Source organism: Sitophilus oryzae, unplaced genomic scaffold (assembly GCF_002938485.1).
Source record: "Sitophilus oryzae breed Bouriz unplaced genomic scaffold, Soryzae_2.0 scaffold_469_pilon_pilon, whole genome shotgun sequence".
NCBI lineage: Eukaryota > Metazoa > Arthropoda > Insecta > Coleoptera > Curculionidae > Sitophilus > Sitophilus oryzae.
The window spans coordinates 281,194-569,551 of record NW_022147050.1 but is presented as its reverse complement, the minus strand read 5'-3'; the positions used below and the strand labels follow the sequence as shown (position 1 = coordinate 569,551).

At 32.5% G+C, this 288,358-nt stretch overlaps 6 protein-coding genes and 1 long non-coding RNA gene across 11 annotated transcripts in view; 4 read left to right on the top strand and 3 right to left on the bottom strand.

Annotated features, from left to right (window-relative positions):
- Positions 1–6,913, top strand: part of LOC115886128 (elongation of very long chain fatty acids protein AAEL008004-like) — a 10,557-nt gene extending 3,644 nt beyond the window's left edge. The window contains exons 2-5 of the mRNA XM_030905202.1: positions 3,651–3,841; positions 5,694–5,940; positions 6,550–6,689; positions 6,743–6,913. Of these exons, the coding sequence (XP_030761062.1) occupies positions 3,651–3,841; positions 5,694–5,940; positions 6,550–6,689; positions 6,743–6,901 (737 nt within the window). The 3' untranslated portion in view covers positions 6,902–6,913. The remainder of the gene's footprint in view (positions 1–3,650; positions 3,842–5,693; positions 5,941–6,549; positions 6,690–6,742) is intronic.
- LOC115886127 (oxysterol-binding protein-related protein 9) overlaps positions 1–7,949 on the bottom strand; it is a 75,164-nt gene extending 67,215 nt beyond the window's left edge. For 3 of the 4 annotated variants that reach the window (XM_030905197.1, XM_030905198.1, XM_030905199.1), the window contains exon 1: positions 7,750–7,949. In XM_030905197.1, coding sequence (XP_030761057.1) covers positions 7,750–7,857 — 108 coding nt within the window. In that variant the 5' untranslated portion in view covers positions 7,858–7,949. Of the gene's footprint in view, positions 1–7,563; positions 7,583–7,749 lie in introns of those variants that run through there. The other variant, XM_030905200.1, reaches the window with a different exon arrangement.
- Positions 7,950–9,121: 1,172 nt separating this feature from the next.
- On the top strand, positions 9,122–15,372 carry LOC115886129. 2 transcript variants are annotated; one of them, XR_004050837.1, is made up of 3 exons: positions 9,122–9,337; positions 9,981–10,149; positions 14,122–15,372. It is a non-coding gene; the product is annotated as an uncharacterized LOC115886129 (long non-coding RNA). The 2 variants fall into 2 exon arrangements; XR_004050836.1 differs by having other exon boundaries at positions 14,085–15,372.
- A 42,283-nt stretch (positions 15,373–57,655) lies between these two features.
- LOC115886158 lies at positions 57,656–71,641 on the bottom strand. The gene is given in 6 exon segments (XM_030905231.1): positions 57,656–59,595; positions 59,598–60,174; positions 69,020–70,078; positions 70,725–70,923; positions 70,986–71,228; positions 71,299–71,641. Coding segments are annotated over 5 exon segments (3,537 nt in total). The 5' UTR covers positions 71,212–71,228; positions 71,299–71,641; the 3' UTR covers positions 57,656–58,119.
- A 429-nt stretch (positions 71,642–72,070) lies between these two features.
- LOC115886157 (probable ATP-dependent RNA helicase spindle-E) lies at positions 72,071–99,824 on the top strand. The gene is made up of 22 exons (XM_030905230.1): positions 72,071–72,378; positions 72,444–72,633; positions 75,478–75,845; positions 75,901–76,065; positions 78,465–78,658; positions 78,850–79,013; positions 79,077–79,243; positions 79,308–79,478; positions 79,799–79,961; positions 80,875–81,002; positions 81,839–82,051; positions 82,361–82,487; positions 82,964–83,072; positions 85,080–85,244; positions 86,689–86,851; positions 87,590–87,796; positions 88,679–89,023; positions 89,936–90,213; positions 91,253–91,526; positions 93,758–93,879; positions 93,938–94,156; positions 98,829–99,824. Exons 1-22 carry the CDS (start codon positions 72,172–72,174, stop codon positions 98,989–98,991), a joined length of 4,302 nt encoding a protein of 1,433 aa, XP_030761090.1. The 5' UTR covers positions 72,071–72,171; the 3' UTR covers positions 98,992–99,824.
- Positions 99,825–106,351: 6,527 nt separating this feature from the next.
- LOC115886160 lies at positions 106,352–108,853 on the top strand. Its single transcript, XM_030905232.1, has 4 exons — positions 106,352–106,494; positions 107,966–108,132; positions 108,412–108,503; positions 108,622–108,853. Exons 1-4 carry the CDS (start codon positions 106,386–106,388, stop codon positions 108,809–108,811), a joined length of 558 nt encoding a protein of 185 aa, XP_030761092.1. The 5' UTR covers positions 106,352–106,385; the 3' UTR covers positions 108,812–108,853.
- Positions 108,854–137,900: 29,047 nt separating this feature from the next.
- On the bottom strand, positions 137,901–281,849 carry LOC115886130. Its single transcript, XM_030905203.1, has 6 exons — positions 281,385–281,849; positions 274,650–274,832; positions 188,162–188,235; positions 168,194–168,295; positions 163,498–163,758; positions 137,901–138,222 (listed from the first exon to the last, which is right to left on the bottom strand). Exons 1-6 carry the CDS (start codon positions 281,761–281,763, stop codon positions 138,112–138,114), a joined length of 1,110 nt encoding a protein of 369 aa, XP_030761063.1. The 5' UTR covers positions 281,764–281,849; the 3' UTR covers positions 137,901–138,111.
- Between the last annotated feature and the right edge of the window lie 6,509 nt (positions 281,850–288,358).

The window sequence follows — 288,358 nt, the reverse complement described above, 5'->3', positions numbered from 1 at the left end:
AACTAAATAATGAACGTTTTGCATTCGGCAACCAATAATGCACGTGTGTGTATTATTGGTTGCCGGATAAGGACTAATAACCATGACAAGGACTACAATGACGTCACAATGCGAGTAGTTTTCGCATGCACCTGGCGGACACTTTTGGCTGAATGAGCAGTCCTATTATGTTAACTGTTCTTGGGTTATGCCCAGCATATTTCGTTCCAATGAGCGTTGTGTACAACATGCAGTTTCCTTATAATGTCTGTTTTAAGTATCCAGGTTTCGTATGCATAGGTCAGAACTGATAGTAGACATTGGTCGAATGTTTTCTTCTTTAGATAAAGTGGTATTCTAGATTTGAATATGATTCAGTTTCTTCTATAAGTACTCCATGCTAACTAAATTCTTCTGTTGATTTTTGGTAGTAGAGATCCCGAGCTGTGTATTAGTTGTCCTAAATATATTTATTTACTATTTCCAGTGTTGTGTTATTTATCAGAATGTCTTTTCTGTCTACTAGTTCGTTGTATATTACTTTAGTTTTTGCTAAATTCATTTTGAGACCCACTTTATTGCTGGCTGTATTTAGTTCGTCAATTTATACTTGTAGTTCTTCAAGAATATTGGCAATTAGGACAAAAATATTTAAAAAGTAATAAATGTATAACAGTTTTTAGAATATCTATTTAATGGCTGATATTTTCATCCCCGATATACAACTATTGATATCTGACGGGAAAAACTGAGTATTGATATTGGTCTGTTTATATAGGTGTATTTTGTTTATGTTGCAATTTTTCTATTATTCATATCATAACGGTGAAACCAGTTATATATTTCCCAATTAATGTTTTTCTCTTTTCTCCTTACAAACTATTGGGAATAATCGATTTTAATTCCATTTTTATTCAAATTACTTATGTCTTCATCGATTGATTTATTGGTTCATGTCGTTTTAGAACCGTTATATAAAGAAAACATGGTATAAAATGATACCCCATTAGGTTATCTATTTGTCTACCACAAAGTAGTAAATTTTATGGCTGACTAACAAGCATTATTTATGTATTGTAAATATTATCTGTTTTAAAAACGTGTACCTAATTATTAAAAAAAAATATATCGTCAGTATAACATTATTACGTAGAGCCAAGTGGCGCAAAAACGATATATTTTTCAAAATTTTTAGTTTTTTCCTTAGTTTCAACCATTTAAATACAAAAGTATTTACTCTACAGTATGTCCCCAGATTGTCTTTACAAGAGGAAAAACTTTTTTACTATTAAGATTTTGAGAAAAATGCATTCTTCATAAAAAGATTAATCCCGTTTATACTTTTCCAAATAGAAATACCGTTTTTTAACGAAAATTAAAGAAAACATGAAAATATCGTTGAATTTTTTGATGTCCTAAAAATCAAAACGCGTGTCTATGGTAATATAATTTCGTTTTCATTCTTTGATAGATCGTTATTGATAGAATTTTAATTAACTTCATATTTTTTGCTGCTTTCAAATATTAAAGAATTAAAAAAATATTTAGTTCAATGCTACGGAAAGGGTGATAATAGTTATTGGAAAATGTAATACTTTAACAACAGCAAAAAATATGACGTTAATCAAAATTAATAATACTCATCTATCAAAGAACGAAATCGAAATTATATTACCTTAGAAACGCATTTTGATTTTTGGCACTTTGAAAAAATTCAACCATATTTTCATGTTTTTTTTTAATTTTCTCAAAAAGATTATGGAAATTTGGAAATGTATAAACAGGATTAACCATTTTAGAACAAGCAAATTTTTTTATGAAGAATGCATTTCTCTCAAAATGTCAATTATAAAAAAGGTTTTCCTCTTGTAAAGACAATCCGGGGACATACTGTATACAAGGCATTTGGTGGTAACGAAACTATTACAAAAGTTCATCAACGTCATCATTCTCAGCTTATTTAACCATTTCCAAATATAATTTAGCCTCCCTCGCATGTTTAGATACTCTCTTTGTAGTTAGGTCCATTGTGTTGTCTATTGTTTCCAAAAGTTATTTACTTTAAACCAGGTATCTGTGTAAGATACAACTATTTTGTTTGATATAACATTAATAATTTCATTGATAAAGATAAGTAGAACAAAGAATGAAAAAATACTTTTCGATATGTTATACTTCTTCAAATATTAAATGGAAAAATAATAAATGCAAATAATGCAGGTCTTATTAATTAAATCATCTAAAAGTTCAACCCAAATCATTGAAAAATTATTAATACTGCATGGTCGAAAAAAAAACGGCCTGAAAAACGGCTTGGGAATGACAATCGATGATAATTTTGGCGAGGTCAATCTCTAGACGTCATTTACTGAAAATTGACATAATAACTTGTCATAACCCAGCCGTCTTTGAAGCTGTTTTTTTCGATCGTATGGCATAATTATTTAGCAACAAGATTATAATAATTATACACTCAGATAAACGCATTGGAAATTTTTTTCTTCTATTTTAAAATGTTGTAGTTTTTTTATTTTTAGCCCTATTTTCATAATTTTTTTAGCAAACTGTATATAAATATATCAATTTAATTCGTAAACTCAATTTATTATAAACTTTATTATTTGACTTATTATAGGTCAGGGTTAATCGAAAAGTTGTTTTTTACCCTATCTTTAAAACATCCTGCGCAATAATTTCGGGAGCAAATTTTCCTAAAACGTTGTTTTTCGGTCAGAACCACGTCTCCTAAATATTTTGTTTTTTGACTCATGTCAACACATGCCTTGATTAATTTATAAGAGCAAAATGAACTTGCCACAAATGTTGCAATTTTTTCAATTATCGTTACTTTTTGATGTTATTTTTCATTATGACCAGTTGGCTTTGGTGATTATTGTTATGTACGATTGAATATGGTTCTTAGTGTCGAAGATTGTGCGAAAGTCATTGATCTTGTTGAAAATGGCCGAAATTATGAATATTCGGGTGGTCCTTAAAGAAGAATAGGAAAACATAACACTATATACCTATTTGCAGCCCCATTAACAGTATGAACCGATGTCTACAGACAGTTATAACAGCCGCGGAAGGCAATACAAAGTATTAGAGTTTTCATTACAAGTTTTATGTTTGTACACGTATTTATATAAGTTATTTTTTTTTAATATCCTTAATTCTGTTATTGTTAGTAATATTAAATTTATGAAAACCAAGCCTGTATCGTTACTTTTTCACGTTATTTTTTAATTTTAATATAGACTTCTAATCAGTGTCGATATGACATTACTACAGTAGTCACATATAAATGGATTAGTGTTACGGTGCAAGAAGGTTCTAAATCTTATATTATTAAGCGTCTCTCCCATACCACATGGAGGGCAAGTACGGAAATACTTACCCAACTCTATAAAACCTTGGTTCGTTCAATGATAGATTATGAATATTCGGTTGGTCCTTATTAGTGATATTAAAAATTAACATCATAAAATAATAAAAAAATTGCAAATTGTTGGTGTCAAGTTTATTTCGCTTGTAAAAATTAACCAAGGCATGTGTTGACATAAGTCAAAAAAGAAAATGCTCAGGAGGCAAAGTTCTGATCGAAAAATAATGTTTTAGAAAAAGTTACTCACTTTTTATATGTATATCCTCAAAACTAATATTTGTTTCAGACAGAAGAGTTACAGGATGGTTCCTAATGTCCAGTGTTTGGCCAACGCTTTATCTCGCTCTGATCTATTTAGCTTTAATATACGGACTCTTACCGACATACATGAGAGACAGAAAGCCTTTCAAGCTAAACAGAATAATACAGGCGTATAATATTTTTCAAGTAATCGCCTGTGTTTTTATTATATACTGGGTAAGTTTTTTCCTAAGTAATAGAGTTACAATGAATAGAAAGACTAAGCAAGGAATATACTAAAACACTAGCGTGTACCCGCGACTTCGTTCGCGTCGAATTAATCATTTGTAATGGTGATGATAAAGCAAAGCAAGAATTTCCATTAACATACAAACTGGATAAAATTTTCTCACATTTATGTCAGCATGAGAAAAACAATATGGCGATATTATTATATAACTTGGTAATATTTGAGGGGCAGTTTCATCTCGTTGGAATTTGACTTTCGAAAAATCCGTTTGTCAAAAATAAGCTTTTTACGTCAAGCAGTTTAAGCAGAATCGTGGTTAATCAATTACCCAACTTTTTGGAACACCCTGTATGATTTTTTAAAAAATTTCAAAATGTGTAAAAAACAAAATAAATTATGCGTGTCCAAGCGTTTTCCCGAAAGACTAACCGTTTTTTAAATAACAAATATTGTAATATTTGAGGGGCGTTTTCACCCTCTTGGAATTTGAGATTTAAGAAACCCCTCCTTATCGAAGCTCTACACCCCACAGTCAATTAGTTTGCCAAAAGAGTTTTTCCGAAAAACTCACCGGTTTCAAAATAAAAAATATTCTAATATTTGAGGGGTGGTTTTACCCCCTTAGAATTCGAATTTCGAAAAATCCCTTCTTATCGACCCTAGTCAATCCCTTTTCCAAAAATCAGCTTTTTACGTCAAGCGCTTTAAGCAGGATCGTAATTAATCAATGACCAGATTTTTCGAAACACCCTGTATACATTTTTAAAAAATCTTAAAATATGTAAAAAAACAAAATAAAGTGTTTAAGCGTTTTTTCGGGAGTTTTTTGGCATGAGAAATTTGATTTTGATGTCAATATCACTCCTACTTGTATAGGGCGCCACCTACATATTTTTTAACTGGTTTGAAGGCTAATAACTTTTCGCACGTACCTGTATAAAACTAGTGAATAAAAAAATATACATTTACGACGTTTTTTACGTAAAAGAGATCTCTTGGTCAAAATCGCTACTAGTAATAGTTCTCGAGATATTTGGAACCGAAATTATCAATACCTGTCATCAATGACATAAATTAAACATGTTGACTAAATAGCTATTAGACTGAAATTATAAATTTGAAATGTTTTTGTGCCAAAAGTTCAACAGAAACTGTTTTATCATCATTTTTTTCGCAGAAAAATTTATGATTAATTTAAAAAATAAAAATTTCGCAAATTTATTATTTCAGTCAAATAACTATCTACTCAAGGGGTTTATTTTTTGTCAATAATAACATGTATTGACTATTTCCATTCTAAATATCTTGAGAAAGGTAACCGATTTTTACCAAGAGACATTTTTTTACATAAAAAATGGCGGAAATATAAATTTTTCCACTCAGTAGGTACGGAAGAAAAGTTATTACTCTTCAAAACAGTTAAAACAGATGTAGGTAGCGCCCTCTACAAATAGGAGTCACATTGACATCATAATCAAATTTCTCATGTCAAAAAACTCCCAGACACCAATTTTCATCCAAATATTGACGTTACTTCAGAAATTCTTGGGAAAAAAATCGAAATAAAAATGAAAATTCTACACCCTGTATCTCCGAAACTAAGCATTTTAGGACATACATTTATACGAACTTTTTGGCTTATTTTTATCTGCAGAATATGCTGCCGAAGTTTCCGGAATATAGTTCGGACCACCCTGTATAGGGCGTTCCATTACAAAAAAAAAACAACGTTCATATGCTCTTAAAATTTAATTTTAATACAAACGTCGTATGAGAGGTGCCACCCAGTATATGCTGAAACCCGCCCACAAAAAATCTTATGTAATTCTTCTTTTTTAGATTGCAACGTCAGGATGGGTCCAAGGAAGATACAGCTTTGGCTGTGTACCATTTACATATCCAGAAGATAAGCAAGCTATGTCACTACTAAAAGGGTTTCATTTGACATATTTTTTGAAAGCAATTGAACTCATAGAAACGATATTTTTTGCCCTAAGAAAGAAGTATAGTCAGATTACTAAATTGCACGTCTATCATCATGTATCGACTATGCTATTTGCTTGGTTTGGATGCAAATATACTGGAAGTATGAACATTTCAAATATAGTGGTATGCCAAAATTTTCGCGACTAATGGGACATATTTTTCATTCAGTTATCGAAAAAATTAACGTTAACGTTAATTATAAACCACTATAAATTAATTAATAATATTAAATATATTATTAATTAAATATTACTAATAACACTATGTTTTTATTTTTTAACCCAGTGACTGCGGTAATTACTAAATTTGACGTTTAGGCTACACAGATTTTTTTCACAGGCAATTTTTTTCTACAAAAATTTTTTGTTTTCTTCTTAAAAACGGTTAATGTTCTGGTATAGAGTGTTTAATATCAAAATTTATAAATTTTACAGATAATTTAAGTATGTAATAAAAAATGGTGGTATCCATTTAAAATAAGATGGTAGCTGTCAACTTCCGGTATTTCCGGAAGTGCCGCCATATTGGAAATATTTATAATCAATAGATCTCATTTGTGTGCAAAAAATCTCCGATCAAGATATTGTAGTTCTCTAGATACTTTAATGAACGCTGAGCCTGGGACACCCTGTATATCACATTTGTTTTGAACTTTTTGGCATATACTGTATATACTACATAACAGTATCAATAAACATCTCTTTTTTAGCTGCAATGCCATCGTTACATATAATGCTAAATTCTTTCATACATATACTGATGTACACGTATTATTTTTTATCGTGTTTGGGTCCAAAATGGCAGAAAAGACTTGTTCACTGGAAAAGCAGATTGACTATGGCACAAATGGTAAAAATGTCAATTGTTATTTATTATATACCTAAAATCAATTTCATTTTTAGGTCCAGTTTACTATTTTGATTATTCACATTATGGTTGGACTGCAACCAAGTTGTCCCACACCAAAGCTATTTTTGATGATGTACCTTCCAAATGTCATATTAATTTTCAAAATGTTCTATGACTTTTACAAAAAATCGTATACAATAAAAAGCAAATGATAGCAAAACGAGTTTGTTTTCTTTAGGCCTAGAAATTGATTAATGAAGCTGTAACTATGTGATTATAGTGATTTTGTAAATATATTTCAACATGAAAAATATAATTAAGTAGAATAAAACAGAACGTTAATTAATTTAAAATTTATGAGGCTTATTGTCAAATACTGTATGATCGAATAAAAACGGCGTCCAGTTGGCTTGGAAATGACGATCGATGACATTTCCCGTATAAATTTACATATAAAATGACAGCGATCTTCATTTCATAGCCATCGCTGACGCCGTTTTTATTCGATCATACGGTATCATTTGTGATACTAACATAAAATTCCATATTTTCGTCAATTAGATTATTATTATTAGAGTATACTAGATTTTATGTGCTTGATGTGACTAATTCAGCTTCAAAAAAACATTTTTTTAGTAGTTTTTGTAACATCTTCAATTAGACATACTACATTTAAATATTCCAATTATAAAATGGCCAATTTAACAAATTTTAGTTCAATTTAAAACATCACCTATTATGCACGTCCCATTACAGTTTTGTTGAAACTTGAAAGCATTGTTGCTAAGAGAATTTAATTCTCACTTTGAATGGAATATTTGGTGGCCTTTAAAAATGAACAGAAACAGATAAATGTGGTACTAGGTTTCCTTACCAAACAGTAATTTTATATGTATGTGTACAGATGTGTAGTGGGCAACCTTGTACTGAGCATAACGTAGATATTTTTACCAATTGAGAAAAAATAAAGCTATAATATTCCCAGCACAAGTACAAAAATAATAAACACCCATTAAAGATGTTTTAGAGGTTAAAATTGGATTACATTAAATTGACTTACCGTATAATAGGACAACAGACCCGAATTATCGTCTAAAACAAACCATCTATACTGCCATCCCTTCATCACATTGGTCCATTTGCTCAAAGAACCCTCCATTACTGCCATTTTAAAACAATAAACTTTTTTTAATAACAAATAATAGATTATCAATTTTTTAACTAGAACATCATCCGCTAATGATTTAATGATGTTGATGTTTAAATGTCAAAATGTAGCTGTCAAATTTTGTATTTTAAATGTCAAGGACTTTAGGGACACTATCCTCATATCGAAGTTTTGAATTTATATGATTTGTATCTATCGATATTATTTTTTCCTTTTGATATCGATAGTTAGATAAAAATATAAAATAGGCATTCTAGAATTTTCTATAACAAAACAATTATGTAACAAACAATTTTTTATAGTAAAAAGTATGTAAAAAGTTTGGTATATTTGGTTTTACAACTGTAGAGTGCCAGTTTTTCGAATATGTAGTAGGTAGTTCTTTTGGACCAGCTTGTTCATATCCGATACATCACTAGTGGTTCTGTGTCATTAGTAGGAATGGCTTATTTTACATTGAAAATTGTAAAAAAAAAATTCTTTTTCAAAAAAAACTAGATCTTTTCTGGATTTTCTTATTTGGAAATTTAATCTACTACCTATGTTGTCATATTATCAAGAAATTATGTTTCTTAACTAAAAACTAAAAAAAAATCCAAAAATTTTTCAAAAAATTCCAAATTTTCAAGAATATTTTTTTGCGAAAAAAACTCTATAATCGTGTTTCTACGATTGAAATATACCACTTATACCACCCTTCTTCCACCCTTAAAAATATTTGCACTTATTTAAGTTTCATCTTGTATATAAGTATATCGATATATTTTAGAAAATTATATCGATATATCCATTGTACCGTTGCGAAAAAAAACACATGTTTTTTTCGATGTAATGCGTAATGCATCGTATGGATCTCCCTTAGATTAACAAAAAGGATCTCCTAATCTAAAGTATGGATCAATGAGGTATGGATACATCAATATTTGTCGATACATCGAAAAAAAATCGTGTTGCGATGCATTAAATCCAATAACTTATTAGTTTGTACAAATATTATTCATTAATTTGTAGTTACAACTTGATGGGTGCATGGATGAAATACTAACACAAATGTTTATTTTCAACTGAATAGCATAACATTTAAAGAAGGCATCTATTTTCTTTGAAAAAGGCTAGATATGATACATGCAATAGAAATAGAAGCAATGCATCGAAGCGAAAATATCGATGTTTTCAATTTATCGATGTATTTCAGACAGCCCGGACAACCGGGACAGCCCTAGTAATGCAGATTAATCAATAATCTGTGGGTGGCAGGCGGCAGAATGGCGGCAGAGGTGCTTGGTGCTTTGCTTTTTGTGGTTGATTTTGATTATTTCATCCATATTTCATCATTTTCGATTTTGCAATTAATCTTTTTAATCATAGCAGATCGGATCACATATTTTAATTTAAAGTTGTTTGATCGGCTGGTTTGTTGGTGGCTTATTGATTATTTCTTTCTGGTCCCTTGGAATTTTCATTTTTTCGGATGTATTAGGTATGTATACAACACTTATTAAGTTGTAAAACAAGAAAAAAATAATTTCAACACAAAACACACTATTTTCATTGCAGTATTAAACTCTGTCGAGTATAAAAAGAATGTAATACTAACCTTTATACCTATTTCAGGTTTTTTAATTTGTTTTTATTTCAATCATTAGTTAAAAACTCAACAGGGATTTTCCTTATTTCAGCAAATGTGATTTGACTTTTTTTTGATTAATTACTTGTTTTACCAGTCTTACTGAGATTTTACCATCTCATTATTAATGAAAGGAGAATTTGTCTGATAATAATCTGTAGTTGTATAGTGTCTGTCGTTTTTCAACAAAAGTTTAGCAAGTTTTGCGTTTACTCCTAGTTTATTCACAATCTGAGTATCTGTGTTCTGAACAATAATACAACACCGTGCTTGCCACAATTCAATTGAATGAACATGGAATGAACCGTATTCTAAGCTGTGAATCAAATCTCACGACACATTTTTAATACTCGTTCAAATGAATGACTCAAAATTGTTAGATACACAATTGTTTTATTTTAATGGAACAAATTTTGCAAAGAGAACAACAGTTCTGTAATTAAAAAATAAATTCTAAATATCCAAAATGTAGTAAGAAGAGAATTTTTTTTATTAGATAGAATTCGGAATCTGAAGAACATATAGAAATGGGACAGGAAAATAAATTATCTTGATGAGACCTGGATAAATTCTGAATATAGCTGAAATATAGATATATAATTTGGTGCCCTCATCAAGACAGCCTTTCTTAAATGGTCTTTGAACAAGCTTAAACAATCTATCAGGTAAGTGATTTGTATTATCATCAACTCGTACCATATGATGGAAAAAATGGCGTCAAAGAGGGCTTTAAAAATAATTTTTACTCCATATAATAATAAAATACAACCTTCTTAAGGCCAACTGGGTGTCTATGTTTTGCTAAGTGCTTTAACATTTGACTTTCACAAAAATCAAGAAAAAGCAAGGGAAGGGTGAAAACTACCACCAATCCTACATAAATTTTAGTATAAATATTTTCAACTAAACTGACGACCGATTTTTTTTTGTAAAATGGTCCAATGGCCCTTCTAGTACTTACTACAATTTTTGTTGTAAAAAACCGCATAAAAGATAAAAATATATTTTTCCGAAGCTGACTTCCAAAATATGTTTTTTGTCACATCAGATTATGCTGGTGCATAAAATCTATTATGCTCTAATAATCTAGTTGGCGAAAATATGGAATTTTATGTTAATATCGCAAATTATAATTGACAACAAGCTTCATAAAAATCTTTAAAAAAATTAATTAACGTTTGGGTTTATTTTTGATCGATGCCCTCTAGCGGACAAATGGAACACTTTTGTATAGAGGTAAATTGTGTCCAATGAACTTATTTTGATTTTAAAAATACATAGTAGTTCTATGTAAACGGAATATTAGGACGCTGTATAGAGGGTGATTCTTAAGTAAGTGCAAATATTTTCAGACCTGGGTACCTATTCTTGATCACTCGTTTCTCTTTACCGTTTTTCAAATAAGTCCTAAATAAATAACAGTTATTTTAAATTGAAAGTTAAAAAAAAAATCTTTTGTGGGTTTTCTCTCTAGCCTACTACTACAGAATATCTAGCTACGCCACAGAAGCCTCGTTACTTGTATAAAATTGTAGGTAGCAAAAGGAGACAGGCTTTAAAAGTCTGTCTCCAAATCAGATATTTTGATGTGCTAGTTTCGCTACTACATAATAGAGGGCAATAAATTTAAAAGAAAACAGTTTTCTACAAACAAAATTTAAAAGAATTTTGTGCAGTGTTGCCAATGTGTAATTCATATCGTAATACTTCCTGATAAAGCTTACCTTCAAATTTGCTACATCATTTAAACATATTAAAATAGATCAGAGCTGTTTTTCTCAGTTTGCCATGTTAGTTGGAATTAAATCTTATGAGCTAAATTACAATCACTTCCTGACGTTTGATTGTATAATTGAATCCTGAATTTTCATTGTAATTCGGCGACAATATAATAAGTATTGTTCTACTATTATGATACCACTTCCTGACGTTCGATTGTGTTCATACCAAGTTCATATTGTATAATCGGGAAAAACGGCGTTAGCGATAGCTATGAAATTAATATCACTGTCATTTTATATGTAAATTTATATGGGAAATGTCATCGATCGTCCTTTTCCAGCCAACTGGACGCCGTTTTTTTCAGAAGCATATCAAGTGATACCATAATATAGTACTATATTACGATACATGGCGTTCGATTGGATTTAAACTTGGTATACTATATCTTCAGTGACATTGTAATATCATGGTACCATGGAGCATGTAAAGTGGTACCTTCTATAGTACCATATTTGATGACATAGCAATATTAGGTACATGGCGGCAATAGGGCTTAAACTTGGTATACTACGTATTTTCGGTGACATTGTAATATGATGGTACTATGATGCATATCATCTGGTACCATAATATAGTACCATATTATGTACATGGCGTTCGATTGGGCTTAAATTTGGGATACTACGTATCTTCGGTGATATTGTAATATTATGGTACCATGGAGCATAACAAGAGGTACCATAATATAGTACCATATTACGATACCATTTCCTGGCGTTCGATTGGACTTAAACTTGTTATACTACGTATCTTCGGTTACATTGTAATATGATGGTACTATAATGCATATAAAGTGGTACCTTAATATAGTACCATATTTCAATACCATTTCCTGGCGTTCGATTGAGCTCATATTTGATATATACTTGCGTATTTTTGATGACATTGCATTATTATGGTACCATGAAGCATATCAACTGGTACCATAATATAGTACTATATTACGTACATGGCGTTCGATTGGGCTTAAACTTGGGATACTACGTATTTTCGGTGACAATGTAATATGATGGTACTATGATGCATATAAAGTGGTACCTTAATATAGTACCATATTACGATACCATTTCCTGGCGTTCGATTGGGTTCAAACTTGGTATACTACGTATCTTCGGTTACATTGTAATATGATTGAACTATGATGTATATAAAGTGGTACCTTAATATAGTACCATATTACGATACCATTTCATGGCGTTCGATTGTTCTTAAATTTGGTATACTACGGATCTTCGGTGACATTGCAATATTATGGTACCTTAAAGTATATTGAGTGGTACCATAATATAGTACACTATTATGATATCATTTCCTGGAGTTCGATTGGGCCCAAATTTGGTATACTTGCGTTTCTTTATAAAGATTTGTTTAATTAATAATTTTAATTTATTTTACGAATTTTAATTTATTGTTCGATGTCGTGACAGCAACTTTTATGCCGAACTAATATATTATTAATTGTACCTGTGTCACTTTAAAATCTACCTAGGTCTATATAAATAACGTGGCAAACGGAAGAAATTTGTTATTATATTATTTTTTAGTCAGTTAACATTTTTTGTACTGCATTTTAATAAATTATTTCCATTATTATTAAACTTATATTTCATTACTAACGTTCCAGCATTAATAAATATCACTATCAATCGCCCTGTATATTATTAATTTTAAAAGTAATTAAAGGTATTTTCATAGTTAACATTATAAGGTATAGTGTATATTAAAAATGTATATGTTTTGTAATAATATACTTAAAACTATTTTAATAGCCAAAGGAATAATTAATATAAGTGTATCTGACAAGAAAAGAAGAATAGAAAGAAACACATACTGCATTATACACAATAAAAAGAATGGGATGCCAATTCAAGTCTTTTTGAATCTGGCAACTGTGCATATTTAGCCGAGCTATAAGGCCGTCGACGAGCCGTCGATCCAAAACCGAAAGTTCAAAATTTCTAATTATATTCTGATTATATTGTCGCGCCATCTAGTATTCTATTTGTGCAATTTTAGCTCTTTCATTTCGAGTATTTTTCTGTTGCGTAGCTAGATATTCTGTGCTACTACCTATGTTGTTTTTTAACTAAAAACTAAAAAAAAAGTCAAACAATTTTCAAAATCCAAATTTAAAAAAAAATATTCGCGAAAAAAACCTCGTTAATCGTGTTTTTAGAGTCGAAATCTACCCCTAAAAATATTTGCACTTATTTAAGACTCACCCTGTATATGTTAAGTATTTTAACGTACCTAGTTCTTGTTATATATTTATTTAACTGCTTTCCTTCATTCTGTTTAAAAGGTAATACTTTCTAAATATATGAAGAGCACTCGGAAAAAGTTCATTTTTAGGGTTCTGTTCCCAAAGGGTAAAAACGGGAACAAACTTGACCAATTTTTTGTTAATTTGATTTTAATGTTAATGCATCATTTTTTTCGTCTTAAAAAGCTAAACCTTTTGGTACCTAAATAAACGGGAATATCGATATCGGTCACAGAAACGCATTTAAAAATGGAAAAACCCATAGAAGTCCATGCGTAATTTGAACTAAAAAGCGCTCTCCTGAACATTTATCGTTTTTGAGCCCTCTTCGTTTTCTAAAGTCATAAATTATTCGCCGGCAATTAATTTATTTTTGTTTCCTAAAATATTTCGATTAAAAGAAAATACGTAAAAGTGGGCAACGCTGTGCCGGTCAAGCTTAATCACGTGACTAAAAGTTTATTTGGTTTGAACTATAGATTTTTTCCAAAAATAAATTCGCCACAAATGTATCAAATATATTTAGTATATTAAAGTGTTACCTAATATTTACAGCCATCACAAAATGATGTATTGTCTGTTTCTTCCCCAGTTTATGGACTTGAACCAAACAAATCTGGCGAGTATCACGAAGAAATGGATGGGAAATCAATTTGACTAATAGTTGAAAACTAAACTTAGTAGTGCAAAAATAACCCTTTAGAGTTATTTTTTTACTCTAAATATTGTCACATTTTAATGTATTATAATTAGTTTGTAGACCAATAAATAACAGATACTTGTTGAGTTTCATTCAAGCTGAAAGTCACAAAATGAAAATTTTGCTGATTTTTAGTGTGATTCCCCCCCAAAAAAATGAAATGAAACCTTTGTATCTAGATCAAGGGCATGCACACGATGGGATCAGGTTTCTGTTGTGTTTTTATTTGTGGGATTATTGGTCACAGCAAAGACTACAACATGTTACATGTTCGCCACATACCTAAATTTCATCACTCTCCCGGTTAAAATTTTATATAGTTAATACTATCTTAAACGTCTAGGAGAGGTATTGATTTTTAAGGAACGGCGTAAAAGGGTAACAGATTGTTCATTTATTTTTACAGGAGTACAAAGAACTTCCATAGGTAAAAGGTATCTCTTGTTGCGTTTATAGGTTTTTCAGGGGTTCGGAAGGAGCGGCATCTTTGACTGAATAGGCAGAGAATATATTTGTCAGCGCCTGCTTGGTTGGCAACACTAATGATTGGTTTCGTCATTGGCTCATCTAATAAAGATTATTTCAGCTGTGATATTTTGGGAATGCTACATGGACTGTAGACTCTTCCTAAATGAAAAGATAAATTTATCAACTCGTAATGGTAAAATAGTTTTTTATGTATGTCATCAAACATGTTTATGTAAATTGCTTTCAGTTGTACATACGCAAGCAGTACATACTCTCAGCAAAACCTCTCAGTCTTGTAAATGTAGATACATTTCAATAGCAGCTATTGAAATACAGCTGCTGTATATTATGTGTACATTTAACAACTTCCTATACCTCCCTCCCTTTTGTACATGGTATTTTTGGTACTGGATCTGGTTTGGTTCATGAAGTTGCATCTGTTGAGAACAGTCGCATCTGTTGATATATTGTTCAATATCTTGATGTATCAATTGTCATCATATCTCCACCTCTTGCTAATAGTTTTATCTTCACTATTGCTTTACGTTGTGAGTGGAGAAGTTTTAATATTTTGTCTTTTAGTGAACTTCAGGAAGTTTCATAGAAATTGTATAAGTTTGATTGATTGATAAATTATATTCTGAAGCTTTATTGTTCATAAATTATTTCTGAGTAGTAGTTCAAAGTGTATTTTGTTTTCATATATCTATAATTGCGTCTTACTTATTCTAGGATTCAAAATAAAAAATAAACGTTTCTTTATTACCTTTAATAGTACCCGAACATGAAAAAAAGAATTGTAAGTTGAAGCTGCATCTTGACTTTCTGACCATCCTGCTGATATGCGTTTTACATTTATAGGTTTTTCAGGGATGCGGAAGGAGCAGAATCTTTGACTAAATAGGCAGAGAATATATTTGTCAGCGCCTACTCTTGTTAGCATATCTTTAAACCCACGAGTTAAAGTTAAAGTTTAACTCGAAATTACTCGTCTTACTTGTTCTAGGATTCAAAATAAAAAAGCGTTTCTTTATTACCTTTAATAGTACCCGAACATGAAAGAAAATTGTAAGTTGAAGCAGCATCTCGACTTTCTGACCATCCTGCTGATATGCGTTTTACATTTATAGGTTTTTCAGGGATGCGGAAGGAGCAGAATCTTTGATTGAATAGGCAGAGAATATATTTGTCAGCGTCTACTCTTGTTAGCATATCTTTAACCCTACGAGTTAAAGTTCAACTCGAAATTACTCGTCTTACTTTTTTCTAGGATTCAAAATAAAAAGCGTTTCTTTATTACCTTTAATAGTACCCGAACATGAAAGAAAATTGTAAGTTGAAGTTGCATCTCGACTTTCTGACCATCCGCTGATATGCGTTTTACATTTATAGGTTTTTCAGGGATGCGGAAGGAGCAGAATCTTTGATTGAATAGGCAGAGAATATATTTGTCAGCGTCTACTCTTGTTAGCATATCTTTAACCCTACGAGTTAAAGTTCAACTCGAAATTACTCGTCTTACTTTTTCTAGGATTCAAAATAAAAAAGCGTTTCTTTATTACCTTTAATAGTACCCGAACATGAAAGAAAATTGTAAGTTGAAGTTGCATCTCGACTTTCTGACCATCCTGCTGATATGCGTTTTACATTTATAGGTTTTTCAGGGATGCGGAAGGAGCAGAATCTTTGATTGAATAGACAGAGAATATATTTGTCAGCGTCTACTCTTGTTAGCATATCTTTAACCCTACGAGTTAAAGTTCAACTCGAAATTACTCGTCTTACTTTTTCTAGGATTCAAAATAAAAAAGCGTTTCTTTATTACCTTTAATAGTACCCGAACATGAAAGAAAATTGTAAGTTGAAGCTGCATCTCGACTTTCTGACCATCCTGCTGATATGCGTTTTACATTTATAGGTTTTTCAGGGATGCGGAAGGAGCAGAATCTTTGATTGAATAGGCAGAGAATATATTTGTCAGCGTCTACTCTTGTTAGCATATCTTTAACCCCACGAGTTAAAGTTCAACTCGAAATTACTCGTCTTACTTTTTCTAGGATTCAAAATAAAAAAGCGTTTCTTTATTACCTTTAATAGTACCCGAACATGAAAGAAAATTGTAAGTTGAAGCAGCATCTCGACTTTCTGACCATCCTGCTGATATGCGTTTTACATTTATAGGTTTTTCAGGGATGCGGAAGGAGCAGCATCTTTGATTGAATAGGCAGAGAATATATTTGTCAGCGTCTACTCTTTTGTTAGCATATCTTTAACCCACGAGTTAAAGTTCAACTCGAAATTACTCGTCTTACTTTTCTAGGATTCAAAATAAAAAGCGTTTCTTTATTACCTTTAATAGTACCCGAACATGAAAGAAAATTGTAAGTTGAAGCTGCATCTCGACTTTCTGACCATCCTGCTGATATGCGTTTTACATTTATAGGTTTTTCAGGGATGCGGAAGGAGCAGAATCTTTGATTGAATAGGCAGAGAATATATTTGTCAGCGTCTACTCTTGTTAGCATATCTTTAACCCTACGAGTTAAAGTTCAACTCGAAAAGATTCAAAATAAAAAAAAGGTTTAGTCACACTATTAAGAGTTATTCTATAATCATTAATTGCTATACTTGATGTTACCATGATCTCATTCTCATGTGTCTTAACAGTTGTCTCATTTGAACTTATTACTTCTACCTTAACATTAATACTAGCTAACAATTGACTACAAGTAAAGACTTCATAAGTCGTTCCAGAATTAACTAATATAAGCTAAATAACCAGCACAATCGCAAGTTCTCTTACAATAATTCTTGCCTAAATTATTATCTAAATAACTCAAGAGTGTTATAAGTATCCTCCGGCTTTAAGTCTTCACAATATGTTTTCTTACATGAACCAGTATTTCTACACTCTTTATGAGAAGCACACTTGGCCTCAAAATCTGCAATATAATATAAACTATTCTTGATACACTTTAACTTGAAGTCAGTTGGTGTTGTTCTTATAGTTTTTAACTTAAAATCTGTTTGTGTAACTTCAAGACAGCTAGTATCATCAACATGTTTATGAGTGATTATGGTATCATAATTTAATTCACGGAAACCCTGATCAACAGTTGTACAATCAGTTGATTTAATTGGGATTATTAGTTGATTGTTGCAACTCTGTGAACTTCCCATTGATAACAGAAAATAAATCACTATAACGGTTATAGTAAAAGTTGGTGGTTTTAAATAATGATACTTCTTGTTCTTCATATTGTTTTCAATAATTGTTTCATCTATTAACCTGGCTTCAACATCATCATATTCTAAATTATTAAGTTCAAAGTATTTATTTTTCAATTTGTTGGTGGATCTCAATCTAAGTTTTTTTGAGAACATTTTGGACGAGTTTTTTTAAGAAGATTTAGCAGTATTTTTTTTGAGCCGAAGTTTTGAGCAGTTTTTGGTTTTTATGAATAGTTCCGTGAAGGTTCCCTGTTGGAGGCTGGTGTGAAATTGACGAGTTTTCCCTTTTTATCAGCAACAATTCCAAGTTTCATTTGTAAATTTTCAATTTCAGCTTTATGAGACGCATTAGTTGTTTTAATGATGTTTGTTATATTATTACCTCTTGTTAGAAAGACATAAACTGCTAAACCCAGATCTTTTTTGGTAATTCTCTTATTGATGAGAGCATCAACAATTTTCCTAGCATCAAATCCCATATATTTGACTCCTTCCCTATTTGATCTAGAAATTAACTCATCAAGAGAAAACTCTTTCAGAAAATCTTCAGCTTTCAAGATAGCCATCGTATAGGATAAGCTATATTTTATGAAATTTATTTGAATATCGAATCAGTGTGCGGTCGACTATGTGTTTAGACTCAGAGACTCATGTGTTCAGAGAGTATTATTATTAAAATATTTTAAACATCTGCAAACAATTTATCTGCAAAACTGCTGGCGATATAGGAACAAATAGACAGAAAAACTTGTTTGTTAAATGTGTGCATCAATAAATACCACAATGCATAAAACTATATTCGAGATATTAAAAAAATGAGTGGAAAGTGACTGTCTAGGGTCGTCATTTTTTTTATCTGGAGAGGGGTAATGTAGCAGCCTAAAATAATTTCTTATTTTTGCGCTACATCTAGCAGAATTTAAGCAAATAATGCCCATCCCTAGTCGGTATCGCTGCAATTTTGGTAGTGCCGTGAATGCCGTTAGATGTGGTGGTGCAGGGTTGCCGTTTATATTATTATTTAAATTTTTCTTTAAATGTTATTAATAACTTTCCTGAAGTTTCCTTATTTCGAGCACAGTTTGGTGTGTATTTACTTTTTGTCGTCAGAAGATAATCTCTGGCAGAATTTTAATATTTTATTCGGATTTTTCGGCACTTCCATTTCAACCACTGGTGAAGTCCCAGGGTGGTTCTCGTCTTCTTTGAAAAGTTTTTTGGTACATCGTATGTGGCGGAGAATAGCCCTGCGAGTAAGTTATATTTTTTCTTTTACTTTCTTTCATATACTTAGAGAAAAAATCATTTATCATAGGTGTATCCCTTACCAACTTAAGGGGAAGATTTGACAATTTGGGAATTTTTTGGAGTAGATTTTGGGAGCAACTTTCGGTTTGGAAACGAGAAGTTCTTTTGAGAACATTTTGGACGAGTTTTTTTAAGAAGATTTAGCAGTATTTTTTTTTTTGAGCCGAAGTTTTGAGCAGTTTTTGGTTTTTATGAATAGTTCCGTGAAGGTTCCCTGTTGGAGGCTGGTGTGAAATTGACGAGTTTTCCCTTTTTATCAGCAACAATTCCAAGTTTCATTTGTAAATTTTCAATTTCAGCTTTATGAGACGCATTAGTTGTTTTAATGATGTTTGTTATATTATTACCTCTTGTTAGAAAGACATAAACTGCTAAACCCAGATATTTTTTGGTAATTCTCTTATTGATGAGAGCATCAACAATTTTCCTAGCATCAAATCCCATATATTTGACTCCTTCCCTATTTGATCTAGAAATTAACTCATCAAGAGAAAACTCTTTCAGAAAATCTTCAACTTTCAAGATAGCCATCGTATAGCATAAGCTATAATTTTATGAAATTTATTTGAATATCGAATCAGTGTGCGGTCGACTATGTGTTTAGACTCAGAGACTCATGTGTTCAGAGAGTATTATTATTAAAATATTTTAAACATCTGCAAACAATTTATCTGTAAAACTGCTGGCGATATAGGAACAATATCGTGTGCATCAATAAATACCACAATGCATAAAACTATATTCGAGATATATCATTAAAAAAATGAGTGGAAAGTGACTGTCTAGGGTCGTTATTTTTTTTATCTGGAGAGGGGTAATGTAGCAGCCTAAAATAATTTCTTATTTTTGCGCTACATCTAGCAGAATTTAAGCAAATAATGCCCATCCCTAGTCGGTACCGCTGCAATTTTGGTAGTACCGTGAATGCCGTTCGATGTGGTGGTGCAGGGTTGCCATTTATATTATTATTTAAATTTTTCTTTAAATGTTATTAATAACCTTCCTGAAGTTTCCTTATTTCGAGCACAGTTTGGTGTGTATTTACTTTTTGTCGTCAGAAGATAATCTCTGGCAGAATTTTAACATTTTATTCGGATTTTTCGACACTTCCATTTCAACCACTGGTGAAGTCCCAGGATGGTTCTCGTCTTCTTTGAAAAGTTTTTTGGTACATCGTATGTGGCGGAGAATAGCCCTGCGAGTAAGTTATATTTTTTCTTTCATATACTTAGAGAAAAAATCATTTATCATAGGTGTGTCCCTTACCAACTTAAGGGGAAGATTTGACAATTTGGGAATTTTTTGGAGTAGATTTTGGGAGCAACTTTCGGTTTGGAAACGAGAAGTTTTTTTGAGAACATTTTGGACGAGTTCATAAAATAAAGAAAAAAACATCTCAAGGTTTCAATACCGAGTATTCCCTCCTCGAGCTGTGACAACCGCTTGTAGACGACGCAGCATGCTTTGGATAAGGTTTTGGATTACACCCTGCAGAAGATACTGCACCAGTGCATTACGAAGCTCTTGAGAGTTTCTGGGGGCCGGTACATGTATTCGTAAACGTGTCTTCATCTCATCCCAAACATGCTCGATGGGATTCAAGTCTGGACTTCGCGGTGGCCAAACAGATCGCGTGATTTGAACCTCATCGACATACGTAGAAGTCATCCTAGCAGTGTGGGGCCGTGCATTATCCTGCATAAAGGTTGCGTTTTCCCCAAGAAAACCCATGAATGGTACAACATGGTCTTCTAGGATTTCGGTGATGTACCTATGCGCATTCAAAGTCCCATTCAAGCATATCGTCTGCCTTGTCGCACAGTGCTTTGAAGGATAGGGTTTGCGGACAAAAATGAAATAAAGCTTAAAAATGGGTTTTTAAAAACATGTTTAATTAAGAAAAAGATCTAGATTGTAAATAATAAATCAAATGAACTCAATCGTGAACGTAAACTAAATAAACTTTTATGAAAAATTATCCTCTGTCTTAGAAACCAAAAAAAAAAAAAAATTTGAACTGTAAAAAAAATCCTTAAAGTTGATGAATCTTAACTAAACTTTATTCAGCTTCTTAGAAGCCCCAACAGTATTTTCCCTGACAATTTCATCAAAATACCTCCAGCGGTTTCGGAGCTCTCGTGACACAGACATACAGACACAAAAAAAATCATACTAAATCAAATCAAATCTTTTTATTAGGCCCCAATATAAAAAATATACAAAATACAAACCATACTTTGGCTGATTAATAGCCTAATAGCCTAATAAGGAGTGCACCTAGAGTGCACGTATACTAGCATAAGTTGCCAGTAGTTGCAAAAAACCTTTACAATTTCAATAGCCCAAGGTCCACATTATTTAATAAAACTGAAAGTACAAGTATTCGATGTTTGGAGTAGAACTCAATAAAAGTGTAGTCAAAATTACAACAAAAGACTAGATTATTTTCAGTCATTTTTTACTGCCGTATAACTTCCGTACCCAAAAATAAAATTGTATATTTCATTATGTACAAAAATAATACATACCTTGGTTAGCTTTCATGACAGGTTTTTTTTAATGAAAAGTCACTTGTTGGTACGATTCGTTTTAATCATAGTAAACGATTGATAAGATAATTTTATTTCTTCTACAATTTTATCATTTTTCATAATGTTTTGTAACGATATTGAGCCTAACAATAAAAGTAATCCTGTTTGTGGTATTTCGATTATTTATCTCTGATATGGGAGCAAAAAAAATTTTTTTTTGCACGCTGAATTTTCATTATTGTCCATAGGCGAAGCATTGTGTGTCGTCGCCATACTCTCACACGTTTGTCTGAACCTGTCAGACAAAATCGCGCCTCATCGGAGAACAATATGCGGCTCCAGTCTTCTATTATCCAAGCCAAGCGCTTTCGTGCAAAAGTCAATCTTGCAATTCGGTGTTCACGGGAAAGGGGCCGGTAGCCATGGATCGAGAGGATAATCTAGCAGCGTGAAGTCGCCTCCTAACTGTCCACTCACTTATGTATGTTTACATTTCTAACTTCTTGCAAATGTACTCCTAACTAAACTATTGTACTCCTTCCTCGTCCCGAACCAGGTCTTCGGGTGAGCAGACCAGTCTCTTCGTACCGTTGAGAAACTGGTTGCACACTGGAAAGACTCACACCCAGGTTTCTTGGAGTTTCACGCTGTCCATGGCCTTCTAGACTCGCTACAATTCGTGCCGCAACAACAGAATTTATGACCATTTTACTTAACACAATATCAATACTAACGCAAACAATCCGCAACTGAGAGCAATCACACATGGAATTAGTGATGGGTTGTTATTTAACTATCTGTTATTTTATAACAATTATTTAGAAATATAATATATATATATATATATATATATATATATATATATATATATATATATATATATATATATATATATATATATATATATATATATATATATATATATATATATATATATATATATATATATATAGATATAAAATAACGATACGCAGAGATCGACCGTTCGTGAAACGAACTCACCTCTGCCCCGGCAAAAAGAGAAAAAAGCTGAATACAAGCTTCCCTCAAAATCCTCTTAAAATTCCTGCCTTCAGTTTGATCGTCTATGTTGTGGTGCCCTTTTATTGCGGTGAATACTCCTTTCTCATTAACTTTTTCTGTTGTTTCGCATCTTGTCTGTGGATACTTGGTGCATCTGACATCTTCCACATTAATAAATAAATAAAATTCATTAATACGTAGGTATATGAAATATTATAGAAGTGTAGTTTCTAGTTTATTTACCTCATAGCAAGCCTCTCATATATGTTTTTTCTCTATCACAAGATTCGCTTTTTTATTGCGGTGAATACTCCTTTTTTATCAACATTTCCTGTTGCCTGGCATCTTTTCTGGGGATACTTCGTACATATGACATATGAAAAATTTTGGCTTTAAGTAATAATAGGCATTGGTTTTCTTTATTTTCGACAATCCTCCCAAGCGAAGGAGATTTCATTTGAACTTGATGCTGATGGTTCATCTTTTTGTAAATGGTGACCATTTTTGTAAGTTCATCCATTAAAGACCATTGAGGCTGTCATAGTTCGTTATAGTGGAAGTTGTTAGTTTCTGAAAACATTGCCCAGTCAAATGTATTTTCTTCCTAGAATATAAATCCGGTGTATCGTCCTGTTCAAAGTTGCCAGCTTCTAAAAAGACTCCCCCATTTTTTCCTAAAATGTATGCTCTTAAACGGTACTTAACTCTTGATCTGATGACGCCAAGAAATTTTCCAATACATCTTGGTTTAAACGATATGTATATATAGTAAATTTTATACCTCTTTTTCAGATCTTCAAATAACAATTTCAACATAAATGTTTTTTGGTCTTCCATACATTCTCTTCCCAGACACACCCCCAGTTTCACGAAACCTCTTCAAAACGCGGGAGACAAAAATTTATTCACAGAATTTTTTTTGGCGATATTAGCCTGTGTTTCACCATTTTTAAAAAAGGTTCACAATGCAAACTTTAATATCCATCGACACATATTTTCCACAAAACATATTCCTTGCTAAACAAATTCTTCTCCAGTTGCGTTCAAAGTCTTCACAAGACTAAACATAATCAACATCTAAAGCACTGCTGAATCTTCCACTCCAACAGTGTTTTGAGTCAAATTTTCCCAGTGTTCCACAGCGTGAAATCGCTTTTGGATATTGTATGAGTAAACAGTTTTGTGGCGTATTTTTCAATGATATTTTGTGCGCAATGTCCAAATCGGTTTGGTTTGTGAAGAATACACTTTTTTGCATAACATATTTATTTATTTCTTTTTCATTAAAAATAAATCCTTGACCTACGTAATGATTCCTAAGTAACTTAATAAGATGTGGTACATCAGCAAAAACATACATCTTATATTCCGTTGCTGTATTATGGAACCAAGTTTTAGAAGTACTAATGTTCAGTTTATTATGCAGATCTCTGTTTCCGCCGCCTAAATCTCTAACTTGTAAAAACTCTCTCTCATTATTGTTATTTTATTATTATCTAAATAGACATCTGTAATATTTCCAAATAGTTCTTGTTCTTACCATTGCTACAATTGGGAAACCAGTACTTCCAGCAAATTTTAGGATCTCAAATAAAATATCCTTTTTTATTTGACAATCAAAAGAATAAAACATTGGTTGTTTCCAACCAATGAACAGTTTACCTGATAACTGTTACCTCTACGTAATTGAATGGTTTTAAGGTTTCGTCACTTGATTTATCATAAGGTATACATTTTCTAATGATCACAATGTGGGTTTTAAATCTAACTGACTTGTACACTAAATAAATATTCTTTTAATTTTTTAACAAAGGAAAACGGTGTGTTTGCAGTCTTTTTAACATCTGGCGAGCGGTGTGGCTCTTGTCACAAGAGCCAAAAGGCAGACATTGATAAAGTTGATCGTTATAAATAAACTATAAATATTCCCTAATTTTTTTATTAGTAGGATTAAGAAAATACGCCTTTTTTAAATCTATGGTTAAACAGTTCTAAAATCTTCCAAATTAAAGTGGGGACGTTCATGATTCCTGTTAAGACTTTTAAGGTTTAATATAAGCCTGTATTTACCATTTGTTTTTTTCCCAAAGGAATAAAATGACCGCTTCTTTAGGTAAATGTTGCTTATGTGTCTAATGCATCAGCCGAATGTTACACGATATTTCTTTTATAGAAAAATTGTGGCTCTGAAAAGAACCGGTTTTGCTTCTTGAGCTGCTAGTACCTCCGCCGAGACCTCAGCCGCAGCCTATTAGGTAATATATACTGCATAATGAAAATTATCATAAAAAATTACATACTTGTTATCAAGTACACAACAAACTTACTTCCAGAATTGCGCCACCACAGACATGTCTGCCGACATTCTCCTTCGACGTGCCGGATTTGCGTCTGGCGTAACCGCCATCACTACCCTAGAGAATGTCGGCTCACGCTGTGCCAGCTCAACATTGTGGAACCCGTACCCGTACTCGAATTCACCACTGATAACGCTTAGGATAGAAGCGCTACCATCACTGTGTTCGCGTTCGAGCTCCATCTCCATTAGCCAATAATATATCCACTACTCAGTGATATTGGAGAAAATAATGCGCAATTCTTATATACCTCGTCCATTTTATCTGCTTCTACCTTCAAATATCGTAATATTTTAGAAATTGAACCCTAGTTCAAATGGAAACTTGTGTGTATTCCAGAATTGGGCCACCACAGACATGTCTGCCGATATCCTCCTTCGACGTGCCGGAGTTGCGTCTGGCGTAACCGCCATCACTACCCTACAGAATGTCGTCTCACGCTGTGCTAGCTCAACATTGTGGAACCCGTACCCGTACTCGAATTCACCACTGATAACGCTTAGGGTAGAAGCGCTACCATCACTGTGTTCGCGTTCGAGCTCCATCTCCATTAGCCAATAATATATCCACTACTCAGTGATATTGGAGAAAATAATGCGCAATTCTTATATACCTCGTCCATTTTATCTGCTTCTACCTTCAAATATCGTAATATTTTAGAAATTGAACCCTAGTTCAAATGGAAACTTGTGTGTATTCCATAATTGGGCCACCACAGACATGTCTGCCGATATCCTCCTTCGACGTGCCGGAGTTGCGTCTGGCGTAACCGCCATCACTACCCTACAGAATGTCGGCTCACGCTGTGCTGGCTCAACATTGTGGAACCCGTACTCGTACTCGAATTCACCACTGATAACGCTTAGGGTAGAAGCGCTACCATCACTGTGTTCGCGTTCGAGCTCCATCTCCATTAGCCAATAATATATCCACTACTCAGTGATATTGGAGGAAATAATGCGCAATTCTTATATACCTCGTCCATTTTATCTGCTTCTACCTTCAAATATCGTAATATTTTAGAGGGGTGAATCCTAGTTCAAATGGAAACTTGTGTGTATTCCATAATTGGGCCACCACAGACATGTCTGCCGATATCCTCCTTCGATGTGCCGGAGTTGCGTCTGGCGTAACCGCCATCACTACCCTACAGAATGTCGTCTCACGCTGTGCTAGCTCAACATTGTGGAACCCGTACCCGTACTCGAATTCACCACTGATAACGCTTAGGGTAGAAGCGCTACCATCACTGTGTTCGCGTTCGAGCTCCATCTCCATTAGCCAATAATATATCCACTACTCAGTGATATTGGAGGAAATAATGCGCAATTCTTATATACCTCGTCCATTTTATCTGCTTCTACCTTCCAAATATATCGTAATATTATTTTAGGGAATTGAACCCTAGTTCAAATGGAAACTTGTGTGTATTCCAGAATTGGGCCACCACAGACATGTCTGCCGATATCCTCCTTCGACGTGCCGGAGTTGCGTCTGGCGTAACCGCCATCACTACCCTACAGAATGTCGTCTCACGCTGTGCTAGCTCAACATTGTGGAACCCGTACCCGTACTCGAATTCACCACTGATAACGCTTAGGGTAGAAGCGCTACCATCACTGTTCGCGTTCGAACTCCATCTCCATTAGCCAATAATATATCCACTACTCGGTGATATTGGAGAAAATAATGCGCAATTCTTATATACCTCGTCCATTTTATCTGCTTCTACCTTCAAATATCGTAATATTTTAGAAATTGAACCCTAGTTCAAATGGAAACTTGTGTGTATTCCAGAATTGGGCCACCACAGATATGTCTGCCGATATCCTCCTTCGACGTGCCGGAGTTGCGTCTGGCGTAACCGCCATCACTACCCTACAGAATGTCGTCTCACGCTGTGCTAGCTCAACATTGTGGAACCCGTACCCGTACTCGAATTCACCACTGATAACGCTTAGGGTAGAAGCGCTACCATCACTGTGTTCGCGTTCGAGCTCCATCTCCATTAGCCAATAATATATCCACTACTCAGTGATATTGGAGGAAATAATGCTCAATTCTTATATACCTCGTCCATTTTATCTGCTTCTACCTTCAAATATCGTAATATTTTAGAAATTGAACCCTAGTTCAAATGGAAACTTGTGTGTATTCCAGAATTGGGCCACCACAGATATGTCTGCCGATATCCTCCTTCGACGTGCCGGAGTTGCGTCTGGCGTAACCGCCATCACTACCCTACAGAATGTCGGCTCACGCTGTGCTAGCTCAACATTGTGGAACCCGTACTCGTACTCGAATTCACCACTGATAACGCTTAGGGTAGAAGCGCTACCATCACTGTGTTCGCGTTCGAGCTCCATCTCCATTAGCCAATAATATATCCACTACTCGGTGATATTGGAGAAAATAATGCGCAATTCTTATATACCTCGTCCATTTTATCTGCTTCTACCTTCAAATATCGTAATATTTTAGAAATTGAACCCTAGTTCAAATGGAAACTTGTGTGTATTCCAGAATTGGGCCACCACAGATATGTCTGCCGATATCCTCCTTCGACGTGCCGGAGTTGCGTCTGGCGTAACCGCCATCACTACCCTACAGAATGTCGGCTCACGCTGTGCTGGCTCAACATTGTGGAACCCGTACCCGTACTCGAATTCACCACTGATAACGCTTAGGGTAGAAGCGCTACCATCACTGTGTTCGCGTTCGAGCTCCATCTCCATTAGCCAATAATATATCCACTACTCAGTGATATTGGAGGAAATAATGCGCAATTCTTATATACCTCGTCCATTTTATCTGCTTCTACTTGAAATTGAACCCTAGTTCAAATGGAAACTTGTGTGTATTCCAGAATTGGGCCACCACAGACATGTCTGCCGATATCCTCCTTCGACGTGCCGGAGTTGCGTCTGGCGTAACCGCCATCACTACCCTAGAGAATGTCGGCTCACGCTGTGCCAGCTCAACATTGTGGAACCCGTACCCGTACTCGAATTCACCACTGATAACGCTTAGGGTAGAAGCGCTACCATCACTGTGTTCGCGTTCGAGCTCCATCTCCATTAGCCAATAATATATCCACTACGGGATTCTTATATACTAATTCTTATATACCTCGTCCATTTTATCTGCTTCTACTTGAAATTGAACCCTAGTTCAAATGGAAACTTGTGTGTATTCCAGAATTGGGCCACCACAGACATGTCTGCCGATATCCTCCTTCGACGTGCCGGAGTTGCGTCTGGCGTAACCGCCATCACTACCCTAGAGAATGTCGGCTCACGCTGTGCTAGCTCAACATTGTGGAACCCGTACCCGTACTCGAATTCACCACTGGTAACGCTTAGGGTAGAAGCGCTACCATCACTGTGTTCGCGTTCGAGCTCCATCTCCATTAGCCAATAATATATCCACTACTCGGTGATATTGGAGAAAATAATGCGCAATTCTTATATACCTCGTCCATTTTATCTGCTTCTACCTTCAAATATCGTAATATTTTAGAAATTGAACCCTAGTTCAAATGGAAACTTGTGTGTATTCCAGAATTGGGCCACCACAGACATGTCTGCCGATATCCTCCTTCGACGTGCCGGAGTTGCGTCTGGCGTAACCGCCATCACTACCCTAGAGAATGTCGGCTCACGCTGTGCTAGCTCAACATTGTAAAACCCGTACCCGTACTCGAATTCACCACTGATAACGCTTAGGGTAGAAGCGCTACCATCACTGTTCGCGTTCGAACTCCATCTCCATTAGCCAAGAATATATCCACTACTCAGTGATATTCGAGAAACCTATATAGAACATGTCATTACTTTTTCTTAGGTATTTCTTTAGATTTCTTCAATTCTTTAGGTAAATGTTGCTTATGTATCTAATGCATCAGCCGAATGTTACACGATATTTCTTTTATAGAAAAATTGTGGCTCTGAAAAGAACCGGTTTTGCTTCTTGAGCTGCTAGTACCTCCGCCGAGACCTCAGCCGCAGCCTATTAGGTAATATACTGCAAATGAAAAAGTATCATAAAAAATTACATACTTGTTATCAAGTACACAACAAACTTACTTCCAGAATTGCGCCACCACAGACATGTCTGCCGACATTCACCTTCGACGTGCCGGATTTGCGTCTGGCGTAACCGCCATCACTACCCTAGAGAATGTCGGCTCACGCTGTGCCAGCTCAACATTGTGGAGGAACCCGTACCCGTACTCGAATTCACCACTGATAACGCTTAGGGTAGAAGCGCTACCATCACTGTGTTCGCGTTCGAGCTCCATCTCCATTAGCCAATAATATATCCACTACTCGGTGATATTGGAGAAAATAATGCGCAATTCTTATATACCTCGTCCATTTTATCTGCTTCTACCTTCAAATATCGTAATATTTTAGAAATTGAACCCTAGTTCAAATGGAAACTTGTGTGTATTCCAGAATTGGGCCACCACAGACATGTCTGCCGATATCCTCCTTCGACGTGCCGGAGTTGCGTCTGGCGTAACCGCCATCACTACCCTACAGAATGTCGTCTCACGCTGTGCTAGCTCAACATTGTGGAACCCGTACCCGTACTCGAATTCACCACTGATAACGCTTAGGGTAGAAGCGCTACCATCACTGTGTTCGCGTTCGAGCTCCATCTCCATTAGCCAATAATATATCCACTACTCAGTGATATTGGAGGAAATAATGCGCAATTCTTATATACCTCGTCCATTTTATCTGCTTCTACCTTCAAATATCGTAATATTTTAGAAATGGAACCCTAGTTCAAATGGAAACTTGTGTGTATTCCAGAATTGGGCCACCACAGATATGTCTGCCGATATCCTCCTTCGACGTGCCGGATTTGCGTCTGGCGTAACCGCCATCACTACCCTACAGAATGTCGTCTCACGCTGTGCTAGCTCAACATTGTGGAACCCGTACCCGTACTCGAATTCACCACTGATAACGCTTAGGGTAGAAGCGCTCCATCACTGTGTTCGCGTTCGAGCTCCATCTCCATTAGCCAATAATATATCCACTACTCGGTGATATTGGAGAAAATAATGCGCAATTCTTATATACCTCGTCCATTTTATCTGCTTCTACCTTCAAATATCGTAATATTTTAGAAATGGAACCCTAGTTCAAATGGAAACTTGTGTGTATTCCAGAATTGGGCCACCACAGACATGTCTGCCGATATCCTCCTTCGATGTGCCGGAGTTGCGTCTGGCGTAACCGCCATCACTACCCTACAGAATGTCGTCTCACGCTGTGCTAGCTCAACATTGTGGAACCCGTACCCGTACTCGAATTCACCACTGATAACGCTTAGGGTAGAAGCGCTACCATCACTGTGTTCGCGTTCGAGCTCCATCTCCATTAGCCAATAATATATCCACTACTCAGTGATATTGGAGGAAATAATGCGCAATTCTTATATACCTCGTCCATTTTATCTGCTTCTACCTTCAAATATCGTAATATTTTAGAAATTGAACCCTAGTTCAAATGGAAACTTGTGTGTATTCCAGAATTGGGCCACCACAGATATGTCTGCCGATATCCTCCTTCGACGTGCCGGAGTTGCGTCTGGCGTAACCGCCATCACTACCCTACAGAATGTCGTCTCACGCTGTGCTAGCTCAACATTGTGGAACCCGTACCCGTACTCGAATTCACCACTGATAACGCTTAGGGTAGAAGCGCTACCATCACTGTGTTCGCGTTCGAGCTCCATCTCCATTAGCCAATAATATATCCACTACTCAGTGATATTGGAGGAAATAATGCGCAATTCTTATATACCTCGTCCATTTTATCTGCTTCTACCTTCAAATATCGTAATATTTTAGAAATTGAACCCTAGTTCAAATGGAAACTTGTGTGTATTCCAGAATTGGGCCACCACAGACATGTCTGCCGATATCCTCCTTCGACGTGCCGGAGTTGCGTCTGGCGTAACCGCCATCACTACCCTACAGAATGTCGTCTCACGCTGTGCTAGCTCAACATTGTGGAACCCGTACCCGTACTCGAATTCACCACTGATAACGCTTAGGGTAGAAGCGCTACCATCACTGTGTTCGCGTTCGAGCTCCATCTCCATTAGCCAATAATATATCCACTACTCGGTGATATTGGAGAAAATAATGCGCAATTCTTATATACCTCGTCCATTTTATCTGCTTCTACCTTCAAATATCCTAATATTTTTGGGGAATTGAACCCTGGTTCAGAGTAAGAACTTGTGTGTATTCCAGAATTGGGCCACCACAGATATGTCTGCCGATATCCTCCTTCGATGTGCCGGAGTTGCGTCTGGCGTAACCGCCATCACTACCCTAGAGAATGTCGGTTCACGCTGTGCTAGCTCAACATTGTGGAACCCGTACCCGTACTCGAATTCACCACTGATAACGCTTAGGGTAGAAGCGCTCCATCACTGTGTTCGCGTTCGAGCTCCATCTCCATTAGCCAATAATATATCCACTACTCAGTGATATTGGAGGAAATAATGCGCAATTCTTATATACCTCGTCCATTTTATCTGCTTCTACCTTCAAAATATCCGTAATATTTTGGGGGTGAAGACCCTAGTTCAAATGGAACTTATTAGTATTCCAGGTGGGCCACCCGCAGACGTAATCTGCCGATATCCTCCTTCGACGTGCCGGAGTTGCGTCTGGCGTAACCGCCATCACTACCCTACAGAATGTCGTCTCACGCTGTGCTAGCTCAACATTGTGGAACCCGTACCCGTACTCGAATTCACCACTGATAACGCTTAGGGTAGAAGCGCTACCATCACTGTGTTCGCGTTCGAGCTCCATCTCCATTAGCCAATAATATATCCACTACTCGGTGATATTGGAGAAAATAATGCGCAATTCTTATATACCTCGTCCATTTTATCTGCTTCTACCTTCAAATATCGTAATATTTTAGAAATTGAACCCTAGTTCAAATGGAAACTTGTGTGTATTCCAGAATTGGGCCACCACAGACATGTCTGCCGATATCCTCCTTCGACGTGCCGGAGTTGCGTCTGGCGTAACCGCCATCACTACCCTAGAGAATGTCGGTTCACGCTGTGCTAGCTCAACATTGTGGAACCCGTACCCGTACTCGAATTCACCACTGATAACGCTTAGGGTAGAAGCGCTCCATCACTGTGTTCGCGTTCGAGCTCCATCTCCATTAGCCAATAATATATCCACTACTCAGTGATATTGGAGGAAATAATGCGCAATTCTTATATACCTCGTCCATTTTATCTGCTTCTACCTTCAAATATCGTAATATTTTAGAAATTGAACCCTAGTTCAAATGGAAACTTGTGTGTATTCCAGAATTAGGCCACCACTGACATGTCTGCCGATATCCTCCTTCGACGTGCCGGAGTTGCGTCTGGCGTAACCGCCATCACTACCCTAGAGAATGTCGGCTCACGCTGTGCCAGCTCAACATTGTGGAACCCGTACCCGTACTCGAATTCACCACTGATAACGCTTAGGGTAGAAGCGCTACCATCACTGTGTTCGCGTTCGAGCTCCATCTCCATTAGCCAATAATATATCCACTACTCAGTGATATTGGAGGAAATAATGCGCAGTTCTTATATACCTCGTCCATTTTATCTGCTTCTACCTTCAAATATCGTAATATTTTAGAAATTGAACCCTAGTTCAAATGGAAACTTGTGTGTATTCCAGAATTGGGCCACCACAGACATGTCTGCCGATATCCTCCTTCGACGTGCCGGAGTTGCGTCTGGCGTAACCGCCATCTTCATTAGCCAAGAATATATCCACTATTCAGCAATATAGCATATTATAATAATTTGGAGGGAACAATTACTAAAGGCTTAATTATCTAAAAAAAAATCTTCATTATAATTATAAATCTTCATTTTGTACTCGTGCTCACACCAAATTGTTTCTAATGCATATTCTTGCACAGTATCTTGTATGTCACGATGAAGCCTTGTAACTCCTAAATTGCTAAATCTACTTGAACCAGTTAAAATAGGAATTTCTTTAAGAGAAACAATTTCCCAATCCTGTCTTCTATACTAACCGAAAACCTTGTATTATATACCCGGAACTCCCCCTATGAGATGCGAGACCTTGACGTTGGTGGGGGAGCTCTCAGTCGGGTGCCACTAGCACTTTGGCTGGGTCTAAGGAGCATCTCACCGTCTTGTCCCTAGCTGTAGTGTCGTGGCCGGGGAATTGCACCAAGACTTACAACGATGCCGGACGTGGCTGTCCTGTCCGTCATACCAGGCACCCTCTACTGTCTGTGGTCATGTCTCACGGGTAGAAGGTGTGGGGGGGTCTTGGCTTTACCGCCTGGACCAAGAGGAGACAACCTCACCAAAAACCTAAATCCCACGACGGCGAGACCAGGTCAAAGGGATGCGTGGCTAGATAGAAGACTAGCCGTTACTGGTCTTGACCTTGAGGCACCAGGGGGCACCTCATTGTAATAAAACCCCTTACTTCTACATGCGGGGCTCTGTAGAAGTGGACCGACTAACCCTAGCGGCTCGTGGGAACACACTATGAACTACTCGATAACTAAAAATAGCACTGGTGAACCTAGTGGGTATCCCCATAGCGACACTGGGAAAATTATTACAAGGGAGGCAGCTGACACTTGGGCGAGACCAGTCTCTTCAAGTGGCACACAAGCTGCCATCTCCTCTAGTAAGGGTCAGGAGCCTACCTCCAAACCCAAAAAGCGAAACAAGCTTAAGAAGCTACCGTTTCCTCTACCCGATCTGGGTGAACCAGGCGGTCTAGACGATCCGTTGAGAAAGGGTCTCAGCGGAGCAGGAGTACGGAGATACCTCCGATTCCTCCATCAAGGATTTGCTCCGGAGGAAGCAAAAGCGAAAGCAATCACCGAAAAAGGGGACAGTGGAGAAAACAATAAACAGCCTGACACATCTCCGCCAAGGGGCAAGAGAGGGAACGATCACCTCTTACCCCTGCCCTGGCAGGAGGAGAAAAAATTCAGAATGGAGAACCGTCCAACACCGAGAGATCCTCCACCACCTAGAGGCAGGCAGGGACGTAACACCAGCTTTGCCGCTATTGCTAGACAGATGTCAATGGTGGTGCAGCCAAAGGATTACCCAGAGGTAGCGCTGACCACCGACCAGCAAACGGCTCTCGAAGAGGCGATAATGGACGAAGTAGTAGCGAGCGGATTTCAACACGATCCACAAATGGACGGTCTGCGTTTTGCGGGGATACACTTTCGGGTGGGCATGATCCGCATCGATTGTGAATCCCAAGAATCGGCGGATTGGTTGGTAGACACGGTACCTAAGCTCAAGAATTGGCAGAGGCCAGGACTGGTAGCGTTGAAGGGAACCGCTAAAGAAACGACCATCACGGTCTTTCTGCCGAGAAGCCTGGGGAAAGACGCCGCCTTCCTGTTGAACCTTATCCAGGCTCAGAATGCTAATGTAATGACATCGTTGTGGCGAGTTATCAACTCTAGGCCGGAGGGCCACGGTCAGCTCCTCACAATAGGAATTGACCTCAAATCTAAGGAGGCGATAGAGAAAGAGGGATATGTCCTCTATTATAGATTCGGGACAGTACCGGTATCAGGTCCAAGGAGAGACCGGTTTAGAGAGGGGGAGAAAATGGAGAGAGATCCTCCAGCCTCCACCTCACGGGTACCTCAGCCGGGCATAAGTTGCTCGACTGAGAAAGGCACGGAGGGCCAAACTCCAACCGTACAAGGATATGTATCTTCGCAGGTGGAAAAACTGCTGTTGTCAGAGGAGAATAGGAAATTGACTTGAACATGCAAGAAGGAAATTCGACAAGGAATTTTACAAGAAATTTTAATAAAAGCAGATTATTTTCACAAATTAAATATTATTAAGTCTATTTAAGCTTTTACATTGAACTAATGTCTTGAATGTAGTATATAATATTCTGGAGTCAGATATTGCGAGAAATTGTACAGAGGGTAAATAAACACAAAATTGTTAGTATTAGAATGAAAGACAAGTAAAGAAAATCAAGTTATACACAATAAAAATTGTATGGAATTTACAATTCGTATGCTTATAACAAAAGTAACTATTTCTTGAGATATTGAGGAAATTTTATATTTTGATAGCTGTTTCCCTAAGTATGTACCTAATTATATCATTAATCTAAGTTTAGTGCAACTAAGTTTATCAAATGAAAATGAAAGTATTGGTGAATAAATTGTATTTATATTACTTTTATTAATTGAAGGGATTGTTGTAATAACATGATAAGTCACTCAACCAGAAATCAGTTCTAAAACTAGTAATTAGTGTTTTTCTTGCCTTTTATCCAACAAATTTGTTAGATAAATACTTAGTGAGTTAAACTGAACTAACTCTAAAACGCGTCTTCAAATTTATATTTATTAATAGTTAAATTTACACATTTTTTTAAAACTGCACAGTCTAATAATTCAGAATTATGGATTTGTGGCATATCATGTTATTGCAATAAGCCCTTCAATTATATAGTAGGTATACGGTTTCCTAATAATTCAATTTAATAAAAAGATTTTAAGTCAATTTTAGTTTAAGCTCTTTTATTTTATTGTAACCTACCCATATCCTATAAATTTTTGAAATGGTACTTGTGAAATAGCTATTTATGTAACAAGTTGCGAAATGAATGTGTTTTAAGCACTGGACGCAAAATTGTGCAACGAGGCGAAAGCCGAGTTGGACATTGCGCCGAGTGCTTAACTCTTTGCGTCATAGGACTATTGTAATTTTTTAGGCCCTAGTTGCACGAGGTTAAAAACTAGTAAGAAAATAAAGAATAGACATTTGAAGTAACTTATAATAGTCTAAGAGCTAGCAACGTTTTCGAGAAAGTATTTTAAGACGTCTAGCTGCCGATACCCGTTGCGTTCACTACTGCGCATCGGAAGAAGATCCTATATTTTTTTTTTAATTTAATCTTATAAATTCTAGTATTGAATATAAATCGAACATGTCTCCATAGCGCAGTGCGTAGAGTTTCCGACTACGAACCAATGATTCAGAGTTCGAATCCGGGTCAGGGCAAAGACTTTTTTTATTTTATTTTCGTTTATACTCTGATAGTAAAGTATTAAATAATTCTGGCGATTAAAAAAAAAACACATATTCAACCAAACCCAAACCAAACCCCATCCGGTGATTTTCGGGCGGCGACTGGAGCATGTCCTTACCATCTCCGGGCGGTCCGCCAGTTTAGTCTGGTTTCTTTCTCTAGTTGAAAGAAGCACCAAGCAAACTGAATTAATCATGGATATTTATAATATTGTGACGATTAACGAGAACGATGACATTCGTATTTTTGAGGCCATTATTCATTACGATTATTGTTAGTTCTCAGTAGTTAATATGCAGATAGGGTCAGGTGTTGCTTGAGGAAGGCTTTGTGATGTTTCGCGAGTTCTTTATTGTCGTTTCTTCAGGCACCAAAACATATGGTATAATGTGGATTAATATATGTTTTGGTGCCTGAAGAAGCGACAATAAAGTCGCGAAACGTCGCAAAAACATTGTTTCCTTTCAAGCCTTCCCAAACACCCACGATTTTTTTATTTGCATTATTCATTACATTTGAGGCATATGAATTCCGTCCGTCTATTTGACCATTTAAATGTTTTATCGTTTTGTTTTTGTTATGTTTATGATTTTTTATTTTTCCTATTGTTTTTACGTTTATTACATTAATTCTCTTTGTAATTTACACAAACTGGAAAAAATATACCAAATTCACAAAACATCAGTCATCTACACAAAACAAAAATAGAGCCAATTTAAAAATATAAATTACTTCTACTCTGGTCATATTTTCCCTTAAAATAATTTTAAAATCCTTAACACAGCATCAATAGGTTAAGGTCTATAAAAATTTATAAACGTAATAAAAACGAATCCATAAAACTTTCAAATAACCGAACAGACCTATGGAATTCCCCATTATGTAAATTATTAACTTAATATCCTTTTTATTATGACCCAAAAATATACCTAGCCAAAAAAATATGTATATAAAAAATTGTAAATCTTTTTACTATAAGTGAAGGATTACGAAGATATTATTCATTACTTTAAAACGAATTATAACAAAATAATAGACACATCAATAAAATATTTAAATTACCCAATATCAATAAAATATTTAAATTATTAATATTTAAATATTTAGAGAATGTTAAAGTTCGTATAACCGATTTTGTGCAGAAAAAGGAAGAAAACATGTTCCCTGTTGTTAAAACCCCCACCCGAAGTGAAATTTTGTTGGCGACGCGCCGTCATTTTCGCCAGCCAGCGGTGCGCTGGCGGCCGACTATGAAAGAACTTTTTTTCTCTCCCGATATCGAAGCGCTCGCCGGAGAAATCTTCGGCGAGCGCTTCTTTTCGGCGGGCGGCTGGCGCTCGACTATGAATACGGCCGTTAAAATACTTGTTTTTCCGACATTGCTAGCTCTCGTACTATAATATATAAATCTGCTCATGTTTTCTATTTTATCGTAAATTTTCCTGTCAGAATGACAGATAAGTGGTGGTTCATTTTATAAACCACTGTGCAATAAAGAAAAATGGCTGATAGTAATTAACTTTTTATTGAAACGGAAGTAGCAACATTGTTAGTATAAAACGTATAGCTAATACATAACAGATTTATTATTTTTTATGGTAAGCCTGAAAAATAAAATTTATACAGATGAGTTTACAAACAAACATTATCATACAAAAAACAACAATATAATCTTACAAACTACAAAAGGCTGGAAAAACAGTTGCTGATCAAGTTCCAGCCTCAAAGTTTAAAAAAAAAGTAATATAAAATAATAATTCAAATATAATAAAAAACAAAACAACCAAAGGCAATCCAAAATTTGCCACAAAAATCAGACAGAAAACAGCACCTACACGCAATATGCAACCTAATCAATATTCAGAAAGTATTTTCCTTGCTTTTATCTTAAATTCGCCCAAAGAGCAGTTCTTACACTTAACATCTAGATTGTTGTACATACTATAAATAAAGATCAAATAAAGATCGTTCAAACAATGTAGATCGGTGCGGAGGGGGTGAAATGAGACCCCTGTGCTTTAAATTCAAATTGTGAATATCAGTACGAAACTGTATTTTTTCATAAAGGTAAGGTGGACTTTTATTTATTATAATTGAATAGAATAGAGTCAGACAGTGCAGTCTACGCCTAGTTGCCATGTTCATCCATTTTGCCTCCTTAAGTTTATGAGATATTCAATCATATTTCCGAATACCATATATATAACGCAAACAAGATTTCTGAACTTTTTCTATTCTGGCGGTATCTCTAACGTCTAAACAAGGCCCATACAATACATCACAATAATTAAAATGACTAAGAACTAATGTATCGGTAATTTTTATTTTAGTTGGTATATCAAGTATTTTACGATGGGGGTAAAGCATTTTAAGGTTACAATATAGCTTTGCAGTATGTTTTTTAAATCTAAGAAAAGGCGAAGAATTAAGAATTCTGAAAGGCGTTTAAGACTTTTGTGTCTTATTATTCTAGTCATTTTTTGTCGTTTAGGTGCACTTACGCCTTTTGAGTTTTACAAATGAAATTAAAAATGTCGCTTGGATTTTTTAAATTTTTTAATAGAAACACAGTACAAAATACTCAAATTGATACTTCAATATTTTCAAACTCATTAGGCTTGAAATAATAACTCGAAAATTAGACTTAACTAATATTCTGAGCAAAACACGGGTAAAGTTTTTCTTAAAACGAAAAAACAGAAGATATTTGGAAACAAAAACAAAACTAATACTAACTGAAACATAACTTTTCTCTTACTTATTATGGCAGGTATCAGATATTTCTATTTCTATTCTATCAAACGAAGTTTAATCTAAAATATTAGCCCCGATTCTAGCTCAAATTTCATTTAGAAATAGTAATTACCCGATTACCTACCCAATAATTTAAAAAAAAAATAAACAATATTATATTCAATATCACTTTCTGGTAAAACATCAGGCACATTATTATTAGCACTTAGTGAGAAACATTCAGCATGATATTGTTTCTTTATTTTAAAACTTTTACAAAGATCCAAAAGATCTTTTAACTTTTGTTTGAGTTGTAGGCGCGAGGAATGTTCTCATTTCTCTTTTCTATCCATTGGACTTCATAAGATGTTTCCATGCTGTATTCCGAAAAGACAGTTACTGTGTTACCATCGTTTTTGTGAAACTTCACTCTGGAGATGTCACTCAACTTAATTTCCATTTCGTTCATTGTTTTAAGTTTTTTAGGAACCTGACACCGATTTCCAATTCAGAATATCTCCATAATATACTGGAATTACTTCATAAGGCCTTGGACGACGTCTTGCATTCCTGATAATTGTTGTCCATTCCGATGGGGCTTCAATATTCATATTTCAAATATATCTCTCGATTACCCCATGGACACTGTCAACAGGCATGTATGTGTGACCTGCGACCAAATATATTAGAGTTATCTCTTCCACCGATTTTGTATTTTTCAAAAAAATGATTTATCATTGTCAAAACGTATTTATTATTGTTTTGATCTGGACAGTTATCGCAAAACAATGACAATGATTGAAATCTTCCTTCATTGTCCAGCTTATTGAAGTACGAATACAAATTGCTGCATATCTCGTTTACTCCTCTTTTCCCATCTTTTTCACCCCATACATAACAGAAAGCATTTTAAGATTTACTCAGTGACGATTTTATACAGTGAAGTTGTAAACGGCATATTTTTTGCTGAACCCAAACATCATACTCGGTCCATGAGGAGTTGCCAATACCTTTTGCAAATCAAAAGAAATGACCATAAATCCATCCTTTGAAGATCTATTTTGTTCCTCCAAAAAAAGTTGCTTGGCACTGTCTTTTTCCTTTTGTTGTTTGTTAGTTGTTTTGTGAAAGTTGTTTTTATCGACATCCGTCTTCTGGGCTTCTGGGATATTCTTAAACCGCACACATGTAGAACATTTGTCCTTTCTTGGCACATGAATTCCAATATTAAAATAATTCTTGAACATCTTTTTAAATGTAGACATTTTCAAGGGCACACTATTCTTCGCTTCCATTTTTGAAGTATACATCCTATATAAGTTTGCTACACTTTTAGTTTCAGATGGTAAGTATAATTTGGAACTTGAGCCTCTACAATAGTGAGAAGGTACAGCAGGAAGCGATCGAATAAATTCTTTAAATTCAATCGTTTGTTCAACAGTAATTGTCTGTTTTGGTTTGGTTTGGAGTTCCTCACTTCTCCCTAATGGACTCAATTTTCCCTTTCACAGCCTACCTGACCAACTTTTGTGTGATATTGAGAGTGCTCAATAAGAACTGCAAGCAAATTTGATTTTGAGTACCATTCTTCATTAGAAAGTATTGGTATGTCAAGTCGCGGCGTGAATCTCCAGAAGTTCTCCTCCTTCACACTTGCAGCAAGTATCTACTTGGGGAGTCCAGAATTTATTTATGAAAACCGAATTAAATTTATGAAAAGATATAAGTCACCGACTTATATTGTTTCTAAAATAAACGAAATATTAATAGAAGGCTACTACTAGAACAGATAGAGAGAGAGAGAGCCGGGACTTATATCAAATCAATGGTGACTTATATCCCTTCACAAATAAGCGATTTAATTAAAGAAAACTAAAAAAAATAATGAGATGCGTGAACAACCGGATTGATCAGCAAGATACCAGACTTTGTAGCCCTTTTTAACTGGATTTTTTGGTAGGTATCGTTTTTTTATAGAACTTTTAAATCGGATCATAGATTTGTGTATGACTATCATCGCGCCTCAGATATGCCCTTCCATTCTGGGGTACGTGTTGTGCGACTCAATTTGACCGCATTTTCAAGCTCCAGAAGAGAGCTGTCCGATATTCACTGGGACCAAACAGCAGGACTCATTGCCAGGAAAAAAATTAAAAATATTAACTCTTCCTTCCTTATTTATATTTGAATCCGTTTGCCTAATATGTAATGTATCAGCTCGTCAAGAAAGGCCATCTCACACTTATCCACTCAGGAACGCGGAGCAAGATCTTTATCTACCTACCCCACGCTCAGAGTTAGTTAAAAGTTCAATATTATACAACTCGAAAAAAATGCACAATCACCTGCCATTTGAAATCAAATCCATAACATCATTTTCTTCATTTCGCAAAGCATTGGAATCTTATTTACTAGACAAGGCTTTCTACGCCTTAAATGACTTATATTTTGATAATCGAATTTGATCTTGTAAACACTGGTCTAATATTTGCTGTTACTATAAACTTGCAAAATATTTTTGAATATTATTTTTATTTTTTTATTCTTTGACATTGTAAACATTTATAAATGTTTATTTTTAACAATAAGACAGAATGTAATTTGTATACTTGTTTTGTATTCTATTTTGTTTGTTTACTTTACCTTTGTCTACAAATTGTAAAAAATTTTGACAATAAAGGCATTTATTTATTTATTTATCTTTTCAGAAATCTTTGTCAAAAAAGAGCGAGTCGTAGTTTTGATAGTCTTTGTCACGCAAAACACATTATTGTTATATTTCATCATGGAGATCGGAGCTAGAACTTCACTAGTCTATGTAGCTAGCATCGGTTTTATGCCCATCAAAATGTTGATTCCCAGAAAGACTGTAATTTTGCATATGTTAGTTGGAATAAACCTCTTGCCGTCTTGTATGGCATATATTTTAGTCTTAAAAACAATATTATCGATGATATCATCAGTATAGTAGTAATTAATTCCAAAATGTTAATATCTCGGTTAAAATAGTTTAAACTGCAGTATTTATTGCTACCTAACCATCACTTTCAACCCCAAAAACAAAAAAAACAAGGAGTAATCACGGCCTTCCTTTAGATTCTCATTTTCCTCAATGTCCTCAATTTATTGCAATGATTGCAAAATTATGCAATTGCTGCGATTGATTTCGTAACTTGTAATGTTTTGTGAAAAAAAACTGTTGTTGGTCAAAAAACTCTAGTTAAACCAATAATAATTATTTTGTGAATATTTTGGTACCTTTAAAAGTGAGACGGCCCCAACGCTTACCAAAAAGAATTTTGATCTTTTAATGAAAAAACTCACCTAGAGGGCTTAAAGCTTGTGGAACTACTGGTAATACTTCTATTACATCCGTTTCTGATGGTTCTCTTTGACTCTCACTGTCAATAATATAATTATTGAAAATTATGTATATATGGGGATGCCTTTTCTAGATTATCTTCATATGTCTTGCTTGGAATTATCACATCGTCTAGGTAAACTGCTGCTATATCTAGGTATGGTCCCAGAATCTTATTCGTTAGTCTCTGAAAGTCTGCTGGAGCATTACAAAACCCGAATGGAATCCTACTGTATTCATATTGACCCTCTGGGGTAACGAATTTATTTTTCTCGTCCACTGATGTCGATTGGTCCAAAAATGCGGAAACGCCATTTTCAGTAGTTGAAGGGAATGCTCTTCTAAAAAACCATTGGCTGAATTTGCTTCGACTATTGAAAGTATCAAAAATGTTTTAAATTCTGGCGAATTCCGCTGTTTCTTCTACGTTTTGAAAATGAGAGTTCTCTAATTCATTGCACAGAAATGGCAGAGCATCAGAAACAGCTCTGTTTAGGGTTTGTGTAGCTAAACAGACCCTCAGTTTTTCTGTCATTAATTGTGGATGTTATATTATTTTCGTGGCTGTATGTAACCCCTCAAAATTTTCTTTCTCCACTAATTTAAAGATATAATTCCAATTTATCTATATATTCTTGTTTCGTAACACTTTCATGCTTGTCAAGCAATTTCATATTGATATTTTATCATTAAATATTAACTGATGACTATTTTCAAAGAAAATTTATTGATTTTGAAATAATATCGAACATTTTAAATGTTTCATAATGGATGCGAATTTTAAAATATTGTTTTAATATTAACTTGAATATGATGATTCTCCAGGAGATTTTCGTCATAAATATGACTCTGAAAATTATTATTTAAATAGAATTATAAAATTGTATTATTTTTTGTTCAACTGATATGTCATAAATTTTTGCTATGCTTTATCGCAACCACAAATGGTGATGCCTTTTTTATATTTCCGTAAGTTTTTTTTTCTTGCGGGCTGCATGGTATGTGCTGATTCTAATAAAACTAGGCATGATAAGCATGCCAGGTATGTCTGTAATTTTTTTACTACAAAACCGGATATGTACCATACAATCTCTTCCACAAATGAAGGTCCCATAATGAATTTTAGTGTTTCTCAACATTTAAAAAATATTCTTGATTTTCTAAATTCCGTCTTGGTTAAAGAAGTGTTAAAAGAATGCTGATGTAGTCTAAATTTATAGAATTTTCAGTATTTGGTCCTGATATTTCGCTTTTTATCAACAATCGTTTGTACGTGGTTTCTAATTGTTTTGCGGTAGAGTTGTTAAAACCATATATAGTATTGAAATGTATTTTTTCCTTTTTTTCCATAATGTTACAAAATAAAATAAGGAAAAGCAGAGAATAGGTACATTAAAGAAATGCTAACTTCATGTTAAAAAATGGAAACAGACGCCACCTGATATCGCCTGGCAGTACTAGCTAAATTGAGGAGAATTGGAGGGGCGGGGCTTAAAAGAGGGGAAATTTTTAAAAAAATATTTTTATAAGAATCACTGACTTACTGTTTAAAGTTAATGAACATATTTTTTATTACTTTAATATAATTTAATGTATTAAAAAATATGTCTATTAACTTTACAAAGCAAATCAATGATATTATTAAAGGTTTATTATTTTCAGAGAAAATTCATAGTAAATAAATTACACATTAGTAAACAATATCATTTATTTTTTAGAGCTGCGATTTATATTACAATAATATTGAAATATATATATTTTTTTAAAAATGAAAAAGAATATCCCGGAACCTGAAAAAGAAAGATGATCAATTAATGACTTAAATTAGTGCAAGACGTCGTCCAAGGCCTTATGAAGTAATTCCAGTATATTATGGAGATATTCTGACAAAATCGGCGTCAGGTTCTCAAAACTTTAAAACAATGAATGGAAATTGCGCCGAGTGATCAGAGCGAAGTTCTTCAATAAAAACGATGGTACCGACAGCACCGTTTCAACAAGCAGCATGGAACATCTGCTTAAAACCAATGGATAGAATGAGAACACCGCCGCGCTCAAAGCCTCAAACAAAGCCGTGCGATCTTCGTATTCGTAAAGCCTTTAAAATAAGAAACACATCAGCGCCGAATGCTCTTCATGCTGGACACGTAATTCGATGTTTTTCAGTGCGATATTGAAGACAATATTGCCTATTTTAATTATTGGTAATCGGTAATTATTTAAATGAAATTTCGCTGATTAAATCCGATGATAGCCAGGAAATAGCCTGACGCTGGTTGGTAAGATAGTTATGTTTCAGTTATTCGGTGAAATAATGTTCTGAATTTCGACAGCCCGGTTTTTTCAGCGTAATGATAGGTTAGCAATTGGTAAATGCCGTCTCTACAGTTTGGCACATCAGCATGGCCGCAAGTTGCTAACCTAATAAAATTTACACTAGAAAAGCCCGCGGGAACTGTCAAATTCAAAGTTATTCGTTTCACAGACTCTAACTGAAACATAATTTTTCTCTTACTTATTATGGCAGGTATCAGATATTTCTATTTCTATTCTATCAAACGAAGTTTAATCTAAAATATTAGCCCCGATTCTAGCTCAAATTTCATTTAGAAATAGTAATTACCCGATTACCTACCCAATAATTAAAAAAAAAATAAACAATATTATCTTCAATATCACTTTCTGGTAAAACATCAGGTACATTATTATTAGCACTTAGTGAGAAACATTCAGCATGATATTGTTTCTTTATTTTAAAACTTTTACAAAGATCCAAAAGATCTTTTAACTTTTGTTTGAGCTGTAGGCGCGAGGAATGTTCTCATTTCTCTTTTCTATCCATTGGACTTCATAAGATGTTTCCATGCTGTATTCCGAAAACACAGTTACTGTGTTACCATCGTTTTTGTGAAACTTCACTCTGGAGATGTCACTCAACTTAATTTCCATTTCGTTCATTGTTTTAAGTTTTTTAGGAACCTGACACCGATTTGCAATCCAGAATATCTCCATAATATACTGGAATTACTTCATAAGGCCTTGGACGACGTCTTGCATTTCTGATAATTGTTGTCCATTCCGATATTCAATATTCATATTTGAAATATATCTCTCGATTACCCCATGGACACTGTCAACAGGCATGTATGTGTGACCTGCGACCAAATATGTTAGAGTTATCTCTTCCACCGATTTCGTATTTTTTAAAAAATAGTTATTAACGTAATAAGGCCGATAAACAACAAATAACGGCCGGGCTGAAGTTTGTGATCCGAGGCGATAGCCGAGGATCATAAGCAGCCAAGGCCGTTATTTGTTATCGGCCGTGTTGCGTTCTAGATTTTTCGTCATACTGCAGATTTTTTAGAGCAATAAACACTACTATTTAATAACAAATTTTATTGAACAATAACACAAGTAAGGATAAAAAATACATAATGTCTTATACTAAAATTCATTTTTCATGATAATGAACATGGAAATTAAAAGTGCACTTGTTGTTCTTAGAAATCTGTAATCCTTCCCAGGGATTTACAGATTTTATAGAAAAGAAGATGATGCTACTGAAGAATGGCAAATATTTGTATCCACTAAAGACACATTATTTTGGAGCTATCATGAAAAAGTTGATTTGTTATTTTCATTCTTTTGGAAACTGATTTTTCTATGTAAGTTTCTGCCACTGTTGAAGACTCCCATCCTCCTAGCTCCTTTAGCGATAGTAAATCACCACCATTTTCGGCGAGCATGGTTGCTGATGATCTACGAAATGAATGCCCTGTATAACGTTCTGGATTCTCCAAGTTCAAAAATTTTGCAATTTTCTGCGGTACGCTCCCGATGGTATGTATACCGACGATTTGCTTAACACACTTGCCTTTCTTGTAACCAATGAAAAATTTTGGATTGTCAAAGTTACGAGGACGCAGGTTGATGTATTTTTGTATAAACCATAGGCATCAAACGGAAGGCCCGTTTTTGGAATAAGAAATTTCCTATCTTTCTTATTTTTAGTATTTCTTAATGAGACAAGAATATTTTTCTCGAATCTTCGAAATCATCAACTGTGAGTGACCAAAGCTCGCTGCGCCTACAAGCTCCAAGAATACCAAGCACCAATACAATTTTTTCGAGTAACCAGGTGTAATCATCGGCATCCAGTAGAAAATTATTTATGTCATTCTCCGACAGAACTTTGGCTTTTTGGTGAATAACCTTCGTTTTTGCGCCTCAGAAACATGAACAGTTTACCAAATCTATGAACAAATATAATTTAGATGAGTATGATTAAATATCGAAGAATATAATGGCTTTTTACCTTGATATGTCGATGTTTTCATATACTCTCAACGCAAGCTTCAGCATGGATATCTTTGTCCACAGTGATGTAGGAGAATACATTTCAGACATTCTTTTAGCATAAGCCAGCAATACCGCTTCATTTACGCTGTTTATACTTCTATCCTGCCGCCACTTCAAAAAATTGTCATATTCCTGCTGATATCTCTCTCTGGTTATAGTCGGAAGTATAATTTTGAGTAGCCGCAGCCGCTTCCTCCTGTATTTCCAACGGAATTTCTCGCGACATCTCGCTATGGTCTATTTTCCCAATTTTTGAAAAGTCCAACTGACAATAAATAGTCATTGTTGCAGGTGACAGACGTTACGATTACCTTAGAAACTTAACGGCCGCCGGCCGTTATGATAACGTCCGGCGGACGTTATATGCATCTTTTCCATTCTGATTTTGCTTATGTTATAATAATATAACAATATAGTATGACGAAAATGATTTATCATTGTCAAAACGTATTTATTATTGTTTTGATCTGGACAGTTATCGCAAAACAATGACAACGATTGAAATGTCCCTTCATTGTCCAGCTTATTGAAGTACGAATACAAATTGCTGCATATCTCGTTTACTCCTCTTTTCCCATCTTTTTCACCCCATACATAACAGAAAGCATTTTAAGATTTACTCAGTGACGATTTTATACAGTGAAGTTGTAAACGGCATATTTTTTGCTGAACCCAAACATCATACTCGGTCCATGAGGAGTTGCCGATACCTTTTGCAAATCAAAAGAAATGACCATAAATCCATCCTTTGAAGATCTATTTTGTTCCTCCAAAAAAAGTTGCTTGGCACCGTCTTTTTCCTTTTGTTGTTTGTTAGTTGTTTTGTGAAAGTTGTTTTTATCGACATCCGTCTTATGGGCTTCTGGGATATTCTCAAACCGCACACATGTAGAACATTTGTCCTTTCTTGGCACATGAATTCCAATATTAAAATAATTCTTGAACATCTTTTTAAATGTAGACATTTTCAAGGGCACACTATTCTTCGCTTCCATTTTTGAAGTATACATCCTATATAAGTTTGCTACACTTTTAGTTTCAGATGGTAAGTATAATTTGGAACTTGAGCCTCTACAATAGTGAGAAGGTACAGCAGGAAGCGATCGAATAAATTCTTTAAATTCACTCGTTTGTTCAACAGTAATTGTATGTTTTGGTTTGGTTTGGAGTTCCTCACTTCTCCCTAATGGACTCAATTTTCCCTTTCACAGCCTACCTGACCAACTTTTGTGTGATATTGAGAGTGCTCAATAAGAACTGCAAGCAAACTTGATTTTGAGTACCATTCTTCATTAGAAAGTATTGGTATGTCAAGTCGCGGCGTGAATCTCCAGAAGTTCTCCTCCTTCACACTTGCAGCAAGTATCTATTTGGGGAGTCCAGAATTTATTTATGAAAACCGAATTAAATTTATGAAAAGATATAAGTCACCGACTTATATTGTTTCTAAAATAAACGAAATATTAATAGAAGGCTACTACTAGAACAGATAGAGAGAGAGAGAGAGCCGGGACTTATATCAAATCAATGGTGACTTATATCCCTTTACAATAAGCGATTCAATTAAAGAAAACTAAAAAAAATAATGAGATGCGTGAACAACCGGATTGATCGGCAAGATACCAGACTTTGTAGCCCTTTTTTACTGGATTTTTTGGTAGGTATCGTTTTTTTTATAGAACTTTTAAATCGGATCATAGATTTGTGTATGAGTATCATCGCGCCTCAGATATGCCCTTCCATTCTGGGGTACGTGTTGTGCGACTCAATTTGACCGCATTTTCAAGCTCCAGAAGAGAGCTGTCCGATATTCACTGGGACTAAACAGCAGGACTCATTGCCAGGAAAAAAATTAAAAATATTAACTCTTCCTTCCTTACTTATATTTGAATCCGTTTGCCTAATACGTAATATATCAGCTCGTCAAGAAAGGCCATCTCACACTTATCCACTCAGGAACGCGGATCAAGATCTTTATCTACCTACCCCACGCTCAGAGTTAGTTAAAAGTTCAATATTATACAACTCGAAAAAAATGCACGATCACCTGCCATTTGAAATCAAATCCATAACATCATTGTCTTCATTTCGCAAAGCATTGAAATCTTAATTACTAGACAAGGCTTTCTACGCCGCACAGTGGTTCAGATTGCCGAAAAGTGGCGCATAGGATATTTTTAATTTTATTACAAATTCTAGACTTATTAGGTTTAATGGCGAATTTATTAATATGACAAAGATAGTCCAATGAATAAACAAAATATATTTCAGACTAAGTTTGTTTAGTATAAAAATATTAAAAAAGGGGGATTTTCTATGAAAATTTTTTATTCAAAAATTATAGTTTTTAAGAAGGTTTGAAAAATGTTTCGAACCTAGTCCAAAAAAGAATACCCATTAGGTTATCTGGTCTAAATTAAAGAAAAAAAAACATAAATTGCAATATGCGTTAAATGGAGTCTTCAAACTCATTTTCTTCATGACATGATTCACCACCACTTTATTCTAATTCTTCTTCACTATCTGATTGACAATAATATTCTGTTGCCATATGAGTGCCATCTGCGGGTAAATCTTCACCTATTTTTAGTGGCGACTACTTTCTCTGGAAATTCAAACTCTAGTTGGACTGTTTTTACCGTCTCATTTTTATGTTCCTTCCTTAAATTAGAAACTGTAGCATATGCCAGAACTTCCGAGGTGTAAGAATCTCTAATTTCTAGAAATAAATTGATTTTTAATCTTTGCCATTAATTAAAAGCAATACTGCAATATTTGCAGCATTATGTAGATAAAAAAACATTTTTTTTTTCTGTAAGATATTATAAATTAATTCCTTGGCAATATATACCTTTGGTCTCTTAATTTTTTTGGGACAATTCTGAAAAAAAAAAATCTTCTTGAAGGGCTAGGGTCATGAAAAGATTGATTCTCTTCCATTTGAAATAAATTTTTATTCAGCCAGAGACAATTGTTGGAAATAAAACTGCTCCAAGTATAATTACATTTCCTCCAAAATAAAAACACCAAAATAAAAACACTAAATCACCACAATACACCAAAACACTTTTACTTTTACACTGGACGCGCGTTTCGCTAACCATGTTACATTACATTTCCTCCACTTTTCTGACCATATTTAAACAAAATTTTCAATTTGCTTTTTTTCGATAATATGTTAGGAATATTATCACACAAAAATGAAATAATTTCATCAATAATATCCGCTTCTGACCTATTATTAAAACCCATTTTCAAAAACCTCTCACATATTTATCTGCGGCTTATTGTTCCTAAAAATAAAAGGAATAGAGTACGGGAGGAACATGTGAGTCTCTATAATTACACTTTTACCACTCCTGAGTTACCCAAAAAGTATTAGTATAATAATTTAAGAAATTATCCATGGAACAAAAATCAAACTACTGGTCAATTTAAAATTCTAATTTATATATCATCTACCTCGGGGTCTCTTGGGGTAAGATACCTGTGGTAAATTAAACTTGGTATAATACCTTTTAAAAATTATAAAATACAGAAGAGGAGATCTTCGGAGTTCTAAAGATACGCAATTTCAAAAACTTTTTTCAAAAAAAAAACGCTCTGCTATGTTTGAGATAACTACGAGCTTCATAAAAAAATATTTAAGTTAATAAAATTCTCTTAAAAAGTACTTTACCTTGGTCTTCAAAATCCATTATAATTTAATTTATTCTCTCTCTATAGTCTCTGAACTAAGAACCAAAATATATTAGCAACACTAAACCATTATCAGCAAATAACTGATATATTTAAGCTACAAAATCTAACGAAAACAACATTCCTGTACGCTTTTTTATTACGATTAAAAAGTGGATCGTGATAAATTTGAATAAATGGACCCATCATCTGTTGAAAATACTATCATTGTTGAAATTTTCGAATTTTTTTTCTTGATCCCTATGCGTCGATTTTTTTGAATCTGAACCAATGTGCGCCGTAAATGACATATTTTGATAATCGAATTTGATCTTGTAAACACTGGTCTAATATTTGCTGTTACTATATTTACTATAAACTTACTAAATATTTTTGAATATTATTTTTATTATTTTATTATTTGACATTGTAAACATTTATAAATGTTTATTTTAAACAATAAGACTGACAATGTAATTTGTATACTTGTTTTGTATTCTCTTTTGTTTGTTTACTTTACCTTTGTCTTGGCATTTATTTATTTATTTATCTTTTCAGAAATCTTTGTCAAAAAAGAGCGAGTCATAGTTTTGATAGTCTTTGTCAGGCATAACACATTATTGTTATATTTCATCATGGAGATCGGGGCTAGAACTTCACTAGTCTGTGTAGCTAGCATCGGTTTTATGCCCATCAAAATATCGATTCCCAGAAAGACTGTAATTTTGCATATGTTAGTTGGAATAAACCTCTTGCCGTCTTGGTTAAAGAAGTGTTAAAAGAATGCTGATGTAGTCTAAATTTATAGAATTTTCAGTTTTTGGTCCTGATATTTCGCTTTTTATCAACAATCGTTTGTACGTGGCTTCTAATTGTTTTGCGGTAGAGTTGTTAAAAACATATACATAGTATTGAAATGTATTTTTTCCTTTTTTTCCATAATGTTACTAAGTAAAATAAGGAAAAGGTTTTTTTTAAAGGAAAGCCTTTTTATAAAGAAAAATTTTGATTGATTGACGTATTCAATTGTTTTCGGTCACTTCCGATTTCACCGGAAATTACTACAACTTTTGATTTTTAAGTGGCACCCTCGGTATTTTTTTACTTTATGCAATAGAAAATGACACTGAATCGAATGACATATTATATGTCAACTTTTGACATTTTGGTATATGGTTTATTTCAAATTGTAACATGAGGTTCATAACGAAAATTTGACTCAAAATATCAAGTGTGTGGTATCAAATTATTCGTAAAAAAATGCTTTTTCCAAATATGCTAATGAGCCACCCTCGTTCCATTTGGAAAAACTGAGATATGGTTAAAAATACGATGATTTGGGCATCTTTTAACCGCCCAGGACAAGGCACTAAAAACGTTAGACGATCAAACCTATTTTTCCAAGGCTCCTTGATTAAAAATTAGTTTTTTTAACACAGCCACTCTAGATTGAAATTTAAAATAGAATTTGTTTTTGAGTGACTATGTCAAAAATTGACATATGATATGTCATTCGATTCAGAATGTCACTTTCTATCGAATAAAGTAAAAAAATACCGAGGGAGCCATTTAAAAATCAAAAGTTGTAGTCATTTCCGGTGAAACCGGAACTGACCGAAAACAATTGTATACGTCAATCAATCCCAATTTATGTCATATACTACTAACATACCAAATCTCGTTCTCTTATCTGAAAAAATGAAAAAGTTATAGGGGTGAGCCACTTTTGAAACGCACCCGGTATAAGTCACTTGATATAAAAATCATTTCTCAGCGTGACTTATATGTAAGATAACACACTATCTAGTACCGTAAATAACTATAATTCATACCATATAGTACAGGGTGTCCCATTTTGTTTGAAATCATACGGTATCTCCGTTATTCGTGAAGATAGAAGGGTGCGGTTTTCACAAACCTGTGCCACTTTTTTGTCAAATGGAAGATGCTGTCAATAAAAAATTTTATAACCCTTTTCGTTTCTGAGCTACAGGGTCTTTTCGAAAATTTTGTAATTTCGGACCGCCCCCGTATCTCCGTTATTATGGATGATATCGAAAAGGTGAAAACTGATTCTTGTAGAACTTTTTACGTAGAATACAGTGGCGTAGTCTGTTTTTCTACGAAAAAAATATTTTTGAAAATATGAACTAAAGTTATGTTTTTTCAAATGGAACACCCTGTATATTTAGAAATCATATGATCCGCTTTGATATGACCTTCTCAAATATATATATCACTCTATATTTATTTTCACTATTTACTACAATATTTAAAATACATCATTTTCTTATTAGTAGGCTGTGATAAATAACAAAATCAAAATGGTATTTACTAAAACAGACATGCACATATTAAAATTTTATTTGGAATTGATATATTTTACTTTTGAACTGTTACCACTGAACCTCTAAATATATTTTTCTCTTTTTTATAACGGAATTTATTATAATGGGATGGGTTTGCAAATATTTAAAAGCTTGCATTATTGAAGCATTTTTCAGGTGTTCAACATCGTATTAGTTGCCACGATATATTTCATATTTCAAAAATCCCCAAAATCCGAGATCGAGAACAGACAAATCCGGGAATCAGGGAGGCAACCATATGGGTACATTGCATTGGTTTCAATTCATTGATTTGAGAAATAATAATTTAACAAAATTCTAATATTTTCGTTGCAAGTTAAGTTGTGAGGGAGGGGGAGCCCCATCTTGCTGAAAGTATATTTCACGTAAATTAGCTAAAGGAATATTTAAAAGTTCCGATACGATAGCTCCCAAGATATACAAATAGCGGTAGAGATTTAAGTTTCCCTAATATACAAAGAATTAATTAGTGACTCTCAAAATAAAACAAGAGACAGATAGCAGTATTTACTCTTAATAATTCTTTAGTTTCTTTTATTATCAATCATGGCCTACTAAAAAAATGATCTTTTAATATGTTTTTTTTAAATATTGCCTTAAATAATGAAAACGAATATAGAGTGTTATATATTTTTGAGAAGCTTATAACAAGCCAGATCATATAATTCATAAATATACAGGGTGTTCCATTTAATAAAATATAACTTTTGTTCATATTTTTAAAAATATTTTCGTAGAATAACACACTACACCACTGTATTCTACGTAAAAAGTTCTACAATAAACCGTTTTCACCGTCTAAATATCTTTAACAATAACAGAGATACGGGGGGTGTCCCAAATTGCAAAATTTTCAAAAAGACCCTGTAGCTCAAAAACGAAGAGGGCAATGAAAATTTTGTTTACGGCATCTGCCATTTGACAAAAAAGTGGCACAGGTATGTGCAAACCGCACCCTTCTATCTTCACGAATAACGGAGATACCGTATGATTTCAATCAAAATGGGACACCGTTAATATACAATAATTCTATGATAATGTGTTCTACCAATCATATATTATAGAAATGTATTTTTTTCTTAAAATTCATTTTTGTTTTACTGATAGTACAATACTGGCCTTAGTAAGGCCATTATTACACTATCAAATTTCTTTGTCAAAGATATTTTATAAAAGATATTTGATCAAAAATTTATAAAACCACGCATATTACACTGTCAAATTTTTTGTTAAAATAATATCTTTGACAAATAAATTTGATAGTAATACTGGTTTTAAGCTTGTTAGTGAACAAATAATTAATTATTTTTTTATATTTTCCTTAGAGCACCAAGACTTTCCATAAAGGTAGCCAGAAGATTTATTTACCTCCACATAGATATCATGCAGCATTCCATCAACACCTTAGATTTTAATATACTTTTTGTTAATAAAATATAACATGTAAATAAATAATAATTAATAATAACTGAGTTTTTTTAAACCAAAATATGCATAGTATTAGAAATACTGTCTAATCTTGAACAAAAAGAAAAAGTCATTTAATTATCACAAAAATAATAGATCCTAATACTAAACAACTTAACAAGTTGTTCTGGAATTAGGCAGTATTTTATATAAAAATAATACCTAGTTCACCTCCTCGCCCTTATGTACTCCTGATACAAATCCGAGAAAATTCAGTTTTTAACAAACATTGAATGAACATTTTTAATCCTTGTCCATAATCACAGATTTCTATCAGGAACACAAGTGTGAGGAGGTAAGGAGTAAATTAAATATCAATATTTACCTAGTCGTTCTTATGTACTCCTGATACATGTCCGAGAAAATTAAATTTTTGTCAAAGACCGCACGAAAATTTTTAGACCAGGTCAAAAATCGCCGATTTCTATCAGGAACACAGAAGGGCGAATAGGTAAAGAGTAAATTTAGTACCATATTATACCGTATGATCGAATAAAAACGGCGTCCAGTTGGCTTGGAAATAACGATCGATGGCATTTCCTATATAAATTTACATATAAAATGACAGCGATCTTCATTTTATAGCCATCGCTGACGCCGTTTTTATTCGATCATACGGTATAAAAATAACACTGATCGCACTGATCAACGATATTTCTGCTATCTCTAGCAATTCGGGGAATTCAAAAATTAAAGCCCTAATATTTCGTAAACTATAAGGGATAGAGAGGAACGTAATAGCGCATTCGATAGGGAATTCAACCCTCTATAAGGGCGCAAAACAAGGGCGCGATCGGAGACAAACATAATTTCTGGCGAAAAATGAGGTAAGGCAGTATAGTCTATAAAATGAATAACTTTGAATTTTGACCGTTATTTTTTACCAACATGGCAAATATAAAATCCCTCTATCAAAAAAGTTACTGATATTCTTTAAATTGAGTGCCTGAACGAATCAGATAAATAACTCTTTTTACTTTCGTGAAATAGAAAAGGAAAATAATAAAACAAGTAACAGTTCTTCCTCTTCTTGCAAAAATGAACACGAAATGTCATAATTGTCAAAAGTAAAATGTCATCAGCTTTTGACATTTCTAAATATCAGACCAATGCCGTCTCTAGTAGAACAGCATCGAAGTGAGATTTATGACGTCGCGCAATTAAATACTACAGATTAATAGATAAATATGTTGTAGAATACATGGAAAACATAATTATTCCTCGTATTTTTGGTTTGTATTTTAAAAATGATATAGTTTATATGAAATATACATAATATACAGTTAATAAATATATATATATATATATATATATATATATATATATATATATATATATATATATATATATATATATATATATATATATATATATATATATATATATATATATATTATATTTATACATAAGATAATTTGGCAAATAAACTATAAACCATACAAATGCAGCAAATGTTTTACAATATACAAATAATGAATAGGAACATAAGATAATGGGTAATATGTAAAATATATTTTAAATTTTGGGGTTTCAATCGATCAAATTTAACAACAAACATTCAATATCTACTGCCTATGGTATTGTATTATTTGCAAATATAATTTTTCGAACATTGATACTTGCAAAATATACATATAAATTTTGTGAATGCAAATAATAATACATCACTACTAGTAGATCGATTTTCAAACCCCAAAATTTAAAATATATTTTACATTTTACCCATTATCTTATGTATAATTCATTATTTGTATATTGTAAAATATTTGGTGCATTTCTATGGTTCATAGTTTATTTGCCAAAGTATTTATTACTATAAATAGGCATATATATTGTATTTATTAACTGTATTTTATGTATTTCATGTAAACTATATCATTTTTAAAATACAAACCAAAAATACGAGGAATAATTATGTTTTCCATGTATTCTACAACATATTTATTAATCCGTAGTATCTAACTAGCGTGACGTCATAAATCTCGCTCCGAGGCTGTTCTATTAGAGAGGGCATTGCGTCAGCATGGCCGCAAGTTGCTAACCTAATAAAATTAACACTAGAAAAGCCCGCGGGAACTGTCAAATTCAAAGTTATTCGTTTCACAGACTATACCCTTATTTTTGCTGAAAAATTTTTTTGGCTTCCGATTGCGCCCTAATTGTGCACCCTTATAAAGGGTTGAATTCTTTATTGAATGCCCTATTCCGTTCCTCGATATCTCTCATAGTTTGGCCGTAAATAACGCTTTTTAAAAAAAGTTAAAAGAAGAGTTTCTTATTTTTTTTAAATCGAAATATGACGATAATAAGGACAGTGACGGTAATAAAAAATTAAAGTTATCATATCTTTATTCTGGTAATCACAATATGTAATAATCACTAGACTATAAATTATCAAAATAAAAAAATAAAATACTTTAAATAAAACATATTTTCTCTAATTCTAGATCCTCTTTAAATTTAACCACTTTTAGAAGTATACAGTATTTTGAAAAATAAAAATATATTTTCCTTAATTCAAAAAATTAAAATATTTATACCTATTATAATGTAAAACATTTTAAACAATAACAAACTATTTCATTCTAAAGCCCTAGGCTGTATACCAGGTGTTTCTCAAAAGTCGCTCACCCCTATAACTTTTTATTTTTACAGATAAAAAAAACAGATTTGGTACCTACGTTAGTATACCATGGTTAGTATATGACATAAATCAGGATTGATTAACGTATTCAATTGTTTTCGTTCATTTCCTGTATCACCGGAAATTACTACAACTTTTGATTTTTAAATGACACCCTCCTTATTTTTTACTTTATTCGATAGAAAATGACAAAAATGTCTATACCTATGTGGCGGATTCATCTCTCCAAAATATCCTATATGGGTATTTCGCCACTGCAAGAAAAATCTACAAAATAAAAAAAGTTATTTTTTGTACACTTCTGCATTAATCCAAACGGAAACTACTTGTCAGCAGTTCGGTTTACAGATATACAAATTTGCCTCTATCGAACAAAAAAATGCTTAACGTTTCGGAAAGAGATAAACTTAAAAATAACTATTTTATTCTGTAGATTTTTCTTGCAGTGGCGAAATACCCATATAGGATATTTTGGAGAGAGAAAATGACACTATGATCAGAATGTCATAAAGGACAATGACCAGGACAAGACACTGAAAACATGAGACGATCCAATCTATTTTTCCAAGGCTCTTTGATTAAAAATTAGTGTTTTTAAAACAGCTATGGAACTCTAGATTGAAATTTAAAATACAAATTTTTAAGCGAAAATGTCAAAAGTTGACATATGATATGTCATTCTATTCAGAGTGTCATTTTCTATCGAATGAAGAAGTAAAAAATACCGAGGGTGCCATTTAAAAATCAAAGGTTATACAGGAAGTGACCGAAAACAATTGAATGCGTCAATCAATCTTGATTTATGTCATATACTAACGTATCAAATCCTTTTTGTTTACCTGAAAAAATAAAAAGTTATAGGGATGAGCCACTATTGAGAGACACCCGGTATAGTATGGATTATTGTCACCTAACCAACATACAGGGTGTACCAAAAAGTGTGTAATAAATGGAGAAAACTTATCGAATTAACGCAAAAAATGTAATGGGCAATTAATTCAGCATGCTAAAAACAATCAATAAGCAATAATTTTAACATGATGTGTCATATAAGAATTTTCTTTCAGCTAAAGAGAAAAGTTGTTCAGAAATTGATTTTACGTTTTCGTACCCATTTTCATAAACATACAAGGACAAGGAAAAAAACTTAATTATTTAATAATAAAAAAAAATAATACTGCATCAATTTTTTGGGACTTTTTTTGGTAAACCCTACCTTTAAATTATAAGGCGCATTTAAAAGGCACTATATTGCTTCAATAACGAATAATAAAAGACTTCCCCAATATGATTTTTTTGTTCTTTTAGTATCTCTATCACTTCATTTGTTTCGAAGTCGTTATACTCTTGTGTTACAATGTTCATCGCAATGAAACAATTCATTTCTGACATGTTCGCTTTCAACAAATGTACAGCGAATTTCTCCAACGTAAAATCGTCACTATTTCCACTATGTATCCTTGAAAACAGCGAGTTAACACTTTCAAACAAAAACAAGTTGATGTAGTGACCATACTGTGACGTGAGCGCCTCAAAGTACTCATTAACATCCTTTGCGAATGCTTGAACGTTTGAAATATTATTCCTGTATATTTCCAGAAGCTTTAAGTCACAGTACCCAGAAAAATGTTCGGTTTGAGTAAAAATTTCATGCCAGTACTGAGTGAAAGTTTTCAAAAAACTGACATCATACAAGTCAAATTTGTTGCAAGCTGAATTAAAGAATGTAAACAAAAGTTTCATTGTCTTATCATGTTTGTTTTTATAATTTTTAATAATTTCAAACACAAATTTAAACCTACTCTCTGTCTGATTCGCTACAAGATACCTTAGCACGAAACCGTTGACATTCAGTGTCGTGTTCTCGGTAAGAAAGTATTTTTTTATAACTTTTTCGCAAAATCTTTCATCAAAATTCGAAAAAAGATCCAGATTTAACTGGTTAATAAACCTCAAAACTGTCAGCTTACTGTTAGTCAACTTAAGGTCATCATTGAATTCCTCGAATCTATCCCAAACTTTTTCTACATAACCACACTTATATCGGTTAGGCACTTTGTTCACAGACTCTGCTACTTCTTGCAGTAGTTCATCATCATTGACTGTTATATTTTCGAGGTTAGAAACGACTATGTCAAGTAGGAAAGGCGAGGGGTTCCTAATGAAATACTTCAGAATCGACCGAAGCAAGTATTTCTTTACAGAAATATTGTTCTCGGTCTTTGATACAGCATTAAACAGACTGACAGCTTCATTAATAGGTAGCAGAATAAAGCCTAGAGACACTGAATGTTTCCTTAGCGATACCGGTTGTTTTTTCAAACTTTCTACATAACCAGAAGCTTCGTTTTCGTTAACTTGATTCAGGATTCTGTACAACAGTTTTAAACTAATTTGAAGATAGTCTCCTTGTAATAGAGTGGGTAATACAGGTATTAGTTGAAGAGGTTCGCTCAAATTTTTCAAACTTTTGATTACCTGAACCTGAATCTTATACAAACTCGCGTCATCCTCTGACCTTAAATTCAGTTTCTTTTCTCTAGGTAAATAAGTTTGAATTATATCAATGTATTCTTTTGTGTCCATTAAATTTGACAAGGCTTTAAAAACAAGATTTTCGTTATCGTTTGGAGCGTTAACCAGAGGTATAAAATGGTTTATTATTTGTCGGTCTAAGCCTAAATGACTGTAGTTTTTTATTACTCTGTATTTTAATAATCAAGTGCAAGATTATTTTTAAGAATCGAGTGTAAATACTTTTTAAATACAGAAGGCTCGTTCTGTAAGAGACGTGGTACAATTGTTGTTATGTAGTATTGTTGTTTAATGATCTCTCCAAAAAAATCTGACAAATACAAATCTAGCAAACGTTCTCCAAATTCTGTTCGAGGCTGTTTAGCAATAAACTCATCTATAGATTTATAAAAAATACAAGATGTCAATTTGTTTTTGCCCATTTGCTTGATGACTTCAAGGAGTCGATCATCATCGCATATTTTTAAAGAGTTGTCTAGGTTAAGGGAATTGTATTTTAGAAGGGACGATATTAAGGAAAAGTCCTGATCCTCGTAGGGTTCCTCTTTCTTGCAAGTTTCCTTCATGAAACCGATTATGTTTTCGCAGGTATTTAAATCTACGGAAAAGGCGGGAAAATCTTCATTGAACGACATTATCGATTTGAGAACACAGATGGCGTGTCGTTTTCTTTCAGATGGAGGACTGTCAGATATTAACTTTTCCATTTTTCGCAATAAGATACTTTCAATTTTCGGTTTGTTGATGTCGTTTAATCTAAAAGTACGGAAAAATTTGAAAATACACTCACCAATACGAAAAACGGGCACCTTAAAATTTTGATGTATTTTAAAATTTTACACAGAGTCTTTCAAAAAACATGTACCATCTTTCGTGGGGAGATTCCTCATGTAAAAATAAGATTTATTTTTCATATCAACATAGGTCCGATTTTGCTTTGTTTCGTAGCTACAGGGTGTTAAAGTCTTAATAATCTTTTGATTTATTATAATTTTCTTCCAAGTACTTTTAGTGATTCGAATGAAATTTTGAAGGTAAAAGTTACTATAAGTGTATATATTGTAATCCTAAAAAAGTGTCGATAAATTCATCAGGGACGTGCACATGGGTCACCACTGGAATAGTTTTCAAAAAAAAATGTACGCCACTGACTTTTTTCTTTTGATATCAAAATCGTGTAGGTCGTTTAATGCCAATTATAAATTATCTCTTGATATTTTCAAATAAAAAAATAATGGTATTTAAGATAATTACAAAAGACCTAATTTTAAAAATTTTTCGTCCTGTAGCTCTAAAACTATGCATTTCCATATGTATGTTTATAGGATTTTTTTTCATATTTTTTGATGAGGAAATGAATACTTATTTAAAACTTTCGCAAGTAATGATAGTATTTTTTTAAAGGTTGCTATTAGACTTGGATCAAGGTAAATTAATAAAAATGCGTTTATCTCATCAAGGAGACCGAAATCGACAAAATATGAAGAGACAACTTTTAATCGGCATTAAACTGCAAAAACGGCAAAAAACATTCCAGTGATAACCCATATATGCACGTCCCTGGTGAATATGTCGACACTCTTTTAGCTTTAAAATATGTTGCATTTATAGTAACTTTTACCCTCAAAATTTTATTCGAAACGCTAAAAGTACTTGGAAGAAAATTATAACAAATCGAAAAAATATTAAGATTGTAACACCCTGTAGCTACGAAACAAAGCAGAATCGGATCTACGTTGATATGAAAAATAAATCTTATTTTTACGTAAGGAACATGTTTTTTGAAACACCCTGTATATCGTGTTCTAGTGGACCGATTTTGATGAATTTTTAAGCAATTTGTAGCTATTAGTTAAAATTAAGTTATTTGACTTTTTAGTATAGTCTGTGAAACGAATAACTTTGAATTTGACAGTTCCCGCGGGCTTTTCTAGTGTAAATTTTATTAGGTTAGCAACTTGCGGCCATGCTGATGCAATGCCATCCCTAATAGAACAGCCTCGGAGCGAGATTTATGACGTCATGCTAGTTAGATACTACGGATTAATTATTCTATAATATAATACATGGAAAACATAATTATTCCTGGTATATGTAATTTTTTGGAATATATTCGACACTATTTTATTCATATGACACAACACTGATGAAGGCGATAAACGTTAGCTATAACGTTTTTTTTTAACCAAAAAAAAATAATGAAAAACCAAATGAAAATTTAATCAGCGTTTTTCCCGAACCTAAATCCCAAGAAAATGAAAAATTTTAGAATAATTTTACATATAAAATGACAGCGATATTTATTTCATAGCCATCTCTGACGCCTTTTTTTCTATGATATTGTATTATTTGCAAATATAATTTTTCGAACATTATATTAGCTTGCAAAATATACATATAAATTTTGTGAATGCAAATAATAATATATTACTATTAGTAGATATTGAATGTTTCTTGTTAAATTAGATCGATTTTCAAACCCCAAAATTTAAAATATATTTTACATTTTACCCATTATCTTATGTACCTATTCATTATTTGTATATTGTAAAACATTTGCTGCATTTGCATGGTTCTTAGTTTATTTGCCAAAGTATTTATTACTATAAATAGGTATAATATATTGTATTTAATAACTGTATATTATGTATATTTCATGTAAACTATATCATTTTTAAAATAGAAACCAAAAATACGAGGAATAATTATGTTTTCCATGTATTCTACAACATATTTATTAATCCGTGGTATCTAACTAGCGTGATGTCATAAATCTCGCTCCAAGGCTGTTCTATTAGGGACGGCATTGGTCTGATATTTAGAAATGTCAAAGGCTGATGACATTTTACTTTTGTCAATTATGACATTTCGCGTTGATTTTTGCAAGAAGAGGAAGAACTGTCACTTGTTTTATTATTTTCCTTTTCTATTTCACGAAAGTAAAATGAGTTACCTATCTGATTCGTTCAGGCACTCATTTTAAAGAATATCAGTAACTTTTTGGATAGAGGAATTTTATATTTACCATGTTGGTAAAAAATAACGGTCAAAATTCAAAGTTATTCATTTTATAGACTATATCTCTTTCGAAAATAGAAAATAAAAGTTCCCATCTGTCAATTATACGAGGGAACACAAAACATTGACATTTTGGTGAAAGTTTTACATATTCGCTTAAAAAAACATCGTATTTTAAATTTCAATCTAGAGTGCCATGGCTGTGTTAAAAACACTAATTTTTAATCAAGGAGCCTTGGAAAAACAGATTGGATCGTCTAATGTTTTAGTGTCTTGTCCTAATAGTCTAAGAGCTAGCAACGTTTTCGAGAAAGTATTTTAAGACGTCTGGCTCTTTCATATATCTTTTATTATGCTCTCTGGAACAGCGTGCAGGCCGTCTGGCTGCCGATACACGTTGCGTTTACTACTGCGCATCCAAAGAAGATCCTCTATTTTTTACTTAGCGGTTTAAATTCTAGTATTGAATAAAAACCGAGCAAGTCTCCATTAGCTCGGCGCGTAGAGCTTTTGCCTATGAAGCGAAGGTCAGTGGTTCGATTCCGGCTGGGGTTGCTACTTTTTTATTTTTTTTCGTTTATATTCTGATAGTAAAGTATTAAATATTTGCTTTTTTATCACCAGAACGGATAGCGTTTATGGGTTTATGATCCGTAGTGTATATAAGTAGAATTTGATACTTTCATTTGTTTTGAAGGATTATTGTGGTAATTAATTATTAGATAGGTTTAGGATGGTCTGGCTGCCGCGCCGGTAGGTGGCGTTCACTACTGCGCATGGGTACAGGGTGTCTCATTTTCGTGCGTTTTTTGGGATTTCTCGTTTATGAGTGGAGATACAATGATGCGTTTTTTTTCACATTACTTTGCCAGTTTTTTATGTAACTAAATATTTTACCCCTAGATTTGTGCATTTTCTACACATTAACATTAATCAATCTTGTTTAGAAAGTATTATTATTTTATTTAATTTAATTTAACCAGATAATTTTGTTTTCCATCGTTATCTTAACAAACTGAACTGAAAATAAACTTGTGTAGCTTTTAGATAACAATCTGTTAAAAAAAGTATTATTAAAATAATAAACAACAGCTGAAAAAAAATTTTGAAGAAAGACAGGCAGAAATTACCTTAATAAAGCATTAAAATGTTAATTTTTATATATTATGTTTAAATCTTTAAAATAAAATTATAAACGAGAAATCCCAAAAACGCACAAAAATGGGACACCCTGTACACATGTGATGCGCAGTAATGAACGCAACCTACCGGCGCGGCAGCCAGACCATCCTAAACCTGCCTAATAATTAATTACTACAATAATCCTTCAAAACAAATGAAAGTATCAAATTCTACTTATACCCACTACGGATCATAAACCCATAAGCGCCATCAAGTTTTGGTGATAAAAAAGCAAATATTTAATACTTTACTATCAGAATATAAACGAAAAAAAAAATAAAAAAGTTACACCCCCAGCCAGTATCGAACCATTGACCTTCGCGTCATAGGCGAAAGCTCTACGCGCCGAGCTAATGGAGACTTGCTCGATTTTTATTCAATACTAGAATTTAAAGCGCTAAGTAAAAAATAGAGGATCTTCTTTGGATGCGCAGTAGTAAACGCAACGGGTATCGGCAGCCAGACGGGCCGCATGCTGTTCCAGAGAGCATAATAAAAGATATATCAAAGAGCCAGACGTCTTAAAATACTTGTTTTCCCGACGTTGCTAGCTCTCGTACTATAACTGGTTAAAAGATGGCCAAATCCTGTTTTTAATCATAACTCACGTTTCAAATGGAACGAGGGCAATATTTGGAAAAAAAATTGTCGTTATGAACTGCATGTTACAATTTAAATTAAACCACATGCGAAAATGTCAAGAGCTGACATATGATATGTCATCATTCCATTTAGGGTATCATTTTTTATCGAATAAAGTAAAAAAAAATACTGAAGAGCCATTTAAAAATCAAAAGTTGTAGTAATTTCCGGTGAAACAGGAATTAACCGAAAACAATTGAAACAATCAATTCCAATTTAAGTCATATACTAACATACCGAATCTCGTTTTTTTATCTGAAAATATAAAAAAATTGTAGGGGGTCAACCGCTTTTGAGACGCATCCGGTAAATCAAAATTTTAAGGTGCCCGTTTTTCGTGCCAGTGAGTGCATATCGCTATTAGAGAAAAAGTCTTGAGAGGCATGTTGACTTATCACATAAAATACAGGGTGTTTCATTTGAAATAGCGGAGAAAAATGATAGATCTAGTTTTTATTCACCTTGTATATACCAAAAAGTCTAGCATATTTTATTATGCGATTATTTCTAAAGAATATAGTATCATAAACTATTCCCAGTTAAAAAGGATGAACAATTTAATGTTTTATAAATTTAGACGAGTTTTTTAAATACAGATAAAATTTAGTCTAAAAATTAGCATATTTTAAAAAGTACTCGGTATAGATTAGTGATGGGATAACTCGAGCGAAAATTCGCTCGAGTACTCGGTTATTGAAATAACCGACATCGCTCGATTTATGAACGCGCGAGTACCAAGCGATCCTAGAATGAAATAAATTGAAATCCGATTTTAATGTGATCTACTCGAAAAAGCCGAGCGAATTTTCTACATACATTGCAGGTAGCAAATTTATACGAAGCCGTATATACCGGGTGCGTCTCAAAAGTGACTCACCCCTATTACTTTTTTATTTTTTTAGATAAAAAAAATGAGATTTGGTATGTTAGTATATGACATAAATTAGGATTGATTGACGTATTCAATTGTTTTCTGTCACTTCCTGTTTCACCGGAAATTACTACAATTTTGATTTTGATTTTTATCAATTGATTTTTAAATGGCACCCTCGGTATTTTTTTACTTTATTCGATAGAAAATGACATTCTAAATAGAATGACGTATCATATGTCAACTTTTGACATATTCGCTTAAAAACAAATTGTTGAAAAACACTAATTTTTAATCAAGAAGCCTTGGAAAAATAGATTTGATCATCTAATGTTTTTAGTGTCTTGCCCTGGCCGGTTAAAAGGTGTCCAAATCGTATTTTTGATCATATCTCAATTTTTTTCAAATGGAACGAGGGTGGATCACTAGTATATTTCGAAAAAGAATTTTTTTACGAATAATTTGATACCACACTCTTGGTACTTCGAGTCAAATTGTCGTTATGAACCGCATGTTACAATTTCAAATAAACCATATGCGAAAATGTCAAAAGTTGACTTGTGATATGTCATTCTATTCAGAGTGTCATTTTCTACCGAATAAAGTAAAAAAATACCGAGAGTGCGATTTAAAAATCAAAAGTTGCAGTCATTTCCGGTGAAACCGGAAGTGGCCGAAAACAATTGAATATATCAATCAATCCTAATTTATGTCATATACTAACATACCAAATCTCGTTGTTTTATCTAAAAAAAATTAAAAAAAGTTATAAGGGTGATCCACTTTTGAGACGCACCCGGTATATTTATCCGTTGCGTATCCGAGAGACAAAATTTTACGACCTACATCGACAATGCTTCGAAATAAACTAAATTACTAAGTTCATTACCGAAAGAATATGTGCCCTGCGCTCGCAGCTTACTGCTTGGCGCTTGGCGTTAACGAGTACTTACAACATGCGACGGAGAGAAAACCGTATTTTTAAATACGAGCGATATTTCGGTCGAGTGATCACTCGGTTATTGCAATCACTCGAGTATCAAACACTTGAGTACTCGATTATTGAAATTAATCGGTTTTTCCCATCACTAGTATAGGTTGATATTTGATAGAGACATTTTTAGGACGAAAATTTTATCACATATCTACTAAGAAGAAAAGATATATACAAGGTGAGGTCTTAAATAAGTGCAAGTATATTTTTAGCGGTAGTGTGTTTCGACCCCAGAAACACGTCTATGAGATTTTTCGCCAAAAAAATATTTTGAAAATTTGAGATTTTTTAAAAAAAAATCATTTAAATTTTTAGTCAAAAAACATAATATAACATAATATACAGGGTGTCCCAGAAATAAGTGCAAACATTTTAACTGGTAGTATAGTTCAACCCCAGAAACACGCCTATGAGATTTTTTTTTGCAAAAAAAAAATGTTGAAAATTTAAAATTTTTCTTGACATTTTCCGGGAAATTTGAAAAAACTTTTTAGTGCCACTTGTTTATTCACCTGAGATTTCCCTACGGTGTATCTAAACCCTGCAGTGTTGCAACCTCCTATGTTATCCACATTCTACATAGTTCGGCGGAACATAGTTCTACATTTATAAATTCATAGACAAATTTCTACTCAAAAAATTAGGAATGTTAAATTTAATCTTCATCAGTGCTCATTATTAATAATTATAGAAAAAAAACACATTAATTATTTTTAGTACTTGCCCTTTCAATGAAAACTTAACAAAAACCACCGAAAATTAACTAAAACATTACGTTTATGACGTTTACGAAAATTTTTGTTATGCTGCAAAATAACTTTATTTTGGAATAAATTTAATAAAATGATTCATATTATTCACAATCAGGTCACAAAAAGAAATTCCTAAAATGTTTATCGTAATTTAGAATTCAATTCAAGAAATTTAGAAAACAGCCCAACGAATAATCGATTCATTTTTGTTTTGTTTGTTTTCTTTCATGTTTCTCTGTTTTATTTGAACCACTGTTTTACAAAACACCTTGAAAAGCGTACATTACTTTGAATACCTTTCTGAATGAATAAATGTTGAGAATTATTGTCTCTTATCGCCATTTTACGAAATACTTTCAATCTAAGAAAATACATGTTTCACTCAACAATTATTGACAACGTATTTTGTTTTTTCGCTATTTTTTCGATGTATTTCGACAATTCCATCGACAGCCTAACCGGTCGTTCTTCTCTGGCCTAACCGTCAGCCAAGAACCGCCGCGTGTGAACTGGTCCTTTGAGTCGCCGGTCGCCGCGCCGTCGTGGCGGGCTTGCGTTAGACGACGATGTTAAGCAACGTTGCCGTAGTTACAACAATTTCAAATTCAAGACATTCGAAGCAATCAAATTCGTATTGAATTTTAAAAATAAAACAGAGAAACATGAAAGGAAATAAACAAAACAAAAATGAATTGATTATTCGTCGGGCTGTTTTCGATGTATAGAATTCTGAATTACGATAAACATTTTAGAAATTTCTTTTTTGTGACCTTATCAATAACCAATTCATTTGTGTTTTGTTTGTTTCCTTTCAAATTTTTCTGTTTTATTTTTAAAATTTAATAAGAATTTGATTGCTTCGAGTGTCTTGAATTTGAAATTGTTGAAATTACGGCAACCTCGCATGACGCAAGCTCGACACGGCGGCGCGACAAAGGAGCAGTTACCAGTGATGCGCCGCTCTCTTGGCCGGCGGCCGACGCGACGATTGGGCTGTCGATGGAATTGAAATACATAGAAAAAATAGCGAAAAAAAAATACGTATTTAAAATTGTTGAGTGAAACATGTATTTTCTTAGATTGAAAGTAGTTCGGAAAGTGGCGATAAGAGACAATAATTCTCAACATTTATTCATTCAGAAAGGTATTCAAAGTAATGTGTGCTTTTCAAGGTGTTTTGTAAATCAGTGATTCAAAATTGTGATGAGGCCTATATGAAAATAATGTGTTAAAAATGGGGACTGTTATTTTAGTAGTTATTATAATAACTACAGCATGTACAAGTAAAGCAGCACAATGAAGTGTATTTTAGTTAAGTGTATATCGAAAAAGAGAACTGTCACAGTTACATCGATCTGTCATAAGTATCTTTTTTAATGTTGGGTAAGTTTTTTAATTTAACTTTTTAACACATTATTAAACATTTAACTTTTAATTTATTTTATGTAATAATATCACAATCTTAAAAATGTAATGCATCTCTGCAAACTCCTCAGGTGTTGTGATTTTATGACTTACTTTTAACATATACTTTCTTGTCCCTATGGCAACACAGTGCGTCGAATTAACTGAAATCCGGGCTTGATCCGGGTAATTGGATGTAGTTGGCGATACCTGCCGGCGGTTCTCAAAATGTTGCGATTATTTTTTTAAATTTTCAAAGTTAAATAACTCGGTTATTTTCAATTTATTTTAAAAATGGTAAAGAGAAAATATGTTTATTTTGACCAGATCTACCACCCCTTAAAATATCTGCACTTATTTCTGGGACACCCTGTATATCTGATTAATAGAGAACAACGGCATACGGTCGAATCGGCCTACAAACACGTAAACGTTTGCGTACGCATGCGCATTTCTTATATTTTCTATTTTTTATAAACGTAAAAGATTCTTTACGTCTACGTATACGTGCCAGGAGCGGCCGACTCGACCGTATGCCGTTGTTCTCTATTATGGCAACATATGTAGGTAGTAGATTAAGTTTAAATATTTTTTCCAAATTTTCAAAGGAAAATAACTCGGTTATTTTGGACCGAATTGAAAAACGGCAAGGAAAAAAAAATGTTTTTTTTTCATCGACATATACCAGCCCTGAAAATATTTGCACTTATTTAAGACTCACCCTGTATTAGTACCTACCTAAATATATTAATTATTTTAAAACGATCTCTCATGTGTTGTTTAAGAACTTCGTCCAAAGGCAAATTTTTCTCAACCAAATAAACCAAATAAGGGTTTGCATTTATCGGGAACCTCCCCTTAATTGTTTCAATGTCAATCAATTCACGAATATACTTCCAGTGATTTGCCGTGAACAATTCAGGATCTGAATTGTTATAGATATACCTCAACACATCCTCTAGTCCATCGTTTCTATGTCTGATAGATATATACTTCAGTACTTCCTCGTATGTAGCATAATCCTTGTTTATATAGCAAAGAGGAATCAGTTGATTTAAATATGTGGACCTTTGTCGAGCATTTGAAGTTAGATTTAGTTTTTCTTTGATTATTTCGAAGCCCAACTTAGGGGGATAGTATGATAAGTATACTGAATCATTTTTTTGGGTGTACATTAGACTAGCCCACTTGTGACGGATATTTTCCGGGAATACCCAAGCGAAATCTCTGTTAAATAATTGAAGATGATCCTCTAAGTTTTTGTTATATTTAATTTTGAATACTTGTGACATAATTTCAAAACGTTTTTTCTTAGGGTATGTGCTGATGAATCTGTTTAAAATTTCTTGGTTTCTAAAACTTTCAAGATCCTGTAATTTTTCGGGTAGAAGTTTCGATAAACATTTTATATGAAAATCCTCAATGTCTCTAGTTAGAACAGATTTCTTCAGTTTATGCTGTTGAATCGAAATATCTTTGATAACTTCGTCTTGGTTGTTTTTTAAGACATTCCTTGTCGTGTATCTGCCTAGTTTGAGTTGTTTTTTGTTTAATTCAAACCCAAAATACAGGGTGGGTTGTTTCCAGCACAGATAGTTCAGAAAATCTATGTTACCGTAATCTTTTCCGTGAGTGTCTTTGTATTTTTCGAAATATTTTTTTATCAATTCGGGATTTTTCTGTAAGATGCGTTTTAACTGTTCCGGTTGTAAATTCAGGTCGTATTTACTCAGAATTTCTAGAAATTTGCTTTCTGAACAACTGAATAAGATTTGTTCAGTTGCATTGATGCCATATCTAAAAATTTAAATATTTTCTAATAATCTGCATTTAAAAAAAATGTGTGTGGACTATGTGCGCATATTTGAAGTGAGACTTCTTACTAACAGCTATTAAATTGAAGGATTTCAAGGATATATTCGAAAAAGTTTTGTTTGAAATGTTGAAAGAATAATAAATTAAAAAAAAATTTTTTTTACATATAAAAAATAGTTTTTTACTTGTAACAAATAAGTTTTGACACGTAAAAAATAGTTTTTTGTTTGTAACAGATAGTTTTATAAGCGTATAAATAGTTTTTTTATGTAACAAATAGTTTTATACGCGTAAAAAAATAAATAAATAAATAATTTAATTCAATTTCACAAAATTTGTTTTAAAATATCAATATTTTTGATAAACACGTGGACTGCTTATAATACATGTCGCTTCACTACGTATTTCTAAGCCATAGGCTGTCATTACCATTTTTCATCTCGCCAGCTTGCGTGTCACGACCTTGAATGTTTACTCCCAGCGCGCGTAAAGAAATTTCACTTCAAAAATAGATTGGGTGAATATCTTAAATATCATATAAAATACGGAGCTTTTATGTATACTGGGCCAACCTGTATACTCTGTATTATTTGTAAATTAATTTTAGGATCATATAAATTAAAATTACCTTGCTAAGACATGTTCCACAATCTTGTCCATTTTCTCTTCAGTCAAAGACAGGGCCAGTTTCTTTAATACTTTTGCTCGTAATGAGCAAGACAAGGATGGCAAAAAACTATAAACTATATCCTTTTCATCCATTTTTTCAAACACCTGCTGAAAGAACCATTTCTCTTTCAAAATCTTGCTGGTTAACACACCATTTCCTGATGAAAATATATTTAAATACATTAAACATACTTAATATAAAAAAATTAGGAAGTGATACCTTCTTTTAGGATCTTTGTTAACTCCTCTGTTTTACGGAAATGAATAAGAACGTCTACATAAAATATTCTTTCCAAGTAGTTTCTCGGTTGGATATCGATCTGGGTGTTATCAATATTATTGGGATATCTGCGCAGCAGTTGACTCAGGCTCTTTTTTCTCTCATTTACATGAATTCCTTCGAGATTGTAAAATTGAGATTTGAAATCTAATGCTTCGCCAGCCATGTCTGTCTTTGTGAAACCTTTTAAAATCAAATAAATAGTAAAAACTTTAGTAAACTTATCAGTAGGTAATAAAAAAAAAATCCTTACCCTTAAGTTCTAAAAATTAGTAGAAAATTGTAAAAATTTGTACAATCACAACCAAGTAAGATTCTATATGATTCTATACATATAAAAAATCAATTCTGTGAAAACATTGCACAATATTGCAAATTGGAAATTCAAAAATGTATGTAGGCAGAGATAACTTATGGAGATAACTACGTAGGTAGGTATCTTGATGTAGGTATGTGATTATACCCTGTGAATTTGTAGAATGAATAGGTATACTTTGAAAATGCAAAAAATGTATTTATTTACTTTTACGCGCTTTTAAACTGTGTGATTTTGTATCAACTAATTAATTACTATTTTAAATTATGACTCACGCTCATACTCACAATTGATGATAAATGAGTAAATCTGAGTAAATTTACATATTTTTGTTTACTTCAACTTGCTTCAACTCAATCATAACTCAATGTTGTTTGAAAACCATTTTGAGAACCGTTTAAAATAAATAAAATCATATATAAAATGCAGGAGAGATGGGATCTTCCCTGGAAAGAGGTCAGATTGATGTAAAAATCATATACAAAACACAGGTATGAGCATTACACTCTGGAGCAAGTTCAGGAAGGGGTGTCAAAATCATGTATAAAATGCAGGGATGCTGTTTAAGCCTACCGTGGAAATAGAAGAAGAGTGAGATAGAGATGTACGATTCTGTAAATGAATCGATTCTTTTGGAATGGGAATCGCATGTCAAAAGATCGATGAAGAATCGATTTAAATCGAACATCGAACATCCCTATTGTGAGGTTATGTTTGTTTTAAATGTATCGTATCGTAGGTCGGGTCTATTTTTACTTGCGTACATAAAAAACCATTTTAAAAGTCGATAGCGTATGTTATTCGGTAATTATGAAAGCTCTGTTAGCTAAAGTCGATAAAAGACCCGTCTACCCTGTGGGCAGGGTGAATGGCGTCGTGGGAGCTCCTCTGGGAGTGGACGATTTTGATTCCTCCGATAGTGACGATGAACACAACACAAAAGAGTACGAACAGGAGTTTGTACGTGAAGAAATGTCCAGATATTTTGATCCAGTCGCTTCACAGACTCTGGATAATGTAAGTAGACCTCGATATATTAATAATCGTTATCAGTTTTTTGTAAATCTCATCATTTTTTTCAGGGGACTCTATCCCAAGTCGATACAATCGCAACAGAACACACTATTAACCGCGTCGATGTATACGAAAAGCACAATTTCAGACTGAAAACTGATATTAAGAAAGATCTGCCAATCGATGGTTACAAAAGCATGATTTTATCTCGGGTGGAGTTCAGTCAGGTGACTGTAATTGAGGGGCCTACAGGATGTGGTAAATATTAAACTAGATTTACTGTAAAAGTTGTTTTTTTATTGGGTTTGGGGCCAATACCACTCAGGTTTATATAGTCCGGTAACTGTACCCTGTTCACAAGGCTCTGAGAGCTTAGTGCCCTTAATATAAACCCAAAAGAATATAATTTTGCCTTTCTATAATTATTCTTTTATATATATCTATAAAGGGCAATACAGCCATAAAATGCAAATGAGTAATTTTGTAAGAATATTAGGTTTTATGTATTTATTAATATACTTAAGGGTAGATAGTAATGGAATTTCGGTTTATTTGCCAGGTGTTTTGTGCTATCAATAGCAACAAAATTTGTATTGTATTATATCGTATGATCGAAAAAAAAGCAGCCCAGTTGGCTTGGAAATGACAACCGATGACATTCCCCATACAATTTTACATATAAAATGACAGCAATTTTCATTTCATAGGCCTTTTTTTCCGATCATATTGTGTTTACTAAGAGTGGGTCCCAGGTAGGACTTTTACTGGGGTCGCGAGGATCTATTGTGGCTCAGGGGGCAACAAAATAAACTATAGTTGATTTTTTTTCGTTTTTATTTTCAGTTTTTTCCACTTTTTTTATTAGTTTTTTCTGTTTTATGTTTCAACTTTTTTTTCGTTTTTTCCTAGTTTTTCTTTTTTTTATTTCTTCCTTTTCTCGTTTTTTTTTTTTATAAATAATTAATAATAATTATATAATGTTTTAATTGATATTATATTAGACTATTTAGACTCAAAAATAAAGAATCACTTTAAAAATGTAAGAAATGTGTACAGGGTCTGGCAATTGTGCGTCGAGCATATATAGCTCTTAAAATAAAAAACCTGGACGTTTTGTTTAATGCAGATCTAAAGTATGTACTAGGATGTATTTCAGGAAAATATTTTAACTTTTGCAGGGTGGGTCAAGGTGTGAGGGGATCGGGATAGAAGCGATAAATGGAACACCCTGTATATTATTACATTTTTGGCTTCCTTTCAGATCACTTTACATAATCATAAGATATTAATAAATGTTTTGATAGTTTCAGAGATATTAATAAATAAATAAAAAATATATCTTTTTAAGCTTAAAAAAATTATTAAAAATACAAAAAGCGTCCTCAAATCAAAACTATTCTAGATGTTTACTATAGATGGTCTGTATTTACTTTGCTATAAATATCGTCTTAAATTATTCAAGGTGTTCAAAATTCTACATCAAACTCTCTAAAATATAAAATAATTTTTCTTCGTTTTTTTTAAATGGAAGAAAAAAAGGGGGGGTATGGAACTATCAACACCTTGTATGTTTTAAAATTTCGAGATTTATAATAACGTAAGTACGGATCGAGTATAGTAACTACCTAGATTTTTTTGTCACAGGAGGTTTTTGTAATTTTATGTCTCTAAAATTACAAAAACATTTTTTTTATTATCTTAGGACTCTGTAAAGTGATCAGATTGGAAACCAAAAATGCAAAAATATGCAGGGGGTTCCATATAAAAAAAATCCGATCCATTCACAATTTTTTGAGCCACCCTGTAGAAGTTAAAATATTTTTCTGAAATTCATCCTAGTGCATACTTTAGACAAACACATACTTAGACAAAATTCAAAAGTTTTTTTTTTATTCTAGGAGCTACAGATGCTACTCTATACATTATTGACATACCCTGTATAAGGAACGTTCTCGTTTGTGCTCTTAGGGCTCGAACACACTGACGACCAGGTCGCAGCTACCTCTAAAACCATTAAATCAAATTATATAGCGCACACTAACGTCCTGGCCGTCCGTTGGTCGTTGCGACCAGAAGACTGCACGGAAATATTATTTTCTGCCGCTTGTTGCCGGTTTTCTTCCAAATTAATAATTTTTCAGATGAAATCCCTCAAATTCAAGGCACAATATTTTATTTTCTATAAGATATAGTGTTTTAGTGTAGTTTTTGCACACGTGCAGAAAATTCATAGAAATAGTATACAGACTGGATCAAAGGTAAACTTAAATCTAATCCCTTTTTTTATCAAGGGTTGATTCTAGTAAAAACTCAAAACATTTTTATATGACATACCTACTCTATTTATGGTTGGTATGATACCTGTTGTACCTTTGAGTTTCGATGTTAAAAAATAAAAAAAAATAATATTTAAAGTTTTTCTAAAACCACTTGTTTTTTTTTATTAAATTAGTTTTTTTAGTTGTATTGTAGTCATGTACAAGGAGGACAATTGTATTTTAAATATTATATTTAATTTAACGTTTTTCAAACAGGGTTCATTAGACTATATTTCTACTAGGTACATTATTTTGAAAAAAAAAAATTAAGGAAGTAACTTAAACATTCATAAAAATAGAAGTAATTACTGTTGTAGATTCTTCGTTATATTGTAAACATTGAAATAACTGGAAGCTAAACTTTCTACCTGCTTATATTATTTAGAGCCAGTGTCTGACGATCTTTTTTTTACGATAGCCCTAATATGTTTACTTCTGAAGTCGATAAGGGCGCCATATCAGTAGAAAAAAGAAACAGAATATCTCCCTTTTTGTCGGTCGCGCGTACACAATGCTTTTTGTTTGTTGTGAATAGCAACTTCGCTTTTTAGTTAACTCGGATATTTTAATATTTCTGAAACAATATTTTCTAATGGGTAAAACGTAAAAAATCGTTAGATTTGACAACTCTGTTGAAACTGGTCGTTCATCTGGCCGCAGCTAAAAACGCAATACATCCGGCCAGCCGACGGCCAGGTCGTTGCGACCTGGTCGTCAGTGAGTTCGAGCCCTTACATACATGCTCGTATAACAAAACGTTCTCTCAATTACAACAATATTACAGGTAAGACCACCCAAGTGCCACAAATGATTATGGACAGTTACAGAGAAAAAGGCCAGTACTGTAACATCGTTGTGACACAGCCACGAAAAATAGCCACTATCAACGTGGCTAAAAGAGTTTGCGAAGAAAGAGGTTGGAGTTTAGGAGTGGTTTGCGGATATCAAGTCGGCCTGGAAAAGGAAGTTTCCAGAGATGTTATTATAACCTACATGACCATCGGAGTGTTACTCCAGAAATTGATTCGTGCTAAATCATTGAGGGAGTACACACATATTATTATTGACGAAGTACACGAGAGAAATCAAGAGTTGGATTTCCTTTTGCTGATTGTGAGGAAGTTTCTGTTTACGAATTCAATAGGAACAAGGGTATTTTTAAGGAAAAAAACGAATTTGAGTCTTAGTTTATCAAGGTTATTTTTAGGTGGTTCTGATGTCAGCTACGATGAATTCCGACGAGTTTGCGCATTATTTTCGTAAACAATCATCGGGAAAAACAATTCCGGCGCCTATAATAAAGGTGGACACGAATTCTCAGTATAAAAAGACAATTTTCCCATTAGATCTCATCTGGCAAGTTTCAAAATCTGTAAGTTCTATAATGATTTTGGTTTGTTCATACTAAGCCTAACTTTACCCTTAACGTTAACCCTAAGAATATAACCTTAAGAAATTAAGGAAATGCCGTTCATACTTGTCCCACTTGTTTTAAGAATATTCTATATGCATATATATAAATATGTTTTGAATTATGACTAAATGTACAGGGTGGCGCCTCTCATACGACGCCGAGGCTCCAAGGAGAACGGTAGTTTATATCGAAATGAAATTTTGACAGTATATGTAGGTTAATTGAAAGCATTTTATAAAAATATATAGAGTTATACACGGTGTTCCCAAAAAAAGTTACACATCAAAGTTGTGTTTTTTCTAATGGAACACCCTATATATTAATTGATTTTCGGATTCTAGAAAAAAAAAAATAGTAGAGTAAAGTTCTATTAAAGAAGCATATACCTAAAATGTAAGGATTTTGATGTATTTCACATTTGGTGAAAATGAAGAGTAAATTTTAAATCTCAATAACAGCTACCTAAATTTCAGTTGACCTGGTATAGCCTGATATTTAATTACAGTAACCATTGTATGTTAAACCAAATTAAAATTTGACCCGAAAAGTTATACAGGGCGAGACAAAATTAATATGGAACATTAGTCACTTTTAAAAGCAAGTTACTTCTTTATTTTAAATGGACCACCCAGTATATTATTTCGGTGTTCAATGTGGAATCCATATATCTTCAAAATATTATTAAGGTTGCCTACCCCTCAGATAAAGATTTTTCTAAATATTTTAATTGTTATGATTTTGCATCAGTAGATTTTTATTATTTGAAAAGATCTAGGGTGGCTGTGATATACCTTTTGTTAATTATTTTCACAAAAATTCAACATTAATAAAAATATACACGTTTAAAACATCTTTTAATTATTACAGAATTAAAACTAGATATAAACTTTTAATTATGTGACAAAAATTAGCTAGATGAAATCAACTGCTCAAAATGCTTCCTTCCCTGTTAACTGCATAAAATGATTGTCTTTTCATAATTTTTTTTATTTTAAAAGCTTATGTGGAGTTCTACTTCGAAAATCAGCTACAATTGTTTCCAAGCGACAATTATTTCTCACGTATTGTTGACAATAGTTGGTCGAGTTTTGTAAACACTCCCTTTAACATACCCCCATAAAAAAAAACAGACTAGATAAAAAGGAGTATTATATATTATATTATGTATTCTATTAATTGGTGAATACACACTGCATTCACCAACTAATAGAATCATATCAATTCTTTCTGATGTAGGATAAGTTTGCATTTCGGCAAATTTCTGAGATTTTTTTTTTGTTTTAACTGACACAAAATGATAACTAGCTGTTAAAGTTGGACTAATTAGACAGCTATGTTGAAGTAACGTCAGACGTATCACAGCCACCTAGATTTTATCAAATAATAAAGATCTACTGACACTGAATCATATAAATGAAAATATCTAGGAAAATCTTTGTATGAGGGGTAGGCAACCTTAATAGTATTTTGAAGAGACGTGAATTTCCCATTGAATATCGGAATAATGTACTGGGTGTTTAAATAAAAGAGTAACTTGCTTTTAAATGTGACCAATGTTTAATGTTAATTTTGTCTAACCCTGTATAACTTTTTGGTATCAAGTTTTAATTCGATATAAAGTACAATAGTTAATTTAACCATATATTAGGCTATACCGGGTAAATTCCAATTTAGGTAGCTTTTATTGTAATATAAAAATTGTTTTTTATTTTTAGAAAATGTTAAATATGTCAAAAACTTTACATTTTAGTCATATACTTCTCTTATAAAACTCACCTTTATTTTTCTCGCACAATCCGAAAATCAATTAGCATACAGGATGTTCCGTTACAAAAAACACAACTTTGATATGTAACTTTTTTAGGGACACGCTGTAGAACTCTCTATATTTTTAAAAAGTGCTCTGAATTAACCTACATATGCTCACAAAATTTCATTTCGATACAAACTGTCGTTCTCCTTGGGGCCTCCGCGTCGTATGAGAGGCGCCACCCTGTACAAATATTTTAAGAATTTTGAAAACTAGAGACATTAATTTTTGACAGTGATAACATTCACTTGTTTGTGAATAAACATTAATCATTTCTCTACCAAAAATTATGCTATATTATGTCAAATATTTCAAAAATTCTTAAAACCCCTACATGTAGTTTTGAACATGCGAAAATTTATTTTGTATTAGCTATAGCCCTAAGAATATAAAATCTCGCATATTTCTTATGGTCCGTTAGGACTAAGACTAATTTTAAGATCAATGTGTTGGAAGCATGAATGCTAACGTAGGATTAAGATCGGATGTATGAGCCAGCCATTTTATTTTCTAATTCTGAGGTTCAAAAAATTGTCTTTATTTATAGATGCCAAAATTTGACATCGAGAAACCGGAAATATCCAAAGAGATTTGGGAAATTTTCACTTTTCTTATTGAAGTGTTTGATAAATTGGATGCCGATGGACCAGAAGAAGGTAGAGTAACAGGAAGTGTTTTAGTGTTTCTGCCTGGTATCAATGAGATTGAGGAGGCGCACAGACTGCTTAAAAGTAAAGACAGGTAAGCCTTCTTTATTTTTTTTTCTTTCTTTTATATTTATTTCATTTTTAATTTTTTTATTTTCCTTATTTCTTATTTATATTTTATTTTTGTATTTTTTATTGTTTCTATTTCAATACTACCTGACCGGGCTAACTTTGAAAGTAAAACGTAATATATCAGTATTTTGAAAACAAGTAAAATGTTTTTAGTTCGTCTAGAAGAGGCCTGAAGTGGGAAATTGTTCCTTTACATTCATCTCTACCCAACGATGAGCAAGCCAAGGCTTTCAAACCTTCTCCAAAAGGTTTCAGAAAGATTATACTTTCGACTAATATCGCAGAGAGTTCAATTACAGTAGCAGATATAGGTTATGGTAAGTACCTTGTTTTCGAGTATACAGGGTGTATAAAAATAGGCTACATGATTTTCCTTGCAGTGATCGATTTCTGTTTGACAAAAGTGATGACAGTGGCAGATTTCACCAATTATATGTGCTTGAAACTGGAATGGGCGTCTCACGTGAACTGTGATCAAAGAGCTGGACGTGTTGGAAGAACCTGTGATGGAAGAGTTTACAGATTGGTGACCAAACGGTTTTATAATGTATTTTTTCTTTAAATTTGTAGTTTTTATTTAACTCCATTATTTATATTACTATTTTTAATAGGAAGAAATGTCCAAGACCAGTCAGCCAGAGATTTTGAGAGCCCCGTTGAACAGAATCGTATTACAATCGAAAATGTTAGAGTTAAATGAAACTCCATCCCAGATTCTTGCTCTAGCTATGGCGCCTCCAAATTTGAAGAACATTGAAACTACGATTTCACAACTTAAAGAGGTAAAGTATAAGTAAATGTCGAGCGTCTTCTTTTTGCTGCTATGGCTCATTTGGACTTTTCAATTTGGGATATCCTTTTTTTTTGGTTTTGTGTTTTTTCCTTTCGTTTTTTTGTTTTGTTTTTTTTCCGTACTTTTTTATTTCGTCTTTTTCTTAAGAATTTTTTCCCTTCCGTCTTTCTTTTTTTTTGTTTTTTGTCTTTATTCTTTCGTTTTTTTCTTCGTTTTCTCTTTTTTCCCAATTTTTTCTTCTTTTTTTCCCTTTCATTTTAAAAATAATTCCATATATTTTTTATAGATATACAGGATGTTTTCTTTTAGATTGGCGGTTTGCTGAAGACTTGCCGAGGTGTATTGTCTTCAGCCGATGGGGATATAACGTTTTTAGGAAGAGTTATGGCCAGCTTGCCTATAGACGTCCACCTTGCCAAAATGATAGTGCTGGGACAGCTGTACAGTTGTTTGGACGAGACTGTCATTATTGGTGAGATATTTTTTTATTGTGTCACCCTTTGAACAAAAAGATTAAGAAAGAAACATATCATAAAACTTAGATCAACCGCGATGAGGCTCAAATAGGGCCGACTTAAATTCCGGTTTATCAGTGCCATTCTAATTTTATTTAAAAAGTGTAAAACTATGATGTAGAGTAGACTCAATAATTTGTTGTTTTATTTTGCGTTGTCAATAAATGTTGGTAGTTATTAAAATTGTTATAAAAATATATAATTCTAATAAAAATAGATTAGTTATAATAATTGTTTATTAACACACACACACACACAATTGACGTACCTAAATTCTTTGATATTTAATCTTTGACAAGTAGTAAATAAAATCAAAAATGCAAGAAAAAATATATAATTAGTTAATTTTAAGTGAATTTCATAAATGATCGGTTTACTACACGTATGTATATTATATAGACACTTACTAGCGAAAAGTTATTCCATTGTTTCACTCGATTTTTGACCGAGATCTACCGCACGCTACACGACCAACTATTTTAGAGTCTTTTTCAATAAATCGCGATAGTGTTACTGTTAATTTAAGTTCTGCCACAATTTCCATCTAGATTTATTACCTTTATACAACTATCAGTAGTAGAATAAATAATAAATAACATAAAATAAACTCAGTTTTTACAAAAGACTGACAAATCCACAAAATTTTAAATTAATTTCAAATGTGTCAAATGAATCGTGAAACATGTCAAGGATGTCATTCAAAGATCCCCACCCTAGATTCCTTTTTCCGCCCACCATGCATGAATACATGGATAGCAATATACTCCTTTCTTAATCTTTTTATTCAAAAGTGTCACTTATAATGTAATGAACATTGTGAAGTGTGAATACTTAAAAAGAAAAACACTAAATATTACATTAATATTTTAGCTGCCGGTTGTTCGGTCCAAAATATTTTTTCAATACCATTTCAAAAACGTTTAGAAGCTTACAAAAAGCTTCTGCTGTGGGCGGATGGTTCCAACAGCGATCTCATTGCTCTTCTAAATTTATATACGGTAAGTACAAATCAATGCAAAATGATTGGAATTGTTGCCTATTCTGATTTTGCTCATTTAGTTGCCAAAAACAAGCCAAAATGTAAATAATATGATTCATTTTTAGGGTTCCGTACCCAAAGGGTAAAAACTGGAACCCTATTACTAATACTTCGCTGTCCGTCCGTCCGTCCGTCTGTCACAAAGCTCTATCTTATGAACCGTTATAGCTAGACAGTTGAAATTTTCACAGATAATGTATATATGTTGCCGCTATAAGAACAAATACTAAAAACAGAATTAAATAAATGTTTATAAATAAAAAAGTACTTTTACTAAACATTATCTTTTAAGTAAGAATTTTACATAGAATCTTTCAAGTCCTCGGTGGCCGCGTGGTTAAAGCGTTAGGACTTTACGCTGCTATGACGTTGGAGCCGTAGTAAGACAGGTTCGAATCCTAGTCAAGGCGACTTTTTTTAATCGTTTTTTTTTAAATATTTACATATTTATTTTTATTTTTTACATATTTATTATAGATTAATACAATTTTTAGTAATGTGTTTCTTCATTTTTTTTTAAATTACTTATACGCGCATTCAAAATTTTTGTATAGATAATGAATGGTACGGAACCTTTCGTGCGCGAGTCCGACTCGCACTTTTTAATTACATATATTTAGATTAATTTTCCATAGTAGTGAGACAAATTAAAACAAGATGAGAAATAAATGGATTTAATCTGAAGGTGTTTTAATTTAATTTCTTCATAAGTATTTCAAAATAAATAAAGAAAATATAGGTTAATCCTTAATGTATTTATTAATTCATAAATTATTAATTCCAATAATTCTACAGGTTTGGCAAAACTTGAAAAGAGAAAACGCTTTCCAAAATCAACGGCAAGAACTGGAATGGTGCCATAGAAACCTTGTCAGTCTCAAGGGCCTAAAAGAATGGCACTTGCTGGTAACCGAAATCAGAGAACGTTTGACTAGGTTGGAAATTAAGGAGACAGCGGGGCCTGGCAAAGTAGTTTTGTCCCGCATCGAGAAACCCACTGTGTTAAAGGTATGAAATTTTTTTGCAGGTGTTTTTAGGGTCCATCACTTTGTTGTCTGGAAAATTTGAAAACTATACAGTCAATTAAATTATTATTACGCATTTGTCCGTTCGTTTTTTTTTCATAATTTGACATTTTCGATGTTTTTTTTGTTATTTTAAAAATTAGAATCGCCGCTGTATAAAAATATAATAACCAAACCAAACTTCAGACAAAACCCAAAAACTTTCATATTTTGTTTAATAAAATTTATTACATACATTCACTCATCTAGACTAATTTTGTATTATTGTTTTTTTTTTCTTTATTGCTTTTAGGTGGTCATGGCAGGGGCTTTTTACCCAAATTACTTTATCAAGACTAGCGAGGGTAAAGATTCCTCAGAAAGAGAGGCTGTCAAAGTAGTTGGAGGAAGAGATCCATTTTCCACAGTCTATTTTACCGGTAAGATAAGTTACATTATGAGTAGTTCATTTGTACCATTTGATTTTTATTTTTTTTGGCGCAGCATATTTATTTTATAATATAAGACTATTAAAATACCAATAAAAAGTCTTTTTTTGGCCCTTACATCATTAGTAGTTCATTTGTACCGTTTGATTTTTATTTTTGGACACAGTATATTTATTATACTATAAGGCTGTTACTGGTCAATAAAAATATTTTGGCCCTTATATCATGAGTAGTTCATTTGTACCATTTGTTTTTTTGACAGATCATATTTATTTTGTATTATAAATGTGAGATTCTTGTGAATCTTAGAAAGAGGCTTTAAAAATAGCTGCTCGTGCAGCGTGTGATCATTCCCAGACAAAATACATAAGAAATAAGAAAGCGATTGAACTAAGCAATTCATTTAGAGTTCACTAATTATGTTTTTTTCTTGCATTTTTGCCAAAATTAATAACAAACTATTTTAGGTTTTGACCCCAAGCAACCTGGCCAGATATACGTCAAGCAAATCAAGAAAATGATTGAGGCAAACATCGAAAAAAATGCTGATATACATGTCGGTTTTGACGGAAGCATGTAAGTACAAAATTATAGCCCCCACGGGGGTGTCACTTGTATGGGAAAACAGGCAACAGTCAAATTTAAACGTGCCAGGACCAACGACAAAGAAAGCAACATCTGCCAGGCATTGGCTTTCTTTGTCACTCACATTGCTTAAATCATGATACCGCGGCCATTTTGTCAACAAAGAAGCTGGCCGGGCTGTCCTGGCAAGTGATTTAAAACAATTTTGCTTTTTTAAAATATTAAATTACCATTTGGATGTATTTAATGCGATTATTCAGTTAACTGGTAAGTCAGAAATTACACACAAATACTTTATTCGTAAATACAACTAAGATGTAAACGTATTTTTGTATTTTTAGATTTCAACTCTTGCAAAGACCCGCCGATAGAACTTGCCTGGCAGCGTACCTGTTTAACTAAACGTATTATTTCCTGATAATAATATCAAAACACGTAAGTACCTCTATAATTTATGATGAAAAGTGATTTTGATTATGTTTTATATTATTTAAATACTTTCTAACCTCAAATAATAGTAAGATCCTTGTTTATATCGCACAGCCCGTTCAAAACTGTATTGTCTTCAAAAAATGTTTACAAAACAAACAATTATTACAAAAACAATGTCCTTTTAATCTGATTTATACTTCAGAAGGATGCCAGTAAAATTTTATTAAATCAACATTATATTATTTGGCCATTAATATGCAAAAAGGAGCATATTGCCTTAACTTAAATTTTCTTTTACTTCTCCTGACAATGTTCTCTATATTCTCTATTTTGAGTTAGTAAACTTTTGAACGGGATGTGCGATATATAAAATACATAATATATCCAAGGGTATGATCTGATAAAAGTTTTTTGATGCATTTTTGGTTATTTATGCACATTGGCTTGGTTTATGTTTTATTCAGCTGATATTTATTTGGTATAAGTTTTTTTTGCCTTTGGAATGGCATGCATTGAGGCTAGATAGTGTTTCATTAGATCATTAAAGGAATTTAAATTAGCATATATTTTTTGTCATATTAGTGTGTTATCATGATACAGGTAGTTGTATCATAGTGCCTTATGCATGTTATTTACCTATTATATACTTATGTAATGTATTATCAGTAAATAGATGATAACATACTACTAAAATGTCTTTTTTATAGTATGTTTATCTTTCCAATTCACTAGTTATTTGCAAAATATATTTTGAACTAATTTAAGTCATTAATTGATCATCTTTCTTTTTCAGGTTCCGGGATATTCTTTTTCATTGTTAAAAAAAATATATATATTTCAATATTATTGTAATATAAATCGCAGCTCTAAAAAATAAATGATATTGTTTACTAATGTGTAATTTATTTACTATGAATTTTCTCTGAAAATAATAAGTCTTTAATAATATCATTGATTTGCTGTGTAAAGTTAATAGACATATTTTTTAATACATTAAATTATATTAAAGTAATAAAAAATATGTTTATTAACTTTAAACAGTAAGTCAGTGATACTTATAAAAATATTTTTTTAAAAATTTCCCCTCTTTTAAAGCCCGCCCCTCCAATTCCCCTCAATTTAGCTAGTACTGCCAGGCGACACCAGGTGGCGTCTGTTTCCATTTTTTAACATGAAGTTAGCATTTCTTTAATGTACCTATTCTCTGATAGCCCCAGTTGGACCATTATCTCTCTTTATATCATCTTTACATTTCTTTATTTTGACGCTTTTGTAGGCATCTAATTTCTTGTAATTTGCGACTTATTTGATTAATTTTAAATTATTAACATCTATACAATGATCCTCATCAACAACATGTTGAGCAACGCGAGCTACCATATCTTATTCGAGCCATGTTTTTTTATCTAAATTTAAAGACCATAGCGCCATACCCTATACAGGCCGCAACCTTCGTGAATAAAGGCTCTAGACGATTTCTGACGTCACACTAATAATCTGGCTTATCTGCATAGTGCTGTACGATTTTTACATGCCACTTTCTAATTGTTTTAATTTATTTTTTAGGAAAATTTACGTGGAATTTAAAAACGCGTTCCAAAGGGATCCCGTAGCCGTGGACGTGGACGGTAGCTTGCGATTGGCTACCGCGTCAGGCCGAATTCCCAGCGCCGTCTATGAAATGATACGTCAACGTCAGTTGCGCTACGAGTTCAAATTAAAACTTTTAGAGTAAGTATATACAGGGTGCTACAAATTCGAGGTACGAGCATTTCAGCAGATAATTTTTATTAGCCCTAATAAAGTGGCTATGAGAATGTGCAATTAGTTTTTTGATTTTCTAATAAGTAACTACAGGAAAAAATAAAATTGATTTTCAAAAAAATCAGTTTTTTTTCAAAAACTCAGCAATCCTTGAAATTTTTAAAACTTTTTTTGATGGCATCTTGGTGAACATCCCAAGACGCAACTTTGCCCCAATTTAAACATCTTCGTATCTATTACGGTTACCGAGATACCAATGCTCGTACCTCGAATTTGTAGCACCCTGTATAATATGTCTTCATTTTTCAAAACTTAGAGAATAATTTTGCGCACAATTTACAGGGTGGCCCGAACTGTATCCGGAAACTTCGGCAGCATTATTCTGCAGATAAAAACAACTAAAAACGTTTGTATAAATGTTTGTTCTAAAATGCTTAGTTTCGGAGATACAAGGTGTAGAAGTTTCATTTTATTTCGATTTTTTCCAAATAATTCTGTATAAGTAACGTCAATATTTGGATGAAAATTGGTGTCTAGAAGTTTTTTGACATGAGAATTTGATTTTGATGTCAATGTGACTCCTATATGTAGGGGGCGCCACTTACATGTGTTTTAACTGTTTTGAAATGTGATAACTTTTCGTCGGTACATGTATACGTACTACTCTGGGTGAAAAAATATACATTTTCCTGATTTTTTACGCAAAAAACCGTGTTTCTTGGTAAAAGGCGCTACGAGTAACCGTTCTCAAGATATTTAGATTTGAAGTAGTTAATACATCTCATTATTGACAAAAATAAACATGTTGAGTAGGTAGTTATTTGACTGAAATTATACATTTATTTATATTTTTTTAAATTAATTATAAATTTTTCTTTGAAAAAATGATGATAAGACAGTTTCTGTTGAACACCTACAAAACATTTCAAATATATGATTGCAGTATAATAATTATTTAATAAACTTATTTAATTTATGTCAATGATGACAGGGGTATTGATAATTTCGATTCCAAGTATCTCGAGAACCATTACTCGTAGCGATTTTTACCAAGAGACCTTTTTTATTTAAAAAACGTCGTAAATGTATATTATTTTACTTAGTAGTTTTATACAGGTACGGACGAAAAGTTATTACTCTTAAAACCAGTCAAAAATATGTAGGTGGCGCCTTCTATAAGTAGGAGTCAATTTCATCCAAATATTGACGTTACTTCAGAAATTATTTGAAAAAAAAATCGAAATAATAAAAATGAAACTTCTACACCCTGTATCTCCGAAACTAAGCATTTTAGGACATACATGTATACGAACTCTTTTAGCTATTTTTATCTGCAGAATATGCTGCCGAAGTTTCCGGAATACAGTTCGGACCACCCTGTATAGTTTTTTAATCATTTACTGTTTCATAGTCCAGGAAAAGCTTGGGAATTTGCTGAAAAACACGGAGTGCGTCGCGAAATAGGAGGAAGTAGCCGCAGCATGGAAACTGACCCAGTTAACTGTTTTACGACGTTCGATTACAGTCCCATACCTACCATGGACACCCAGTATGCTCGAATTCATATTTCAAACGTGAGTACAGAAGACTATTACATTTTATACTAAGGGCTGGCAAAGGTTAGTCTTGGGTCGAGATTTCCGTATGTAAGAAGAGTACAATGCGTTTATAATGCACTGAACAAAGAGAGAACAGCTAAAACGTTGCCAAACATATGAAATAAGCCGAGAAACTGTGCACATTGCTAAGTGACGTGGAAGAGGATATAGCAGATTCGTCGCGGTCGACCGGTCGAGCCAATCAGTACTTAAGTCTCTAGGAAAGGGTGTACAACATGCGTTCAGCTTGACGATTTAATTACGTCTCGTGATACTTTATTTGTTTATTTATTAACGAGTCGTGATTTTCGCTATAGCTTGTACATTTTTAAGTGCAAGTTAGAAACATTTGCAACGAGAAAACGTCAGTAATCGCGATTAAATTATCGCGATTACTGACGTTTTCTCGTTATAAAAAAGGACACCCTAACGATATCCTTTTAATTCTAACATATCTAATGATTTTATCTAGTTATTTATTTAAAAATAAGCGGTTTGCGATCGTGATTTTACTTTACTTGATAGGGAAGGCGTACCAGAGAAATCTGGCAACGCTGCAACCGCACACCGACGCATTTTTCTCACTGCGCCTTATTTACTTCCACACATGTAAATACCGACCCAAAGGTAAGAGTTGCCAGCACGGTATAACTTTCAGTCAATCACTATTTGCAAAGCGAATTAAATTAAATTATATTTATGATTTCTCTGAAGCATATCGACGCCGGACATTTTTGGGTGCAAAACGATGACGCCCGGACAAATGAACTACTGCAAAAAATCGACGAGGCCTTGAACAGACAAGTGTTGAATCCGCTTCAAGAACCACCCAAAGTGGGTGCTCTCTATGCTGCTAGATTTAAGGAGGATGGGCTCTTCTACAGGTGCAAAGTGCTAGCTGTGGGAGGCAGAATTAATCAGGTAAATTATTTTTTGTAGTAGCGTACAGGGTGCGTATAAGCAGTATTCCTATAAAGCTAGTAAAGGCCTGCCAAGAGAGTGTGACAGTTACTATTTTCTAGATATTTTTCGCTAACTTACTTTGGTTCTCTATTTTACAGTCTTGGCAGAGGATTATTCTATTATATACTAGCCTTATAGGCTTGGTGCATTTCACTTGATTTCAAAAAATTCCGACCGCAGCGCTCTATACGGCAGAGATCAGAAGTTTTCGCTCTTCGGTTGAAGTTCATGTTAATCGTATTAAAATAATATTGAAATCGTGCCTTTGTCATAATATTTAAGTATTTTAGTTTTTTGGTACTACAGTTATTAAAACTGTAAAACACTCAGATACGAGGTTTGTGTGATGTAACGCTGTTTCGGGTAGTAAAAATTAAGTGAAAAAGAACTCGAATTTTAATAAATGTTTATAAATAAAAAAGTACTTTCACTAAACATTATCTTTTAAGTAAGAATTTTACATAGAATCTTTCAAGTCCTCGGTGGCCGCGTGGTTAAAGCGTTAGGACTTAACGCTGCTATGACGTTGGAGCCGTAGTAAGGCAGGTTCGAATCCTAATCAAGGCGACTTTTTTTTTATTTTTACATATTTTTATATATTTATTTTTACTTTTTACATATTTATTATTGATTAAAACAATTTTTAGTAATGTGTTTCTTCATTTTTTTTTAAATTACTTATACGCGCATTCAAAATTTCAGCTAAATCGGAAAAAAAAGTTTATAATAATATAGTGTCTAATGTTGTATAGATAATGAATGGTACGGAACCCTTCGTGCGCGAGTCCGACTCGCACTTGACCAATTTTTTTTCTCTTTTCTATATTTTCTTTTTTCCAGATACTTTTCGTCGACTACGGCAACGTGCAAGAAGTGCGCGCCGACGAGCTGTACATCATGCCGCAACGCCCCCAGTGTTTGACCCCGCCCCTGGCCTACGAATGCGCGTTGGTAGGCGTACGCCCCGCCTACCGCTATAACCCGGCGGGCGTGTGGAGTGACGCGGTCAACGAGAATTTCTGCAAACTGACCAGCGGGCTGCTGCTCTTCGCCGAGGTTTATTCTGTGGTCAACGATTTAGTGGAGATCTATTTGTACCGAAGTGAGAAAAAGGACGTGTCTATGAACGATTATTTGCTAAACAACGGCTTCGCGGAACCGTGCAACCCTAGTTTCTTGTCTAAGGTAAGTCTCTATCAGAGCTGCAGAGAAAACTTAAGGGTGTATTCCGTTGCATACCTTGGTTATGGTTTTATGTTCCGTTTCTATCGGTTTCCTGAAAGTTTTCTTATTACGGAAAAATTCGCTTATAACTGTCACCAAACTAACCAGCGCGAGAAGGCTAGTTTTTCTGGTTTTGTTTGTCAATCAATGTCATTTATGTGACAGAAATCAAGCAAATATTGGAAGTTCCAGTGAAATTCTCATTTAATTTCTAAAATTTGTAATAATATTTTGTATTTACATCCAAAAGCAATGGAGGTAGGCAGTAAATGTAAATAAGTTTCATTAACTAAATGAATTACTTTTTAGGGCCATTTAAACTTATCATGCAGCCATTGTTTCTTAAAGTCAGGAACATTTAAAGAAAACATGAAAAACAAGACAACAAGTAATCGTGAATGTTCTGTAAGCTATAAAAATATAAATATTGATTAGATTTGTTTATTTATTATTGATCTGTTTTAATATTGGACCTGCAAATCTTCACTTGAGTTGTCTAACGAGTTCAACAGTTTATTAATAAAGTACTTTTCAATATTAAACTCCATTGAAAAGAAGAAGCAAACGTAAAAACAGAGAATGGGTACATTAAAAATGCATAAAAGATAAAAGAAATTTTATAATAGAGGTATTGAAATTTAGAAAAGTCAACATTTGACGTTTCCAATATTTTACCAAACCGTTCCGTATCAAACCGATGTTTTTCAGGAACCGCTCTTTACCGGTCTGGTTCGCCTGGTTTTGCAACGGAATACAGCCTAAGTCTTTTTGCTTTTGACGTCATCTGCTTTTCTTCTGTCATCGTTTGTCGAAATCTTACTTGAAAAAAAACAGAGTATAAGCTATGTTAGCTTTAACGTAAATTTATTTCAGCAAAACCACGAGCAACGAGCCCAAGTCCAAGCCTCGGGCAATCCCTTCGAAGAGGCGAGAAGACTGGACGTGGACACTATAGCCAGCTACTCGGACTTTGCCGACCCGCTGCGCGAAACAGGCCGCTTCACGCTGGTAGACCTGCGCGGTCCCTTCAGCCCGCTGGAGGCCAAACTGTTCGCGTGCACCGCCGGCGGCTCAGGCAGGGGCGTCGATATAGAGGGGAGCTCGGTGAACGCGGTGCTGTTGGACACCGAGCCGGACAGTCCGCACGCGAGGTAAGACTCAGTGGCGGCTAGTAAATTAAAAAAAACTATTATTTATGAATTAGGCCTATTCTTAGATATACAGTTCTGGACATTTTATCTGCGTGGTCTGTATTTTAATGCACACAACAGAGAAATATAAATGACTGGTTGACGAAGAGATAAAATAGAGGCATGTAGTGTTGCCGGTTTTTACGTGCGTAGTATGGAGTGTAGAGGCAAGGAGAAAAATATTCGTGCATTAAAAAATGGTCATAAAAAAGGGAAGACTTAGGATGGCGCTGCTATAGCAAAAACCTAAAATTTAAAATATGCGCCGAAAATTTTTAGAACAGGAAATGATTCAAGAGATAAATATTTGACGTGAAGGCGCGGGTTTCAAAAAAATACAAATTTTATTTTCATGTCCCATAAAATAAATTATCGATTTTTGTTCAGTAGCAATAGAGTGGACTTCTAATATATAAAAATAATTGTTTTATATTCTAAAAAATAAAAATAAAGCTTTTTTCGGTAATGTTTGGTTATGTTACTTTTATTCTTTTATCTATGGTTATTTTCCATTATTTAGATTTATGCGTCGTTAGCGCCACTGTGGTCATTTGTGAACCTTATTCTTCCCATTTTTGTGACCACTTTTTTCAAATAAAGTCCCATAAGAGATATTTCTCATCATCTCTACATTCCATAGTGTGTAGGAACAGATACATGTGGATTAGGGTGGGTCAAAAAAATCGACTGTTTTTTCACTTTATAGTCTGAGAAAAAGATTAGTAGACACGCCAAAAAAAGCATGAGCTCTTAATTTTAATAGGAAGGTCTTCCGCCTTTCATTTTTTCCTTACTATTAGAAACATAAATTCATATCTCGGTATCTACTATTTGGAAAATATATCGTCTCATATATTTGTAGGAAATTGAATTCTCTACAAAAAAGGTGTCTTACATTTTTTTGTAAACCTCACCATTGGAAAGTTATTAAAGGTTGAAGTTTGATTATTTTAAGGCAGTTTTCTTCTTTCTTATGAATTTTATAACTCTTAACTTTTAGATTGCTGGTAGCAGCTCACGTTGGCCAAACTGCCGGCGCAGGTAAACTGATGTTACGTCAAACTACCTTGTTGCCAAACGTACCCGGATTTCCTATGCTCCTCACCACGATATTCTGCCCGACCATGGAAGCCAAACTGACTGAAGATAATTCACTAGTTGCTGCAGTGTTGTGTGGATTGGGTTATAACAAATCAACAAATAAGGCTTTGTACCCTGCTGATGATATATTGTTAAGATTGGACACAGAACTGCAAATTGATGAGTTAGAAAAGGTATTATTTGATGGTCATATACATATCGGCTTGGTGCATTTCAGTTGATCTCAACAAATTCCGACCGCAGCGCTTTAACGGCAGAAATCAGAAATTATCAGTGTGTATTTCACGCCGCCGCGCCATCATGTTGATCGCATTAAAATAATATTGAAATCGTGGTTTTGTCATAATATTTAAGTATTTTAGTTTTTTGCTAGTATAGTTATTGAGACTATAAAACACTCAGGTACGAGGTTTGTGTGATGTAACGCTGTTTTGGGTAGTAAAATACCGATTTGATCGTTCTTATACCGATTTGATTTGGCAAAAATAGATTCAAGCAGTTCGACGAAACAAGTGAGTAAACAAAGTGCTCGTTACATAATCAAAAAATTAAATAGTGATGTAAATATAATTAATGGTATACTTTTTTAATCAATTAGTGATTAAATGTTTTATTAACATCTTTTAAAATTATAATTATATACCTTTAAAAATTTCGTTGTAGCCGAAATAGCCCCAATTATGCCCCACTAGCAAAACCGTTGATTAAAACTATGCTAATTCTCGTTACCCTATTTGAACTCGTCTAAAAAGTTTTTTTAACTGGAATAATAAATTATAATACAAGTTAGACCTCCTGAAGATATCAAAATATTTACTTTTTTATTTTTATTTTTAGAGTTTTCACAAATACTTCCTCACTTTTAAAATAATTAAATAATAAATTTTTCGTATAATCGCTATTTAAACCCGTGTATTTGTATATACTAGTTGTTCACGATTAGTGATGTTAATATTTCAGAAATTTTTGATTGTTGCAGGAAATTTCTGAAACTTTAGGAAACTTTCGGAAATTTATGAAATATTAGGAAATTTTACAACTTTACATATTTTTTGTCGATACAATAAAGGAATAAATTAGATAGACATTTGATACCAACATGTAAGTGGAAAAAAACAATAAACATAATATTAGTTGTTATATTTTTAATAAACAATACATAACCCATAAAAGTCATAAACATAACCCATAACAAAAATCATTTGGTAACATTTGTATTTTGTGCATAAACCACGAACTATGACTATGAATTAAAAAAAAAACAAAAAAGCACGAAATATAAATTTAAAAAACGTAAAACACAAATAACTGAATTATTCTATTTGGAAATATCAGGGCGCCGAGCTGGTCCCATCTTCATAGGATAGTAGTAGTAGTACTGTCTTCGTCAGTTTCTATTTCCAAATCAGATATATTTGATGTACCATCTGGTTCTGATTCTGAAGGATGGACCTCTACCTCCACGAGTTCTAGTGGTTCTGGAGGAATTTCATGTTGTTGAATATCATGCTCCATATCCACTTTTTGTTTTTGTAGTAATCATTTATTGTTATGAGCTACGAACATGATTTTACCGGCTCTTTGTGCAGTTAACCGATTTCTTTTTTAGTATGGATAAAACTATAAGTACTGAAACTTCTCTCTGTGACTGCAGATGACGTTGGTAATGACAGCAGAGCAAGAGTTAAATATTTCAACTGAGTATTTTTACACATTGCTTGCCACCAACTTAGACAGTCTACATTTTTAACTGACATTCCAAACGTAGTCGAGAGCCCATAAACCCGATTTGGCGCAATAATTTGTTACATCTGTAAAAATGGCTTATTATTGACAAACTGAGGATGATTGTTGGTGATATTGTTGATAAATTCCATAGCGGCTATATGTTCTTCATTGTTAAGGTGCTCTCCCAGGAAACAGGGGTCCAAGAGATTCGCGGCAAAATGCATTGGTTCAAGAGCCATAGGTTTTTTATTTTGTAAGGCGGAGAAGCATTCTTTTTCTTCTGACTTAAGAATCGGCATACTTGATACACTTTCGTTAAATTTTTGCTCAATGTCTTGAATTTTGAAAAGAATTTTTTTTACAAAATTCGGATTTTTGCGAATATTTGCGATTTTGGGACCGAATATTTCGGAAATTTCTGAAATTTCCTGCAAAATTCGAATGGAAATATTCGCGACCAACATCACTATTCACGATATTCTCCGATGGTGGCAGCACCGGCGAAGAATGCACCAAGCCTATAGAAAAATCAATAAAAGTTGGTCTGCATGTTATCAAAATTTTTGACGAATGTCGTGTCTAAAAATGCTACTTGGGCAATCAAAATAAAGACATTGGAAGTCTGAAATTCTTTTAGTTTCAATACTTGTTAGTATTATTGCTATTTTTTTCCTAGATTAACAAATTGCGATACCTCATGAACACCGGCTTAAAACTAATGGGCGACGTTGAACAGAACAGATCATCGCAGAACGAGCTCTTGCACACCCAGGTCAAAATCAGGGAACACTTGTTTGGGTGAGTCAATATTAATCTATTTTTAAAAAGGAAAAATAAAGAAATTTTCTATATCTAGGCTGATCAACATGGAGAGGACACCCATAGATAGGATAACCGCCTCGCCAACGACCACATCTTGGGGCATACACGGTGGTCTGGGCATGTTGCGTCCAAACTTGACCAACGAAGACCAAGACGTTTGGGAACTTTTGCTGTTCCTCAAGCTGGCCGACATGAACGGCCAACAGAGGGAGGTGACGAAGAATTTGGAGACCATCCAGAACATGCTTTATAAGTAAATATCTTTTTGTCTTGTCTTTTTCTAGAGTAAATAAATAAATAATAATCTTTATTTCAAAATAATATCTACTACATGTACCGGGTGTCCCACTAAGAATAGCTCTCGGATGTATCTCGGAAAGTATTAGCCATAGGGCTTACGGAAAAAAAAATATTATAACTAAAGGGGCTATGAGAAATTGATGGAAATTATTTTCAAGTTTGTAAAACGGCCGCTAGGTGGCGCAACTGCTATGGAAAGTAATAGCTTCATAATCTTCAGTAAATTTTGGATTTTTTTTGTTAGAACCATTTTCTCCTATCTGCTAAAATAAAGTGGTGGGGGAAGGTTAGATCTATCTTTATTTAAATGTTAATAACTCCGGACTGGATGATCAGAATCCAACAAACCAGGGCTCGTTTAAAAGAGCGTTTTTTACTCTATATTATACCATAAAAATAATAATAATAAGGTTTTGAACGTAGACGCTAGGGGGCGCTTTTTTACAATTTAACAAAGATAGCGCGTTTTTTCAAAAAAAATAAATACGATAGTATGTGTTTTTTTAGCTGATAGTAAAGAGTAGTAAAAGCTTAAAAAGTCAGCAAAAACCGCATCTTGATATCTTCTTTCGAACTGAAGATATTAGCAAACTTATAATAAATATCAAAAAATAAGCCCATAATTACCTTATTTTTACAATACCCTCTTGATTAGGCTCATTCTAACAAAAAAATAACATAGAAACAGTTAGTTTATTTAAAAATCGACGAAATACCAGAATACCATAATACCAGATGTATTAATATCTAATAATTAAGATATTAATAATAATGAACAAGAAACGATGATTCAGTGAAGTCATGGTAGGCTTTGGAAAAAAGTTGCTTTGGCGTAATAGTATAAACGTCAAATTGTTATTAGATCAACATTTTGATAGTCTTAACAGCGTCTTTTAAATGCTTTTTCAAAATGCCTTTATTATATGAAGTAGTTGAAGTTGTTGGCATTTTGAAAAAGCAACCAAAAGATAAAAAACGCTGCTAAGACTATCAAAATGTTGATCTAATAACAATTTGACGTTTATACTATTACGCGAAAAGCAACTTTTTTCCAAAGCCTACCATGACTTCCCTAAATCATCGTTTCTTGTTCCCTATTAATATCTTAATTATTAGATAACTATAATATCTTAATTATTAGATATTAATACATCTGATATTATGATATTCTGGTATATCGTCGATTTTAAAATAAACTGACTGTTTCTATCTTATTTTTAGGTTAGAATGGGCATAATCAAGAGGGCTACTGATACCGTGTTGTAAAAATAAGGTAATTAAGGGCTTATTTTTTGGTATTTATTATAATTTTGCTAATATCTTCGGTTTGAAAGAATATATCAAGATGCAGTTTTCGCTGACTTTTTAAGCTTTTACTACTCTTTACTATCAGCTAAAATTATATATACTAACGCATTTAATTTTTTTGAAAAAACGTGCAGTTTGTTAAATTGTAAGACAACGCCCCCTAGCGTCTACGTTTAAAAGCTTATTATTATTGTTTATATGGTTCAATATAGAGTAAGAAACGCTCTTTTAAACGAGCCCTCGCTTGTTGGATTCCGATCATCCAGTCCAGAGTTACTAATATTCAAATAAAAACAGATTTAACCTTCCCTCACCACTTTATTTTGGTAGATAGGGGAAAATGGCTCTAACAAAAAATATTCAAAATTTACTGAATATTATGAAGCTGTTACTTATAGTACACCTTATCTAGGCAAAATTGTGTAAAAATTCCATTTTCTTATTTTTTTGTTACAGTTGCGCCCCCTAGCGATCGTTCTACAAACTTGAAAATAATTTCCAGCAATTTCCCATAGCCTCTTTGATTATAAACATTTTTTTCCGCAGCCGCTACGGCTAATACTTTCCGAGATATAGCCGAGAGCTATTCTTAGTGGGACACCCTGTACAGGCTGGCGCCTCTTATACGCCGCGGAGGCTCCAAGGAGAACGACAGTCCGTATTGAAATGAAATTTTGTGAGCATATGTAGGTTAATTCAGAGCACTTTATAAAAATATAGAGAGTTCTACAGGGTGTCCCCCAAAAAAGTTACATATCAGTTGTGTTTTTTTGTAATGGAACACCCTATATATTAATTGATTTTCGGATTCTGGGAGAAAAATAAAGGTGAGTTTTATAAGAGAAGTATATGACTAAAATGTAAGGTTTTTGACATAATATGTATTTAACATTTTCTAGAAATAAAGAACAATTTTTAAATTACAATAAAAGCTACCTAAATTGGAATTTATCCGGTATAGCCTAATATGTAGTTAAATTAACTATTGTACTTTAAATCAAATTAAAAGTTCATCCAAAAAGTTATACAAGGCGAGACAAAATTAATATTGAACATTGGTCACCTTTAAAAGCATATTACTCTTTTATTTTAAATGGGACACCCAGTATATTATACCGATATTCAATGGAGGATTCATGTCTCTTCAAAATACTATTAAGGTTGCCTACCCCTCAAACAAAGATTTTCTTAAATATTTTCATTTAGATGATTTGATCTGAGTAGATCTTTATTATTTGATAAAATCTAGGTGGCTGTGATATGTCTGACGTTACTTCAACATAGCTGTCTAATTAGTCCAACTTCAACAACTAGTTATCCATTTTGTGTCAGTTAAAACAAAAACAATTCTCAGAAATTTGCTGAAAATGCAAACTTATCCTACATCAGAGAGAATTGATTTGATTCTATTAGTTGGGACTGCAGTGTGCATTCACCAATTAATAGAATACTTAAATGCTCCTGATTTTATCTAGTCTGGTTTTTTTATGGATATGTTAAAGACAGTGTTTAAAAAACTCGACCAATTATTGTCGACAACATTATTGTCGACAACATTTTTTTCATTTCGATATAAATTCCATTTCGATATAAACTACCGTTCTCCTTGGAGCTTCCGCGGCGTATGAGACGCGCCACCCTGTATTTGCATTTAACTTACAAAAACATACAGGCACCAAATGAAATAGCGTCATTACAGAATACAAAAACAATAAGTGTTGTAGAAAAAAATCAAATTAAAAGTTATGTTCTTATTAGGCCTGTTCCAGAGAAGTTTACTGTCCAGTGTAATACAGGGAATTCAAAGTGTTTTGTTTTTCAAATTAATATTTTTTTAGAAAATATGCGATAATAGGTTTTGAGTAGTTTAGCAATCTCATTTAGATTAGATTAGATTAGATTCTTAGAGGTGGCTTTCGGCCTGATCCACTGCGACCTTCTCAGATCTATTGTGGTCCTCTTCTGATCCTTAGATTACATTCTCCAGTCCTATCCTTTTCACAAAGTTTAGCAACTTGGAGACTGAACCCTTGTGACATCCTTGGATAGGCTTACGTGGAAGGATCTCCCTTGTTTCGGCCCTACTATCCCAGCTCCTACGCCTTCTGACGTTTTTGAGCCGTCTGTATACCAGGTTGCCTCAGCTTGAATGGGTACACCTTTACTCCAGTCTTCCCTCCCTGGTATGGTTATATTAAATTTGTTGTTGAAGCTATACCTAGTAGCTGTTGCATCAATTGGTAATCCCAATACTTTGTCTGCTTTTAGCTCTTCGATTAGCTTCTGGTTAGCAGCACTATACGTTTGGCTTATGTGCTGCTGACCGTGAATTAACCTGTGCATGACAGATCTGGCTTCACCTTGTATGAAAATATGTAGTGGTGGTAAGTTCAACAAGACTTCCACCGCATTTGTAGGAGTGGTTTTTATGGCCCCAGTTACACACAGGCACGCAAGCCTTTGTGTGGAACTTAACAGCCTTACCGCACCCACTTGCGATGTCTTTGTCCACCACGCCACCGACCTGTAGGTTATCATGGGTCTTACTACCCTTGTGTATAGCCATAGAGTCATTTTAGGGTTAAGTCCCCAGTTTTTTCCACACATCCTTCTGCACCTACCTAAAGAGATGGCAGCCCTCTATGTTGCTTTCGCTATGTGAGTATTCCATGTAAGCCTTTGATCAAAAAATATCCCAAGATACTTTGTTTCTTTGGCAAATGAAATCTCCGTTTCTCCTAGCACTGGTGGTTTTAGGTCTTTTGGTGCTATCTTTTTTGTAAAATTGACAATTTGTGTTTTCTGAGCATTGACTGTCAGTCTCTCTTGTTTGCACCACTTGTCAACTTTGTTTAGGGCTGTCTGCATTCTTTCTGATATCATACCAGCAAACTTGCCCCTGACCACAATTACGATGTCGTCTGCATATCCTAGGCAATAAAAACCTTGTGTGGACAGTTCGTGGAGGGGGTCATCTACCAAGGTTGCCCAAAGTAGAGGAGATAACACTCCTCCCTGTGGACAACCTCCACCCGCTACTGCTTTGATAGTAGCTTGCCCCAGAGTGGAAGTCACTATCCTGTTTTCTAAGGCGGCCCTTATCCATCTACATACTACTGCAGGTGTACCTCTTCTACTCATTGCATTTACTAATGAGTCGGTAGTAGCATTATTGAATGCTCCCTCAATATCTAAAAAAGCGGCCATTGCTATTTCTTTGTCCTCTATCGACTTTGAAATAAGCCTATTTAAAATCTCATTTAAGTCAGATGTCTTTGGAGCGTTAACCATTCAATAATATGTGTTTTTTGTTACAGCGCTAAAGAATTCGAACCAATCAAATGCCTCCTGTGTAATATAGAACTGTCGTTCCTGCACGAGCTCAGGTTTCACGTAATATCGGAAGCGCACGAGTCCAAAGAGCAGGAATTCAACATGGAGATGTACGACGAGGAGGATGACAGCGATGAACGCGAGTAAAGATCTTTATTCTAAGCTTATTACGACGCTTTTTTTTATTAAAAAAACAACAATGACGTATTAAAGTTATGATACTATAACTTAAATGATAAAATATTCGAAATACTACAATTTTTTGCAGTGGGACAAGACAGTTTTTTGATAAATTTTTAGTGGGATATTCTTCAAATCTTTATTAAGTTTTTTTAATTATGACGAATATCCTCATTTAAAATTTAATAAAAAATTGTTTAAATCTCAAAAAATATTCACCAGATATATAATTATAAAATAATAAACATTATTTTATGTAGATACTGAAATTAACATTTCTATTTCAACTTTTCAACTATAACCATATTTTTTCAATATGTAACATTATTAATGTCGTATACTAGAGTTTACCTTGTATATGAATTTATGTAATTTCATCACTATGTATTACAGAAATCTTTAATTATTTTTTTATGTCCAATATTTGGACTATGCTACCTACTATGGCAATAAACCATACTGATTTACAGGGAAGTATTTCGGTTATTACTATTATTACTAATAATACTATAATAAGTATTTTATAAATCGTTTAATAATTTTCTATGTTCTTTATATGTGTTAGTTTTTTTTTATTTTTTAATGTTAGCTTTGTGTCACACGGAATACTACGATTTATTTTGTTTAAAATAATTTTGATGTTTTTTTTTGGGGAAAAATGTACAATTTTTCCTTTTCGATGGCTGTTTATGAAACTAGATTTTAGGTGTTAAAACATTAACAAATTATTAGGTTAGTTTCTTAGATTTTATTTAATTGAGATGCTTTGTTTTTGATATAATAAAGAGTTATTTTTTGTGGATAATTGTTTTATTTCACAAAATGAGATTGATTGTTGATGACCAGTTATGGGCGGTGGGTAGATACCCAATGAATAGATAAATAAAATTTGGGTATATACATGGTATATACCCAATAGGTGTAGGGTATATATCCGTTGGGGGGGAGGAATATTGCAGATATATTCCTGCTATAACTGGTATATTCCTAGAATTACCCTGGGTATGCGGTCGTTGGGATAATATTTATTCTACTAAAATTTGGAGAATGCGCTAGGATACGAAAAACGTTTTTCTATGTAATCCTGCTGAAATTCAACGCTACTATCACACTTTGAGCCATTTTTAGTAATAATTATTAAAAACATTTATTTTCTTTCCCTAATACTAAATCTTTTAAAATTTGGCGAAATGTACAGGGCGTTTCAGAACTAAGATCCATACCAAAGTTATATTTTTTCTTATGGAACACCCGGTATTTTATTTAATTTTTGGATTCTTGGTCCCAAAAAAGGCATATATTATAAGGGTTAAATACATTTAAAATCTTTGGTTTTTGAGATATTTAAAAATATTTAAATATCCACGCTACAATAGAATAGATTAACATACTGTACATTCATTTTCAGAATTAATTCTTGTGCTGAGTTTAAAGGTGGAGACATAAACTGTACTGAAAAATGTTATCGCTTCCTAAATTTATACAGGGGTACGAAAAATTGCTGATCTATTATATGGATTTATTTTATATAAAAACTTTGTTATGTCAAATGAAACACCCTGTATTTTTTTAAATAAATCGAAGCAGATTCAAATGCTCTTTCAAACTAATACCCTGTACATTTCAAATTAATTTAAATTATGCACATTCCCTTCCCACATATACCCATGAAATATTTTGTTTCTACATCTATCCGTTTTTGTATAATCAACCGAGGCGAATGAGGTGCGCCACCTTGTACAATCCTGCTCAAATTCTGCGCACTCTATCACACTTTGATCCCTTTTTAATAAAAACAAAGTAAAGTAATTACCATTGAATAAGATTTAAGGTATATTTGTTAGAATTTCTTTTTCTAATATTGAATCTTTTAAAATTTGGCGAATGCGCTAGGATACGAAAACTTTCTTTTTCTATTATAATCCTGTTCAAATCCTGCGCACTCTAACGCACTTTGAGCCGCTCTATAGTCAATATCCTCAACTAACATGTAGGTGTATACTTTTGGCCTAAATTCCGTCAATGTTTACATATTTTTCCCCGCGGCATTGCCAGTGAAAATCATTGGAAAATTCCGATATTTTTTTGAAACTATGTGGTGGAAAGCTTCACCTAGAAAGCTTATATGTTCTGGTAAGTAAATGTTACGTTTGTGGTAAAAAATACTTATTTATGTATGTGACAAATACCTGAAAATTTACATTTACAATTTTTTAAAGATTATAATTTTTAATTTTTTAATATTTGTTTTGTATCTTAGATATTCTCTTATAATTCTACATGTACCTGTTTAATACTAGCTTCAAATTATACATAAAGGAGGCATAAAACCTTTTTATATAGTTTTTATTTGAGAATTTGATCGAACAACAATATGTGTCTCATATCTTGATAGATTATGATAGATAGTTATTTGAGACTTGCTTCCAAAAACTAAAGTAAATTCTACTGAAAAGTGCTGAGTGTTCTGTTTCAATATAATCGATAAAAAATAAATATGAGCATTAATAATAAGTATACAGTGGCGTAACGATAAAGGATTAATTGTTTTGTTAAAATAAACAAGAAGTAATTCGATTCGAAGATTATTTTACTAATATTTTTTATAATATTTGTTATATCTACATATATCAAATGCTAATGTTTATCTATGTCGTCTCTACTGAAGTAACGACTTGCTTTAGAAAGTTGCTTTTTTTACTAAAAGGTAGCTAATTGGCTCTTCTAAAAACTGTCGTCGCCGGATTTTTTGTTTTTCATTTAATTAATTATTAATTTCCTAATATTATGGTTCTCAGGTTTGGTCTTCTTTTAGGCCTCTTAATTCCTCGTAGGTATCATGCTGTAATTTTTGTGGTCCATCTGTTGTTCGTCCTTCTTGCCAGGTGTCCTGCCATTTGAGGAGTTTGATTCTGTTGATGAATGTTCTTTTGATGAATATACTTTTACAATTTTATTCCCAGCATATTTCGTTCCATTGAGCGTTGTGCGACCTGTAGTTTCCTTATAATGTCCGTTTTAAGTGTCCAGGTTTTGCATGCATTGGTCATGACTGGTAGTACACATTGGTCGAATGTTTTCTTCTTTAGATAAAGTGGCATTCTAGATTGATATTTCTAGATTGATACATTCTAGATTGAATATGATTGAGTCTCTTCCATGAGTACTACATGAAACTTAATTCTACTGTTGATTTCTGGTAGTAGAGATCCCGACCTGTGTATTAGTTGTCCCAAATATATATATTCTTTTACTATTTCCAGTGTTGTGTTATTTATAAGAATATCTTTTTTGTCTACTAGTTCGTTGTACATTACTTTAGTTTTTGCTAAATTCATTTTGAGAGTGACATACTTTGTTGCTGGCTGTATTTAGTTCATTAATTTGTGTTTGTAGTTCTTCAGGACTATTGGCAATTAGGACTATGTCATCAGCGAATCTTAGATGGTTATGATATTCTGCATATATTTTTAATCTTTTGTTGGTCCAGTCCAGTTGACGGAAGATTTCTTAAGAAGTAACCTTAAGAACTAACCAAACCAAACACCTTTGGGTATATCGCGTCTCTCTTTTATACTCCTTTGCGGGTTGGTAAGAATAAATTGTTTTACTATTGCTATTGCTTCTATTATTGCCTTAATATACAGGGTGTTTCAAAACAAATGCGAAAAACTTCAGGGGGTGATTCCTTGTTCAAAATAAAGGGTAGTTTGCTTTATAAACGTTGGGTCAAAAGTCAACCATTAGGGAGATATCGCGGTACAAAGATGGCGGAAAAATAATGTTTTTATTTTTTATCTTGAAAACGAAAAGAGATAGACTAATGAAATTTTACGGAAGCGTTACTGTTATGAAAACACACTTTCTGGTAATTTTTTCACTTTTTTAAAATGAGTGGAAGGGGTTGAAATAAACTACCCCTATCATTCTTGTTAATTAAATTTAAAGAAAAATCTAATCAAACACATGCAAAAAAAATTAATTTTGATAGTTTAGTTTATTTAGAAACTTTTTTATCTCTTGTGTTTTTTTGATAAAACTCACCGATTTGAAATTAAAAAATAAAATGTAAAGCATTACATGTCAGGACAAAAAACATTTTTAGATGAAGAATCTAGTGGGCAGCTGTAATTTTTTTAGGAAAAAATCTAGTCGGCCGCTGTCACTTTTTAGGATGTTTCTAATATTGTTTTATTTGACATTACTCTACTGCAATACGTTATTATCTAGATTATTATTATTATCATTATTATCACTAGATTCTTAATCTAAAAATATTTTTAGTCCTGACATGTAATGCTTTACATTTTATTTTTTAATTTCAAATCGGTGAGTTTTATAAAAAAAATACAAGAGATAAAAAAGTTTCTAAACAAACTAAACTATCCAAATTAATTTTTTTGCATGTGTTTGATAAGAGTTTTCTTTAAATTTCGTTAACAAGAATGATAGGGGTAGTTTATTTCAACCCCTTCCACTCATTTTAAAAAAGTGAAAAAATTACCAGAAAGTGTGTTTTCATAACAGTAATGCTTCCATAAAATTTCATTAATCTATCTCTTTTCGTTTTTAAGATAAAAAATAAGAACATTATTTTTCCGCCATCTTTGTACCGCGATATCTCCCTAATGGTTGACTTTTGACCCAACGTTTATGAAGCAAACTACCCTTTATTTTGAAGAAGGAATCACCCCCTGAAGTTTTTCGCATTTGTTTTGAAACACCCTGTATATCGAGTCGATAGCATTTTCAAAGCCTATAAAGGCTATGGCTAGTGGAAGTTTGTATTCTTTTGTTCGGCTGATTTTTCTAAAGCCTTGTGTTCTCGTGGCTGTGCAGTGTCTAGCGTTTTGTATGCTGTTGTTTACTAGTTTTGTGAATATCTTTATATCTTGATTACTTTATTTTAATTTAATTCATATTAATTTGTATTTATAAATACATCTTTAAGATTTCCGGTGGATTTCCAATGTAGGAATGAGTTTTCAATAATAATAAAGCACTAAATAGGTAAATTTCTGAAATTACAACTTCATTTGACAGTTATCTTTTACCTTGACTGGTGCTCATAAGTAAATACAGGGCCATAAGAAAGGAGAAATATTTAAAAAGAAATCGGCGATAACTCGTAAACGAGCTAATCAAACATATCTAAAGTTATTCTTTTGAATGTGGGTTTTAGTGCTCTTCAATAAACCTAAATAGAATTATTCTCTAAAATAATTAGGGAAGCCAATAATTGACCCCATTAAAATTTACATGGGATTTCCTATGTCCCGTCCGACGATGCAACACCCGGTATGTTATTGGTAGTAGGCTTATGGGTCTACAGTTCCTGATGTCTTCTTTGCTGCCTTTCTTATAAACTAGTGTTATGTTTGTGCTATTCCAGTCTTGGGGCATTTATTTAAAACTCTTATCTGCTCTCTAAGGAGAAAACAAGTATTTTCAGATCTGGTAAATCTCTTAGCCGAGTTATTTTACTTTGAAATTTAAAAAAAAACTGCTATGTTGCCAAATTATCAAGATATTATGTTTTTTAAAGAAAATTAAACATTTTCCAAAAAAAAATTAAAAAGTACAAAATTTAAAATTATATTTTCACGAAAAAAAAACATAATCTACGTGTAAAATGAGGGATTCCTGTACACCTATTTAAATGATCTCTTAATTCAGAAGTAAATACCTTTGATGCTCTTCTCATTAAATTAGGAAGCTAACTTTGTTTCGTCAAGATTTTCCTCGCTCATTAAAAGCGTTATCGATTACTTCGAAAATCAGGCCGTTTATATCAATCTAATCCCGATTTTCGCTCTGTTCCCAGGACGCGTCATTACTGAGAAAATTCTAATTACTGTTTAATCTCGCTGGCAATTAAATCAGCGGAAAATGAGTCGTTAAATATGGCGCCGATTCTCGTTAGAGCTCGTGACGTTTTGGTTAATCCTCTTTCACTTTTTATTGTTTTTTTTTCTGTTAGGTAAAGGCTCATCAGGTTTGCCATACAGGGAAGGTTTTGACAGGTGACATTCAAAAAATGACAGAAAATACGATTTACTTACGATTTTTAATTTATTATGATTTTTAAATGGTGTAGTTTCAAGAAAAATATTTTTTTTGGAAATAGATTTGTGTGTCTTGAAATGTCCTATTCTTTTTTTAATCTTTCTATAATTGGTGTTAATTTTTGACAAGTTTTATATCAATTTTTAGTAAATTATATCTAGAGATTGACCTCGCCAAAATTATCATCGATTGTTATTTGCAAGCCGTCTTTGACGCCGCTTTTTTTTCGACCATACGGTATAATTTTAATAAAAATAGATAAATTATAATACGCTACTGAAGCACGTTGGCGTAAATCAAATAAAACTATATTAATTATTTTTGATATACAGGGTGAGTCTTAAATTAAGTGCAAAAATTTTCAGGGCTGGTATATTTCGACCCCAGGAACACGTCTATGATGTTTTTTTCGCAAAAAAGATGTTAAAATCGTGCATTTTCTTTTAAATTTCCCTGTATATTTTTCGAAAACTTTTTAGAACTGCCTGTTCACCGCAAATTTTCCCACGGTATAATTTCTTAATCTCTGATATTAGGCATTCAAAATACTTAACGCCTCTTCAAAGAAGTATAATACAATTTTTGCAGAAAATCATCTGTGGAGATAATATTTGACCTTTTCAAAATTTACATGGGATTTCTTATGTCCCGCGTTCCGATGCACCACACGGTATAGTCACTTACCAGTGAAAATATATTCCATTATTTCCTTCGATTTTTGACCGAGATCTACCGCACCAAACCAAACCAACTATTTTATAGTCTTTTTCGATAATTCCCAATAGTGTCACTGTTAAGTTAAGTTCTTACATAATTTCCTTCTAGATTTAGAATTGTAGAATAAATAACATAAAATACGCTCAGTAAAGACATAAAAATCCCCAAAATTTCAAATGTTTCACTTGAAACGTCTAACAGAACTATCAAGCATTGGGACCTATGTCGATTCCGTCTACTATGCATGAATACAACAATATTATTATACTTCTTTTTTAATCTTTTTATTCAAAGATAGTTCTACTTAGGGTGGCTGCAACGACCTCCCGTAATCCTGCTGTTAAAACATAACAATTGGTTTTTATATGGAAAAACCAGATGTTATTATTTAACAGCAGGATTACGGGACTTCCAGCCACCCTTATTCCTTTTATTAATTAATCATTTCAGAGTGTTAGATGATACAGCGATGTTCTTTTATCAGCGTTTTCCATCGACCTAAAGACTAGAAAAGAAGAAGAAAAAACCGAAGAATAAACGGCATCAAGCTGGCGCCGTTCAAAATCAAATTCAACCGAATGTCGAAATCGAGTTCCCTGAACAGGAGCAGCTCGATGGAGACCGACCAAGAGACTGGAGACATAGCCAGTCCCAAGGAGGGTTGCGTACCCCCAACATTAGAAGAGGGTTAGTAGTTTAGAATAGCTAGTTTAAAGCGGGGTCTACACACAACGACTTATCGTACGGTTTGTTTGCGTCTACAAAACGTTACAGATAAAACGTAGCGTGTGGACTGCAAGTTTGAACAACGTTTAGAACTGCACATGCTCGGAAGATTGAATTAAAAATTTGAGCCCCTGATTTTGGTGGGTTACACAGACAAAGTGTGTGGTCTTATTTTAATTTTAGTCAGCTAATCAAATACAAAAAAGAGAATAATATTGAGTTTCTCAGTGAGTTCATTAAGCTGTATAAGAGTTTTCCTTGCTGTGAAAAGTTTTTTCTCTTGCAAATACGATCCGGGAACATACTGTATATTATAAAATTAACAAGTAGTATGCAAGGTGGTCGCGAATTAAGAAGTAGTGGTCCCGAATTAAGAACTGTATTCCGGAAACTTCTGTAGCATATTCTGCAAATAAAAATAACTAAAAAACTTCGTATAAATGTATGTCCTAATATGCTTAGTTTCGGAGAAGTTTCGAGTGTAGAAGTTTCATATTTATTTCGATTTTTTCCAAATAATTTCTAAAGTAACATCAATATTTGTATGAAAATTGGTGTCTGAGAGTTTTTTGACATTAGAAATTTGATTTTGATGTCAATATGACTTCTACTAAAACTTCTACTTGTAAGGGGCGCCATCTACAGTGTTTTAACTGTTTTGAAGAGTAATAACATTTCTCGTCCGTACCTGTATAAAACCACTGAGTGAAAAAATATACATTTCCGTGATTTTTTTCGTAAAAAAAGTTTCTTGGTAAAAACTACGAGCATCCGTTCTCAAGATATTTCAAATAGAAATAGTCAATACATGTCATTATTGACAAAAAATAAACATGTTTGGTTTGGTTGTTCTCAAATTTATTAATTTGAGAACTTTTTATTTTTTTAAATTAATTATAAATTGTTCATCGAAAAAATGACGAAAAAACAGTTTCTGTTGAACTTTTGGCACAAAAACATTTCAAATTTATGATTTCAGTCTAATAACTATTTAGTCAACGTGGTTAATTTATGTCAACGATGGGAGGTATTGATAATTTCGATTTCAAATATCTCAAGAACTATTACTCGTAGCAATTTGTACCAAGAGACCTTTTTTACGTAAAAAATGTCGTGAATGTATATTTTTTTACTCAGTAGTTTTATACAGGTACGGACAAAAAGTTATTACTCTTCAAACCTGACATCAAAATCAAATTTCTCATGTCAAAAAATTCCCAGACACCAATTTTCATCTAAATATTGACGTTACTTCAGAACTTATTTGGAAAAAATCGAAATAAAAATCAAACTTCTACACCCTGTATATCCGAAACTAAGCATTTAGGACACACATTTATACGATCTTTTTTACTTATTTTTATCTGCAGAATATGCTGCCAAAGTTTCCGGAATACAGTTCGGACTACCCTGTATATTTATTTTGATTCAGGTAACGAAAATGCCTTAAACGGTAACGACCATGATACAGATAACGATCAAACCAACACAGATAGTTTAAACAACACAGAAGCAACGGATGAAAGTAATATTAAGGATGGTATTAAGGACCTTGTACCTGCTAGTCCTCCACCATCCTACGAATTCGTTCTTGAAGAGGTAAAATATTTATTCCTATTTTTATAAAAAAATCATTCTGCAAACTATTTATCTGTTCCATTCTAGATTATGAAAGTATTATCCACATATCGAAACTAAATTTTAGACCATAGCGCTGTAAAAAGAAAATATATCAAATATTGATGTTTCATAATTTTGTCTGTCATGATGCACTTTTCTTTAAATCTCATCAAAGTTATTTTTAGTTTTTAAAATTAAGCCTTATTTAATCATGTATCATTGTGATATTGTTTGAAATTGTGTATTATTCTATTTTAGAAAAGACTTAAGCAACAACAAAGCACACAATCCCCTACCACTCCACCCAAAGCACAAGAAATTATGCACAAGTCAAGCAAGGAATTTTACAAGTAAGATAATATAATAAAATATAAGTTTTTTTTTAATTCTTTATTAAAATATTAATACCATTAATAGCAAAAAATTGCAGAGGTTTACAGTAATTTTGAGTCATTTTTTTTCTTTCAGGGCTGTAGCCAAACAATTCGGGATCACTTGCAAAATGTCAGATCACTGTAGGTGCTACGACTGTCAAAGTCACTATTTCGACTGCGAATACGAACAAAACGAACAAGAAAAGACAGATGGCGGTCTTGGGGCGGGTACTCCGGTATTTTTACAAGAGGTTATGCACGGTACGGCATGTAATATACTGTAAAATTTTGGTAAAATAAGAAAGAATTTTTTTTCCAAATGTCAGTAAAAATTTTATTGATAAAGTTTAATTTCAGTATTAAAAATAAAATATAGTCTATAAAATGAATAACTTTGAATTTTCACCGTTATTTTTTACCAACAACATGGCGTTACAACATGGCAAATATAAAATACCTCTATCAATAAAGTTACTGATATTCTTTAAATTGAGTGACTGAACGAATCAGATAGGTAACTCTTTTTACTTTCGAGAAATAGAAAAGGAAAATTATAAAACAAGTCACAGTTCTGCCTCTTCTTGCAAAAATCAACACGAAATGGTATAATTGTCAAAAGTCAAATGTCATCAGTTTTTGGCATTTCTAAACATCAAACCAATGCCGTCTCTAATAGAACAGCCACGGAGCGGGATTTATGACGTCACGCTAGTTAGATACTACGGATTAATAAATATGTTGTAGAATACATGGAAAACATAATTATTCCTCGTGTTTTTGGTTTGTATTTTAAAAATCATATAGTTCACATGAAATATACATAATATACAGTTAATAAATACAATATATTAAATACCTATTTATAGTAATAAATACTTTGGTAAATAAACTATGAACCATACAAATGCAGCAAATGGTTTACAATATACAAATAATGAATAGGTACATAAGATAATGGGAAAATGTAAAATATATTTTAAATTTTGGTTTGAAAATCGATTTAATTTGCAAAATAAAAACACTAAATCACCACAATACACCAAAACACTTTTACTTTTACACTGGACGCGCGTTTCGCTAACCATGTTAGCATCATCAGCAGATGATTATAAACTAAAGTACAATCTACAAGTTGAGCGTTTATTACTCGCCCAGTGGGCACCGAGTGGGCGTGGCAAAATCTAGCCAACCGAGTCAGAGCCCACTGACCGTAACAGTTAGATTTCCGCCACTAGAGTAGTAGGAACAAAGAACTTGAAGGAATTGGACCGTTGTCTCTGTTCATACTATCTTTACATTTATTAATTCTGATGCTTTCATATGCATCTAATATTTAATTTAACAAAAAAACATTCAATATCTACTAATAGTGATGTATTATTATTTGCATTCACAAAATTTATATGTATATTGTGCAAGTATTAATGTTCGAAAAATTATATTTGCAAATAATACAATATCATAGGAAAAAAGGCGTCAGAGATGGCAATGAAATAAAGATAGTTGTCATTTTATATGTAAAATTATTCTAAAATTTTTGATTTTCTTGGGATTTAGGCTCGGGAAAAACGCTGATTAAGTTTTCATTTGGTTTTTCATTATTTTTGTTGGTTTATAATAACAAAAAATCATATGACACAGCACTGATTAAGGCTATAATGTTAGCTGAAACGTTTTTTTTAAACCAAAAAAAATAATGAAAAGCCAAATGAAAACTTAATCAGCGTTTTTATTTATTAACTGTATATTTATTTATTTATTATTTATTAATACCAGTTAATTTACAATGTAGAAATACATGATAAACCGCAGAGAGACAGAGCTCTGTACGCGGACCGGTTTAACTTAAAAAATTAACAACTAAAAACTAAAAAACTAAAAAACCAAGAAGTATGAAACAAAAATAAATATAAATACAAACAAAAATAAAGATCAATTACTTATAACTTAAGCTACAGGCGATCAGTATTCCGCTTTAGCCAAAACCTGATAGTTCTCTTCAAATTTTTCTTTTCCACTGTTAAATTTTTTCAATTCAGTTGGTAAGAGATTGAAAATTTTTATCGCTTTAATGTAACTGTCTTTATCACTTATTCTTTTGCTATTTTTTGGTATAATTATGTTTTTGTTTCTTGTAATACTTTTGGAGTTTATATATTTGTTTTTAAGATCATAGTGAAAAGTTATTGCTTCTAAGTTATAAATTTGTTCAATACTTAATGGATTTTTGTCTATTACAAAAGAGTTGTTGTTGATTACTTTCAGTATTCTTCTCTGTAATGTATTTAATAGCGTAAAATAGTTATCATAAGCACCACCCCATGCTATAATACCATAACTAATAACACTTTGAAAGAAGGCATAATAAATTGTTCTAAGCATTTCAACATCCATGTATTTTCTTAGTTTATAGAAAACAAAAATTAAATATTTAGTCTTGCTAATCAGATATTCAATTTGTTTATCCCATTTTACATTAGAGTCAAAAATAATACCCAAATATTTACAACAATCAACTCTTTTACATATATGTCTTTAATTTTTATTTCAACTAATTTAGGAACACTATCTGAGTAATTTCCAAAAGTCATGAAAACAGTCTTATCAATATTTAAAGACAGTTTATTAAGTGCAAGCCAATTTGCAACCTTATCTAGTAGTTCATTCATTTTTTTAATACTTTGCTCCCAAGTGTCCTCAGTAGCAATGATTGCAGTATCATCTGCATACGATATTATACAACCATCCTGTATGCCAATTAATAAATCATTTACATATAAAATAAACATCAATGGCCCAAGGATAGTTCCTTGAGGCACTCCAATAGTTACATCTTTATTCTCGCTTATATAATCATTAATTTTAACTCTCTGCTTTCTATGCTCAAGATAACTTTTCATTAGTTCATTGGCCTTGCCTCTAATTCCCATACATGAAAGCTTATCCAATAATATACCATGATCTACCGTGTCAAAGGCTTTTGCCAGATCTAAAAAAAGTTATTAATACTGGTTTGCTTTTGTCTAATTTGTTATAAATGATGTTAGTTATATGATTTAAAGCGTCTGCAGTTCCTATTCTTTTAATAAAACCAAATTGTTTTTTAGATAAAATATTACAATTTATAATAAATTTATAAATTCTTGAATGAACAATTTTTTCAAAAATTTTTGCAATATTCGAGATTAAAGAGATAGGTCTGTAGTTAGATACCATAGATTTATTTGAACTTTTATGTATGGGAACTATATCAGCTAATTTAAGTGCTACCGGCCAAGTCGATTTCTCGATGCATAAGTTGAATATGTAACTTAGTGGCTCTACTATAAAATCAGCAATGGTTTTTAATACTTTAGTATTGATCATATCGACTCCACCATTTTTTGAATTCAAATTTAGTAATTATATTATAAATCTCTATAGGACTGGTAGGTTCTATGAATATAGTTTTCTTATTTAATTTTGGCATTCTCAATGACTGATCCAGTGGCTTTACTATTTTATTACTCAATTTTCTTCCAACTGAGCTAAAATAATTATTAATTGTATTTACTATCTGTAAGTTGTCAGTAAGTTTTTGGTTGTTCTCGTTTATTAAATAGTCAATCTTTGTTTCTTTTTTGGTTTTCTTTGATATTTTAGCATTTACAAAATCCCACAGTTTTCTTGTGTTATTAGCGTTGTTTCTAATTTGATTCTTATCAAAATTTATTTTAGCATGTTTAATAATTATACTTAGCCTATTCGTAAATTGTTTGTACTTTAATTTTAATTCATCATTGCTTCTATCTTTAATCCACTCATGGTACAGTTTATCTTTCTTATTACATAATTGTATAATATCATTAGTAATCCAGTTCTTTCTATGTCTCGTTTTCTTATTGTTCACAATCATTGAATTACTAATACAATTTTTAATGCTCGAGATTAGAAAATTAATAGCAACATCTGGATCATTCATATTGTACACTTCATTCCAGTTAGTGTTACATGCATTGTTCAATAATATGTTGTAGTTTATATTAAAATTTTTAGTTTGTTTTATTTCTTGAAATAGTTTATTCTTTTTTTTTTAACAAGTAGAGTATAGTGATCCGTTATAGTATTTTAATTGTATAAGTTTTTACATTTAAGTTATCAATTTTATAAAAAAATATTATCAATGCAAGTCCCACTAATATTTTCTGTATTCGATGGTCTAGTGGTGTTCTGGAAACCTGGTACAAACCCCATTTCAAGAAAATTATTTAAAAATTCTTGCGAGTAAATATCACATTTTAGCAAATCAATGTTGAAATCACCAACCACAAAGTGATTTCTATATTTTTTAACTTCATTTAAATATGATTTTAAATTATAAATAAATTCAGCTTTGGTTATACTATGAGATCTATATAAAGCCGATATTTCAATGTTGTTACCATTATTCATTTTGATAGAAGTGTTTATTATATTTAATTTATTAACCTCGATAATTTCAGTTTCCTCTATGATATCACTTTTTTATATAGATAACAACACCGTCAGCCCTATTTAACTTACTTTCATTGTAATACATTCTATAGCCTGCCAAATTATAAAAAATTATTATTTACAATGTTCCAAGATTCAGTACAACAAATATAAAAGGTTTGATATACAAGCTTGCAACAAAAATTTCTAGGCTTTCAAAATTAGCATCTATGCTCCTAATATTTATATTTAGTACTATATTATCATTACTATTTACATTTCTATTGAAAGCTTCCACATCATTACAGCTTTCTTCACTATGTATCAAATCTTTCTGTATGTTATCAAGAAAATCCAAATTAAGAGCCATTATTATTTCTTGCAATATTTGTTGCCTTCTTACTTATGATAGTACTTGTGTTGTTGAGTGGATTATATGGATAGTCTGTTTTAGCGATGCATTTACCAAGAAGTGCTTTGTAAGATGGGCAGATATTCCTATTTCCAGCTGCATGGTTGATCGGCCTATTTTGATTATATCTATTATTAAAGTCTATACAATTAGAACATTTAGTGTCGTCCTTTTGTTGACAGTTTTTGCTCGAATGATTCTGAGCACAATAACCACATATTTCATTATTTCTACATTTCTTACTACTATGACCATACTTTGAACACTTGTAACATATGTTTAAGTTGAAATCATCAAACACAGGACATCTATTCGTTCCAACATAAAGTTTCTTAGTATCCATGATTTTAGCATAAGAATATGAACTTACTTCAACTATAATAGTCCATATTTTATTGTCTTCATTTAAGTATTTATACACAATGTCAAATTTATCAGCTTCATCTTTCAGATCATTACGTATTAAGATATCTTCCTTTATATTTTCTATGTTTTCATTTCCCAAATCATAATCAATATTTATCACTTTGATTCTTGGGTTATTCTTTTTTTCAACCTCGACAGAAATTTCATCATTAGAAATTGACCCTAGTATATATATTTTTATATTAACTTATTTATATTAACTGTTTATATTAACTGTATATTATGTATATTTCATGTAAACTATATCATATTTAAAATACAAACCAAAAATACGAGGAATAATTATGTTTTCCATGTATTCTACAACATATTTATCTGTAGTATGTAACTAGCGTGACGTCGTAAATCTCGTTCCAAGGCTGTTCTATTAGAGACGGCATTGCGTCAGCATGGCCGCCAGTTGCTAACCTAAAGTTAACAGTAGAAAAGCCCGCGGGAACTGTCAAATTCAAAGTTATTCGTTTCACATAGTTAGACTATAGTAGGTATGTTGTTTTATTAGGAGTAAAAATGATACTTTTTGTGGCGAGACTGTACGTTTGACATTACAGGCGAGGCACAAAAAGTCATTTTTACTCCGAATAGAACATGCTATTTTTTTTTTCAAACGTCACAAAATTTTTTTTAAACAATTTCAAACGTTCCAAATAATATAAAAATACTTAAAAGAGTAATACCTTGTTTAGTAATTATATATCGAGAAACTATGGTTACACTCGTTGAATTTGACACTTTATGTCAGTTTAATAATATATTTTCGTACTTTTATGCTTAGGCGTAAAAGTGCTTTACTTTTATGACTAGGCGTTAATAGTATACTAAACAACGTGTTTCGAAAACGACGTTTTGCACAGAAGTTCGACAGTTTGTTGACTCGAGCCGCAGGCAAGAGCCACAAGTCGAACGAGTGTACCAAGAAGTTTTCGAACGAGTTTTTTACGCTATTTTTTCTATGACTACAAATTATCAGCAGACTCACTCAGTTTTTGTCAGTTTTGTGAAATAATTTGCGATGTAATGATGACACTTTTCTGATGGCTGCGTTGCGTTTGGCGTTTCAGCCATAGATAAATGAAACAAGTTTAGATTGGAAAGTGCCCATAAGGACAATGTAAACACTATTTGGCGCTATTTTTGCAACGGTCGCGACCCAAAACTTTTGAAAATTTCGGAGCGGTTCGGCTTTTTCCGGAATTATATCGCCAAATATTGTTTATTCAAATTTATTATTATTTTCATTTAATTTTATAAATAAAATACAGTGTGTTGCATACAAGAAACTTTATTTTATATAAGGACGCATGTATGAAATACCTATGAAACATTGGAAACCGACGTTATGCCACGATCCACGATGGTTTTTGCAGTTCACAGTTCACAGCACAGCGTTTTATGTTTTTAATGCCACTTTTTCACAATTAACACCGGTTGGAGTAAATAAAACTTGAATTAAACTCACAAGATAGCAATAATTACTTTGAAAATGGACGCTATGAACACTTTCAAACAATTTCTTTAATGAGAGCGGTTTAGATTTTGAAAGATTATTATGATTTTTGAAGATTCTGACTTTGACAAGAGAAAATTATTTCTGTTTTTGTTTGCCGTTGTTCTTAGCGACCGCTAGGGCAGCGCCAGATCGCGTATAACGGTCGCGACCCAAAATAATTTTGCGACACGAAATGTTTACGGGCTTTCCAATCTAAACTTGTTGCATTTATCTATGGTTTCAGCTAAACATTGGAGGTTAAACATGTTAAAATTGGCACATGTCGTGTGCAAAATGACACATGTCGTGTGCTAAATCCTTAGCACACAACAGTTTGCAAAACGCCAATTTCAGATCGAGTTTTCCGTGTGTCAACACGGAAAACTGCATTTTCTAGGCAAGTCGTAGAAAAAATATCTTTTTTATGGTGTCAATCACGTCGCAGAAATTAATACTTTTGTGACGTTTAAAAAAAGTGTAATTTATACTTTTAACACAATGACATGTTCTTTGCCATCATCTAATCAAACATCTCCTTTCATAAAATATACAGTTATTTTTTTATTTTTTTTTATTAAAACTGGGCAGAAACACGTTGCAAACATACAGGGTGTTGAAACGAGGTTTTTAAACTTTAATACATAATTATCTATTATGAATGATAAATATAAAGAACTGTTAGAATATTATGTATTCAGTAAGTAATAATGTAAATATATATTGTCTCTCTGCACCATGGCTATTATAAATTGTGTCTAGTGTGTTACTGGATACTGTAAGGATAGAAGTGTATATTTTTCTATATGTGTAGAGCCCGTAATTTTTTTTGTTGAATTTTTAAATGAAAATGGCATAGAGAAAAATTGTTCTCTTTAACTGAAAGAAAAACATGAGTATAAAGACAAAAATGGGGGTCACTTTTTGGTAAAGTAGTATTTTAAAAATTTATACAACAACCTTGTTGTCGTTAGTATATTTTTCATAAATTGTTTGAAGTCAACATATTATGTAGGGACAAAACAAATCAGTGTAAAGACTGTTCAGCCATCGTTTACCGTTACGTCATCATTATTTGACAAATATGAGTTTTAGGGTGTGTCTGAGATCAGTTCATATTGTTTAGAAAATTTTAAGTAAGTTCCTATATTATTGATTGAGCGAATTCCGTTTTTTTCGGCATTTATTAATTTTTTCTTGAACTCTTCAGTTCCGATCTCTTTAATTCCAATCTTTTGGATTGTTGAAATTCCTATTTCTAAAATATCAGCAACTCGCTATATTATGTAAAAACGCTATCAATTTGTATTTTACATAGAAATGTTACACATTTGCATTGTACTTACTTCATATACGACGTCCACGTGTTCTACCAGCGTCTCTTTCTCGAGAAAAATAGTTTATAAGCTTAGCAATGAGCTCTTGTTTATTTTGGTTAAGTCTTTGAGGAATTTTTCCAATAAAAAAAGGAAATTTTGACATTGACCGATGTCCGTCAATAAAATTACAACGCCAAATCAAATGACAATGACAATTACTAAAAAGAATATGTGGTAATTGTGTATGTTGCAAAGTGATTGAGAAAGTTCGACAATATATGTCGTGACGTTGAACCATGGCTCAAACGACATATGGTTAGGGTGTATTCCGTTGCTTACCTTGGTTATGGTTTTATGTTCCGTTTCTATCGGTTTTCTGAAAGTTTTCCTATTACGGAACACGGTTCCTGAAAAATTCGGTTATAACTGTCACCAAACTAATCAGCGTGAGAAGGCTGTTTTTTCTGGTTTTGTTTGTCAATCAATGTCATTTATGTGACAGAAATCAAGTAAATATGGGAAGTTCTAGTGAAATTCTCATTTAATTTCTAAAATTTGTAATAATATTTTGTATTTACATCCAAAAGCAATGGAGGTAGGCAGTAAAGGTAAATAAATTTAATTAACTAAACAGAATCACTTTTTAGGACCATTTAAAGTTATCATGCAGCCATTGTTTCTTAAAGTCAGGAACATTTAAAGATAACATGAAAAACAAGACAACGAGTAATCGTGAATGTTTTGTAAGCTATAAAAATATAAATATTGAATAGATTTGTTTATTTATTGATCTGTTTTAATATTGGACCTGTAAATCTTCACTTGAGCTGTCAGTATTTTACCAAATTGGTCCGTATCAAACCGATATTTTTCAGGAACCGCTCTTTACCGTAGTTTACCGGTCTGGTTCGCCTGGTTTTGCAACGGAATACAGCCTTGTCTGTATTTTGTACATATCTGGGCAACGCAACGGCCCAGCTAAGTAAGAGCCGATTTAGACACTTGCCAAGTCGGTAGGCTATTGACAATGATATGGCCTAGGCCCGCGGTTCGGATTCCAAGTAAACAAAGACGTGGCTTATCTGAAAAAAGACGTTAACTCAACATATATTTTACTTTAATTTTGTACATGTCTTTTTTTGTCATATTATGTCTTTATATAATGGAGTGATCCTTACGTTAAACGAAAAACAGAACAACCAAGCAGATCCACAGTGTACATAGATTTAATTTTTAGCGTAAATACTTGTAAAAATGAAGTAAACGTGCTTTCGAAAAGATCTCAATAATTTGTCGAAGGAAAAACAAAACTTTTCTTCAATTTTTGTGTCGAGCATCAAAAGAAAAATGTCTTGCTTGCTAACTTGGCTTTGTTTAAACCAAAGTATTGTTGTTTCTATCAAAACTAATTGTTATTTATAATATTAGATTATTTTGTAATTACTTTCATATCAAATTTTAAAAAAATGTTTATCATAATTTTAGAAGTTATGAAAAAATTCTATTAAACAGTACAATGTTTTTAATCACAGAATATATAGCTACGCATAGTCTAGTCAGTAGACTATTTGCTCCTTTTCTAGCTAGATCGCTTGCTTTTTCATTGCCTTCTATCCCAGAGTAGGAGGACTTTATTTTCTTTGCCTAATTTGTTCAGGTTCTCTAGGCATTCTTTGATCAACTTCGAATTGATGGCTACTGAGTTGATCGCTTTTAATGCTGCTTGACTATTGAATGAGATTGCTCTTTCTTGTTTCTCTGTAGATTTTTGCTTGAAAGATGCTGGTATATGTAGGTGCCCGTTGGTTGCCGACAGGATATAGATTGGAAATTAAAATTAACAATATTTTTCAGAATGTTTTAATATATTTTTATACGCACAGTATAGCTAAACTAAAGACATTTTTCTCTGTGATGTGCCAGATACAAATCGACTGAAAAGAGATAGCAAGCCTAAGGGTCGACCTAAATTAGAAAATTTAGAATAGATAGGTAAGGAAGTTTTTCTTTTTACCAGTTATAGATACTTGTATGCTTTTAATACAAGGGTAAACATAAAAGTAATTGTTTGAAATAAGGTTACTACATAACTGTTTTCTACTCTTTTTATATACCGTTCATTTTTGAGGCTTTTTAATGATTATATCTGCTACGATCGTTTAGGATAATTGTTAAGAATTATGTACGGGGTGTTTTTGAAATGGTGTCTAAAAGATTTATTGATAATTTTTTGCAGGAACACAACATAATATGTAGGTTAAACCAGTTTTTTTAAATAGTTTTATATTCAAACTTTATAAAGTTGACTAGTACATATATATAACACCCTGTACATAGTATTTTCTTAAGATAACATAACCAAACTAAAGATAATCATAAATATTCTAAAATAAAACCAGTTTTAAATAAATATTTACAGGGTGTCTCAATATTTTGTGGACATAGAACTACTATGTATTTTTAGGATCAAGCTATGTTAATTGAATATAATTGGTCGATTTTTCAACCAGAGACTGTTAAAGCAAATAGATAATATGTAATGATCTAATGTATATAATGTATTAACTGTATGTATCATCCGATGTAAGAAAAAAAAGTAATTTTATTTTGATTATCTCTCTTAGCTCTCTACTCAAAAATATGCCCATATCAAGCAAATCAAATTTTGTTTTTTGAGGAACTCGCATCCTATGAGAAATGATTGAAAATATACAAACAGGATGTGTTAAAGATTTTAGAAAATATGATCCGAGCCGTAAATTTGGTGCACTAAATAAAAAGAAATAAACGTCACTGATACATTTGTTTCGATATTTTTAAGTTTTTATCATAGGAAATTTGCATAGAAAATGATTAGACGACAATTATTACCTATATTTAATATGATACACAGCGAACTCAGTGTCACCAATGCGAACTGGTCGAATATTCAACCGCTTGCGTTAACTTTTCGCGCCAATTCGGCCAACGTATAGATATGGTTGATTAAATAGCCAAAACGCGCATAGAAATAAGTATAGCAAACAATCTGGGCGATAATACACTTCCACGCGACTGATTAGTTGGTTAAATTAAAGTGGTCGATTTAGCGACCACCAACCAATAAAGGGTTAACTTATGTAAGAATTATTTAAATTTCGCGCCAAAACTAGGTTGACAACTCCTTCCTGGAAGCATAGAATTATGGGTAGTTATTATTGATAAATAAACAAATTTGGAAAATAAAGAACGAAAATTATTTGAAGTCGTTTTTATTGAAAAAACAATAAAAATTGATGCTCTTCCGTTTATACTTATTTCGATTCCAAAAATACGTAGTAGTTTTATATCCACGGAATATTGGGATACCCCTTATATACTTTTCTTTTATTTTACGCACAAATTATAAGGTGAATTGAATGAAAATTTTTGAGAAACATATGTAAAGTAACCAAAGAAGTACAAGAAATACGAAAAAAAATATGGCAGAAGAAGAATCGTATATTTATATCAAATTGTATCTATTTGTGTTCATGTTTAGATTTTAGCGTTAATACTAAAAAAGAAACAAATAAAATGAATGATTAAACAATTATTGTAATCTAAAAAACTGAATTACTGTATTTTAGAGGCACCAACAGAAAAAAAAACGTATATTTGAGCACTATATTTTGTAATATTGTAACTAATCCCCAAATGTGTGATATCTATTTGTGGAATCCTATACAACAAAAAATAAAAAAATATATAAATTACACTGTTTGTTGTTTTATTTTATTTACTCCCCACGATATACCTATACAGGGTGAGTTTTCTACGATGTTCTCTATGGGTATCTCGGAAACTAGTGGAGATAGAGAGTCGGTTAAATGGGGAAAGAATTGCAGTTTTGTGGGGTCATAAATATGCGCCTTTCAGATTTTTGAAAAAGTTCATGGCTTACTAGATATTTCGAAAAAAACAAATTTCGGCTAGTTTAAAAATTGTCCCTAATTCCATTATAATCTATTTTAGAAATTTTGCTACTAACTCGCGAACAATTTTGCCATAAAGGTGTTTGTCAGGATGGCGTTCATTGAATATCTGCGCAACCCGATACATTCATTATTTTTAAAATTCGATTATTTCGACTTTTTCTGCAAGTGAGTATACCATAATTGTTAAAAAGTTTAACAATATTGAGAAGAACTTCAACGCACAAGTCACAGAACAGCTATCTAGCAACTGCCGCACCTGATCGTTCAACGTTGTGGCAAGTGAAAAAATGCGTAAACATCTAGAAATAATAAGAAAAAACAGCAAATTGGTCGAAGGAATTTATCCTTATCATTTACTCTGATAAATGTTTAAATAAACTTTTCAAATTTCAATCCTTTATATTTTCTCAATGACTCGACCGATTTTCAAAAAAGGAACGGGGAAGTATAGAGAATAGAAAGCCCTTTTCATTGCGGTACCACTTGACCCCCGTTCCCATTTGAAAAAAATTGGGGGATGACACCCCCGCTTAGAGGGTTTTTGCAATCATTTTTGGGGCAAAAGTTGTCCCCCTCACAAACAAAATTGACGTGTTTTTGAATTTTCTGAAAAAAAAAATTACCCTGGCCGTTATGCCTTGCGGAACGTTTTCAATGGGCCACCCTGTATAACTTTTCTAACATGTTTCGAAAGCCGTTCTCTAAAAAACGTAAGTAACGTTCACAGGTTAACGTATCCCAAAAATGTATGGCCAAGAAAAGTTGAACCAATAATCCTACACGCTTTTCTTCATTTGAAAAATTCATATTTACAATTTTTGTTTATTTTAATTTACATAGTTTGGATGTGACAGTTTCACATTTCTGAGAGAAACGACGATTGAACTTGTTTCCATGGCTAACTAAGTGAAATTCTTTAAAAATAGTAAGAACTGACTATAACTCAGTAATTTATCGAAAAAAACATCGCTGAAAAGCTTAAAAAATGGCGCTTTTTATGAAGTTATGGCCAACTATGGTTTTCATTTAAAAAACCATATGTTTGCGTCATGCCAAAAATAAGAGGCTTTAGAAAAAAACTGAGGACACAATCTCATTAAGGATGTGATTATCTACAACTTTTATCTGAAAACTTTTTGTTGCAGGTATTTTAAGTGCTACTATAGTTTGATTCCCAAAAAATGTTTAAAACAATACATTTTTCTTGACAGTTTTTGATAAAATATAATCTTTTTAATGCCACAGGTTTTGACAGCCAAATGACTTTTTGAGCTACCAAATCGTCTCGTACAAATCGTAGTCTCATTAATGATGTTATTCCCTTCAACTTTTATCCGAAAACTTTTTGTTTAAAATGTATTATAATGAAATTAAGGAGCATATTTAAAATAGCCGAAATTTGTTTTTCCCAGATATATGGTAGGCCATAAACTTTTTCAGAAATCCGGAAAGTGCATCTCACAAAACTGCAATTCTTTCCCCATTTGAACGACTCCCTAGCTTCAGTAGTTTCCAAGATTGTTTCCCATGTAAAATGTAGAATGTTTAGGAGAGGAGTTAATCACCGCGACCTTATAGATCTATCGTGTGTTCCCCTTTCTTGAGTTATAACGAGTTATAACTCATCATACAGTCTCAGGGCTTTAACAAAAGCCAGTATCTGAGACGGCTCCACAGAGATCAGCTCTCCATCCTCGACATTAGCCGTACCAAAGTTCATGGCACGAATGGTCGTCGTCTCGGCGCACTCTGAGAAAAGGTGTTCTGGTGTTTCCCCATTTTCCCCACAGAATCTGTATTCGCCGTTGTTTCTCAGCTTTAGCCTACTGAGGTGTTCGTTGAGGAGACAGTTGTTAGAAACCCCGTGACAATCCGAAGATTGTTTTTACTTAAATCAAGGAAAATCTTTGATTTTTCTCGGTCGTAAGTTCTGAGGAACTTTTCGAGTGTTTTAGACCGTTGGAGGACACCCATTCCAAGTTACGCATGGAGTCTTCCAGATTCTTCAGTTCCGCTTTCAGTTGGTTCCCGTTTGGAAAACGGAACGGTTCTGGTCCAGTTAGTGGAGTGTTCGCTCCTTTTCTAGCTAGATCATTTGCTTTTTCATTGCCTTCTATTCCTTGGTGAGCAGGCACCCAGAGTAGAAGGACTTTATTTTCTTTGCCTAATTTGTTGAGCTTCTCTAGGCATTCTTTGACCAACTTCGAATTGATGGTTACTGAGTTTATCGCGTTAAGTGCTGCTTGACTATCGGATAAGATGGCAATTTCCTGTTTTCGATAGTTCCTATCTAAGATAAATTGTACGCATCTTTCGATAGCGTAAATTTCTGCCTGAAGGAGACTGGGGTACGTGCCCATTGGTTCGGAGTATTTAGTTTTCGGCCCAAATACTCCTATCCCTGTCCCTGCTTTGGTTTTGGAAACATCAGTATACCACGTTATGGTATGGTCTTTTATATGCTGAGTAAGCGTTTCTTTCTTCCAATCCTTTTTACTACTCAATATTACAGTGAGGTAAGGTACCCATAGAGGGCATCGTAAAAAAGTCATCCTGTATATCTAGTTTGTAAACTAGGTCAAAATATGTAACTATATTCGATACCAATTAAACTTTTAGTTACGTAATCGCGATTTTTAAATTCATTTTTGCCAACCATGCACATATTCGGCACCGGGCTGACTAATTGGAATTTAAATTTCTAGCTGGGGATTCAGGTGGCAGTCCTCCTGTAAAAAATGTCAAGTTGCCGCATTTATTTATATATTTCCTGACATTGTTATTCATTTTGAGACTTTAACTTGAACTTTAAGCTTGAAAATGTTTACTAGCAGACATTGCAGTCGAACATTGTCCTTTTTAGAACCTCTTTTAGTGCGAAGTGTATAAGATAGCTTAATAGCCGTAAAAAAATATTGCAACTTTATTAGAATATTATGAACGGGAAAGCGGTAGTAATCGCCCGTTATGTCCCTTAAGTGCTGCTAAGATGGTGAGTTTCGTTGAGGTAAATAATAACTGTTTATATATTTATAATTCATTTATTTTTGTTTCCCAAAATATTTTGATTAAAAGAAAATATGTAAAAGTGGGCAACATTGCGCCGGTCAATCTTAATCACGTTACTAAAAGTTTATTAGATATGAGCTACCTATTAGGTAAATGAAACAATAACAGTACTTTTAAAATTTATTATATTTTACGTAGATTTAATATATACACTTACATAAACATATTGAGCATAAAATATCATATTTTCTTAATTTTTCAGTAATTTTAAGTTAGAATTTCCAGAAAAGGCAAATATCTTCATCTTCATTTTTAAATTTTCATTCAGACTAGAATGATCGACACCAAAATTGCAAATTTTTAGAATATCTTACAAGTATTTTGGCTTTTTTACATAATTTGGAAACACATGATAAACCTTTTTATGTTAATACTTGTTCCAAAATCACTGTCGACGCTGATTGAAATTGATTCTACTCACACTAAAGTTGCGCCAAGTTTGAATCACTCTGTACAATAAAAGAGAAATACTCTTTATACAGGGTGTCCCAGGCTGTGCATGCATTAGAAATTTCTAGAGAACTACAATATCTAGATCATTACCGCACTCCTTGTTTAGATGACTACCAAAGAGAAAAAATATTTTGTAAAACATTTATTTTGCACTAAATACCTACTAAATACAAATAAACTGTTCTATTTAAAAGAAGGAAGTTAATGGAACACCCTGTATATTATTTTATTTTTGGATTTCTAAGGAAATTTTATGATGAGTTTCATTATTTCCCTATACCTATTTTCAACTGTTTCTCAGATATCTTGATTTATATGAAAATTGTTACAGATTTACCCCTATTTTTAACAGTGGGTCTTTTACTCATTTTGAATTGGTGATAAACGCTTCTGCGGTAAACTGGAGCAGAGGACTAATACTTTCGAAGTCCATATTGACAACTAATTTATCGCATACAGGGTGTCCAAAATTTGATAACTGATTAGATTATTTTCAAACTCAAAAAAGTTAATTTTTTCAAATGAGACACCCTGTATATTTTTCGATAGTTGAATGCAGAATTCAATTCTGCATCGATTTGCTATAACTTTCCCTATACCCCTTTTCAACGGTTTTCTTGTTAATCCTTATTTCTTATTTTAATTCAATTTTTGGCAGAATCGAACAAAACAAAAGTGAAATCATATAAAATATAACATAACATAACAAAATAAACGTATAACAGTTACGGTGAGGCATTAATTAAAAAAGTAAACACAATAATTAGAAAAATTATTGTTCGAAGTGACCGCTATTTTTGTTGAAACATTGAAAGCTCTGCGATGCACTCTCAAACAGACCTCCGGATTTTGTCTGGGCATAGATTAAGTAAACGCATGGTTAACACGGTTTAATAACTCGCCCCTAGTATGTACAGATGTAGAGTACACGAGCTCTTTTATACGCCCCCAGAGGTAAAAATCGAGGGGCGTTAAATCAGGTGACCGTGGCGGCCAGTTCCAGGGCCCTTGTGGACCAATCCAGCGATCTTGAAACATTAATGTCAACTGCTGATGCATATTGTCGATTCTGCCAAAAACTGAATTAAAGTAAAAGCGGTAGGTACAGCTGGTTCCAAAAAAATGAGTACGACTCTTTACACATTTTTTTCTAATATTTGGGCAGTGTACATTTATGTGTCAAGTATTTTGACATGTTAAGGTTATTGTGACATTGTATAAAACAACTTTGCTTTTGACAAAGTGGCAAATAGATTTTTCAGAACGTCAGCATGACATGAATAGAGAAATGGGGGACTGGTATCATAGAATATACTGCCCGAAATAATAAAAATATGTTTTAAATCGTATTCAATTTTATTGGAACCAGCTGTACTTGACAGTAATTTTCTAGCAATAAAAAATGGGCTTGTTCATTTAAACTAAGACAGTTGCTGTCAACTTTTGGACTCTCTAGAAACTTCTAATGCACGCTCAGCCTGGGACACCCTGTATATTAATCACAGTCAAAGAAATATAAATTAAGAATAGGTTACAGTTCTTGTATTAAAAAGTATACCAGTTAAAAACTGTTTTTATATGTTTATAATTATTACTCTATTTAATCCTAAATACAGTTTTTAGCTGATATTTACATATTCACAGTTAAGTATAGTATATTCTATATAATTTTAAAGTACTCTTAATATACAGGGTGTATCAAAAATTAAAACTTTTTCTCATTCAGTTTAAAACGATCGACGTCAAGACAGAAAATTTTTAGCATATCTTATAAATACTTAATGACAATGTTTTATACATAATTTGAAAACATATGATGAACCTTTTGTAGTTAATATTTGTTTGAAAATCACTGTAGAAGATGATAAAAACCTACTCAGACTAAGGCGCCAAGTTTAAATCACCCTATACAATAAAAGAGGAATACTGTTTATATACTAATCACAGTCAAAGAAATATAAATTAAGAATATGTGACAATCCTTGTATTATAAAAGTATACCCAATTGAAAATTGTATTTTTTTATATTTACTTAATTCTAAATACAGTTTTTAGTTGGTATTTATACATTCACAGTTTAGTATCATATATTGCATATAATTTTAAATATCTCTTAATATACAGGGCGTATAAAAATTACAAATTTCATTTGAATTAAAGGAACGATAGCACTAATCACCAAAATAAAATTGTACAAGGAGCAAAAAATATAATAACTGTCTAGTTTTTTTCTCAATTTGCTCTCTTTTAGTAATAATATATTTTATTACAGTTGAGGGTTGGGACCTTTGGTGTTACACAGCAATATAAAAACACTAAATCACCACAATACACCAAAACACTTTTACTTTTACAATGGACGCGCGTTTCGCTAACCATGTTAGCATCATCAGCAGATGATTATAAACTGATTATAACAGTTGATGATGCTAACATGGTTAGCGAAACGCGCGTCCATTGTAAAAGTAAAAGTGTTTTGGTGTATTGTGGTGATTTAGTGTTTTTATTTTGCAATATATTTTATATAAATAAATAATTTTTTTAACGATTAAGAAACATATTTGACACCAATTAAACTTTTAGTTACGTAATCGAGAGTGCGATTTTTAAATTAATTGTGGTTAACCATGGACATATTCGGCGTCGGGCTGACTAACTGGAATTTAAATTTCCCGCTGGGGATTCAGGTGGTAGCCCTGCTGTAAAAAATGCCAAGTTGCCACATTTATTTATTTATTTCCTGACGTTGTCATTTGTTTTAACACTTCAATTTTGTATTACTAGTTTTTGGTGTAAATAAATAGTGTTGTGATACTTTAAACTTAAAAATGTTTACTAGCGGACCTTGCAGTTAAACATTGTTCTTTTTAGAACCTATTTAAGTGTATAAGATAGCTTAATAGCCGTAAAAAAACTCCTCGCACCTTTATTAGAATATTTTGAACGGGAAATCGGTAGTAATGGACCTTTATGTCCCTTAAGTGCTGTTAAGAAGATGAGGTTTGTTGATGTAAATAATAACTGTTAATATATTTATAATTAATTTATTTTTGTGTCCTAAAATATTTTGATTTAAAGAAAATATGTAAAAGTGGACAACGCTGTGCCGGTCAAACTTAATCATGTAACTAAAACTTTATTTGATATAAACTATACATATGTATATAAAAATTAATTTTTTTAAAAATAATTATTTCCTAAATTTTTGGCACTTATTAATTTACACCCTGTATAAACCTGTTTACTCCTGTTCACGTTAAATCAGCAACAGTATTTTCTAGAAACTTTTAAATTGCTTAATATTTCTTTGTGTTTTTCTTCAAACGGTAAAGTTAAAGAGTCGTTTATAAAAAAGGAAAAAGCTCGAAAACAGAAAAAGCTAAGAAAAAATATACATTTCAAAGATTTACTGAGTTCTCTGTTGTTTTTGTCGTTCTTTTTATAATGAATTTTCGTAGTAGTAAAATTTACAGCCAATTTTTTTATGAAATTCTCACAAGTTAATAAAATAGAGAAAGGAATCTACTTTAAATAACTGTAACGCAATATAAACTAAAGGAGAAATATAATAGAGAATATAATAGCCTCTTCTTGAGGCTTTTCATGTCATCGCTCTGGCATTATATGCAGTTTTAATATCTATTCAAGACGTCAGTTTTTAAAAGCTAGCAAGGATTCTCGTTAGAGCATATTGAAATTGCGAATAAATCCTTTTATCTTTTGTAGTATTGACCTAGATATCGAACAGAGAAGAGTACAGTTCTTATTCTCTGACATTTAACATTTTAGAAGCATTATTAAAAGAAGGTTTCTTTAGATTTAGTATTGATAGAGTACGTTTCCATTAAAATGGAGGAATTGTTAAAAAAACTGAAGAAGCAACGAAATGCGTTAGTTCCACCTCAAAGTAAGTCTATTTACCAAAAGTAATACAGGGTGGCGCACCTCATACGCCTCGGTTGATTATATGAAAACGGAAAGATGTAGAAACAAAATATTTTATAGATATATGTGGGAAGGCAATGTGTATAATTTAAAATTATTTTGAAATCTGCAGGCTATGTCAGAACTAAAATATATACCAAAGTTATATTTTTTTATGGAACACCCGGTATTTTATTTCATATTTAGATCCTTGGACACAAAATAAGGTATCTATTATAAGGGTTAAATATGTTTACCAGCTTTGGTTTTTGAGATATTCAAAGATATTTAAATATGCATGCTTTAATAAAAAAAATTGTCAACACCCTGTACATTGCTTTTCAGAATTAATTCTAGTGCTAACTTTTAATCCAGAGAAATAAACTTTTTGCGATTGCTTCGTTTTAGTTTCGTTTAATGTATATAGCTCTAACGGTATCAAAAATTGCTAGTCTATTTTGAATATTTAGTTTAAACAAAAACTTTGTTATTTGAAATACGACACCCTGTATTTTTTTAAAATCAATCGAAGGAGCTTTTTGAAACTATATTAGGGTTTCCTATACCTATCTAGCCCACATTTTGAATAAAGACCAATTTTTCAATAAAAATGGGAACCAAGAGGGCTGGTGTTGTTATGACAAGTTTTTGAAGGTGAGACAAGCATTAGCCCACGGTCACACAGAAAGCGTTTTTAGCGACTAAAACAAAATAACCGGATTATATAGGCGTGGCCCCACCAAAAGCGTGTAGCGTTCGGCGTGTCTCGCAAAAAACGCAAATGAAACCAAATAAGTTTGTTTTCTGTAGCGTCTTTAGCGATTTCTAAGATGAGACCCCATCATAGGCGGACGTTATATTTAATAATACAATAAAAAAAATTTAATAGTATGCATTTTTTTCATTTTAGGGTATTATCTAGTAGTGGGAACTATGGAATGAATACTATCGAAACATTCGATAGTTGCAATTCATTCGAATAATTCGATAGTTAGTAAGAAAACATTCGTTGAAAACTATTCGAATAAAAATTATCGAATAGATCCGTCATCTGCCTTGAAATATTGTATTCTAGTAATTTGACAGCAAAAACCATTCATTTATAAAATTCATTCATTTATGAAATTCATTTATTCGTCAGGATCGATTATAATAAAATGAATTTTAGTTGTCGCCCGGCGACGTAGGTTTCTTTCCGAGAAACCCGACAGCGGTCGGTGGCAATGCTATGAAAGAAGCCGGCATCTTTGATTTTTTGCGGAGTCAGATAAAAATAAGGACACATTATTTTTTTTATTGAGGTGCTAGTATTTACACAGAAAATAAATTATGAAGGGCGCTGTTGCCATATTTTGGTATTAGTTGATATTAGCAAAGAATATTAATTGTTTGCCTTTAGTTAGTTATGGATAGTATGTCTATATATTCTGCATTTTTTTTATTAATATTCTGTTGTTACACTGCAATAATACTTTTTATTTTGGATGTAGGAAAATGATTTTTAATGTTTTTAAGCAAAGACTGGTTTAATAAATAATAATAACAGTAATAATTTGTTATACCTATTAACAACAAAATTTAAAATCATTTAATATAAACATTTTTTTAAGTAGTAGCAAAATATAAATAACAAATTAGATGTCAAAATTATTTATATTAGGTCCTATTTAATATAATTAAATATTAAAATAATACAGTCTCTAAATTTTTTGGCAACGTTGGTTTATTAAAGAATAATAATTACAGAACTAATTTGTTATATTAACAACAAATTTTAAAATCATGAAATATAAACATTTATTAATTTTCTAAGCATGCAATGTAATGGAAGGAAAATATAAATAAAAAATTAGAAATTTTAAATTATTTATATTAGGTGCTTTATATTACTATTTAAAAATTATATTTACTGGCATTTACTTTAAAAAATAAATTAAATATTTCTTCGCAAAAAACTACATGTAAGAGAATTAGCATAAACAAAATACAAACATCGTTAACTTTTTTTTTAAATTGGCACGTGTAAAACTTTCATTTTAATTTTCTCACCCCATAGTTTGAGTTCGATAACCCCATTTACTTAAAAAACCACATTACTTAAATATGATTTAAAAAAATTTTGACCACCTGCACATACACACAATCGTCAATAAATAAAATTAAAAAAAAACTACTATTTTAGTATTTTAAATATTTTAATGAACGCAAAAATAGCACAGTATTTATACGGCGAAGTTATAAAAATTTGGAAGAACTAATAATGCACTGACGCACACAAAAATCAAACGAATACTAAATTTCATTTATCAAAAGCATTCGATAGTCGTGGCTCAACGATAACCATTTAGCCGCACGGCGAGGTTGTCACATATGCTTTAGTATACAAATGAATGAATGATTTTATTCGAATAAAACCATTCGATAGTTGAAATCATTCATTCAGTAACCATTCGATAGTCTAATTCATTCGTTAGTTCCCATCGCTAGTATTATCTAAAAATATTTTTATAGAAAACATATACTGTTTAGGAAGATTCTATTAAATTCAAAAATTTGAAGGAAATGTTTGAAAAAGTGCAGTTTGAAATGCCGAAAAAGTAATAAATTAAATAAATGTTTTCTTACGCTTAAAAAATAGTTTTTTTATGCGTAAAAAGTGTTTTTTTTCTGTGTAAAAAAGTTTTTTTAACAGAAACAAATAGTTTTTGACGCGTAAAAAAATATTTTTTTTTGGGTAAAAAGTGTTTTAATTTTTTCCAATATTTTTTACGTGTAACAAATGGTTTTTTTACACGCAATAATCTGAGTCACTTTTACAAAATTTGTATTAAAATATCAATATTTTTTATAAACACGTGAACTGCTCACAAATACACGTCGCGTCGCTACGTATTTCTAAGCCGTTAACACGTTTCGTTACAACTAGCTCGTGTGTCAGGTTCATCTCGCTAGCTCGTATGTCACGGCCTTGAATTTTTACTCTTAGCGCGCTTAAAGAAGTTTTACTCCAAAAACTATCATAAATCATGTCCTAAAATTGCGTTAGCAACTAGTAATATTTACTATTCTATTAATATTATAATTATAATTATTTATTATATTATATTATAATTATAACAAGTAATCACAACACTACAACATAAAAAACTACAACACATAAACTAAAATTCGTAAAATAAATGGCAAATAATAATTATTATTTTTACACACCACACACCACTGGTACTAGCAGTAGATTGTGTTTGTCGCCGGGTATATGCTCCGGCCCGTCCATAATTCAGTCCCAGCATCTTTTATCTTCGTCTCTTCAACGCTAACCGCGCCGATCTCGCCTATCTCTTTCCCACAGGATTTATTGTTGAACGGGCCGGGAATCCACGAGCTTGCGACATTACTAATTGACATCTTGATAGAAACTGCAGACCTGCCGCGTCTTTTGCGTGTTTTTAATGGACATAACTCGAAAAAAACGCTTAAAACGGTAAAATCGCAAAACCCGCTTGAGACGCAAAAAAAGGCAAAACGCTGTCTGTGTGGCCGTGGGCTTAGGTTGAGTATCTTCCCCTTAGATCTTCCCAATTCATTCAGTCAACTGTAAGACGATATAAGCTTATATTAATGCAGTAAAAAATAAAATAATTATCTGGTTGACCTAAAGTAGTTAACTCTAAAATCCATGTCTGGGGCATCCTGTTAAACATCCGTCAATGTGAGTCAGCTTCCGATTTATCTATCAGATTTAGTTCTGAGAGTTATTGAACGATTCCAGTTGCTAGATACTGCCGCATCCTAATGGAGGCTGGATTAAGGTTTGAGAAATGGGCTTAATTCCAATAGCAAACATTGATAAGGGTCTCTTAGTAGAGGGCCATTATGGAAATAATGATGGACACAAATCAATGTATGATAAAAAAGAAATTAATGCTATTTTGTAAGGACCAATCCTTCTTCTTTTTCGTAGTATTGAACTAAATAAATTTTGTGCTATTTTAACTGACATGACATTAGTGGAAATTAGTAACACAAAACATCCCTTTTTAGAATTTTAATTTACAAGTTATGAAATGAAAGTAAAAGAAGCGCCCCCTTGAGTTTGTTCGTGCACTAAATTCATGAAATATGGATATGTATTTAACTTATTTTTTTTTGAATATTATAGAAACATTTTTTTAATTGTAACGAAATAGGTATACAGGGTGTTCCAGGTTGAACGTGCATTAGAAATTTCTAGAGAACTACAATATCTAGATCGGAGATTTTTTGCACATTATTGTTTCCCAACGAGATCTATCGATTAAAAATATTTTCAATATGGCGGCACTTCCGGAAATACCGGAAGTTGACAGCAACTTTCTTATTTTTAATGGGTATCCCCATTTTTTATTACATAATAAAATTTTCTTTAAAATTTTATGACTTTTCATATTAAACACTCTATACCTTAGTGTTTTTGAGAAAAAAAATATTTTAAATTTCTGGAGGAAAAAACAGCCTGTCAAAAAATCGGTATAGCCTAAACGACCAATTTAGTGATCACCATAGCCACTGCGGCATAAATTGAAGACATGTGTCTTTCAAAATTTAAATTGTTCGAATGTCATACAATATTGGTAGTAGCTGTCATGGAATTGAGCAATTAAAAAATTATCATAAATCATTTTTTTCAAATGGAAACCCACTTTTTTATTTTACTATTGAAAATATTTTTCAATTCATTACTTTTTGATTATAAATTCCTATACCTAAAATAAATCATTTTTAAGTTATTTAAGATTTTTTCCTCCAAAAATTTTAAATATTTTTTTTCTCAAAAACAGTTAATATTAGGTATAGAGTGGTTGATATCAAAATTCATAAAATTTTAAAGAGAATTTAATTATGTAATAAAAAATGGGATACCCATTTAAAATAAGAAAGTTGCTGTCAACTTCCGGTATTTCCAGAAGTGCTGCCATATTGAAAATATTCTTAATCGATAGATCTCGTTGTGAAAAAATAATGTGCAAAAAATCTCCGATCTAGATATTGTAGTTCTCTAGAAACTTCTAATGCACGCTCAGCCTGGGACACCCTGTATATTAAAATTACAATATATATTAAAAATTACAATAAAAATTGTAATTTATATATAACATGTAATTAATTTTAATTTACCTATTTTGTCACAATAAAAAAAATGTTTATATCAATACCCGATCGAACGTTTATAAAAATAAAACAATTATTGATGTTATTACAAATGTATTTTATATATCGCTAAACTGAAAAAAACGTACAAAACAACTCGAATCTTTCCGGGGATTTGGAAAACGAAAAAAACTGCCATTTTTGTTGTCGCAGTTAGGAACGCTACAGTTCTTCGCAGGTTTGCGTTCTCGGTCAAAAAAGCCTTTGCAATTAAAAATGAATAAATAAAATAAAATGTATTTGGTAAAATAAGTACAAATACATCAGTAATTAATAAAGAAATTGTTAAAATCACACACCGAATATTCACAAAACACAACGAAATAAAAATATTGACATATTTAAAAAACAAATGAATATTTGTAAATTTTTTAATGGCTAGCAGCGCCTCTAGTGTTTGTTCGCACAGTATAGCTTTTACTTCCGGTTATTGCCATTACAGAAAATGTTCTAAAGGGGGGATGTTTTGTAATTAGTAATAATCTTCTATCAAAGAATGAAAACCTTAAAATGATATTACCATAGAAACGCGTTTTAATTTTTGCCACTTAGAAAAATTCAATTATATGTTCATATTTTTTTATTTTTCTCTAAAACGGTATGGAAATGTGGAAAAGTATAAACGTAATTCACTATGTAACAATAAAAAAAGTTTTTCCTGTTGCAAAGACAATCCGGGTCACACTGTATATATACCTCTGTTCCGATGAACAGGTAAATCTTAAACTCGGCCGACATTAATAATAAAAGTTTGCCAAAGGGCGTGTAGCAAAGTTCATCTGGAAGTTTCGTTCCGCGGCTAAGTTCCCGACCGAAATATATTATAGTTTCTGCGGAAACAATACGCTTGCATTATAGGCGATGGTAAATTTTAGAACATAGAGTTACCAAAGGCCCTCGGGCTCCCAGACTACGAGCTAATTTAAGTAGATTGCAACTGGCCCAAATTCAATTTGAATCTCGCTCTTCGGAATAGCGGTGGATTTAAAAGAATATGTATTCGGTTTTCTAAATTTCTTTAAGAAACTCTCTTTGTCAGTAGCCTTAGCCCGCGGCCCCCGAAAGCGATTTTTGTTTTTTGCGTGTGAAGCGCTTTTGTGATTTTACCGTTTGAAGCTTTTATTTCGATTTGTGTCTATTAAAAACACACAAAAGAAACGGCAGGTCTCCAGTTCCTATTAAGCTGTCGATTAGTAACGAAAAAGCTCTTGGAATTCCCGGCTCGTTCAACAATTATTCCTTTGAGAAAGAGATAGGCGAGATCGGCGCGGTTAGCGTTGAAAAGACGAAGATGAAAGATATGTTCGGATCGATCGTTGAACGGGCTCGATATTCGACGATAAATGCAATCTACTGCTAGTGCCAGTGGTGTGTGTAAAAATAATTGTTATTATTTGCCATTTATTTTAGGAATTTTAGTTTATTTGTTTATAAATTTTTTATGTTGTATTATGTGGTTACTTGTGTTTTATAATTATACTAATATAGTATAATAAATAATTAAAAGAACTATTTGTTACACAAAATAGTTATTTTTGTATCTAGTGCGCGAAATGCTATTTTCTCTAATTTATACAGGGTGGTCCGAACTGTATTCCCGAAACTTCGGCAGCATATTCTGCAGATAAAAATAAGTAAAAGAGTACGTATAAATGTATGTCCAAAAATGCTTAGTTTCGGAGATACAGGGTGTAAAAGTTTCATTTTTATTTCGATTTTTTGCAAATAATTTCTGAAGTAACGTCAATATTTGGATGAAAATTGGTGTATGGGAGTGTTTTGACATGAGAAATTTGATTTTGAAGTCAATATAACTCCTATTTGTAGGGGGCGCCACCTACATTTGTTTTAACTGTTTGGAAGAGTAATAACTTTTCGACCGTACCTGTATAAAAGTACTGAGTGAAAAAATATACATTTGCGTAACTTTCTATGTAAAAATATCTCTTGGTAAAAATCGCTATGAGTAACCGTTCTCAAGACATTTAGAATGGAAATAGTCAATATATGTCATTATTGACAAGTTATTTGACGGAAATAATAAATTTGGGAAATTTTATTTTTTAAATTAATCGTAAATTTTTCTGCAAAAAGACGATGAAACAGTTTCTGTGGATCTTTTGGCACAAAAACATTTCAAATTTATGATTTCAGACTAATAACTATTTAGTCAACATGTTTAGTTTATGTCAATGATGATGTTTATCATTTAGATTCCAAATATCTTGAGAACCATTACACGTAACGATTTTTACCAAGAGATCTTTTTTACGTAAAAGATATCGTAAATGTATATTTTTTACTCGGTAATTTTATACAGGTACGGAAGAAAAGTTATTACTGGTCAAACCAGTTAAAAAATTTGTAGGTGACGCCCTCTATGAGTAGGAGTCTTTTTGACATCAAAATGAAATTTCTCATATCAAAAAACTCCCAGACACCAATTTTTATCCAAATATTGACGTTACTTCATAAACTATTTAAAAAAAAAATCGAAATAAAAATGAAACTTCTACACCCTGTATCTCCGAAACTAAGCATTTTAGGACATACATTTCTACGAACTTTTTTACTTATTTTATCTGCAGAATATGCTGCCGAAGTTTCCGTTTTTTATTTATATTTTTTATTTTATGACATAAAAATGACATATGTACAAAAAAAAAGACAGACAAATGGTCAGTCAGTGTCAAAGATAATCAGATAGTCGAATGTCGCTGACGTGTCTTCAATTAAAATGAAGCGAATATACTTATCCACGAAGTTTATATGATCTAATTTAGAACTGTTTAACTTTACCGATACATCTTAGTAAGTGTCATGTGTCATTAATATCGCTTCTCTCATATATACAAACAAAAATGTGATTTTTATTTACAAAATCATGAAGGTAAGAGATTAAAGACGTTGATTGGTCGTTGAAACGTTAGAATTTTCTTTTTATACAGACGTGTTTAAACTATGTTATTTTTTCAACGATATATCTCTTATTTACATATTTACTAGCAAAAATAATGCAAAATGTTACAAAATTAACAAAAATCAAAAATATGCAAACAAAAACAGGCAACACGAACATTGAAATATTTCGTAAAACATTTCGGGGATAGTGTACAGGGTGTGTCAAATTCGACGCTTTTAAATGGAAACACCCTTTTCTATAGGAGATAGACGAAAACTAATATCGGTGTCTGGAGCTCAATTTTCATCAAAAACATGATGGTGACAACCGCACATCAATATCTGTTACCGTTTCGGAGTTACGGGGTGTTTTTCCAAAATATGCATTTTAAACAAATCGCTGTAACTTTTTTGCTATGGAAAATTTTGTATTTTTATGAAAACGTTTCCAAAGCAACTTTTTACGTAGAATTTAATGGTTTAAGTATAATTTTTTTAAAATTAATAATTTAAGAGTTATCAGCAGAAAAATTGATTTTTTATTTGGGACACCCTCTATATTTTTAATTAACTGAAAATAATTTAAAATTACCTTTCCAAAAATATAGCACACTTGATATTTTGTTATAATTCCCTTCGAAATACAGAATTTTTAAAAGTTCGCCACTTTTAACTAGTAAGCTTTGGATCCCTTATTTATGATATGCCCTTAATGGAACTCGAAAACATATTTTTCCAGCAAGACGACGCACCGCCTCTGAACCATGGAGTTATCAGCAATTTTTTTTAGAATAATTCGATAGCTAACCACGATACTAGCTGTTGGCCGTCGAGGCCGCCTGACTTAGTGCCCATGGATCTAATCCTATGGATATATTTGCGGAAGAATAAAGGTTCCTTATTCTTCCGTATAATCTAGACAAGAATTAAAAATTAGGAGTTATGAGAGGGTATCTTTCAGCCCCACTGAGTTAATGAATTCCGCGAGAAATTCCAAACCAAACCAAACCATAACAGAAGACGGTCGATATGTCGAACATCTGTAGCAAAATCTCATGCTTGGTTTGCTATTTATTTTTATTGTTATTAGATATAGTTTAAATGTGTTGATGTTGGTTAAAAATATTTTAAATTGTTATAAAATTCTGCATCTCTCATAGCAAATATTATTTTCGTTTTAATTGATGCTCACAGCTAGAATTTTTGCATTACAGCCGGTGCCGTTCAAAGCCTACGTATTTAAAGCGGGCGAATGCTTTTATACTCTATATCTCGAAGAGGAATCGAGCAAAACATCAAGTGTGTTACATTTTTGGAAAGGTAATTTGAAATGCTTTTCAATAAATTAAAAATATACAGGGTGTCCCATATAAAAAAACAAATTTTCTGCTGATAATTCTTAAATTATTAATTTTAAAAAAATTATACTTAAACCATTAAATTCTACGTAAAAAGTTGCTTTGGAAACGTTTTCATAAAAATACAAAATTTTCCATAGCAAAAAAGTTACAGCGATTTGTTTAAAATGCATATTTTTGAAAAACACCCCGTAACTCCGAAACGGTAACAGATATCGATATGCGGTTTTCACCATCATGTTTTTGACAAAAATTGAGCTCCAGACACCGATATATTTTCGACACCAGTTTTTGTCTATCTCCTATAGAAAAGGGTGTTTCCATTTAAAAGCGTCGAATTTGACCCACCCTGTACAGGCTGTTTTTCACAAAATTTGCAGGCTATTGAGAAAATAGAAAATGAATATTTAATAATTAAAACAACATTATATGTCACTTTTTGAAACATGTCCTTTAAATCCTTTAATCTTACCAACAGCTATTAACTGTTAGTAAGAAGTTTCACTTTTTTTTATTAGTATGCTGTTTTTATTTGTGTTTGCAATATTTCTGCTAGTAAACGTACAGCGTAGCGTTAGGATGGTTAGTCTAGTTATATTTTAGAACAAACATTATCACTTTCACCGATCCAATCTTGGAGGCTATTGGATGGAGCAGGACGAGCTGTGGTCGACGTTGAGCAGCGGGCCGTAATCATTGGCCACGTTGGCGGCGGGAAAATCAATTTCCTCCTCGAAGTCGAAGTAGTGACACTGAAAAATAAATCGCCATTAGTTCTAGCCAAGGATGTGTAGGCGGTTATAGTTTATTTGTTACGCCATTCTACACTCAGAGGCAAAATAACGCAACGGAAACATTTTTGTTCTAGTTTAAAATCGTATATACAGGGTGGCGCAAAATCGTATATACAGGGTTCGCCTCGGTTGATTATACGAAAACGTAAATATGTAGAAGCAAAATATTTTATGGGTATATGTGGGGAGGCAATGTGCACAATTTAAAATTATTTTGAAATATACAGGGTGTTTCAGAACTAAGATCCATACCAAAGATATTTTTTTTCTTATGGAACGTCGTCGTCCTCTAAGTCCGTACGTCGTGTACGACCGACGTGTGGTGGCTCTGGTTCTGGCTCTAAACACCTGATGGCCGCACCCACCGTCCGTCTCCAATTTTCCCTATTTTCTGTCCTTCGAACGGCTTCCTCCAGGTTAGTATTCATAAGTTTTTCGACCATGTCCACCCACCTGGTTGATGATCTGCCTCGGCGACGGGATCCTGCAGGTCTTCCTTGTACTACCAGTCTCTCCATGTGCACGCTCCTGTTGACATGGCCGAAGAAGGAAAGTATACGTTTATAGACAGTGCTGGAAAGTCTTTGTAATAATTGGATTTCGTTAAGGACCGACACATTGGTGCGATGTGCTGTCCATGGTATTCGCAACATCCTCCTCCAGCACCACATCTCGAAGTCGTCAATGCGTCGTCTGTCGGCTGCTAACAATGTCCATGTCTCCGAAGCATAAGGCATAACCGGAAAGACAAGACTATTTACCAGGTTTATTTTTGTCGATTTTGTTATATGACTGTTCGACCAAACTTTGGTGAGCTGCGTCATAGCGTTACGGGCCAGTTGAATTCTACGGTGTATTTCCACTTATGGAACACCCAGTATTTTATTTAATTTTTGGGTTCTTGGGCCCAAAAAAAGGCATATATTATAAGGGTAAAATATGTTTAAAATCTTTGGTTTTTGAGATATTTAAACATATTTAAATATGCATGTTACAATAGAATAGGTTATTAACACCCTGTACATTACTTTTCAGAATTAATTCTTGTGCTGAGTTTATAGGTAAGGAAATAAACTTTTTTGAAAAATGTTATTGCTTCCTTAAAGTTATACAGGGGTACCAAAAATTGCTGATCTATTTTAAGGATTTATTTTATATAAAAACTTCGTTATTTCAAATGCAACACCCTGTATTTTTTTTCTAATAAATCGAAGCAGATTCAAATTCTCTTTCAAACTATATCAGGGTTTCTTATACCTATCTAGCTCAGACTTTGAATAAAAAGCGATTTTTAAGTAAAATCGCAATCAAGATCAGTTAGTAGCTATTTTCAAAATCGACATTAGTTTATGGACATTATTATTTAGATTTATATAAGTTTACTTAAATTTACCTAAATAGTTTGATAAGTAAGTATTTATTATTTTATCAAGAAAAATAAGGCAGTATCTCCTAGCGGAACGAATGGATCTGTTACTAGTGATTTTATTTTGTGAGGAAAATTGCTTCTTGGCCTTAAGGGCTTATACTCAAAGATATTCGAATAGGAAAAACGATAATATTACTAGCCTGTACATTTTGTACATTTGTTGTTTTAAAAAAATCTAAAATGTCAATATTCCATGGGTATATTGATAAATGAGGTCCAAATTGTAAGAAAATGCATTTTCTATGAAAACTTGAAGGGATAGTTAAAAAGTGGTCTAATACAATTTGATAGACAATTAAATTATGCATCTGATTCTTATAAAATATACAGGGTGTTCCATTTAAATTAAACAAGTTATTTCCGTTTAAAGCTAGTACTTATTTAAAATAAATTTTTAGACACTCTGTATAAGGTAGTATAATTTTTATTATTGCAACATAATAACTAATCAATAAATAAACTTCAGTAAATATTTAGTAATAAAAACTTTGATACCCTCGGAGAAATGAAGCCTTAAAATGTATACTGCAATTTCACAAAATTGAAGATATTTCATAAACGGTAAGGTTTAAGTGTAATAAACCTTAATCAAATTTACCTTTATTTTAGTCGTAGAAACTAAAAATTCACTAATATACAGGGTGTTCCATTTAAAAAAATACAACTTTGATATTTTTTATTTATTTGGGACAGTCTGTATCTTGTAAAAATATTTTTAAATTGTAGCTCTAATAGTCCTTCAACGAACCCAAAACTTACAATTTGTAGAAATCTAATCGTTTAGCTACAATACTCCGTGTCGTATGTGGTGAACAACCCTGTATAGAATAGAATAGAGAGATAATGATATGATCGAATATAGTAGGGTTAATAAAAAATATGCAGTAAATGTAATAAAATAAAAAATGTAAATGTGACATGTACCCAACCCTGTTTCAGGAGCGTCGCCCCACGTGGTTATTTGCATCTGGGCTTTCAATCTGACCGCGGAAAGGTTAGGGACAGGTTATTTTGGGACGGACGCGTAGAAAGGAAATTAAATGGTCGACGGGGAAACTACTAGGAGGGACGGAAAAACCTAGATTGCGAAAGATTATGGAGATAAATAGTTGACACAAATGATAGAGCATTAATCTATGACAAGGCTACACTATCGCCCATTCAATTAATTTTATTTTTTATAACAGGTTTTTTATGTTTCGTTTGAACAACATAATACTGATTTAAATGCTTAACAGAGTTAATTATAAGAAATAAACGAGAACGATCTATGACTTTTTGGGCTATTAAAAGCTATAGAAGGACTTTATTTTCTAATTTGTTAATTACAATCATTTCTCTTGTGTTTTCGACAATAGTTGGTCGAGTTTTGTAAACACTGTCTTTAAGATATCCCCATAAAAAATCTCAGACTAGATAAAATCAGGAGCATTTTAGTATATGCCATTCACCAACTATTAGAACCATATCAATTCTCTCTGATGTAGGATAAGCTTCCATTTTCGCCAAATTTCTGAGAATTTTCTTTTATTTTAACTAGCACAAAATGATAACTAGTTGTTAAAGTTGGACTAATTAGACAGCTATGTTGAAGTAACGTCAGACATATCACCAGCCATCTAGATTTTATCAAAAAACAAAGATCTACTGACATTAAATCATAACCAGCTTTATTTTTCTCCCAGAATCCGAAAATCAATTAATATATAGGGTGTTACGTTACAAAAAACACAACTTTGATATGTAACTTATTTTGGGAACACCCTGTAGTACTCTCTATATTTTTAAAAAGTGCTCTGAATTAACCTACATATGCTCACAAAATTTCCTTCCAATACAAACTGTCACCCTGTACAGGGTGGGTCAAATTCGACGCTTTTAAATATATATAATCTAGACAAGAATTAGAAATACTTAGCAGTTATGAGAGGGTATCTTTCACCCCCACTGATTTAATGAATTTCTCGAGAAATGTTCAAAAACGGCCCCGTCTGTCCATAACAGAAGACGGTCATATGTCGATATGTCGAACACCTGTAACAAAATCTCATGTCTTGGTTTGCTATTTACTTTTATTGTTATTAGATATAGTTTAAATGTGTTGATGTTGGTTGAATATATTTTAAATTGTTATAAAATTCTGCATCTCTCATAGCAAATATTATTTTGGTTTTAATTGATGCTCACAGCTAGAATTATTTTGCATTACAGCCGGTGCCGTTCAAAGCCTACTCATTTAAAGGGGGCGAATTTTTATATACTTTATATCTCGAAGAGGAATCGCGCAAAATATCAAGAGTGTTATATTTTTGGAAAGGTAATTTTAAGTCCTTTTCAATAAAATAAAAATATACAGGGTGTCCCATATAAAAAATCAAATTTTCTGTTGATAATTCTTAAATTATTAATTTTAAAAAAATTATACTTAAACCCTTAAATTGTACGTAAAAAAGTGCTTTAGAAATGTTTTCATAAAAATACAAAATTTTCCATAGCAAAAAAGTTACAGCGACTTGTTAAAAATGCATATTTTTGAAAAACACCCCGTAACTCCGAAACGGTAACAGATATCGATATGCGGTTTTCACCATCATGTTTTTGACAAAAATTGAGCTCCAGACACCGATATTAGTTTTTGTCTATCTTCTATAGAAAAGAGTGTTTCCATTTAAAAGCGTCGAATTTGACCCACCCTGTACAGTAGTAAATTTTAAATCTAAGATAAAACAAGTCCTTTTTTGTATAGTATTCTGGGGATTATTCTGAATATTAATAATTCATTTCAGGATTAAATTTAAGCTGAATCTCGCTGCCAATTCCAAATAGGGACCTTTTAGCGCGCATAAAATATTCAGGATTTAGATCAGCATAATTATTCCGCCCAAAATAACAACTGGAAAATAGCAAGCAACAACCAACGAAAAGTAAAAATGCATTCCTATAAAAGAATGCAATAGAAATAGGAGTTCGTAAAGGCACAGTTCGCGAACTATGCTCCAATGTCTCATTATTTTTAATTGGTTTGCATTCGAGACATTTAAAATAGACTCTAAAAATTAAATGGCGCTTTGTTTAATAGGGAAATAAACTTCAGTTTGTTTTATGAAGAGATAAAATAAAAACGTGGCGCTTTTTAAGGCGAATAAAAAATGGGACCACTTGCATTGTTTTGTGTCGCCATATTTTGTTTTTATTTTAATAAAATTGTTATAAATAATAAAATAATACTGCTTTAAACTGTAGCTAGGGATGAAAACAGCAAAAGTAAAGTCTACTCTGTTCTGGTTTTTTCTCAGATAAGATTTCGACAGACGATGACAGAAGAAAAGCAGATGACGTCCCATACCAATCTATTTATTTTACTAAAAAAAGTTTCTAATAATTTTTAAGTTAACTGTGGATGGGTTTAAATATAAATTCGTCATGCGTCGTCACTTGTTGTTTTTAACCAGTTTTATTGGTTTATTTCAAAAATGACAGATCGTATTTCAATTTTATTGGTTTGACGGAACGATGAACGACAAACGAACGCCGATGCGTATGAACTCGCCTTTAGATTTTTGATGTTTGTCAAAGTCTTGCCAAATTATAGGTTATAATTTTGTGACAACTTTTGTCAAATACCCTACGTTTTGGAAGATGATGCATTTTGATTCGTGTTATTACGTGTGTTTTGTGTCTTTTGAAGTCAAGTGGAGGAAAAATCGAGTAAAAATTAACTATAGAACCCGGAGCACAGTTTATGGTTAATACTCGCTGCCCAGGCAGAAATTCTTATACTGTGGTCTTATACAGATAACCAATAAAGTTACTATCAATAAAGTTCGTATACCATCTCGTCGTAGATAAGTGCATCTCGAATATGGTAGAAGGACCACACTCTAAATACATACTAAAAACTGGAGTAGCTGTAAAATATCGACATCACACGATAGGTAAATAATGGATTTTAGTACTGCAGAAAAATAATGTCAAAGGTACTGGTTTAAAAAAATTAAGATTAAAGTTAATTAATCAACCTGTGAGGTATAAAATTTGGTAAGTGTTATTATTAATAAAATAGTTTGATTTATGTTGTTTTATTTATTCCTGCGGAATATTACAAATTTGTATTTGTACATAAGTTATATTGATAAATATAATCATAAATGCGGGAAGTTTCACAAAGCTTGAAAGTAAGAAATAGTTCTTTTTTATATTTTTTGGTATGTGGTGTCTTGTTTTTGTTTGTTTTGTATTAACACATACCGTTTTTTATTAAATAAAATAACTCGATTACATTTTTTCAGTTTTATACAGGGGGTTATACATATCTCACAATATTTTGAAGTTACTTGTCAGTCAAATTTTAAATACATATATTAATTTCCTGCTATGCGTTCCAGTTGTACCAACTTATTTCTTTGTAAAATAAAATAAACTACTTTGAAATTAAAATGACACACATCTATCACTGTCAAGGATCTTCTCGTTGGACAGACTATAAGTAAGATTTCGACATACCTACTATTCTAGTTTATTTCACTAGTATAAAGTTTCTAATATTTTTTAAGTTAACTATGGATGGATTTATTATATCCGTCATGCGTCGTCTCTTGTTATTTTTAACCAGTTTTATTGGTTTATTTCAAAAATGACAGATTATATTTCAGTATTATTAGAGTGACGCAACGATGAAGGCTTCATCGACCCAGATCACCACCCTCTCCACTTAAGGCCATTCAACATGATATGCGCAAGGCAAATATGGCGGCGAAGGCAGTGCATTTTTAAATTGTTTATCTTTAACCTGAAAAGCCGGTAGTGGTTTCTCGTTCCGATTGTATACCAGAAATAATTAATTATCTCTAGTTGGTTGTGCTTTTGCAACACGTTTGTTTAATTCTTAGTGTTCAGTGCATGGTGTGATCAGAAAATTGTGATAAAATAAGAGTGTAATAACAATCAAAACCAGACATTCCACATAGGGAACTTTTGTGCTTGTCGTACTCATGTATTATTAATTATTTTAAGGTAAGAACTAGAAGTATTTATCAAGATATTACACCTAAATGAGTAAAAAGCCTTCACCGCCAGTCTGCATAGTACTTTATAATGATTACTTACAATAATCAAAAGATAGGTATTAAAGGGTTAACATTTTATTGTAGCATACCTTTTACAGAATTATAGAGGGGGTCCCAAGGTTTCTGCTTTTATATTTCCCAAAAATGACGAGCTTCGTAAAAAATGGTTGACAGCTATTAAAAGAGATAATTTCACTCCTACTAGTAGTTCTCCGGTAAGAAGTGCATTAAATATACCTCAAAAAGGCCAAAGGCCAAAGCCTCTGTTACCCTAGTGAGGATGTAGTTATGGCTACTGCTTACACTGACCTCAATATAAGTAAAATATGGGAAGAAGAATCAAGCTTTTTACATCTCAAAGATCACAGAAAGATATTGACAACATTGACATTTGAAAATATAAATGACCTGGATGTAAGTCTTTTTTTAGGTCGCAATTGCCCCTCACATACGTCAGAAATTATTATTATATCCATTCAGTCTTGTTCAGAATATCCAATATTTTATTGAAGAACTATGCAAAACAAGGAATGACGTCTTTACCACAAAGACAATGCCCTATGTAAAGAGAAAGAGTAAAGACAACTAAGTTAAGCGTAAGTTTTACTTACGAACCCCCAAAAAGGTATTTAGTTTTTTTTCTAGGAACAAAGAACTTGAAGGAATTGGACCGTTGTCTCTGTTCATACTATCTTTACATTTATTAATTCTGATGCTTTCATATGCATCTAATTGCCTGTAATTTGAGACTTGTTTAATTAATTTTAAATTATTAAGACCTATACAATGTTTTATACAGTTTTTTTTTATTAAAGTAATTGTTTCGTAGAATTAAAGTAATTGTTTATTATTATTATATATATTATTATGTCTGTATAAGTATACTCTGTTTTTTTTCTCAGGTAAGATTTTGACAGACGATGACAGAAGAAAAGCAGATGACGTCCCATATCAATCTATTTATTGGTTTAAATATAAATCCGTCATGCGTCGTCTCTTATTGTTTTTAACCAGTTTTATTGGTTTATTTAAAAAATGACAGATCATATTTCAATTTTATTGGTTTGATGGAACGATGAACGACAAACGGACGCCGATGCGCATGAACTCGCCTTTAGATTTTTGAGGCTTGTCAAAGTCTTGCCAAATTATAGGTTATAATTTTGTGTCAACTTATGTCAAATATCTGCGTTTTGGAAGATGATGCATTTTAATTCATGTTATTACGTGTGTTTTGTGTCTTTTGAAGTCAAGTGGAGAAAAAATCGAGGGAAAATTAACTGTAGACCCAGAGGCACAGTATATAGTTAATACTTGCTACCCAGGCAGAAAGTCTTATACACCAATAAAGTTACCATCAATAAAGTTTGTATACCATCTCGTCGTAGATAAGTGCATCTAGTATATGGGACAAGGATCGTACTAAACATATACTAAAAACTGGAGTAGCTGTAAAATATCGACATCACACGATAGGTAAATAATGGATTTTAGTACTGCAGAAAAATAATGTCAAAAGATACTGGTTTAAAAAAATTAAGATTAAAGTTAATTAATCAACCTTTGGTATTATTATTAATAAAATAGTTTGTTTTATTTATGTTGTTTTATTTATTCCTGTGGAATATTACAAATTTGTATTTGTACATAGGTTATATTGATAAATATAATAATAAATGCGGGAAGTTTCTTGAAGCTTGAAAGAAAGAAATAGTTATTTTTTATATTTTTTTGGTATGTGGTGTTTTGTTCTTGTTTGTTTTGTATTAACACATACCGTTTTTTTAATAAAATAACTCTATTACATTTTTTCAGTTTTATACAGTTTTTTTCACAATATTTTGAAGTAATCACTTATCAGTCAAATTTAAAATATATTAATTTCCTGCAATGCGTTCCAGTTGTACCAATTTATTTCTTTGTAAAATAAACTACTTTAAAATTAAAATGACAGACACATCTATCACTGTCAAAGATCTTTTCGTTGGACAGACTATAGTGGCTGTTGGATAAATATATTAATTTCCTGCTATGCGTTCCAAGTTTATTGTACCAACTTATTTCTTTGTAAAATAAAATAAACTACTTTGGAATTAAAATGACAGACACGTCTATCACTGTCAAGGATTTTGTCGTTTGACAGACTATAATGTTGAGTTAACCAATATTTAATTTTTTGACTAATTCTTTTAATTTAATTTTTTATACAATTTCATAACATAGTTACTTACGACAGTCATTTACTTTTCAAGAGAGAAATAAAAGAAACAATAGAGGGTCGATCTGAACAAACGATGCGTTTTTTTTTCTTTTTTTATTTCTGCATTAGTTACTTTCGGTTGAAAACACAGAACGACAGTCTGTTTTTGAAAGCCAGCGGAGTGGGAGTGGGGGGAGTAGAATTGGGAGCGAAGTTGTAGAGAGCTGTAGGCGAGCTTGTACTACTTTTTAATTACAAAATGGTCCGCGAGAGGTAATGGAAAATTTGAAAAGCGAGGAAACGTGGAAACTCTATGTTGTTGTTTGTAACTATTCGGGAACGGTAACTACGCGTAGGATGTTGATAAATTACTGTTTATTAACGATATTTTGAATTCGTTTTCGAAATATTGTTCAAATAAACTTAAAATATACACTTGTTATTTATAGTTTTTGTATTCTATGTATGTTGTAACAAATATGTATGGCATTAATTGCATTTTTTATTCATTGATTTTGTTAAAATTTGTCTGCAGCGTTAGTTTTTGTTTTGAAGTCAATTAAAATATATGTACAGGGTCCGGCAATAGTGCGTCGGGCATCTGTAGCTCCTAGAATAAAAAAAAACTTGAGAATTTTGTTTAAGTGCAAACTTGTAGTATGTACGAGGATGTATTTCAGGAAAATATTTTAACTTCTATAGGGTGGTTCTGAAAAGTGTGAGTGGATCGGGATGATTTTTTTTAAATGGAACACTCTGTATATTATTGCTTTTTTGTCTTGCTTTCAGATCACTTTACATAATCCTAAGATATGAGTAATTATATTTCGATGGTTTCAGAGATATTAATAAATAAATCAAAAATATATATTTATCAGCCTTTTTTAAAAAAATTATTTAAAATACAAGAACTGTCCTAAAATCAAAACTATATTAGGTATTTACTTTAGATGGTCTGTATTTACTCTGCTCTAAATATGGTAATCGTAAATCATACAGGGTGTTTCAAAATTCTACGCCAAACTTTCTAAAATATTTTTTTAGAATTAGAATAAGTGGGAGGGGGGTTAATCTCTGCGACCTTAGAGATCTATTGTGTCCCCATTTTTTGAGTTATAACTCATCATACAGTCCCAGGACTTCCTACGGAGACCCGTGTCCCTCACAGTCGAGGAGCTACGACCCAGGCCGGGTAGACGAAACTGTAGCTTGTGTCGCCTGTTGGGTTTAGAGGTAGGAGGTAGGCTCCCGACCCTTGGAGGAGGTTGTAGCTTGTATGCCACTTGCGGAGGATGGTCTCACGCAAGTGTCAGCCACCTCTCCTGTAGTTCTCTTTGGGTTTGGCCCCTTGGAACTTTCATTGTTTTTGTTCCCAGTGTCGCTAGGGGGTTTCCCCACAGCTTCACCGGTGATGTTTTTATTACTATTATTATCAGATCTCATAGTGTTCCTATGAGTCGCTAGGGACAGTCGGTCCACTTCTACAGAGCCCCGCATGTAGAAGTAAGGGGTAAAATACAATGGGGTGCCCTCCGGTGCCCCAAGGTTGAGGCTTTCTGGAGCTTCCCCACCAACGACAAGGTCTTGCATCTCCTAGGGGAAGTCTCTTTTTCTAAAATATAAAATAATTCTAAGATATATACATATGAGTAAATATATTTCGATAATTTCAGAGATATTAATAAATAAAAAAAAATATATTTTTTTAACCGTCCTTAAAAAAATTAGTACAAAGACAAGAACCTGTCTTGAAATTAAAACTATATTCGTATTTACTTTAGATGGTCTATACTTAACTTTGCTATAAATATCGTAACCTTAAATTATACAGGGTGTTCAAAATTCTACGCCAAACTTTCTAAAATATAAAATAATTTTTCTTCGTTTTTTTAAATGGAACATCCTGTATATTATTTTCTTATTAGATGGAGAGTTAAAAAATGAACATTTTTTATATTTAAAGTATTTCAAATTTTTAATGGTTTTGCAGATACAAGCAGTATTATTTCATATGGCTCGTTCAACGGTAAAATACGACAGAAAAATCATTGGGTGGCTTTGATATAAATTTACTGTGGAAAATGCCATATGAAATATAAAACCGCGAATATCTGCGAAACCGTTAAAATTTTTGAAATATTTCAAACACAAAAAAAAATATTTTTTAATTCTCCATCTATTGAAAAAATAATATACATGGTGTTCGGTTTAAAAAAAAACGAAGAAAAATTATTTTATATTTTAGAAAGTTTGGCGTAGAATTTTGAACACCCTGTATGATTTCCGATTACCATATTTAGAGCAAAGTAAATACAGACCATCTAAAGTAAATAGTAAATACCTAATATAGTTTTGATTTTAGGACACTTCTTGTATTTTTAATAATTTTTTTTAAAAAAAAAGCTGAAAAATATATATTTTTTATTTATTTATAAATATCTCTGACACCATCAAAATATAATTATTCATATCTTAAGATTATGTCAAGTGATCAGAACGGAAGCCAAAAATGCAATAATATACAGGGTGTTCCATTTAAAATAAATAATCCTGTCCACTCACACTTTTTTGAGTCACTCCATATAGGAGTTGTTTTTTATTCTAGGAGCTAAAGATTCCCGACGCACTATTACCGGACCCTGTATTGGACAAAAACTTTTAATTACGCTTTGAAACGACTCTACAACGGATTAAAAAATGCATCGGTGCTAAATTTCAAGAGTTATTGAACAACGAACAATTTAAAAATTGTTTTTTTTCGCGCGCTTTTACAGCCGTGTTACCTTTTACAAACGGCGTGGGGTCTAGGCGACTTGATAAAAACAAGCAATCTGCTCTCTTTGAGTAAACATCGACGTTGGCGAGGGCGCAATCTGCATTTTATGCGTCTTTCTTTTGTTTCCACCGCGTCATAGAACGTTGAAATTTCACGCCGTAGGCTATTTAAAGCTGTCAATTTGAAATTTTAAACGCGCAGCGCCGCTCCGGTATTTGAAAAAACGCTGTAAAGGGTTCTTGGTAATGATAATAGCGTGTAGTAAAAATAAGAACACAGCCAAAAGTGTTTTTTCTTAAAAAACATGTGTACAGGATGTCCAATTTTCGTGTGTTTTATAGGGTTTCTCGCTTATGAGTAGAGATACAAAGATTGCGCGGTTAGGTTAGGTTTTCACATCGTTGTACTACTTTTTGTGAAACTAAAGATGCTAGTAAACGCCACTAATGTTTGGGAGTGATTTATCGCTTGATGAATTTAGAATCGACACGCGCGCTATCATTTTTACATTAAAAACGTAAATTTTTACCGCAGACGTAGGTTTTTAAAGGCCCGCACAGTGTTTCGTCCTATGGACAAAACTCGAAAAAAAGTTAAAATTTACTAATATCTGAATATGTAATTTTATACTTATAGGAATGTTCAACCATCCTGTATATTATTTTTCATAAACAGCGTTTTTTTGTTAGCAAATATTTTCACTAAAAATAAATTTTGCGATCATTATCTTATATCAATGAAAAGAATAACATTCATAGTACTGTTTGACCAGCGGATCTGAAGCTACGAAAGGAATGCGAGAAAAAAAAATCGATATTGCCACGTTTATCTATAAAATTGCAAAATTGCCAGACATGAACTATAAATTTAATATATTTTTATTATATATAATGTGTTTAGCATATATTCTGACGTATATTACTAAGGAATTTTAACGTAGTTCATATTGTTGGATATATTTTATTTAATAACTTATTTCTTTCATTCTGTATAATCTGCTTATTACGAAAGGTGACGATATTTCAACGATATCATTGGCAAACCGGCATCGCCGCGCATGGCCGCCTATTCGTCGAACATGATTGGCGAGAGTACGTCACAGGATTTGTTACCACGCGGTTGCCATGGCTTTTACGCCTTTTCTATTCGCTAGCCTTATCCCCAACTTCACGGTTACTTCTGAAAAGAGTAGAAATATTGAATACTATTGAAATATCCAGTGGCGGTGTCATTCTTTTGATCATTATTACTTTCTTTCATTATTTTATACCGGTTATCCTAAACTTTATTCCTATATTTTTCGTATATTTAATAGTTAAAATGTGTTTTATTGTTTTGTTATCTTGTTATAATGTTTTTCGTTCGTAGTTTTTAATTATTAATATTAAGTTTATATCGTATTTGTGTTTTAAAATGAATAAATTTGTTAAGGGTAAGACGCTACATAGCCAGGACAAGAGAAATAATAGCTAATTTATATAGGTAAGTTGAATAATAATAATGTAATTATTAGAATACTAAAATTAAATATTGGCTAAAATGAAAAGCACCCATTTTACCTAAATATTTTAGCTAAACTAAAATAAATGTAAATAAACGTGGATGAAATCTCATTTGGCTTATTTCCTCGTGTTCATAACAGGGTTTGCGACGAAGAAGCTACAGAGAGTTCGCTTAAGTTGCCGCTTAAACGTAAATTTGGGCGGATATCCCTTTATACCGGAGTTAGCGTATCGGCTATAAAAAAATTCACACAGAAGATAAAAAAAGACTGGAAACTAACCCCGAAAAAATGATATCCAGCCCTGGAAAAAACGGCTACGTGAGCTCGACGACTTTGATTTCCAAGTGGTCAGGAATTTGATAAATAGATTTTATCTCGAATTCAAAGTTGTCCCCACAATTAGAAAGCTTTTGCAAAAATTGCAGGAAGAATCGAATTTTCCTTTGGCAAGGAAACGCTTAAGGGGTTATTAAAATCAAATGGACTTTTTTGGCGTAAATGTCAAAATAACAGATAAATATTAATGGAGCGGCCCATTATATTCCACAGAGAGATATAAATATATACGCGTAATTGGAAAATATCGCCAAGTATTATCTATTTGGATAAAACATGGGTAGACAATGACCTAACCTTTAAAAAGTGCTGGCGGAGCGATACCATATCTGGTGTAATAGGCAATATTGGATCTACTGGTGAGTAAAATTATGTTTTGTTTACGCTTCCAAAGTTAACTATTTTCAAGATTTTTTTTTGTTGGAAATAGTTATATCTAAAATTATGTATTGTAGAAAAAAAATATAGTTAGTATAGATATACCGTATGATCGAATAAAAACGGCGTCAGCGATGGCTATGAAATGAAGATCGCTGTCATTTTATATGTAAATTTATATGGGAAATGTCATCGACCGTCATTTCCAAGCCAACTGGACGCCGTTTTTATTCGATCATACGGTATAAATAAATATACCTCAAGACTCAGTCTTGATCATCTGCTGATGATGTTAACGTGGTTAGCGAAACGTGCGCCCAGTGTAAAAGTAAAAGTGTTTTGGTGTATTGTGCTGATTTGGTGTTTTATTTTGCTGTGTAACACCAAAGGTTCCAACCCCCAGCTGTAATTATTTCTTCTATTATATTAACAACACATAATAATAAAATTATTCAAAATATTTAAGGAAATTTAATAAAAGCTTTTAGTGTGTTTATCTGCTAACTCAACAGTAACGATTCAAACAGGATAAAGTTTTTTGAAAAAAAAATTATTAATCAGAATTTACAATGTTACATTGATTCATTTATAATGATACACATTATTTTCATAAAACACCGTACGCCCATGCCTATTTTATGAATGAAATTGGGCGTGTCTTGTTTACAACTGCGTTCCCCTGCCGATACCCCGTAGCTACAGATCCGTTGGTCACACTATAGTTCTGTATATGGAGTTAAACGTAAAGGAGTTAGTACGTACTTAATTGAAAGCCACTATGGATATTGTTAAACAAGGTATGTACTTTAAATTTATTTCTAAACAAGTTCGTGATTATTTAGTTTTTATTTATTTTTTAAGATGATTCTTAAATGGGTATAAAAATTTTACGTTTTCAAACTTCAAAAAGGCATTTAAAAAAAACATATCAAAACATATCGTATTTATTGAATATTTTTTTTGTCATATTCATACACTTTTAATTTTTGTATAGTTCACGTGCGTCTGCTTGCGACGAACTTTATTTTATAATACTTTTCAGATGGAGTAAAATTGATAAGCAATGCCGATCTGGTTTATACTTGGCTTGATCATAAGGACAAGAACTCAAAATTATTTGTATTTCAAAAAATGTGTTCTTTATTAGATATTAATGAACCTTCCAGTCAAATGAGACCATTTGTGCCTGAAAAAGCCCACTATTTTGGAGCGAAACGTCGCATAAAAAAGTTTCCATCTTTCAATTTATTATAAAACCTCATACCCAAGAAAACGAAAAAATAATATATTGATATGGTCTATTAAATAGGTAACTATTAACATCCGAACCCCTCATACCAACAAAAAGAACAGTAACAAGGCGAAAAAGTAACATACTAGAAAATGATATACAGAAATATTTTATATGTGAGGATATTTCATCTACCTGTGATTTGGATATTATAAATTTGGAAGATTCTGTCAGCAATGATTCTTCTGCATCAAAGTAGTTACGATCTATGCATTTTGTTGTCCTAAAGTAAATTTATAGTATCTTAGGTTTTTTTAATTAAATATACCATTAATGTTTCTTTTTCATTAAAGAAAAACATTTTTATCTTATATTGGTTTATATTGTAGGAATCATGTTCTAATGTTATTTCAATTCTTTTTTATTACAGGGATTTATTTAATACTTACACCGTTTTCATACTATAAATTATTATTTCCTTAGATGGAACACAGCTCCCACATTTTTATTATTTATAAGTTTTTTTTTCATAAACGTGGGACTAAGAACATCATCATTTAGTACAATGAGAGTACTCATCATTTGTGTCAAATAAACCTAGTTTGAATAAATTGCCTACAATAAAAGAGAAGTTTTGCATTTTTGTCCTCTAGAGCCATATGTTCGAAGCACTGTGGCCCGGTTTAATCATCTGCCTGCGCTCCTCCTACTTATTCTAAAATGTTGGCGTGAATGACAAAGACGATACTATATCGCGTTTCTTTGATTGATTCGTTTTTTGTGCGTCGATCCATTGGTGTGCTTGCAGTGCGACCAATGGGGCATTCCATTTTATATTTATAACCAAATATATGTTTTGACAAGACTTTGACAGTTAAAACAACAAATTACAACAGATTATATATTGATTATTATATGACTTCAAACACCACGGCACTGGAATTAAGTTTTATGTGACCTTGAACAGATTAGTTCACATGGTAGTGACCGATGAATCACTCCCAAACATTCGTGGCGTTTACTATACACACACATATTTATCTTAGCCCTCCTAGTTCCTGAACTACAGGGTAAATTTAAAAATGTTGCATATTTCAACCCTCTTCGTATTTTGGTTGTAACTGAATAACTGAAAACTGAATGCCATAGAGTTTTTGGTAAAATTATGTTTTTTTAATGAAACACACTGTATATCATTATTTTTTATTTTATTTGCCTTTTCATGAGCTTTCTGAGAATATAATATACCGGGTGCGTCTCACAAGTGGTTCACCTCTATAACTTTTTTATTTTTGTAGATAAAAAAACGAGATTTGGTGTGTTAGTATATGACATAAATTAGGATTGATTGATGCATTCAATTTTTTTCAGTCACTTCCTGTTTCACCGGAAATGACTACAAATTGTGTATTTTTCTATTTATTATTTGCTATTTATTATTTTATTATATGTCTATTTTTTCTACAACTACAAATTAGAAGCAGACTCACTCAGTTTTCGCCAGTTTTGTGAAATAATTTGCGATGTAATGATGACACTTTTCTGACGGTTGCGTTGCGTTTGGCGTTTCAGCTAAATATTGGAGGTTAAAAATGTTAAAATTGGCACATGTCGTGTGCAAAATGACACATGTCGTGCGTCAGCGCACAACAGTTTGCAAAACGCCAATTTCAGATCGAGTTTTTCGTATGTCAAACTGCATTTTCTAGGCTAGTCGTAGAAAAAATAGAGTTTCCACACGGTCACCCGTCTATCAACTCGCATCGTCTAACGGCGCTTAAGTTCGGTGATCTATTAGCATAGTTTAAGGAAAAGAGTAGTTACACTCTCGCAAATATTTTCTGCCAGTTTTTGCAAGCTGTCGAATATCGGCAGCTTGCAAAGCGTTTCAGTTGAATTCCGTCCGTCGAGCTGCGCGGTTCGAGCGTTGCGTCCCAGCACAGAGACGGATTGACAAAAAATGAGTGCCTTACTGTGTGCTGCTATTAATTGTAGTAATAATTCAAAAAATTGTTCTTTAAGTTTTTTTAGATTTCCATCGGATGTAAATCGGTAAGCTGATAGTAATTATCAATAAACATTTAATTATCAATTGCATTATAACATAATTTAATACATTTTAGTTGACAAAAAAAGCACTTAGTTTTAACATGCTTTCGTAGCCTGCTGTATTATCCGTTTTAAAGTATAACGACATTTTTTTTGAAAAACCAGTCAAATAAAAACTTCTATTTTTAAACATAACATTTACTAACATTAGATTTACAAAATTTGTAATTTTATTAACATTTACATAATAATAATTTTATATAAAATATATAACTTTTCACTTTTTGTAGTAAGTACGTGTGTACTAATTGTAAAAGTATTTTATGCAAATATAAATATTATTTTCTCTATTTGTAACTTGTAACTTGTACGAAGTGATCAACAATTATTATTGAAATAGTTGACCGTTCTGATGTTACTCGCTTGGTTGAGAATAAATTTAAAAAGCATTTTTATTTTATCAAACAGTATTCCTTAACGCGCTATGCAAGCCGACCCTGTAAAAAATCTCAACCGCATACCTCAACGGCTCTATGGCTGGCCGGCCAATCAGAGTAGATTTCGCCGCTGGCACGTGCTGATCACGCACTGTGCATTTGTTTATACTGGTGCATTTTCAATTTGAATACAGTTTAGTTCACATGGTAGTGACCGATGAATCACTCCCAAACATTCGTGGCGTTTACTATACACACACATATTTATCTTAGCCCTCCTAGTTCCTGAACTACAGGGTAAATTTAAAAATGTTGCATATTTCAACTCTCTTCGTATTTTGGTTGTAACTGAATAACTGAAAACTGAATGCCATAGAGTTTTTCCAGTGGCGTAACTAGTTTTCCCTGGGTGCTATCATTTTTGAAATATGACTTAAAATTATGTTTTTTTAATGAAAGACACTGTATATCATTATATTTTATTTGCCTTTTCATGAGCTTTCTGAAAATATAATATACCGGGTGCGTCTCAAAACTGGTTCACCCCTATAACTTTTTTATTTTTGTAGATAAAAAAACGAGATTTGGTGTGTTAGTATATGACATAAATTAGGATTGATTGATGCATTCAATTTTTTTCAGTCACTTCCTGTTTCACCGGAAATGACTACAAATTGTGATTTCTAAATGGCACTCTCGGTATTTTTTTACTTTATTCGATAGAAAATGACTGAATAGAATAACATATCATATGTCAATTTTTGACATTTCCGAATAAGATTTATTTGAAATAGCAACATGCGATTCATAACGACAATTTGATTCGAAATACCAAGTGTATGGTAGCAAATTATTCGTAAAAAATGCTTTTTCCAAATATGCTATTGAGCCACCCTCGTTCCATTTGAATAAATTGGGATATGCTTAAAAATACGATTTGGGCATCTTTTAACCAGCCAGGACAAGACGCTAAGAACATTAGATGATTAAATCTATTTTTCCAAGGCTCCTTGAATAAAAATTACTGTTTTTAACACGGCCATGTGACTCTAGATTGAAATTAAAACCAAACCAAACCAACTGAAATTTAAAATATAATTTTGCTTTAAGCGAAAGTTTCAAAACTTGACATATGATATGTCATTATATTTAAAGTGTCATTTTCTATCAAATAAAGTAAAAACATACCTACTATAGTATATAGAATTTCGAAAACGACGTTTTGCACACGAGTTCGACAGTTTGTTGGCTCGAGCCGCAGGCAAGAGCCACAAGTCGAACGAGTGTACAAAGTAGTTTTCGAACGAGTTTTTACGCTATTTTTTCTACGATTACAAATTAGCAGCAGCCTCACTCAGTTTTTGCCAGTTTTGTGAAATAATTTGCGATGTAATGATGACAATTTTCTGACGGCAGCGTTGCGTTTGGCGTTTCAGCTAAACATTGGAGGTTAAAAATGTTAAAATTGGCACATGTCGTGTGCAAAATGACACGTGTCGTGCACTGAATCCTTAGCACACAACAGTTTGCAAAACGCCAATTTCAGATCGAGTTTTCCGTATGTCAAACTGCATTTTCTAGGCTAGTCGTAGAAAAAATAGAGTTTCCACACGGTCACCCGTCCATCAACTCGCATCGTCTAACGGCGCTTAACTTCGGTGATCTATTAGGAACAGGTGTTTCGACGTGTAAATAAAAGCTAGAGCAATATTCTCTTCTTCCCTTCCTTTATTAGCAAGGTCAAAAACAGGCTTTATCCTCTGTTTTCAGACGGAAGAAAAATAACACTGAGGAAAATCAGGAAAAAACAAGTTCCGTCTGACAATGAAAAATTGATAAAATCGACAATAAATTTCGTACGATGGGATCCAGCCTTGTTTGCGGAAATTGCATATGATTAAAGACAAATGACTTTGTCTATAACAGCCTTAGGATATAAATTAGCATACATACTTTTAATATTTTGAGACCATCACGAGTAGATTAGAATTTATTATTAAAATTCTGTAACTTCCGCTGATGCGTATGCACAGTTAGCCTGGGCCAAGATGTCAAGAAAAAAAATATATAAAGTTTGAGTGTTATATTTTTTAAATGCTCATACCTCTGGGTTTAAAAAAATATTAAAATGAAAATCGCCGACGTACAATTGGGGTTTCTACACAAATTTCAAAAAATATACTTTTTTAATCAATATTAAAAGCTGCGCACAAGTTTTGGTAAGAATATTCAAGGACCATTATCACCTAAACGTAACCTTCGCTGTTGCCCCCCTTTTTCTGAAAACAAGAGAGGGTTGGGTCTTCACACAACTTTAAAAAATATATAATTTTTTATCCAATTGCAAAAGCAAAAAAAGTTATTTCTTGTAATTAGTTTGAAAGGAACACACTGGTAAATAAATTTAATAGATTTTTAATACTTATTTTAGGTCTATTCTTCAATTTTTATATAATATTTTACTTCTAGTGTAAAAATTAAAGATATTTATTACTTTGGTTAAGTAGGCTGAGGAGCCAAACGTAAACAAATTGGCACGAAACGTTGACTACACAGTTTTCTGTCAAAAGTTCAGTTATTTAGTTTTGCATCGTCTGCTTATATGTTAATGTGGAATTTTTTTTAGTTTTCTGTGATGTCAGAATCAAAATCTAATGAAAATGTGGACGAGTTTGCTAATGTTACATTTTGTCAAAAACGGTCCCATAAAGAGCCGCGATCTGCTGTATGTTATACATGTTTTAACAATGCTACATGCTAAAATTACACGTAAATTGTTTGGTTTAATAATGAATATATCGCCAAATTACAGCATTGATGACAATTGCTTGCCTAATGTTGTGTGTGGCAGCTGCTATACAAAATTAAATAAACAAAAACTGACTAAAATTGTGGACTACAAAAAATTTAAGGTCAGAATACAACGAAAGGAGAATTTATGTAGCTGCAAAATATGTGAAGTTGCCAGGTTTAGACCTAATCCCAGAACTAAAGTAAACAATACGCGATCACCACTGTGTCCAATAACAAAATCTGTTGGTAGACCTAGGTCTGAGCAAAAATTAAAAACATTTATAAAAATTGCTGATAGCTGGCTAAGAAGTTCTGGGATACAATTAGACCATTGCAGCAGATTTAATGGAAATAATGCCAGAAACTTGCTTAAAAAAGTTGACGTTCTAAAAGCACTAGATCCTGCTATGACTGTACCTAAAATTAACTTACTTTGTAACAAAACCTTATTTTATTATTGTTAGACACTAGGCCCTTTGCTTATTTTTTTAGACAACAAATACATAGAGGTATTTTGTGCCTTCAATGATGTGGTAGCCAGCTGTTTTGGAAAATATATTGATACCAATAACGAAGCCTCTATACTGAAATTTTCCGACAAAATAAGAGACGGAAATCAGTTTTACTCCAAAAATTCACGCTGTTGTTCACCATATAGTGGATTTTGTTAGTATTTCACAGAAAGCATTGGGCTTTTACTCTGAGTAAGCCTCAGAGCAGAGGCATCATTCTTTTAAGTTGTTCTCAAAAAACTTTAATTTAAATCCGAAACAAAAAAAAACTATCAAAAAAATCTCCTTAAGAGTGTTGCTTCCTACTACAGTAACCATGTTTAAAATTTATTTATTTACTTATAGCTAGTACCTAATTGTTTTCTTCCGTTTTAGTCTAAATTCAGTTTGTGTTTCATTGTTAGTTTGTAGTTTTACTTGTTTACTAATACTTATGATCATAAAGTAAAATTTTATCACTAAAATATTAGAAAAAAAATATTTTTTTTTTGCTTTTTGCATTAGATTAAAGTATATTTTTATTTAAATTTGTGCAGAGACCCAACCTCCTGGATTTAGAAACAGGGAGGGGGCAACAGTAAGCATACCTTTTGCTGATGATGGTCGTTATTTATTATTAACAAAACTTTTTACGCGCTTTTTACTATGGTTGAAAAAGTTTTTTTTTAATTTGTGTAGAGACCCCAATTGGTACGTCGTCGATTTTAATTTTTATATTTTTTTGAAGCCAGTGGTATCGGCATTTAAAAAATAAAGTACTCAAAGTTTATATATTTTTTTTCTTGACATCTTGGCCCAGACTAACTGTGTATGAATTTTATATAATTTTTGATTCAGTGTGCTGAGGCTGTAAGAAACCGGCTGTTTTAACAAAATATCTTTATCCCTAAAGAAAATCCTAAAATTATACTTTCCTTAATTAATTAGAAAATTTATTGATATCAGACGCCCTGACGCCAGGGTTGGGCGCAGATATTTTGGCCAATGTCTTTTGATTTAGTTACGTAATCAAGGGCGCAATTTTTAAATTCGTTGTTGCCATGGACATATCCGGGCTGACTACCTGGAATTCCCCGCTGTAAAAATGTTAAATTGTCACATTTATTTATTTATTTCCTGATATTGTCATTCGTTTTGACACTTTAGTTTTGTATTACGAGTTTTTGGTTTAAATTAATTGTTTTGTGATGGTTTAAGCTTAAACATTTTTACTAGCAGACCTTGCAGTCGAACATTGTTCTTTTTAGAACTTCTTTTAGTGCGAAGTGTGCAAGATAGCTTAATAGCAGTAAAAACTCATCGCAAATTTATTAGAATAATTTGAACGGGAAAGTGGTAGTAATGGCCCTTTATGTTCCTTAAGTGCTGTTAAAAAGGTGAGTTTTGTTGATGTAAATAATAACTGTTATGTATATTTATAATTAATTTATTTTTTTTCCTAAAATACATGTAAAAAATATTTTTTTAATTTATTATATTTTCAACATTTCCAACTACACTTTTTCAAACATGTCCTTCTTTACGGTCAAGACACTTCTTAGAGTAGTTACAGACATAAAAAAAATTTAATGTTATATCTTATAAAAAAATTAAAGACGTTGCATGCAGTAAACGTAACAAATTTATAAATCGATTGCTAACAAATACCCATCCCTGATCCTAAATAACACCGAACCCTCTCTAAATAATTTCCCTCATTTACTTGAAACTTTCTAAGCTGAGAGAGGGGGAAAAGTTATGAGAGCCATTACACTGCTCTCAAACAAACTTATTTATACTTTTCATTCCGCCATTTTTTTCCATTAAGTAAAAAGTATACCGATCTGATACAGTAGACTTATCACTTTAAAAAATTAGACGGAAAAAGTGATAAAATTTAGTGCCAGAAAACATTAATAAAATAATTAGTGAAAAAATAAGATTATACAAAATACAAGGTGTCCCAATTTTCCGTAGACATAGAATTAGTACGTATTTTTGGAATTAAAATAAGTCCATTCAATACAATTTACCTCTATACAAATGCTTCGTTTGTCCGCTAGAGGGTATTAAACTTCAAAAAAATAACATATTTTTTCATATATTTTAAAAACCCCTATTTCGATTTGCATGAGATTTTGTGTGTCTATGTTTTTAAATAAATAAATAAATAAATGCCTTTATTGTCAAAATTTTTTTCAATTTGTGGACAAAGGTAAACTAACAAACAAAGTAAAAAAAAAACAAGGTACACAAACAAACAAACAAAAGATAATACAAAACATTATACAAATAATATTGTCAGTCTTATTGTTAAAATAAACATATATAAATGTTTACAATGTCAAAGAACAAAAAAATAAAAATAATATTCAAAAATATTTAGCTAGTTTATAGTAAAATATCAATGACCTCTAAATAAATTAATTTCGATGTCATTAGTAAATATAGCAATAGCAAACATTAGACCAGTGTTTTCAAGATCAAATTCGATTTTCAATTCAAATATAATTCATTTACGGCGTAGAAAGCCTTGTCTAGTAAATAAGAGTTCAATGCTTTGCGAAATGAAAAAATGATGTTATGGATTTGATTTCAAATGGCAGGTGATTGTGCATTTTTTCGAGTTGTATAATATTGAACTTTTAACTAACTCTGAGCGTGGGGTAGGTAGATAAAGATCTTGCTCCGCGTTCCTGAGTGGATAAGTGTGAGATGGCCTTTCTTGAGAAGCTGATACATGTTTACGTATTAGGCAAACGGATTCAAATATAAATAAGGAAGGAGGAGTCAATATTCTTAATTCCTTAAAAAAGTCCCGGCAATGAGTTCTGCTATTTAGTCCCAGTGAATATCGAACAGCTCTCTTCTGAGCTTGAAAATGTGGTCAAATTGAGTCGCACAACACGTACCCCAGAATGGAAGGGCATACCTGAGGTGCGACTCAAAAGTGCATAATAAACAGTTCTAGCCACTGACAAGTTAAGCTCCTTAGAAACAGACCTTAATGCAAAACAGGCAGAGCTCAATTTTTTCGACAAAGCTTCGATATGTATGTCCCATTTCAGAGAATTGTCCACAACAAGCCCTAAAAATTTTACAGATTTTACGACGTCAATGGTGGTGTTGTTAAGTACAAAAGGCTGCAACGAGTTTTTATACGACAAAGCCTTAGTTTTAGAAATGTTGAGACTCAGGAGGTTCGAATCGCACCAAGATTTAATGGTGATTAAGTCATTTGATATAATCCTATGAAGTGCCGCGATGTCCTTGTTGCTCCAAGTGAAGCTAGTGTCGTCCGCAAAAAGACATATTTTGCCACTGATGTTTATGTTAGCAATGCCGTTAATAAAAAGAAGAAACAAAATAGGGCCTAGTACTGAGCCTTGTGGTACTCCACATTCTATTGGCTTGCTAGAAGACAACGTGGTATCCACCCTCACAAGTTGACTTCTGTTGCTCAGATACGACTTAAACCATTCGAGAGATGATCCCCTGAACCCATAGTGCTGCAGTTTATTAATTAGGATCTTATGATTTACACAATCGAACGCCTTAGAAAAATCACAGAAAATTGTTGCTGTAGAATGATGGTTGTTTAGGCTGGAGTAAACTTTATTAAGGAGGGAAAACATAGCGTCATTTGTGGACTTGTTGCTTAGAAATCCAAATTGATATTCAGTAAGTATTTTGTACTTAAACAGAAAAGATACCAGCCTGCTTTTAACCAACCTTTCTATGATCTTAGATAGCGTTGGAAGGAGTGCAATTGGGCGATAGTTAGAAGCTTCATCTTTGTCTCCTCCTTTGTGCAGTGGAATGATTATTGCCGTCTTAAGACATTTTGGGAAAATACCATTTTGGAACGACATGTTTATTAAAGTTGTTAGGTGATTCAGAGTGCTTTCTGGCAGATTCGAAAACATTTTTAAAGTTAGCCCGTCGGTCCCAGAAGAGGATTTATTTTTGATGGTATTAATTGTACTGCGAAGCTCTTCAAGAACTACGGGCGAAAAAAAGAAACTGTGTAAGTTTACATTATCATTAGAGAGATAAGAAAGTGGATCATGAGGAGGACATATGGTATTAGTTAAGTGCTAAGTGCTTTAATATTTGACTTTATCAAAAATCAAGAAACAGTACGGGGAGGGTGAAAACTACTCCTACCCCTACATACATTTTACTATAAATATTTTTCAACTCAACCGACGACAGATTTTCTTTTCGTAAAATGGTCCCTCTACTATTTTCTATATTTTTTGTCTTTTGTAAAAAATCGCTACTTCGCATGGTTTTTGTGAAAAAAAATTTGGGGACTTACACTACCCTCAATAAAGACCTCAGTAGATTGAAGCTAAGAAACAACGGGGAATGCAGATTCTGTGGAGAAAATGGGGAAACACCAGAACACCTTATCAATTATTGAGACTGGCTTTTGTCAAAGCCCTAAAACTGTATGATAAGTTTGTAACTCAAGAAAGGAGGACATAATAGATCTGTAAGAAAAATGATTAAAAGTAAAATACGTTTTTTAGTCATTCACCTGACATTCTATACATCGACAATCGTCAGTCTGCGCACAGCTCAGTCCCAATATGGCGGCCGCTTCCTCGTATAAGTCTATACTACTCCTCCTGCTGTCCGAACTCGTCGATGTCATCGTCGTTGACGTTGACGGATGGCCCGGCGATGACGTGACGGGCGCAGCCGATGACGTAATCGCGGCCTTATCGTCAGATTTATTGCTGTTGTCGTTGCCCAGACTGGTTGATTGTCGGTTGGCGTTCTGAATCGTCGTGAAAAACTGAAAAGGAATAATGAAACACTTACGATTATCGTTTTCTATGATTTTCATTAAAAAATGATTTATCTAGTATATATCTAGTATCTGATCTATCAGTAAATTAATATTATCCAAGGAAATAAAAGAATATATACAGGGTGGTCCGAACAGTATTCCGGAAACTTCGGCATCATACGAGTATACTACAGACAAAAATAAGTAAAAAAGTTCGTATAAATGTATGTCCTAAAATGCTTAGTTTCGGAGATATTTGGATGAAGATTTGTGTCTGGAAGTTTTTTGGCAAGAGACATTTTATTTTGATGTTAATATGACTCCTACTTGTAGAGGGCGCCACCTAAATATATTTTAACTAGTTTGAAGATTAGTACATTTTCGTTCATACCTGTATAAAAATAATAATTAAAAAAAATACATTTACGACGTTTTTCACGTAGATAAGGTCTCTTGGTAAAAATCGCTACGAGTAATGGTTCTCGAGATATTTGAAATCGAAATTATCAATACCTGTCATCATTGACATAAATTAAACATATTGACTCATGTTGACTCACATGTTGAAATCATAAGTTTGTTGTTGTGCGAAAGATTCAACAGAAACTGTTTTATCATCATTTTTTCGAAGAAAAATTTATGATTAATTTAAAATAATAAAAAGTTCCCAAATATATCGTTTCATATATCGTTTCAACTATCTACTCAACATGTTTATTTTTGTGTCAATAATGACATGTATTGACTATTTCCATTCTAAATATCTTGAGAACGGTTGTTCGTAGCGATTTTTACCAAGAGATATTTTGTGCATAAAAAACGTCTTAAATGTATATTTTTTCACTCAGTAGTACTAAGTAAGTGGCTGTTGAGTGGAAATCATTTCTGCGTCGGCTGGAAGGAAATAAGGAAATTAAGAAATAAAACAATTTTTTGTTGTATATCAAAATAAGCATTTTCATGCAAGGAAGACGTGTATCAAATATACCATCAGAGATATTTGAAAAAAATTAGAAAATTTTACTACCCTGTATCTGAAAATTTAAGATGTTTAGTATAACTCATATGAAGTTTTTTTTCTTAGAATAAGTCCAAGAATCACCTCCTTAAATATTAGCATGTCATTAAGGAATACCCTGTATAACGTTTTCCTATTTTACTATATTTCTATATTTTCTATTTTCTATTAGTCTAAGAGCTAGCAACGTTTTCGAGAAAGTATTTTAAGAAAGCTGGCTCTCTGGAAGAGCATGCGGCCCGCCTCGCCGTTGCGTTCACTACTGCGCATCGGAAGAAGATCCTATATATATATATATATATATATATATATATATATATATATATATATATATATATATATATATATATATATATATATATATATATATATATATATATAAAGATTCTTACCACTTAACTGCTAATATAGAAATTTAATTCTACGCTGTGTTTGTCATAATGCGGATCAACCTGCTCTCACTACCGGTTTCGAAGCCCTACTCCATCATCAGGTGAGCTTGGGAGATCCACAAAATGACAACCACAGCGCAGAGATAGTTAATTCCGACTTGTCGGAAAGTATCGGTTAGATATTAAGTCCCGAACGGGAGATAGCGGCCTGCGTGCAATGGTAGTACTTTCGTACCACCGAGGCGCAACTATCGATAGTAAAAGGATGGTAAAAGGCTTTTTTTCAGGCAAGCCAAATTATAAAATAGAAACAAATTTCTTGCAGTAGAGGTATATAATAAAATTATATAAAGATTCTTGCCACTTAACTGCTAATATAGAAATTTAATTCTACGCTGTGTTTGTCATAATGCTATATATATATATATATTTTTTTTTTTTATTTAGTCCTATAAATTCTAGTATTGAACATGTCTCCATAGCGCAGTGCGTAGAATTTCCGACTACGAACCGAGGATTCAGAGTTCGAATCCGGGTCAGGGCAGAGACTTTTTTATTTTCGTTTATATCCTGATAGTAAAGTATTAAATAATTCTGGTGATTAAAAAAAACACATATTCAATACTTTACTATCAGAATATAAACGAAAATAAAATAAAAAAGTCTTTGTCCTGACCCGGATTCGAACTCTGAATCCTCGGTTCGTGGTCGGAAACTCTACGCACGCGCTATGGAGTATGTTCGATTTATATTCAATTAGTAGTGGGAACTATCGAATGAATACTATCGAAACATTCGATAGTTGCAATTCATTCGAATAATTCGATAGCTAGTAAAAAAACATTCGTTGAAAACTATTCGAATATAAATTATCGAATAGATGCGTCATCTGCCTTGAAATATTGTATTCTAGTAATTCGGCAGCAAAAACCATTCATTTATAAAATTCATTCATTTATGAAATTCATTTATTCGTCAGGATCGATTATAATAAAATATTAACTGGATTTTAGTTGTCGCCCGGCGACGTAGGTTTCTTTCCGAGAAACCCGACAGCGGTCGGTGGCAATGCTATGAAAGAAGCCGGCATCTTTGATTTTTTGCGGAGTCAGATATAGATAAGGACACATTATTTTTTTTTATTGAGGTGCTAGTATTTACACAGAAAATACATTATGAAGGGCGCTGTTGCCATATTTTGGTATTAGTTGATATTAGCAAAGAATATTATTGTTTGGCTTTAGTTAGTTAGGGATAGTATGTCTATATATTTTGCATTTTTTTATTAATATTCGGTTGTTACACTGCAATAATACTTGTTATTTTGGATGTAGGAAAATGATTTTTAATGTTTTTAAGCAAAGACTGGTTTAATAAAAATAATAGTAATAATTTGTTAACAGTAATAATTTGTTATACCTATTAACAACACAATTTAAAATAATTTAATATAAACATTTTTTTACGTAGTAGCAAAATATAAACAACAAATTAGATGTCAAAATTATTTATATTAGATCCTATTTAAAAATAATATAGTCTTTAAATTTTTTGGCAACGTTGGTTTATTAAATAATAATAATTACAGAACTAATTTGTTATATTAACAACAAACTTTAAAATCATGCATTATAAACATTTATTAATTTTCTAAGCATGCAGTGTAATGGAAGGAAAATATAAATAAAAAGTTAGAAATCAAAATTATTTATATTAAGTACTTTATATTACTATTTAAAAATAATATTTATTTTTACTGGCTTTTACTTTAAAAAATAAAAGAAATATTTCTTCGCAAAAAACTACATGTAAGAGAATTAGCATAAACAAAATACAAACATGGTTAACTTTTTTTTAAATTGGCACGTGTAAAACTCTCAATTTAATTTTCACACCCCATAGTTTGAGTTCGATAACCCCATTTACTTAACCACATTACTTAAATATGATTATTAAGTTCAACTAATTCATATTATTAAAACATCTAAAATACAAATATGTATTTTTAAAATTAATTCTAAGTTCATCTCATCTCTCTTAAAAATTGCTACTTCTCAAAATTTCCCATTAAAAAATAGACCATATATACCATATAAAATAAAATAATTGATCGGGCTACGGAAAATCACACAAATTTTCGGAAAAATTTTGACACCTGCACACGCACACAATCGTCAATTAAAAAAAACTACTATTTTAGTATTTTAAATATTTTAATAAACTCAAAAATAGCACAGTATTTATAAGGTGAAGTTATAAAATTTGAAGAACTAATAATGCACTGACGTACACAAAAATCAAACGAATACTAAATTTCATTTATCAAAAGCATTCGATAGTCGTGGCTCAACGATAACCATTTAGTTGCACGGCGAGGTTGTCATATATGCTTTAGTATACAAATGAATGAATGATTTTATTCGAATAAAACCATTCGATAGTTGAAATCATTCATTCAGTAACCATTCGATAGTCTAATTCATTCGATAGTTCCCATCGCTATATTCAATACTAGAATTTAAAAGACTAATAAAAATATAGGATTTTCTTTCAATGCGCAGTAGGGAACGCAACGTTGACCGGCAGCCAGACGGGCCGCATGCTGTTCTAGAGAGCACAGTAAAAGATATATCAAAGAGCCAGACGTCTTAAAATACTTGTTTTTCCGACGTTGCTAGCTCTCGTACTATATGTTTCCCCGACAAAAAATGTTAATTTATTTCGTAAAAGTGACATATACACGAAAGAAAGACACGATTGGTCAGTCAATGTCAAAGACAAAGACAATCAGATAGTCAAATGTCGCTGACCTGTCTTCAACAAAAATGAACCGACCATTTTCTTATCCAAGGAGTTTATAAGATCAAAGGCAAGAACCTAACGTTAAACTTGATTGGGGTTAGTAATCTCACTTAATCCATGTAAAGTTGAATCGTTAGAGGTCACCAGTACAAATAACCTCCTTCAATCACTGTCAAAATTAGGTCTGACCTTTTTCTTACTACGTATATAGTTCTTGGGCTTCGCTTACCTCCAGATTTGGATTAATCTTGGGTTTCAACTTGGCGCTGGGCTTGTATTTGAGCATCTCCCTGCCTGCCGGAGAGACGAATAGGTTTTCCAGGTTGTTGCCCTGCAATACAAAAAAGGAAACTGATAAATTGGTGCTTAAAAAACGTTTTTTTAAAGTTAGAATACTGTTCTGGGCTTTCCAAAGTTTATTATAAGGTACATTATATTGAAAAAATACATTTAAATTTATAGACATGAATAATATATATTCTAACTAATATAATAATAATAATTTACTAAATAAACTACGAGTAATCGCAAAACATTTTCCGATGCACGTCATCAATCATATCGAAATGACTAAATGAAATTTTGGCAAAAATGCTTAAATTTGTTGTATAATTTAAGATATCGAGTAGCTCTTCATTTTACTTTATAAAGCAAATGATTGTAACAGTTTATTATGATTAAAGCTACAAACAATAGTTTAAAGCGATTTTTATTATCGCCATGTTGGTCACATCATAGGTCACATTGCGCCGCGATCAGCAAACGTTGTCATTTATTAAATGTCAGTCATTATTTTGTATAATATCGTGTTGTTTATATGTTTATATTTGTTGAATCTTTGGGAGAAATTCTTGTTTTTTTGCCGATTTTCAAAACCTTTTTAATTGTACTTTTAAGTACCAACAGTTCTTTTAAGAACTAAATTTTCGAGGTTTTGTATTGCATTTCTTGAAATTGTGTGTTGAAAGTATGCCGGAGCTTTTAAACAGTCGCAGCAAAGAGCTTGTAGCTTCCCTGATAAAATATTTTGAACGAGAACGTGACAATAAAGGTCCTTTATTATCCTTGACTGCACTCAGAGAAGTAAGTTTGATTGGTAAGCACATTATACTACTTTCAAAGTTATTTCTAAGTTAGTTTTTAGTAAATTCTGTGATTAGGTATTAGTTTCTGCATTAATGGCACCCTCTTACTTGTTATTACCACTTATGGTGTTGTAAGATGTGCGTCAATAAATAAATAAATAACCCACAATAACGCTTAGAATAATCTTCATAATGGACTAGTTTTTCCCAATATGTAATGAGTAAAATAAGCTATAAAAGAAATAAATAAATTAATTACTAAAATATTAATTATTAAATTAAAAATAAAGCGTAAAAATCTTTAAAAAATGATATAATAAATATATTGTTTTTATTATATATTTGTATATATATTTGTATGTGTATTTGTAATATATTTGTTTTCAATTTTACATTAAGGGTGTATTCCGTTGCTTACCTTGGTTATGGTTTTATGTTCCGTTTCTATCTGTTTCCTGAAAGTTTTCTTATTACGGAAAAATTCCGTTATAACTGTCACCAAACTAACCAGCGCGAAAAGGCTGTTTTTTCTGGTTTTGTTTGTCAATCAATGTCATTTATGTGACAGAAATCAAGCAAATATGGGAAGTTCGAGTGAAATTCTCATTTAATTTCTAAAATTTGTAATAATATTTTGTATTTACATCCAAAAGCAATGGAGGTAGGCAGTAAAGGTAAATACATTTCATTAACTAAATAAAATGATTTTTTAGGACCATTTAAACTTATCATGCAGCCATTGTTTCTTAAAGTCAGGAACATTTAAAGAAAACATGAAAAACAAGACAACAAGTAATCGTGAATGTTTTGTCAGCTATAAAAATATAAACATTGATTAGATTTGTTTATTTCTTATTGATCTGTTTTAATATTGGACCTGCAAATCTTCACTTGAGCTGTCTAACGAGTTTAACAGTTTATTAATAAAGTACTTTTCAATATTAACCTCCATTGAAAAGAAGAAGCAAACGTAAAAGCAGAGAATAGGTACATTAAAAATGCACAAAAGATAAATTTTATAATAGAGGTATTGAAATTTAGAAAACATCAATATTTGACGTTTCCAGTATTTTACCAAACCGTTCCGTATCAAACTGATGTTTTTCAGGAACCGCTCTTTACCGTAGTTTACCAATCTGGTTCGCCTGGTTTTGCAACGGAATACAGCCTAAGATTCATCTAATAAATCCATCACAATCGGGCAGCGCTGTCGCCATCTCTTAACACTCAAAGTTTATCACGTGCATCGGAAATTGTTTTGCGATTACTCGTATAAGTTATGTAATAGTAATTACCCTGTTAATGATATAAGGGTTCTGTAAACGCTTTGCCGGATCTCAAAAGAGCAAACTATCGGTGAACGTATTTCGCTAGACTGAAACTAAACCCTAATCAAATTTTTGTGGCTTTGGATCAAACGAGACCAGCTATGTTAAACGGTATTGAATTTATTGAACCGCTATAAGTTCAAACTTTGACGTAAAGAGAATAAGGTAGAATAAACTTTTAAATGTAGAAGATGGGGAGGAAAAATAATATCAACTTGATTAAAATTAAAGCTGTTTTCAAATCTGGATCGACTCTAAGAAGTATCCTAACAAAAACAAGACCAGTCATTAAAATCAGAGAAAGAGTGTACCAGGTACTTTGTGAATGCGGTGAGTCCAAAAAGGTGAAACAATGAAGTCAGGTATGTTTGGACCATGTTTGGTCAAAACAGCACATTATAAAATGGTCAGAAGCTCGGAATGTCCACAGGAAATGGATACTTTAGGTTTTCACTTAAACAAAATTCCCAAGTTTTTCATTCTGGGAGCTACAGATGCCCGAAGCACTTTGCCGAACCCTCTACAATAATATACAGGTTCTCTTATTTAAAAAAGTTATCCCTATTTTTTCTTACTTTTTTGAGCCTCCCTGTCGAAGTTAAAATACTTTCCCGAAATAGTATTCTTAGGTATCTTTGAAAAAGAAGACTAAGGAAGGAGCATAATGCTATCCATGTATTCATGCGTGGTGGGCGGAAAAAGCACGCTAGAGTGGGGATCCTTGACAGTTCTGTTTGACGATTCATTTGACACATTTGAATTTGATTTGAAATTTTGTGAGTCTTTACGGAACTTATTTTATGTTATTTATTATTTATTCTACTACTGATATTTGTATAAAGGTAGTAAATCTAAATGGAAATTGTGGCAGAACTTAAATTAACAGTGACACTATCGCGATTTATCGAAAAATACTCTAAAATAGTTGGTTGTGTAGCGTGCGGTAGATCTCGGCAACAATTGAGTGAAATAATGGAACTTTTCGCTAGTAAGTTACTATATAATATACATACGTGTAGTAAACCGATCATTTATGAAATTCACTTAAATTAACTAAATTATATATTTTTCTGCATTTTAGCTTTTACTTATTACTTGTAAAAAGATTAGATGTCAACGAATTTAGATACGTTAATATGACTTACCTGCTAAACAACAAATTATTGAGTCTACCCCACGTCTATCCTACATCATAGTTTTACATTTTTTAAATAAAATTAGAACGACACTGATAAACCGGAATTTAAGTCGGCCATATTTGAGGCCCATCGCGGTGTACCTAAGATTTTTGATATGCTCCTTCCTTAGTCTTCTTATTCAAAGTTAGGTATGTATTTAAAAAAAAATCAAGTTGTTTTTTATAGGGACCTACGGATAGCCGGCGCACTGTTGCAGGACTCTGAAATACCTAGTGTTTCCTAATTCAATGTCATATTTTATTCACACATAAAGTGATGCATTTAATATTGAATTAGAAGTAATTTCCGTTAGATTTATGACATATCGATTTTCCTGTAAGCCCATCGGCCAGCGGGAAAACAATAAATTATAGATGGACAATAATTTCAGTAAAATGGATTTGAAATTTTGATGTTATGATTCATAATACACTCATCGGCACTAAAAACGGGCACTTTAAAATTTTAATGTGTTTTAAATTTAATATATTTTGTTATAATTGGCCAATTTTGTGATTTTTTAAGCAATTGGTAGCTAAATTAATTGACTTTTTCGTGTCTCTTTCTAAATTAAAAATGAAAATTTCTATATGTCAATTTTACGAGGTAAAACAAAATATTGATATTTTGGGGAAAGTTTGAAACACTCTGAGTTCAAGGAATTTAAAAATGATAGGGTACGTTTTTTTTCGATAGTTTGTGTTTTGGTTCATCTCAATAGCTTTATTTTTGTTGGAGATATTCGCTTATGAAGAAAACACTAACATTTTATCGTCATTTTGACATTACAACCATGCCTTTGCTTTTGGGCCTAGTCAACAAATCTTGTAAGTTGTGGTCTCGAAGCAGGCCTTCTTGACATACGATTTTCTTTGTTTAATCTTCTTCTTACAGTCCGTTCACTTACATGTATGGTCCTTAGGTGCAATTCATTAGGTTTGTTCCAACCAGCATTTCGGGATCGTTTCGAAATCGTACCCGAATCGGTTTTCTTCCACTTTGTTAGCATGCGCGGACTTCGAATAGTTTCGTGACGGTGCATAAAGTATCAACGTTGGAACGCATTGTGGATTGTTTTCGGGACTGTCAAAAGTGTTAAGCGTGCGTGTATCGATCGGTTTTTTGTTTTTGTTTAGAATTTCATAACATAACCCTATTATTTTTGTTTGCAATTTGCAATAATAATAATGATTATTCTTGAAATGGAGAATCAGCATCCAGTAATTGTTGGTAAGTGTTGTTTCAACTGTATACTCACTAACTCACTTACCTATCCTCTCTTTTATGATCCGGTTATGCCTTTGAATAAGAAGACTAAGGAAGGAGCATAATGCTATCCATGTATTCATGCATGGTGGGCGGAAAAAGTACTCTAGAGTGGGGATCCTTGACAGTTCTGTCTGACGATTCATTTGACACATTTGAATTTGATTTGAAATTTTATGGATTTGTCAGTCTTTACGGAGCTTATTTTATGTCATTTATTATTTATTCTACTACTGATAGTTGTATAAAGGTAGTAATCTAGATGGAAATTGTGGCAGAACTTAAATTAAGAGTGACACTATCGCGATTTATCGAAAAAGACTCTAAAATAGTTGGTTGTGTAGCGTGCGGTAGATCTCGGCAAAAATCGAGTGAAATAATGGAAACATTTTTGGCTAGTAAGTGACTATATAATATACATACGTGTAGTAAACCGATCATTTATGAAATTCACTTAAATTAACTAATTATATATTTTTTCTTGCATTTTTGCTTTTATTTACTACTTGTCAAAGATTAGATGTCAAAGAATTTAGATACGTCAATTTGATTTACCAGATTTACATGTTTCAGAAGCGTATAGGATGTTTGTGTTAATACATAATTATTATAACTTATCTATTTTTATTAGAATTATATATTTTTGTAACAATTTTAATAACTACCAACATTTATTCACGACGTCAAATAAAACAACATGTTATTGAGTCTACCCCACGTCTACCCTACATCATAGTTTTACATTTTTTAAATAAAATTAGAACGGCACTGATAAACCGGAATTTAAGTCGGCTATATTTGAGGCCCATCGCGGTGGACCTAAGATTTTTGATATGCTCCTTCCTTAGTCTTCTTATTCAAAGGGTTATGCGTAGTTTCTTGTTATTTCATTGCAGTGGTAGAATCTTTGAACATTATTTTACAAATAAAAAATTAATTAAAATTTCCGAATGATTTACTCCACACAAACTCACAAGCAAAAGTATAACGCACACGTATTCGAATTCGTAAAAAATAACCAAGACAGAAGCATCAGCCGGACGCTGGATCAGAATCAGCTGTTAAAAATCGATAATCCCTGCCAATATGCTTTAATGAGCAAGTCAACCCAAACAGTTCTCAATTTGGACCATGTACCGAAATTACCGTTCTGAAATCGTAACTAAACAATCCCAAGGTAGGTTGGTACGCAAATAGGATATTCGTCCGATAACCGTCAACTCTCGGTTGGAACACATTTGAATTACTGCGCTCGAGCGTGATCGTTCGGTGACGGTTCTGCGACGGGTTGGAACAAACCTATGATAAATTTGAAAAGCTGGAAAACGGCGATTTCTTACCGTTAAACTTCCAATATGTCGATCGTCTCGATTCAAAGTTCTCGTACGAAGGTTCATAGATGTGAACTTGTCTCGCGGAAGAGACTGCACTGTACTTCGTGCACACCTATGAGTATATCTGTTAGCGACATAATTTTGATAAAAAATGTCTATACCTATGTGGCGGATTCATCTCTTCAAATAATAAATGTTAGAAAAAAAAGTTAAAAAATAGTTATTTTTTGTCAACACTGCTGCGGTAATTCAACGAACACTAATTGCCAGCAGTGTTCTACTAATAAACAAATATACTAATAAATGAACTGAATTCGATTGAAGAATTGCGATTGCCATACATTACTAACAACTACAGATGCATGAGTAATAATACATTTATTTTTATTAGATTGTATTAAAAAAGTGTCTTTTATTTTTCTTCTAAAGTCTCTCGCTCCTTTCATTATAATTTTGGCGTTGTTAAAATCTATTCTGTGCCCTGTGTCCCATGAATGCTGACAAATCTTAGATTTGGGAAAGTCGCCCTTTCTTAAATAATCTTTATGTTCTTTAATTCGAACATTTAAGGGTCTAGATGTTTCACCAATATAAAATTTTAATAAAACAATAATTTTAATATTTTTTTTAATAATTTTGATCTCTATCATCTTCAGTTAAAGCAACTATTGCGGATACAACTTCTGGACTAAAAACCATCTTTGCTAACATCATGTAATCATATGATTTTTCAATAACAGTGTTGTAACATTATTACTCTTTCATATTTCTATTGACTGGGATCAAAATAAAGGCATAGTTTTAATGTAAAAATTACGAAAAAATGTTATGTCTTCTTCAAAAGCGAATATCTTCAAAAAAGCTATTGGGGTGAACCAAAAAATAAACTCACAAATCTATTTCCAAAAAATTATGTCTTTAGAATTTTTTAAAGAACAATTTAAAAATCAATTTTACTCAATATAAAAATAAATTACAACCTTCTTGAGACCTACCGGCCAATGAAACGACGTCTAGGGCTTGACCTCGCCAAAATTATCATATATTGTCATTCCCAGCCGTCTTTGACGCCGCTTTTTTTCGATTGTTTGATATTACTTTAAATAAAGTTATTTTCATATTAAATTGCTCATAATAACATATGTTTATAAACAAAACAGCCCTCCTGTCTAAACATTTTAAACCATTATATACACATACATACCCTTTTAGTTGGGTTTTGGCGAGAACGGCTGAAATTTCCCTGAAAATAAATAGGTCTGGAATTTTGCCGACAAAAAGGTGGCCAATTTATTTACTTTACGAGGTGGGCTTCTGTCGGAGACGGTGATGGAGATGCCCAGCGAGAGAGAATGTGGAAGAGATATAGGTAAAAAGAGAGAGAAATAAAATTAATATATACGTGTTCCGTTTTTTACTGTGGGTGTCAGCTCACCAATAAGAAGGTAATGAAAAAGCAAACGATCTAGCTAGAAAAGGAGCGAACACTCCACTAACTGGACCAGAACCGTTCTTCATAAATTTTACAGGACTTTAGCAGGACCGAGAAAAATCAAAGATATTCCATGATTTAAGTGAGAACAATCTTTGGATTGTCACGAGGTTTTTTACAGGACACTATTTTCTTAATGAACACCTCAGTAGATTGCAGCTAAGAAATTGCTGTAAACTGGACAGCTAAGATTGCTGTAAATCGTTACTTTTGAATTTAAAAGCGAATATCTCCATTAAAAAAAAGCTATTGATATTAATAAAAAAATAAACTATCGAGAAAAAACGTACACAGAAAAAACTTGGCGGAATTAGATAAGATCTATTATCTGATGAGTAATTTACTGAATTATATGTGTATATTTTTGTATTCAGATAAAGCAGTAGTCAAATTTACTAGATAGGGTAAAGTAAGGCAAGTTGGTGATATTTTTGTTTGAACATGGGCAATTTAAATTCGCATGAGGATATATTATTCTTCCAACTTACCTATCCGGAAGGTTTATGTTTCAAACAATCGCTTATATATACAAAACGATAAGATGAAGCCAATTTTAACAGAAAAAATACATTCGAAAAAAATACAAATTGGTTAGGTAATTTGGTTATAGGTAAGTTAATTTGGTGATAGTGGAAAGGTATTTTGGTGATATATGAGATTACGAGCAGTTGAAAATAAAATGGCTGAAAATTTTTAAGTTTATTACAAAACAAGTATTTTACCTAGTAGAAATAATAATAATATTTTTATTCTGAGTCGTTTGAAGACTGCTCATCACAACCGTCGCACATAAAGATGTCTTCATCGTCAGGTCTCGTTTGACAATTTGTGTGATACGGAACACAGCAAAAAGAGCACTGAACCCATAAGGCACCATTTTTAGCGTTCATATCTTCTCGATAGCTCATTCCGCAGATACCACAATGCCAATCATCATCATCCTGTTCTTTCTTGTTCTTTTTTGTGGACTTTCCTTTCGAAGAACATTTTATGTTAGACGCTCTAGAGTTTACTAATCCCGAAGGTCCTGCTTGTAGCTGTGTTGGTAATTCCGGATAAGTTAGCCATTTTGTACTGGAGTCAAACTTGCAGAAGACAGTAGGACCTAATGACTTTTGAAACAAGTGTTGTTTAGTACTATTGTTTTTTTTGTGTAGACCTGACAGAAAACTTTTTTATTTGACTCAAATTTATTTTATATCGTTTGTGTTTCAACACAATGTTTTATTAAAGTAAGACATTATTTTATTTAAAACAATCAAAAAACTTGTAGACGAGCGTTTGTGAAATTATTTAACTTAAATAAGTTTTAAAGTACGCTAGCAATCTAAAAACATAATGCTTATGTGTCCGAAAAAATAATTTGTTATATTAACAAATTAATGTTTGAATTAGACAAGGTTCTTAGCTACTCCAGATAGTGATACGGAATAATGGAGACTATTTATAAGTTACTATTATAAATTACATAATAGGGTTATTTATATTAGGAGAGAAATTCTAGTCAAAATATTTAGATACGGTAAATTAGGTTTTGTCTGTCCCTATAGTGCTTAAGTATTTTATCTAATCTACACAAGTTTTTTTTTCTGTGTATCTAGATGATAAAATGATATTTAAATTACTTGCTTTGTTAATATATTCCACAGAGTTTCAAACTTTCACCAAAATATCAACATTTTGTTTTCCCTCGTATAATTTACAGATGGCAATTTTTAATTTAGAAAGAGATACTAAAAAGTCAAACAATTTAACTACAAATTTCTTAAAAAATCATCAAAATCGGCCCACTAGAACAAAATATATTAAACTTTAAAGTACATAAAAATTTTAAGGTATTTTTCTTTCTCCACACTCCTCGGTATTTTTTCTTCATTCTCCAAATTGCTGGACTCTCCAGATTTGTCGATTTCCGTTATTTACTCGATGGTCCCGCCTGTCGTGCAAGAGGTTGTTTGCCAAATAAAATAAAACGCTAGGCGACAAATAGGAACTCGAGAAAGAGATATTTCAAGTCGGCCTGGTCGTAATACAAAATGCTATTTTAGTGTGCTGGATATAAAATAAATAGCAGTAAGAGCCCTTAAATTCTGAAGTGCTGCTATATGTTACGATCTAAACATTATAAAAATACACTCTGTTATATCTAATTTAAGTTAAAATGTATTAAGTATAATTAAATATCGAAATAGCCATCTTATCCGATCGTCAAGCAGCATTAAAATGAATACGACAGAAATCAGAAATTTTCGCTATGTATTTTCACGCCGCGGCCGGGCCGTCTCGGTTACAGTTCATGTTGATCGCATTAAAATAATATTGAAATCGTGGCTTTCACATAATATTTAAGTATTTTAGTTTATTGCTAGTGCAGTTATTGAAACTATAAAACACTCAGGTACAAGGTTTGTGTGATGTAACGTTGTTTTGGGGTAGTAAAAATTAACTGAAAAAGAACTCGAACTACACGTCGCGTTGTGTTGTGTTCTGACAATTTCAAATGTTAATAAAACTGCCGAAAAAATGTTAACACGTAAAGGAGAGCGTAATTAAGGCATTGTTGGGTGCAATAACATTCATTAACTAAACTTTCCCGAATATTCAACTTTTACGAAACATAATTTTATAGCTTCACAGTTTCTCACACCGATTTGATCAAAAGCAAAAATGGATTCGAGCAGTTCGACGAAACAAGTGAGTAAACAAAGTGCTCATTACATAATCAAAAAATTAAATCTTTCTATAATCCTACTGATGAACATCATAAATCAGGTAGTGACTGAGACATTTTTGAAGCTGTTTCTGTAGATGAGTATAGTGTTAGTTCATCTGAAACTGAATCTCAGAGGAGAAGTAATTTGAGAACCAACAACAATATAAAACAAGAGCTAAAAGAGTGGGCGTTAAAATACTCTATACCTCATGTAGCTCTGAATAATATAGAAACACTAATAATAGAAAATGCACAATAAGTAAAAAATAACTTGAAAGGTCAAGGCGTAACGTTATAGTGGCACCAATGGAATGTATGGTCGCCACCGCGACCGCCGCGATCGGTGCAGCATAACGCTCCAATTAAGTGGCAATTTGGTGGCGCAGGGAACTTTCTTGGAAAAAATCACTTTATGATTACAAAGAATCGTTGAAAATGTAGTTCCAAAAAAGTTATTGTTTCTATAAAGTAGCCTTTGGGTAGCTACAATTGTCACTTTATCAATCCGAAGATTTTAAAGGTCCAAACGGGTAGGGTTGGCCTAATATTTTATTGTTCCCGATACTTTGTGGAAGCATATGAAACTGAAGTATTTTTCGGATTAAACGGCCATATTTTTTTCATGAATTTTTAGACGAACACCCAAATGGCTCAAACATTATGCTACATATACCTAGATTAAAGCTAGCTAGTTATTTTGTTATTTCTGAAGGTGGACTAATATTTTAAAGTTTGACCCCGGTTTCAAGCAAATTATTATTATTTTTTAATTACAAACATGAGTTTCTATTGCAAATAATATCTATAATAATTTGAAATATTTTGGGAGGCGTTCGAAAATTTTGTTATATAAACCTATTTTATTCAGTAAAGTTGATTGCGTTCTGGAATTTACCTAAAAAAGGCGTTAAAATCGCACGGTAAATAACAAATAACGAAAAAATAATAATGGCTTCCATAATTATTTTCCATCATGACATTTATTTTCCACATGTCGGTGGATAACATTTGGCTGCCCCGACTAGGCAGCTTCGTAACAGATAAGTCGCATTCACCAGTAGGCTACTTTATAGTAACACATCATAGTAACTCTTTTAGTGGCAAAAACTACCCAAGACACTAGCCGGCTACCTACTCAAAATCTTCCCCCATTTTGGTCGCAGTTACTTAGCAGCTACTGCCCACTTTGTAGTGGCGGTTGTTGTTTGTCACGACTTCAAAGCGGTCGATATGACTTATATTTGGATGGTTGTTACGTGGCCTATCAACTATCATGATTTTGTTTTTTTGTGTATTTAGTTCCAGACCGAGCCGATTGCTTTCTTTTTCTACCCTATTTACTAAATTGATTAACTCTTCTTGGCTGCTAGCGAGTAGTGCTGTATCATCTGCAGAGCGTAGATTATTTATTTTTTAGCCATTTATTGAAATACCTCCTTCCCATGTTTCTAGCCATCTTCTCATGATGTATTCTCCGTATATGGTAAATAGTTGACGGACAATATACACCCCTGACTGACTCCTTGTTCAAGGGAAAATTCATTTGAAGCTGAATCCAGTATTCTAACTGATCCTGTAGTGTGCTGATAACTGGATGATAAGTGAAATAAACCCCCACTTCCTTTAAGATTTTCCGCAGGTTATGCCATCTGACTTTATCGAAAGCTTTTTTATAGTCTACGAAACAAATATAAAGAGAAATGTTGAATTCCCTTGTTTTCTCTATGATTTGGCACATATTCAGAAGATGTTCCCGAGTGCCTCTGCCCTTGATGAAACCTGCTTGTTCTGCTGGAATTTCTAGAAAAGCTTTCAGTCTTTCATTTATAATTTGCAACATTACTTTATTGGCATGTGAGATGAGGGAAATTGTACGATAGTTCCTGCTCTTATGTATGCTCCCTTTCTTGTGGAGAGTGACAATGGTCTTACTTGTATTATAATTTAAGGTCTTACTTGTATTATAATTTAAGGTCTTACTTGTATTATAATTTATTATTTCAGCTAAAAAAAACTTTTTAGATCAGTTCAACTACGGTAGTGACCATAGTTTTAACACCGAAATTTTTTCGGTGTGATAATTAATGAAGTATTGTAATTTTAGAAGGTGTTCATAAAACATTTAATCACTAGTTGATTAAAAAAAGTATACCATTAATATTCCAAATTATATTTTATCGTCTCATGGTGTATGCTTATTTAATTTTTGGATTATGTAACGATTACTTTGTTTACTCATTTGTTTCGTCGAACTGCTTGAATCCATTTTTGTTTTTGATCAAACCGGTCTGAGAAACTATGAAGCTATAAAATGCTGTTTCGGGAGAGTTGGATATCCGGGAAAGTTGAGTTATTGAATGTTATTGCACTACACTAACATTTTTTCAGTAATTTCATTAACATTTGAAATTGTCACAATATAACACAAGGCCTAGTTGGAATTCTTTTTCACTTATTTTTTACTACTCTAAACAGTGTTACATCATACAAACCTCGTACCTGAGTATTTTATAGTCTCAATAACTGCACTAGCAAAAAAACTAAAATACTTAAATATTATGACAAAGCCACGATTTCAATATTATTTTAATGCGATCAACATGAACTGTAACCGGGACGACGGACGTGAAATACATAGCGAAATTTTCTGATTTCTGCCGTATACAGCGCTGCGGTCGGAATTTTTTGAAATAAGCTGAAATGCACTAAGTCTATAATGAATGGAGTATTGTATGAACAATAGCTATTTTATTTGGAAGATTTTTTTCTAGTGGTCACTGCCCACTTTGTAGTGGCTTTGATAGTAGCAGTTACGTATCTGCTACTATAAATGCTAGTTGGGAGTTGTTTACGATATTCTCCGATGGTGACAGCACCGGCGGAGAATGCACCAAGCGTATTGGTTATAGTTTTCAATATTTACATTTCTGTAGCATTAGATTTTTCTAAAGCGATCATTTCTATGCTTTTATACCAATTTAAGCTGAATATTTGATATGAAAGGAAGAACACCAAGGATATGAGAAGTGCAAATACACTTAATCGACTCAAACTCAATGAAATCAGTTCCGAAAGGCACCAAAAAAAGCAAAAACGAATTTAGAAAAAAAAACTGAACAGGAAAAAGCTCGAATTCTCTCTTCTATAAAACGGATTTATCCGTTTTTTCTTTGTTTTATCCCTTAAAAGCCTGAGCTAATATCTTTGACAAATCTACCACGTAGAGGAAAAAACACGGAGGAAATAAAAACGAAAAAAAGACACTTTCAGAATACTTAAAGCTAAAATGACAAATTGTGGGTTTGTTTGATGTTTGAGGGTCATAATAAATTAACTTTACTAAAGCTTCGTTCAGAACCTCGCAATTAGTGGAATAAGTTAGTGGTTTCAATTACACTATATACTTTTTAGTTTACGATCATTCACAATGTTTGAAAAACACAGTTAAAATTAATAGAATATCCTAGCAACAGCTTGCGTTGGTCAGTTGTATCCATAAAGAAAGCCTAATATTTAGCTTATAAAACAATCAACTTTTGATTTCTAACCACAATTTCTCTTGATGGAGGATAATCAAAGGTCAAAATGACATTTCTCGCAAATTTTGAAGTATAATTAGTCGAAAAGTTTGATAACTTTTTCTACTAATTGAAAATGACTACCACTAATTTTGACGTTCTGAATGCTTACATTGAAATTAAAGGAACAAACTTCTACGCTAATTGAAACCACTAATTTATTCCACTAATTGCGAGGTGCTGAAAGAGGCTTAAACTTTTTCCACCAATTATACATAAAAATTGTCGCAAGTAATGTCATTTTGGCTTTTGATTGTCATCCGCCAAAATATAAAAATATCTCGACAGCGCGATGATGCGACTGTCCTCGTTACATCTTGAACGTAGCCGAACGCGAGCCGAGGTCAATGAACTTACCGGCCGCGATTACGTCTCTCCTTCGTTGTTTTAGTCGGTGGGTAATGCGGTTTTTGAAACACATCGCGGTATAAAATAAAAAATACCGTCGCGCGGCGCGATTGCCGATTCTGAGTGCGCCTGTAAAATAGAAATAATTTTGCAATCGTTCTTCAGTTCTATCCCAAGTAGCATCTATCTGACTTCAAACTAAATCTGACCTGAAGCGACGTCAGACTTTGTGCAAATTTAGGTCGGGTGCTCGTGATACACCCTGTGACGTCGCTTTCCTATTAAAAGCGACGTCGTTGGATCCGAGTCGGTAAACCCAACGATCTGTCGACGTACAAAATAACAACGTACCATTTTAATTAATTTCCCAACGTCGTTCCCACGTTGGCTTGCACGACGTACATATACTTGAACTAGCCCGACGTCTACCCGTTGTCCGAATAGGATACGTCTCACTGATAATCTCTAAACTAACGTCCAATTATATTTTGTTGTATTTTATGTTCATATTTATAACCTAATTTACGTATCTCTATTTATGTCCGTAAATACAACCCATTAAGTAGCATTTGCGACCTAATGAACATCATGAACATAACCTAATAAAAAGTTTTTGTAAACAAACTTAAATTTTTATTATGCCTAAAAAAACACTAAAGGCATTTAGACATTCATCTACATTTTACAGAAAGAGGTCGAGGCTTTTGCAAAATAATAATAGTAGTGGTGATGTCTTGCCTCCACCCGTAAATGCTTTTTATCCGGAAGAGATGCTGCATTACACTGGTGCATCTTAATTTCATTTTTTAGCTTAGGATACCAGCAGACCCCATCCTCCTCCGACATGTGAGGTTAGGCTTAAAAAAGTGCCATTTTTTTTTAACGAGAAAACTAAAACTAAAATATAGTTGCACAAATCCACAAATCACTGTTACGCAAAACGCAAAGTGAGGTTACGTGGCGTACGTTAGAATTATATACGTCATAATACGATTGCCGGTCGTCCGGTTTGATGACTTCGGTCGTGTGAGACGACTAATGTTGGAGACCCGGTCGGAATTGGTATATTGGTAGTTCATATTAAGTCGGACACAGAAATCCGCCATTCTTAACACGTATCCGATTATTATCAGCCATTTTAAAATCGTTTTTTGTTTTTAAAATTTATATTCACATTTCGATTTCTAGTAGAATAATATTGATAAGGTTGAGTTTGGGGGGAACCACAGTACAGTTTTATGATTAAACCAGCTAGAAAATTAAAAAAATATTTTGCGAGTTACTTTTTTATAGATATTTTTATTTCATAAATCTACCTAATTTTGAAGGCCGCTCGTTGTTTTCCGGAGTATTTTAATCAGATATATCAAGAAAGTGACTTCCGTTAACAAAACTGATGTCTGGATTAATGATTCAGAATTATTATAATATAAAATTAAATAGGCACTTATAGTTATATTCGAGGAGTGATTATGAATCCATTTGTAATTAGGTTGTTTGGTTAGGTTTTTATATATTCTTGGTAGCGAATATGAAACCAAACGTAACGTAAGTGCTTAGCGACGAATTTTAAGTGACTAAAATCCAACGTAATATGACGTTGGTAATTGGTAGAATTACATTCCCTATTAGGTCAGATACCGACGTCGAGACGACCCGAATCTGTATTCCCCATTTAGGTGCAAATAAGGGTCGTCAGGCAGTCGAACCGACGTTGGTATCCGACGTCGGGTTTATTGAACGCGACGTATACCCGACGTTAGATAACGTCCAAATGCTACTTGGGATGGTGTATTCAAAAAAATTAAAAACTATTGAAGAATAATCTCCACAGCATATTTTGAATATTAATACTAAATTAAAATCGTGTATTCGTCATTTTGGTGAAAATGTTTATAAAAGTGAACACTGGTTATGTGGTTCTGAGGCACTCAATAAACATTTTTGTTGGCCTTCTCTACTATTTTATCTAACAGATACGTTTACAGCTTTGTTTTTTTTTACCTAAATTCAGTTCTTTTTTAAATTGGTTTGATTATTTTTGTAACTTCAAAATTAAAAACTTAAATAAAAAAAAATTTATTGTGTTGGTAAAATTTTAATTGCAGTTACTTCTTATATCCCCTTGTATTGACGCCACGCTTCGCCGCTGGTATACCCTGTATACCCTGTATATAAATATTCAAAACTTCACAAAATGAAGTATTGATCAAAACCTATAATTAATTCAATTAAATTTAAAAATATATTTCAACATTAAAATCCATTTTAATAATGCCATAAATTCGAAAATACGGGCCAGAGTTTAAACCTAACAAAAGCAATTATGCAGGAAAGTCATTAAATATATAAAATGTAACCATTTAGGCATTTAATTATAATTAAATGTAATACTTGCCTATCAATTCTATTTTATATAACAATATATTTCAATTTCTATATAGATGAAAGCCTGTATTGGATTTAGTAGAAAATGTATTAAAAAGAAAAAAAAAACATTTATATAGTTCATATCGAATAAACTTTTAGTCACGTGATCAAGCTTGACAGGCACAGCGTTGCCAACTTTTACATATTTTCTTTTAATCAAAATATTTTAGAACACAAAAATAAATTAATTATAAATATACAGGGTGGTCCGAAATGTATTCCGGAAACTTCGGCAGCATATTCTGCACATAAAAATAAGTAAAAAAGTTTGTATAAATGTATGTCCTAAAATGCTTAGTTTCGGAGATAACAGGGTGTAGAAATTTCATTTTTATTTCGATTTTTTCCAAATAATTTCTGAAGTAACGTCAATATTTAGATAAAAATTGGTATCTGTGAGTTCTTTGAGATGACATGAGAAATTTGATTTTGATGTCAATATGACTGAATATTTTTTAACAGGTGTGAAGAGTAATAACTTTTCGTCCGTACCTGTATAAAACTACTGAGAAAAAAAATATACATTTACGACGTTTTTTAAGTGAAAAAGGTCTCTTGGTAAAAATCGCCATGAGTAATGGTTTTCGAGATATTTGGAATCGAACTTATCAATACCTGTCATCATTGACATAAATTAAACATGTTGACTAAATAGTTATTAGACTGAAATCATAAATTTGAAATGTTTTTGTGCCAAAAGTTGAACAGAAACTTTTTTATCATCATTTTTTGCAGAAAAAATTATGATTAAAGAAATAAAAATTTCCCAAATTTATTATTTTTTCAGTGAAATAACTATCTACCCATAACGTGTTTATTTTTCGTCAATAATGACATGTATTGTCTATTTCCATTCTAAATATCTTAAGAACGGTGGTTCGTAGCGATTTTTACAAAGAGATATTTTTTACGTAAAAAGTCACAGAGATGTATATTTTTTCGCTCGGTAGTTTTATACAGGTACGGATAGAAAGTTATTACGCTTCAAAACAGTTAAAACACACACGCCCTCTATTAGTAGGAGTCATATTGATAGCAAAATCAAATTTCTCATGTCAAAAAACTCCCAGACACCAATTTTCATCCAAATATTGACGTTACTTCAGAAATTATTTAGTAAAAATCGAAATAATAATGAAACTTATACACCCTGTATCTCTAAAAGTAAGCATTTTAGGACATAATTTATACCAACTTTTTTACTTATTTTTATCTGCAGAATTTGCTGCCGAAGTTTTCGGAATACAGTTCGGACCATCCTGTATAAACAGTTATTATTTACATCAACAAAACTCACCTTCTTAACAGCACTTAAGGGACATTACTAGCGCTTTCCCGTTCAAAATATTCTAATAAAGTTACGATGAGTTTTTTACGGCTATTAAGCTATCATGTACACTTCGCACTAAAAGAGGTTTCAAAAAGAACAATGTTCGACTGCAAGGTCTGCTATTAAGACTTTTTAAGCTTAAAATATCTCAACACAATTTATTTAAACCAAAAACTTCTAATACATAACTAAAAACGAATGACAATGTCGGGAAATAAATAAATAAATGTGGCAACTTGACATTTTTTACAGCAGAGCTACCACCTGCATCCCTAGCGGGAAGTTTAAATCCCAGTTCGTCAGCACGGCGCCGAATATGTCCATGGTTGGTAACAATGAATTTAAAAATTGTGCCTTCTATTACGTAACTAAAAATTTAATTGGTATCGAATATATTCAATCGTTTTAATTTCCATACATTTAATAATTAATTGTTTACTGTTAAATTATTTATATTTACTATTTTTCTCATTTAATTTAAATTTAAAGATTAGTAATAAAGTGTGGTAAAAATTCTGCGCTAAAGAAATAATGCAATGTATAAAGTGACTTGTGGAATTTACAACAAAAATTAAGATTTTACAAAATACCGTATGACCAAAAAAAAAGTCGTTGATTTGGCTTGGACTTTGAATAAGAAGACTAAGGAAGGAGCATAATGCTATCCATGTATTCATGCATGGTGGGCGGAAAAGGCACCATAAAAGCTCTCTAGGGTGGGGATCCTTGACAGTTCTGTTTGACGATTCATTTGACACATTTGAATTTGATTTGAAATTTTGTGGATTTGTCAGTCTTTATGGAGCTTATTTTATGTTATTTATTATATATTCTACTACGGATAGTTATATAAAGGTAGTAAATCTAGATGGAAATTGTGGCAGAACTTAAATTAACAGTGACACTATCGCGATTTATCGAAAAAGACTCTAAAATAGTTGGTTGTGTAGCGTGCGGTAGATCTCGGCAAAAATTGAGTGAAATAATGGAACAACTTTTCGCTAGTAAGTGACTATATAATATATATACGTGTAGTAAACCGATCATTTATGAAATTCGCTTAAATTAACTAAATTATATATTTTTCTTGCATTTTAGCTTTTATTTATTACTTGTCAAAGATTAGATGTCAAAGAATTTAGATACGTTAATTTGACTTACCTGCTTCAGTAACGTATCGGATGTTTGTGTTAATAAATACTTATTATAACTTATCTATTTTTATTAGAATTATATATTTTTATAACAATTTTAATAACCACTAACATTTATTCACAACGTAAAATAAAACAACAAATTATTGAGTCTACCCCACGTCTACCCTACATCATAGTTTTACATTTTTTAAATAAAATTCAGAATAAAATTAGAACGACACTGATAAACCGGAATTTAAGTCGGCCATATTTGAGGCCCATCGCGGTGTACCTAAGATTTTTGATATGCTCCTTCCTTAGTCTTCTTATTCAAAGGGCTTGGAAATGAGGATTGATGACATTTTGATGATGACAGCAATGACAGCAATCTTCATTTCACAGCCATCGTTGACGCCATTTTTTTCTCATTTATATTGTATTATTGTCAGGATCAAAGAAAGTAGTACATTGTGTTATAAGGAGTAAAAATGATCCTTTTTCTGACAAGGCTGTACTTTTGACATGACATTACAGGCGAGTCACAAAAAATCATTTTTACTCCGATTAGAACATGCTATTTTTTTCAAATGTCACAAATAATGTTTTAAACAATTTCAAACGTTACAAAAATATAAAAAGATTTAAAAGTAGTACCTAGTAATTATATATCGAGAAAATATGGTTATACTCGTTGAATTTTTGACACTTATGTCAGCTTTATTAATAATATAAAATGTTAGTATTTTTGTATTTAGACATAAAAATGCTTTACTTTTATGCCTAGGCGTTAAAATGACTTTTTTATATTGTCAATCAAAAATATTCATTTTTGTGACGTTAAAAAGAAAATATTAAACAATAAGATATATTTGATAAAAAGAACCGTAGTGTATGGAAAATTTTATAGATAGTATCAAAACAAAAAACTTAATGATAACTTTAGTAGGAGTATATTAAAGTCAAAAAAGCTGTAGCTTACCTCATTTTTAGAATGGGGTTCTACGAAGTAAATGTCTTGATGAGGCGAACAATTGATGATGCGACCTTTCATAGCTGAAACAAAAGAAAATAAATGTCAGTGTCCAATTGTTTTTTAATTACGTCTAGTAGACACGACGCTCGCGTAAATTAAAAGAAAAAATGACAGAAAAAAATGTCTTTTTTTTATCTTTGTATTAAAAATTGTGTGTGCACTATGTGCGCATATTTGAAGTGAACCTTCTTACTAACAGCTATTAAATTGAAGAATTTGAAGGATGTATTTTTTTTTTTTGGATGCTTTTCATACACTTCAAAAAAATTAAAGTTAATATAAAACTCTATGTATATACACTATTCTAGCTTTATAATTTTATAATGTTTTTTTATAATTTTTATTAAAAACGAAAATTCTATTACCCGGCCGGATAGCTGTGGCAAAAAGTATTACGCGTTCTTTATTTTAGTGCTGAAACTTTAATAAACACATATTCATTATATTAATGTACTAAATCATTGATTAATGAGTTGTACATTGTGACAATGAACAATGTTATTAATACAACGAACACACTACATTATATTAATGTACGCGGTTATTAATATCATGAATAAAATATTAGGGCTTAAATGTCCGCCATGTTGATCGGTTACTTTGGCACTTTAATAACGTCTGTGTGGTTGAGTTATTCAGTGAGGCTTTAGTTTCATTAGAGCGGTAAGTGTTCTCTTCAATTTTTTAAATATTTTAAATAAAATCCTATCGTATTGTAGTTAATTTGTTGTGTTGTCAAATCAAATTCCGCTGTGTGAGATCTCTGGTGTGGGTATTCATTAAAACAGCGGTTTCCAAATATGTTTCAGAAGATAAAAAAACAAAAAGAAGAAAAACATAGTAACAAAAGTCGAGGCATGGAACTGATTATGGTAAATTCGAATGTTCTTTTAATATTTGGCATTTTAATTATTTTGATATACGTCTTTTAGAACCGGAAGAAGATCTTGAGACCTACCTTCAAGCCCTCAAATTCGACAATTTAACATCGGACCCACTTGATGCGACTTGGAAAGCCTGTTGCAAATTCGTCTAGACGTTATCAAGTCTAAGGATACCGCTTACAATATAATGAAGAAATGGTCTTTTTATAGAAATCCCTCAGAATATCGACTGGTAAATTAATTTTCTTATTATAATTTACCTTAAAATTAATAATAACATTACTATTCTCTTCGTCGATTCGATTTTTTTAATTTTTAATTTGTATATGATATAGCGAGTTTAATAAATTATTATTAGTTTATTGCACTTGTTTTTTTATTAATAATCCCTAATGGAAAAATTTACTGTGCTCGTAAGTAAGTCGGCACTATTAATAACTTTGTAGCTAAGGGCTTGTTCAAATGGAAATCTTTTTATAGTAGAATTATTTCAGGTTGGCTGGGAAATGACTATCAATGACATTTCATATCAATGATAGCGATCTTCATCATCGATTATACAGTGTAACAAGAGTTACTAATAGTGTCGACTTTTAAATGTATAACTAAATAGGTTATGAAATTATTTCATTGTATTAATGAACCACTTATTGGATTATATTAACGAAATCTGTTCATTGAACCAATGAAAGTGTTCTTCAAATTAATGAACACTCTTCATTGATTTAATGAACTTAAAGTTCATAGAGTTAATGAATTACTTTTCATTGTGCCAACGAAATCGTTCATCGGCTCAAAATTAACGATTTAATTCATTATATTAATGAACTTTTTCATTATATTTATGTCGACTTTTGGTTCAGTGAACAAGTATTTCTTTTGAATAATCAAAATTGTCACTTTAAATTTTACATAACCAAATTGTCACTCTAAATTGCTGTCTTTTTTAGACAGATGTCACTTGTCTTGTCGTTATTCACTTCATTATTCGAATTCTCAGAATGTTGATAACAAAAGTTCCATCTTAAAATAAAGTTTTAATCAATCACAGTTGTTTATCTCCATCATTTACGGGATTAATAATACAGAAATTACAGCTCAATTACAAACAATTCATTATTTATAGTGATTTACAGTAATTTTATTAAATTATATGAATGTTCTCGTTGATTATTGGTTTGAAATAAATATGATAGTGTCCTGCAATGAAATGAGTTACTAATTTTAAATTCTAAGTCTCAGCTGGCAAATAAGCTAGATGCTTTACCTAGACCGTTATTCAGAAGCTACAAAAGTTTGAAGTAAAACACTTTCACTTCAAAAAAGTTTTTTGTGTTTGATGAATTGGATATAAAGAACTATTTTTTGGCGTATTCTCTTAATGTAAATCGAGAACTTCTTTGCGTGTACCTAAGGTTATATTTCAAGGTTAGAAACGATCTAAACCCCGATTTTTTTCACTTGCTGGATAACAGACAAGCCGTAAAATGAATAGGGATCGTTGGGGAAAAAACCGTATAAATTCTGGAGGAGCTCGTTTGCAGGGAAAATCTGTCCAGATATTGTGGAAAAAAGGTCGAAGGGGATTCGGGTTTTATTTGTTTAGGAGTTGGGAACTTGTCTCGTAGAGCGATTAAGGTAAAGTTTAGTTTCGGGAAAAAAGGGACCAATTAGTGTCACACGCGGCCTGATTTCAGATAGATTTCGGTGGATTAGAGTTACCAAACTGAGTAGTTTTTTCTAGAAGTTAAACAGTAATTACCAGGAAATGATAATATAATATTGGAAGTAAATGTTGCTGGAGAACCACCCATCTTTGTCGTTAAAGAATAATAATATATGGTAATTGCAAAACAATTTCCGATGCACGTGATCAACTTTGAGTGACAAGAGATGGCGACAGCGCTGCCAGATTGTGATGGATTTATGAGATGAATCTTAATTTAAAAGTGACAAACAATATATTTGTTATATAATTTTTTTTAAAGATTTTTACGTTTTGTTTTTAATTTAATAACTAATATTTTAGTAATTAATTGATTTATTTGTTTTATAGCTTATTTTACTTATTACATATTGGGAAAACTAGTCCATTATGAAGATTATTCTAAGCGTTATTATGGGTTATTTATTTATTTATTGATGTACAGGGTGGGTCAAATTCGACGCTTTTAAATGGAAACACCCTTTTCTATAGGAAATAGACGAAAACTAATATTGGTGTCTGGAGCTCAATTTTCATCAAAAACATGATGGTGAAAACCGCACATCAATATCTGTTACCGTTTCGGAGTTACGGGGTGTTTTTCAAAAATGTGCATTTTTAACAAATCGCTGTAACTTTTTTGCTATGGAAAATTTTGTATTTCTATGAAAACATTTCCAAAGCACCTTTTTACGTAGAATTTAATGGTTTAAGTATAATTTTTTTAAAATTAATAATTTAAGAGTTATCAACAAAAAAATAGATTTTTTATTTGGGACACTCTCTATATTTTTAATTAACGGAAAATAATTTAAAATTACCTTTCCAAAAATATAGCACACTTGATATTTTGTTATAATCCCCTTCGAAATACAGAATTTTTAAAAGTTCGCCACTAGTAGGCTTTGGACCCCTTATTGATGAAATGCCCTTAATGCAACCCGAAAAACATATTTTTCCAGCAAGACGACGCACCGCCTCTGAACGCTGAAGTTATCAGCAAATTTTTGCAGCCAATTTCAAGAATAATTGAATAGCTAACTAAGATCCCAGCCGTTGGCCGTCGAGGCCGCCTGACTTAGGGTCCATGGATCTAATCCTATGTATATATTTGCGGAAGAATAAAGGTTCCTTATTCTTCCGTATAATCTAGACAAGAATTAGAAATACTTAGCAGTTATGAGAGGGTATCTTTCACCCCCACTGAGTTAATGAATTCCGCGAGAAATGTTCAAAAACTGCCCCGTCTGTCCGTAACCGAAGACGGTTGATATGTTGGACACCTGTAGCAAAATCTCATGTCTTGGTTTGCTATTTATTTTTATTGTTATTAGATAGTTTAAATGTGTTGAGGTTGGTTAAATATATTTTAAATTGTTATAAAATTCTGCATCTCTCATAGCAAATATTATTTTCGTTTTAATTGATGCTCACAGCACAATGTTTATATACTCTATATCTCGAAGAGGAATCGAGCAAAATATCAAGTGTGTTATATTGTTGGAAAGGTAATTTTAAATTCTTTTCAATAAATTAAAAATATACAGGGTGTCCCATATAAATAATCAAATTTTCTGTTGATAAATCTTAAATTATTAATTTTAAAAAAATTATTCTTAAGCCAGTAAATTCTACGTAAAAAGGTGCTTTGGAAATGTTTTCATAAAAATACAAAATTTTCCATAGCAAAAAAGTTACAGCGATTTGTTAAAAATGCATATTTTTGAAAAACACCCCGTAACTCCGAAACTGTACCAGATATCGATGTGCGGTTTTCACCATCATGTTTGTGACAAAAATTGAGCTCCAGACACCGATATTAGTTTTTGTCTATCTCCTATAGAAAAGGGTGTTTCCATTTAAAAGCGTCGAATTTGACCCACCCTGTACATCTTATAACTCCATAAGTGGTAATAACAAGTAAGTGGGTGCTATTAATGCACAAACTAATAATCACAGAATTTAATAAAAACTATCATAGAAATTTGAAAGTGGTGTAATGTGCTTATCAATCAAACTTATCTATAGTCTGTGAAACGAATAACTTTGAATTTAAAAGTTCCCGCGAGCTTTTCTAGTGATAATTTTATTAGGTTAGCAACTTGCGGCCATGCTGACGCAATGCCGTCTCTAATATAACAGTCTCGGAACGAGATTTATGACGTCACGCTAGTTAGATACTACTAATAATACTAATATTCACACCTAATACTAATACTAACTAACACTAATACTAATATTCACACCACACTCCACATAATGTTTACTGAAATTAATAAACTAATATAAACTTGTCAAAAGATGACCACATATTTTTTTAAAATTATTATTCTTTAACACTAAAACTATCTACATTGACTATGGAGTACGACTTCAGCCATGAATATTTTATATGTATTTTTTTTTTCATATGACACAACACTGATGAAGGCTATAATGCTAGCCTAAACGTTTTTTTAACCAAATAAAAATAATGAAAAACCAAATGAAAACTTAATCAGCGTTTTTCCCGAACCTAAATCCCAAGAAAATCAAAAATATTAGAATAATTTTACATATAATATGACAGCGATCTTTATCTCATAGCCATTGCTGACGCATTTTTTTCTGTGATATTGTATTATTTTCAAATATAATTTTTCGAACATTGATACTTGCAAAATATACATATAAATTTTGTGAATGCAAATAATACATCACTACTAGTAGATATTGAATATTTTTTTGTTAAATTAGATCGATTTTAAAGCACCAAAATTTAAAATATATTTTATATTTTACCCACTATCTTATGTACCTATTCGTTATTTGTATATTGTAAAATATTTGCTGCATTTGTATGGTTCACAGTTTATTTGGCAAACTATTTATTACTATAAATAGGTATATATATATATATATATATATATATATATATATATATATATATATATATATATATATATATATATATATATATAAGAAAGAAATTTATTGGGCAAGTCCACAGAAAGATTAGTCATGATACATGACTAAAACATGACTACCCGTAGACACTCAGTGTTTCTGCCTTCCGGCTTCATCAATACGGGAGGAATCAATAAATTTCTTTCTTCGTTTTTTTATAGTTTCCACGATAACTTCCTTGTTTATTGTTTTCTCTGGGCCAGGGTGATAGCGGCGAGGTGTGTTGGAACGCCTCCGCGGCGGTTTCGGTAGTAACGCTTCAAATTGTAAGCTACTGCCGGACCAGCTGCAAATGGCGCCTTTGTGCCTCGTTTGCTTCTCCTTTTCTTTTTTTTTTCAGGATCGCTAGTTCATCGTTGCTGATTCCTCCCGTATTGATGAAGCCGGAAGGCAGAAACACTGAGTGTCTATATATATATATATATATATATATATATATATATATATATATATATATATATATATATATATATATATATATATATATATATATATATATATATATATATATATATATATATATATATATATATATATATATATATATATATATATATATATATATATATATATATATATATATATATATATATATATATATATATTGTATTTATTAACTGTATATTATGTATATTTCTATATTTTTTATTAACTGTATATTATTATTTTATTAACTGTATATTATGTATATTTCATGTAAACTATATAATTTTTAAAATACGAGGAATAATTATGTTTTCCAAGTATTCTACAACATATTTATTAATCCGTAGTATCTAACTAGCGTGACGTCATAAATCTCGCTCCGTGGCTGTTCTATTAGAGACGGTATTGGTCTGATATTTAGAAATATCGAAAGCTGATGACATTTTACTTTAGACAATTATTTTTTTATATTTGCCATGTTGTTAAAAAATAACGGTCAAAATTCAAAGTTATTCTTTTAAGGATTATACTTCTCTGACTGCAGTCAAGGGTAATAAAGGACATTTATTGTCACATTCTCGTTTAAAATAGTTTATCAGGGAAGCTACCAGCTCTTTGCTTCGACTGTTTAAATGCTTCGGCATATTTTCAACAGAACATATCAAGAAATGCAATACAAAAACTCGAAATTTAGATCTTAAAAGAACTGTTTGTGCTTGAAAGTACAATTTTTAAAAAAGACTATGAAAATAGGCAAAAAAACGAGAATTACTCACAAAGATTCAACAACAACACAATATTATACAAAATAATGACTGATATTAGGATAATTGTCGAATAATAAACGACAACCTTGCTGAAAACGGCGGCGTAGAAATAACTTTGAAAGTTGTGTTAGATAAAAACGTTATAGCAGTGAGCCACTTTTGAGAAATATCCGATATTAACGGCAAACATTGAACAAAAAACTTGAATAAATTATTTATTTCCTGCTATACTGTTGGAGCAGCTTTAATCTTCTGGATTCACTGGCACAGAGAATAAATATCCAGTCCGCTGTCCACTTAATCCCGTCTTTCTCTATCCAACTTTGTCGCATTCATCTTTGAAAACCACTCCATTAACTCAGCGCCTCTCCAGCGAGACACTCCATCTCCAATTAACTACCCATCAGAAAATCCCCAAAATCCATTCCCACCCCTTGTCCTTTCAACCCCCTTCTCTCCTATTTTCCTACCTTCCTCTATTATCCTTATTATCCTTCTATCAGTTGGACACAGTTGATTTCATTGTTAATTACTTACAATATAAACTTTATTTTTAGTTCTAGTATTTTTGTACATTTATTGTTAGCTCTGTAATTGGGTTTTTATCTGTTGGGTAGATAACATATTATTATTATACCTAGTATTTAATAAATAATGTGTATAAGGGAAATTAAAATAACTTTGGTTGTACATCATAATACGACCACCAGCAAACTCCATAAGACGACGCATGGTGTCATTGATGACGTGCAACGAAAGTTGTTCCAATTTCCCTTTATATAAAGTTGGTGAACCATTGAAGGCCACTGCAAGGAATAAACAGTTTTTATTAGTTCATTTATTGAATAAATGAAAGAAACAAATTACTAATTAACACTTTGTTTTATTGTGTAACATATACAGGGTGAGTCAACGATAAAGTCCATTATCTCATTTGTTTCAAGGTTTACAAAAAAATGTTTGATATAAAAGTTATAGGGATGGTTAAGATTAGCGATGGGAACTATCGAATGAATTAGACTATCGAATGGTTATTGAATGAATGATTTCAACTATCGAATGGTTTTATTCGAATAAAATCATTCATTCATTAGTATACTAAAGCATATGTCACAACCTCGCCGTGCGACTAAATGGTTATCGTTGCGCCACGACTATCGAATGCTTTTGATGAATGAAATTTAGTATTCGTTTGATTTTTGTTTGCGTCAGTGCATTAAAAAAAAAAAAAAAAAAAAAAAAAAAATCAATTTTTGTTTGCGTCAGTGCATTACCCTGTCCTCCCTACAACAGGGGACCCTTACCTACAGAAACCTGATGCATGGGATATCCCAAATAAACCTGCACCATGCAAAAGGGTCTTCTGCCACAATCACAAGACTCTTTGAGAAAAACCAACATGCAATGGTACTAGCCCAGGAACCCTGGGTATATCAGGGACAAATTAAGGGGTTGTCTGGAAAAAATTCCAGTGTAATATATGCTAACAAGCAGGAACTTCCCCGAGCTTGTATTCTTATAAGAAACAACATTAACTACACATGTGTTTCAGAATTTACAACCCGAGATCTTGTTCCAATCATGGTTCAACTAAATATCGAGGATTATAGCAAAAATATCGTGATTGCCTCTGCATACTTTCCGGGTGATGGGCAGACACCGCCTCCGGAAGTAGTGGAGCACGCGCGATTCTGCAGCCAACTGTGACTACCTCTGCTATTGGGATGTGACTCCAATACGCACAATGAGGTATGGAGAAGCACTAATACTAACACTAGAGATGAGTGTTTACTAGAATTCCTCTTAGCATTCAATCTTAAAGTTCTCAATATGGGGAACACTCCCACGTTTGTGACAAAAACGCGGGCGGAAGTATTAGATTTAACAATAGGGAGTGCTAGTGTAACTAGTTACGTAAAAGATTGGAGGGTATCAACGGAACCTTCCCTATCAGATCACAGAATCATCGAGTTTAAATTAAGAGGAATCATACTCCAAACGGAAACTCGAAGGAATCCAAGAAGAACCGATTGGGAACTATACCATACCAATCTCGTAGAGAACCTGGACCAAATAGATGCAGGTAGGGCTAGGAACCACCTGTATCTAGAATGGTACGCAAGGGAAGTCAGTGGTGCAATATTGGATGCATATGAATCTAGTTCCCCACAGTAAGGGCATACAAAAAGTAACAACAAGCCCTGGTGGAACAAAAGCTGGCCAATCTTAGATCGGAGGTCCGACGACTCTTTAACAGAGCCAAACCCAGCGGCGAATGGCAGCTCTACGCCGAGAAATTAACTGAGTATAATAAGGAGATTAGAAGGGCAAAGCGGTCTGACTTCAGATGCTTTTTGCGAAAACATCACTTCAACTACTTATGCAGCTAGGCTACAGAAAGCTATGGCCGAGAGTGGGCCCATTCCCAACATGGCACTTAAGAAAACTGACGGAAGCTACACGGGAAGGAGATGAAGAGAGCTAACCTCCTACTTCATACACACTTCCCAGGTAGCATATCTATTGATACGCAAGTAGCTCCGACCGAAACCCCACAATCCTCGCAGGGAAGACTGGGAGACGGCCAAGCTAGTAATAACAGAACAAAAACTGAAATGGGCTATTGACACCTTTCAGCCTTATAAAACAGCAGGAATAGATGGGATTTTTCCTGCCCTTCTAAAGAAGGGTCAGGAAATAGCTGCACACCATCTATTAAACATTACAAGAAGCAGCTTAGCGATGGGATATATACCAACCATCTGGAGAAGAGCGAAAGTCAACTTCATACCCAAAATAGGCAAAACTGACTGGGCTAACCCCAAATCATTTAGGCCTATTAGTCTCACATCGTTCATATTAAAAACGATGGAGAAAGTAGTGGACAACCATATTAGAGTAAATCATCTACAGGTTAAACCACTGCACGATAGTCAGCATGCATATAGAGCGGGTAGATCCACAGAAACTACTCTGTACCAGTTAACTGAGCTAAGACAGGCAAGCCTGGATAGCAAAGAAACAGCACTTTGTGCCTTCTTGGACATTGCAGTGAGGTACATTTGACAATATACCTCACAACGTGGTCAAGCGATCTCTTGAAACAAGAGGGGTGAACAGTACGATAATTCGCTGGTTTTGGGAAATGCTCTCAACACGAACAGCAGTTGTACCAAAACTGTAGTTGTTAAAACAACGCAAGGAACTCCACAAGGTGGAGTGACCTCCCCCCTACTGTGGAGCTTGGTAGTGGATGAACTAATGGAAGAATTAACTCTAGCGGGAATACACTGCATATGGTATGCAGATGACATAGTCATCATTGCACGGGGGAAACATGAAGGCACCCTGTGTGATATTATCCAAAGAGGACTCCGCATCGCTGAGAGATGGTGCAGGACTGTCGGGCTGAGTATTAACTCAGATAAAACAGCAGTAGTGCCATTCACCAGAAAGCGAAGTTTGAAAAACTTGAAAAGAATGTATCTAGATGGAAAGGAAATACTGCCATCGCTGGAAGTGAAATATCTGGGAATAACCCTGGATAGTAAACTTCTCTGGAACAGGCATATTAAGAACATTACTAGCAAAGCCACAAAGACTCTCTGATATGCAGAAGACTGGGGGGAAATAGGTGGGGCTGCGCCCCTAACATTTTGCGCTGGTTGTATTACCATGATAGTAAGACCCATGATTACTTATGGAGCAGTTGCTTGGTATACAAAACTAGAGCAACGTACAGCAAGGCAAAACCTGTGCAAAGTAAAGAGACTGGCATGTATCTGCATCACAGGTGCCATGAGAACATGTCCAACAGCAGCAATGGAGGTCATTCTAGACCTAACACCACTGCACATCGTCGTCGGCAGTTATGCCAATGCGACAATGATTAGAATGGTCATTGACGGAAACAGTACTGGGAGAATTTTCAGGTCGGGGGCTTGGAACACCCTCAAAAATAAAATTCCACTTCTCCACCTCCCAGTGGATGACATACCAATAATTTACAACTTTGAGAAACACCTCACTGTAGTATTGAGTAATAAAAAGAATTGGAAGAAAGAAACGCTTACTCAGCATATAAAAGACCATACCATCACTTGGTATACTGATGCTTTCAAAACCAAAGCAGGGACAGGGATAGGAGTATTTGGGCCGAAAACTAAATACTCCGAACTAATGGGCACCTACCCCAGTATCCTTCAGGCAGAAATTTACGCTATCGAAAGATGCGTACAATTTATCTTAGATAGAAACTATCGAAAACAGGAAATTGCCATCCTATCCGATAGTCAAGCAGCACTTAACGCGATCAACTCAGTAACCATCAATTCGAAGTTGGCCAAAGAATGCCTAGAGAAGCTTAACAAATTAGGCAAAGAAAATAAAGTCGGTGTAGTTTGGGTGCCTGCTCACCAAGGGATAGAAGGCAATGAAAAAGCAAATGATCTAGCTAGAAAAGAAGCGAACACTCCACTAACTGGACCAGAACCGTTCTGTTTTCCTAACGGGAACCAACTGAAAGCGGAACTGAAGAATCTGGAAGACTCCATCCGTAATATAGAATGGGTGTCCTCCAACGGTCTAAGACACTCGAAAAAGTTCCTCAGAACTTACGACCGAGAAAAATCAAAGGTTTTCCTTGATTTAAGTAAAAACAATCTTTGGATTGTCACGGGGTTTCTAACAGGACACTTTCTCCTCAACGAACACCTCAGTAGGCTGAAACTGAGAAACAACGGCGAATGCAGATTTTGTGGGGAAAATGGGGAAACACCAGAACACCTTATCACTGAGTGCGCCGAGACGACAACCATTCGTGCCATGAACCTTGGTACGTCTGATGTCGAGGATGGAGAGCTGGCCTCTGTGGAGCCGTCCAGATACTGGCTTTTCTCAAAGCCCTGAGACTGTATGATGAGTTATAACTCGTTATAACTCAAGAAAGGGGAACACACAATAGATCTGTAAGGTCGCGGTGATTAACTCCCCTTCTAAACATTCTACATTCTACATTCATTGCGTCAGTGCATTATTAGTTCTTCCAAATTTTTATAACTTCGCCTTGTAAATACTGTGCTATTTTTGCGTTTATTAAAATATTTAAAATACTAAAATAGTAGTTTTTTTTTAATTGACGATTGCGAAGTGGTCAAAATTTTTCCGAAAATTTGTGTGATTTTCCGTAGCCCGATCTTTCAATTATTTAATTTTATATGGTATATTATGGTTAGGTTAGATTGCATTTTTTTAATGGGAAATTTTGAGAAGTAGCAATTTTTAAGAGAGAAGAGAGATGAGATGAACTTACAATTAATTTTAAAAATACATATTTGTATTTTAGATGTTTTAATAATATGAATTAGTTGAACTTAATAATCATATTTAAGTAATGTGGTTAAGTAAATGGTTATCAAACTCAAATTTTGGGATGAGAAAATTAAATTGAAAGTTTTACACGTGCCAATTTAAAAAAAAGTTAACAATGTTTGTATTTTGTGTATGCTAATTCTCTTACATGTAGTTTTTTGCGAAGAAATATTTCATTTATTTTTTAAAATAAATGCCAGTAAAAGTAAATATTATTTTTAAATAGTAATATAAAGTAATAAAAAGTAATATAAATAATTTTGATTTCCAATTTTTTATTTATATTTTCCTTCCATTACACTGCATGCTTAGAAAATTAATAAATGTTTATATTTCATGATTTTAAAATTTGTTGTTAATATAACAAATTAGTTCTGTAATTATTATTATTTAATAAACCAACGTTGCCATTTAGAGACTATATTATTTTTAAATAGGATCTAATATAAATACTTTTGACTTCCTATTTGTTGTTTATATTTTGCTACTACTTAAAAAAATGTTAACTAACTAATGCTAAAGAATAATATTCTTTGCTAATACCAACTAATACGAATATATGGCAACAGCGCCCTTCATAATGTATTTTTTGTGTAAATACTAGCACCTCAATAAAAGAAATAATGTGTCCTTATCTTTATTTGACTCCGCAAAAAATCAAAGATGCCGGCTTCTTTCATAGCATTGCCACCGACCGCTGTCGGGTTTCTAGGAAAGAAACCTACGTCGCCGGACGACAACTAAAATCCAGTTTATATTTTATTAAAATCGATCCTGACGAAGAAATGAATTTGATAAATGAATGAATTTTATAAATGAATGGTTTTTGCTGCCGAATTACTAGAATACAATATTTCAAGGCAGATGACGCATCTATTCGATAATTTTTATTCGAATAGTTTTCGACGAATGTTTTCTTACTAGCTATCGAATTATTCGAATGAATTGCAACTACCGAATGTTTCGATAGTATTCATTCGATAGTTCCCACTACTAGTTAAGATACACATTTTAAAATTATTATTGAGTATACAAGGTGCTCCAAAAAAGTGTGGCGGCTATAACATATGTTTTTTTAAATGCAACACCCTATTTTTTATTTTATTTTTAGACTCTGCGTAAAATTCCATAATTTTTTTATATATAATGTTATATACCTAAAATTAATAGTTTTTGTAATATTTCAATTTATTTAAACAAATGTTAAATTGCAGTGTGGTAAAAAATTGTCAGTGGTGCCATTGTTTCTGAAGTTGGAGTGCCAAAATTTGGTAGGAGTATTTTATAGAAATGAAAAAAAAGATATATCTAAAGATATTTTAGTTAAATGATACAGGGTGTTCAAAATATATTTATGAATTTCAACTACTTAAAATTAAAAAATGTCAAATTTTTTAAATGGAACACCCTATATATTATCATTTTTTCTGATAGATTTGACAAAACTCTTCAACTTTTATTAAGTATGTCATATCCCTATTTTTAATAGTTTGCGATTTATTCCCATTTTTTCTATTTTTACCCATATTTTCAATACAATTACCCTATAAAATCATAGTTGCCATGACAAAACAAAACTATTTATTACTTACCTTTAACAAGTAGCTTCATAATTAGTTACAATTGCTGGTATTAGTTAAAATTAATTAACTTTACTCAAATAAACTAAATCGCAGTAGTTAATTTCTTGGTGTATTTCTATATTATGAAAGATGACACTTGGGATTTTTCGTTGGGGCGAATAGCCACAGATTAGGGTAATACTAGATTACCTAATTGCTGAAGACTACTGATATATGAATTTTCTTCAACATACAGTAAAGTTTTTTCTCGTAGTAATTCTGGTTTATAATTCATTTGGTAAAGCCAATATTACTACTGCCGCGAAACCGTCCCATTACACACTGAAGATGTTTTCTAGATAATATACATCTACTCTTATAGTACTTAGCAAAGTACTATATAATATATAGTACTGAACCAAAAAATGTAGTTTTCTAAGCTTGTCTGTGTATATCAATCACATTGACTAATTCACTTCAAGAAAATCTGTAACTATTATCTCTACCATTTATACTTATTACAACAAATTAAACTAAAATTCAAATTTTGTTCTTAACTTGCTTAACAGACATGAAATTGTGATAATTATTACTTTTTGTCATGGCAACTATGATGTTATAGCGCAATTGTATTAAAAATATGGGTAAAAATTGGAATAAATCGCAAACTAATAAAAATAGGTATATGACATTCTTCAGTCGGTCAGAGTCAGAAAAAATGATAATATATAGGGTGTACCATTTTAAAAAAATTGAAATTCCTTAATTTTAAGTAGTTGAAATTCCTAAATATATTTTGAACACCCTGTAACATCTAACTAAAATATCTTTACATAGGTCTTTTTCTATATCTCTATAAAATTCTCCTTCCAAATTTTAGTTGTCAACTTCAGAATCAATGCCATCATTGACAATTTTTTAACCCACTGCAATCTAACATTTGTTTAAACAAATTTAAATATAACAAAAACTATTAATTTTAGGTATATAATAAAAATATATAATCTAAAAATAAAATAAAAAATAGTGTGTTGCATTTAAAAAAACATGTTATATTCGCCACACTTTTTGGAAGCACCCTGTATACTGTATAATAATTTTAAAATATGTATCTTAACCATCTCTATAACTTTTATATTTAATATTTTTTTGTAAACCTCGAAACAAATGAGATAATGGACTTTACTCTATCGTTGACTCACCCTGTACAAGGTGGCGCCTCTCATACGCCGCGGAAGCTCAACGGAGAACGGCATTTTGTATTGAAATTAAATTTTGTGAGCATATGTAGGTTAATTCAGAGCACTTTTTAAAAATATAGAGAGTTCTACAGGGTATCCCCAAAAAAAGTTACATATCAAAGTTGTGTTTTTTGTAATGAAACACCCTATATATTAATTAATTTTAAAATTCTGGGAGAAAAATAGAGGTGAGTTTTATAAGACAAGTATATGACTGAAATGTAAGGTTTTTGACATATTTAACATTTTCTAGAAATAAAGAACAATTTTTAAATTACAATAAAAGCTACCTAAAAAATGTCTATATCTATGTGGCGGATTCATCTTTCCAAAAAAATCCTTTATGGGTATTTCGCCACTGCACTGCAAGAAAATCTACAAAATAAAATAATTATTTTTTGTAAACACTTCTGCGTTAAACTTAAACGGACGCTGCTTGTCAGAAGTTATGTTTATAGTAATACAAATTTGCCTAACAAAGAAAAAAATGCTTAACGTTTCGGAAAGTTATCACTTTCCGTCGTCGGAAGCAAAAAAATACAAAGAATAAAGAAAAAAACTATTTAAATTATTTAAATTCAACTATTCGAGAACACTTTACTTTTTTAAAACAGATACGTCTACAAGAAACCGTTGACGTTCTGTTAAAATGACATTTTTAACTTGATATTTAAATAATAAAGTTCCCTACCTCTCAAAGATTTTTCTAGATATTTTCATTTACATGTTTTGATCTGGGTAGATCATTATTATTTGATAAAATCTAGATGGCTGTTATATGTCTGACTTTACAACGTATAAACTACCGGTCTCCTTGGAGCTTGCGCGGCGTATTGGAGGCGCCACCCTGTACATTACTTTTTTTATTCTAGAAAAAATCACTATTTATTAAACTTAACTTTTATTAAGCTCTTCGAAACGACTCCATACAAGGCCAATATTATAGATCATTCGTTCAACTTAAAATTAGAGTTGTAATAATCAAAATATCCGCTTTTACTTAAACTAAAAAAAGACGAATAATACGAAATTAGACAATGAACAGAGATGATAGATGTTAGGTAATAGCTTTAAGACTATATACTGTTCGAGACGCACTGATGGTATTTCGGTTTGTAAGTTTTGGTTATTGTGACAATGAATATTATTAAAGGCAAAGTAAACGTTTTCACATTATTTAACTAGTGTTAACTAAAGCATATATTTTATTTTTCTGTTATAATATTTTGTGCTAGAGCTTTTCCTTATTTATTACATCTGAGAATTATATTGCAATCGTTTACTGTCAGAATTATTTTCAAGATATTATGGAAATACTGGAACAAAATAATAAATCCCTTATTATTAATATGATTATACTTTATTGGCATTTTACGGGAAAAATTATAATGTTTACAGGAAAAGATGTATCATAAACCTCGGAATTATGAACATCATAAAACAAAATAGATAAAATCCGTTAAAACGCGCAATTTCCTTAAGGGAAAACTCTGGCCCGCGCTGTGTTGAAAACTCTCCGGTTTCCCGTTATCAGGTTTCCTTATCCGCTTTTATTCCACGACATCGTGTGTGTATGTGTATGTGTGTTTATTTTTCAGCTGGAAACGTTAACGTTTTCTCTCCCGACCTAAATTGCTTTCTTCCTGCAATTCACTCTATGGACTAGAGATGGGCACTTTAAGAAAATAATATCGATATATTTATAGTGTGTTGCATCGCCGACGTGAACATAGGAAATCCCATGTAAATTTTAAGGTTTCGCACCATACAACATTAGACACTATATTATTATAAACGTTTTTTCCGATTTAGCTGAAATTTTGAATGTGCGTATAAGTAATTTTAAAAAAAATGAAGAAACACATTACTAAAAATTGTATTAATCAATAATAAATATTAAAAAATATGTAAAAATTAAAAAAAAAGATTGATTTTTAATTAAAATTTTTTTAATGTAAATAAATTTTGAATGTTGTGAAATAATATTACTGTTTTATTGTACTTATTTGTATTTTTAGGTGTCTTTTTTGTCGTACTTGGTATAAAGTGGACGTACCCGAATTTTATAATCCCGTTACGACTTTATTATTACCGCCCGAATTGAAAAATAGATCGAAAGGCTTTAGAACTACCGGAGAAATTAAAAGAGAAAAGAATATTCAAAATACCCCTAATACAGATCATCTCTATCTGGTATATTATATTCATTTTTTTAATCTTTAATCTGGACATTGCATTTTTATTGCTATTTTTCTAACTATTCTTTGGATTTTAGCCAGTGGTAAGAGAGGAGAAACCATTTAAACCACTAATTATACCTGCCAAGTTACAAAAAGCTTTGCCATAATATAGAGACAAACCCAAACATAATGTTAAAAATACAGAAAAGAAGAAGGGTATAGAGAGGGTTGCTTTTTTATATATTTAATATCCCTTCCAGGTACAAAATATCGTACATGAGTACGATAATTTGTACTAGTACTCTACTAGTAGTATACTATTGTATGTACTGTACTAGTACTATTTTGTACATAGTCGAATCCTAGTCAAGTCGCCTTGACTAAGATTCGAACCTGCCTTACTACGGCTGCAACGTCATAGCAGCGTAAAGTCCTAACGGTTTAAACCACGCGGCCACCGAGGACTTGAAAGATTCTATGTAAAATTCTTACTTAAAAGATAATGTTTAGTGAAAGTACTTCTTTATTTATAAACATTTATTTAATTCTGTTTTTAGTATTTGTTCTAATAGCGGCAACATAGATACATTATCTGTAAAAATTTCAAATATCTAGCTATAACGGTTCATAAGATAGACCTTTGTGACAGACGGACAGACGGACGGACAGCGAAGTCTTAGTAATAGGGTTCCCGTTTTTACCCTTTGGGTACGGAACCCTAAAAATGGTGAATAAGTTTTTCTTATTTTATTTTACAGAAAAAAACTATTTGTAACTTTTTAAGGAACTCCTCAAAATGAAGCAAATTGTTCATTTTGAATAATTTGTACAAATTCGTTTTTGTGTTGTTTTATTTAGATTTTTTTAAATTCACCCAATAGTAGTAGAAAAAGTATTGTGCTGGGTTGGCGTTGGTTTCTATGTAATTTGATAAATAAATAAAGCTGTCTCTTTAGTTGTCAGTTTTGAGTCAATATCATAGATAAATGCAACAAGTTTAGATTGGAAAGCCCGTAAAAATGTTAGGTCGCGAAATTATTTTTTATACGCGATCTGGCGCTGCTATAGCGGTCGCTAAGAACAACGGCAAACAAAGACAGAAATAATTCTCTTGTCAAAGTCAGAATCTTCAAAAATCAAAATAATCTTTCAACATCTAAACCGCATTAAAGAAATTCCGAAAAGTGTTTATAGCATCCATTTTCAAAGTAATTATTGCTATCTTGTGAGTTTAATTCAAGTTTTATTTACTCCAACCGGTAAAAATTGTGAAAAAGTGGCATTAAAAACTTAAAAAGCTGTGCTATGTACTGTGAACTGCAAAAACCATCGTGGATCGTGGCATAACGTCGGTTTCCAATGTTTCATAGGTATTTCATACATGCGTCCTTATATAAAATAAAGTTTCTTGTATGCAACACACTGTATTTTATTTATAAAATTAAACGAAAATAATAATAAATTTGAATAAACAATATTTGGCGATATAATTCCGGAAAAAGCCGAACCGCTCCGAAATTTTCAAAAGTTTTGGGTCGCGACCGTTGCAAGAATAGCATCAAATAGTGTTTACATTGTCCTTATGGGCACTTTCCAATCTAAACTTGTTTCATTTATCTATGGTCAATATTTTTTAATTCTCTTTTGTGTCGATTGCTGATTGAATTGGAGCCAGAAATGGCTCAAAACGAAATAAGTAAATTACCAGCAGATATTCAGGCTGAGGCGACAAACGCCATATCCAAACTACTTCCATTTAAATCCCAAATAACTTATGAAATGGAATACAAAAATTTTCAAAAATGGAAGCAATTATAAAACGTGCGAGAAGAAATAAAGTTTTTAACCTATCCTCGCTGTTAAAGTATCATTTAATCTACCCTTGCGGTTAAAGTACTATTTTTGATAGATATAAGGCAATTTTAACAGTTTCTATGGAAGAAATATTAAACACCATATAATTCACATAACTATATCCACTACAGGGTGAATTTTAAATATATTTTTAGGTGTGGTATATTTCGATTCCAGGAACACATTTATGAGTTTTTTTACAAAAAAAAGGTTACAAAAAAGGTTATATTTTTTAACGTTTTTAGTTCGTTACATGTCTTTTTTATATATAATATATGATGTCTGGCCTGTCATCACCGGATTCCCTCTCGTTCAGGCCGGATAATTTATTTGACGAATTTTTACGTTCTCTAGTCCACAACCCTGTTATCGTTTGACACAACCCTGTTATCGCTCTGTGGAGGCGCTGTCAACATCGCTTCTGTCAACTCTCTATGCTGTCGACTGACTTTTACTTTTAGCGCTCTGTAGCCTAAACCTAACCTAACCATCCCGGCTTTTAGAAATGGTGATTATTTAAATCTTGCTGTATAATCTGAATCAGCTGCTATTTCAAAGCAACACGTAAAGATGAGATATTATCCTTTTAGATTCGATATTATTACTGCATATTTTTAGGGTAGTTTTGGATGTCCCAACCTAACTTGTATTTGCAATTTGCTGGCACGTTGGCGTCCCTTTTCTTTTGTCCTCCAGAATGTTACATGGAAGAAAGGACAGTTTCTTTGTTTTTTTTATTGAGCCCTCGGAAGTAATTCGAGGTAGGTTTATTTTGTTTATTAGACCTTGTTTGGTTTTAAACAAGAGTTTCATATTTTTAGGGTCTAAGGTACGGACTATTTACAAGGTACGGGCATTATCCAAGGTCCTAGTAGTGTTCCAAGGTACGGGTAGTGTTCCCTTGTACCATTATACTATGTGCGGACGTCCTGTGGACGAGTGTCCCCAGTAGGAATGATTTTTCTTACATATAAAGTGCCCCAGCGTGGATGTAGCTTGAGCCCCATGCTGCTTTTTTCCTATCTATAAGCTAGTTAGTAGTTACGGCTGTTCCAATTCATGGTGTCCTCATTCTGGCCCCCTTTTGTGGTATTGGATGGCCGAGTACAGATATATGAGCCCACCTCACGCTGCTACTCCTCAAAACAGGATTGCCTCAAGAACAGCTAAGTATAGATTTAGGTTCTGGTTTTCAGTCGATTTTCAGTCTTAATTTAACGTACATTTTAAACGATATCGTACAGACTATATTTAGTGGTTAGATTGTTAAGAACATTTATGTCGATTTAGTAGTTACAATATGATTTAGATTTTAGATTTCATTACATTACGCCTTGTAATAGTATTACTTTTTTATAGATATTATTATTGCACTAACATCATATAAAATATATCAAATTAATTAAAGTAATGCTACATTTCATATATTCTCTTAAACGTTACATGTCTTGTATTTTATCATAGTTGTTTTCATAGATATTTAGTACAATTCTTAACACCACTTTCGTTGACATATAACCACTATAATAATTCTTAAAATTGTACAATGCTATTTACCATCACAGTCCATCATGAATAAATATAGTCATTAGTTTTAAGTAATATACAACTGTGTTTTCTTTCTCTGTACATGCCTGGCGCCCAATATCTGTATTTTTTTGTTTATTGTTATTAATTAGTTCTTTCCAGTGAAATACCTTATCCACGACTGCTCTCCGATGAAAAGCTGCCGTTCGCAGTGGTAATGTTTATAAAAAACGCTACAATTTTAGAAAACTTTTTAGCTTGTGTTTGGGCAACGGCCCAGCTACGTCGAAAAACCCCCATTTCCTATTAGAACACCGAAGTTAAGCGACGTAAGGCGATACTAGTGGATGGACGGGTGACCGGTTCGAAACTCTGTATCGTGCTGTTGTCCAAAGGCAAGAGTGTAAAATCTATTGACACACACTGCTCATTCACGCCGGTTTGAGGCCAGATGAGATCGGATATATCGTGAGTAAGAGTCGATTTAGACACTCGCCAAGTTGGTAGGCCATTGACTATGATATGGCTGAGGACTGCGGTTCGGATTCCCCGTAAACAAAGTAGGCCCCGTCCAGTTTAGCCATGGCAGCAAAAAGGAGACGTTAACTTGAAACTAAAAAAAATGCCTGTTCACTACAAACCTCCCCATTGTATGATTTCTTAAACTCTGATGTTACCACGGTTACGGCTCTAAAAGGGATACAAATACAGAAAAAATCTGGTGGCTCTCAAATTTTTTTAAAAATAAATCATTTTTTAAATTTTCAAACTTGAATAACTCGATTATTTTGGACTTATTTGAAAAACGGCAAAGGAAACATGTTTCTTTTATCGAGATCTACCAGCCTTGGAAATATTGACACTTATTTAAGACACAGCCCTGTATAAGTATCGAAATTTTGAAATATCGATATTTTCCCAACATCCCTACCACCACAGAACCGCTATTTTTATTTGGGACGCGCAGCCATCCTTGCCGGGAGCCTGTAATCGACTTTTGATATTTTATTCCCGACAATAACCGGGACCGCCCCGCTCTTTCCTATCTATTACTACGCTTTTCCACGTTTTTCTGCCCTTTTTGCCTCCGTATCGAATCGAACGCGAACTATCTTCGAAGCGATATAATTAAATATTTATTTCTTTTCAATTTTCAACGTCTCGGTTATATTTACTTCTTCGGGATCAATTGAATACGGATCCTGATGAGAATGTACCGGGTGGCCAACTAAGAATGGACGCCGGCTGTATCTCAGAAACTACTTATCGTATAACTTTGGCAAAAAACTGTGATAGGTAAATCGGCTAAGGGAAATCGCTGGAAATTATTTCAAGTTCGAAAAATGTCCGTTAGGGGGCGCATTGTGAACAGCTATTTTAAATATTACTATTGTAATAATTCAGAAATCTGTTTTTTTTTTGATATAGCGTATTTTACTCATAAATTAAAGTGGTGGGAAGAAGTTAAATTTGCGTTTATTAAAATAAGGATAACTCTGGTTTAGGTTAGCCGATTTAAACAAACTAGGGCTCGTTTAAAAGAGCCCTAGTTTTTCCTTAATGATCTCCAGTATAAATTTTATCTCCATACACAAAAATATGCAGTGTAAAATGCTCAACAAGTCACGTTAAAATAATTAACTCGTTCTAGAAAGTTTGATTTACCTAATTATTTGTTTCATAAACGATTGCTGATAATATAATATTCTTTTATATACAAAATAAAAATTAAAGCATTCAAAATAAAGTCTATAATATACTATTTTATCGGACATCTAATATTTAGTCCTTTTTAAGTAATTATTACTCTATATGTTTTAAAAGAACCACGTTCAAAGTAAACTGGCATTGCCTTATTATTTTTGAAAAGTGTTGCTTGTGTATTTATTCCAATAAGACGTCCTTATAATAAATTTATTTTAAGCACGAGAGTATTTTATTTCTATAAGAATTGATAACATTTTAAACACATTTTTGTTTGGTTTTTGCCACGTGATTAATATTTTCCATTATAAAGTCATGCATTCTAGGTGGATATCGAAAGATGGTGTTTGGCGAGATTGACGGGATAAGCCCGATCAGCCACACATTGTTGTATAATTTTTGTTGCGTTCCATTATTTTAAACGGTACAATGGTATTTATTGTATATCACAGTTGTTAGTGACAAAAAGGAGAATTGTATCGTTTACAGGTAATGTGTTGTTTTAGTAGTTGTTTAGAATGATCAAACGTTAATATTATTTCAGTAGCAAGGTTTTCTTAAAAAGAGATGGAAATGATGCCGGGCCGAGAGCATTGTGATTTTGAATTTAACGCTGGACGGATTCAACAATTCAAATTTGCAAAGTAATATTTCACTAGATGATGAGAATTCAGATGTAGAGGAATACGAAGTCAAGCTAACAAAATTGTTAAAAAAGTGGAACTTACTACAGGTCATACCAATAATCATGTATATTCTGTATAGAAAAATTGTCTGGTTCAGGTTAACTCCAGTTAGTGGAGCTTGGTGGTGGATGAACTACTAGATGAATTAACTCTAGCGGGAATACACTGCATTGGGTATGCAGATGACATAGTCATGATCGCTCGGGGGAAACATGAAGGCACCTTGTGTGATATTATCCAAAGAGGACTCCGTATCACTGAGAGATGGTGTAGGACTGTCGGGCTGAGTATCAACTCAGACAAAACCGCGATTCACCAGAAGGCGAAGTCTGAAAAACTTGAAAAGAATCCAACTAGATGGAAAGGAAATACTGCCAACACAGGAAGTTAAATACCTGGGAATAACCCTGGACAGTAAACTCCTGTGGAACAGGCATATTAAGAACACTACCAGCAAAGCCATAAAGGCTCTCATGATATGCAGAAGACTGGCGGAAATAGATGGGGCTGCTCCCTAACATTTTGCGCTGGATGTATACCATGATAGTAAGACCCATGATTACTTATGGAGCAGTTGCCTGGTACACAAAACTAGAGCAACGGACGGCAAGGCTAAACCTATGCAAAGTCCAGAAACTAGCATGTGTTTGCATCACAGGAGCCATGAGAACCTGTCCAACAGCAGCAATGGAGGTCATTCTAGATCTAACACCACTGCACATTGTCATTGGTAGATATGCCAATGCGACAATGATTAGAATGGTCACTAACGGAATTAGTACTGGGAGAATTGTCAGATCAGGGGCTTGGAACACCCTCAAAAAGGAAATACCACTCCTGCAACTCCCAGTGGACGATATGCCAAGAACGTACAACTTTGACAAACATGTCAATGTAGTATTGAGCAATAAGAAGGATTGGAAGAGCGAAACGCTTGCCCAGCAGTTAAAAGACCATACCATAACTTGGTATACTGATGCTTCCAAAACCAATACGGGAACAGGGATCGGAGTGTTTGGGCCGAGAGCTAATTACTCCTAACCAATGGGCACTTACCCTAGTATCCTACAGGCAGAAATCTACGCTATCGAGAGATGCGTACAACTTATCTTAGATAGGAACTATCGGAAACAAGAAATAGCCATCTTATCTGATAGTCAAGCAGCGTTAAAGGCGATCAACTCAGTATCAATCAATTCGAAATTGGTCAAAGAATGCATAGAGAAGCTGAATAAATTAGGCAAAGAAAACCTCTCAGGGATACCCCGTAGCTACAGAACGGACAGATGTACTGTAAAAGACCATACCATAACGTGGTATACTGATGCTTCCAAAACACTAATAAAAAAAAAACACTAATAAACAAAAAAACACTAAAAAAGAAAACACTAATAAAGAAAAACACTAATAAACAAATATATATTTCTTTAAATCAAATAGGCAGCATTTTTATTCTAAATCTGATATACCACTAACAATGACAATGATCATGTATGTTTGTATATTATATGTACGAGTATATGCATAAAATCAATATATAAACGTCTTATTAATTCAATTATGACCGTTAATGAGGCCCAAATATGTTTGATTTGACAGTGAAAACACTGTCAAGTTCAAGAATATATCTTATTTCTATAAATGTTCTTTTTTAATTCGCATGCTAATAAAACTATTCATAAAAAATTATAACAAAACGTGTCTCATGCACACAATAATTATGACCTGAAACTTAACTCTTCCTTGAATGTATCACCTCTAGCTAACTTTGTCCCATATAACTTCGTCGAATTATCGATTTCAGTCCAACTTTACACATTCCACATTAAGTGTAAGGCCAGCGCAAGTAAACAGGCGGTCTAGTAAACGCCTTAAATACATTAACAAGGCCCCGGAGTTCTATTAATTGCTGGGCGTAGTCTCGAAACACGAGACACAAACAACGGAAATTCGTCGAATGTTTACTAACTATCGCTATTTCGGTGTCGAGTTTCGTTGGCGTGTAAGACGATACTTTTAGTTTCGGTTTGGCAGTAATTGACGAAGTTAATTGTCAGCTTAAATGAGGTTTAATAGGTTTGAATCTGTGATCAAGGGCGTAGATAAGGGGGGGGTACTGGGGGACAGTACCCCCCCTGACGCTTGACGAGATACGAGAATTGAAATAGTCATTGACTATGAAAGGATTTTTTTTAATTAATATCCGACATATAAGAACACTTTGTATGCTTTTAATTATGTTGATTTATCGTTCATAATATGTTTGACCCAAGTAAAAGCACACACAGTGTTCTTATTGGCCAGGACAAATTAGTGGGGTTAACTATAATTAATATCCATAAAGATATTGAAATAAATGTTGATGCTGTTATTGATAGGTTTTCCAAACAGCGTACTAGAAAACTTGATTTTGTTTTGTAGTTTTATTTATAGTTTATAGTTTTTATATTTTTTTTTGATAGTTTAGAGTTTTTTATTTATAGTTTAGAGAAAATTAACTAATAAACGTCGTTGTTTCATTTTTGTTTCTGTTATTTACAAATCTATATTTTAATTTTTGTATTATGTTTTTATATCTTTTTGAAGACAGAAAAATCGCCGTCGTTTTAGTTCGACAAAAAAATTCCGAGGGTGATTTTTTTTGCGACTTAATCATAGTACCACCCCCATAGCATACACCTATCTACGCCCCTGTCTGTGATGCAGATATATTCGTGTTTTTAAGTAAAACAATGGTATAACTGTATTTATTTTGATTTATAAATTAATACCAATAGGGAAATTAAAATAACTTCCGTTGCACATCATAATACGACCACCAGCAAACTCCATAAGACGACGCATGGTGTCATGGAATGTCATGGATGGCGTGCAACGGAAATTGTTCCAATTTCCCTATACCACTAGTGGATATAAACGACATTCTAATATACAGGGTGGCCCCAACTGTATTCCGGAAACTTCGGCAGCATATTATACAGGTAAAAATAAGTAAAAAAGTTCTTTTAAATGTATGTTCTAAAATGCTTAGTTTCGGAGATAATTGGTGTCTGGGAGTTCTTTTGTCAATATAACTCCTATCTGTAGGCGGCGTCACCTACATGCGTTTTAACTGTTTTGAAGAGTAATAACTTTTCGTCCGTACCTGTATAAAACTACTGGGTGAAAAAATATATACATTTCCGTAGTTTTTTACGTAAAAAAATGTCTCTTGGTAAATATCGCTACCAGCAACCTCTCTCAATATATTTAAAATAGTAATAGTCAATATATGTTATTATAGACAAAAAATAAACATGTTGAGTAGATAGTTATTTGACTGAAATGACAAATTTGGAAACTTTTTTATTTTTTTAAATTAATCATAAATTTTTCGTTAAAAAAATTATGATAAAACAGTTTCTGTTGAACTTCTGGCGCAAAAACATTTCAAATTTATGATTTCAGTCTAATAATTATTTATTCAACAAATGTTTTTCGTGATAATTAATTTATCTAGTATAAATTAGGACTGCTTAGAAAGTGTTTTGGCCAAGAATTCATGTCAAAAATTTAACATACTCGTATAATTTTCGTCAATGATCTTGACAGATATTGATAATTTTGATTCTAAATATCTCGAGAATCATTACTCGTAGCAACTTTTATCAAGAGACCTTTTTGCATAACAAACGTCGTAAAAGTATATTATTTTACCCAGTAGTTTTATATAGGTACGCACAAAATATTATATACTCTTCAAATCAGTTAAAAAATATATAGGTGGCGACCTCTACAAGTAGAAGTCATATTGACATCAAAATCAAATTTCTCATATCGAAAAACTTCCAGATACCAATTTTCATCCAATTTTCCAATGCCGTTATTTCAGAAATTATTTGGAAAAAATCGAAATAAAAATAAAATTTCTACACCCTGTATTTCCGAAACTAAGCATTTTAGGACATACATTTATACGAACTTTTTTACTTATTTTTATCTGCAGAATATGCTGCCGAAGTTTTAGGAATACAGTTCGGACCACCCTGTATAGTCCCTATACGAAATATAAAATGATGATTCCAATCTATAATTTCCAATTCCAATTCTATAATTTCTCTTCAATAAAGATGATTTCTATTCCAATCAATTATAAATAAATGTATAATGTATTACCCAGTCACCTGCACATGTTAGTAATGTATTAATCTCTTTTTTGAGTTTTTAATTGACACTATAATACAATAAATCTTGTATAAAATGATTATAATCTTAGTATAAAAGGAATGTACTTCATATAAAGATATGTTAAGGATTTTAAGTTATTAATATCGTATGTAAAAAAGGAGCTTAGTGATTTCAAAACCGTATCTTTTGTATGCCCACTTATAAACGAAAACCCTGTAAAACACACGAAAATGGGACACCCTGTATATAATACCGAAATTATATTACATATTTAATATATAACCTAAAGAATTCCAAAGTAAATCTTTCAAATTAAACAAGTAGTTTCATTACATTCAAAAATCAGTAAAGAAAAATCTTGAAACTTTCCAATTTCTATGCGAACTGCGAGACCATTCTCAAATTTTAATTAAGTTATAAGGCAAACCACTTTAACTTTTCAACTTTCGCATTTTTCAACAAAAAAGAGGAATAAATTGTATAAAAATCGCCGATAGCCGTAGCTCTACCTGCCGACTTTCCTCGAAAAATTTATCGTCTCTCTTATTCTTAAAATATTAAAAAGATTCAAAATTTCAGAGGCGGAACGTTATATATACAGGGTGAGCCGACTTAAATTCTGGTTTATCAGTGCCGTTCTAATTTTATCTAAAAAATGTAAAACTATGATGTAGGGTAGACGTGGGGTAGACTCAATAATTTTTTTTTAATTTTACGTTGTGAATAAATGTTGGTAGTTATTAAAATTGTTATAAAAATATAAAATTAATTAATAATAATTCTTTGACCAACTTCGAATTGATGGTTACTGAGTTGATCGCGTTTAGTGCTGCATGACTATGGGATAGGATGGCAATTTCCTGTTTTCGATAGTTCCTATCTAAGATAAATTGTACACATCTTTCGATAGCGTAAATTTCTGCCTGAAGGATACTGGGGTAGGTGCCCATTGGTTCGGAGTATTTGGTTTTCGGCCCAAATACTCCTATCCCTGCCCTGCTTTGGTTTTGGAAGCATCGGTGTACCACGTTATGGTATGGTCTTTTATATGCTGAGTAAGCGTTTCTTCCTTCCAATCCTTTTTATTATTCAATACTACAGTGAGGTATTTCTCAAAGTTGTAAATTCTTGGTATGTCATCCACTGTATAAATAACAGTTTAAAATTCCACCAGAAACGAAAATACACTCAAACATCTCTAAAAATATGCACCAAAAACTGACAAAAACACACGGTTTTAATGACAAGAAGCCATTTTCTGCCCTGACTATCGCTATCCTTCTTGTCTGTCTCATTCTAACATCGATCGATACGGGGCAGACCCATTCCATATATCTTAACATTTCGTTGGGTGGCTCTCAAAATTTCTTCAAAGAAACAATTTTTTTAAAAATTTTCAAACTTAAATAATTCGGATATTTTGGACTTATTTGAAAAACGGTAAAGAGAAAATATGTTTCTTTTATCGAGATCTACCAGTCCTGAAAATATTTGCACTTATTTTAGACTCACCCTGTATATTTGTGTCTAATGTTCTATCCTTTTTTAATCTTTCTACAATTTTAGTGTTAATTTTTGACAAGTTTTATGTAGGATCTTTAGTAAATGACGTCTAGAGATTGACCTCGCGAAAATTATCATCGATTGTCCCTAGCCATCTTTGATGGCGTTTTTTTTGATCATACGGTATGTCGTTAGAGCTTCTTAAGCTCACCGACAAATTATCTCCCATTTTAAAGCCGTTTTATTATTTTAAATCCTTTACAACTCGTTCAAAGCCATCTCGAACTTATTAAAAAACAAAGGACCATTCTGCCGGCACTACGCTTCGAAAGCTTTTATTCTCTTGAGTGCTTCATATATTATGCAAAGCAAAAGTTTATAATGGGATTTTCATAAAGAAAAATACGCCAGTGAAAAACTGAGCAACAACAACACTGAAAAATAAGTTTCTTCTCCAGATTTTTCGTGTTTTTTTCTCTATCTTTTTGTGCTCGTCTGTATAGAATTAATATTCAGAGGGGATGCTTTCGACAGTCGGGTCTAAGTGCTTTTCGAGTGTGTTTTTATATGTGAATATGGAATTTAATTGCATAGTGAGTTTTTTAATTTGAAAAATCCCGTGTGGGGTATAATTCGTATGAAAAAATAAACAGTGTAAGTGAAGAGTTGGATATAAAAAAATTATGTAGTTTTATAAATGTTTTGATAAACTAATTTTCGTGCGGTGTATGGATTTATATTTTTGCTCGTATTCTAATTAAAAAACTAAGTGCGTTTGAATAAAACTATCGTCACAGTAAGCGCGGAAATAACTTTTCAGTTTGAGTTTTCACTACAAGGTGGTCCGAACTGTATTCCGGAAATATTGGCAGCATATTCTGCAGATAAAAATAATTAAAAAAGTTCCTATAAATGTATGTCCGAAAATGCTTAGTTTCGGAGATACAGGGTGTAGAAGTTTCATATTTATTTCGATTTCTTTCAAATAATTTATGAAGTAACGTCCATATTTGGTTATGAAAATTGCTTTCTGCGGATTTTTTGACATGAGAAATTTGATTTTGATGTTAATATGACTCCTATTTGTAGGGGGCGCCACATATACGTCTTTTAACTGTATTGAAGAGTAATAACGTATTACATTTTCCGCAGAACGGCCTAAATGCACGTTAATAAAATAGGCGTTAAATGAAACCGAACACATCGAAATTAATTAAATCGATATTGTTTAAGTGATATTTTCAAAAGTCAATAACTCGGAAACGGTTGGTTTGAGGTACATTGTGTGTATCTTGTTTTTTGCTTAGAATTGAAAAAAATTGCTGAAAATGAGATGCGCAATTTAATTTTCTATCAAATTGTATTATACCATTTTTTACCTATCACTTCATTCACCTCATTTATCAATATACCCATGAAATATTGACATTTTAGATTGTTTTTAAAGCAACAAATGTACAAAATGTACAGGTTCTAAAAACGATAATATTACTAGCCCATTTGTATGCAAAAAGAAAACAATTTAAATTTTTATAAGGGTATACCATTAATTAAATATACCACTAATATTTCTGCCCAAATATTCATTTGTTACATAGTTAATTTTGTTATTTAATAAATTATTGTAAATAAATGTGGATTTGGATCAGAAATCAATATAATCATAAGTTATGAAAATGAACGTCTCTGTTTTGATAAATAAGCATTCGTCAAAAAATAAAATAACGTTTTTAAGGTGTTACTTTTTACCACACTGTCTAATACCCATGCAAAATTCATTTTTTTAGTATTTGGAGCAATTATTATTAATCAACGCACACAGTCAATTAATGTAGTTTGAATACTGGAATCATATTAATTCGTCCTCTTTAACAAATATTTAAACAGTTTTTTTTATTATTTTAATGAAATAAATGAACTATATTGACAATATTAATATCTGTACTCTTTAAATATTTGTTACATCTTTAAAAATATAATTTAAAATGTCAATATTCCGTGGGTATATTGATAAATGAGGTCTAAATTATAAGAAAATGCATTTTCTTTGAAAACTTGAAAGGATAGGTAAAAATGGTATAATACAATTTAGTATACAATTAAATTGTTTAATATACAATTAAATTGTGCATCTGATTCTTATAAAATATACAGGGTGTTCCATTTAAATTAAACAAGTTATTGACGTTTAAAGCTAGTAATTATTTAAAATAAATTTTTATATACTCTGTATAAGGTAGAATAATTTTTATTATTGCAACACAAAACTTAGTAAATAGAAATACTTCAATACAATATTTGGTTTTAAACACTTAAATACGCCTAAAGAAATAAAGCATTAAAATTATTACTGTATTTTGACAAAAACTTAAATATTTAAAAAACGGTAAGATTAAAATGCTGTAAACATTAATCAAGTTTACCTTTATTTTAATTATAGAAACTAAAAATGTAATAATATACAGGGTTTTCCATTTAAAAAAATACAACTTTGGTATTTTTATTTATTTGGGACACTATATATCTTGTAAAAATATTAAGTTGTAGCTCTAGTAGTCCTTCAACGAACTCAAAACTTACAATTTGTAAAAATCTAATCGTTTAGCTACAATACTCCGTTTCGTATGTGGTGAACAACCCTGTATATCAGCGACCCTGTATATTTATTTAAGTTTCTTCTCTATTTTATTATTATATCTATTGATTTAAAAGAAAGTATATTTTAGAATCTCTAAAATTTCTCAAGTAACACAGCCAGACAGAAAGACAGAAAACTTTGCACCTCTGACATTTTTCAAACTTTTTACTATTTTCGTTCCAGCTTTCTATTCAACTTCAAAAAGGTTAAATTAAAGTTTTTTTGTCAGAACGTCGATGGGGACGATTGCCATCTCTTGGTAATTGTTTTTGCCGGAAAACGGTAAAAAATTCCGGATTTCTGGATCAAGCAGTCAATTAGGATAAAACTCATTCTGCCTGGCTGATAGATTGGACCGAATTCCAGAGTAATATTCTTTGAAAATGTTCGGTTTTCAGTAAAGGTAGATTATGAGAGTGAAACTGACTACATTTTTCGGTTATTAAAATATTTCTAATAACATTTTTTAGTTTAGAAGATTTTAAACATCATCATCATCATCATTTTGAGCTTATTTAACCGTTTCCAACTATGGCGTAGCCTCCCTCACATTTTTAGATACTCTCTTTGTAGTTAGGCCCATTGTTGTCTATTGTTGGCTATGCGGGCCCAAGTTATCCCTCCTAATTTAAGGAAATCCTCCTAATAAACAAACTAAAAATCAAAAACAGTATCCACGACAATTTTCTGTGATAATTACGCCGGCTGTGGCAATAGACAAGGCCGAATCCATGGTCGTCGCCTTGTATTATATCTCGGATCTGCCGACTGAATAGATTCCCGTGAACTAGTCTTTTAATTAGTTCCTCTATGTCCGGATCCGATAACATACGGCTGGCACTCCCACGCCTGCCTAGCATCAATCGCGCTGGCTGATCCATACGTAAACTAGTCTTTTATTTATTTCCAGTTCCTCTAGTTCCTTTAGGTCCGGATCCGATAACATACGGCTGGCACTCCCCACTCTTGCCTAGCATCGATCGCGCTGGTCCGATCCGTACGTACGTCTGTGTACGTAAACTAGTCTTTTATTTAGTTCCTCTAGGTCCGGATCCGATAACGTACGGCTGGCACTCCCCACTCCTGCCTATCATCGGGCTGCCGATCCGTCGCCGTCGCATATTATTATATATCGGTCACAATCTCGATCCCGGAATAGGTCCTGATGAACTAGTTCTTTGAGAAACCAAGAACTAGTTCCTTTCATTCCGGGGTCGGAATAGTTCATTGGAACTAGTTCGTTCACGAACTACACACCTCTAGCTTGTAGTTCCTCAGGACTATTGGCAATTAGGATTATATCATTAGCAAATCTTATATGTTTGGGATATTCTCCATCTATTTTCAATCCTTTTGTTGGTCCAGTCCAGTTGACGGAAGATTTCTTCTAGTGTTGCTGTAAACAGCTTTGGGGATATCCCATCTCCCTGTCGTACTCATTAGTCAGCTGGGAATTCTGGGGTTGTTTTATATATCATTACTCTTGCTTTAGCTTCTGTGTATATATTGGAGAGAGTTTCTTTATAATTGCCTTAGGATATATTGAGTCGAAAGCCTTCTCAAAGTCTATAAATGCTATTTTATACTATATGTCTTAAAATTATTATCAGTTAAATGCCGATCATTTTGCTTTTACCATGAAGCAATCAGTTATGAAGACTGTAATAGTGTCTCGACTATTTTTTATTAGTATGTTCGCAATGCTTTGCCTCTACTCGCAATGTACCTCTACCAAATAAATAAAACAGCTAAGATCAGGTGGTAAGGATTTGGCAAAACGCAAACATCGTTTCCCTGACAAACCACAAAACTTGGATTGCTTCAAGTAAAACAAAACTTTAAAGTTAAATTAATATTAAATGTTAAAATGAGATAGATCCGGCAGAACTGGAACCTGGATGTAGGTACATGAGTCTTCTCCAGACTTTCAGCCTGTTTATATTTCTTTTTTGTTGCTCTGAAGAAGAACGTGTACAGACAAGAGACGATTTTCTTTTGTTTCGTTGGTCGTATGCGACGTCGCCGTCTGGACCGACGACGACGGCATTCATCTGTTTCGGACACAAAGCCAACTACGCTCTGCCTCGGAGAACGTACGATGATTTATTTATTTGTTTGTTTTGTTTCGGTTGCGGGAACCGTAAAAACGGGCACAAATGGGGAAAAGGATGAACGAGAGACAGTTTTAAGTTAATGAGTTTTTTTGTGCGGGGTGCATGGATGAATGAAACGGTTATGACACTTTTATTGGTTATTTTTGAAGTTAAGGTGCGGGGTTGAGTACCATGATGGTGCAAATTGTCATGTGATCAAGGCCAAAAAATACTATTTTTTGGGTTATCAAACCGTGAATCTTAGGCTGCAAATTAAAAGGTCTTATTTTATTAGTATTACCGTTGATTTACGTCTCAAGTGCTGTACAGTGGAGCCACCACTCGTTCTGCGGCCAACGCATAAAACACTCATTTTCTCCAATTCGGCCAGCGAAGGCATATCGAAGACGGTGCTGAACTGAAAGCGACAGTGTTGCCATATTAAAATGTGTAATATCGGTAATATGTTTGACGAAAATATCTTTGGATGGAAAATCCGCGTTTATGAATTGAAAATTTATTCGTGTTAAACATTGAATAAACAACAAAAATAAAAATCCTTTTATAGGTACTGAATATTTAGTATGATCGAAAAAATTCGTCGTTTAGTTGGCTTGGAAATGACATGTAAATAATATTTTCCATATGAAATAAACAGCGATCTTCATTTCCAAGCCAACAACTTTAATGAACACCTCTGTTCACGCATCTCAATAGTTTTTAAATTTTCTTTTAATTGGGCTTGGGATTTGTACAGGGTGTCCCACTAAGAATAGCTCTCGGCTGTATCTCGGAAAGTATTAGTCATAGGGACTACGGAAAAAAATATTTATAACTAAAGAGACTATGAGAAATTGCTGGTAATTATTTTCAAGTTTGTAAAACGACCGCTAGAGGGCGCAACTGCTATGGAAAATAAGAAAATAGATTTTTTATAGAATTTTGTCTAGATAATGGGTACTATAAATAATAGCTTCATAATCTTCAGTAAATTTTGGATTTTTTTTGTCAGAACTATTTTCCCCTATCTGCTAAAATAAAGTAGTGGGGTAAGGTTAGATCTATCTTCATTTAAATGTTAATAACTCCGGACTCTCTGGATGATCAGAATCAAACAAACTAGGGCTCGTTTAAAAGAGCGTTTCTTACTCTATATTATACCATAAAAATAATAGTAATAAGCTTTTGAACGTAGACGCTAGGGGGAGTTGTCTTACAATTTATCAAACATTGCGCGTTTTTTTTTAAATTAAATATGATAGCATACATAATTTTAGTTGATAGTAAAGAGAAGTAAAAGATTAAAAAATTAGCGAAAACCGCATCTCGATACCTTCTTTCAAACCGAAGATATTAGCAAAATTATAATAAATACCAAAAAATAAGCCCTTAATTACTTATTTTTACAACATGGTATCAGTAGCCCTCTTGATTATGCCCATTCTAAGAAAAAAGGAGATAGAAACAGTTAGTTTATTTTACTTTACCACTAGTTGACACAGTTGACACTAGTTGACACAGTTCCGGTTGTAATGTCGTCAAAATAGCTACGATTTATTATCTTCGAAGCCAATAAGGAGAAAGACGGTGTCTAGTCACTATACATACACTACGATCTAACGTTTAAGTTCCCGATGAGTCGCGCGTTTGATATATCGGCCGCCAGGGGGCTCTAACGTCGCCACCTACGATTTATTTGAGGAGGGAGGCTTTAAAATCCTCGAAATTTCGCGCCAACTGCACCGTTTGTGCGGTACGTTTGGAGGATCAAAGGAATTGATCGCTTTAAGAGGCAGATTCTCGCATGGTTGACTTGATATTAGACAGCTTCAACCATAGACATGTATAAAAATAGAATAGTCATTAGGGTGGATCAAAAAAGTCGACTGTTTTTTTCACTGTATAATCTGAAAAAAAATTGGTAGACACCTCAAAAATATTATCTCCAAATATGAGTTCTTAATTTTAATAGGAAGGTATTCCGCCTTTCAGTTTTCTATTTTTTCCTATCTACTATTATGTGTGGTATCTACTATTTGGAGAAAATATCTCGTCTCATACAGGGTGGGAACACCCAGTATATTATTCCGATATTAGTGGAGAATTCATGTCTCTTCAAAATACTATTAAGGTTGCCTACCCCTCAAACCAAGATGGTGAATGCAGTGTGCATCATCATCATCATGTAGCCATCGTTGTCCACTGCTGAACGTAGGCCTCCTCCATATTTCTCCATGTCTCTCGATTTTGGGCCGTCATCATCCAATTTCCAGCAATCCTCTTTACATCATCGGTCCAGCGTGTCGGTGGTCAGCCTTTGCTACGTTTATCTGCTCGAGGTCGCCATTCTAACAATCTTCTAGTCCACCTATCTTTAGATGTTCTCGCCACATGACCTGCCCATCTCCATTTCATTCGAGTTACGTGTTCCACTATGTCTTTAATTTTGGTTTTTTGTCTGATAGTGTTATTAGGAATTTTGTCTCTTTTAGTTATTCCAAGCATGGCTCTCCATGGCTCTCTGGGCTACTCTTAAACTTTCTGCTGACTTTTTCGTTAATGTTAGAGTTTCCGCTCCATATGTAATTACCGGCAAGACGCATTGTTCATAAACTTTCCTCTTCAAGCATATAGGTATATCACTTTTAAAGGTCTCCCGCAGTTTGCCAAAAGCAGCCTAACCCAAACCTATTCTGCGCTGTATCTCGTGTGTTTGGTTGTTCTTTCCGATTTGTATTTCGTGCCCGAGATATTTGTATATATGTGTTTCTTTTATGTCGGCGTCACTTATTCTGATGTTCTGTGTCAGCACTAAGTTTGTCATTATTTGCGTTTTACTCGTATTTAAACGGAGACCGACTTTTAATGAGGCCTGCACTAATTCTTCGAGCATCTGCTTTGAATCTCCGATCTTATCTGAGACAAGGACGATGTCATCTGCGAATCTGAGATGTGTCAACCTTTCACCATCGATATTTATGCCCCTATTCTCCCAAGAGAGTGATTTCATTGCGTATTCAAGGACAGTTGTAAAAAGTTTAGGCGAAATAGTATCCCCCTTGTCGAACTCCTCTGCCTACCTCAATTTTATCTGTTGTTTCGTGAAGTTTTACAGTTGTGGTGGCATTACTATATATGTATGTATTCTATAAGCCTTGTATACCTATAATCTACTCTTCCCTGCTCCAATGCTGCTATTATTGATGTTAATTCTACTGTGTCAAATGCTTTCTGGAAATCAACAAACACCAATGCTAGGGGCCTGTTGTATTCCACAGACTTTTCTATCAGGACTTTAATTAGTTGAAGATGATCGTTTCTTCCATAACCTTTCCTAAAGCCTGCCTGTTCTCTTGGTTGATAGAAATCTAGTTTACGTTCGAGACGTTTGGCAATGATTTTGGTAAACAGCTTATACAAGTGACTTATACAAGGCTTATCGGTCTACAATTTTCAAGCTCGGTGATATCGTCCTTTTTATGGAGAAGTATCGTTATGGCGTTGTTCCATTGAGACGGGATTATTCCTTTTTCAAGGCATAGATTAAATAAGTCTTTAATCCATTTTAATAGTGTTCCTCCTCCGAGTTTTACAGCCTCAATCACTATGCCGTCCTCGCCCGGGGCTTTGTTATTTTTCATTTATTTTAAGGAGTTTCTGATTTCTTCTATAGTTATTTCCGGTATATCCTCTGATCCCTGGTTACCTATCTTTTTGCACAGACGTTGTTGACTGTTGTATGTTTGTTGGTGATTACTTGTGTATAGTTCAGTGTAAAAGTTTTCTGTTATTTTCAACAGCCTTTCTCTATTTGTTGTTACGACCCCTTGGTTGTCTTTTAGTTTAAAGATCTCTCTCTTTCCATTTGATAGTTTTCCCCGCAACACCGTCATACTTTTATTCTCTTCTATAGTTCGCCTTATATTATCTGTATTAAATTTTCTTACGTCCTTTCTGATTTCTTTAGATATTGTTTTGTTCAATTGTCTCAGGTCTTCAGAGTTTCTGTTATTTTGTTTTAACATTTCTTTTCCTAAAGATATCATATTCTTTGTATTTCGGGTGAGTTTTTATTGTTTGTTATTAATTTGTTGACAGTGTTGTACTTCCGCTTCTTTAATGGCTTCAACAATATTGCTACTTATATTTTCAATATCGTGTTGGCTGTTTAAGGTCCGTTCTTCCAGGAAAGCTGTAACGGAATCTGCATAGTTGGAGTCACTGTTAGGGGGGTTCCATTTAGTATTTTTGTTTTGTCGAACCATCTTTGACCTTTCTCTTTTCAAGTCTATCCTAACCGTCTCTCTAACCATTCTGTGGTCGCTTCCTATTGTACAAAAAATCAGCACCGTCACGTCTGTTACTACTTCTTTCTTATTCGAAATGATGAAGTCAATTTCGTTTCTTGTTTGTTCATCCGGGCTTATCCAAGTCCATCTTCTGTGTTCTTTTTTCTTGAAGAAGCTATTCATTAAGTATAGTCGATGTTGCGAGAGAAAGTTGATCAAATGCTTGTTGAATGCAGTGTGCATTCACCAATTAATAGAATCCTTAACTGCGCCTGATTTTATCTAGTCTGGATTTTTTATGCGGATATGTTAAAGACAATGTTTACAAAACTCGACCGACTATTGTCGACAACATGAGATAAATTATTGTAGTTGCTTTTCGAGGTATATAATGCCTTTTAAAATGAAAATATCCTCTTGAAAAACAATCATTTTATGCAGTTAACAGGAAAGGAAGCATTTTGAGCATTTGATTTCATTTAACTAATTTTTGTCACATAATTATATGTTTGTCTAGTTTTAATTCTGTAATAATTAAAATGTTTTAAACGTGTATCTTTTTATTACCGTTGAGTATTTTACACTACAATCTTTAATTTTTATTAAATTAACAACAGGTATATCACACCCCCCACCCCAGATTTTTTCAAACAATAAAGATCTACTGACGCAAAATCATAAAAATTAAAATATCTAGGAAAATCTTTGTCTGAGGAGTAGGCAACCTTAATAATATTTTGAAGATATATAAATTCCCCATTGAACACCGGAATAATATACTGGGTGTTCCATTTAAAATAAAGAAGTAACTTGCTTTTAAAAGTGACTAATGTCCCATATTAATTTTGTCTCACCCTGTATAACTTTTCGGGCCAAATTTTAATTTAGTTGAACATACAATGGTTACTGTAATTAAATATCAGGCTATACAATGTCAACTAAAATTTAGTTAGCTGTTAACGAAATTTAAAATTTACTCTTCATTTTCACAAAATGTGAAATATGTCAAAATCCTTAGATTTTAGGTATATGCTTCTTTAATAAAACTCACCTTTATTTCTTTCCTAGAATCCGAAGATCAGTTAATATATAGGGTGTTCCATTAGAAAAAAACACAACTTTGATGTGTAACTTTTTTTGGGGCCACCCTGTATAATTCTATATATTTTTATAAAATGCTTTCAGTTAACCTACATATGCTGCCAAAATTTCGTTTTGATATAAACTACCGTTCTCCTTGGAGCTTCCGCGGCGTTTGAAAGGCGCCACCCTATATATCTGTATAGAAAATTGAATTCTGTACAAAAAAGGTCTCTTACAATTTTTTGTAAACCTCATCGTTCGAAAGTTATTAAAGGTTGAAATTTGATTATTTTAAGGCAGTTTTCTTTTTTCTTATGAATTGTATAACTCGTTAACAAAAAATCATTATGACACATGCAACCCATGGTTTTGTAGGAAATTCACTGCTCTACAAAAATGGTTTCTTATGATTAGTCGATTAAATTAACCGTTTAAAAGATATTCATCGTCAAACTTCGATGCACAATAATTTTAACAGTTTTTGATTAATATTTCGAACAATTTTGATTTAATTTATGAGTTTCGGGGAAATTTTTACAATATAAATTAATTAAAATTATGCAACTCTGTAAACATGAAATATTTGTTGCAGCATAACACAATATAGAAAAAAGACAGCTTTAATAAATATTGTGTTACAGCAAAAAGAAATAAAAACTATAAAGGTTTATGCTAGAAATTTAGTGCATCGTTAATTTTTACCTATATTAAAAGAAATAAAGTAAAACAAGGGCCAATTTTATAGGTATATATACCTTGGGGAGTTACATTGGAAATTTACGACGTTTGTAAATGGGAAATTAAATTACCAATTATCCGCTTGAACTCCCAAGAGCACAAAAATAAACGATAATAGATGTTAGTTACTTTTTGCTTTTAGTCAGCGCTTCTGATATAAAGACATAAAACACCCGTTTTATAAACTTTGTAACATAAATTTTTCTGCGAAAAAATGATGATTAAACAATTTCTGTTGAACTTTTAGAACAAAAAGATTTCAAATTATGATTTCAGTCTAATAACTATTTAGTCAACATGTTTAATTATGTCAATGATGACAGGTATTGATAATTTCGATTCCAAATATCTCGAGAGCCATTACTCATAGCGTTTTTAACCAAGAGACGTTTTTTATGTAAAAAAGGTCGTAAATGTATATTTTTTTACTCAGTAGTTTTATACAGGTATGGACGAAAAGTTATTACTCTTCAAACCAGTTTGAAAATATGTAGGTGGCGCCCCATTCAAGTAGGAGTTATATTGACATGACAATCAAATTTCTCATGTCGAAAAACTTCCAGACACCAATTTTCATCCAAATATTGACGTTACTTCATAAATTATTTCGAAAAAATCGAAATAAAAAAGGAACTTCTACACCCTGTATCTCCGAAACTAAGCATTTTAGGAATACAATTTAATCTGCAGAATATGCTGCCGAAGTTTCCGGAATACAGTTCGGACCACCCTGTATACAGGGTCCGGCAACAGTATGTCGGGCACATAGACTTAAAATAAAATATAGACTGAGCATCTCATTCATAAATAGCTGGAACATGCGGTCAGACACTGTCTTGTTATTGTTTTAGGTTATAACGAGTGCGACACGAGCGATAGATAGGTTGTCTCTGTCGTAACGGTCGTTCCCTGACGACTCTGCCGAGAAACACAACACTGTCTTTCGTTTCTCAAGTACACCTGAACTCTCCGTATCATAGCCGGGTAATTTTTTTATTTTAATGAAGCTATAATTAAATTAAAAATATATCGTATTTAAACTTTTTTATATTTTATTAAGATTTAGGACAGGTTTTTTTAAATAAAAGTTTAGAAAAAACGTCTTAGAGTCCAAAAGGGATAAAAATAATAAAATACACGTTATAGAAGAAATTTTATAATCGAAATTACGTAATTTTTGAAATTAATAATAAATTATTAATTTTAGTCAAACATTTACAACCCCTAATATTAATGAAAACAGGATCTATTCCACAGATATAATAGAATCGGCGACAGGGAGAGAAAAAAAAATATGATTGTTGTAATTATTTTTCTGGTTAAGTGATGTCTTATGTAAATTAGAGAAAACATAAATCTGTTCCATTAAAGCAAGGAAGGTGATAGGAAGTGGATAAAATGAAAACTACATTTATTTAACTCGGTACTGTCTTTATTATACCGGGTGCGTCCCAAAAGTGGCTCATCCCCATAATTTTTTTTATATTTTCAAATAAAAAAACAAGATTTAGTATGTTAGTATATGACATAAATTAGGATTGTTTGACGCATTCAATTGTTTTCGGTCACTTCCTGTTTCACCGGAAATGATGATAACTTTTAATTTTTAAACGGCACCCTCGGTATATTTCTACTTTATTCGATAGAAAATGACACTCTGAATAGAATGACATATCATATGTCAACTTTTGACAATTTCGCCAACCAAGTGTGTGGTATCAATATATTCATAAAAAAAATGCTTTTTCCAAATATGCTAATGAGTCACCCTTGTTCCATTTGAAAAAATTGACATATGTATGATTAAAAATACGATTTGTACATCTTTTAACCGGCCTAGACAAGACACGAAACCCATTAGACGATCAAAACTATTTTTCCAAGGCTCCTTGATTAAAACTTAGTGTTTTTAACAACACCATGGCACCCTGGATTGAAATTTAAAATAGGATTTGTTTTTAAGCGACAATGTCAAAAGTTGACATATGATATGTCATTCTATTCAGAGTATCATTTTTTATCGAATAAAGTAGCAATATACCGAGGGTGCCTTTAAAAATCATAACATGTAATCATTTCGGTGAAACAGGAAGAGACCAAAAACAATTGAATACGTCAATAAATCCTAATTTATGTCATATACCTACTAACATACAAATCTGTTTTTTTATCTGAAAAATAAAAAGTTATAGGGGTGAGCCACTTTTGAGACGACCCGGTATATTAAAAAATATTGTTTCATAATGTATTATCATTTTAAAATTCTTGTATGTTATTTTAGATTCTGAAGATAATTTTAGAATAAACCGGAATATATTTTTAATAAAAACATTATTAATTATTAACAGGGTTATAATTATGATTTTGTTACAATGTAAGTAAGTAAATAATGTAATGTAAGAGAAAAAATTCAGATTTTACATTTTACTAAAATATTTTCTAAATAAGCGCCTTTCTACAACAACGCCACTGACTCCCAATGGGTAAATTCAGAGTTGCCTACAGGTCAAAAGTCGTTTCAAGACTTAAATGGATTATTTAAGTCAAATTTCTTGCAAATTTGGCACTGGCGAACCATATTTTATAGTTCTTGAACAGAAAAAGTCAATAAAATAAACACTTAAGCACTACAAGCTAAGAAAATGCGTTAATACAGCCGGGGAGATAGCGGCAACAAAGCTTTACCGCACACGTGCGACACGTACTACAAGGTAATAAATGAATGAATAGGCTCCCTCGCCTCTAATCGGTGTTGTCATATTGTAAAGAACTTATCCTTTTTAAACAGTATCCGACTTATAATTTAGTAGTATAAGGACTATTTAATACATCTATGGAATACTAAAACCTACTTTATTAAATTGTAGTATTAATATCTCAATATATGTGTATAACAAGAAAAAAAATATTGATAATATTAAAGACGTGACAACATAGGCTGGATGAGGAAGGCTCGGTCGACTGTACCCAGAAGTAAACATGTGTACAAAAAATATTGTCTGTCCGGGTTGAGATGTAAATAGTGTAGTCTATATTTTATTTTAAGTCTATGGTCGGGCATCTATAGCTCCAAGAATAAAAAACTTGGGAATTTTGTTTCAGTGCAAACCTAAAGTATGTACTAGGAATGTATTTTAGGAAAATATATAAACTTATACAGGGTGGCTTAAAAAGTGTGAGTGGATTGGTATAACTTTTTTAAATGAGATACCCTGTATATTATTGTATTTTTGGCTTCCTTTGAGATCACTTTACATAATCCTAAGGTTTGAGTAAATATATTTTGGCAGTTTCAGAGATATTAATATATAAACAAAAAATATATATTTTTTAGCCTTTATTAGAAAAATGATTAAAAATACAAGATCTGTTCTGAAATCAAAATTATATTATAGGTATTTACTTTAAAAGGTCCGTACTTAACTTTGCTGCAAATCTCGTAATCTTAAATCATATAAAGTTTTCAAAATTCTACGCCAAATTTAGCTCTAAAATATAAAATAATTTTTCTTTGTTTTTTTTTTTAAATGGAACACACTCTATATTATTTTTTTTATTAGATGGAAGGTTAAATAATAAATATTTTTTTATTTAAAGTATATTTATTAACGGTTTTGCTGATACACGCAGTATTATTTCATATGGCTCTTTCCACGTACGAGAGAAAAATCATTGGGTGGCTTTGATAAAAATTTACTGTGGAAAATGCCATATGAAATATAAAACCGGGAATATCTGCTAAACCGTTAAAAATTTTGAAATACTCTAGATAAAGAAGTGTTCATTTTTTTTAACTTTACATCTATTGAAAAAATAATATACAGGGTGTTCCATTAAAAAAAAAACGAAGAAATTTTTTTTTATATTTTAGAAAGTTTGGCGTAGAATTCTGAACATCCTGTAAGTGTGTACCATATTTACAGCAAAGTACCGACCATCTAAAGTAAATACCTAATATATTATTATTTTTAATATTTTTTTTAATAAGGGCTGAAAAATATATTTTTTTATTTATTTATCAATATCTCTGAAACTATCGAAATATATTTACTCATATCTTAGGATTATGTAAAGTGATCTGAAAGGAAGCCAAAATGCAATAATATACAGGGTGTTCCATTTAAAAAATATATCCTGACCCACTCACATTTTTTTGAGCCACCCTATAGAAGTTAAAATATTTTCCTGAAATACATCCTAGTACATACTTTAGGTTTGCACTTAAACAAAATTCCAAAGTTTTTTATTCTAAGAGCTACAGATGCCCGACGCACTATTGCCGGACCCTGTATTAATTGTATGTATAATCATACAGTTTTTTAAATACATTGTTGCCAAACATGGACATATTCGGCGCCGTGCTGATTAACTGGAATTTAAATTTCCCGCTGGGATTCATTTAGGTTGTAGCTGAGCTGTAAAAAATGTCAAGTTGCCACATTTATTTATTTTCTAACATTCATTTGACACTTTAGTTTTGTATTACGAGTTTTTGGTTTAAATAAATATTGTTGAGATACCTTTAAGCTTCATTCAGAACCTCCCAATTAGTGGTTTCAATTACACTTTATACTTTTTAGTTTACGATCATTCACAATGTCTAAAAAACACAATTAAAATTAATAAAATATCCTAGCAACAGCTTGCGGTAGTCTGTTGTATCCATAGAGAAAGCATAATATTTAATTTTCGTTATTAACCAAAATTTTTCTTGACGGGTGATAATCAATGGCCAAAATGACATTCGTCGCAAATTTTGAACTATAGTTAGTGGAAAACTCAAAAGTTTATTAACTTTTTCCACTAATTGAAAATTACTACCACTAATTATGACGTTCTGAATGCTTACATTAAAATTAAAAGAACAAACTTCTACGACTAATTGAAACTACTAATTTATTCCACTGATTTCGAGGTTCTGAATGAAGCTTCAAACTTAAAAATGTTTACTAGCACATCTTGCAGTCGAACATTGTCCTTTTTAGAACCTCTTTTAGTGCGAAGTGTACAAGATAGCTTAATAGCCGTAAAAAAACTCATCGCAACTTTATTAGAATATTTTGAACGAGAAAGCGGTAGTATTGGCCCTTTAAGCTTAATCACGTGACTAAAAGTTGATTTGATATGAACAAAATAACCATCTATAATATTAACACTACCTTTTTTGTTTCTCTGTGTGTCAAACTGTTTCAGAGTGACTTTGTCATAATTTTCTTTTCGTGCATGTATACTTACATTTCTACCGATTTTATTCATATCAGCTTTGTGCATTCTAAAATTGGAAAATGGGAAAAGAACCAATGCTTTTAGAGCCCATTTTCTTCTACTCTTTTCAAAAAGGAAATGCATTTCCTTCAGAACGGCAACTGACACACTTAAGTTCGCAAATTTACTATTTTCAATAGGCAATTTGGTAGGTTTTTATAGTTTTTGATATTGCTACATATTCGATTCCATTGAAATAAAGTAGCGTTGACTATGTATAAAGCTCTTTAAGATCTTTAAAGAGAATGTGGATAGAATCGATTCTATTTTTTTTTTCGTTTAAATTTATTTTATTTTCTATGATACAGGGTAAATTAATGATTTGAAGTAATTTAAAATTGACAAAAAATATATTTATTATATTACTTTTTAAAGCTTTTTACGTTTTATTTTTAATTTAATGACTAATATTTTAGTAATTAATTGATTTATTTGTTTTATAGATTATTTTTCTTATTAAATACTGCCAAAAACTAGTCCATTATGAAGATTATTCTAAGCGTTATTATGGATTATTTACTTATTTATTTATTGATGTACATCTTAAGAGGGTGCTATTAATGCAAAAACTAATAATCACAGAATTTAATAGAAACTAACGTAGAAATAAATTTGAAAGTGGTATAATGTGCTTATCAATCAAACTTACTTCTCTGATTGCAGTCAAGGGTAATAAAGGTCCTTTATTGTCACGTTCTCGTTCAAAATAGTTTATCAGGAAAGCTACAAAAGCTCGTTGCTTCGACTGTTTAAATGCTTCGGCATATTTTTAACACACAATTTCAAGAAATGCAATACAAAAACAACCGGAATAGATAGAGAAGAAATTCGATTGATTACAAATCTCTACTGGCAGCAAAACGCAGTGGTTAAAATTGAAGGAACATCGTCAGAAGAAATCACGATTAAACGAGGTGTAAGGCAGGGCTGTGTGCTGTCACCGCTCTTATTTAATATATATACAGAGGCTATCTTCAAAGAAGCTCTAGAAGGAATCGAATGTGGAATTAAGATTAACAGGAAAGTGATCAATAATATCAGGTATGCCGACGATACAGTTGTGCTGGCCGAGAATGAACAAGATTTGCAGAGGCTAATGAATGAATTAGTTCGGCATAGTGAAAACTGCGGTCTCCTCATAAATACCACAAAAACGAAGGTTCTTGCATTCACCAAAACACCTGTGCAGATTCACCTGGATATCAACGGTGACCCAGTAGAGCAAGTGTCTTCATACAAGTATTTGGGGTGTATTGTAAATGATCAATGCGACCCGAAGAAAGAAATTAGAAGCCGCATAGAACAGCATAGAACAGTCAGATGCTACATTTTTTTAGTTCTCCTGTACGGGTGTGAGAGTTGGACTCTTGACATATCGTTAGAAAAAAAACTAGATGCCTTCGAAATGTATATTTACCGCCGTATATTAAGAATATCATGGGTCCAAAGAGTTTCAAATGTGGAGGTTCTTAATCGAATGAGAAAACAGAAAGAACTCATGCTTACCATCAAAGAAAGAAAAACACGCTACATAGGCCACATAATGAGGGGTAAAAAGTATGAACTTCTCAGATTAATAATTGAAGGCAAAGTCCAGGGCAAAAGATCTATCGGCAGACGCCAGAATTCCTGGCTAAAGGACATTCGTAGATGGTTTGGTTGCTCATCAATCGACATATTTCGTATGGCTGTATCTAGAATGACGTTAGCTATTTGGATCGCCAACCTTCGAAAGGAGACGGCGTCGTAAGAAGAAGAATACAAAAACTCGAAAATTTAGTTCTTAAAAGAACTAGTGATGGGAATACCCGTTCCACATGAGTCGCGTTAGAATAGCGACCGTTCCAGAAAAATACCGTGACAAAATACCGCGATTTTGTAATCGAGGTTCCAACTTCCTAAGTGTCTGTCTCCTAGTATTTCTGGCATTGGTACCTACTTTTATTTTATACTACTTACTTAGTCCCACAAAACCACTGTCAAAAAAAATTCTTTATTGGTGATCGGTTTCGGCAATTCCAGCCATCATCAGACTTTAACAATAGATATAAACAATAAAACTTATATAAATGTATAAAAGCAAATAAAATTTTCATTTTATTTTATTTGCTTTTACGTTTCATTTTTCAAACAACGCTATTTTATACCATGCTTAGTACATACCAAAAATCGCTATTTCAAAAGTAACGTAGTGACGGGAGCATCAACGCCAATAGTAACCGACCCAATCGCTACAGGCTAAAACGAAACCCTAGAAGCGCTCTAGCGACTGCTGGAACGAAGTAGCCGCCTCCGAGGTCGAGCGTCGATAGCCAGTTACTTCTGTTCGCGACAGGGAACTAAAACTCTAGGAGCGTGACGGCTGGAGCGAAATAGGCAGCCGCGCCGCCGAGGTCGAGCGTCGATGCCCAGTTACAGCAGTTACGCGACAGGGAACTACAACTCTAGGAGCGCGACGGCTGGAGCGAACACGTCGCCGTCGCCATCGAGATCGCCCGACGCTACGTACAGTTCCAGTAACTATTGTAGGCGACCGACGAAATCGCGACGGCTGGAGCTAAACATGTCGCTATGCGGTTACTACGGTTCAAGCTAACATCAAGAGCGATTATAAATAATTTATTTGCAAATTATAAATAATTTATAATTTTGTCGTCATTATAATCGTCGTTCTTCAGTAACAGGTTCCCCATTCGTTGTGGAGCGAGACACGGCATTACAAAAAAATACCGCTCTAAAATCGCGTTACTCAAATACCGACACATCACTAAAAAGAACTGTTTGTGCTTAAAAGTACAATTTTTAAAAAAGACAATGAAATTAGGCAAAAAAACCAGAATTACTCACAAAGATTCAACAACAACACGATATTATACAAAATAATGACTGACAACTATTAAAAATATTAAACATATATAAATTATAGATAAAGAAATAAACATTTTTTGTATTTTTCATGTTGTCTGTAATTATTTTTTTTATTCCTTAAATTTAATTTTCTCCTAAACGGGGTTTCGTACTGAGGCTACATTGTATATAAACGCTACAATTTTGGAGATGTAACTTCAATATGGAAACGAGAATGTGGTAAGTTAGGATAAAAGGGTGTAAAAAGGGTTCGTAGCGGTTTTAAGCAGTAAAAATAAAAGGGGTTTTGGTGGAAAGCCTTATTGCTCCGAGGGCAATGGTGGAAATGGTCCAATTGTTATGTTATATTCAATAAAAACAAGGGATGAATTTAAAGAGCTCTAATAAAAGAAAATATCCTTAAAGTTCTGATTGTTTTATGTTATTTACGTTTATTTTTATTCCCTTCCTGTCAAATAATAAATAAAAGAACCTTTTTTACACAGTTATCGCTAAAGATTTATCAACATATATTAAACTAAAAGCATGTGCACTCTCCCGGAAAATCACAACAATGCTATAGAAATCGGGGAAGAACTATTAGAATATGTAGCGGAATTCAATTACCTCGACAGTTTGATTTCGGAAAAGGCCAATATCGACTCTGAAATCCAGCACAGAATTAGCAGCGCCTCAAGAGCATTCTGACAATTAAAAGACAGGGTTTTCTACAGTACAGGGTGTACCGAGCAAAAATAATCCACACCATGTTATATGGAAGCGAAACCTGGGTGCCGTACCGCCGGCATATGAATGCATTAAACAAGTTGTAACAGAGACACCTTAGACAACTCTTAAGAATCAAATGGTTCCATCATGTCTCAAACGTATCGGTCCTTGAAAAATCTAGCTGTGAGAGCGTTGAAGTCATGATTACTGAATCCTGTCACGTATGCAGTATGCAAGAAAACCGCCTACCGAAATTTCTTCTTTACAGTGAGCTTGTGTAAAAGGCAACAAAATAATGAAATTTTTAAATGTTCAGAGTGCGGAAGAGAGATAGCATCACGTATCAGGCTTTTCATCAGTCACAGAAAAGCTCATGAAGAAAAACGCCTTGCGTAACCATCTGCTAATGCGTGTCAAATACTCAATACAAAAGTAAGTTATTAACATATAGAAACAAATAGAGGGCGTCTCTCAATTATATTAGATATTTTCCAGGAAATACCGTATGATCGAAAAAAAATGGCGTCCAGTTGGCTTGGAAATGACGATCGATGACATATCCCATATAATTTTACATATAAAATGACAGCGATCTTCATTTCATAGCCATCGCTGACGCCGTTTTTATTCGATCATACGGTATAAGCTTATATTCTTCAGAAATTTCTTGTCGGTGAATCAAAGCAATGTTACTACTTGGTTACCACCTACTGCGTTACCCACAACCTGTATATTTCTATTAAAAAAGTTAAAAAAGAAAATACGTTGGATTTTTTAGATTATTTTTATTTTTTCTTATGTGATTTTTCTGACTGCTTTATTTTTGTCCTTCTTATCGCCTTTCTTGTCTTTTTTATCGATTTCTTTCTTTTTGGCTTTTCTTTCCAAGACAACATCTGGCAAAGGAGTTAATATTTTCTTCGTTTTGGGCCAGCCTACAATTTTCAATTATTTATAAAATAGCATTAATTATTATTGAATTATTACAATTATTATTGTTTCTGTAGTTGTTTTTTTTGTATATTATATCATTTTTCAGAGAATTAAATTGAATAGAAATTGATATTGAAACCTCATTTCATTATTATGTGATTGTATTCATTGTTATTCATTCTTATTGTACTTCATTTAATTTTTGATTTTTAGGACCTGGAAAAAAATTAACTATATATTCATGTTTTTTTTTAATTTTCTCTAAAACGGTATGGAAATTTGGAAAAGTATAAACGGGATTAACCATTTTTTAACAAGCAAATATTTTTTATGAAAAATGCATTTTTTCATAAAAAATTTTTGAAAATTTTTCGATAATAAAAAAATGTTTCCTCTTATAAAGACAATCCGGGGACATACTGTACAGGGTGGGTCAAATTGGAACACCCTTTTATATAGGAGATAGACGAAAACTAATATCGGTGTCTGGAGCTCAATTTTTATCTAAACATGATGGTAAAACTGCAAATCAATATCTGTGACTGTTTCGGAGTTGCGGGGTGTTTTTCAACTTGTTGCTAACTTTGTTGCTATGGAAAATTTAGCATTTTTATGAAAACATTTCCAAAGTACCTTTTTGCGTAGAATTTAATGCTTTAAGTATATTTTTTTTTAAATTAATAATTTAAGAGTTATCAACAGAAAAATTGATTTTTTATTTGGGATACCTTGTATATTTTTAATTAACTGAAAAGAACTTAAAGTTACCTTTCCAAAAATATAGCACACTTGATATTTTATTATAGCCCCTTTCGAAATACAGAATTTTTAATAGTTCGCCACTTTTAACTAGTAGGCTTTGGACCCTTTATTGATGATCTGCCCCTAATGGAACTCGAAAATAAATTTTTCCAGCAAGACGAGGCACCGCCTCACAACGCTCAAGTTATCAGATATAATTGGCAGTTAATTTCGAGAATAATTGAATAGCTAACCAAGATCCCAGCCGTTGTCCATCGAAGCCGCCGGACTTAGTACCTATGGATTTTTATCTTTGCGGAAGACTAAAGCTTCTTATTTTTAAATTGTCCATATAATCTAGACAAGAATTTGAAGTACTTAACGGTTATGCGAGGGTATCTTTCATCCTAACTGAGTTAATGAATTCCGCGAGAAATATTCAAAAACGGTCTCGTCTGTCCATAACGGAAGACAGTCGATATGTCGAACACCTGTAGCAAAATCCATGTCTTGTTTTGCTATTTATTATTATTGTTATTAGATATAGTTTAAATGTGTTTTTGTTGTTAAATATAGTTTAAATTGTTATAAAATGCTGCATCTCCCATTGTAAATATTATTTTGGTTTTAATTGCTGCTCACAGCTAGATTTTTTTTGCATTACAGCCGGTGCCGTTCAAAGCCTTTTTACTTTTATTTATTTAAAGTGGGCGAATTTTTAAAAATTCTCGAAGAGGAATCGAGCAAAATAATATACAAGGTGTCCCATATAAAAATCAAATTTTCTGTTCTTAATTTCCAAATTATCATTTTAAAAAATTATACTTACACTTTGGAAATGCTTTCATAAAAATACAAAATTTTCCATAGCAAAAAATAGTTACAGCGGTTTGTTAAAAATGCACATTTTTGAAAAACACTTCGTAACTCCAAAAGGGTAACTGATATCGATATGCGGTTTTCACCATCATGTTTTTGATAAAAATTGAGCTCCAGACATCGATATTAGTTTTCGTCTATATCCTATAGTAAAGAATGTTTTCCTAATGAAGTGTCCAATTTGACTCACCCTGTACATGGGTTGTTCTAAAAGGGTGCAAATATCTGTGTTGGAACAAACCTAATATGACCAAGCCGTACACATCCCAATATCTCCCAACAGATCAATTTACATACGACCATTACATGCACACATAGGCACCTCTCGATATAAAGCATCGGGCATCGATTTTTCGCCAAACAACAATCTTGATCAGATTTATGACGTCATTAATCTGGGCGCAGAGCAATTGCAGGGCTCATGTACAGCAAGCATGATAAATGCATTAGATTTGCATTTAAATGCGCATAGAAATAAGTGCATGCTGCATATTATATGAATATTGTCGGTGAAGTTCTTCTCGAGACACAGTTTTAGATTTGGTAAAAGATTAAGTCTATCTCTTATTTATTCTCCTGTGTATTCTTTATACAGGATTAGGCAGAGCGAAACCTGGGTGCATTACAGCCGACACATGAAGGAATTAAACAAGTTCTAACAGAGACACCTTTAATGCAGGGCACTTAGAAATTTCCTATCGGGCTAATTGGGAACAAAATAACATAAAGCTGCGATTAGTCTTAATTGATAGTTTTAAGGGTCCTGTTGAACATACTAAAAGTCCCCATGCCTGCCATAAGGGGAACATGGTCAAAATGGCGCCGCCACCTTGGATTTTTAGCATTTTTTTCTAAATTTGCCATTTATTCAAAAACTTTTAATTTTTAAAGAAAATATGTTAGAAGATAAATGAAAGACTGATACAATTTCTATAATAGGTACCTTCGAGGTTCCTAGGTAGCACCGTTACCAAGATAGGTACGTAGAATGAGCACCAACATAACAATTTTTGGCGAATTTTCGTTTTTAACCTGAAATCAATAAATATTTTGCTGTTTATAAAAAGGCTAGTGAAAAGATCGATGGATGAAAAATTTTGGACAGTAGCTGTAAAAATTTTTGGTCAGTACATTAGGCAGTACTGCAAGTATACTGTCTGGTGGCTTACTTACATATTATAATAATGGGTGGTTTACTTACATATATTATTTCTGAGCAGTCGATTAGACAGTAGATAGCTGGGAAGTTTCTACTTAGGCAATACTTGTGCAGGAATGGTACTTAGGCAGACTAAAGCCGGAATTTGTGTACTAGGTAGTACTTGGGTAGTACAAGGCAGTACTGCGAGCGGTGTACAGGGTGGGTCAAATTCGATGCTTTTAAATGGAAACACCCTTTTCTATAGGAGATAAAAAGTAATATCGGTGTCTGGAGCTCAATTTTTGTTAAAAATATGATGGTGAAAACCGCATATCGATATCTGTTACCGTTTTGGAGTTACGGGGTGTTTTTCAAAAATATGCATTTTTAACAAATCGCTGTAACTTTTTTGCTATGAAAAATTTTGTATCTTTATGAAAACATTTCCAAAGCACCTTTTTACGTAGAATTTAATGGTTTAAGTATATTTTTTTTTAATTAATAATTTAAGAATTATCAACAGAAAATTTGATTTTTTATATGGGACACCCGGTATATTTTTAATTTATAAAAAAGAATTTAAAATTACCTTTCCAAAAATATATAATTCACTTGATATTTTGCTCGATTCCTCTTCGAGATATAGAGTATATAAAAATTCACCCGCTTTAAATAAGTAGGCTTTGAACGGCCACCGGCTGTAATACAAAAAAATTCTAGCTGTGAGCATCAATTAAAACGAAAATAATATTTGCTATGAGAGATGCAGAATTTTATAACAATTTAAAATATATTTAACCAACATCAACACACATAAACTATATCTAATAACAATAAAAATAACTAGCAAACCAAGATATGAGATTTTGCTACAGGTGTTCGACATATCAACCGTCTTCTGTTATGGACAGACGGGGCAGTTTTTGAACATTTCTCGTGGAATTCATTAACTCAGTGGGGGTGAAAGATACCCTCTCATAACTGTTAAGTATTTCTAATTCTTGTCTAGATTATACGGAAGAATATGGAACCTTTATTCTTCCGCAAATATATCCATAGGATTAGATCCATGGGCACTAAGTCAGGCGGCCTCGACCGCCAACGGATGGGATCTTGGTTAGCTATTCAATTATCCTTAAAATTGGCTGCAAAAATTTGCTGATAACTTCAGCGTTCAGAGGCGGTGCGTCGTCTTGCTGGAAAAATATGTTTTCGAGTTCCATTAAGGGCATATTATCAATAAGGGGTCCAAAGCCTACTAGTTAAAAGTGGCGAACTTTTAAAAACTCTGTATTTCGAAGGGGATTATAACAAAATATCAAGTGTGCTATATTTTTGGAAAGGTAATTTTAAATTCTTTTCAGTTAATTAAAAATATAGAGGGTGTCCCAAATAAAAAATCATTTTTTCTGTTGATAACTCTTATATTATTAATTAAAAAAAAATGATACTTAAACCATTAAATTCTACGTAAAAAGGTGCTTTGGAAATGTTTCCATAGAAATACAAAATTTTCCATAGCAAAAAAGTTACAGCGATTTGTTAAAAATGCACATTTTTGAAAAACACCCCGTAACTCCGAAACGGTAACAGATATTGATGTGCGGTTTTCACCATCATGTTTTTGATGAAAATTGAGCTCCAGACACCGATATTAGTTTTCGTCTATCTCCTATAGAAAAGGGTGTTTCCATTTAAAAGCGTCGAATTTGACCCACCCTGTACTTTTGACTAGTTATATTGTCTCGTGCAAACTTTTTTTATTAGCACGCGGTGTTTCTAATGAAGCATGCAAAATATTCCATTTTCGGAAAATCTTCTTGAAATATACTACACATAGGTACCATCTAAAAGACGCCGGCAACGCATATCTCGGTCATCCCTAAAATCGCTTTCCTAGTTTCGGTCATTGCACAACATAGTAGACGACCCCCACGCAGAATCAAGACAAGTCGATTCAGGATTTAAATAGCTGATCAGTCTGTAAATCTTATGAAAGTGTGCGGGTTAAGCTATGAAAGATACGAGAATATTGTGATATTGATGATGCCTTGAAAGCCGGCCAGCGCTTTTTAGTATCTCTTTACGGAGAACCTTCAATAATTTCACTAGATGAATTAAGATTTAAAAAATACAATGCTATAACCGCTAGACAAAATCTTAGCACAAACTTCAATTTGGCTGCTCTTCCTCCCACCACAGATGGCGCAAAATTCCATATCTTTAGAATTTATAACCAAATACAAGAATGGTTAGGCTAATCTCCTGATCCATTGCTGTGGGGATGGCAGGATGCAAATAATGAGCTTTATCTCATTTTAATGGAGCAAGAAGTATCTCCCGAATTTAATTTAAAGATGATTTTTTGTAACTGCAAAACCTCATGCACAAAGCAATGCAGCTGTAAAAAATCTACCATTTTTTGCTCAAATTTATGCAGATTTTGCCAAGGAAACTCTTGCGCTAATATCCGCGAATTAAATCCGATGAATGATATCGAGCCTGAGGAAGAAATGTAGATACCTTAGGTCTTAATTATATTTTTTGTATGTATAGCGACAAAATCAACGTGTTAACTGGTGTTCTTCAGAAGTACCCAGTCTTTTGACGTTTTCTTTCCTCGACTATTTCAAAATCGGGATAGATTCGCTGTACGAGTGCACGATCAAAAATTAATATGATTAAAAACTAATTAGCTTCGAATTTTTATTAGTTTTCATGCAAAATCGAGAGATCAACAACTGTAGGCAGTAGTTATACACCATATTTTGGGCAGTACTAGGCAGCACTGCAAATATTGTTAGGCGGTTTAGATATTTTTGACCAATTATAATTTGTGAATAACTATTTACTCTTCGGAGTAATAATATATATTAGATCATAAGAACTCGCCAGTTGTTGGGTAGTACTTGGTTAGTGCTAGATAATACTGCAAGTACTATCGGACGGTGCATAGATTTTTGACTAAATGTTTACCTCTCGAGCAAAACGGAAAATTAATTATTAAAGTTATTTTAGTTTAAATTTTTAAAATTTCTAGTAAATCGATATGTCAGTGGTACTTCAAGACATATATCTTGATAAGGGTAGTACTTAGGAAGGTCAGAGGTATCTCTATTTATAGTATTTTTATCGGTATTAAAATTTTCCCGCTTCATAATTTTTCTAAAAATAAGTAGTTTTTGAGCAAAGACCAGATTAAGAAAAAAATGTAAAAAATCCAAGATGGCGACGTCATTTTAACAGTGTTCCTTATGTTCAATCGGACTATAAAAGCTATCGATTAAGACTAGTCCCAGCTTTATGTTATTTTGTTCCCAATAAAATCATAAGTGCCCCGGACTACTTAGACAACTCTTAAGAATCCGGTGGTTCCATCATGTCTCAAACGTATAGGTCCTTGAAGAAGCTAACTGCGAGAGTATTGAAGTCATGGTTACAAAATCCCGCTTAAGATGGGCTGGTCACTTATGCAGAATGCAAGAAAACCGCATACCAAAATCTCTGCTTTACGGTGAGCTTGTAGACGGTAAGAGGAGGCCGGGTGGACAACTCAAAAGGTACAAGGACATTTTCCACGAAAACATAAAGGGGATTAAAATGCAGAATCATTGGCAAAAAGCAATTCACAATAGAACTGAATGGAGAAGAATTGTAAACTCAGTTAACAGCGACAACCAAAAAGTAAAGAGGCAAAAAAGCAATGAGATTTTTGAATGTCCGGAGTGCGGTAGGCAAATAACATCACGTATCGGGCTTTTCAGTGACAGAAAAGCTCATGAAAGAAAACGCCTTGCGTGACCATCTTTTGATGCGTGTCCAATACTCGTCAGCGAGTAATGGCAGTATGTATATGTATGTATACAGGGTGTTTCTTTAATAAGTGCCAATATTATCAGGAATGGTAGTTCTCTAGTGTTTTAAAAGTCCAAAATGGTTGAGTTTATTTTACTTTGAAAGCGACCGTATACATTTTACAGATCTATTGTGATTTATTGGTTTTTCTGAGGATTGGTTTGGAGGAGTTTCATCATACAGCCTCAGGCTTGACAAAAGCCAGTATCTGAGACGGTTTTATAGGGGTTAGTTCTCCATCTTCGATATCAGTCGTACCAAAGTTTATGGCACGAACGGTTGTCGTCTTGGCGCACTCAGCGATGAGGTGTTTCCTCATTTCAGAGAAGACAGTGATCTTTAACAACCCCGTGACCATCCGAAGATTGTTCTGACTTAAATCAAGAAAAAGTTTTTGATTTTTCTCGGTCGTCTGAAAAAGTTCTTAGACCGTTAGAGGCATAAGAAAACCTAATTTCTTATTGACTTCAATAGAAAACTCGTAGAGCAGAAAATTGCAAAATTAATTTTTCATTTTTAAAGCTCTTTTAAGTTAAAGTTCATGAAATAGCTTACTGCTCATTTCATCTTTTTAAATTAGATACCGCAACAAACTAGATTAGACCGACATTTTATGCTTTAACCGCTAGGCAATGTAATTTGTAACGATTTTATTTACTTTAACGGACTAACGATTTAACTGACTATACAGGGTGGCCCCTCTCATACGACGCGGAGGCTGCAGGGAGAACCGCAGCTTGTATTGAAATGAAATTTTTTGAGCATATGTAGGTTGATTTAGAGCATTTTTAAACATATAAAGAATTGTACAGGGTGTCCTCGAAAAAAGTTATACATCAAAGTCGTGTTTTTTGTAATGGAACACCCTATATATTAATTGATTTTCGGATTCTAAAAGAAAAATAAATATAATAATAGTTTTATTAGAGAAGTATATGGCTAAAATGTATTGTTTTTGACATATTTAACAATTTCTAAAAATTATGAACAAATTTAAAATTTCAATAAATGCTACTTTAATTATGATTTATCCGGTATAGCGTATTAAGTAGTTAAAATAACTATTGCACTTTAAATCAAATTAAAATTTGACCCGAAAAGTTATACAGGGTGAGACAAAATTAATATTCAAGACTGGACACATTTAAAAGCAAGTTATTCCTTTATTTTAAATGGAACACCCAGTATATTATTCCTATATTCAATGGAGAATTCATGTCTCTTTAAAATACTATTAAGGTTGCAGATCCTTTAAACAACGATTTTCCTAGATATTTTTACTTTTTCTGATTTTGGGTCAGTAGATATTAATTATTTGATAAATCTAGGTGCCTGTGATATACCTTTTGTTAATTTAACAAAAAATAATCTATGTAGAGTCAAATATTCAAGGGTAATAAAAAGATACACGTTTAAAATATATTTTAATTATTACCGAATTGAAACTAGATATAAACGTATAATTATGTAATAAAAATTAGTTAGATGTAATTAAATGCTCAAAATTCTTCCATTCCTGTTCGCTGCATAAAATGATTAAAATGATACTCTTTTCAAAAGATCTTTTCATGTTAAGAGGCATATATGAAGTTCTATTTTGAAAAGCAGCCACAATCATTTTTTTCATGTTGTAAACAATAGTTGGTCGAGTTTTGAAAACACTGTCTTTAACATATCCCGATAAAAAAAATCCAGACTAGATAAATCAAGAGCATTTAAGTATTTTATTAATTGGCGAATGCACACTGCATTCACCAACTAATAGAATCATATCAACTTTCTCTGATATAGGATATGTTTCCATTTTCGGCAATTTTTTGACAATTCTTTTTGTGTGTGTATGTGTTTTAACTGACACAAATTGATAACTAGTTGTTAAAGTTGAACTAATTTAACATCTATGTTGAAGTAACGTCAGACATATTACAGCCACCGAGATTTTACCAAATAATAAAGATCTACAATCACTAAATCATAAAAATGAAAATATCTAGGAAAATCTTTGTTTGAGGGGTAGGCAAAATATCTAGGAAAATCTTTGTTTGATGGGTAGGCAATCTTAATAGTATTTTGAAGAGACATGAATTCCCTATTGAATACCGGAATAATATACTGGGTGTTCCATTTAATATAACAGAGTAACTTGCTTTTAAATGTGACCAATGTTCAAAATTAATTTTGTCTCACCCTGTATAACTTTTTGGGTCAAGTTTTAATTTCATTTAGAGTACAATGGTTATTTTAACTACATATTAGGCTATACTGGGTACATTGCAATTTAGGTAAGGTAATTAACATCTCCCCTTCTAAACAATCTACAACGACGATCTGATTTTAAAGAGTCTTAAAAAAAAATTATTAAGAAACTATTTGAGACAGAGTTTACCAAAAATGTTTTTTATACCTACTACTGGGTAAATGAATTTGTAGATATAGTATGACTTTTTTGAAACTTTAGTTTTGGAGGTATAAATTTAATTGAACTTTTTAAAAATAGTTATTTTTTATACAAGACGATAATGCAATTTTATCGTCGTGTATAAGACAACATTTTTTCCATAGCGAGTTACGTTTTAAAAAATATTCAGAAATTATTATTTCAAGGAATTTATTACGAGTAAAAAAAAAATAGTGCTGGGTTGGCGTTAGTTTCTATGTAATTTGACAAATAAATTAAGCTGTCTCTTTAGTTGTCAGTTTTGAGTCAATATTTTTTAATTCTCTTTCGTGTCGATTGCTGATTGAATTGGAGCCAGAAATGGCTCAAAACGAAATAAGTAAATTACCAACAGATATTCAGGCTGAGGCGACAAACGCCATATCCAAACTACTTCCATCTAAATCCCTAATAACTTATGAAAAGGAATACAAAAATTTTCAAAAATGGAAGCAATTAAAAAACGTGCGAGAAGAAATAAAGTTTTTAACCTATCCTGGCTGTTAAAGTATCATTTAAGTGATAAATTAGATCGTCGTTCAGTGTTGTAAAATCCATTTCAATGTGTATGTCTCTTTACAAAAATTGTGACGACTGTATCGATATGTTTATATTATGTGTGTGTTGATGCCAATGTTGGATATTGGATTATTTTCTTCGCTAAGAATGAAAATGATAAAATTGTAAAAAGAAAACAATAAAAATTAAAATAAAAACTAAAACAATGCGCCGAAATCTACTTTCAAGTAATAAATTTTGATAAAGACCCTACCAGGTCGAAACGTCAATGAAATTTATAATATAAAAAAACCGTTTTTCTCATTGTTTACCTGATCTGAAGCCAAGAAAAAATTAAATAAAGTATCATTTAATCTACCCTTGCGGTTAAAGTAATATTTTCTCTACTATTTTTGATAGATATAAGGCAATTTTAACAGTTGCTGTGAAAAAAAAAATAATTTTTATTAGAAAATTATTTGAAACAGAGTTTACCAAAAATATTTTTTATACCTACTACTGGGTTAATGAATTTGTAGATATAGTATGACTTTTTTTGAAACTTTAGTTTCGGCGATATAAATTTAATCGGACCTTTTAAAAAAATAATTTTTATTAAGAAACTATTTGAGACAGAGTTTCATTTTCAAAGGGTTATATTGGTCGCCAATAAATCCTTCTAAGATTAGTAGTTTTTTTCCTCCTATCAATTTTATCGTTTTTTCCATCTCGGGGCCCTTTTCGCAGCCTATCCCGTCTGAGTTATGTCCGACCTCGCCTTTATAAGATTTTCCTTTTATTCCTCCATATTTCACTGGCAAATGACAGAACGGACGCCGTGGAGACCTTAATAGAACTTTAATAACTCCACTCTGTCCCGATTCGAATAAATAAGGTCTTTTTATTTTTCCCTTTTTACTATTTTTATTCTGTTTTAAGCTTGATTTTCATGCATCCGTTATCCGACGATACGATAATACGATATTAATTTTATTGGTTGAAATTAAAGACTTCGATTGGTTAGAAAATTGCGCAGTTTTTAAATGTATTGCATTTTCATGCCTTCGTTCAACGGATGTACGATTTGTTTGTGATTGTGTCATTTTATATTTTCATTTCGTTTCCATTTTTCCTGTTTTCCTTATACAGGGTGCTACAAATTCGAGGTACGAGCATTGGTATCTCGGAAACCGTAAGAGATACGAAGATGGTTAAATTGGGGCAAAGTTGCGCTTTAGGATGTTCACCAAGATGCCATCAAAAAAGTTTTAAAAATTTCAAGGATTGCTGATTTTTTTCGAAAAAACGGACTTTTTTGAAAATAAATTTTATTTTTTCCTGGCGTTACTTTTTATAAAATCAAAAAAAGAATTGCACATTCTCATGGCTACTTTATTGGGGCTATCTGATAGTGTTTTTAGATTTTTAAATTAGCTGATAATTTGTGAGATACAGAGGCCAACATAATTTTTTTAAATACGGACCTGCATTTTTTATATGAAGTTTTGAAAGAACTCGATCTCCTGAGTACAATGGTATGCCACACTTGATACTTTTTTTTGTTTTAGGTACCTTAACGATAATAAAACTATTTAATTATTATTTAAAATCATTTCAAGTCCCATTCTGCTTTTTTAAATTATTTAATCTGATTATATTCGTCGCAACAATATGGATCAGCGCTAATTACCATTGAATCGAGCCAATTGAAAGATTCAAACAAATAATACCCAGGTCGGCAATTTAAAAATATTATTTATAACTTTTTTATTGTGATTTTGAAATCCAAGTGTATGATCTAATAATATGCATAATATTAATCGTAGTTATTATAAATAAATCAACTTCTACAAACTAGTTTCTAAAACTAGTAATGCTCTACATGTTCGAAAGGGTTACCACCGTCCCTAATACACAAATTAATGTATTTTTCGTTCAATCTTATTTATAGCTCTTTGAACATATCTTCTTCTTATACTTCCGAATGCATTCTGAACTCTTTATTGTAATGTTGAAATGTATTGTCACTTTTAAAAATGACGTCAAGTAATGCCCAATAATTTTATATTATTTTTTATTATTTAATTGCATTTGATTATCCGTATTCAATGTTTTACTCCACGTCATTGTTAAGTTTGAAAGCTTACCAATATTGTAACGATGAATAGATAATATCTAAAAAAAACAGAGCCGGACTTGAAATTAGTTTAATTAAATTTTGTTCAAATGTCCGATACAAAAAAAATATTAAATGTGGCATATCATTGTACTCAGGAGACCGAATTCTTTCAAAATCTGAAATAAAAAATGCAGGTCCGTATTTAAAAAAATTAAGTTGCCCTCTGTATCTCACAAATTATCAGCTAATTTGAAAATCTAAAAATACTATCAGATAGCCCTAATAAAGTAGCCATGAGAATGTGCAATTAGTTTTTGATTTTCTAAAAGTAACGCCAGGAAAAAATAAAATTGATTTTCAAAAAAATCCGTTTTTTCCAAAAAACTCAGCAATCCTTGAAATTTCTAAAACTTTTTTGATGGTATCTTGGTGAACATCCTAAAGCGCAACTTTGCCCCAATTTAGCCATCTTCGTATCTCTTACGGTTTCCGAGATACCAATGCTCGTACCTCGAATTTGTAGCACCCTGTACTGTCTAAGAGCTAGCAACGTTTTTGAGAGAGAATTTTAAAAAAGCTGGTTCTTTAATATATCTTTTGCTATGCTCCCCTGAACAGAGTGCGGACCGTCTGGCTGCCGGTAGACGTTGCGTTCACTACTGCGCATCATATCTTACTGAACATCTGTTCGCTACTGCGCATCACAAATTTGTCCTGTATTTCAGGAACTAAGGAGGCTAGTTTCATAAAAAAGTAGCAAAGTAATGTGAAAATCGCATCGTTGTATTTCTACTCATAATACGAGAAATCCCATAAAACAAAAGAAAATGTGATACCCTGTACAGATGTGAAGCGCACTAGTGAACTACAGTAGTCTACCGATAGCCAGACGGCCCGCACTTTAGCCAGGAGGGTATAGCAAAAGATATATCAAAGAACCAGCTTTCCTAAAATTCTCGTTTTCCCGATGGTGCTGGCTATTGTACTATTATATTTTTATTAAGGTTAGATTAAACTTGTCAAAAAGTGTCAAAACGTCCGTTATCGTACGATCTTTCTCCGTTGACGGGCAGGAGTAAAAAATTTACGGATGAAAAGTGGCGGGAAAACGCTGTGACTAATCAGAGCGCCGCACAGTGTAACGAAATCGGGAAATGCGGAACATTAGCCCAAAAAACAAAAAAAATGAATTCAAGTTTTTTATATAGATGGATAAAGGACATCCCAGAACTCCACCATGTGAGATATTTCTTGAGTTGACCTCTTAGTCGGGGAGTTATGGCGGGTTAAAGTTATGGTTTCCTTAATTTACCAAATTTGTACAAAAATTTCATACAATGAAATTTATTATTTTCAGAAGTTTCCTTGTGTTGTTCAATTCCAACAATTTTTTCCGTAAAGAGAGGTCTTTTACCAACAACAAACCTGAAAAAAATGTCCCAATTTTTTTCAAGTCTAGTTTCTACATGTTTATTATGACTTTCAAAAAAACGCTTACATTCGCGCAAGGTTATATCTACAAAATATCACAGAGTGAACCTTCTAGTATACTGTTACATATAAATTTCATCCACCTAGATCCGAACCTGGAAGAAAAAAATAAATTTAAAAAAAGAAAAAGATTCAAGTTGCTTTCATGGATGAGTTAGGACTAAAGGTGGATATTGTTAAGCAAGGCCAAGGAACAACAAATGACGAGAATACCGCTAGATCATTTCTCGCAAATCACGATATATCTTCAAAAATTACTGGTATTGATAATAATTTGATATATCGCTTTGCGGTAATTTTACAAGTAGTGTCGTCTGATGAAAAGGCTAATACAAGTTCACTAAGGCAGTAGATGAAAGAGACAGCAGAACTATTTGTTTCCCTGGTTGGTATTATATGCCTTCAAGCATTCATATGCTTTTGATTCATGGTGCAGATATCTGTGAACGTTTTCAATTTATACCCATCCGCAAAATGTCCGAAGAAGCATCTGAATCAAGAAACAAAGAATTTCGATCGTTCCGCCAAAATTTTCCGGGAAGAGTGGTCGTAAGGAAACTATTGAAGATATATTGCACAACTTATTGATATATTCAGATCTTCTACTTTCACATGTGCGACCAAACCACTCTAAAAATAAAAAAGTAGACTTGTTTCCGGAAGCGAAAGAGCTCTTGTATATGGATGGAGAAGAAATTGAAAATGATTTTTAAGCATGTTTTATGTAAGTGCCTTACATATTATGTTATTTTGGAATAATATACACCCCACATAAATTATCGCATCACTTATTAATTTGGAAAACTGCAAAGTATTCTTAAATTCTCTTGGTTAACAATAGTCTCAAAAGTTATTTGCATTAATAGAAACTTGTTAAGGAATGGAAAGTATATCATAACTCAGGCAGACCTTAGATTTAAGTTTTTCACATAAAAATGTTTGAAGCGTTTCAAGAATAAATACTACGAAAAATATAAGTGTTGTGAAATTTTTTGTGAGGTGTATATTATGGTTTCCTTTGTTGAAGTTGAATACGTTTTTTTCGCATATTATCATATTATTTAATACTGTTAAATGATATTTGCCACTTGTCTCGTTCTCTTTGAGTTTTGCAGTCATATCTAATTTATCCCTGATTATTTGAATATTTAGGAATGTTGATTGAGTTTTGACATATTAGCGGGAGATAAATGATTGTTCGACAGTAATTTGATAACGTTTTTGGTCCATAAGAGCTATAAACTCTTCGCAAATAAAAAAATATACCTGTAAAGTCCTTTTATAAAACTTCGTATTTTTTTTTACCTTCCATTACGCCTTTTTACTCTTTTCGCCCTGTAGCAAAAATTCCTAGTCGTATTATTTAATTTCTGTCAAAAAATGTCAGCAAGAATGGTGATAACTGAAGAAAAATGCCAATGTCCCACTATTTTAGTTTTCGTTACATTGTGCGCCGTCGCGTCGGGCCATCGCGCATCGTATCAACGGATACGATAAGCTTTAGCCTTAGAAACTATACAGAGTGGAACGAATTGTATTCTGGAAACTTCGGCAGCATATTTAGCAGATAAAAATAAGTAAAAAGTTCGTATAAATTTATGTCCTAAAATGCTTTGTTTTGGATACAGGGTGTAGAGGTATCATTTTTACTTCGATTTTTTCCGAATAATTTATGAACTAACGTCGATATTTGCATGAAAATTAGTGTCTGGGTGTTTTTTTGACATGAGAAATTGGATTTCGTCTGTCAATATGACTCCTACTTGTAGGGTGCGCAACCTATGTATTTTTAAGTGGTTTGAAGATAACTTTTCGGTCGTACCTGTATTAGACTACTGAGTGAAAAAATATACATTTGCGCCGTTTTCTACGTAAAAAATGGCTCTTGGTAAAAATCGCTACGAGTAATCGTTCTTAAGATATTTAGGTATAATAAAATCAATACATGGTCATCATTGAGAAAAAACATGTTAACATTAATAAGTAGTATAAATAACAGTATTAATAGCATTAATAGGCATTATAATAGTTCATACCAATTAAACTTTTAGTTACGTGATTAAGCTTGACCAGCACAGCGTTCCCACGTGTACAGGGTGGGTCAAATTCGACGCTTTTAAATGGAAACACCCTTTTCTATAGGAGATAGACGAAAACTAATATCGGTGTCTGGAGCTCAATTTTCATCAAAAACATGATGGTGGAAACCGCACATCAATATCTGTTACCGTTTCGGAGTTACGGGGTGTTTTTCAAAAATATGCATTTTTAACAACTCGCTGTAACTTTTTTGCTATGGAAAATTTTGTATTTTTATGAAAACATTTCCAAAGCACCTTTTTACGTAGAATTTAATGGTTTAAGTATATTTTATTTTAAATTAATAATTTAAGAATTATCAACAGAAAATTTGATTTTTTATATGGGACACCCTGTATATTTTTAATTTATTAAAAATAATTTAAAATTACCTTTCCAAAAATATAACACACTTGATATTTTGCTCGATTCCTCTTCGAGATATAGAGTATATAAAAATTCGCCCGCTTTAAATAAGTAGGCTTTGAACGGTACCGGCTGTAATGCAAAAAAATTCTATCTGTGAGCATCAATTAAAACGAAAATAATATTTGCTATGAGAGATGCAGAATTTTATAACAATTTAAAATATATTTAACCAACATCAACACGTTTAAACTATATCTAATAACAATAAAAATAAATAGCAAACCAAGACATGAGATTTTGCTACAGGTGTTCGACATATCGACCGTGTTCTGTTATGGCCAGACGGGGCAGTTTTTGAACATTTCTCGCAGAATCATTAACTCAGTAGGGTGAAAGGTACCCTCTCATAACTGCTAAGTATTTCTAATTCTTGTCTAGATTATACGGAAGAATAATGAACATTTATTCTTCCGAAAATATATCCATAGGATTAGATCCATGGGCACTAAGTCAGGCGGCCTCGACGGCCAACGGCTGGGACCTTGGTTAGCTATTCAATTATTCTTGAAATTGGCTGCAAAAATTTGGTGATAACTTCAACGTTCAGAGGCGGTGCTTCGTCTTGCTGGAAAAATATGTTTTCGAGTTCAATTAAGGGCATATCATCAATAAGGGGTCCAAAGCCTACTAGTTAAAAGTGGCGAACTTTTAAAAATCCTGTATTTCGAAGGGAATTATAACAAAATATCAAGTGTGCTATATTTTTGGAAAGGTAATTTTAAATTCTTTTCAGTTAATTAAAAATATAGAGGGTGTTCCAAATAAAAAATCAATTTTTCTGTTGGTAACTCTTAAATTATTAATTTAAAAAAAATTATACTTACAGCATTAAATTCTACGTAAAAAGGTGCTTTGGAAATATTTTCATAGAAATACTAAATTTTCCATAGCAAAAAAAGTTACAGCGATTTGTTAAAAATGCACATTTTTGAAAAACACCCCGTAACTCCCAAGCGGTAACAGATATTGATGTGCGGTTTTCACCATCATGTTTTTGATGAAAATTGAGCTCCAGACACTGATATTAGTTGTCCTCTATCTCCTATAGAAAAGGGTGTTTCCATTTAAAAGCGTCGAATTTGACCCACCCTGTACATATTTTCTTTTAATCAAAATATTTTAGGCAACAAAAATAAATTAATTATAAATATATAAACAGTTACTATTTACATCAACAAAACTCACCTTCTTAACAGCACTTAAGGCATATAAAGGGCCATACTACCACTTTCCCGTTCAAAATATTCTAATAAAGTTGCGATTAATTTTTTACGGCTATTAAGCTATCTTGTACACTTCGCACTAAAAGAGGTACTAAAAATAACAATGTTCCACTGCAAGGACTACTAGTAAAAAATTTAAGGTTAAAATATCACAACACAATTTATTTAAATCAAAACCTCGTAATACAAAACTAAAGATCAGATAAATCACTGACACTGTGCAAGATAAATGAAAAAAAAAATGGCAGAAAGTGCATTTTCGAAAGAAATTTTAATTCAGCAACAGCTCCTCTTTAATCTTGTTTAGCGTGTTTCCAAAACAGCCAAAAAGTCATCGTACATCAAAGTTTGTTGCACGCTTATGGATTTATCGTAGACGTGCAGTCTACCTGGACGATCTTTGCGCTTTTGGAAAATACTTTCCGCTTTCCACACGTCCAGTGGCGTATCTTTCAAATCAAAAATTTAAAAATGTTTTCCAATTTTCTAAAGGTGGTCCGAATTGTATTCGGGAAACTTCGGCAGCATATTTCGCCGATATAAATAAGTAAAAAAGTTCGTATAAATGTATGTCCTAAAATGCTTAGTTTCGGAGATACAGGGTGTAGAAGTTTCATTTTTATTTCCATTTTTTACAAATAATTTCTGAAGTAACGTAAATATTTGTATGAAAATTGGTGTCTGGCTTTGAATAAGAAGACTAAGGAAGGAGCATATCAAAAATCTTAGATACACCGCGATGGGCCTCAAATATGGCCGACTTAAATTCCGGTTTATCAGTGTCGTTCTAATTTTATTTAAAAAATGTAAAACTATGATGTAGGGTAGACGTGGGTTAGACTCAATAATTTGTTGTTTTATTTTACGTTGTGAATAAATGTTGGTAGTTATTAAAATTGTTATAAAAATATATAATTCTAATAAAAATAGATAAGTTATAATAAGTATTTATTAACACAAACATCCGATACGCTACTGAAGCAGGTAAGTCAAATTAACGTATCTAAATTCTTTGACATCTAATCTTTGACAAGTAATAAATAAAAGCTAAAATGCAAGAAAAATATATAATTTAGTTAATTTACGTGAATTTCATAAATGATCGGTTTACTACACGTATGTATATTATATAGTCACTTACTAGCAAAAAGTTGTTCCATTATTTCACCAATTTTTTGCCGAGATCTACCGCACGCTACACAACCAACTATTTTAGAGTCTTTTCGATAAATCGCGATAGTGTCACTGTTAATTTAAGTTCTGCCACAATTTCCATCTAGATTTACTACCCTTTATACAACTATCAGTAGTAGAATAAATAATAAATAACATAAAATAAGCTCGGTAAAGACTGACAAATCCACAAAATTTCAAATCAAATTCAAATGTGTCAAATGAATCGTCAAACAGAACTGTCAAGGATCCCCACCCTAGAGAGCTTTTATGGTAGCTTTTCCGCCCACCATGCATGAATACATGGATAGCATTATGCTCCTTCCTTAGTCTTCTTATTCAAAGGTGTCTGGGAGTTTTGTGACACGAGAAATTTGATTTTGATGTCAAAATGACTCATATTTGTAGGGGGCGCCACCTACATGTGTTTTAACTGTTTTGAAGAGTAATAACTTTTCGTCCGTACCTGTATAAAACTAATGAGTGAAAAAATATACATTTGCGACGTTTTTACGTAAAAAAGACCTCTTGGTAAAAATCTCAACGAGTAATACATTTTTATTTTTTTAAAATTAATTATATACAGTTTCTGTTGAATTTTTCGCACAAAAAGATTTCAAATTTATAATTTCAGTCTAGTAACTATTTAGTTAACATGTTTAATTTATGTCAATGATATCAGGTATTGATAATTTCGATTCCAAATATCTCGAGAACTTTTCGAGAATTTTTATGTAAAAAAAGTCGTAAATGTAAATTTATATTATTTTGGCTCAGTAGTTTTATACAGGTATGGACAAAAAGTTATTACTCTTCAAAGCAGTTAAAGAATATGTAGGTGGCGCCCTCTACAAGTAGGAGCCATATTGACATGAAAATCAAATTTCTCATGTCAAAAAACTCCCAGACACCAATTTTCATCCAAATATTGACGTTACTTCATAAATTATTTGGAAATAATCGAAATAAAAATGAAACTTCTGCGCCCTGTATCTCCGAAACTAAGCATTTTAGGACGTACATTTATACGAACTTTTTTACTTATTTTAATCTGCAGAATATGCTGCCGCAATTTTCTGAATACAGTTCGGACCACCCTGTATAACAAAATATAGTAAAATAAAAATGACTGAAAAAAGTATTCAATATTAACAGACGTTCCTTATCATAATCTATGTTTTCTAGTTAATAAAGAATAAAAATAGATAATCTATATATATAAATCTGACTGTCCTGACTGATACTGACTCATCAACGCCCAGACCAAACCCTTGACCCTAGAAAGCTGAAATTTTGCACAGGGGTTCCTTTTATGATGTTTACGTAAGATAAGAAAGGATTTTTTTAAATTCATCCCCTAAGGGGGTAAAAAGGGGTGTGGAATATTACAATATTTTTTATTTAAAAAACGGTCAAGTTTCCGAAAAAACGCTTAAACACGTATATTTTATTTTCTTTTTTTTACATATTTAAGATTTTTTAAAAATATATACAGGGTGTTTCGAAAAATCTGGTCATTGATTAATCACGATCCTGCTTAAAATGCTTGACGTAAAAGATGATTCTTGGAAAACGGATTGACTTTAGGGTGTAGAGGTTCGATAAGAAGGATTTTCCGAAACTCGAATTCTAAGGGTGTGAAACCACCCCTCAAATATTAGAATATTTTTTATTTAAAAACCGGTGAGTTTTTCGGAAAAACTCTTAAACACGTATATTTTATTTTGTTGTTTTACATATTTTAAGATTTTTTAAAAATTTATACAGGGTGTTTCATAAAATATGGCCATTGAGTAATCACGATTCTGCTTAAATTGCTTAACGTTTAAAGCTGATTTTTGGCAAACGGATTGACTGTGAGGTGTAGAGGTTCGATAAGGACGGGTTTCTCGAATCTCAAATTCCAAGAGGGTGAAAACGCCCCTCAAATAATCTATACTAATATATAAAATTCTTAAGTGACTCACTGATTAATCACGATCCTGTTCAAACCACTCAACGTAAGAAGCTCAATTTTGGCATATAGGTTGATTCTAGGGTGTAGTGGTTCGATAAGAAGGGATTTTTCGAAATCCCAGTTCCAAGGGGTTGAAACCACCCCTCAAGTATTACCATATTTTTTATTTAAAAAACGATCAAGTTTCCGAAAAAACGCTTGAACACGTATATTTTATTTTGTTTTTTACATATTTCAAGATTTTTTAAAAATGTATACAGTGTTTCGAAAAATCTGGGTTATTGATTAATCTGCACGATTTGTTGCGAATTTCATTCTGAGGAAGTTGTATAAAAATATAATGATAGCAATAAATTTGGATCCTATTTTTTGTCGGTTTAACTTATTTTTAACACGTTTCAAACGTATTTCTAAGTCAGTTTTATAATATCGGGGTCTGGTTTCTCTTCTTCCCGCATTTTTAAATCGGAATTACTTGATTCGTCGCGAATATTTAGTGCTCTAGACCCTGCCATTCTTTTAAACTTTAAAACCATTTGTGTCATTTTGCATTAACTACCTTAACCCATTTTATCCCATTGGTGCATGAATGCACCAGCAACTTATGAAAATCAAATTTCGATTAAAATATTGTTTTGGAGCCTAGATTTTTCTACCCATTCGTTGATAATAGATTTTTGTTAATAAAAATACTTATTGAGGCTTTTCTTCTCCTCGGGTAATAAAAAATACAAACGTATAAAATGTGACAAAATAAATCTGCAAAAACTATATAATGGAATTTTGAAAAATTTCCACATTTTAATAATTATTTCCATTTTTTTATTACTACTACTAATCTGTCATGATCTTCCGTTTTTATGATAAAAAGGATGATTTACCACAGTCTCTATAAAAACCTTAATTTTTCTCCAAAATATTAGTGGTGCATTCGCGCACCGCTGGTAATAAAAATAAACTAGAAGCCGAATTTTGCCGGTCTTGACAAGTTTTGACGAACGTGTGCACAGTCATAATAATCGAATAAATGCGTTATTATTAGTTTGTGTTTCGTGTTATATGCATGTAAGTTAGCTAAGATGCCTTATAAACGATTTTTGACGCAAAGACAATTAGAAGAGGAATTGGAAAGTGTTGTTTTTGAGCTGGAAAATGATAATAATGGTAAGAAATCACTTACTTACATCTATAGTTTATAATTCAATAAAAATTTTGTTTTTTATTATTAGTTGTACTGGATGCAGTTTATATACCTCCAGACACCGATGCTTTGACAGATGAAGAAGATATAGATGATGAGAATATATTGGCGGAAACGGCAAAGCCAAACGATATTGTCGGTACTTTCGAACTTCACATCCCTAGCTCTTCCAATTCTGTAGATGTCGATCAAAATGTACGAAAACAATACGATTGGGACTCTTCTGATGAAGAAACTTTAGAAACCAAAAAACGAAAAATTACTGCTTCAGTTTCCCGTAATACTGTTCTTGCACCGCAGTGGCTCAAAGGAGAAATAGAATATACACACTCTCCAATATCAACTGAACATCAAGACAAAGAAAACGTAGCTGTAGCTGTAGGTGGTAAGACACCTTTAGAAGTGTTCTTTTTATTTTTTGACGAAGAAGTGACAGACTTAGTTTTGAGATATTCACATAAATATGCTGCAGATAATAATAGACATGACTTCATAGTCTCTAAGGAAGAATTGTTAAATTTTATAGGAATAATGTATCTTTCCGGATATCACACTTTACCACAAACTTCAATGTACTGGTCCACTGAGGAAGACAAAGGTGTGGGCATAGTGAAAAATTGCATGAGTAGAAACAGGTTTTATAGTATAAAACGAAATTTGCATCTGTCTGACAATGAACAATTAGACAAAAATGATAAGTTCTCCAAAATAAGGCCTTTTGTGGACATAATCAATAGAAAAAACTTGCAATGGGGAATTTTCAATTTTCATTTATCAATTGATGAACAAATGGTGCCATATTTTGGAAGGCATTCTTGTAAAATGTTCATCAAAGGCAAGCCGGTACGTTTTGGCTTCAAGCTTTGGTGCCTATGTTCTTCTGACGGGTATTTATTTTATACAATGCCATATGCTGGGAATCAAAAAAAAATATATTCTGAGCTTGGACTAAGCGGTGACGTTGTAATGAGTTTGTTGTCTGTTATCCAAAAGCCCAGCAACCATGAAATTTTTTTCGACAATTTTTTCTCATCTTTTCGATTATTTTCTCACCTGAAAAACACTGGTTACTTTGCTACTGGAACTATCAGAGAAAATAGGACGAATAATTGCCCTCTAGAAAATAGTAAAAGTTTTTCGAAAAAAGAACGCGGCGCTTTTGATATGGCATATGATAAAGATTCGAAAGTTTCAGTTGTACGTTGGAATGATAACTCTTGCGTAACGCTTTGTAGTAACGTACATAATGTGCAACCTATAAATAAAGTCAAACGTTATAATAGAAAAGAAAAAAAAGATGTTTTTGTTCCACAGCCTAATGTAATCACACAATATAATAAATATATGGGAGGTGTGGATTTGCACGATAACGGAATAGCCAATTACAGAACCAGAATTTTGGGGAAAAAATGGTGGTGGCCTTTATTCTGTAATACTTTGGACAGTATTATGGTGAATGCTTGGAAGCTTTATAATGTTGCTAACAATAGTAAAATATCTCAAATCGATTTCAAATCATATGTTGCACTACGTCTAATGAAATCTACAAGAGTTGCTGCAGTTATTAGAAACATTCCACAATCTATTGACGAAATTCGCTTTGATAATCAAGGCCACACCATTGTTTTCCACGAAACTAAGGCTCGAAGGAGATGTAGAGTTTGCCATAATCATAGTATGTATATATGTCAAAAATGTAAGGTACATTTGCATGTTCCGTGCTTTGCTACGTATCACCAAAAGTAATAATCTTTGTTACCAGTGGTTCATACATGCACCAAATAAAAGTTGATAAATTAGTTGTTTTTGAGCGTTTTAGTGTTTTATTTTATACTTCTAAGTAGAATGTAAGATAATTCCGATGTGTTAAGTGTACTTTAGTAGGGTTTTTATCAGTTAGGAATATTTTTAGAAAAGTTTTATTTAGTTTTTTATACCAGTGGTTCGCCAACGCACCACTATTATTTTTTTTAAAAAATGAATTGGGAATTTTCCAAAACATGAAATTTGTCTTTTTATATGTATAATAATAAAAGTATTTAAAAAAAAATGTTTTTTTTTATATATTTCTATCCCCGGGAATAAATGGGTTAAAGTTAATTTATCTATATGTATAAATCTCTAAGTCCTGACTGATCACTGACTCATCAACGCCAAGACCAAACCCTTGACCCTAGAAAGCTGAAATTTTGCACAGGGGATCATTTTATGATGTTTACGTGAGATAAGAAAGGATTTTTTAAAATTCATCCCCTAAGGGGGTAAAAAGGGGGTGGAATATTACAATATTTTTTATTTAAAGAACGGTCAAGTTTGCGAAAAAACGCTTGAACACGTATATTTTATTTTGTTTTTTTACATGTTTTAAGATTTTTTATAAATGTATACAGGGTGTTTCAAAAAAACTGGTCATTGATTAATCACGATTCTGCTTAAAGCGCTTGACGTAAAAAGCTGATTTTTGGAAAACGGATTGACTTTAGGGTGTAGAGGTTCGATAAGAAGGGATTTTTCGAAACTCGAATTCTAAGGGGGTGAAACCACCCTTCAAATATTAGAATAATTTTTATTTAAAAATCGGTGAGTTTTTCGGAAAAACTCTTAAACACGTATATTTTATTTTATTGTTTTGCATATTTTGAGATTTTTTAAAAAATTATACAGGGTGTTTCATAAAATATGACCACAGAGTAATCACGATTCTGCTTAAACTGCTTGACGTTTAAAGCTGATTTTTGGCAAACGGATTGACTGTGGGGTGTAGAGGTTCGATAAAGAGGGGTTTCTCGAATCTCAAATTCCAAGAGGGTGAAAACGCCCCTCAAATATTGCAATATTTGTTATTTAAAAAACGGTTAGTTTTTCGGGTGCATAATAATGCATAATTTTATTTTGTTTTTTCACATATTTTGAATTTTTTTTAAAAAATCATACAGGGTGTTCCAAAAAGTAATTGATTAACCACGATTCTGCTGAAACGTAAAAAGCTTATTTTTGGCAAACGGATTTTTCGAAAGTCAAATTCCAACGAGATGAAACTACTCAAATATTACCAAGTTATATAATAATATCGCCATATTGTTTTTTCTCATGCTGACATAAATGTGAGAACATTTTATCCAGTTTGTATGTTAATGGAAATTCTTGCTTTGCTTTATTATCACCATTACAAATGATTAATTCGACGCGAACGAAGTTGCGGGTACATGCTAGTTTTTTATAATTTGAATCTAAAAAAACTCTGCTTACGAATATTTTTTTATATTATGAGTTATAACTCGAGAAAGAGGGACACAATAGATCTGTGAGTTCGCGGTGATTAACTTCTTCACTCTTATATATTCTACATTATACCACGGCTCAAGAAATCATTATTTTTTAGAGACCAGTATTATTAATATTTTTGGTAATTTCGCAGCAGTCAAGCCCCCTTACGCACGAGCCGCCACTGCCCCGGGGCTACATTTTTCAATCCTTTTCACTTTACCGGTGGAATTTTAAATCTTTCCCTGCCCGTCTTTTTGCTTCGAGTCGTGTTGTAAATTTTCCGAGTTTTATAACTCGGCATTCGTGTTTCCCAGCTACACACGTCGCTGATATGACGAGAGGTGGGTTCTAAATGGTTTAATCTCGCTTCGCTTTGACAGAAAAGGTAATATTTTCCTTCTAATGAATCGGCGGCAGAGCTTGTAGAAATGAAATTTTATACAATGTACCTTATGTGAGATGGATGAAGATGTAATGGAATATTTTAGAGCAGACAACAAACCTAGCTTGTTAAAAGCGTATCATGTGTTTCCGCCCTTAAATTGGTATTTTTTCAGAAGATCGTAAAAACTGTTTAGAATGAAGGACCCGTTTCTCTGGGAAAAACTAAATATTTTTCTGTTGGGTGTAAAATCCCACGTCCATAAATTAATATAATAGGTACTTGCTTTGAAACAGCTAGAAACGACTAGCATCAGTCATTAAGGCTGTAAAACCCTAAATTTTAACTTACTTATACGGGCAAAATCCCTAGAAAGCAATAAAACTCCTAAGACGACACTCTTCTCACGATAGACCTCCCACGGGCTAATACAAACAGATTTTGGATAAAAACAAGTATAATTGTTAATTTAAATATTAAAGTAAAGTTCACGTAATGATATTCTGAAAGTTAAGGACTGTCCTCCTTTTTTATCCAAAATATCCAAAAGTATGTGAAATAAATAAACTTATAAGTTAAAACAGCGGAATCTAATGAAATCAAATTATAAATGTGATTTGTTTGGTTTTTTTAAGGACAGACCTTAAAATATACTTTAGTTAGGGTTAGATTTAATCATGTGTAATTGTATTTACGGTAATTATAATATTTACACGGATATTAGTAATAATTTGGAAATAATGTAGAAATGGTCATAGTAACGACATCTGTGACATGTAGGGCGAACTAGACCGGGAACGACAGGGTAGTTGAGGTTATCTCAGACCAATCAGACGGTTCCTGAAAAGCGAACCCGAACAAGATTTGAGAATGGCTCGGCTTTTGGTGGTTCCCTATTCTTTTTACCCGCCCATTTTAAAGATTTCGAGATTTAGGAATATAGTTTTTTGGATCAGTTCGGTACTGACTTTTAAATTAGACGGCCGAATTTTCTCCGTGTAGATCTTATATTATCCAGTGGTTTTTTTTTAATAATTTTAGTAAGTTTTCAATAATTAAAGATTTTCTTAAATATTCAATTCTCAAGTTAGGAAATTTTAAACATTTCATGTATAAAGATTTTTAATTTGTTGTTTTAGATTTTCTTTAATATTTTTTTATTAACGATTTAAGACTTTCTGTTTGTTCTAAAGGCTTTAGTAAAAGTTAGATATCATCACACAAATTATTATTTTACAATTGTTCTTTTATTAAATTCTAATTTAAATCCAATTGTTCAGTTAATATTTTTTTTTTGACATATTAATTTTCTAGCAACGAAAATTCTAAGAGAGATTTGAATTGTATGCTAATTTTAGATAATTTAGATTAGACTAATAAGAAGAATATTTTGTATTTTTAACTTTATCACTTCTGAATTTTAATATCATTCTTTAATTATTTTTGATTAAATTTCTTTCCTTTTGTTTATATTTCGTTAATTATAAATTTCTTGTTAAATCTTTTTCTTTATTTTTATTTATTTATTTTCTTTATATTAAATATAGTTAGGTGTTGTGAAAAATCGGCATTTTATTTTTGAATCTCACCTTTTCTCTAAAATATTAAACTATCTAAAAGAACACTGTGATAACCGGTCGAGTGGTTTAATCTAAAGAATAAGTCCAAGACCGAAGCGGCAGATCTACAAGGGGATCAATGAAGTCTTCGACAGGTTCTTGTTGTTGATGAAATACTGACGGATGTTGACGTAATAAGGTAAGTGGCAATAGAGTTTATAGTAACTGAATTTAGAAAGAACCCTTACCATAAAAGTGCGATGCCTGAATTTCTATTTTTAGCTGGATATATTTTGTTTTTTTATATGTAAACGATAATCTATATTTACGCTCTGAAAAGTCGGTGTTCTCATTATCCAAGTTCTGCCTACCGCTCAGTAAATTATTTTAATTATAATTATATAAAGGCCACACTACCATGTTAACGGACAAATCTTGAGAGTTTTGTCACAAAGACATATTTATATTTGTGGTATTTTATGGAGGAACGTTTCAAAACCAAAATGTACACTGAAAAAATTAGAAGTAATTTCACAAAAATATATATATAGTTCATATCAAATAAACTTTTAGTCACGTGATTAAGCTTGACCAGCACAGCGTTGCCCACTTTTACATATTTTCTTTTGATTAAAATATTTTAGGAAACAAACATACATTAATTATAAATATACAAGGTAGCCCGAACTGTATTCCGGAAACTTCGGCAACATGTTCTGCAGATAAAGATAAGTAAAAAAGTTCATATAAATGTCCTAAAATGCTTAGTTTCGGAGATACAGGGTGTAGAAGTTTCATTTTTATTTTGATTTTTTCCAAATAATTTCTGAAATAACGTCAATATTTGGATGAAAATTGGTGTCTGGGAGGTTTTTAAGATGAGAAAATTGATTTGGATGTCAATATGGCTCCTACTTGTAGAGGGCACCACCTACGTATTTTTTAAATGGTTTGAAGAAGAATAACTTTTCGTCCGTACCTGTATAAAACTAGCTAGTTAAAAAATATACATTTACGACGTTTTTCACGTAAAAAAGGTTTCTTGGTAAAAATAACTACGAGTAATGGTTCTCGAGATATTTGGAATCGAAATTACGAATACCTGTCATCATTGACATGAATTAAACATGTTGACTAATTAGTTATTAGACTAAAATCATAAATTTGAAATGTTTTTGTGCCAAAAGTTCAACAGAAACTGTTTTATCATCATTTTTCCGAAGAAAAATTTATGGTTAGTTTAAAAAAATAAAAAGTTCTCAAATTTCTCATTTCAGTGAAATAACTCTACTCAACATGCGTTTATTTTTAGTCAATAATGACATGTATTGACTATTTCCATTGTAAATATCTTGAGAAAGCTCGTAGCGATTTTTATCAAGAGACATTTTTTACGTAGAAAATTACGGAAATGTATATTTTCCCCTGAGTAATTTTATACAGGTACGGAGAAAAAGTTATTACTCTTCAAAACAGTTAAAACACATGTAGGTGGCGCCCCCTACAAATAGGAGTCATATTGACATCAAAATCAAATTTCTCATGTCAAAAAACTCCCAGACACCAATTTTCATCCAAATATTGACGTTACTTCAGAAATTATTTGTAAAAAATCGAAATATAAATGAAACTTTTACACCCTGTATCTCCTCCGAAACTAAGCATTTTAGGACATACATTTATATAAACTTTTTTACTTATTTTTATCAGTAAAATATGCTGCCGAAGTTTCCGGAAAAATGTACACTATCCTGTATATACAGTACCGGACCACCCTGTATATACAGTTACCATTTACATCAACAAAACTCACATAAGGGGGATACTTTAAGCTTAAAAAAGTTTACTAGCAGACCTTGTACATTGTTCTTTTTGAAACCTCTTTTAGTGCGAAGTGTACAAGATAGCTTAATAGCCGAAAAAAACTCATCGCAACTTATTTGGTATGAACTGTATGTTTCTTTTATCGAGATCTACCAACCCTGAAAATATTTGCACTTATTTAAGACTCACCCGTTTTAATACTTGTTCTTTTCGAAAAAATAATAAAAACACTAAGGTAAATTTAAACTGATATCTTTCATAATAAACTACGTATACCTACTGTTTTAATGCCTTTTTGTTCTCAGATTATAATTAATATGTACGTTCTGTACGCCGAGCACAATCCCGTACGGTTTTTGTAGCGCGCTCGTTGTTCCGGAAGTACGTCATAATGTAATTATTTTTATTTCCGGCGCCGTAACATATTGTTCTGTGGCGTGATGCCGACCAGACGGACCGTGAGATAACAAAAGATTTACAGCGAAACACGTTGAAACGTGTTAGTAAAAGCGGCACGATATTTTTTTGGGGGGTAGTTATCTTTAATATTAATTTAGCTCTGTTAGGGGTTTCATACAAGTTTATGGATTTAGAATTTTAGAATTTAGAATGAGTGGGAGGGGGGTTAATCACTTCGACCTTACAGATCCATTGTGTCCCCCTTTCTTGAATCATAACTCATCATACAGTCCCAGGGCTTTGACAAAAGCCAGTATCTGGGACGGTTTTATAGAGGGTAGTTCTCCATCTCCAATATCAGTCGTACCAAAATTCATGGCACGAATGGTTGTCGTCTCGGCGCACTCAGTGATGAGGTGTACTGGTGTTTCACCATCTTCCCCACAGAATCTGCATTCGCCGTTTCTTCTTAGTTTCAATCTACTGAGGTGTTCATTGAGGAGACAGTGTCCTGTTAAAAACCCCGTGATAATCCGAAGATTGTTCTTACTCAGACCCAGGAAGATCTGTGATTTTTTCTTGATCATAAGCCCTCAGAAACTTCTTCGAGTGTCTTAGACCATTGCAAGATTTCCATTCCAGGTTGCGGATGGAATCTTCCAAGTTCTTGAGTTCGCCTTGAGTTGGTTTACTACTTGGAAAGCAGAACGGTTCTGGTCCAGTTAGTGGAGTGTTCGCTCCTTTCCTAGCTAGATTATTTGTTTTTCATTGCCTTCTATCCCTTGGTGAGCAGGCACCCAGTGTAGGAGGACTTTGTTTTCTTTGCCTAATTTATTCAGCTTCTCTATGCATTCTTTGACAAATTTCGAATTGATTGATACTGAGTTGATCGCCTTTAACGCTGCTTGACTATCAGATAAGATGGCTATTTCTTGTTTCCGATAGTTCCTATCTAAGATAAGTTGTACGCATCTCTCGATAGCGTAGATTTCTGCATGTAGGATACTAGGGTAAGTGCCCATTGGTTCGGAGTAATTAGCTCTCGGTCCAAGTTTATGGATATGTGAGCTCTAAAAGGAGATTTATGAATTATATACTGGGTGTCCCAGGCTGAGCGTGCATTAGAAGTTGCTAGAAAACTACCATATCTTCACTTAGCGGCACGAACCTGCACCTTAAAATTTTGATGTATTTTAGTTTTGTATATTGTGTTCTAGTCTAGTGGACCGATTTTGATGACCTTTCGAGCAATTTGCAGCTAAATTATTTGTCTTTTTAGTATCTTTTTCTAAATTAAAAATGAAAGTTATACATACTTAAATCCATTTTTTATTAGATTTTTCTTGATGTTTTCTATACAATTAGCTTTTTTATTCTTTTCTTCCACTCATTTGTCTTTTGGCATTATCTGGGTCACTTCATGAACGAGGTTTGTTCGATTCAACCCATTCTCGGAGACAAAAGCCAAAAAAATAGAAGAAATGGCGAAGACAGCGAAAAATAAAGGAAGCGATAGATATCACGACTCAGACTGATAAATAAAATATTGTTCAATGTTAATTCATTTTATTATTACAAGAAACAATGCAGATTCAGATATCATAAACTAGTTTTATTCCGAAAAAAATATTTGTTAGAAGGTATCCAGTATAGAATAAAATACATTTGAAATGAGTAGTAAGAAGTTTTACGTATATTTATAAATTTGAAACGCAAACTATACCTTTATACAGGGTGCGTCTCAAAAGTGGCTCACCCCTATAATTTTTTTTATTTTTTTAGTTAAAACAACGAGATTTGGTATGTTAGTATATGACATAAATTAAGATTGATTGGCGTATTCAATTGTTTTTGGTCACTTCCCGTTTCACCGGAAATTACTACAACTTTTGATTTTTAAATTACACTTTTGGATTTTTTTTAACTTTATTCGATAGAAAATGGTACTACTGAATAGAATGACATATTATATGTCAACTTTTGACATTTTCGGATATGGTTTATTTGAAACTGTAACATGCGGTTCATAATGACCATTGGACTCGATATACCAAGTATGTGGTATCAAATTATTCGTAAAAAACTGTCTTTTTCAAATATGTTAATGAGCCATCCTTGTTCCATTTGAAAAAATTGAGATATGATTAAAAATATGATTTGGACATCTTTTAATCGGCCAGGACAAGACACGAAAAACATTAGACGATCAAATCTATTTTTCTAAGGCTCCTTGATTAAATATTAGTGTTTTAACTAAAATTAAGTTAAACACAGCCATGGTACTCTAGATTGGAATTTTAAATACGATTTTTTGTAAGCGAAAATGTCAAAAGTTGACATATGACAATAGACTCAGGACAGAAACTTTGCTTTCAGTAATTAAAATATCCTTACAATTTCTTTGATACATAATAACTATTATAATATCGTTTCATAGATAAAAACACTAGAAATTTACAAAAATCAAACTTTCAATACAAAAATTTATTTTTTCATAATTTCAAATTGTACGAGATGCATTTCTTTAGTTTTAAGAAACAGAGGGTGTAAATCATGTACAAGTATAAAAAGATAAACTAACCATACACATGGACTTGTTTTGACACGATATACACAAACAAAATGTAAACAAATTGTTTTATTGCATATAATCTGTATGATTTGTTGATATCATTGGCTTAGTTTCGTGATGATAAAAATGATAAATAATTTTATTGGAATTTTAAATACGATTTTTTTACAGTAAAAATGTAAAAGTTGACATATGATGTCAACTCAATAATTGTCGCTGTGTATGTTTTTTTTTTCATTTTTTTTAATTAATCCCGAAAACAATATTTTTTACTACTCTAAATATGAAGCGCCAGACAACCTAACCTAAAAAAATCCAGGAAACTAGACCAGTCCGGCGCCTGCTGACAAATTATCTCGGAAAGCAACACCGCCACTACAGAAATCGGTCCATTAGGGAACGCCTAGTCTCCGCTAATGACTCCGGCGAAACGGATCACGGACTTAATAGCCATTTTTCCAATAAAACCTTTGACGTATCTATCGTTTATTACTTCGGTTCTTTCGAAATAAAGTCACAGTGTATTGGAATTTGTTACGAATTTAATGGATCCAGTTAAAAGTGGACAGTTTTCTCATTTTCTCTGCTGAATTAAATGCAAAAGTCAACAAAACATGTTCAGCAAATAAACCATTCATTTATTGTAAACTGATCCCTCTAATTAAATGTAATGTAACTAATAGTTAAAGCTAATATTACATATTTTGTAAGATGTAGAGATGCTTTTTTTCTATCAAAGCGTTGCTTACATTACAACGACTAGACATATAGTTTAGCACATTTTACCTTACAACGAATTCATTATTTAAATGTCATGTAAAATATAATGCTGGTTTACACCGAACACAGTAAATTTTGTTCAACGATATGCTATCATTCGCCCAAGGCTTATATGGTTTATACGACTATACTATACTTGTGGTGTTTCTTGGATGAAGTGGGAGAATCACATGTTTGCTGGTATTGTGTATTGGAAGGACGCCTTCTAAAAATATATTTTACTTACTTTGTTGGTGTTTTTTTTGTGTTGTTTTGATGATTGAAATGGAAAATACAAAATCTTTTGTACGGAAGAATCAATAAACCAGAGACATCATGCGAGGAGACATACTTACTATATTGGAGAGCTCGGAGAATTTGCCAGAAGGTAAACTAATTTAAATATTTTTTTCTCTCGTTATTTTAGACAGTAAATTAGCATTGCAAGTGCATAGGTGGCCTTGGACAAATTTTATTTAATAAGAAGAAAGAAGAAAAAATAAGGTCATTTATTATTATATCAAATATAACACTGTATTTAAACAATAATAAACTTGTATGAAATTAAATATGTTGATACATTAAATTAAACATGAAAGTAAAATCCCTTCAAAAATAATAAAAGCTTAATTTCAAGACATAGTTAAATTGCTTCAAATAAGGCCAAGTTCATTCAATATCATATAATATATGCAACAAAAATACACTCCTATTAAAATCCAATTAATGTTATCGTTAAATGATGTATTGGAAATCAATGAATTCTTATAGTTGAGAAAGTGACAGTGTATATTCCAAAAGCAATATCATGATACATGTCAATTCAAACACTGAGAAAGTAGTGTATATAGCGTTGGGCGTAATGATATTATCTTTGTAGATAAGGCAGTATTTTCTCTGTGTGAGTGGATTTACTGGAGCAAGGCATTTTACCGTTACAGAGTTAGAGCAGTTGAGCATGAGGCGTCCAGTGAGGATGCAAGCATTGGTACGTTTAATATATGGTAGCAAATAAGTATTGTGGAAATTTTCATACCAAGATTAGTAAGGATGTTATTATTGTATAATACTTTTATTTTTATATTTTTTTGTATCTCATAGCATGCCGGTTTTTAATCCAATTATAGACGGAATTAGAGTTTTATCAAAAAGAAACAAATTCGTTTTTGTTATTTCTTCCTTTTTGTTTCTTACAACGGAACAAATTACTTCGGGCACCATCTTGTCCATTAAATCTTATTCAATTTCCCGTCAGGGGAAAACGAAGGAAAAACCTCTCTCCACCAATTGGATCGTTCCCTTTTAAGACTAGGCAACCTTAAAATCGCCGACAAGCGAACGAACGACTATGTAGTATTTTTCTAGGGCACAGAGTCTATTAGAACGGGAGATATCTTCAAGGATTAAATCCCTTGTTCGGTAAATTACACTTTATAGATCCGTACGATCTTTAAGCCGTCTCTTAAAATAACCTGTTGAAGGGATTTCGGATCGACGCTCATAGCGAAACAAAGGAAAAACATAAAATCGCTTGAAAAGTTTGCATTTTTTATATACATATATAGTTTCATAGAGGAAAACACTAGAAATATAGTCATTTCTTCAATACAAAAGAAAATCATAATTTTGTATTGTATGAGACGCATTTCTTCAATTATTATAGACCAGTAGAAAAAATATACTAAACATATACATTAAAGAAATATAAATACAAATATATGTACAAGGTGTCAAAAAATACTGTATCTAACTTTTGTAGGTGATTCTATAGATAGAAATATAACAAAAAGTTTCTATACGCATATGCCCTAAAATGCTTCCCGAAAAAAATTCTGTAACAGCCCTGAAAGGGTACTTTCCATTAAGGTAGAGAGTACTACCGGTGGTACTTCTTTTATCCTTATAGATACCGTAATTTCAATAAATAAAAATTTTTTAGGATGTAAAAAGGTGCTCTTCGTTAAGTTCGAAACAGTAAACGGTTTTCTAAAAAAATATTTGCGTTTAAAGGTTCTGATGCATCGATTTTAGCATTAGCAAAATCAGGAGATTCATTTATTTAAAAAAAAATTACACTAATATTCTATTAATTTACACTAATATTAAATTAATTTTACTAATATACTAAAATCGATGCATCGTAATCTTTAAACGTAAATATCTTAAAAACCGTTCACGTTTTCGAACTAAACGAAGAGCACCTGTTTTACGTAAAAAAGTTCTAGCTTTCTCAAATTCAAATGTGTCAAATTGAAACGTCAAACAGAACTGTCAAAAAACGGGTGTTCATGATGTCAATTCCCTCTCCGATACAATAAACGGATATTATTATACTCCTTCCTTATCTTTTTATTCAAAGTTTGGAACAGAATAATCTCAAACTTTTGTTAACCAAATTCCTAATAGATTTCCTCGAAAATTCCTGTTATTTATCGTACAACAAACTAACTACAACACGCCCTCGTAAATTAATTAGTACCGAATCCCTTCCTAGTACAAAACAGGCCCTTTTTATCTTCGTCTACCCCCTGTCGGATCAGACTACCCCACCCTCCCCTAGGACCCGTGTCAAGCGGGCGGAAACGCCACTACTTAACATCCCCAACGCTAAACACTCCGGCGGGGAACAACTATTTATCCTGATAATGTCGTTAGAACGAACGAACGAACGAAACGCATTAATTGGATTACAGACGATAATGCTAATTAATGTATATCTTGAAACAGTTTGACTTGAAAAAAAAACGTTTCTTTTTGAAGATGTAGTGTGTCGCATTTTTGTGTGTTTTGCAGAATTTGTCGTTTATAAGTAAGTGTACAAAAAATCCAGTTTCTACTACTACAATTTACTTTTTATGAACTTATATCGCTGAAAAGCTTAAAAAATGGCGCTTTTTATGAAGTCATGGCCAACTATGGTTTCCATTTAAAAAAACATATGTTTGTGTCATATGTCAAAAATGACAGGCTTTAGAAAAAGTCGGAGAACACAGTCTCATTAGGGATGTGATTATCTACAACTTTTATCTGAAAACTTATTGTCTAAAATAGATTATAATGGAATTAGGGACAATTTTTAAAATAGCCAAAATTTGTTTTTTTCGAAATATCTAGTAAGCCATGAACTTTTTCAAAAATCTGAAAGGCGCATATTTATGACCCCACAAAACTGCAATTCTTTCCCTATTTAACCGACTCTCTATCTCCAGTAGTTTCCGAGATACCCATAGAGAACATCGTAGAAAACTCACCCTGTATGTTTTTTAATCCTTATATCTAAATTTCTACAGGTTTGGCTTATGTTACTGATATTTTTAATGCACTTGTGCAATAATTTCACGCAGAGGAACTAGCGTGGAATAGCCAATAAGCAAAATTTGATGTCAAATTAATTATTCGATTGTTTTGATTACCCAATTTAAGGCCGCCGCGCCGCCTAAAGTAAAAAGTTAACAAATTATTTTTACCTTATTTATAAAAAGTAGGTATAAGTTATATTATATTTTTAGCAAACTCACAACAAAGCAGATAAAATAAAAAAAATATACAGGTTATCCCATTTAAAAAAACATAGGGTTAGATCATATTTCAAGAATGACAGCTCCCAGTAAAATTCTAGTTATACCACTGAATTCTACGTGAAAAACACTATGTAATCCCAAATAGCATTTGGACGTTATCTAACGTCGGGTATACGTCGCGTTCAATAAACCCGACGTCGGGTACCAACGTCGGTTCGATCGCCTGACGACCCTTATTTGCACCTAAATGGGGAATACAGATTCGGGTCGCCTCGACGTCGGTATCTGACCTAATAAGGAATGTAATTCTACCAATTACCAACGTCATATTACGTTGGATTTTAGTCACTTAAAATTCGTCGCTAAGCACTTACGTTACGTTTGGTTTCATATTCGCTACCAAGAATACATAAAAACCTAACCAAACTACCTAATTACAAATGGATTCATAATCAGTCCTCGAATATAGCTATAAGTGCCTATCTAATTTCATATTATAACAATTCTGAATCATTAATCCAGACATCACTTTTGTCAACGGAAGTCACTTTCTTGATATATCTGATTAAAATACTGCCGAAAACAACGAGCGCCTTCAAAATTAGGTAGATTTATGAAATAAAAATATCTATAAAAAAGTAACTCGCAAAATATTTTTTTTAATTTTCTAGCTGGTTTAATCATAAAACTGTACTGTAGTTCCCCCCAAACTCAACCTTATCAATATTATTCTACTAGAAATCGAAATGTGAATATGAATTTTAAAAACAAAAAACGATTTTAAAATGGCTGTCAATCGGATACGTGTTAAGAATGGCGGATTTCTGTGTCCGACTTAATATGAACTACCAATATACCAATTCCGACCGGGTCTCCAACATTAGTCGTCTCACACGACCGAAGTCATTAAACCGGACGACCGACAATCGTATTATGACGTATATAATTCCAACGTACGCCACGTAACCCCACTTTGCGTATCAGTGATTTGTGGATTTGTGCAACTATATTTTAGTTTTTGTTTTCTCCTTAAAAAAATGGGCAGCCACTTTTTTAAGCCTAACCTCACGTGTCGGAGGAGGATGGGGTCTGCTGGTTTCCTAAGCTAAAAAATGAAATTAAGATGCACCAGTGTAATGCAGCATCTCTTCCGGATAAAAAGCATTTACGGGTGGAGGCAAGACATCACTACTACTATTATTATTTTGCAAAAGCCTCGACCTCTTTCTGTAAAATGTAGATGAATGTCTAAATGCCTTTTTAGTGTTTTTTAGGCATAATAAAAAAATTAAGTTTGTTTACAAAAACTTTTTATTAGGTTATGTTCATGATGTTCATTAGGTCACAAATGCTACTTAATGGGTTGTATTTACGGACGTAAATAGAGATACGTAAATTAGATTATAAATATGAACATAAAACACAACAAAATATAATTGGACGTTACTTTAGGGATTATCAGTGAGACGTATCCTATTCGGACAACGGGTAGACGTCGGGCTAGTTCAAGTATATGTCCGTCGTGCAAGCCAACGTAGGAACGACGTTGGGAAATTAATAAAAATGGTACGTTGTTATATTGTACGTCGACAGATCGTTGGATTTACCGACTCGGATCCAACGACGTCGCTTTCCTATTAAAAGAGACGTCACAGGTCGTATCACGAGCACCCGACCTAAATTTGCACAAAGTCTGACGTCGCTTCAGGTCAGATTTAGTTCGAAGTCAGATAGATGCTACTTGGGATGTTTCTGCCAGCAAAAGAAAGGTATCGCCCTGTATATTCTTACCTTTTCTAAGACAGTCCAGTAAGCTATAGCCAGAACACACATCTCTGGTGTAGCACCGTTCGATAGGCATCTTTCTCAGGGCGAAGCGAAGAATATCATCATGCTGAATGTCAACTTCTTCCAAGTTGAAGTTAAGCTCCAAAGACTGTTGGCATTGGTCGATTTTCTCCTGAATCTCGTCAGCTAAAAACAATAAAACCAGTATAAAATAACAACGATTTAACAATATTTCGTTTTTTTTTCGAATATCTTCGGAAGAAATCGGAATAATTTTCAAACTATCATTTAATGAGGATGAAGTTGCAAAATTTGCAAAATGGTTTCGGAGTTCTCAATAAAATTTGTGACACACTGTACAGAGTGTCAATTGGGATGAAATTGAGATATTATTTGCTTATACAGGGTGAGTCGTAAATAAGTGGAAATATTTGTAGGATTGGTAAATTTCGACCCCAGGAACACGTCTATGAGTGTTTTTCGCGAAACAAAGATGTTGAGAATATAGTGCATTTTCTTTTAAATTTTCCTGTATATTTAAGAAGCCAAAGCAAGAGTAATGATATACAGGATTGCTTTTATGTATGGAAACGGTCGATTATTAGGTATATATATAAGGTACCGCAAAAAGTTAAATACAAAAATTATATGGTTTTTAAATTTCTATTGGCGAGTAATACATTTATGTGTGCAGGGTCGATCATAAAGTCGCAGTATTTTATTTTACTGTATGAAAGCCCAATGTTTACTAAGTAAAACGTATATAGACAATATGCTGAATTCTTCGAAATGCGCAACTAAATCTCTAAGTAATAATAAAAATGTCACAAATTTATCAAATTTTCTGAACGCCTAACTTTTAGTTGCAAAAAAATCGTTAGTATAGAGAATATCAAAATAAATAATACGTTTTTGTAGAATACATACCTGCAGCTTGCTGAGCCATTTTCAATCAAAACGATAATATAAACGTAAAAAGAGCACAAGAACAACAACAATTTATAATTTTAAACATCAAATTTAGCCATTTACCTCTTATCTGTGAGAAGTAACAACTTTGACGTTTCGTTGAAACAAATGAATGCAACTAAACACAACCATAGCAACGTCATTCATGGCAGAGATGATTTAACTTATCATTTATCTTTTTTGGGAAATCTTAAACACATTTGCTTTTTCGAATTTCGATCACCTTTTTCATGCTAATACCCCTCCGTGCGCCGGCCGTGGTAATCGTGCTTGTTGATTGTTTCCATTTTGACTTTGACAACTCAATTATTGATGTTCAATTTTGTGTTAAACGTTCAGTTTTAGCAAAAATCAAAAATAATATTATTATAGATGATTCTGATTCTGAAAGTGTCCCTTCGGATATTGAAAGCATTGCGCAAAACGTTGTCAAATCCCTACTTCCCGAAAAATCAAGACGTACGAGCAAGCCTATGTAAAACTTGAAGATTGGTGTAAAGGGAAAGGAATCAAGAATAGTAGTAACGAAAAGATTCTCCTGGCACATTTTGAACATCTTTCAAAACATAGGAAAGCTTCATCACTTTGGGTATGTTATTCCATGCTACGTTCAGTTATATCAGTGAAGAAAAATACAGATATTAGTAATCCATTTAACTGCATTTCTAAAAAGTGAATCGGAAGGATTTCGCTAAAAAAATCGAGAATTTTAAGAAAAGAAGACATAACTCGTTTTTTGTTGGAAACTGATGATAAAACTTATTTCCTGACAAAAGTTTTGTTGGTAGTGGGACTTGCGGGAGCCTGCCGACGTATCGAGTTGACAAATCTGCAGCTGCAAAATGTAAAGATGAAGAACAATGCATTTATGTCATTGTTCCATTTACGAAAACAAAGATATCACGAGATTTTTTTTATAACGGAAGGGAATAAATATGATGGAAATGGCTCGAAGATATATAGCTATGCGGCCAAGCAACACAGATCATACTCGATTTTTTGTGGGGTACAGAAATGGAAAATGTATTAAGCAACCCGTTGCATTAATACTTTAGGGAAAATGCCGTATAAAATAGCATTGTTCCTAAGTCTTCCAAATCCACAACAATACACTGGACATTGTTTCCGTAGATCGTCTGCGTCGTTGCTTGCAGATTCAGGAGTGGATTTATTAACTGTTAAAAGACATGGTGGTTGGCGCTCTAACACAGTGGCAGAGAGCTATATAGAAAATTCCAAAGAAAATAAGAAAAAAGTGTCATGTAATATTTTGGGTAACATTTCTGGCAATGATGGGTCTTCAACAAGTTCAAGCACTCAGGAAATAAATTTACTTTCTAAAAATTCAACTCACCTGTCATCGTCTGGAATTAATTTAACTAATTGTACTGATATTATAATTAATGTTTACAATAAATAAACGTATTTAGGTACCTTTTTTTGCTTGTTTCTTATTTTAAAATTTGCATGTTATTATGAATTCATAATTTAGCACTAGTGCTATTATGAAAACCATAATGACGTCCAAATAGCGATGTTAAATGTGTCATAATGACATTATCGCAGATTAAGGTTATTTTTAAAACATAAACGTTAATTTTAGGAGAATTAATTTCATTATTCTTGAATAATTAACAAGAGTAAATGAACAAGTCTGACTCATTTATTAAAAAAAAAGTTTGATCTCCGCTACATTAAGCACTTTAAACTATAAAATAAAGTAGAAAAGCAAACGGGAAAGCGCTAAAGTTTATATAGAATAAAGAGCGAAACAAAAATAAAGACGGTAATTTGCACGGTTTTATACCTCTTTATATGGAATAATTTTGCTAGGCTAGCGTACAAAGCACAATACAATCGTATAAGTACTAGAATAATGAGGGGAAAAGAAAATAAAAATGTTTTAATAAAAGGAAAATTAGTTTTTTTTTCTTAAAAGTTCATTTTTTATAAGTTTTATGAATTAATAACTGTATCCTGTGACTCTAAATGGAAAACAAGATCTATCTACAGTTCTTTATTATCTAGAGATGAGGAAATAATAACTATCAGTGGCGGCTTAACCTTGAGGTCAAATAGTCAATGCCCCCCCCCCCCCAAAAAAAAATCAGGAGAAAATTAGAAAAACCTATTTAAATTATTATATTACTTTTTGTAAATCACTTTATTTCACATCCTAAAATATTCGAAACTATTCCCAATTTGTCCAATTTTCGCTTGAAACCGTTTTATTTTACCCATTGTCTCTCTTGCCGGTCAAAATTTCATTTTGTCCTTCGTTCCTGTTATGTTTTACACGTATTAAACTGTGCCGCGGCTCGTGACGCCAACAAGGTACGGTATACTACGTATAGAAAATATAATGGGTTAAGGTGCGATAGATATAGTTTATATTGGCCATTGACTGCGTCGTTCATAAAAGCACAGAATATCTAGTTACGCAACAGAAAAATACTCGAAATGAAAGAGCTAAAATTGCACAAATAAAATACTAGATGGCGCGGCAATATCATAATCAGAATATAATTGGAAATTTTCAATTTTCGGTTTTGGATCGACGGCACGTCGACGGTCTTGAAGCTCGGCTAAATATGCACAGTTGCCAGATTCAAAAAGACTTTAATTGGCATCCCATTCTTTTTCTGGTGTATAATAATTCCTTTTTATTCTTCGTTTCTTGTTAGATACACTTATATTAATTATTCGTTTGGCTTTTAAAATAGTTTTAAGTTTAAGTATATTATTAGAAAACATATGCTCACAAAATACATTTTTAATATATATACACTACTTTATTATGTTAACTAAGAAAATAACTTTAATTACCTTTAAAATTAATTAATATACAGGGCGATTGATAGTGATATATATTAATGCTGAAACGTTAGTAATGTGTGTAAATACCTTTTGTAATAATGGAAATTAATTTATTAAAATGCAGTATAAAAAATCTTAATTGACTAAAAAAATACTATAATAACAAATTTCTTCTGTTTACCACATTATTTATATACCTAGGTAGATTTTAAAAAGTGACATAGGTACAATTAATAATATATTAGTTCGGCATAAAAGTTGCTGTCACGATATCGTACAATAAATTAAAATTCGTAAAATAAATTAAAATTATTAATTAACAAATCTTTATAAAGAAACACAAGTATACCAAATTTTGGCCCAATCGAACTCCAGGAAATGATCATAATATTGTACTATATTGTGGTACCACTCGATATGCTTCATAATATTGCAATGTCATCGAAGATCCGTAGTATACCAAATTTAAGCACAATCTAACGCCAGGCAATGGTATCGTAGTATGGTACTATTAGGTATACCACTTTATATGCATCATAATACCAGCATATTACAATGTCATCGAAGATACGTAGTATACCAAGTTTAAGCCCAATCGAACGCCAGGAAATAGTATCGTAATATGGTACTACATTATGGTACCTCTTGATATGCTTCATGGTACCATAATATTGCAATGTCATCAAAAATACGCAATATGAATAAAAAAAATCAAATATGAGCCCAATCGAACGTCAGGAAGTGGTATCGTAATATGGTACTATATTAAGGTACCACTTTATATGTACACAGCACCATCATATTACAATGTCACCGAAGATACTTACTATACCAAGTATAAGTCCAATCGAACGCCAGGAAATTCAGTTACAATCAAACGTCACAAAGTGATTGTAATTCAGCTCGTAAGATTTAACTCGGCTAAATTAAATACCTAAACGTTTGAAAAAAGAGCTCTGATTTATTTTAATATGTTTAAATGATGTAGCAAATTTGAAGGTAGGCTTTATAAGGAAGTATTACAATATGAATTACACAATGGCAACACTGCATAAAATTCTTTTAAATTTCATTTGTAGAAAACTGTTTTCTTTTAAATTTATCGCCCTCTATTATGTAGTAGCGAAACTACCGCATCAAAATATCTGATTTGGAGACAGGCTTTAAAAGCCTGTCTCCTTTTGATACCTACGATTTTATACGTGTAACGAGGCTTCTGTTGCGTAGCTAGAAACTAGCGTGTTATTATTGTAATTTGTAATACTGTTTATTAGCTGAGAATCAATATAGTTGATTAAGAAATATCGCGTATAATGTTTGGTTTAGTCAATATAAATCAATATTTAAATTTTTAATATCGAAAAAAAAAATCGATGTACTTAAACAGCCGTTAAACGGTAGCCTACTAAAATGCCGTTAATAGATATTGTAACGTCGTTCATGTCGGCGGAAAGTAATGCCTAACCTTAAGCCTTTTGCAAGAGCACCTGTGGGTCAGTGGCTGAGGCTATCGCTTCGTAAGCGAATGGTCCGTGGTTCAAATCTCACGCCGACCAAAACTTTTTTATATTTTTTTTTGCTTATCTTATTGCATTAGTTTCACTCTTTTTGGTTGGATTGGTTTAGTTATTTGGCGGATTGGTTAGCGTGGTAATTTGGAGGGTGTTAATTCATTGGTTAGTTGGTTATTTGGTGGGGTTGGTTGATTTTTACTAATTTATATTTGTTTTTTATAATTTTTATCAGTGTCGAGGTTAGTTGCGTTGGTTAAGTTGGTTATTTGGAGGGGCGGATAGCGTTGGTTAGTCCTTATAAAATTCCTATATTTCATAAAGCCGTCAAGTGCGTCACATCAACGATGTCATACCTATTAACGGCATTTTAGTAAGCTACCGTTTAACGGCAGTTTAAGTACAGCCAAAAAAATTTAGTTTAAGTTGCCGTAACTTTGTCGTAGCGGAGGGTTTTGAGATACCGCGCGTAATTTGGGTAGGTAATAATTCATAATTTTCTGGTCCTGGATAAATTATGAACTCTTTTTGTTGACTGATTCTGGAATAGATATTTTCAAATAGACAACATAAGGTGTTTAGTTTGTAAAATCGTGTTGTTAAAAGAAAACAATTGCTTAAATTTCGAAAAACGTTTAGAGAAAGAACGTCGCATTGACTTAAAATATAAAAAAAAAATGTGAAATAAAACTTTTAGAAATGTGTATGTGTATATATGTATTTATATTTTTGTGACATTATTATTTTTATGTGTATTTTAAATCCTACCGTGGAAAATTTGTGTAAAGAACATTGACTGGACTTTTAGTGAAATAACACTAGACCATCTGTTTAAAAATGTAAGGGTAGGTTTGATTTTAACATAATTTGTATTTATTTTTAGATTTATTTTCCTTTAACTAAACGTACAAGCACCTTGTAAGAAACCAGTTAAATATGGTCGCGTCTTAAAAAAAATTGACGCAATATTTTTAGATATTGACCTCCCTACAATAATAACCACGAGCCGCCACTGATCACTATCTGTGAAATAAAAGTCGCTGTTATAGTTAACTGTCTTATTTTAATGACGTACCCTGTATCATTATTTATCAAAATTAGAACTTAAGTATCTTAAGTAAGGAGGATTCAATATAATTTATCAGATTTAAAACAAATACTGTCCTAAGGGTAGTTTACTCTTGAGTCGAAAAATATCAAACCCCATTAAAACGTACGTCTATGAGGTATCGCATTTCTTACCCTGGGCAAAATGTTCATCTTATAGCCATACAGCCTCCTGCCAAAAATGAAAAAGATCGCTCAACAAACAACCAAGATATTGACTTGTATCCATCTTAAGTGGGACACCCTGTATATCAGAGTGGGCAACGGTGTGCCGGTCAAGCTTAATCACGTGAATAAAAGTTTATTTGGCATGAACTGTATATTATCTTCTTACCTTCTGATTTCAAGTCATATTTGTTTCTTTGTGTTTCTTTTTCCTGTTTTAGCTCGATCAAATCGAGCATCTCAAAGAATTCTTGCATGTAGGTATAGACTTTATCGCAGTCTTTTACCACCACGTACAATTTTGGTTCGACCATCAAATTGAGAAACGTGAAAAAGGACAAATAATCGACAATTTCCAGAAATTTTCCGGCTGAATATCGCCAATAAATACAAAGGTTTTCCTCGGGAAACGATGGCCACGTATCGTACATATCGTCCACTAACTTGTGATAGATGGGAAATGTCGGGAAATTCAGGGTGATATCGTGCTGGGAAATTACTTCCCTGCACATGGTGCTGATGAAATGCAGTGTTAACGTTATGCTCATTATGATTTTTAAACTGAAATTTTTGTGATAAGAGTATGGAATAAGATTTACAGAAATTTGTACTGTCAGATGAGTGGTAAAATGTCAAACTATTTTTATAACCGTGTTTTTGTAGGTGATAGACATTATTGACAAGTATGTTAAATGAACTCTATACATAAATACCCTAGATATACAGGGTACGGCAATAGTGCGTCGGGCATCTGTAGCTCCTAGAATAAAGAACTTGGAAATTTTGTTTAAGTGCTAACCTAAGTATGTTCTACGAGCCCTAACAACTATACATATGTTGGGACAAGGTCTTTTTTTGCAATAAAAATAGTAATTTGTTAAAACGACTCAATTTATTTTGTTTATTATTCTAAATTCAAACATTACAATATGATCTAGACAATTTTACTATATTTTTATAACTTTGCAAACAAATCACTTTAGATAATAGCTTATTTTGCCAAAATCAAGCCAAATTTGCTGACAACTATATATTGGGACAGCACAACAAGAAATTTGTTTAATACGGAGTTACATCACCTTTCGCCTTAACAACTGCCTGAACTCTTAATGGCATTATATTTTCCAAAGATTGGCACATTTGAGGAGAAAAATTATCCCCAATTTCCTGCAATTTTGTCCGCAAATCAAAAATTGTTCGTTGAGGGTGGTTTCTTAAATATTGCTTCATTTTATGCCACACAGTTTCTATAACATTGAGGTCCGGACTACTTGAAGGATGGGATAGAACTTTTATATTATTATTACCGAACCAATTTTTAGTTGATCTTGCTAAATGGCACGATGCTCCATCTTGTTGGAAGATATAGTCATCGTTTGGAAACAATTCTTGAGCACTAGGCAAAAGTGAGGTCTCAAGTATATGTTGATATTTTTGGGCGTTAACAGTGCTATCTATAAAATTTAATTTGCCCAAACCTCTTGACATGCAACCCGAAACCATAATCCCCTTAGGAAATTTAACAACCCTCTTTAAGCAATCTTTATGAAAGGCTTCTGCTTTATTTCGTATTATTCGTTTTCGATGATCTCCAACGCAAACATCAAATTTAGACTCATCGCTAAATATGACCTTATTCCAATCATTTTGTGTCCACGATAATTTAGATTTTGCCCAATTGTAGCGATTTTTCTTTTGAATTTCTGTCAGTAGCGGTTTTTCTTTGGCCTAAATAAGAATTTGTCTGAATAATCTTTAGGTAATTGATTATCCACACAAAATAAAGTTTACCTTGTAAAACCCCAGACCGCATTTATGGATATATTTTCGGCAACATTCTCTTGATATATTTAAACCAGTTACAGTATTCCATTTAACTGTTAACTTCGCGAAGAGTACTTCTTCTCGCAGACTTGCGCAAATTTTTACTAAATTTTGTAAATCTCTCTGAGATACAACTTTTGGCCTTCCAGAACTTTTACCTCTAACGTCTACATTGGCAGATTCTATTCTGGCGTATTTTTTTTATTATATTAAAGACCGTGGTTTTTGGCATACTTAAATTATCAGAAATTTACTTTAAAAATACTTGTCCCAACATTTAGTTGTCAGCAAATTTGTCCTTTTATGAACAAAATCCACTACTGTAAATATGGATTGATTTACAAATTCATAAAAATATTGTCAAGTTGTTTAGGATATAATATGGCTATGTTTATATTTAAAAAAATAAACATATATTTTTCAGTCATTTTGAAAAACCAGGACAATAATTCCAAAATATGACCTTGTCCCAACATATAGTTGTTAGGGCTCGTATGATGTATTTTAGGAAATATTTTTCTGAAGTAAATATTTGAACTTCTATAGGATGGCTCAAGAAAGTGAGTGTGATGATTTTTTTAAATGAAACACCCTGTATAGTATTGCATTTTTGGATTCTTTTCAAATCACTTTACATAATTCTAAGATATGAATAAATATATTTCGATAGTGTTAGAGATATTAATAAATAAACAAAAATAAAATATTTTTCAGCCTTTGTTAAAAAAAATATTGAAAATACAAGAACTGTCTTGAAATCAAAACTATATTATGTATTTACTTTAGATGGTCTGTATTTACTTTGCTATAAATGTGGTAACCGTAAATCATACAGGATGTTCGAAATTCTGCGCCAAACTTTCTAAAATATGAAATATTTTTTTTTCGTTTTTTTTTAAATGGTAGTAGATGGAGAATTAAAAAATGAACATTTTTTGTATATAGAGTATTCCAAATTTTTTTAACGGTTTCGCAGATATTGCTGTTTTGAATTTCATATGGCATTTTCCGCAGTAAATTTTTATCAAAACCACCCAATGATTTTTCTCTTGTATTTTACCGTTGAAAGAGTTGAGTTTTACCGTTGAAAAAAACAAACATATTGAGTAAATAGTTATTTAACTGAAATGATAAATTTGGGAACTTTTTATTTTTTTAATCTACGACAATGTCATTATGACACATTTAACATTGTCATTTGGATGTCATTATGGCTTTCATAATACACTAGTGCTATTATGAATTCATAATAAAACGCAAATTTTAAAATAAGAAACAAGCAAAAAAAGGTACCTAAATACGTTTATTTATTGTAAACATTAATTATAATATCAGTACAATGGGTTAAATTAATTCCAGACGATGACAGGTGAGTTGAATTTTTAGAAAGTATATTTATTCCCTGAGTGCTTGAACTTGTTGTAGACCAATCATTGCTAGAAATGTTATCCAAAATATTACATGACACTTTTTTCTTATTTTCTTTGGAATTTTCTATACAGGGTTGTTCACCACATACGACACGGAGTATTGTAGCTAAACGATGAGATTTTTACAAATTGTAAGTTTTGGGTTCGATGAAGGACTATTAGAGGTACAATTTAAAAATAATTTTACAAGATACAGAGTGTCCCAAATAAGTAAAAAATATCAAAGTTGTATTTTTTAAATGGAACACCCTGTATATTATTACATTTTTAGTTTCTACATTAAAATAAAGGTAAATTTGATTAAGGTTTATTATACTTTAAACCTTACCGTTTTTGAAATATTTTCAATTTTGTGAAATTGCAGTAAAAATTTTAAGGCTTAATTTCTCCAAGGGTATCAAAGTTTTTAATACTAAATATTTACTGAAGTTTATTTACTGATCAGTTATTGTGTTGCAATAATAAAAATAATACTACCTTATACAGAGTGTCTAAAAATGTCTTTATACAGAGTGTCTATACTATATAGATATATTTCATTAAAAAATAAAAAAAACTGTTTAAATATTTGTTAAAGAGGACCAATTAATATGATTCCAGTATTCAAACTACATTAACTGACTGTTTGCGTTGATTAATAATAATTGCTCCAAATACTAAAAAACTGAATTTTGTATGGGCATTAGACAGTGTGATAAAAGTAACACCTTAAAAATGATATTTCATTTTTAATAAATGCTTATTTATAACAACAGAGACTTTAATTTGATAACTTATTATTATATATTTCTGACTCAAATCCACATTTATTTATAATAATTTATTAACGAACACAATTAAGTATGTAATTAATTAGTATATGGGCGGAAATAATGGTGTTATATTTAATTAATGGTATACTCTTTTATAAAGATTTAACTAGTTTTCTTTTTGCATACAAATGGGCTAGTAATATTATCGTTTTGCTAAAAACGATAATATTACTAGCGTGTGTCCAAATTTTGACAAGTTTTAAAAAATGGCAGTTTTGTTTAGACTGACGTTTAATTTCACCTGACTTCTCGGTGAATGATTTCTTTTTATGGAGGTACATAAAATCTAAAATTTACGGCCATGAAGAAATTCAAAACTTGGAGCAGTTAAGGCAAAAAATATTTAATGCCTTTGACACTGTCACCCCTGATATGTTATCCAATGTGTGGAGGGGATTTTATGATTGTTTGGTTTAATGCAAGAGGGAGGCACTTTTGAACAATTTTTGTAATTTTTTAAATTTCATTTTCCTGTTTTTTTACCGTTTACCCATTACCTACCTTGACGAATATGGGAAAACGAAGATCCTTTTCAGGACCACAAATATTTTGATTGAGAAAATTGGTAACTTTTTTTTGGATTAAAAAACAAAAGTTGTTAATATAATATCAATTTAAAAGTGTTTTAGTAGTTTTAATACACACTATGATATAAAATTTATTATTATTATAATGTACATTATTAATACTATTGTTCATTCGAAATGGCATTAAGGCCCAATTGCAACAATGATTTAAATTTTTCTTAAAGATAAGTAGAGCTTAGAATGAGCTGTATTTATATTTACTCTAATATTCACCTTAAATAAGGGAATTTGACTGATACAATTTTTGAATTTGAAATGTTTTTAATGATGCTAACAATTTTAGTTCAATTTTTAATAAAATTTATTTAATATTAATAGAAATCCAAGAGATTTAAACCTCTTTTAGCGATTTATAACATTCTCAAATGAATTACAGGTGCCCTTATTTTCTATGAAAATCACACAGCTTTTTTCATAGTCGCTGCAGTTGCTATAGCTATAAAAAACTAATTTTTTAAGGTGTGAAAATTGCGACACACGCTAAATGGACTTGATTTTTCGTATGTCTCGAAGTCTGTGGACCTTTTTGTATGCCTCGATAACATATTGGTGGAGATTATTTTCACCCAAACAAATAATAACCCAAACTATACATTGATGCGGATTGTCTATGAATTCTTTCTGAAGGTCACAGAAACCTGAACGCGTAATTCGGTGTTCTTTCGCACCTGTTATAAGTAATTTGTGCTTTTGGTACAAAAACATTTCAAATTTATGATTTCAGTCTAATAAATATTTAGTCAACATGTTTAATTTATATAAATGATGACAGATATTGGTAATTTCGGTTCCAAATATCTCGAAAACTATTACTTGAAACGATTTTTACTAGAAGACCTTTTTTACATAAAAAACGTCGTAAATATATATTTTCTCATTCAGTAGTTTCATACAGGTACGGACGAAAGATTATTACTTTTCAAACCAGTTAAAAAATATTTAGAAGACGCTCTCTACAAGTAGGAGTCATATTAACATCTATATCAAATTTCTCATGTCAAAAAACTCCCAGACAACAATTTTCATCCAAATATTGACGTTACTTCAGAAATTATTTGAAAAAAATCGAAATAAGAATTAAACTTCTACACCCTGTATCTCCGAAACTAAGCATTTTAGGACATACATTTATACGAACTTTTTTTTTATTTTTATCTGTAGAATATGCTGCCGAATTTACATACAGTTCGGACCAGCCTGCATTACTGTATAACAAAGCCACAAATAAAAAAAATTTTAAAAGATTTTACTAAAAGAAAAATATTTACCGTGGCTTTCTCCGTTATTTCCATTTCTTTGCACAAAGGCCAACTCCCACACAATTCTCCAAAGCGAATAATTTCTCCCAAACCTATTTCGCAAATCTTACTTACCGCCAAATCAAACAAACAATTCAAAGAGGAGAGGATTGCGACTCGGAAGGCAACTCGAAATTTAAATTTCCAACGAAGGGGTAATCCTTTTTATTCTTTTCCCTGCTTCCTCCCTTTTTCATCCCGTATTTTGCCTATTTTCCATTTCAGTCACTAGTCAGAGCATCCATATTCAAATCGCGCGCCATTTCCTTTAAAAACACCGTCTCTATCGTGTCGAAATCTCGCATTTTAATAAGCCGTTGCTCTGTATTTTTTTTTCATTTTGAAAATACCTTTCGTTTGCCTTGATTTTATTGCTTAATTTGCACTTGTATTAAGCTTGTGCGCATTCAAATTTGAATAATTGTAGCAAGAATATAGGACTTTTACTTTATCTATATACAGGCTGTCCCAGATTAGATGAGATAATAATAATAATAATAACATAATGCTTGAGGGAGTTATATCAAAACGATTTAAGGAATTTTTGCATAAAGCCTCTCTATCCTCAGGCCTTTACGTACCAATGCAGATAAGCGCAATTTTACACACATGCAGAATAGTAAGTAAATTTCTGACTATGGGATAAGGTGAATTCCTGCTCCAGAAGCCAGTGCAACCAGCAATTGCTGAGAAAAAAAAATGAAATAACGCTTTATTGTCCAAAAAGCCAAAATAGCTTCATCGAAAAAGCATTTACAAAACAAACAAAAGCACAAACAATATACAAATAATAAAAAATATCATACAATACAAATCAATTCAAAAAAATTTACGTTATTAAAATTACAAATAAAACATTGACAGTGCAGGATACAAAAAAAAGCTTATCAATAAAATTTTACAATAGGAAAATTGTAAATGGATATAGTCATGTAAGAGTTATAAAATACTAAATATTAAATACTAGACATTTAACCAGTGTGTGAGATGATCAAAATTTTAAAATTCAAAATTGTTCATGATTAAACATCAACAAAAAAGTCGTTTACCGCATATAGGGCTCTCTCCAGTAAGTATGATTTCAGAGCTTTGCGAAATGCGGGAAAGAATGAAAGCGACTTGATATTCAAAGGCAGATGATTGTACATTTTTTTGGCATTGTACAGTATTGAGCCTTTAACTAGTTCTGAGC

Bases quoted from the DNA above. Each gene is read 5' to 3' on its own strand.
- LOC115886157 (XM_030905230.1), top strand. From the start codon at position 72,172: ATGAAAGCTCTGTTAGCTAAAGTCGATAAAAGACCCGTCTACCCTGTG. The intron at 76,066-78,464 runs GTAAGTTCTATA...CTTTATTTATAG, and splicing joins TCTGGCAAGTTTCAAAATCT to ATGCCAAAATTTGACATCGA. The intron at 90,214-91,252 runs GTAAGACTCAGT...CTTAACTTTTAG, and splicing joins CCGGACAGTCCGCACGCGAG to ATTGCTGGTAGCAGCTCACG.
- LOC115886160 (XM_030905232.1), top strand. From the start codon at position 106,386: ATGTCGAAATCGAGTTCCCTGAACAGGAGCAGCTCGATGGAGACCGAC. The intron at 108,133-108,411 runs GTAAAATATTTA...ATTCTATTTTAG, and splicing joins ACGAATTCGTTCTTGAAGAG to AAAAGACTTAAGCAACAACA. The intron at 108,504-108,621 runs GTAAGATAATAT...TTTTTCTTTCAG, and splicing joins TCAAGCAAGGAATTTTACAA to GGCTGTAGCCAAACAATTCG.
- LOC115886130 (XM_030905203.1), bottom strand. From the start codon at position 281,763: ATGAGCATAACGTTAACACTGCATTTCATCAGCACCATGTGCAGGGAA. The intron at 274,833-281,384 runs GTAAGAAGATAA...TATTGTTTTTAG, and splicing joins ATATGACTTGAAATCAGAAG to CTGACGAGATTCAGGAGAAA. The intron at 168,296-188,161 runs GTAAGCTACAGC...TTTGTATTGCAG, and splicing joins AACCCCATTCTAAAAATGAG to GGCAACAACCTGGAAAACCT.